General features: G+C 34.2%; 1 protein-coding gene and 2 pseudogenes across 2 annotated transcripts; all 3 read left to right on the top strand.

Moving 5' to 3' along the window:
- Positions 1-322: 322 nt before the first annotated feature.
- Positions 323-159,314, top strand: LOC129235529 (polypyrimidine tract-binding protein 2). Of its 2 annotated transcripts, none has more exons than XM_054869419.1 (10): positions 323-449; positions 42,672-42,940; positions 73,235-73,522; positions 74,988-75,261; positions 76,248-76,441; positions 84,561-84,594; positions 122,477-122,569; positions 150,884-151,100; positions 156,262-156,339; positions 158,199-159,314. In XM_054869419.1, exons 1-10 carry the CDS (start codon positions 323-325, stop codon positions 158,329-158,331), a joined length of 1,707 nt encoding a protein of 568 aa, XP_054725394.1. In that variant the 3' UTR covers positions 158,332-159,314. The 2 variants fall into 2 exon arrangements, with proteins under 2 accessions (XP_054725394.1, XP_054725393.1); XM_054869418.1 differs by having other exon boundaries at positions 74,988-75,273.
- Positions 159,315-175,542: 16,228 nt separating this feature from the next.
- LOC129236560 (U2 spliceosomal RNA) lies at positions 175,543-175,729 on the top strand (annotated as a pseudogene).
- A 588-nt stretch (positions 175,730-176,317) lies between these two features.
- LOC129236543 (U2 spliceosomal RNA) lies at positions 176,318-176,504 on the top strand (annotated as a pseudogene).
- Positions 176,505-210,147: the final 33,643 nt, after the last annotated feature.

Raw genomic sequence — 210,147 nt, 5'->3', positions numbered from 1 at the left:
ATACGCTACTCATTTTTAATACCCTATTCACTTACTTACTTAATACTTAATGTTGGCTTAAAGTAAAAACATCTGTGTTATTTATTTACTTGCATACATACGAACATTCATGCATACATACATATATACGTAGAAATATTAAATATTTATTCCTATGCTGTTTTTTCCACTTTGTTTTTAACTTGTTACACAAATACTTATTGCGCTCTCTCGTTTTCTATGTTTCTTTCTATTTTCCGTGCTCCTGCTCCTGCTATTTTGCAACAAATAACAACAACTACAACAACAACCACAACAATCGTCATTACAACGATTTATAACTATGCAGCGAGGAAGCGACGAACTTTTAAGTCAAGCTGCAGTTATGGCGCCCGCTTCCGACAATAATAATCAGGATTTAGCCACAAAGAAAGCCAAATTGGAGCCAAGCACTGTTCTTGGCGGAGTTGGTAAGTTTCACATGCTTTCCTTTTATAAGTATTCTTTGCTATTTCTTAAGCTATTTTTCATTTAAGCACTGCTTGTTCTTTTTTTTTTGTTTTGTTTTTTTTGCGCAAAACTATTAGCCACTTGCTAACTGGTAAGGAGCGGGTGAAAAGCGGCCCGCTTTTATTTTTACGAAACGACATTAAGTAAACATTATTTTTAAGAGTTCCTTCTACTCTAATACTTCGGCTTGCTTTAAATATTCGCGCTAACTACAAATGCATTACAAATTCTTATTTTTCATTACATTTTTGCACGTGCGCATTATTAGCGTTGCCGCGCTTTTAGCTACTTATTTGAAGTGCTACATTGAGTGTTTGTAAGGGTGCTTTTTCTGAAAATAAAAGGAAAACATGATTTTATTGCGAAATAATATATATGCGTTTATATATTTGCATCTACTAAAATAAAAAAAAATAAATAATTGGCGCGTACACTTCAGTTAGGTGTTTGGCCGAGCTCCTCCTCCTATTTGTGGTGTGCGTCTTGATGTTGTTCCACAAATGGAGGGACCTACAGTTTCAAGCCGACTCCGAACGGCAAATAATTTTATGAGGAGCTTTTTCATGGCAGAAATACACTCGGAGGTTTGCCATTGCCTGCCGAGGGGCGACCGCTATTAGAAAAATGTTTTTATTAATTTTGGCTTCACCGAGATTCGAACCAACGTTCTCTCTGTGCATTCCGAATGGTAATCACCCATTCGGCTACAGCGGCCGCCGACATACTACTACTACTATAAACTTTAAAAATGCCGGTAGGGTGCATCACCCTCCATGCAAAAAAAAAATGCTACTGATTTTCCATCAGAATGTACAATAAAATGTATTATATTTTAAGACTTCAGCCAAAACATTTCATAATACTATTAAGATTTATGTGAGCCGAACCGATTTGAAAGCACCTTCAAATATTGACTTTTTTTATATAAACTTAGTTTTTGAAAATATTTTCCCGAAGAAATCAGCTCAGATGCAAGAAGGGATTAAGCTTAAAAAGTCTGCATAGAAATATTTAAAAATTATTCAATTGAAACAAGCAAATGAGATTTTTGATTTATTATCTTATTAGAGTATAGTTTATTAAAGTCCTTTGGAGCGATAGGTTTAAGGAAAATTTTAATAAATCAACCGAATTTTGATCGATCATTGCAGAGGTATTTTCTCACCTTTTTCGTTTCTTTGAAAAATAGCTCATTGGCTTTCCATTTTTTTCGTAAATATAAACATACCTGCGTTTCTTTGATTATCTATATATATATAAAGAAGTTACATTTCCTTGGTAATCTTATAACTCAAGAACCGCCAAACCGATTGACACAAAAATTTTAGAGTTCTTTTCTATCTTTGAGAAGTTGGTTTGTGTGAAGTTTGATTGAAATCGGTGCAGCCGTTCCTGAGTTATGACATTTTGAGTAATGGTTTTCTCTCATACGAAATGCCTGTATGGGAAAAACAACAACAAATACACAGCCGCTTATGAGCGTTTCTGTTGTACTGTTGTGGTTGTAAGTGTATTATGTTAATATTAATTTTGGACGAAAATATAATAAAAACTGGAGCATTCAAGGAACTGGAAAAACATTTTTAACTTTATTTATTTTAGCATAATTTTTTTAGCGTAAAAAATTGAAATGGAAATTAAAGAATCAAAGTTTAATTACAAGTTTTTATCGGCTCTTTCACCTTACCTGTATATAGGTGACCACCAAAATCAAATTTTAAAAAACTACAGAAAAGGCTATTGTGACATCTTTAGAAAGTATGTTGAATGAAAAAAATCAACTAATTCAACTGTTTAAACATTTTACGAGTTCTATAAAGAAAACTTAATATGAAAAATTTCTTGCGATATAAAAAAAACATTTTATGTATGGTGGTGCGAAGTCCACTGGGAAATGCTAGTGTTGAATAAAATTGTAAAGATTTTTGGATATAGTGATTTGATATTTTCAAATCGGTCCAGCTCAGGTAAACCGACTGTCGGTGTAAAAGAAAAACTGTGCACCACATATTGCTAAGTTTTGATTATTCATTTATTTATTTTGTAATTTAAATTATTTTATTATAAGAACATAGTTCATACTACAGCAAGAACCATATAAAGCAAAGTTTCAAACTTTGTATAAAATTTGTAAAAATTTTGAAAATTTTCATCAAAATTTCAAATATTTTACTCCCAATTTTTAGAAAACATTCGGATATGAAGTTTTATAGATCATTGAACTTTGGGTAATAGAGTGCGAATTTCAAGTGGTTCAATAGTTGCATTGATTTTTAAAATTTCTGTTGACGGTGTCGGGTGTTTGTTCCCATATAAAAAGATGTGAATAGGCGTTAAATAGAGGAAATGTTCAAAACGACGACTAAAATTTCTTTTAAGTTAAAACTCAGAAAAGTTGTTGAACAAAATTACGCAAATCTCATATAAATCAGATTATCCTAACTAGGTTGATATCGTCGTCGAAAAAGCGCTCATAACTTTGTACTCAAAAGCATTTGTTGCAATGCAGATTTTCTCTATGGTTTATATTTTTTGTCCTTATGCCGGTTTTATTAAACACATCCTATGTTATTTCGGAATTTTCTGTCTAAAAAGTTAAATCCCCACAAAAATCTCTTCAGTAGTTTCGCAGATTAGTGAGTTCAAACAGACAAACAGAGTAAGCACCTTACTTGGATGGCTCACATTTGCTTCGCTGGTTAACCAGCTAGTTTCTGGTTATTACTAAAAGTTTTTTTGGATTCTTCGCTTCTTCTTTGTGCATTTTACTGTCCACGTGCCTTTCGCGCTGCGTCTCATATTATACGAGGGGTGCCTTTTATATGTCGGGATTAAAGAACAAAAACAAATTTTAATCATCGAAAATCACTTTATTGTTTTTCAAAATATTCTCCATGAAGATCTATACACTTTTGCATGCGTTTGAACCAATTGTCGAAGCAATTTTGCCACTCTGAATGAGGTACCTCCAAAACATGCATTCTGAATGCTGCAATCGCTTCTTCAGGTGTCGAAAAACGTTGACCTCTCAGTTTGTTTTTTACGTACGAGAATAAAAAGAAGTCATTCGGTGCCAAGTCAGGACTATACGGCGGATGACCCATTAATTCGATGTTTTGGGTGCTCAAAAATGTAGTTGTTTGAGTCGATGTGTGAGAGCTCGCATTGTCCTGGTGAAGAGTAATCCGTCTTTCGCGATTGGTTTTCCTAATTTCTTGGAAGACAACTGGCAAACAAATGGTTGTGTACCACTCAGAATTTACTGTTCTACGTTGTTCTAGTGGTACGGATGCGACATGTCCAGTTTTTCCGAAAAAACAGGCGACCATTTGCTTGGAAGTGCTTCGTGCGCGAACAACTTTTGTTGGATTTGGCTCATCTTGAAACACCCATACAGTCGACTGCTGTTTTCTTTCGGGCTCATACACGTAAATCCATGATTCATCACCTGTCACGATGTCATAGACGTGTTTCGAAGCTCCGCTATCGTATTTTTTGAGCATTTCCTTCGACCAATCGACACGATCCTTTTTTTGAGCGATTGACAAATTGTGTGGGATCCAACGCGAACAAATTTTTTTGACAGTCAAATGTTTATGCAATATTGAATGTATGCTGGTCCCACTAATGCCTAAGATTGCCTCAATCTCACGATAGGTCACATGACGATTTTGCAATATCAGTTCGCGCACAGCATCAATGGTTTTCGGAACAACAACTGATTTTGGACGACCTTCACGAAATTCGTCTTGGAGTGAACTACGACCACGATTGAATTCACCATACCATCGATAAACATTGGTCCTTCATGGAGCTTCATCGCCAAAAAATGAATTAAGTTCATCCATGCAATGTTGCTGAGTTAATCCACGTCGAGAGTTGTAAAAAGTAATCGCACGAAAATGTTCACGATTTAATTCCATTTTTGGACCGAGATGAATCTTTTAAGTTACTGTAAACAACACAAATAGCGCTGGTATTTCAAAACGTTCTGAGTACGTAAAAGCCAAAAAATGTCAAACTTTGCGATACAGCTGTCAGTTGCCAGATTGCAATACCAGGGTTGCCAAATCCCGACATATAAAAGGCACCCCTCGTACAATAATGTAAGAATTTCAATTTTTTAGAAAATCGGGTTTATTTTTCTTTCTTTGTCACTAATCCCTTCCGTACTTCAACCATTTCACCTACCTACCTAATCCCTTAACTATAAAATTCTCTGCGTTAGCACTATTTTCCTCTTATGCTGCGATAAATCAGTAGATTAACTAACTTTATTTTAATTTTAATTCTTCCCATAAATGTTTCTGCAAGCTTGCAACCCCTAACCCGTAGAACATAATAATATTTTTTATTGTTCGATCCTCTAGCAACTATAGGCGGCCAACCTGTAATAAACCGATGTCATCAAATATCACATAAAGCGTGAAACGCTCATATGCACGCACGTGCAAAAAACAGTTTATGGCACACAATATATATGCGCACATTCACACACACTTACAAACGGATAATTAAAATAAGCGCACTCTCATTCTGTTTGGTTGATGTGCGTTGGGCTGCCACACTAATAAACGAACTAATTACACTTAAAATTCGAGCTACAAAATTTCAATGGCGGCATTGTTTGTTTGTTTGGTTGGTTGCGTTGCTGATGATCCGTTGATGGCTGGTTTTGGCCTATAAAAGCTGCCAAAACCCAAACGCAAACGCAAACGCAATGCGCTTACAACGCATTAATTAACCTCAACAAACAAACAAAAAGCAAATATTACGCCCATACATACATACATACATGTGTATTGGTGCACGCATATGTACATTTATATTAATGCATACGTATGTAAAGATATGAGCGGTGATAAGCGTGTGAATAAATTGCAGAGAGCAGCAACAAATCATAAAATTACTCATACGCACACGCAGCCAAAAACGCCATCGACTTATTTAGGTGTACTGTATGGAGCATTAATTATGTAGCTGATATACTGGGCGCTTTAAAATGTTGTTGTTGCTTTTGATGTTATTGTTTTTATGTTTGTTTTTGATTATTGTTATTTTCGTTGTTGCTGTTACAGTTGCGGCTGTGGTTGTTATGGTTATGATCATTATTTCACCCGTTGCCATTTGCGAACTGGTTTCGAGATTAGCAATGCTGGGTTTAGTTTCTAGTTTTTAACTAAACTTAAAACAATAATAATAATCTCGCACAAAACCACAGAATTGTGTGCACACATCATATAGCAAACACAAAAGTACAGCAAGCAACGTGCACAAACAAACTTTAATAGGAAAAATTTTAATATCAACAAGCGAGCCTTCTTGCTCCACGAAGTGCCACCAACGATGAATACTATAGATTTAATGAACTTAAAGATTCAATTAGAAAACTCAGTATTAATGGAATGAATGTTGTGCCATTGGCATCTTTAAGGGTAATTTTCTCAAATAAATTCTAACTTTGCAGGTCACTCGGGCGCTTATTGAACTAATATACCTCTCGGCCAGATACCATATTTAAAAACAAGTTCATGTTCCTACATTTTAATTTAGGTCCTGTTGCTAAGTTACAAACAGAAAACTGTTGTTATTCCATTTGGGTTCAATTTGTGATTTTTAAACAAATAATTTCTCGTGTCTTGCCGTAGTTTCACAATTCATAAATTTTTGTTTGATGTTTTGCTGAGAAACCAAAAAGAGTCAAACACTTTAAATAGAAGAATAATTTACCACCTGGGCTGGTAAAGCGTACTCTATAGGTAATATGAGAAATGCGCACTTAGATTAAAAAAAATTTTTTGCACCTTTTACCATAGTAAAAAACAATAAAAAAGGCGTTTTATGTTATGTTTTCATTTCCGCAAAAATTTATGAAAACCATGGAAATTTTTACCAAGGTTTTAAACAATTTAATACGACTCTTTAGAATGGTTATTGGTAGGCAGTTTTTCAATCTCTCTTCTCTAATTTTTGTGTTAGTTAAGTTGCTACTAAAGATATTTCCCGAATTCGCCCATTTTCAATACCATCAGTACTTTTCATAAGAGGTACTTATGTACCCCTGTTTATGCTTAAATTAAAATGTATTTTTAGAAATTTCTACTATAGATCCCAGAGAAGTGCCTCTAGGAAGTGACCGAATTCAAACATTTTAAAATTTTTCTCAACTCTCGTATCTTTCTATTTTTCCCAACTGTCCGGCGGCGTGCATGCCTGCCAGTTCATCTCTCACTATTGCACCAGAGAAGCCCTTTAATGCATAATGACCACCTTTTAACTGTAATTATATTAAGCACGCCGATAACCGAATAGGTCACTAGCACTTTTCGGTTGGGCGTCACCCAGTCGGCTATTTCGATGCTATTCATTTGAGTGTGTTTACACGTGCTTGTTATTGTTGTTGAAAGCAGGTGATATGTTATTTGCTCATCCGCGTAGTTTCTCGGTGAATATGCTGTGGAAATGATTGTCCTGTTTACTGCTGTCCAAAATTAGCATTCTATTTATAAATTTTTAGTTGAAGAATGAACGAAACATGTGGCACTCGGCTGCAGACACAAAAATTATTCGACGAGCTTGCCTACATACATATGTACTTCACTAAATAAAAGCTATATTCTGTATAATATTGAAAATAAATTGTACTGTTTCTATGTACTGGTTTTTGATATTGTTGTTGCTTTAGTAATGCTTGCTTTAGCCCAAAAAGCTTATTAAGCTGAATTTAATGAGTGAAAATATAATTCTTAAGGGTATAATTAGCAATTAATCGATAAAGTGCTGCAGTGGGAACGGTCTTGTGATATAGGGTGTTTCATTAGGACGATTCGATGTCAAGTGAGCCATGTATTGAACATGGTGTTAAATATTTCTGAACATTCGATTATTTGTAGGCAGGAGTATATTAACAAGAAAGCTGAACATTTTGGAAAAAACATTGACATTCTCATCAGTTCTTCAGAAAACTGCGCTTGGCTAAAGCAGTTGAATATAACTCGATAAGTTATGGGGATGTCATTGTGAAACTTGAAGGGGGATATTAATAAAAAACAAAACAAAAAAAATATGTAAAATAAAAAATGAAAACTAAAAAAAGAGATTTTCGTAGATTACAGATAAAAAACAAATTTCCGCAAAAATTTCGAACAAACACGTTTTTCCAAAAATTATATTTTATTCACGGCACATTGAACAGATAGTATCAGTAGCGTAATATAATATGTTTAATTTTTTCCTATTTATTTTGTCTCCAACTACTCAAATTTTGTTTAAATTAATTTATAGCCGAAGGCCATAGTAGCCAGTGCTTTGGCTCTTTAAGTGGAATAATTATTTATAATTGTTACTCTTTTAATAAATAAATAAAAAAAATAAAAATTTTTTTTCTTTTTTAACTTTCATCATACTCAAGAATAAAAATATTTTTTTTTACGTTTTGAGTTTAATTTCCGGTTTCTATAATACATCCAGAAGGACAACTTTTGACTGACTTCTTCTCATAAATAATGATAATTTTCATGAAGACCGCAAGTAATGTTGACCTTCACGACAACAGTCGCCTGTGGTTTGCCTGCAGGGACCATAGATTTCAAGTAGGACTGGCAGAAGACAGGCCACCGGCGTTAAATTATACGATCTCGATGGCTAGTGAATATCATCGATACGTGAAATGATGTGAAGCCTGTGAACGATTAATCCAATAAATTAAATATTTTTCATTTCTGTCAGCAAGTAGCGCCACACTTTTCAAACAGCATACATGCAAAATCCATACCATCGGCTACAAAAAAATTTGTTTTTGGTGTTTTGTTATCATTGTTTGTTCCATCGTCGCTGCCCTTGCGCATCTTCGAAAAAATGAGGGCCAAAATCCGCAACAAAGTGTGACTTTTTCGGTCTTTAGAGGCACCTTTTAATAGATTCATGGTTTGTTTTTTACTCAAATCCGGCAATTTTACACACTACAGCCACACTAAACCTGCAATAAGCCTCATCACTAAAAATTAGTTTCTTTCCGAACTTTTGCGAACAGTGCATTGATTTTGATAATAAATTTGAACTATTTTAACGCCCCGCTGAGTCATATACTTATAGTATTTCATGATTAAATTTCAAAACTAAGTTGCAACTTTAGAAAGATGGCGGCCATACACTGACAAAAAGTTCGAACGCACCCATTGTGAACCCCTTTATACGGGAAGGCATTTAATATCCAGAAAAGGCAGCTCTAGATGAATTAAATGAAATAATTATGGCAACGATAATAAAAACTGTGGTGCTATAAATATACGGTACATTAGGTAGCAATACCCTTCCAGCCGATCTATATATATATGTATGTACGTAGGTTGTGTATAGCGTATGTGCAAAAAATGACTTGCATTTGTGTTAGCATGCCAATTTATTATGTAACCTGGGTAAAAGCATTAACTCCATTAATTGCAGGCTCCCAATTTACTGTAATCTAAGTTAAACTAAATTCTAATCAGTCTCAAGCTTAGGGAATAAATAAAAGTTACTATTACTATGTTATTTTGTTACTATTTTCCAAAAAATGTAGTGGTTTTGGTTCGATTAAATTTTTTCTGGCACAAAATACCTGAATAATGTTTACGGTTTGTCTCGACAATAAAGCTAACAACATAGTTAGAAGTAATTATTATCCCTAGTGGTCAAAAACTTAGTCAGCTTATTTTCGTAAGCCTCACTTGAGCTCAGTTTTGTACCATAAAAAAATTTGACAAATTATTGAAGAGGAGGTAATAATCACTAGGTGCTAAGTTTGGATAGCGAATGCGATAGAATCTCCCATCTAACCACTCGGAACTTCTTTAGCGTCATTAAACAAGTGTACGAACTGGATGGTCTTAATAGAACACGACATCTTTTCTGCTCGTCAAATTGGGCTGCTTCTGATGCATAATCTGCTTCAATCTGTTCAGCTGTTCTTAAGATAAGTGCGATTTCCGTACCTGGTCCTGGCTTCTAATTCTCTTCAGGAGAAAATCAAAACAGGTTTAGGAAATTAATAGTAATAATATGTATTGAAAAAAAGCTTCCATTAAATCATGAATTGGCTCCTCACTCTAATAAATATTTACTGCCGAGAAGTTTTGGTGTTTTTGAATTAGTACGGATATGAAATCCTACATTTTCTGTTTAAAAAATAGTTTAAAAATATTCATCTGCTCCACCATCCAGTGTGACTAGTAAGTAATTTTTCAGTGCTGCAAGTTAGCTCTTTACCCCTAGAAATGCCGATATTCAGAAATCATGCCACTATGAGCACTAAATAATCTCGTACTGTCTAGCACGGGTTACTGAACCCGAACAAATGCTACAAAACCATGAAAGAAGACATCACCTAGATAAACTATGCTGAGGATAGCATAAGTCCAGTAGGGTTTTTTTCACGGAGAGTTAAAGTTTTCAAATTTTTTGCGAAAGTGCGAACAGTTTTTATCGAAAATATTATATTTAAACCGACTTCAGATTAAATTTGTGTTCTCAAACTTCTGTAATAGAATTTAATGAGGCATTTTTTTGTGTTACATTTTAATTATCTAACTTCTACCTAAACATGCACTTTTGACCTGTTCTGAAAATATGTATAATGTAAACTCGTTAAAAAGGCAGTTAGAAGGTTAAAATGTTCCTTGAAAATTTTAAGCAGACAAATTTATTTGGGGGTCACCAAACACAGAAAACTCGGACGGGCTAAAGTGACTGCACAAGAAATCTTTGTTGCACATGCGCCCCGCAACATAACGAAAGCACATCATCCCTTAGAGCAGCTTTGACTATTTTTTTTTTCTTTAATGCTCGTTATTTTTGTGTAAAAGTATAGCTTATTGACTAACAAAAACTATATAAATAAATCCAATTTTCAAATTTTATACAAAAATCAGAAAAATTCCACAAGTTTTTAGTTAGAGTACGTGGAGAAAAGGAGCAACAAATAATTATAATCTTATATCTATGGGAGATTAATACATATAAAAAATGATTTGAAGTAATTTTTCCGACCAATGTCTGGCTCTAATGTGACTTTAGAAAACTTTGTTTTATTTTGTATTTTTCCCCAAACAAGAAAGGCAGTATCGATTAAGTCTATCGGCTTGTCGGAACCTTTTATTTTAACTAACAAATTGATAAATAATAAATACTTCTCACAAAATGTGATCTTTTTATTTATTTTTGGTAATTTTTTTGCATTTCCAATCATTCCATCTAACCTTTTTATGATATATCATACAAGCTGGTACAAAATTAATCACTCTATCGGGAAGTTTATGATTTTTGCAAATGGCGCCGTACGTCAATCATATTGGACTCTAGTGAGTTAGACTGCTGTAGTTTACAAAGAGACAAGCAGGGGTGCGTGTAAAGATCAAAATAAAGATGTATATATATTTAGATAAGGAACTATTTGCATTTGGTGGTCTTTGGAGGTGTGCCGCCGAGGCCGCGGCGGCCATTTGGCCGATGTTTTGTTCCATACGTAATTGAGCCATACCAATATTATCATAATAAAGAGAAATGACAATAATTTCCTAAAAAATTGCATTTTATTCAAAATCAACATCGGCGCTTGAAACTTAACCGCCCTTTATTTAATTGGCGCTTACACCCTTTTTGGGTGGTTTGCCGAGCTCCTCCTATTTATGGTGTGCGTCTTGATGTTGTGCCACAAATGGAGGGTCCCAGTTTTAAGCTGGCTCTGAACGGAAAATATAAAGATTTACATCACTCAAAATTATTTTTTTTTAGTAAAACAGATATTTTAAAACAAAATTTCGTGATTAATTTTGCACCACACAATCCGTGCTTACACTGCTTCAAATGAATTTGTTATTATTTCAAAATCCATCACTTAAAATAATTTCTTTTTGGTAAAAAGTTATTCAAAAATCCAATTTTATAATTAAATTTATGCCAACGTCTATTTAAAAACTCGTACCGCTTTTCCACTATAGCCATTATTAGTTAGTTTTTTCTCCTTTTCATTCTTTTACATTTTCACTTTTTGTTGCTTTTGTTTTTGGTTACGTATTTTGCGAAAACTACTGCCCGCTGAAAACATAATATTTATTTATTACTCTACAAAAGACTTTTCTATTAATTAAAAAGCAACAAAACACGCTTTTGTGCACCGTACGCTCAATCACTCTTTGCATGCTATTTAAGGTGGGTACTATCGTTAGTGTTTTGTTGTTGTTGCGTTTAGTCACTCGTTGCTGTTCGATTTAACCGCAAAACGATGGTTGGTTAGGTGGTTGTTCGGTTGGTTGGTTGGTTAGTTGTTTAGTATAGCCGCAAGCACAAACGTCAACATGGTTGGTGGAAAGTAAGAGAATACAAACAGGCAGGCAGGTAGCAGTAGTAGCAGAAGTCGTCCTCTAACCCGCGCACATGCACACACGCCAACCCAACGGACTCGCATATAATGTTCCGCGCCGCTCAGCAATGCTGGATAAGGACGAGACTCCGCATATGAGGGCCGGGTGAAGTTAGGTAACAGAGATATATATGTGAAAATATGAGCACCTGTAGTGTGCATTCTCATTCTTCGCTTCTATTTAGAGCTCTTGCCCTTAAGCGCCACTACTACCAGTCGTTCATAGTGGAAAAATTTGTGGTTGCGCTCCGACTGACGCAGCGCTGATAATGCTTAAGCCATGCAGCAGTACTTGTTGCCATTGTTGCTTTTGTTGCGTTTGGTACTACTCTCTCCAGCGGGCATTTTCATTTCACCGCTACAAAATGAAAGAATGTTTGGTTTTTCAACATCAGTTTTTTCCTACCTTTATTTCAACGCTCTCCGCTTTGTGGCGTAATTCTGTGGTTGGTTTGTTTGCAAATTTCTGGAAAACACGCTGGAAAATTTCCGCTCGCATGCGTGTTTGAATGAATTTACATGCAATGCTTTGTGTATGTGTATATTTGGCTGTGTGTGTGTGTGCCAAGTTTCAACAATAAAATTGAATGAAACAAGGAGCTAATAGATTTGATGGCTTTGTATTGAACAGCTGCAGGTGCCGATCAGTTTTTGTTTGTATCACAAGAAATTCATTCGGACTTTGTTTTTTGTTCTTCGTTTTTATTTTGTTTTTTGCTACAGGGAAGATTTAAAATTTTAATTAGCTTAGAAAAACATTTGTATGCGATTTTTTGAGAAACTTTAATGCAAATTTTCCAAAGCGAAAAATGCTAATTCTGAACGAATTAATTTCCAGTGCAAGATTCAAAGTTCAAACTTGGACAAATCCTATTATTCAGAAAGAATCAGCAAACTAGAACTGCGTTGAAGGAAGTGTATGAGCCTAGAAGGAGAATATGTTGAAAAATGAACAACGTTTTCTTCAAAATATTAAGTTGTTTTAATTATTGTACAGACTTTTTTTCTGTTATTCTGGGAAAACATTAAATAATGGAATAAACTCTTCGTACTTTAAAATTGCCAAAATTATTTCCTCTTGAAAGTTTCCATGTCAAGTGTTCTAAGTATTTTGGACATCGTTGCCAATGGAGATCGTTGTGAAATTAAAAAGAAATATTTAATCATTAAAAAATTTAAAAAACAAATATTGAATCAATCAAAATTTAATCAAGTCAAAAATTAAAAAAAAAATGTATGGATGAACTAAAGCCTTTGGGAAAGCATTTTTCGCCGTAGGAGGCCAATAGTTTAGAAGGGCTAATCGTGGACTTTTCACTGCGACTATGCACTGGGTCTCCGCTTTCATTCTGTACGCGATTGTTTAACCCCTTTAGCCCTATGGTTAAAGTGCTAGTGAAACTTTTACTGTTCTTTGGTAAAAAATATGTTTTTATGAGCCTAACATATAATTAGCTTTTTAATCTCATCGGTGATATGCTTTTTTTACAATTTCCGAGAACGAGCGCAATTGACACACCTTGCAAATTAGGATGAAATTTCAATAAAAATTATCTATAAAAAAGAAAATCTCTTAAAGAATAAAATGTAACAATATCTTTTCAAATATATGTGCAGGGTGGTCCATCTAGCGTTTGGAATTTAGTTAAATGCGGCTCCAAATAAAAAGCGCATGAGTATTTTTCCATGGAATTGTATTCTATGTGAAAATATCCGACACTTTCTATAAAATATGGAACACAATTTCTTTCAAAACAGTTTAACGTCTGCCTAATTCGTCTCTGCTGCCCGTTATCGCTCAGTTTTCGAATTTATGAATAAGTTTATATCGTTTGCTCCAGTGCAGAAATGTTTGGATTTCTAGCTAACGATTTTTTTCTCACTTCAATCTGTTTAACGTGGGCGTCACCCGCCCTGGTGGGCGTAATTGGATGCGTAATGACCTAGCTTTTGTTTTTTATTTACCATGATTTCCAAGTTAAAATATTTTTTTGCAATTTAAAAATTTCTTTTTTATTTATTGTTTACTTATTCTTTGTTCAATATTGTTCGTAAAAGTAAAACCTTGATGCTTCATGAAAAATTTGGAAAAATTCAATTTATTTTCATCTGAATTTTAAACTTTTTAATCTAACTTTTTAGAAAAATTTCGTGTTACCAGTGGCATTCCTCATGAAATTTTGATAAAATAAATGCAAATTTTAAATGCATACAAAATTGCGTTGAATCTTAAAAATGTGTTTTTTTCTGTCGAGTTTTTGGACTCTATTCTATACGAAATGCAATTATTGTAACAGAAAATGCTCACTGTTGAATGATCGTTAAAAAAAAAAACAATAAAAATAAAAAGATTACAATTCTCTACTATATAAGTACTCCACAGCACAATTTCGAGAGCTCCCTTGACATGTGAATACGATCTGCTCTATCAAGTATGTGACTGCGACCATTTGGCCGCTCTGAACTTTCTCGTGTTGAGAAACAGCTAAGAATATATAATATTAGCCATCAAATTAATACAATAATTCTCGATACAACAATTCTGCAGCTATTAAATCATATCGTCACACACACCGAAAAATTCAGGAACTTAAATCACGTTTTTCCAATCTTTTAGTATTCATCTTTATGTCCTACAATCCGTTTCTTTATATTCGATTGAATACAACTATTAAATATACGATGGCTTGTTTCTGGCTTTTTCTGTCGCTCCCAGCCACTCGGAAATAAATAAAAATCAAATTAATGTAAAAATATCAAATCCACTGAAACGACACGACTAAAATCATTAAGAACCGATGTAACAATACCAACAACTAAACTGTCTAATATTTGTATATATGTATGTGACTTTTATACGTAGCCAAGCAAATACTCACATACATGCGGCGCGCATGTGTGTGTTTGCATAAAAGCATTGAATTCATACGCGTTTGTATTGGTTTGATCAACAAAAGCGGCAAAGCAGAGCCAAAATCAAATAAAAATAGAGTGTAATAATAATAAAAAGAAATTCGAAAAGAAGTGGGAAAATACAATAAAAGTCAAAGGCAAAAAAAAGTACCACAAAAAAAAATAGCACACTGTGCAAAGAGCAAAATTGAATGAATGGGAAAAATAACAACAAGTGAAATTGCTAAATAAATGTGTAAGGACACTTTTATTGTGTCATGGCGCAGACATTGAAGACGGCTAATACACATATATATGTATATATGTATGTGCCTGCTTGTATGTATCGTGTGCTAATATTTATAAATACATTGGTTAGCATTTGCGTGCTTGCTTGGGCTAGAAAAACAGCAAAGCCAACCAAACAAAAAAAAAACACACCATACATGCATACGTAGTTGAAGTGTGTGCATATGTATACGAGTATGAATAAGTTTAGAAATAACAAAAAATACAAATATAAGCATGAGCTTGTCCAGTAAACATGCTTAAGGGCAGCAGAATCTTCCTTGACTGCCAAGGCAACATAATTGCAGATTAAACTTAATAGCTGTGTGAAGATGGAGGACGCTGAGATGGAATCATCTTACTCATCTACTCATTTGTCAAGCTGTCTAAGAGGCTAAGATTAAAATAACTTGACTCTCAATTTTTAACTAAATCGGAGGAGCTTTCAGATTTGCATATCAGTCACATGTCGCAATTTTCTCATAAACACGTAGTGGTTTTCCTTTAAGCACCTCTTAGCTAGTGACCGTTCGTCTATATGCTTGCCACTATTCTCTATCACTGATAGTTGTTTCTTCGTAAAAGTTTATTTATCTGAGTGTGACTCACTAAACTATTCGTTCTAAAGACTCTTTTATGATCCACAGACGAGTAGTAAATTCATAGTCCAGCCATTATGTGAGTATTTCCATATAATTCATAGAACTGTCTCTAAGGCGTCTCTTTTTCTTAAAGTGTTTTTTTTTTTTTTTTTTTTTTTTAAATTTACCCTTTTATAATCAAAGCTTTGTTCACAATTTAAGAAATATACACTAGCATACAAAAAGTTCTAATCGTTCTGTGCAAAATACTCATAGACCAAAAATTTATTGAAGGTAGGCTAATTTTTTGATCTGCCGCACTTTCTAAGATCGAAAATGATGCAGAACTAAGCAGTTTGTTCGTGTTTTGCTAAGTGCAGTGCAGTGGCAGAGTAGGTGTTCAAGAGTTCTTCTCGCGTTGACTTCGTTACATATTGTGCAAGTATTATTTGCACTACCTGCAGTTTGACCGCGCGCGATCAAATGATACAGTGTCCTGTCAGTATTCCCACTACAAGATTACACTCTTTCCTGGGAAGAGATGAAATATAGTTTGTAGACCTGCCATTGTGCCTTCGTAACATGATTTTTGCGACGCTGCATGAGCTGGCTCTTTCCCATCTTGAGTTCGCTTCTTGAATCATTGCTGCATCTATATCCAGTCATTGTTGGGAAAAGGGGGTGGTATACCGGTTGTGCAAGCTACAGGAAGATTTGCGCCTGCTTTGGGTAGTATATCCATTTCCATCGTTTCCTTCAAGTTTCTGCTGATGTAGAAAATACAACTTACATGCGTGGTATATATTCTTACAGTGTTTGAGCTCTTGTTTTTAAGTAAATTTCTAAGTAAAATATTGTACTATAACCGAAGTGCCAAATCTTGAAAAAAATTTAAACTTACGCGCATGGCATATCTACAGTGCCTGTCACAAAACATCGTACCATTTTTTTACAGTGTTTGATATTTTTTATTTCTTTTTATAAAATTACAATTATTTTCTAAGTAAAATAAAATAAGTCGAGGGGCCAAATTAAAAAAGGAAGATTTTAAAAAAATTGCCGAATTTTCAAAAATCAAAAAACATTTCCATGGGCAGTATTGTGGCCTTTTTCATTTTAATATAATAAGGGTGTCGCAGATATGAAGATTTATACAAATTTTGTTAGCAGCTGTACTATATTCTATTATGTTAAAAAAAAGTATAACAATAAACAAACAAAAATGTAAGAGCTGAAGATATTAAAAAAAAAAAAAATTAAATATTCCTAGCTGCGCGATTTTCGTTGGCATTCACTAAGTCGTTCCGGACTGTTAAAAAAAACCGATTCTTCTTTTTTCCAAAATATACAACATTTTTCTAAACGGCTGAAGGCAATTATCGATTCGATTCACCATTTCTCTGCTCGCTATGTGTGGGCGCTGCTTGCTTCACTTAAAATTTGCATGTTGCATGAATAGCAACAAAGCAAGGTTCGCCACTAGAGCCTCATAAAAGTGTGGCCAGCTCTCTTTTCTTATATCAAGTAAGCTTCATTACTGGTACCCATTAAGTGCTGCCAAACAAATAACATTTTTGGCTGCTCTTTTCCAATGCTGCCAACGTGTATTTATTCATACCAGCTGCTTCATGTCTTTGCCACTCCCTAGCGCCTAGCGAATCGAATATGGTTATTATAAGATTCGAAAAATATGCTTCCAATTGCCTTCTAGATAGTGAGTGGGTATATTTACATTACATATTTTCAGATACGAGTATGCTTCAACATATATTCATTGTAAACAGGTTGAGTAAATGTTAGGAATGTCGAGAATTGGCTAAGGAAAATTAGCAAATGGTTTTGGTCAGTGTTCATCGATCCATCGCGTATGTATTTCGTCTAATCCATGCTACTGAGCCTGCGAAACGTGTTCTGGCACATCGAGGACGACTGAAGGCATTAAGCGTTGGCGCGGTGGAGACAACAATATATTGATTAAGTACCAGCAACGTCGGCGCAACAGCCAACAGACGGTTGAATTTTACTAGCTTCCACCCAGACTATTTTGGCGCCGCTAGCATATAGCTTTCACACCAAAAATTAATATATAATATATAGTGTATGTATGCATGTATATAAATGGCCATTCCCATGACATCGTGGCATTGTGTGTGCGACCACCTCGTGTTCTTTACAATACTTCAATTGTGTATATGTATTGTGATTGTTTGTTTGTTTGTTTTGGAGTTGATGTGTGGTTGGTTGCGCTTCGATAACGTTGCCATTGAACGTACAAACGGTTCTCCAGCGCTACCCCACTGTTCACTAACTATGCTTGTGGAGAGTAGCAACAAAAGGCGCAATATGCAACATATGGTATGCGACGCGACACACATTTGGTTGCCAACTTACTTGCCACACGTAAACATGACAGACACGTTGCACTAACACGTAAATGTAATAAAAGAACGCTAGGCAGGCGCCATTGCCACCGTAATACTTTTCTCCTATTTCGTAAATTTTCATTGTATGCTCTTAGGCGCCACAGCACGACTTCCTTACTCTGTGGATATTAGATTTTAGAGAGAGAGGGATATCAGTGAGAAATACAAGGCTTGTACATTAATGTTCGCCTATATCTGTGTAAGTCTACATGGGGGGGATAGTGTTTTTAGTCTCGCCTATGCGCTATTGAGTTTTTGGTTGTCATTTATTGCTATTTGATCTTGGTGTTATTTGTGTTGCTGTTAGTGGTGATTGTTTGTTTATTGGTCGATTGCTAGTTTAATGGCTACACTACACAACATTGATTAGACTATGCAAGCGAACCTCGCAAACAGTGAAAAATGGTAATTAAAGTAGCAGTGCATAGCAAAGCTAACTGGTTCTATAACAAGAAGGAATATTCGCAGAGGCAGAACTAAATCAAGCACAGTGGCCAGGCAGGCGACAATGACAGGATTAAAGACAATTACAGACTGTGACAGTGACAAAAATCAGCTGAAAATAGCGGAAGTGCAATGACATACTGGCAATATCAGGGACCTTGATAAGACTATCATTAAAAGTTACAGTAACCGTGACAGTTAATGTGACAATGGTAGTGACAGTAGCGGGGACAATAACAGCCAAAGGGGCAAGATAAAAGTAGGCAAAATAATAAGAAGATATATCAATAACTTTGATAATTACAGTGGTAATCCTTTGACAAAACTATAATTATAGTGGCAGTAGCAGTAACTCTGACAATAACAGGGACAATGAGAATAACTATGAGAGTGACAGTGATAGTAACAATGGCAATGGCAATGACAGTTGCAATTACAATAGGAGTTACAATGACATTTAGGGTTACAATGGCAAAGCCGAAAAAAAAACAGTGGCATTTACAGTGACGATGATTATGACATTGGCGCCTAGTGTGATAATGGAAAAATAGTAACAGTGACAGTGACAGTGACAGTGGCAGTGACAGTGACAGTAACAGTGACAGTGACAGTTACAGTGATAGTGACAGTGACAGTGACAGTGACAGTGACAGTGACAGTGACAGTGACAGTGACAGTAACAGTAACAGTGACAGTGACAGTGACAGTGACAGTGGCAGTGACATTGACAGTGACAGTGACAGTGACAATGACAATGAAAATTATAGTGTTATTAACAGAATGACAATGGCAACAACAATGATTAATAGTGAGGATGACAAGAAAATTGAGAGAAAAACGAAGGAGGTGACTTTGACTATTTTTCAAAATGCCCTTACAGCGACCGTCATCTACTGCGATGAGTGGTGTGGCCACTAAAACAATCCCTTCTCCTATTCTGGGAAGACTCCCTACTATCTTCAGCATTACTTCGGCAGAGCTCACAACTGCGATCATGGAATGGACCAGTTCTATTCACCCTCTCTGGGTCCCCCATATTTGTAGTTAGTTTCATATTATAGGCTCTTCTTATTACGTCTCCGTCTGTGATTTGTATTGGAGGGTGCGATACCACCAATCTGTTTCTTCAAAGCATCTCTTTCCAAGAGCCATCTGTCTCAACTTAAGAGTGTTCGGCGTCATTGCTCAGTGCGTCGCAGTATATGCACCTGGGGTCGCTTACCTTACCCATGCGGGTTAACTTTGACTATACAACCTTCATACTTCCAGTGACAATAACTACAAACATATTACTCATTTGTCATACATGAAATTTAATAAGAAACGAAAATATATTTTCTGAGATGATAGCTGCACAGCAAAGTTATAATCATTAATCGATCACTAGCGTTTAAATGGTGGACCGTGGTTTAAATGAGACCCGTGATTAAACTTAATTTTAAAATAAGATTCTCTCTGGTGAAATAAGCAGATTGTTTTTAGAATAAATTTTTTACACCAGTTAGTCCTAAGTATTTTTACTAATGACCAATCGTCGTAGCCGAGTGAAATTGTGTGAGCTTACCATTTGGAAAGTCCCTCTAAAATACCATAATTAGGTTCTTTTTTCCAGTGAACGTCCACTATAAGCAATGGCAAATCTCATAAAGCAAAGCTTCTCATAAAAATCTATCTGACATTTAGAAGTGATGAAAAAAGGAAGAATCTTCCATTTCTTGAATAAAATGGAAATACTTACCATAAGCTCGGCCTAATCCCTAATATAAGATATACGCGTCAGTTTTCACTTTTTAACCCGAATTTTGTTTATTTCTCAGTTTTGTATTCTCGATTAATCGATATTCGACTTTTAATTGAGGTACAAATATTCAATAAATTATATTGCGTCTATTGCCATTCCATACCTTTCAACACCTCATCGCAGCGACATTTTGCACTTTGCAAATAAATAAACAATATCGTGGTCGCCAATTGACTTTCAAAATGTATATATCCTCGCTTTTACTATTGGCCACTCTCAATGCATCTGTATTACATATACATGTCATGCATATGTACTTATACACATACATTTTTTCCCAAAGTAAACACACACATTTCCAAGCGACTGCCTGCCGCTATTTCCATAGGAGAATTTTATTTCTATTTTTTCTTTTGATGGTGCGAGGTGGAACTAGCACTAGCTTTTCATTTAAATTGCAATTTAGAATAATTGCATTCACCTTCTTCTATGCGAGGCCAGCCGCGCGACCATCGTTGAATGTGCAGATAAATACTTTAAACTGTTATGTGCTTTTAGGCGCCAAACGGCAACTTATTGTAGGCTATGGTATAAAATAGTATTGAGAAGTTTTCTACTGCAAAAATGAATTTTTTATTGGCCTAATGCAATTTTATTTCACTCATTAGATATGTATAATTGTCGTTGATTGTTTTGTTGCCACGAATGGCACTTTGGATGTGACTTTCGTGTTGAAAAATTTATAGAGTTTCTATTCTAATAGGCGGTAATCGCACATCCACTGACTATAAATTATCACTTTCGTAAAGGAGGCAAGTGTTTGCGACACGAAGGTTTGCTAACAGAGGGCGAGAAGGTATTACTTCTTAGCTTACACAACGCATAGCTTTGTGTAGGGTTCATTCCAGTGTATGCCAAAAAGGATTTTCGATTTTTCAAAGAATGTTGGTAGGGCCGTTTAATGGATATTTCGTGTGTAAATGTAAGATTTTGATATCTATATATATAAAAAGAAGTTACATTTCCTTGGTAATCTTATAACTCAAGAACCGCCGAACCGATTAACACAAAAATTTCAGAGTTCTTTTCTATCTTTGAGGAGGTGGTTTGTGTGAAGTTTGATTGAAATCGGTGCAGCCGTTCCTGACATTTTATGTGAGTAATGGTTTCCTCTCATACGAAATGCCTGTATGGGAAAAACAACAACAAATACAGAGCCGCTTATGAGCATTTCTGTTGTACTGTTGAGGTTGTAAGTGTATTATGTTAATATTAATTTTGGACGAAAATATAATAAAAACTGGAGCATTCAAGGAACTGGAAGAACATTTTTAACTTTATTTATTTTAGCATAATTTATTTAGCGTAAAAAATTGAAATGGAAATTAAAGAATCAAAGTTTAATTACAAGTTTTTATCGGCTCTTTCACCTTACCTGTATATAGGTGACCACCACAATCAAATTTTAAAAAAGTACAGAAAAGGCTATTGTGACATCTTTAGAAAGTATGTTGAATGAAAAAAATCAACTAATTCAACTGTTTAAACATTTTACGAGTTCTATAAAGAAAACTTAATATGAAAAATTTCTTGCGATATAAAAAAAACATTTTATGTATGGTGGTGCGAAGCCCACTGGGAAATGCTAGTACGAATATATAAATATATTGTTAAGATTTTAATGTATATGTATTTTTATTTAATTTATTTTCTTTAATTAATTTTTTTATTTTTAAATTCATATAAAGGGAAACGCCTGCGGCTAAATATTTTATATTTTGCTTTGTATCAATGTGAATAAATGATTTCTATAAAGTACAATACAAAGAGCAAATAAAAGATAAATGCCTCTAGAAAACTATAGACTGCAATTAACAGCGCTGCTAAGTTTCAGAAATACCAAGCGCTGCCACCAAAAATATAGGGAAAGCAATAATCAATTTTGGAGCGAAAATTGTAAGATACAAACCTTCATTAATAATCCTTAGTTTGTTTTCATAGTTACGGCTCCAGGTGCGCCCGCAACTATGTTTTAAAAATTTTTTTAATTCCTAATATGTCGTAATGGATGTAGGTATGTCGCAAGAGGCGACTAAAATCAACACTTCAGTCTGTTAGTTATTAGCATTAAGTCGACGCTAATAGGCTGGGCGAAACAGGTAGAGAAACGGGTTGGTGAAGATGGGAACAATGTCGTCATTCTACTAAAATTTGTTGAGGAAGTTGGGCTCAGAGAAATACTCCGAAGCATTCTGAATTTTGAAACTTTTTAATCAGAATTAAATGCAATCATTTTTCGTATGGAGAAATTACGTAATACCTTCTGTGGGAAACTTATCAAAAATCAACGAAAATTTGGCACTGCTTATTGATATAAAATTTAAGGGGCTGTTAAACTGCATAATCAAATTTTTTTATATATTTCTTTATTTAAAACTTTAAAATTTGAATGAGAATATGTCGAATTTTTATAAATCTTGTGCAAAATTCGAAATATATGAATATGTTTTTCTTTCTCAACTCCTTGTGGTTTGCTTAATATAGTTTATATGGTCTTTATTATAAAATGAACTAGAATTTTATAAAAATATAATTAAATAAAAAAATAAGTAAATAAATAGTCAAACCTTGTGAAAATGTGCAGGTGTCATATTTTTTGCGTTTGTTAAATGAACAGCGCTTTTGTCTTGCATCTGTATCTTTTGGTGAATCAATATGCCAAGCCACTAGCGCAATTTCATTGTTTCATCGAGCAATTAATTAAAAGAGCCCCACTAAGTTTTATGTATGGCTTCTTCGACTTTATGATTTTACTACCATCGCTGGTGTTCTTTGCATTTATGGGCAATTCGTAATGGCGCATAAAAGTACGCAATAGCAGACAGATTAAAACACCTGACACAGAATAAGAGTTAATTAATAATAATAATTCTGCGACTATTTGTATGTACAGCTCTTTCATATTGATGTGCGTATGCATATATTTTAGTGAAGTTAATGTAGGAATTCCGGGATCCCGACATTTCGGGATTGCAATATGCGATGTATGTTAAAATAAAAAAGAGAAATTCAAAATAAAATTGGAAGTACCGAAAATTTCGGGGCTGCATATAAATATATCCGGAGATTTTCGGGACTTATAATTTTTTTTTTTTTCATTTTTATTTAAATTCATTTTTAATAACAGAAATCATGTGTATATGCATATGTATGTGCATTGGTTAAAATATTTTGGTTCCTTTAATTTATATAAACATTTTTCTTACATTTTTTGACGTTTCAATATTTCATATTATTAATATATCATTTACATTTCTCACCTTACAATATGTGCACATACTAACATTCTTTGCTTTGGAATTAGTACTTATACTATTTTAATTTCTAACATAAAAAGTGTCATATATGTATATATGTATGTACTTTTCTTATGCAACATAGTAAGTGCGTTGAACTCAAACATGAACTTAGTGTTAATATCTATGCATTAAGAAAATTATAAGCAAATAAGAACGTAAATAAAAATAAATATACTAAGAAATAGGTTTGTGGCATTTCATTAATAAATCATTAGTTTCAAATGCCACTTCATTAAATACGCACAATTATTTGTAGAGGTGTGATTGATTGACATTGACTTTGTTTTTGATATTTAATATTTTTAGTATATATATAGAATTTTCAATGCCTTTATGTTGCACTCCTATATTATGATATTCGCGATACAAATTTTAGAATCTCCAAACGTTTATATTCAAGCGCATTCAAGTCAACTAACGAACAACGTGCGTTATAGGAAGACATGGGCAGAGCAAAGTGTAAAGAATGTAAAGCGAAGCGTATGTGTTCTAAGCACCCAATCGAAGATAAATAAAGAGGATTGCAAAACATACACGTAACAAAAAGAAATTTCCGGGTATGGATATCAGTAAGTCCCTTGCCTCTACGTTGAGCAAAGGGTAGAAGTGAATAAGCTTTGGATATAAGGTGGTTTAAGTAGCTAACGAATGTGAAACGGGAATAAAAAAACACCGAATCCAGAATTTCATTAAGGCTAGATAAAACAAAATTTCCAAAATGATATATATATAATATAATATATAATTGGCGCTTACATACTTTTTGGGCATTTGGCTGAGTTCCTCCTCCAATGTATGGCGTGCGTCTTGATATTTTTCGATAAATAGTGGAGCCTGCAAATTTAAGTCAACTCCGAACGGGCAGTTATTTTGTATGAGAAGCTTTTTCATGGCAGAAATATACTCGGAGGTTTGACATTGCCTGTCGAGAGCTTGCTTTTATCCCATTCCACTTGTGGTCAGCTCTTCCAATACGTAATCTTCAAATTCTTCGATCCTGGCTCGTTTCGGTGTTTAAGTTCGCACCTTTCCTATCAACTTCTATGTATGGTACTTCCTACATGTATGTTGTGGTCGAGCTGGTTTCCTTGGCGCGGTGGCGATGTTTAACACGTCTTTGTTATATCTTATTCAGGCTTTCTCTGGACATGCCCATACCAGCGAAGACGACTTTCTTGTATTTTTTGCTCGATGAGCGCAATTTTTAGACTTCCATGAATGAATCGATTAGACACTTTGTCCAGCATTGTGACCAAGGCTGACCATTTCAACATTTTTATTTCCGTCTTGTAGTATTCACTTGACAACTGCTAGATTGCTGACAGTGGACAGGTGAGCTTCAGATTCATGTTGAACGCGGCTAATTTCGATTTTGACTGCAAAATTTTATTTATTCTTGATAGCTAATTCAAAAAGCGTTGTTTTTGTAGTAAGTTTAGAGATTAGTCTGTATTTTAAAATGGTAGGCGGGAGTGTCGAAAACAATTTCGAGTTAAGTTATTGACAATTAATTGATATCTAAAGCATGGGACTTATTCCGGGATTCTGGTATTGTATTGACGGGATCACGAATATTCCGAGACCGTAAAAATCGAAATTATTGGCATCCTTATATGCGTACAACAAACAATAATAGTAAATTTGCAATTCTTACTATCCTCACTAATACATGCACACATACTTATAACTCATACGCTTTTCCCACTTTCTCCACAAGTTACAGTTTAATTTCCGACAGTGACTTCCGGGTCGGACTCTTACATAATTTGCATGCGATAATGAAGCAGAGGTTCATACAAACTTTCGTACATATATCGCACTGCATTGTACTGTATGTTTTCATTGTGTATGTGAGTGTGTGCGTGCATGTGTTCGTGTGCGTATAAGCAGTTATTATTATTAAATAACAATCATACGCACTGTTGCACGTAAAAATGGGAAAATATTGTAATTTATTAATAAGTAGATGAAGTGGATGCCAAACCATCAAAGAAGAAGTGCAATGAAGTGTAAGGTAAGTGGTGGGAGTGCGTTGCCGGTCAGTGCAACCAGCAACAACACGGCATATGCTCGTATGTGGCATTGTACAGGCATAATATGCAACCAATAACTAACAACAACAGGCCGCATTGCGTCGCTCCAGTTTATTCAGCAGCGTCAGAACTGTTCGAGCGGCTCATTGTGGTTCGTTGTTGGTATTTATTTACATATGAAAGCATAAATTTCTGTGCACATAAGTATATGTGCGTTTGTATGTGGATGTGCTTTTCAATTAATCGATTATGTGGCATGGCAGCACGAATAAACAGTTACATAATTGTTTTCTTTTTCCTCCACATCCTCTTTTTGCACTTTTCCTTGTTGCATTACAAATTGAAAAGTTTACAAAATGTAATTGAGTAGTAACGCATGCAAGCTTGTCGATCGACTGCCCGTATCCGGTGGACTGCAGCTTTCACTCTACGATGTGCCATGGTATGGCATGGATGCGCGCCAGAGTGAAAACGGCGCGGAAATACAGCAACAGTGAGCCACAACAATAACACAGTGCGTAGGCTATCACACAGATGTATCGATAAGTTGAAAGTCGATTGCGTACCGCAGTGTTTGCCAATAACGAGCCTTGAACCATATCGACAGAAATTGTGATTTTTGAAGGAGCGAGATCCGTCATGCTCAACAGTTTGTCATAACTTCGGGCTTGAAAATTCAAATTTTTTTCTTCCTACATCCCGCATCACTCATCGGAGACCGAATATAAATGAAATGTAGTTTTCTACTTTATCTTGTTCTTCCTCTCTGTCGAAGTTGAGTGCGTTGCATCACTACTGTTTCGATTTTGAATATTTGTAGATATTAATGGAAAATTCGTATTTATCAACAAAAATATCGTTGCATGGTTTATCTCTAGTAGCCTTGCACGGAAGCGAGATGTGTATGATGATATGGAAAATGTGCGATAAATGCTAAATGCAAGGAAGTGCAGCGAAGGACTGCAGGCAGCTGCATACTTTTACATATTTGCTGTTGTCCAACATCGCAACGTTGTCCATATGCTAAAGTTAATTAATGATGACAATTTAAATTCATATCGCCAATATAAACAGTGGCGATGCGTGTTGTGCATTCTCTTTTGTATTGAAATTTTATTGGTTGATTATACCTACATTAATAAATAAGTAAATAAATATCATATGTATGTATGTATGCATGTGTAAATATGTGCATAGCAGAGAGAAAGGCATTGACACACACGCACAGTGACCCTGTATCAACCGTATCACCATCACAATGCCAATATGCATTGCCGAATTAACCGCTCCCTCCAACAAGCGGAATGTGGCTCTTTGTGTTCGATCGTACGAAAACGATAGTTCTTCTTCTTGCTGGCAATCATGGGAGTGTTTATTACATTTGCTTTGTTGATGGCTACAATTAAAATATTGAATCATCATCTGTTTGTAATTAACTGCAAACGCACATTGGAGATGCACATACGAATTTTCGCAATTTTGTTTTCTTGCCAAAGGAATTTGATAAATGCGGCCCAAATATACCGATTTCGAATGGTAGACGGTTCCATGAAGAGATTTTCATGGCAAAAATACCATTAGAGGTTTGCCGTTGGGCGATTACTAACGTGTGCCAATAAAGTAGCTAGACAAATTTTGATTAAAAATAAAAAACCATACTACTGTTCAAAATTGTTTAATTTTTTTTATTTATAAAACATATGATTGTTACACAAAAAAAGCATTACTTGTATAGTTCTAAAGGACCATGGTCTTCTATTTTCCGAAGCTTTGATTTGATACCTCCAATCATCTTTTGGACGACGTTCATTTCCACTTTCCTTGCACATAATTTGATCCTGTTCTTCAGCTGTTGATTTGATTTAGCTTCCCAGCCATCTTCGTACACTTTCTGGCAAAGTAGAGTCCAAAAATTTTCAATTGGTCTGGCCTTTGGGATGTTTGGTGGGTTAGCACATTTCGGAACAAATTTTATATTATTTTCTGACATCCACTCTAAGGTCTTTTTAGCATAATGACTACTTGCTAAGTCAGGCCAAAAGATGTAATTACCATCAGAATGCTCGGATTTGATAAATTTTTTAAGTTTTGTAAGGCATTTTTGAATGTAAATGTCACTTCTTATGGCAGGAGCTGTGGAATCTTGAAGATAAAGTTGAGAGAGTCCTTTGGAAGATATGGCAGCCCAAACTAAAACTTTCGGTTCAAATTTAGCTTTAGGAGCAAACTTAATATTATCAGGAGTATTCTCTATGTTGTTTGTATAAAATCCACAGTTTTGGTCTCCGTTATTCCAAGCAAACGTAAAATATTTCTCATCATCGAGAATCACCTCAACATCGCCAACAAAATAGCTACGGCGGAGCAATCTACATTTCTTTGGTATTTCTTCTAGTTGTTTATCACTATATTTTGGAACCGTTACCCTTTTGTGATAATTAATACCACTTTTCAACAAATTTTGACGTACAGTCTCTTTAGAAATACCAAACTTTCGACCTAACTTGCGGTTTGATGCACCTTTTTTGTCAATAGCAGCTTTTTGCAGTTTTTTTAATTGTTTTGCGTTCAGAACTTTTGGGCGACCTGATTGTTTCACTCCTGAGGGAGCTATCCCACTATCAAAACGTTTAAAAATTGAATAAATTGTTGAACGTGCAATATTTTCCAGAAGAAAGTGTTGCAAAACCTCTTTTTTTGAATGCTGTCCAAGCATGTCATAAATGCGTTCACGTAAATGGTCTTGGTTTGCGACCTTCATGATAAAAAATTAATTTAAATAATTTTTTAATTAAAGGCCATAAACTAATAAATAATTTAAGGATTAAATGAAAAAGATATTATTCACCACTCTTAGGTTCTAATAAAAAGGAATTTGTCCAGCTACTTTATTGGCACACGTTATTAGAGAAAACTATCTCTGGCATTTTGATGTTTCATACCTGTTGTGGGTTTTGAACTCGTGGCTATCGCATGGTAGTCAAACACAAAGCCAATCAGAAACGGTGACCGTAATATTTATTCTTGGAAATTGAAGGATTGTTATACCATCATCTCAGGAAAATATTTAATACTAAAAGAAAAAGTGTTGTAATTGCCCCTCGGTAGACAACGGCTGTGCTTCGTATGTATTTTCCTTTCATTGGCGAGTAAGTGCGTTAACTTGAAGGTTTCTGCAAGGGTTTCTGCTGTTTCGTTTTTCCATTATATTTAGCAAATTTAAATATTCCGACCATTCTCCTCTCAGATGTCTTTAGTAAACTATATCTGACAGCATCAATTCCAATCTGGACATTACTTGATTAAATTTTAATTTATTTCATTTTACTTTAACTATTTATTTTTGTTTTATTTTTCTTTTCGTTTAACTATCCTATTTTATCTTCTCCTTACTTTTTTGTTTTTTTGTTTCATTTCATTTTACTTCATTTTATTTCAATAATTTCTGTTTTATCTTATCTGTTTTTTAGTTTTTTCTTGTTTCTTTAATTTTTATTCTATTTTATTTTACTACTCCTTTTGTTATTCATTTAACTTGGTATTTTTTTGTTGTGTTTCATTTCATTTTACTTTATTTTATTTCAATTATTTTTTGTTTTAATTTTTTTATTTCTTTTATTTTATCTGGTTTTAGTTTTTTCTTTAATTTTTATTTTGTTTTATTTTATTTTTTTATTATTTATAATTGTTTTATTTTAATTGATTTATTGGATTTCTTCTTAATTTTATTTGATTTTTTTCTTTATTAACCCTTTTGTTTTTCATTTAATTTGGTTTTTTTGTTGTGTTTAATTTCATTTTACTTTATTCTATTTCAATTATTTTCTTTTTTATTTTATTCTTTTTTTTATTTCATTTTATTATTTTTTTGTTTTTTATTTTTTTTATTTTTTTCATTTTTTCATTTTCATTTTGATAATTTTTTTTTTAAACTTTCCTTTGGTTTTAGTTCATTTAATTTGTTTTTATTTTTCGTTTTTTTTATTATTGTTTTTGTTTTTTCGCTCTGTTTCCACGTTTTACTTTTTGTTTTTGTAATTTTGTTTTTATTTTTATAATTTTCTTAATTTTTTTTTTAACTTTCTTCGGTGCGTTTAATTTTTTTTATTTTGTGGTATTTTATTTATTTTTTGTTTTATTTCATATTGTCAAATTTTGTTTTTAATTTCTTTGATTTTGTATACATAATTTTTGTTGTTATTTATGTTAAATTTGTTTTAATATATATCATTTTATATAATTTTGAAACTTTTTGTAAAATTTTTGCCACAATTTTATTTTTCGTTTATTTTAATTAATTTTCCTTTTTTATTTATTTTTTTTTGTTTTATTTACTTTTTCCATTTAATTTTTTCTTTTGCCGTTTTATTTTCTTTTTTATTGTTTTTTACTTTAATTAACTTTAACTTTTTTTATGTTCTTTTAATTTTAATAAATACTCCAATGACTTTATCAACTGTCATTACTTTCCCTTCAGTGTTTGCAGTTCCCTGCAGGTCAGTGCTCGAATTTCTGCAAATGAATGACCAACTGTTACTGAGATTTTAAACCGTTGACAAAATAAATGTTTTTTTTTTGTTCAAATGAACCTACGACGCAGTGGGAGCGCTGTCTTTTACTGCTTGTTCTCCGTCATTGATGCAGTTGCTGCCTCTCGTCAAATCGGAAATTACACTTTTTCATTAGTCGAAAGCGGAAATGAACCTGAAACGAAATTACACACAGGGGAAGAGAACAGAATATACACTGATCAGTGTGCTAAACGTTTTACCATGCCGTTCACAATTTTTCACCTCACCAAGCAGCCATAAAGAGCTTGCTTTTTTAGTTTCACACATTTTCTGCTGTAGGAGTTTTACTAAAAACTGTAAATTCAAATTGGTAAAGCTGATATGTTTTGAAATACCGAAAAAACGAATTTACAATTTTTTTATCAAACATGAGTTGATTGGGTATTATATGCATGCATATACGAGGTGTGTTCAAAAAAATGAAGTGTATTTTCAAATTTCGCGTGCTACGTGCATTCGACTTTCGATTATTATTTCTTTTATGTTGGTACGCTCGTGTCGAAGATATGTTCGCGGTTTTTGCAATGTGGCATGGTTAGTTTGTTTGTGAGAGGCACAAATATGACAAGTGTTTTGCGTGTTCTCCGATTTTCTGCGCTATGTTTTGAACACACCTCGTATTATATTCCTATTATAAGCGATTATGCCATAGTGGTTGCTTCAAGCTTCCCAAAATATGCCAAACTTATTTCCAGGATATCTGCACATAGAATTGATGTAATAGGTCATCAACATTAGTTGCGCAATACCAATCATGGCGGCCTTCATGCGTACCCAAATCGTAAACTGCTATGCATAACGGAAAATTTAAAGGAAGACAATGCTAAATTTACATTATTATCATCGCTATCAACCCTCGCTTTTGCACCTTACCTATGCATGTTCGCAATTTCTATCAGCAAAGTGCGGCACCAAGTTTGCTGCAGGAGCAGAACAAACATAAATTCAATTTTCATGGCATTCCGTTGAAGTTTTGACACAGATTTCCCCCACGGCCAACTTTTGCTATGCTAACATTTTCTCGTTTTGTTGGTTTTCTTGTGAATCAATAAAGTTCAAAAAAATGCGTACTATTCACCTCGTCGATTTTTTCAATTCACAGTTTTTTGGCGCCCTTACTCTCGTAACTTTTCTTTATTGGTAAAAATAGACAAAAATTTAATAATAAGAAAAGGAAAAACGAGTAGCCACAGAAACGATTTTTTTGAGCGGATAAGATTTTAAGACAAAAGAAATAATATGTATTTTGAAAACCGTATGACTCTCTAAAACGGATGGAATTGCTTAAATGACAAATTGTTGGTATTTCAAGTAAAGAAATGATGTCACAGCCAGCAACCACTCAATGTCATTAGACAAAGAATGATACGAAGACTGCAATGGAAGGCAGATTTCCTAACTTTGGAAAAAATATTTTTTCACTTTTCTGACCCCGCTCTCAGTTTAAAGAATAACTACGCAACTTATTCATGTATGGAAGATAAAATTCTGTGGAGAACTTGGGTTAGATAAAGTTGGTGGCAGCACAATATTGAATATTGCGGCATTGGGTGTTTTTTTGGGGAAACACACTAACATCTACATGTGCTACAAGAATTTTGGGAAGAGATGCGTGTTTTGAGCACTCTAGCGCATGCTCTGGTCATAAAGGGTGACCCATAAATTGAGCTTTTGAAGGCGATTGGACCAGTATATGTCCAGAAGTGGCCCTCTGTTCATTGGCTAGAACCGTTTTACCACAATTCGTCATTGTTCCAAGTAATTGAGTATTTCACATACAAGTTAACACTTATTTGAGCCGATGTTTCAAATTCGAATGTTTTTGTTAACATTATTTTTTTTTCGAAAAAACCTTCCTTCAATTTGTTCTTTTATTCATAGCTTAGACTATTATCAATAACCCCTGATAGTTTCGAAATATACCGTGCATGTACCTGTTTACTAAAATACAATATACTATATTTTTGAAAATTTCTCTATATTGTTTTTTTTTTCTTCTTGTGCTAATATTTTTGTGAAAGTATGTTTTTGTGAATTCTACTCCAAACTTTGTACAAAATGCACAAAAATTTCAAAGACACCCGAAACCTTAAAGTTTCCAACTTTTTATTCTTAATAGTTAGAAAAATTCTGGGTACGCAGTTTTATAGCCTATTCAATCTTAGAGTAACAGGGCGCAAGTTTCAAGTGGCTTAAAACGTTGGTTAATTGTTGACATTTTTTTTTTTCGCTGAGGTGCTGAGCAATTTCTATGTTAAGAAGACCTCCTTATGTGGAAGAAAATTCTTAACATAATATAAAATTGTTTACTCAGAATTTTTGTAGAGATTCTACATAATTAAAAAGTGGAAAGTGTTGATTACAATTTTTTTTGAAATTTGTTAAATTTTTGAAAGTTTTGTACACATTCGATCGATTTGCAAAGGCGCGTAATATTATATTAAATATGTATGTCTGTACAAACAGAAACTTATGACAGCGCTTCTCTAGAGCAGTGTTTCTTATTTATTTATCTCAGAGACTTAGTGATCACTTAGTGATTTATCTCAGAGACTTAGTTTCCTTCGAAAAGAAAAATTTGAGTCAAAATTGGCAAAAGTTATCGCATAAAATTTCTTATATTTCGTCTTACTTAGCTAATCCTAACTATCTTCATTTTCTTTAATATCGAAATATAGTACCTTTTTTATTTCACCTACACCCCTTTATACCACATCCGAAGATGACAAACTGTGCTCTTAAAGTAATTGGTTCCTTGTTATTTTCTTTTCCTTGCCGATCAGATGAGGGAAGTGAGAACTATTTTCATAATATAAATGCAATTATGCAACACTCTATGCATCCGCTGCATGTGGCAATAAGACATTTGACACCACTACGCGCTGAGGTGCTACTTAGAACACTATGCCGAGCATTTAAACGATAAGCGCTGCAGTAGCCGCAAATGTATAGAGTATGAAAAAGATTGCAAAAACACATCTTCTTTCTCCAGTATATACAATTTAATTAATTACAATTCCTGAGGGTGTCGGACGAGTTTAAATCGCATGAAAAATCATTATTTTCAATTAAAAAATGTTGGAAAGCGGTGTAGAAGAGCGAATGCAGATTAAAGCGCTTGAGGTGATTTTACTGCGCTGGAAAAAAGTGGGTCGCCCAGACAAAGCAAAGGAGTCAGAAACGAGCAATTTTATGCCATGTTGCATGCATAGAAATACTCCAAGCACATATATGCGGCCGCATACATATACTTGCTCGTGTATGATTTGTGTCATGCATTTCTTTCTTTTTTTTTTGAGTATAAATACCGTATTCAATTATTTCCTTGTCTGGCTCTAACAAGTATGCATGTATGTTTATATGTGTATGTTTGGACTTTCGAGTGTTTGCGTAAACGAATGCTTGCTTAATGTAGTGCTTTAATTTTTAGTCATTTTTCGCATTGCTATAGTTCGGATTTTTTTTTATCTGATAAACGTTAAAAAGATATATTTGCATTTGTTGGAATCTTTACACTTTGCGGAAAAATAAATGTATATTTATTTGCATATCAATAAAAGAATATAAGTGAAGTTAGCACTAGGCCTTAAATAGATGTGAAAAAATGTTGCTGGCATCATGTTGGTGGCATGTTGCGAGGTGTTTTCACAGATACATGCGAAATTTCCCCGCATATTTCAGCGCAATTGCATTTTGTATGGCTTTTGACAGTTAATTCATGTGAAATGCGAGTTTAGTGCTATGCTTAAAATGTCATTTAAAATTGAGCAAAAACTGATAGTTAGTTTGGGAATGAAGGGCCTGAGTTCCATTCCTCTGACGATATGGCATTTTTAAACAAAACGTCTTCGCTAAGAGTCTAAGTAAATCTGCTTTATAAATATAAATATTTTTTACCACAATTTGCCAATCGCTTCTAGGGCGATGCTCATAAATTGGACGTTTCTTCTCATTTGACAATCAATGTTGCTAGCAACATTTCACGGCAAGCCAAAAGCGTGTTGCTGGCGTGATTTCACGGCTGTGAATTTAGCACTAGCCTTAATCTGAGGATTTCTTATTCTATTTTGTACTATCCAGTGCTGCTCAATTCAAGCCTAGCTTCAAATTGCTTGCCTTCAAGGTTACGTTTTTTTATGGTTTATGCGTTTTTTGTAAGTAAACTATATAATCTCTATTTCGGTAGAGGTGCATTTTCCAAAAAAATACAGCACACAAATGTTACATTTTTGATGATAGCCTAGTAATTCTTAAAGAATCTCAAAATTTTTATGAAATGCATAAAAACCACGAATCACGCACCCTTACACTCACTCTAATGTAGGACTATTTAAATAATTTAAAATGTATACAAATACGAGAAACGAAATGGAAATGTTAAAATGTAAACAGAAATAGTGTAGCTTTTAGCGACAGCTGCTGACGCGTCCACACATATTACCCACAAAACGAAACTTCAGTCTGTCCCTTCGACGCGTCAGCGGGTGTGAGGCGCCTGCCAAAGGCTTTCCAAAGGGTTTATATTTGCAATTTTTATTTTTTAGGTCTTTTGACTTATTTTTATATTTTTTTATTTTTATTTTTATTTTTTTATATTGTTATTTTTCACACTACGGTTTGTTTTCTTTGTCACTTGGTCACCCATTACATTAAATTTGCTTGCATTTAAGCGCATGCAGAGCGAAATGTGTGTATGTATGTACCCAGTTGTGTTGTTTTTGTGTTTTTGTCTGTGGCTGGGAAAATAAGCCGCAACAACAGCTTTAAGGGTCGTGGCATTATCGCGTTCACATTCACATTTGTGTGTTGCTGCGGCAAACACTTGCTTTGGTGTCCATTATGTAAGCGGAAAAAATTTTCAAATAGCCGCAATTTATTCTCTTTACATACAATATAGAGGGATGCCAGTGAAAATATTTTCAGATACTAGAAAATAACCAAATTAGATATCAAACTATCAAAAATTGTTGAACTAACATTTGGCTTATGAGTTTGGAATAGCTATGCAATTTTTCGAAAGTCGTTTGATAGTCCATTTTGACCAAGCACGAAATACTGTTAAGAAAAAGCTTCGTTGAGTAACTCTTAAGTCCGAAGTATTGGTGAAATTGTTATAATGTCATAGAATTAGAAATCCCTGTTTTATTTTTTTTTTAAGTTTAATAAAATGAGTTCACACTACCAATTTTTTGTTTTTTTTTTCAATAAAAAACAATTGCGTTTGATCTCGTCCAAAACCACACAGCGCCTCATCCTGTTTCCCGCTTAGATCTGAACTTTTGTTAAAGGGTTAGGACCCTGTAACATTTTCAAATGATAATTAATTTTTTTTTTAATTAAAAAGTGCTCTAACACTTTAAAAATGGGCTAATCAAAGGATTAAAATGAGAAAAATGTCTAAATACTTTTATTGAATTTGAATTGAAAAGTAAATTTCTTGAGCGATTGACTTCAAATTTTTACTCTCTACATACATACATATATTATACATGGAAGTATGAATAGATTTTTTCGATAGTACCTTTCTTCTTCCTTAGCATGACAGCCCTAGAGGGACCACTACTTCCGCACATATTTTCTCCAGATTTCTTGATCAAGTACTAAGCGCTCCCAATGTTGCACGTTCATTTCTTTGAGATCGTCGATAACTGCATCTGGCGTCCTTACTTCTCTTTTCTCACACGGTTGTTTCTTGAAGGCTCGTGTTTGTGCTCTTTGTTCTGGCATTCTTTCTTCGAGTCCAAGCCAGCGTATTTGTTAAGCTTTTATACATTTTATGACGATTTCCCTTGGAGGAGATGCTCAAGTTTAGAGTTGTATCTACTACGATATTTGTCATCTTCCACAATTCCCAACTGTATGTCATGATTGGGCGGCAGCCTCATTTCAAAATATTTCAATTCTTCTACAGCTTCGAAACATGTTTTTCCAATAAAAAGATAAGGTGGGTGGATTTTTGATTTGTCGTGGTTGATTTGTAGTCCAACTTGCAGTGCCTTATTTTCTAGATCATTGGATGCTTCTTTTAGTGTTATAAAATCTCTTTGGCTATGTCATTTGAGTACGCACATATTTGTATTGTTGAAAACGTCTTTCTGTTAATCCAAATAACCAATTTCGATATTTATATATTGGCGATAATTAAATACTTAGACTCTCAGGCAATTTTTTATTTAATTATATATATTCTTATTTTTTTTTTTTGGTGAAAATGGGAGCCTTTTTATGAAAGTACCGTTTTGAAAAAAAAAACGTCTTATCAAAAAACCCTGCGTGATCTTATTCAGCTAAAACATGAAAAATCAACAAAAATGTTTCTGTTCTTAGTAAATTAAAACTTGTAGCAGTTGATCGAAGAAATGCTGTGTAGCCCTCACCATCTCGGAAGATTTCTAATTTTTGCAAATGGCGTCGTACGTCAATCACATTTGTTACTTGTGAATCCAGCAATGGAGCGCCTAAAAGTCAAAATAAACATGTCCATCACTCAAATTATTGATTTTTTTAAATGCGTTAGTAAAATTATTAATTTTGAAAATCATTAGTAATAATTTAGTAAAATTATACAAAACTTAGGAAAAAATAATTTTTACAATTTTTGATATCTGTAGTAAGAACCATTTTTGTCAGAATTTCTATTTATGTTATTTCATTGTTCCATTACGAAAAATTCACTTCCCGAAATATGCTTAATTTTTCTACCACCACAAGGACCTACCACCTTAAGAGCTCTGTTAAGTTCCAAGTATCAATAAAATTTGAAGAATCGTAACAGATTCAAATCAATTAGCTGACTTGTTTGCGTTTGCAATTAGCTGAAAGGCCTTAGATATTTCAAAATTTATTAAAAAGTCAATTCTTGTACGAGTATTCTGTCATACGAATTTGTTTGTAGAATTACGCCACTAGCAACGCCTGCAAATATGTTGGAAAAACTGATAACATTCGTAATACGGCTTTCACTGTTAATATAACATTTTCTCTTAGGCTAACCAAATTGAGTTTACGCCATTCTAAAAGAAAGTTAGAGTGATTTTATACAACATTAATTGCAATGAGAATCTGGCTGTGGGAGTTTTTCAAGTACGAATTTGGGCATTTGAATGTAATATTTTATTGTAGTTAAGAGTAAACTGCAGTTGAAGATCGGTGAAAATGTTCTAAAGATACATCATATAGTTTACTTATTTCAATAGAGTCGTATAGGAAAAAAAAATAGTGAGAAAAACTGCTTCAAAGTTTTCTCTCTATGCATATATTTTCATCTAATGGAATACTGCTAGATATTGCCATGCGTTTTTTACACAGCATAAAGAGAGAGCTTGTAGTAATTTCTGCATACGAATATACATTTTTTGATTTTTTTTTTTGTTTTATGACACTATCGAAAGAAGTCTCTTAAAGACTCTTACTATAAAACTAAGTGCGCTCTATGTAAATTGCATTATTTAAGTTATTCGTGTGAAATGCAAGATATATAGTATATAAATATACCTATTAATCCATTTTCAGGATGAAAGCCTTCCAAGCACTTAAGAATCATAGCTCTAAATAACTTATAACCTACTAAGAATAACAAAACAAGCCTTTCAAGAAAACCTGGAACAATATGCTAACATTCATTAAAAAGTGTTAATCTACAGAGAAAATGAAGAACCGCAAATAACCAGCAGAATTACTTGAAACACCCTAATTAAAAAAAAAACCAAATCGGACGAGCATGGCAGCCCTTCTGATACCATTTTATATATCATTTAAAACCTGTGTGTACACACATCCATACATATATGCATTGTCGTCAATTTGCTTTCACACTTGCATATGCACGCATACACACACTAATACATTCGCATAGCGACACTCACAAATGCAGAGCAGCAGCCTTTCAACATAATCCAACGACAATGCACCTGTTCGTTCGCTCGTCCTGCCTACTGTTGGCTAACTGGTTAGCTCATTGAGTGACTGAGTGTCGAGTGTCTGGCTAACTAACGGACTACTTGACTAGTTGACTATGTAGCTGTCGAGTGACTGCTGGTCATTCACGTCCGCTGCTACTATCTATTGTTCGCTGTAAAAGTTCACGCCAGTACAGTGATCTCGTTGCATGAAAGTGCTACAATGTGCTTTCTTGTTGTTGCTACTTTTGTCAGCTGTGCTGTCAGGCCTTAGTCCTTGCCTGTTGTAGGTATTTGTTATTGTTGTTGTGTGCTGTTGTCGCCATTGTTAGTATTTTTGCATAAATAAATTCTTGCAACATTGTACAAATAGCAGCGGATTAAAGTCTTTACCCCTGTGAGTGAGTGTAACATCCTTGCACACGCACACACCCACACACACATACACATGGCGCTTATATGCTCCCCAAAATAGGATGTACTCATTGTAGTGCTATATCCTTGCTCATGTCGTCACTTATGTTATATAAATATATGTACACCTGTGCTTGCAATAATAGCAGCGTTACCTGTCGCAAAATTTGGACTATTTGTTTATTTATTTTTTAATTTTAATAATTTTTTTTTTAAATATATAGTTATTATTAGAACAGACACCATAGAATTTATAGTTTCAAACTTTGTACAAAATAAAAAATTAATACAAAAATATTTATGAAAATTTCAAATTTTTTAATTAGCATTAAAAAATGCCGGGTATGCAGTATTATAGCCCATTGAGTTCTGTTCCAATAAGCTGTTAGTTTGAAGTGCCTAAAAATTGCGTTGCTTTTTCTTTTTTTTTTTGTTTTTTGCTGCCGGTCTTGTGCATTTTCTCCATATAAAAAAAATCGTGCGTATTGAATGTATTGCATTTTAACACCGTAAGCAAAAAATAGTATCAAAAATAATATCGAGTTTTGGTCGCGCTATGTTAAAGTTTAATGGTCTACTAAACTGCATGCCCAGAATCTTTTGGTATTTTTTAATTTTGTACAAAGTTTGAAAATTTGAGTTACAGGATAATCCATAATTTTATAAGGAAAAATAAAAATATATATAAAAAATTATTTAAAAAAAGATATAAAATATATAAAAAAAATATAAAAAAAATTAAGAAAAAAACATGAAAAATAAATAAAATAAAAACACTTTGCAATATCGCGCTGCTATTATTATAAGCGCAGCTGTACAAACATATGTATGTACAAGTATGTACTTATGCATAAGTACTTCATATCTCCCTCTCTGGCAGCTTCAATTTTTGGCATCTATTTTTGCAGCTGTTTGCTGCATAACACTTGTGATGTGCAACATTTTAGGGATTTCCTTTTGCTGACGTCTGAAGTAGCTTAAATTTTTATAAGCACACAGTATTTCTTGTGCCATGAGTTTCTTGCCTGCTTTAGTATGTACTACCTATAAAGTGCCACGGTGGATTGCATGCCACACATGTGCTTAGCGTGAGTGTAGGAGCTTACGAGTGTTGCGAACTCGTGATATGTATATTCTTGCCAAGCTTCTCTTTGTGTTCTTGTGCTGCATAGGGGAATTTAGTCGTAAAATGTGTGGCATTTACCACTGCATTTGCGGCACGTCGCCACAACCGTTGCCCAGCCACCTACTGCAATTTTCATTCGCCACACTCACACACACACACACATGTAAATGCATGCATTTGTTATAGGTAAGTCTACATAGGTATTATACATATGTATATGTATATTTGGTGCGGTAGGTTCGGCATTTTTATGTGCCACCGGGGTTGTGGCGCGTATGTGAGCGACATTTTTTAGTATGCGGCGTAGGTTTATTGCTTACATAAATGAGTATTGCTTGTTGTTGCAAAGTAAATGCCATATAAAGTTTAATTACCCTCATCTAAATGAACCGTTAATTAGCTGGAGATTGAAAGGACAAAAAAAATTAAATTTTCTCTACCATCAAAAAATGCTTAAAAACTACTTCTTCGGTTATTACTGCGTTTCACAAAAAACATAACTAAAAAAAATCGTTTCAAATTCTTTCTTTGTTCTCAATTATCAGTTTATTACAAATTTCTTGTGATTTATATCATTTAACTCAATTAGCGCTGCCCTATTAATAGCGTAGGTATAGGCATCTAGCGTAAATGCTAATACTAATAATACTGTATTTGCAACAGGCATTTTTTGTTGCAGTTGCCAGGAGTGGTAACTTTACTTTTTTTATAGCAATATAGTGAGTATGTATGTATGTATGTACATCAAAGCTTCAAACTTTGTACATGATTTACAAAAATTCGACTAATTTTCATCGAAATTTCAAATTTTAATCAGAATATAAACAAATAATCTGGGTACGCAGCTTATTAGTCCATTGGATTTTAGTTCTATAAAGTGCAAATTTACATTGGCTTTTAATTCTCGCTTATTTTTTATATTTTTTCCCCCCGACGATGTTGCACATTTTCTCTATATAAATTTTAGATTTTTTTATTTGGGACAAAAAATTTTTAATATTTTTTTTAATAAAAACACGAGTAGTCCATTTTCCCACAGAAACTAAATAAATTCAAGCTTCACACTTAAGACAAACTAAACAAAGGTTTTAAAAATATTCATCAAAATTAAAAAATTTTAGTCAGAATTAAGAAAAAGTCTGGTTACTCTGCTTCATAGCATTTAGTACGATAAATTGTACCTTTGAAGTAGCTCAAAATTCTTTCTGAGTTTTGATGGTGTTTCTCCCCTACGGTGTTGCGCCTTTTCTCCAAGAAAATGTTGAAAGTGTTGTAAGTTCGGTTTGAAAAGTTTCAAATTTTTAAGTATATTTGTCGAATTTTTATATTTCTTGATTTTGAAACTTTTATTTATATAACACTGGCATGCTCATCTTACTGAATTTAGTTTTTTAACAGGTCGCAACCCTAATCCAAAATATATTCAACAGTAGATAATTCAAATTAGGTAATTCAAATAAGTGGCAACCATCTCCAAAAATATTTTCAAAAAAGTTTTTAAAAGTGTATGGCATTGGCACACATGCTGTAATATTTTAATCACTTGTTATTATTTATTTCATTTATTAAATTAAAATATATAAACAGGTGGCAACTCTAATTGAAAATATATTCAAATTTAACATGTTTCGTGCCACTCTTCTGTGGCATCCATATTGCTATACTTGATTTATTTTATTCATTTTACTCGAACTTAATTTTTCAAACACATGGCAACGGTCCTCAAAACTATTTGCTACCATACGTTTCTAAAAGTTTCTTTCATTTCACACACATACGGTATTATTTTAATTATTTGTTATTAAATTTTTAATTTATTGAACTACATTTTGTAGGCAGCTGGCAACCCTACTTAAACATATATTCGGATTTAGCATTTTTCATACCCCTTCCCTGTGACATCATCCATATTTGTAATACTTCATTTGTTCTGTTCATTTACCTGAACTTAATGTTTCAAACACGTGGCAACGCTTTTCAATAATATTTTCAAACTTTAGCTCTCTTAAATCTTTTTTCATTTGATATATGAATTGCAAAATTTAATTGAATTAATTTAATTTTATTATGGCAACTCCCTTAAGAAGGCAGCCTATTTTTCAATTCAGCTCATAAACTATCTGAGTGCAAAATTTCATTTTCATCCACCCATTTTCGTGATTGAGTCGCAAACATCCAAACCCTCAAACTTTCACATTTCATAATATTTTGGCATTTATCGTATATTTTTTTGTAATTTTAATAAGAAATTAATATAAATTAAAAAAAAGTGGTCAAAAATTTCGCGACTCTATATTTTGTCCATATAACGTGAAAGATGTTCTTCGATTCCTTTACATTGAAGCAGCCTTTAACCTCATTCGAATATTCATTTTTTATCTGGATACCTCGTAAATATAGTAAATAGGATTAATTTTTTTTTCAAAATTTCTCTTCGGCCTAAAAACTTTGAAGATCGCATACCTTCATATTCTTGACATTGTTGTTTCTGTAGCAGCGTAAACACTCTCCATACAGTTATTGGAATGCTGCTAGAGTCACAGTCCTTTGCTGTTCGTACTGGTGACTTAAAACCGACAGTTGTGGGAATGGCTTGAAGTATTTTGCTTCTGCATCTTAGGTCGCTGGAAAGTCGTAGGTCGGCGTCGTTTGCTTTGAACCTCATCAACGTAGACAAAGATTGTCTCTGCTTGATGGAAAGCTATCGACTTAATGCTCTATAACAGTCTCATCGATATTTTCTTTCTTTTCGGGGTGACAGGAAAAAATATACTCGCATTTCTCGTGTCTGTCGAGAATTTAATGTTTTAGATAATGCTGATTTTTAATACCAATGATGACTTTAGTTGTACTAATGGTTTCAATGCTTGGCTGGTAATGATATTAAGTTGAGTTTGTGCCTAACATTACTTCTCTGTAACAACATAAATTCATAAACTTTTTGAATCAATAAATAATAAATTGCAATTGGTTTAAAATTTCCTAATTTATCTATTTTTATTTCATTTTTCCAGGCAAACCGTCAAAAGTCATCCACTTGCGCAACATTCCAAATGAGTCCAGCGAATCAGATGTCATCTCATTAGGTGTACCATTTGGTCGCGTCACAAATGTGCTCGTTCTGAAGGGCAAAAATCAAGCTTTTCTCGAAATGGCCGACGAAATATCCGCGACATCGATGGTATCGTGTTACACCGTGACCCCGCCTCATATGCGCGGACGCATGGTCTACGTACAGTTCTCCAATCATCGCGAATTAAAGACAGATCAAAGTCACAACAATGTAAGTATCATATTGAAAACGTTTATTAATTTAAAATTTAAAGTATATGAGCAAGCCGTGGTATTTCAGCCATTTCAAAGTTTTACTTAAAACTAATGTGTGTATGCTTGACTACCATCTCTAATAGTGCAGAGCATCAATGGCAGATTTAAAAGCAGATATTTGAGATAAACACTCAATATTTAATTTTTTTTATCCAAACTCCTCTTCATGTTATCGAACATAAGAGCCACCAATGAATGTCCCCGTAAGCCATTCACAAACACAGTTGGCAGCTGCCATTAATTGGGCATAAATAGTGGTGTGAATAAACTAATTCACATACAAACAAAATGAATGCTTGAGGCGAACATTAAATTTAAATATCCTCATTCATGCCAAATGGCACGGTTGATGGTGTGTCTGGTCGACGTCATTTAATAGCCCACATTGCCAAACTCATTTGTAGAATGTGCATTAAAGCGACCGAAAGAGGTGAGAAACTCGACACTTTTTAATTAATCACAATTTGTAACAAATTATACCCAAAATATCCTTTAAATCACGGACAGCAAACAAAAACAACCCACGTACGATTCTCGTTGGCTGGCAGCATTTAAAAACATATGTAAATTTTCATCTATCTACTATAGATGCATGTGTTAGCAGCACACATGTACGCACACTCACCTTGTGGGAGATCGAATTAGATTAGAACCGGCGCAGAACTAGCGCTGTAGGGGATGGTACTAGTTTTCAGATTATTTTCCTCAAACCTAAAATAGCTGTCCTTGTGCTTAACTAAAAATTATCCCGACTGCAAGTCGTAGCCAAAATGAATATGTTTGACTTCGAAGCTCATCCCAATTGGTAACATTAGTAATCAAGGTTGATCAAGTGAAACGGGACATAATTAAGTTAGGCTAGGTTATATTGGCTGACCGAAGTCTCGTAAAAGCCATTTTGGTCCATAGATCAGAGTCATATTTTAGCGAAAGTATGCATCGCTCAAGATGCCCGTACTGTTCACGAATTTTAAGAGTCGCTCAAGCTCCAGTTCAGGGATACATTCTAGCTTTCCAATACTGAGAGCACCCATGTAGCAAAGTCTTGTGTTCGAGAGAGCCAGACTGCAGCATAAGAGATGCTCTAGGGTTTCTTTTATACCGAAATATTCAATTTCATATACAAAAAAGATTTTGTTATATTAAAATGTCTTCTTAAATGTTATATTTTCGATTTTCACAATCAAACTACGATGGCTAGCACAAAACCGTTCAGAAACTGTGCCGCACTCCATGCCTTTTGCGCTAGTTGCGCACCCGTCACTAAACAAAAAACTAGTGCTGTAGAGGATAACCGCCAGTTTTAACGGTAATGTGTGGATCCGCACATTTAAAATGGCATTTGCGGTCTTTATTTCGATTTTAACCCTTGTACTGTAACCGTAATTTATAACTTATAAACCGACACGTACTGCCAGGCATACCTTCACACATTCAATCCAAGCCATATTTGTGCTCATACTTACAAGCACATACTTGTGCATACATATGTTCGTACTCGTACGAGAGAAAGTGATTAATTTTATTGTACGGAGCCCCCTTATTTTCACCTGCCTGCACCTTTTTGGTTTAAGGCAGAGGTCAAAGGATATCTAAGAATCCAAAAGTAGCAGTGGGAGGGTGAAAGTGTTTGTCAACCTTCGCAATAGGCCAGTAAGTCAGTCACGCAGGCAGCCACTGTCTGTCAAGTGGAGACTGCCAGTTAGTCAGCTAACGTGTGCGTCAAGGTTCTTGAGTTTTGTAAGCTACATAAGTCAAGTCGACAGCTGTTTCTTGCCTTGTTAGTACGCTTTCTCACCACCCACTTACAATCAATGATGACTGCGTGAAGCGAAAGCAAAATAAAAAACGACAATCTGTTACATTTCACTGATTACCGCTAACATGTTTGTTTGTTCTCCTTTTTTTTTATATCCATTTTAGTTACTTTTTCTTACCTCACATCTTCAGACAGATAGAAACTTGTTGCCTACTGGCAGTGACACAAATACGCAATGCAAACAGCGGGTAGTACTACTCGTATCTTTATGTATGCATGTATGTATAGGTGCGTATGCATGTATGCAAGGCAAGTGTGTGCTTAGTGCAAATGCTTTTTACAGTTATACTATTTAAGTACATGTTTGTCTACTTAAGTAAATCCACGGAAAGTATATGGAAATGCTTTTCCAATTCCTCTAAGCACATAATTAATTTTCTTAGTTTTTCATTACTTAACACCTGTGTGAATTTACCTTCACAGGAATTTTGCATAAGATTTAATTATTACTAAAATAGTTGAGCTGTGGCCCATATGAAATGTTATGGCAATGAAAATTTAATAATTTTTTTTGTTGAAGTCAGGGTCTCAAATTTGCAGGTAAACAGCTTTGACTTTCATACTCAGAAATTATGGCATATATCTCATATGTTTCGTCGTCTAACGAATCTCCAGATATTGATAATTTTTATGATGCACCTTTTGTTCTTCAATCCAAAACAACAGAAAAAAGTGTATTGATGGTCTTATTCGTGGGGTTTTTTCGCTGTAGACTAACATTATTCGATTTTCCGTATCCCATATTCGAATTTAATAGTACTCAACTTTGTGCAAGCGAAAAGTGACCCGTTTTGTAAACGTTATATCATGATATATCGCGTTCTTATTTGAGCTGTCAAAGTAAAAAAAATCGTTAGTCCAAATTCCGAACGCTATGTGGATCACATTGTAATTTTATGTACTCACCTGTTAATTTGTAATTTTTATTGCGTGCCTTACTGTCTGTCTAATGGAAGTTTAACCAGCAACATTCAAACTTAGAGTTCCGCTATAAAAAATGTAAATGCTGCTAAATAGGTACATATATCCCTTTTGAAATTCGCGGTTAAACCCTTTTTGGGTGTTCGGCCGAGCTCCTCCTCCTATTTGAGGGTGCGTCTTGATATTTGTTTCACAAATGGAGGGAGCTACAGTTTTAAGCCGACTCCGAACGGCATATATTTTTTTATGAGAAGCTAAATTGTTCTCATTACAGGTTTGCCATTGCCTGCCGAAGGATGATCCACTATTAGAGAACCCTTTTTCCACCTGCCTGTCCAAAGCAAGATTAGAAAATTATTGATTTATTTGTAACAAAATCGAACTTATCATTGCGTGAAGCTGAAGCAGTTTTAAGGAAAAGTGGTGTTAATGCATCCAAAGACACGATTCGCGGACGCTTTTGTGCAGAAGACCTCCAATTCCGGAGCACATTGCATAAAACCGCTGCTCGCATTATCGCACATTGAAAAAAAGACTCGCATGGGCTAAGGAAAATTCAGAACGGAAATGAGGCAAACATAATATTATCGGATGAATCTTTCTTTTGGATGAATAGTTGCATAGATCGGTCCTGGTGTACTGCTGATAATCGGCAATCGGCAATTTCAACCAAAGTATTACTGCCATCAGCTGCGAAAAAATATTTGGAAGAACTAGTTAATCTCGGGTTTTACAGCAAGATAACGGTCCCAAGCATTGAAGCACAAGTTGTGTAGAGTGGAAACAGCAAAATGGGATTGAAATGCTGGATTGGCCTTCGTATACGCTTGATGTCAACCCTAGTGAAAATATTTCAGAAATTTTGAAGCAAATAGTCAAAGAAAAACACATATGAACGCTCAAAAAGTTATCAAGACAATTTCGGTTAATTTGGAGACGAATATCTCCACAACTTGCGCAGAAACTAACATAAAGTGCAACTCGAAGATATGAAGCCATTGTAGCTAATTATTGAATATATTGGGTATAATAAATATTATAATCCAATACAATGCAGTTTGTTAGCATCGAATTTATGAAATATATTAGTTTCTAAACTATGGCGGTCACGCTTCTATTGAATATACTATATCTACACCCCTGTGCTTAGTTAAAGTTTAGGCAGAAGCTGCTTGCGTAATTGTCACCGAAAGTGTACCATCTGAGTCATCACAAATTCGTTGTATAAATACCAATTACGAATTAGCAATTTATAAGTTAGTCAAGATGCTTTCCATTTAAATTCAACCGGGCTATTCGGGTCATGTTATTCGATTTCGATGTAACTCAAATATGTTGTTCTCTGGTCAAAATAATGAGACACGTATTTTTTTGTTCGCCCGAAAAAAATTTTTTTCAAGAGTTATCGGCAATTTTGTTTTTCGGCTCAAACTCGATTTTTTTTAATTATATAAGAAAAATTTTTTTTTAAATGCCCATAACTTAGTCAATAATGAACCGATTTTAATAATTCTGGGTTCAAAATGATCGTAATTACTTACAGGAGCGACTTCATGTAGAAACAATTGCAAAAAAGTAGTTGAAAATTTTTTATTTAGCAAAAAAGAAAAAAAATTGAAATTTTTTCGAAATTCAATATTTCAAAAAGTGTATTTTTTTTTTTTTTATAACTTTTTCCAAATCAAAATGAAATCTCAAACTTTAATTGAGCTGAATGCCTAGTAGCTAAAATGCGTTGTTTTTGAGTAATGAATTTTTGAGTAAAAACCCTGTTTCGCACTTTTTGTTTTTTTGCAAAATAAAACATTTTCAACTACTTTTTTGCAACTGTTTCTACATGAAATCGCTCGTATAAGTAATGACGATCATTTTGAACCCAAAATTATTAAAATCGGTTCATTTTTGACTAAGTTATGGGCATTTAAAAAAAAAATTTTCTTATATAATTAAAAAAAATCGAGTTTGAGCCGAAAAACAAAATTGCCGATAACTCTTGAGAAACAATTTTTTCGGGCGAACAAAAAAATACGTGTCTCATTATTTTGACCAGAGAGCAACATATTTGAGTTACATCAAAATCGAAGAACATGACCCGAATTGCTCGGTTGAATTGAAATGGAAAGCATCTCAAGACATTTATGCAAGGACACCACAACACCGTCCGTCATTATTAGTGAACATTTATAAGTTATTTACATCGTCCTGCAGGCATCACCCCCTTGTTCTGTATATTACAAGTGAAGTTACTTGTTGTTGTTTATTTGCATTGTGAACGGCTGCCAATTATAGCGATTACACAAATTATATTACAATAATCAGACATGTGTCTGGCGGCCAACGGATTTGTTGGTTAGTTAGTTGGAGTGAGTGTCTACAAAAATAACGCATACATTAAGGCGATTGGTGTGTGAATTTAATATTTCCGATGGTGGTATATTGCATGCCAATTCATTCTATACGGAAATACTTGTTTTATTTAGTATGGATAGGAAACAAAAACCACTACAGTGACTTCTACTTAGTCAACTCCCACTCCGCAACCCACACTCTGACGCATGTACACTTCAGTACTAAGCCAATTCAGCGTAATTAATTTTTGTGTGCTTTTTTTCTTCATAATTTATTTGCTTTTCAGTGTATTTTGATTCCGATTTCGAGTACTGACGGAATAATATTGAAAAAAAGCGCTTGTATGTCAGCCCATCAGTCTGATTTAGTTAGAAGGTGTAACTTATTAGTGGCAGTAAAAGGATGCCCTTTATTCTTGCACCTAATAGTTAGAGTGTTCCGATTTAGCTCACAATTGCTCTGTTTTGTTCGTATTCCATTTTAGAGGTAATTTCATTATGTCTCTCTTCTAGAAATCCTCACCTTTATATGTAGATAAGTCACTGGCGCAGTCGATTTTCATAAGCTTCTCTTGGGGCAAATTTTTTACCAGCAAAATCAATCGCCATAGGCGAAAATAGATAATAATAACCTGATGTCAATCTGGTGGTATAAGCTGCGTGCATAAGAATCTCCACACCAAGCTCCCGGAGCTTCTGACGAACCACTATCAATGTTTGAGACCTGGCGGGCGTTATCCTGACGGAACACAATAATTCTTCTATTGGTCAAATCTGGCACTTTTTGAGCAATTCCTTGCTTTAGATATGCTAATTCTTGACATTTTAGTTCCGAATTAAGAGTTTGACTAACCATAGGTGATCCCAAGGCACGTGCAGGTTCTCTAGGGGGTTCACTAGATCTTTCAAGTATCATTGCTAAGTTCGCTGATAAGAATAATAAAAATAATACTAATAATCGTAGATGAGGTGTTTGGCCGAGCGCCTCCTTCTATTTGTCGTATACGTCTTCAGGTCGTAATTGCGATTATTGTTGGCGTTGGTTATTATTCGTGTGATATTTGGGAGTGACATTTCTTCGCTTTATTTAAATTTTTTTTTACTTTTTTCTTCTTCTCTTTCAAGCATTTCAGGCACAAAATTCACATTTAAGAATAGAAAATACGAAATATTTGTTGAATTACTTAAAAGACTTCTTATGCGTAATAAATTATCTTTAAAATTTTCGTTTTTTAAAAGAAATATTAACAATAGAGTGTACGGAAGAAATAGAGTTTTAAAAATCTATCCTTGTATTTGAAACTCATGTTCAGAGAATCTCTGGGCCGAAAAACACTTTTTTGTTATATTTGAAACTATGTAACAAGATAGGAACTCTTTTTTCAAACAGCTTCTTCAGTGTTATTTTGAATTTTTTTTTTTTTAGTTTTACTATGAATAAACCTCTCAGGCTTCGTATTCAGTGAATTCCAAGGGTTTGTTAAATTCATAAAACGGATTCAAATGTTATGAAAAGTTAAGCGAAGAAGATTCAATATTCTTGCATAACCTCAAAAGGAGCAAAAGACGAGATTTGCACTTTCAAAACATCAAATTTTATAAGAACTCAATAGCTTTGAAATGTTCTCAGCATATGCTTTAAGTGCAAGAGTGGCCTGTTTTAGCCCTTCGTTTAATTATAAAAATTTTCCTTTTAATTTATAATTCTGGTAGCTTTAAATTAAAAACAGGTAACAAACTGAAACATTTTCGCATTTTGAGTATAAAAACGCACTAAATTTATTGCGAAGAGTTTGGCAATACTGCGCAACTAAGATGATGTGACATCGCGCACTCTCTGATGGGCGCCATCTTATTTCTAGTCTTCTTCTTTATTTTTCGTATTTTTAAAAATTTATTTTTAATTTTTGTTTTTTTTTTATTTTTTTCTTTAATTTTTTTGTTTTTTTTTGGATTTTTTTGGACTGTTTTTTTTCTTTAATTTTGTTTTTTTAATATTTGTTTTGCAATATTCTTTTCATTTTTTATATATATAAAAATGAATTGCTGTTCGTTAGTCTCGCTAAAACTCGAGAACGGCTGAACGGATTTATCTTATCTTGGTCTTGAATTATTCGTGGAGGTCTAGGGAAGGTTTAAAAGGTGAGAAAAGTTCGAATAAAGATATAGGTCAAAACGTGGACCCGGGTAACCTTCGGACGTGTATGTACAATATGAGTATCAAATGGAAGCTGTTGATGAATGCTTTAGTTCAGAGTATTTTTCATGCCGCTCCGTGACTAGGGTCTCGAGGTAGAGACCAAAACTTGGACCCTAGAATGTGTTTGTACAATATGGATATCAAATTGAAGCTGTTGGTGAATGCTTTAGTACAGAGTATTTTTCATGCCGCTCCGTGACTGGGGTCTCGAGATATAGGTCAAAACGTGGACCCGGGTAACCTTTGGTTGTGTATGTACAATATGGGTATCAAATGAAAGCTGTTGATAAGTGCTTTAATACGGGGTAATTTTCATACCTATTGATGACTAGGGTCTCGAAATATATGCCAAAACGGGGACCCGCCGTGTCTTTAAACCGAATTAAACCAAACTTACACACATTGTTAAGGAGGTATTGAAGATGGTTTCCGTATAGTTTGGATACCTATTGGTAGATAGGGTCTCGAGATATAGGTCAAAACGTGGACCCGGGTAACCTTCGGATGTGTATGTACAATATGGGTATCAAATGGAAGCTGTTGGTGAATGCTTTAGTTCAGAGTATTTCTATCCGCTCCGTGACTAGGGTCTCGAGATAGAGACCAAAACGTGGACCCTAGAATGTGTTTGTACAATATGGATATCAAATAAAAGCTGTGGATAAGTGCTTTAATACGGGTTAATTTTCATACCTATTGATGACTAGGGTCTCGAAATATATGCCAAAACGTGGACCCGCCGTGTCTTTGCACCGAATTACAACCACGGGTACAGCGTCCTTTTGATCCAGCCATAATGTCGCTTACTTTTTTAACGCTTGAGGCGGAACTGAACTGTCAAATTGACAGTGTGAGTTACAATGTGTAAATATTTCTTTCTGATTTGGATGCCATAAGGAAAAACGTAAGAGCAATATGTAAAAATTGTTTGTGAATTTTTTTGGAGTGGATTTTGGAACAGTGAATAACTTCTTACGAAATTTGAGAATTTAATGTGAAATCCGAATGAAATTATGTGTGAATGAAATTTTTTTCGTTTTTTTTTTTTGAAAAATATAAATGGATAATGGTTAAAAAAGCTCCAATGCTTAATAAAACATATAAATTGAAACGAAAAATTAATGGATGATCAGGAAAAAAGACATTTGTTTCTTAGTTATTCATATGCGTTGATTTGAAATTTAAAAACAATCTTCTTTTTTCCTGATTTTCAATTTATATTTTATATATATTTTATATTTACTCAAAAACAAATCGAAAAACAAAAAATATTGTTTATGCCAAAGCGCTTGAATAAAGATTAAAGAAATAAATAATATGAAAACCATATCTTTTCTGTTCTAAACCATATCTATTCTATTTTAGTGTGCCCAGCGAAGTGGGCCGGGCTTGCTAGTTTTTTATATTTATTTGTTTTTTTTTTTATTATTTATTTTTTTTTTATTATTTATTTTTTTTTATTTGTCTTTAGCAAAGGTCCCTGGAAAAAGATAAACGTGGCTGTTAAAGAAATTCAGGCAAAAATTATATTATTTTTTCAAATTAAAAAAAAATTCGGTTATTACAGTGTGCGCTATCTTCCGAAACTTTTTTCACAGCGTGTACATATTGGATGTGACACATTGTGTGCTGCATATATACATATGATATATTTGTATTTAAAAATATATATTTTTTCTCTTATTTTACGCGTGAGTGCATACCCTAACTGCAGAACAAATGACGCTTTTTCTGATTCAATTTTTTTGGGCAGATATTGTACAAAACCCCTCGCGGCATACACATATATACGTACACGGTTGCGTTAGGTGTTTGCATAGCCGCCAGCTTGCTAAAAGCGCCGAATTAAATAATTTGTACTTCATATGAAAGCCATTAAAATTTCCCACTACAAATATTATTTATTTATGAAATAATTAGTCAAACTCACGTATGCACGTATATGTGCATGTATTTGTGAGCGGAATTAAGTGCGTAATCCGCCTTTGTCTCTTTCCGTGCCGCCTGCACTCGTCAATGGTCCAATAGAGCTTTACTTCTTTTCGACGTGGTTTGTGTACATAATTTTGTTGCCTTTGAACTTTTTGCTTGCCTGCCCAGCTTAAGTAATTTTCATTTCAATTCGTGTGCTTTCGTATTTCGGTTTGTAATAACACAACTGCATACATATGTATTTTCATCTACATAAATACACACACGACAATGTAAACAAGGTATTTTCGTGCTCTCGCATTGAACCCTCTTAACGCTTTCATCTAATTCTACCGGTTTGTTGCTGTTGTGGCAGCTCAAAAATTAATTTATCAAAATTACCCACAAAAACAATCACACGTCAAATTTGATCCCACAAAACACCCGCAACAGCGCCAAATCCCCCATACACACATACACATGCACATTACATACGCGTATGTATGTGTACTAGTACAACAATTCGTAACAAAGATGTAGATATGCATACTCATACTAATAACAGCAAGTAGACATGTGAATGTACACTCATACATACATACATATTTTTGTAGATATATGTATCTACGTTTCACATGTATTAACATTTGTATTCTTTGGTTTGTTGCTGCCTAACCCCAATGCCGTTTTCACCTTTCGCCATTAGGGTCCGTCACTTGTGCTATTCACCCTCCACATTATCGCGTCGGGTCTCCTGCCCGGAGTTGTTTAGTCATCACCGTCCCGCTTATACTTCAATCTCGACCACTTGCTACTGCATTCATCTTCATTTCTTTCGTAACCTGCAGCTGAAGCTGAACTCAATAGAGACCTTGAACATTCTCATTTGACAGAAGAAATCCTTGGGAATCCATCTGTTCTCAACCACGAATGTGCCAACTGTCTTCGCAATTCACTCAGTGTTTCGCCGCATACGTTTGCCAATCAAATACACTTAGGAATGTTTTGCTATATGTAAAGGGTGGTCACTTTAGTATCGAATTTTAAATTTAAATAAAACAACCAAAATTCAAATTGATTGTGCAGTCTTTATACTTTTTGTGTAGAATCATTCCTGACTTTTTTTCTTAAGATAATCCCTTTCAAATGTTGGTCGCAACTGCGCCGTAATACGTCCATCAAACTGTCGTTTACCATGGTGCGATAGTGTTCGCCATTAACTGTTACATTGGCACCAGCCTTGACTTTGAAGGCCCGATGGGCCAATGATTGCTCCAGCTAATGGGTCGCACCAAACAGTTGTTTTTAATGGCTGTTCTTGAATGGTTTCGGGTTGCTCTTCAGCCCAAATACAGCAATTTTTCTAATCGACGTAGCCATTAAGCCAAAAATGGGCGTCATTGCTGAATACCATAAGTTGGCTGGAACGCGCAATGAACACTTTTCTCAGAGCGTCGATTTTCGTAATACAATTAAACGATTTGTAAACGTTGTTGAGGCGTAAGTCTTTGCATGATGAAATGTCAATGCATACTGAAAAAAGTATGTATTTAGTTTGACAATAGACACGCGTGAGCCGCCGAAAAACCCTTATTGGAAAAACTACCTCATATCTGATCACCCTTTACAATTGTGTGTTTGTGTTTGTGTTTTTGTGTGACATATTATTGTAGATTTTTCGTTTTCTTCACTCTTACGTTTTGTTTCTTAGGTATCAACATACGTGTACACATTTTTATGAAGTTTTTTCTCACCTCTTCCGTTGTTACTTTTGTTCGTTTGTTTCTTTGCTGTTACCGAAATATCGAAATACACATCAGGCCAAACAAGCTTCGCTACAAGAGTGGATGCCAGTCCAGCTGGCAAACCGGAGCTGGTTATGGGTGCGATTTTGTTGTTGTATACAATCATTGTTTGTTGAATTGTGTTGCTTGGCTGATTTGCCTGCTTACTTCGCTATAGTTGCTTTAGTGCTATGAGCTTGAACAGATGATTGCAGAATCCTGTTCTATGAGGGTTAAATCCCTTAGGGTACACTATGAAATATAATGCACACACCTTACAAATACACGCAGCTGAAAACTGGGGACATGTACAATAAGTGCGAGGGTGTGCGTACATATGTGTACATATATCTTATATATATGTATTTTAAAAAAATATCTAAAAATATAAAAATAAAAATAGAAAAAATTAAATTGTATATAAAGGTGTGATAAATCTAGCGTTTGAAATTTCAGATAACAGCTAAAATAACAACCGCGATGTGTCAGATATTTGGTTTATGGTTATGGTTAGGTTACTGTTTTCCCTCTCTTTTTTGAGAAATAATACAAAATTTGGACACTGGAATAATCAGCCAAATCGGCGATGTCTAAAAGTTGCGCTTAAACCTCATTAGACTATTTTTAAAGTCCATTAAAATGTATTCCCAGGAAATTGAATGGCCAACAATTCGATACGTTTTTGAGAGCTTCGGTAAAAGTGAACTCGATTCACCAGCTCCTGCCTCAGACATTTTTTTATCATATGGCGAATAATGCTTGCTTACCTATTATTCCACTGAATATCTATCGAATGTTTTTTATGGCTAATGAATCGTTTAACGACAGAAAAACGTTTTCAAATTGTGGAAATTTACTTTGAAAAAAGAAAAAAACAAAAAAAAAAAACGAAATCTGTTCGCGAAGTTCAAAGTTCATCAGACTTTATTTCTTTCGAAATGAGAAAGGAGGTGCCGTTACGGTGAATGTCAATATCGAGTCATGATGACTAAACTTTTGTTCAAAGAATTAATCGGTCATATTTATTGGAAAAAGTAGTTCAAAATTGGTCTGATCGAATGGGACATGTAGCTCGCGGCGGACATATGCCATATATTAAATTTAAAAAATGAATTCTATGAAATTTTTTACTAGATTTGAAAAAAAAACATTTCAACAATATTTCTGTTTTTCGTTAGCATTTAAGTTATCAAGCTCTTAAAAAACACCAGATATATATTTGTTTTCACTTTCTTTGAGCAGTTATGCAAATTAGTTTACCTGATTGTGAAAATAGAGAACCTATCAGGGTGTGCATGCTTCAGCTCGTTTCCCCAAATTCTCTCTGAAACCTTTCTGTTTCGCGCTCGCCTGATGCGTGATTGCGTGAACCACGCTATGTCCGACGATTTAGTACATATTCTCGCTCTGTGTTGTCGAGGAGCCTCTACTTGTAAAATCTTTAACGCATTCCGAGTTAGCTACAATCAGCCTGAGGGTCTGCTTTACAGTTTTGCTGTCTGCAAGTAAGTTGAGTGTGAAAGGACCTCGCCTTCCGGGTGCCTTAGTAGCTTTACCACCCTGTCAATTGCATAGATATCGGCTGGAAAACTATGTTAAATTTTTTCCACAATATTTATTAAAATTTCTGTAAGCAGACAAAAAATATATATTTTTAACTTTTGTTTTCTCGAAACACACATTTTTGGAAATTTAGCAGATACAAATGTGTGCTTTCATATTTTCTTATTAGTTATATCACTGATAACGGAGAACGAAGTGCAATTACTTGACAGCTACTTTTTTACCAACAAAACTGCACATCATTCTTTTGCGAGGGGTGAATTTTCACTTACAGATAAACATATATTCACTGATTTTTTTAAACTAAAGAGCAGTCAATTTATTACTGCAACGTTAACATTTTTCAATTTCGCATGCCCAAAAGCGTGACAATTTATTTGGGCAGAAAGTAATACAACATACTATAAATCATACATGTAGGTGCATTGGTGTTATGCTACAAGTATTAAGAACATAATTTTTTATGTTAGCCACCTTTTGCAATGCAAAAACATACCAAATAAGCATTAAGAGTCCAAATATAAAATAAATTTTCCAAACACCTAAATCAACTTAGATCTCTACGATCTCTTATGCGCTTTTATTGAACTTTTCTTCGTTAATGCGCATTTGTTGTTGTTGTGGCAAGGATTAAAGCGTTGCTGTTTACTTTTTGTCTTTTGTTTGTTTATATATTCTTATTTTTATTTGGCATTTATTTTTTTCTGGTTCTTAGTTTTTTGCTTTAGTTTTAATTTTCTATATTATGTTTCCTATTGCTTTGCGGTTGATGCTGCTTGTTAGTAGGTGGCTTGTGTTGTTGCCTTGGCGCTCTTTATATTCGACATTTGATATTCAATGCACGTACCAAAGGTAATTGAAATCCATTTACACACGTCACACCAATCGCTTGTGAGAGCAAAAATAAAAAAGAAAACAACAGAACACAAAAAAGAAGAGAAACCCCAGCTTAATAATATAAATATATGTACATCTGTGTTCACAATATATGTAAGTAGCGTGACATGTTACAAATTTGTGACAATTTATTTATTAAAAAAAGAACAGAGTTCATACTCCTACAAAAAGCATATAACTCAAAGCCTCAAAATTTTTACAAAATTAAAAAAAAACAAGAAATTTTAACCAAAGCTTCAAAGTTTTTAGTCAAATGTTTTCGAATGATTCGAGTATACAATTTTGTAGCCCATTCAATTTTGGTATAATGTGGCTCAAAGTTTGCGTTGATTTTTGATAATCATCTTTCTGGAAGTTCTTTTTATATAGAGAAAATACGCAAAAACTCAATTCGCTATAAAACTGCGCCCTCGAAATTTTTCTAAAAATGTTTTCTGATTAAAAAAGTTTGCATTTAGTAGTTTATAATTTTTTTTTTTTAATTTTGTAAAAATTTGACACTTTGAGTTATATGGTTTTTGCTGTAATATAAACAATATTTGAAAAAAAATGTAAAACAAATTAAATAAAAGATAAAATAGAAAAATCGTCAAAATCTTGCTATATGTTGCGCTGCTATTATCGCGAACACAGGTGTACGTCTATGTACATATAACAATAAAAATGTTTCCTCGTGCCGACAAAAAGTAAATACGTGAGCAAACGTGTGCGTGTATAGGTATATTGGAATGACATAAGTTTAACTTGTGCTCTCAATTCTGCAGCATATAAGCCACAGCCCGCACACACACACAAGCATATCAACCGCACACAATACATACATACTTATACTTATGAAGCCATGTGCTTATGTTAAAAAATATGAACCATGCTGCATGCCACAAATCTTCACACGTTACTCAAAGGACTCAGCGCAATAGTGGCGAGGGAAGCCAGAAATCTTAGTCCTGCGTTGGCGGGCACACCACACCTCTTCATGCCTGCTTCCACCGCACATTTCTGCAACTTCTTCAGCGGCAATCAGCGGCTAAAGAAAATCGACAAGAAAAGCACCAGCAATACGAGTCATCTTGTTGGTCTTGGGTGAGTGTCAAACAATGCGCGAAAAAAATGAGAAAGAAAAATATGTAGAAAATAAAACAAAAGAAAGATTGAAAACTCAAACAAAAACAAGAAGAAATAACAAAAGATTAACACACTGGCGGAAAATGGGGGGAAAACACATGAAGGGAGCAAGGCAAGCAATGGAACGAAGCACAAAATTCTGACGGGCAATTTGGCTCTTTGAACTACATAAATGTACGAGGTGAGGTCAAAAAGTTCGCAAAATGAAGGCAAAGTGGTGGGAAATTAGATATGAAATTGCTTTTCGTTTAGGCCTAATAAAACGCTGTCATATATCAAGTTGTCAATTATATCAACAAAAAGAACGAAATTGTATTGCGGCATCACTTTATTTTTCTCAAAACGAATTTATTCCGTTTTACAAGCAAATTATAGTGAGTGAAGGTGCTTGTTAAATGTGTCGTATACTCACTTTTCTAGAGCAGCCATCGCAACGCCGATCTTGCTACACTTACACTGTACGCTTGGTCGCGTGAAAGTATTGCACCTGGCTTACATGTTTCTCTTCTTTTGCATTTCTATATATCCAGTTGTTGCTCTGTAGTATGCAATCGTAATATTAACACCTTTTTCTTGGTAGGTGACTAATAAAATGTCTTAGATATGACAAGATGCCCGAGAAAAATACTCAAACTGATCGTAGATCATATTTCAACAATTTATACGATTTCTATTTTTTTCAAAAGTCCATATTTCATCTTAAGTTCTTCAACTGTTTCAACAATGTCGCAGGACATCACTTCAACTAGCCGGCCTGATCGCTGTTTCCCTTCGAATTACTCCATAATTTGCTTGAATATAGACCATGAAACTTATGAGTCATTATTTTTGGCTGGCATAAAACGCCTTAAGTAAATGTTAAATCATCAGTAAAGATCAGTGATTGTTGTTGTTATAATATCATAACATATAATATTCTACTCGGCCGCCGTAGCAGAATGGGTTGGTAAGTGACTACCGTTCGGAATTCACAGAGGGAACGTAGGTTCGAATCTCGGTGAAACACCAAAATTAAGAAAAAGTTTTTTCTAATAGCGGTCGCCCCTCGGCAGGCAATGGCTACCTCCGAGTGTATTTCTGCCATGAAAAAGCTCCTCATAAAAATATCTGCCGTTCAGAATTGGGCAACAACAGCAAGACGCACACCACAAATAAGAGGAGGAGCTCAGGTAAACACCCAAAAAGGTTGTATGCGCCAATTATATATATTCTACTTTAATATTTAGATAATATTGCTGAACTGACAGTCTTTACTCGGGCATAAATTCGGGTCGTTCCGTAAGTCCCCTACTCTCCTAGAAAATAATGATGTATGACGTTTTTCTCTTGTTTAGCGAGAACTTAATCGCGAGATGGCTTTCTCAGTAGTTAATCTATTCTTCCCAATGAGCGATTGCTGGTGAACTCTTCAAAATATTTCGCACAATGTAGTTTTCTGGAATATGCTTTATTTTTAGGCTTGAGTGTAATAAGAAATAAACTGAAAAAATTTCCAAACAAATTAATAATTTTGAGAATTATTTAAGGTTGCAAATTTTCGTTCAACATTTTTTAAAATGAAATATCTCAGTTCTTTTTAAAAATGTAAACATTTTTTTTTTCTTTCTTTTTTTATTTCCTTTTTTGGGATAAAAAAGTTTTCTTAAACATTTTTTTTTTCAAATGTTTGAGATCATTTTTGTTTTTTTAATTTTTAAGATAAGATTTTTTATTCAAGGCTTAGGTTTGGTTCAGGGGTTTTTAAAGTAAAACATTTCGGTGTTTTTTTTTTTTAATTTTTAACAATTGCACTTTTGTCATTTTATTTTTTAGGATAAAATACATATGTTTCTTAAAGAAATTTTTTTCGAAAAACAGTTTTATTTTTTTAATCGACATTTTTGGTAAACAATTTTTTTATTTTATTTTTTAAGATATATGTATAAAATGGAAGTTTTAAATTTTTTTTCCGAAAAACACAACTAATTTTTTTAATAAAAATTGTCCGGAAAAATTTTTTTGCAAATTTTTGGAAGACCCCTAAGCTTTGTAACTTTTTTTTTTAGTCAGCAGTAGCCCGAAAAATCTGTATTGAAACACAACTGTTCTCCCGAAATTTTTGAATAAAAAAACTATTTTGGAGAAAAATTTACTGTTTAATTATTAAGTAGATACACGTGTTTGAACATAACTTGGAAAGTTATGGAAATGCCACTAGAAAACTTTACAGAATAGTGCACACAGTCATAGTCGCAGCTATTCATGACAAATGTTCGAAAAATTTGGGTTTTTCAAAATTGGCAAAAAAAAGTCTCCTAAAAAATTTTTAACTAGGAAATAAGATTTTATTACAAAAAAAAAAATTTTGTTCGTTTAAGTACATTTTATGGTTAAAAATTAAAATCAAATGATAAAAGAAACCGAAGATAGCAACTTTATATCCAAATTTTCAACATTTCCAAATATAAAATTTAAAATTTTTTTTTTAAATTTATTTCTTCTTGCACTCAAGAATAAAGATAAACCAAATTTCAGAGAAATGTATGATAATGTCCACTTGGATTACTTCCCATTGAATCCCTCGTAGAGAAGAAAACATTAACTACTGAAAAAGCTGACAGCCGTGTCCAAAATACTTGTTTCACTCGACGCTTCTGTTGATTTTTTTAGCTGCCGATAACAGACCAGATTTATGAACTGATTTGACTCAGCATTAGTATTTATAGATGCATGAAGTCGACAAATAGGGGTAGGCAAAAAAACCACTCGCTCCACTCCATTTTACAAACTTTGTGACCACCCCTCGTACGTGTGTGTGCATGACGCAGCGTGCTAATACATCAACGAAAATCCTTTAACTTGTTTTATCCTTCTGATTTTGTTTTTGTTTTAAATTTTTGTGCGTTCCTTTGCCTTTTTGATTCGTCTTTTCTTTTTATTCTATTGGATTTTCGCTTTCTATGCTACTTTTAGCTAGTTGATGTGGTTATAAATGCATGTGTGTGCGTATAGAAAGAAAGCTTTCTGGCCAAATATATAAATAAGCGCACAAACAAAGCTCACTGCGTACATTTCGTGTGTGATTTCATTTGGCGTGTCGCGCGCGTCTACCTGCAAGGAAGTGCTCTTGTGGTGATGTTGGTGGTGGCGGTGGTGCGCACATAAATCAGTAAAGTGCCTTATAATCCTGCAAATGGACATGATACACGATGCCATTTGTTCACACATACACATTCACGCACAAATACACGCATTAACGTCGGCACATATGTATATATATTTCGCATATTTGCTTGTGCGTGCATGCGTGTAGGTGTATGAGCGCTTGCGGTGCTGAAATCTTTTTCTCGCCTTGTTAGATTGAAATAAAGTAGAAAATTAAATAAACACGCTGCTTACGACGTATGCTCCGCCAGAGATAATATTATTAGCGCAAATCAAACAGCATAAACACAAAGCAACAACAGCAAAACAGTCACATAACAACTGTGCACAACCTTGTATGTGTGTGTTAACAAAAACAAGTGCAAAAAGGATTTACAATGATTTCGAGGCTTCAGAAATTGCGCTTATGCTGTTGCTTATTCACCTACAAGTTGATGGAATAAGAATTTTCATGTCGACAACTATGTTTTCTTTATTTCTTGTTGCTATTGTTGTTGCTTTGTAGGCATGTACATATATGTGAGTTTGCTATATATATAATCTTATTGATATTCCTCAGTTCTTACACTAATAGAACTGTTGTTGTTATTGGTGCAACTACTTTTACTTTACCGATTGACGTTTGCGTTTCGTTGGCTTTAATCCCTTGCTAATAACAGTAATCCTTTTTGTGGGTTAATCGCATGACATTTGTTTCTTCTGTTACTGTGAGCTGATTTAGTTTTTGCTATTGTTCTTGCATGACAATAACTCGGCAACTATTTGTTGCTATTGCAATTATTTTACTTATAATTGTTTCTATACACGAATTTGTTGCTGGCTTATTGGTGGAGGTGTTGACAGTTCGGTCGAAAGGATAACTGACAGGCATTAGTTGCATGTCGACATGTTCGTTTGGCAGAATTAGCAATTTAATTAAGCTCACATATGAATTGATGACTTGTGAGTGCGTGTGTAAGTGTACATAAAGCGCCTCGGCCTCATGCCTATAATTGCTTCTTGTAATGCAGTAAATTGGATTAGTTTAGAACTAGCGTCACCTTAGCTGTTCAAGAGGGGATACTGGTATTCGTTCTTAACATTATTTTTTGGTAAGAAAAAGTTTTTTAAAAGCGGTTGTGCTTCCTTGCCATGAAAAAGTTTTACAAAACAAACTATCTGTAATTTGCAGCTGACATAAAACTGTATGTTTTTCCCTGTGCGGCACCAAATCAGGACTCTCAGACCACAAATAGGAAGTAAGTCAAATGCCCCGCCAGTTATAAAGGAAGTGGCACAAGTTTTCATGAGTTTAAAAAATTCAAATTTGAAAAAGAAACATTGAAATGTGGATAGCTCGAGACCGAGGCTGACTTTAAAGCTGTGCATTTGTACATTTTTTCTTAAAATTTAATGTAGAATCCGAAACTGCTAGGAACAAAATCGAAAAAGGGATTTATCTGCCCTAATGCATATACATAAGAGAAAATACTCTCAATTTAAGAAATAATTCGACGTCAGCGTCACCAGAAAAAAATAGTATTCATAATTTTTTCTTAAGGTTTTTTTTTTATTTTCCGCATTTGCCGCATGGCCGAGGAATAATGGCGATGCACAACTCCGGTAAAAAGTAATCTGAACCCTGCTCTAAAAATTGACCTATCTAATTATCAGGGAAAGTTCCGTCTAATTTCGATTCTTTCATCCCTGAGATTTGCGGTTTCAAAGACAAAGTTTTTAGAAGTGTTATAAGATAAATTTTTGTACCCCCAACAATGTTTCGCTTTTCCGGATAAGCAGAAAAACACCGAACACGCAGAACAGTTGTCTTATTCATGCCTCTCACAAACGAACTAAACATGTCACATTGCTAAAGCCGTGAACATATCTGCGAAACGAGTGTACCAACATAAAAGAAATAATAATCGAAAGTCGAATATACAGAGCCCGCGAAATTTGAAAATTCACCTAATTTTTTGAACATACCACGTACAAACTTTTTAACTGTTTATGAAAATTTTAAAACCGTTAGTTTTGTTTTAAAAAATTACAAGTCCTATAACAATCCTCTAAATATATAGGGAACTCATTCAAATGCCACAGAATTATAGTATTTTGAAAAAAGATTAACATAAAAATTTATCGACCTGTATCTTAAAAACAAAAGTTATAAAAAAAGTATAAAAAAAAAAAAATTTGTAAAAACAAGTACAAAAAAAATTAACTTTTTGGCCCACGAATGCCTTTCACATATAACTCCCGGTTCGCGCATTGATGCGTAACTACTATTCAGAAGTGCACAGATTTGAAACTCCGGGTACGCAGTTTTTTTGCTCTAAGAGTAATGTATGCCTTGAAAAACTTCCTTATAGAAAGCTGTTTTCTTCACGGAGGTGACTGGTCTCTCCATTTGTGGAACAACATCAAGACGTACAACACAAACAGGAGGTGGAACTCGGCCAAATACTCGAACGAAGCGTACAAGCGCCAATTGTAATCATATGTAAATCGCAAAAAAGTCAAAAAGACCAAAGGCACAGAAAAAAAACTTAAGTTTACCCATATCACCTAGATTTTTCGGAAAACTTTACAGATACGTTTTTTCTATAAATTTGGATAAACCGCTTTTTAAAGCGAATACCGAGTCTCCTGATTTTGTAAGACAAAATGAATTTAATAAACTTGAATATTTTTATTACTCAAATGAACTCAATAATGTCGAAGATATCAACCTCTCATGTCATGTACAATCTCAATGGTCCTACTTATAAATCTATAGCTCGTAAGAATATAGTTGCACTCCAAAATAAACGAATTAATAAGTAAATAAATAAACCTTCAGTTTCGATATGAATGTATATTATGTAAACTTTGTTCGAAACTCAGGACAAAATTACGCTTGCTGCGCGTTAAAAATAATCCAATCTATTTTGAAAAAGCAACTACATTCTCCTCAACCATTTGTTGCACCCCAAGTGAACTTGTTGCAGTTGCAAGCTTTCTTAGTTTAAAATCCATATGCAAGTTTAATAGTGTGTATGTGTGTGTGCAAAGCATATGGAAAAAACTGCATAAACTCTGCAGTCACAGCCTCATACACCCACACAAACATACCCACTGGCGAATACTCGTGCACCTCAATGTCGTGGGAGGAAAACAATAATATTTATGAAGCTTAAAATGCAAACAACTGCTTCTTTTATACGCTTTATATAGTTTTTCGATAGTTCTTAACTTAACTTTGCTTTTGTTAACTGTTTTTTGTTTTGTTTTTTGTGTTTTTGTTCTCATTGTTTCTTGCTTGGGTGACAAAAACCGCTTAAAAGCCAGGAAAGTGCAGTGAATGAGGGCGAACAAGCGACGAGTAGCGTGTAAAGCGAAAACTTAGTTCATTCTTTCCATTGCCTTTCACTTTGTACTTTTTCATGTTTGGATTAAAGCTGAAAACAAAATGGAATATTATGCGGATATAAAAGGAATCCCCGTTACGGCTTATGGCTCGAGTTTATGAAGAAAGCCAAAAATTTGTTTTTCACCAGTCGCACTTTTCAATTTTTTTTTTCAGTTTTTTTTGCTGGGTGCTACTGTTGCTGCTCATTTAACGCTTTTTGCATAAATAACAGTAACTACGTTTTTCAACGCCATCAATTTTCAAACGCTTCACTTTGCTCTAGTCGGTGCTTTTTTCTCCATTTATTGCACTGCTGGTATATAAAGTGCCATAGATTATCCTTCAATTTTATTTTCTTCATTTTATTTTACTTTATTTCTTTCTCGCCACACTAAAACTTTCACATTTTATGCTGTTTTGCGGTTGACATTGTGGTTTCGGCATTTTGGCTCAACGGTCTAAAGACCGCGCACAGTTGCCTCTTAGCTGCTCGCTCATCACCTGTCCGCCTGCCTGCCTGCTTGCCGTTCTCTTGCACAGCTGCGCCGTTTGTAATAAAAATGAAAAACTTTGTAAATTTTACGCAAACTTTTGTTAAAAGCTTTTATCTGCGCTCTTGTTTGTTGGCATTGTTGTTGGATTTGTAACCATTTTTTGTTTTATGAGCACGTTTACCTTTAGTTTTTTGTTACTTTCTTCGTTGTTAGTTTCGTTGCCATTGCGGGAGTGTCCCGCGAGTAAGCATTCATAGCGTGTGGTTCAGCCCCCGCCTCCACTGTCCACTGGCCCCGATCCCCAACTACAAATTGACACCGATTATGACTTTATTATGCTTTTTGTTTCCTGTTGTTGCAATTTCAACAATTCGGTGTGAGAGGTAAGCGCGCACGTCTCGATTCCAGCTCGTTCGGTAGGCCTCTCCTGGGAAGTGAAAACTGTCCAACAAATGACAAAGAATATAAATAAAAAAATTGGAAAAACTAGTTAAGGATACAAATATATGGCTTGTATGATTGCAGGCCTCAAGTGTCCGAAAGTATAGTAATTTTTGTGTAATGGGTGTTTTTGCTTTGTGGGCGTATAGAACTTTTGTTAAAAATATTTAGCTATCAAACGAACTGTCCAAGAAAACACATGCCTTTAACATGCATAATATGTTTTGTATAATATATTTTTGCATATACTCCGTTAGATATTTGAAATAACTTTCTCTATCATTCCTTGTTGCAACCAAATTTACCTTGGAACGCAAGATCCACCAAAAGTGGGTCACATTCATATTTTCTATTTTCCGTCCATTTGCCATCTAACAACTAAGACCCGAACAATATTTACAAATGTTGAAAATTTCAGTTTGAAAAATTTCAAACTTCATATTCTGTGACGCAAACTTACAGAGCACTTCGCCCTGTTTCCAATTTTTTTGGTGAGATCCTCACGACACTCGCAGGATCGCCTAATATGAAACAAATAAGTCATTGCTTGGTGCTGTTTTTATGTCGGCCAGCCGTATCACTCCGCCACATTTTTTGCAAATTACGGTAAAAGTATTAGCGACTATGTGGTTATCCACTTCAATACTTATCGCTTAAGTAGTAAATATTCGATAGCCAAAACATATCAACCAATAAGTATGCGAACTGCTCGTAAGCTCCTGCTTACTTTTTGGAGCTCTAATAATAAAGATTGAGATGATCTTGCATTACTAAAGAATTCAGACATCCATATGTGCTACTATATTAATTGGGACTGATACTGAAATATACTTTGTTAATCTGTAACCCGCCTGAACACTGAACGCAATTTTACTTGCTTATGGAACCAGGGCGTTTCAATAGAGACATAATCCTCGCACAACTTTATAACTTAAAATGAAGAGGAGGAATTACTTTGCCTTTTACAAAAAAAAAGAAACATCGTAACTTCGTATTGGAAGACGAGTTTAATCTTCAGCTGATGAGAAGTGAAGCATAATTTCATCAGCTTAATATTAGCAGTTGTACTTCAACTAATTGCACATTTGTCTGCTGTTATAATTCATAACTAGGTGAAATGTTGCGCGCATGTCGTTTTTGTTGTTATTGCAGACAAACGCCCCGAAGTATACCATATGTGAAATTGCATTGAAGACAATAGATATGTTGCATCTGTTGGGATGAAACCGCGAGTCAAGTATGATGTAATATAGTAGTAAGAGTAATTATGTACTTTTATCCATTCATATATTACCTGAATGTCTTTCCCTGAATATAACACTTCAGCAAAGCAATACGAGCATAAGCGCTCGCGATTGCAACAGTTAATACCCGCCTGTAGGGAGATCCACCGGTACTGAACCAGCGCACTGCTTATGAATTTAGAGCCATGACTAGTTTGCGTTTCTTATTTTCTATATGGAAAAAATCAACTGTTGATTTTTTTATGATAACCTCTAAAATCTCATTTGTATCCTGCTGAATTTTTTGACAATTCGAAGTTGGGGCTTTATTCAACAGAAGATTATTTTCTTATTGTTTCCGACTAGAGTTAAATTCCAAGATTTATGTTTATGAAAAATATAACTGTCCTCTAGCTCGCATTGCAACAGTACACGCTACCTACTCTACGAAGATTAGGTAAAAATGATATTTTTACACATTCATTTCTGAGCAAGACTTGCCTCTGAAAAACGTGGTCGCAAACGCAAAACAATCAGAGAAGACGATCGGCATATACTCCAAGTCTCTAAAAAATAACCTACAGCGTCATCTGCAGAAAAAAAATGCTTAGATATGAATGTAAGTGACGTAACAGTTCATACATGCTTGTTGGTTCACAAGTTATATGCGTGAAGTTCACGAAAGGTTCCTTTGTTGAAAAAAAGCACGTTGCGGCACGATTAAAATTTACCAAACAACACTCAAAATGGCCAAAGGAAAAATAGAGAAATATTTTGTGTACAGCTGAAAATAAGGTGGTTCTATTTGGAGGTACTGGGTCTAGGCAGTATATCCGTTGCGCGCGAAATGCTGAATATAATCCGTAATAGACGGTCAAGACAGTCAAACATGGCGGTGCGAAAGTGATGGTGTGGGTAAGTTTTTCTTATGGCCTAACGCTACAATCCACTTGATAAAAGAAACAGTGTTAGCAGGTATATATAGTTCTTCCAGCAAGGTGGCACACAAGTAAATTTGCCAAGGAGTGGTTTCAGGTCAAGGTAGTTGAGTTCATGTCAAGGGCTGCTCAATCACATAACCTCGATCAAACTCCACAGAACTATGGAACACAGTCCACGACGCATGAAAGCAAATCCCACTGAAAAGGTGTCGTGATCCTATTGATTCCATGTCGCGCATATGCGCAGCGGTAATAAAAAATCGTGGTTATTCAATTAAATATTAGGAAAACTAATGCAAATAACTAATAATAATTAGTTAAATATTGTTTTATTGAATCTTGTGTTATACTCCGATTACACTAGTCTACAAGGAAAAGTATCCGAAATAATTTAAACTAATATCTGCTTCTCTGTCCATGCAAAATTCGGATTGATAACTAAAATTAATTTATTAGTTTGAGTTTTTACGATAATCGTATCTTTCGTGTTTAATGGAACTAGGCCAACAAAATTTAACCAACATTCAGACCCAGAAACCAGACTATATATTTCCGAAGGTTTATGATGCGCTGAATCCAAATCTGGCCTCAGAATTGCTCTATCAGCTCTGGTTTTCGAGATATCCTAACCTAAAAGTGCAAAAAACACCATTTTTGCCCATATTTGAGGTTATGCGATATCTCTGCGAAAAAAAATGATATTTGAGCAAACAAAACACCATTTGAAAAAAGAAGGATTGTATTTAAAGATGCCATCCTTTAATTTTGGTGAAAGAAAACATCTGCAAGGCTACATAACCTCAAATATGGGCAAAAATGGGGTTTTTTGCACTTTTAGGTTAGGATATCTCGAAAACCAGAGCTGATAGAGCAATTCTGAGGCCAGATTTGGATTCAGCGCATCATAAACCTTCGGAAATATATAGTCTGGTTTCTGGGTCTGAATGTTGGTTAAATTTTGTCGGCCTGTGTTATTTTGAAGAGCGGATTATTGAGCTTTTGTATTCAAATATTTGTTTTTCTTATTTTTCTTAATATTCATAAAAAAGTTTAAATTTATGGAGAGACTGTATGAAATGAACTATTTATGAAATAAGTCTTTCAGCTATTAGTCCATAGATTTAGCTAGGAGTATTTTTAAACCTTCCCAAATGTCTTGTTTTTTTCGTCTGTCATTTGTCAGCAATATTCAATTCATTATTTGTTACATTTCATATAACAATGCATTTTTGTCGCTCTTAAAAATGTCGAATTTCGCGCCTTCAAACTACGATTTGCGAACATCGTTGATTTTCTGTTATCAAGCTCATCAAATGCTTATACGCTACCAACGACAATTGGCCGATTTGAACAGCGCTATACACCGAAAACGCCCAGAATATGCCGATCGGCGTCACAAAGTAATTTTTCTTGATGGCAATGCACCGCCACATCGAACAAGAGCGCCCCGCGAATTGGTGGAGACGTACGATTGGGAACCGCTGATGCATGCGGCTTACTCACCAGACTTGGCGCTTTCGGATTATCATTTGTTTGCATCGATGGGCCACACACTTTCCGAGCAGCGCTTCAAATCTCTCGAAGAAGTCAAAAAATGGCTCGATGATTGGGCATCCACAAATCGCCTGAGAGATGGGAAAAATGTGTCGCTAGCGATGGCTATTATTTAAAGATTACCTAAATTTGTAACCATTTTTTGTTAATAAACGTTTGACATAGAAAAAAAAGTCTCATTTCATAGGTATTTGTGGTAAAAAAATTACTGAATAATATTAAAAAAATTTTATAAAGTTAAATATAAATATAAAGGTAAAGATAAAGAAAAATACAGCAGTACCATAGTGGTTCCCAACCAGTTCGATATCTTACTAATGCTGTACTAGCAATATGAGTCCGTACTAAGACTGTGTTCTATTTACTCATACACGTTTTTGCTGCTGGGTATCATTATGCTTTACATTTGTCTCACACATTGGCTATAAATTATGTGATTATGTGACACTTCTTCGCCTTTTACTAATTTATATATAAATATATGTCTAGGTGTGCTATTGTGTAGTACTCTGTGTGCAATTTGGCTTAATAAATTACACCAATTCTACTTACGCACACATGTTCGTCTGCGCGTATATCTTTCTGTGACAATCATAACGTCGCATGTAGCGCCATCATGCGCCACGTTTGTGATGTTTTAATATTAATGAAATTAATAAACAAAAGATCTATAATTTCGGTAAAACTGATTAACTCAAGATTTGTTATCTGTTTACGCCGCGTAATATGTAATTGTTTTCCATTTTGTGGCCAGTTGGTTTTCCTTCCGGCATTTCTGATTTTAGTATAACAAAGTGCAAGCTTGAAATCGCTCAAAACCTTCCTTGGTTTTTGATAATATTTTCGCCTGTCGTGACGTAAAAACATAATCAAAGATAATATTCATCCACGAGTATAACATTGTATTAGTATTTATTTATGAAACTGAGTATTTATTTATGAATTTATTTTAACTTGAAGTTCATTTAATATGCTAGATTTGCCTGGATCATCATTATCATCACACATATTGCATTGTCACAAATGCAACTTGAGGTTTCAGTTGTAAAACAATTTTCATATAAACACAAATTTCTAGACCTCCACATCCGACGTGCATGCTACAGTAGCAGGTGGATTTTCCACATTTTCAGGGGCTACCACTTGTAGGCAGCATTTCTCGCAATGTTTGATTTCATGTTTTTATATCTGTGCCTCGAAAAACCATAAGCTTTAAACATCAGCAAGAGCTCCACGGGTAAAATATATTAAACAAAGATTTTTGTTTTACGAGAAGGAAGTATCGCAATCGTTTACCCCATCAGTGTGGGACTTCAACCCACACCAAACTTCCTACCGCCAACGAGTCGATATGTCGGGAGGCGGTTGAGCTGTAAACTCTACGTCAGTTACTCTTCACATGCAGTCGATCAAAAGTTGCATATACTTCAATCCAACCACAGTTTGATTTTTTCCGACGGAAACCACCCCAGTTGGACCTGTCCACACCCTCCCACCTTACTTGTATCACGTCGTTGCTTTGTCGAGTATCGTCAGTTCAGGGATATAAGCACAGGAATGTAGAATTTTTCATCTCAAATCGAGGTCTGTTATTCAAAAACTGCACAAACAATAATCTCATCATAAGTAATTTGTTCTAACGGAGATTCTCACAATGGGTTCAATTTGAGGCAAAGTAAAATCTACTCTTTAATTTAAATTCCTCAGATTCGACTTCACATTCTTAAACTACATTTCTATTCAGAACTAACTGACACCAGCATCTTTTTTACACACACATAATTATACATTCGTACGTGATTGATCTGAAGTTACTCGCCAGCCATCAATAAGTGCCTTCTTCTTCTTCCTTTCGTCTATCCAATTACGCTCAATAACAAAACCGCACACAATCATCTAATAATCATAATCATTTAAAGAGGTCTACACTTCTACACACAACCATTCAGAGACTCCAACACTCATTTAATGTATTTTTTGTAATGTTAAAACAACAACAGCAAATTCGAATCGTAAACTTTTGAATAGGAAGTTATATTTAAGTAAAAACGGAAAAAGGAAAAATGTAGAAAAAATAAATGGAAAGCTTTGGCGCAGAGTTGGCACGCTGCTGTTGGCTGCCAAGTAAGCTAACATATCCATTTCTCATAGATGTGTGTATAGGAACGTATATGCGGATGTGTGTGTGGGTGTGTTTGTGGCGGCGTGTGAATTTGTTGTGGCTTGTCTGTCGTCTTGGCTTGCCGTCCGCGCTGAATTCTATTTGGTCCTGCCTTCGATTGCCTGTCAAGTGCTGGCGGGCCTGATGCACACCCACAAGCACACACACTAACCCATGCCACCACGCGCGTACACATTTTTGCTCAGTTTATCTGTATCAGTTTGTCTACTTGTTGATGCGTATATAAACGTATGTATGTATTCTATGTGGATGTGTAGTACTTTTGCAATTCTAATCAATTTTTATTATATTTGCAATCTTCTTGGCAGTAACAGCGTCGTCTTCTGCGTCTTCGTTTTCGTCTTCGCATTTGCTGAAATATACTTTAGCTCATAGTAGGTTGCATTTCCTTCCTCCGATCATGCCCATCGATTTGACTTGGCCCTGGCCTGTTTCCTTTCAATTTGCTCTCATTTTCATTTATTTTTGTTTTTGTATTGTTGTGCACTTCAATAAACTGCTGCCGTCTTGTCTGTAGTTGCGATTTTTCCGCCGTAGATGGCCGAGTCACCTTAATGCGATTCTCTATCTTACACACACGCACAGTTAGCTAAGTGCATACATACTTACGTAAATGTATATGTGTATACAAATGCACGCATTCATAAATCTATACTTTCATACATACAATACGTTGAGCACATTTGTTGGACTATTTCTTTATTCACTTATTCATTCATTTTTATTTACCTTTGCTGCCCCGGCATCCCCTCTTACACTCTCCGTCCGTTACCTGTCACCAAGCGGAAATCGCACACTTGGGAAAATCATCTTCGGTAGATTTTGTATATTTTTAGAACGTGCGTTTGTCCTATGGCTTGTATGTGTACATGTGTAGGTGCGTGTGTGTACAAGAGTGTGTTGTTTGTATAGAAAAGTCAACGTGTTTATGTTATGACTTTTAAATCAAAATTCAGCACGAACTGGAATAAATTCACTTCCGAATGTCATTAAATTGTTTTCCGATATTGTGGTTTTTCTTCTTCAGGAAAAGCACATGCGAATATGAAATTATCAGTACCCACATTTGAATGTGAAGTAGTCCCATGCAATGGTCATGGATGAGACAACCTTTTGTGTGTGTCGTACTCATATATAATATACGCCTATTATATACTTACGTGTGTGTGTATATTATAAACCCAATTTTTGTATTCGTGTATTTTCTTGTTCTTCTTTTTCTCATATCGATTTCATTCCTGCATTATGATGGTAGTACAATTGGAATTTATTGATTCTGATTGAGATTTATGAGGGAATTTTTGCGCATAAATGTGTACGTATGTATGTATTCATAGTGGTATATCATAGTAGGAAATCTTGCCTTGTGTATACCTGCATAAAATTGATGAGATATAAAAACAAAAACAATTCCGTTTTTATGGCGATACAGATTAAATATTTTCCAGCGCAAAAAGACACGCACTCTGGTGAAAAATTTGGCAGAAGTTGCTTCAAAAAAATTAGTGAGATATTAAATATGGGATTAGTTAAATAGAATGGCCAAATATTTAAATTTTAATTAATCAGTGGCGTTTCTAATAAAATAATCAAAAGGCTAATCTATTATGGCCTTGAATTGGCAGATAAACTGGCTTGTCATGGACACTGAAATTTAGTAAAGAGTTAAGTGAAAATAAGAGACGAGCCTTTTCTCAAAATGTGCGTTTATTTTTGATAATCTTTTTCTCCCTGATGATGTTTCGGGGAAAAATTATCAAAAATCTACGAGATTTTAACCGACTTCAAACTTGTTCTTTATTGTACTAGAATTTAATTGGGCTATAAAATTGGCACACAAACTTAAAAAAAAGAATTATGATAAAAAAATTTTGAAATTATGGTGAAAGCATGTCGAATTTTTATAAATTTTATGCGGATTTTGAAGTTTTAATTACTTTGCTTTTTTGTTATTGTATAAAATGAGCTATATATGAAAAATATAAAAGTAATATTAAAAAAAATAGAAAAAAATTCAGAAAAAACAGAAAAAAACATTCATTTTTGCATGCATTAAGCTACGCAACGGAAGCTTCCAAGAAAACTATTCCACTTTTTATCTTTTATTTTGATTTAAAAATAATACAATAAATAAATACATTTGATGTACATAAAATAAACATGATTTAATTGACCAACTGTGATAAAATAAATCAAATAAAATTTACGCATATTTTACATTTTATAAAACATTGAAAAATTTTTCAAAGCATTCCCTTAAAGCTATTGCTTTTACATAATGAGTTTTTATGTGAATTTAAATCTGTAATTAATTATTTTATTTTCTTTTGCAGACCGCTGTCGTTCCCAGCGATTATCGCATTCAATCGCCAGCCTCTGGTTCGCCGCTCCCGCTGTGCAACACCGCCACCGCTACCAATGCCGACGGCACAATCGCTGTACTGCAGAACAACTCGAATGCAGTCAATACTAATTCCACTGCTGGCGGACCCAATACTGTACTCCGCGTCATTGTCGAATCGTTGCTCTATCCGGTGTCGTTGGATATTTTGCATCAAATTTTCCAACGTTTTGGCAAAGTGCTGAAAATTGTCACATTTACAAAAAATAATTCATTCCAGGTAAGTAACTGCTGCACACGAATATGTGTACTACATATCCAAATGTATATATGTACATATGTATCTATGGAATAGTGCATGTGTATGTGTATTCAAAGATATCGCGTACATTTCAAATGAACGGAGCAACCACAATGCGGCAGCGCGCATAATTGATAAGTGCAAGAGCCAACACACAAGCAACCATATTAGTGTGTCTGTGTGTATGTTTGGGCAATAGGGTGAACCCTTTTTGAGTTTCGACAATTTTCGTATTGAGTAGTATTTTGTTTTATTATCAAAATGTTAAAAAGAAACCGGTGGGGAACGCACCCTATATAATTTATTTTTACAACCAACATTACAGCTCATTTTATCACGCCAATTTGTTCTTAATGTTGTTGAACTTTCGGGCCGTCACATTTACGGAATAGGAGGATGTGGCCTTCGAAATGTATACATAGTTAGTTGAAAGTGAGTTCAAGTGATTTGAAATTAAAGTGAATAGGCTTGTAGAGTTTCAGCAAGATCGCTATATTTCTTTGTGTTTAGTATTCGTTTGAATCGAGGAAGTCGAGTGATTTCCTTTTCCATCACGACAACGCACCAGCTCACGACTCAGCAGCTGTGCTCGTAAAATGAATAGAAATAGAGTTGTAACTCGTTTCACATCGCACCTAATCTCCGCAATTGGCTTCCTCGTTTTCCTCGGACTTCTATTTATTCCCCCAATTTGAACACATATCTGGAGGAAAAAAAAATTTTTTTAAACGAAAAGTTGATTGCAGTATCGAATAGCTATTTTTCAGACTTGAACAAATTTTATTATTCGAAAAGGACCAACAAACTAGAATAGGAAGAAATGTGTAAACTGAAACGGAGACTACGTCGAAAAATAAAAAATGTTTACCCCAAAAAAGTAGTTTCTATTTTTCCATGTAGTTTTCAAACGACCCTCGTATTGCTAAAAGTAAGCGTTATGCATTTGATAAATGCCCTAGTTCTCAATTAAAACTTCTATTCTGTCGAATAAATATAATAATAATTCATTTTACATTTTTTTTTCTGCCAGTCAGTTCTACTAAATATTTGCAGGAACTTGGCATACTTATGTGGCACGTTTTCTTCTTTTTAGACCGCCTTCATTTTTTGCATACCATTTCTTTCACTAAAACGAAAACTTTTCTAAAGATTGAAAAATGTCTCATGCAACTAAGGTGCACCCGAATGATCATACAAAAGTTCATTCACATGCCCGTTTGCGCACTAAATCAAGTGTAAATGTATGAATGCTTTTTATCTACATTTGTATTAACTTGTTGTTGCACCCATTTTATTCAATTATTAACGCAGAGCTGTCGCATTCATTTACTTACTCACCCAATCGTTCACCCACACTCACTCACTCACACACTCACTTATTCACTTATATGCTTGTTACCCACTTCCTTTGTTCATACGCATACCATTTCAATTGCAATTGCAGGCACTTATCCAGTATCCGGACGCCCATTCGGCCCAGCATGCCAAGAACATTTTGGATGGCCAGAATATCTATAACGGCTGTTGCACTCTGCGCATCGACAACAGCAAATTGACTGCTTTGAATGTCAAATACAACAATGACAAATCGCGCGATTTCACAAATCCATCATTGCCGCCGGGCGAGCCAGGTGCTGACATAATGCCCACCGCTGGGGGTTTGGTGAATGCAAATGATTTACTCCTGATCGCGGCCCGACAGCGGCCATCCTTAACAGGTGATAAAATAGGTAACACTTTTACGTTTTCCTTTTTTCATTTGTTATATTTGTTTGTTAACTAAAAGGAAGGAACGAAAATTATTCAAAACTAAATTTAAAAAAAGTATATTAAAACAAAATTTAAGGAAAATTATTTTTTATATTTATATATTTTTTTTTTGTAATATGGTGTTATATGCTATGCCATATGATTTGTCTATCACTTTCTCTCATTCTGCTCAGCTGCCTCATATTCTAATTTTTTTTTTCTTTACTTTGGATTGTGTTTGGTAATTTTGAAACATTAGAGTAGCTACCATTTGGCGTACATAATTTGATTCTTGTTTTATTAAAATTTATTTCGTTTTTACACTACTTGTCTCACTCTTTATAACTCTCTCTTTCTAAAGCTTGCAATAAATATAATTAAGTTTTAAACTATTACACAACCCCAAAACCAAACAAGTTCACCACCACTCCCAGAGTTAGGCGAAACGGACATTGATAGCGACCTACAAACGTGCTCCAAGATTGAGAAAATTAAATTACAAATTTGTAGATGCCTTAGAACGAAATTTTATTTAAGTTAATTTCTTTTTTTTTTTTTTTTCAATAGTAAATTCTTATTTTCGAAACAATTGTAGTACTAATTTTTGGTTGACACTTCGTAGAATTTATGCAAAATATCTCCATTGCAATTGTTGTTGGCTTGGAACAACACTATACATATTCTATCTAATCAATATGACATCGGACATTTTAGTGCGTCGTTAGGCTTTTAAAACCCCTCCATTTGAACCCCACCTCCAACTTTAGAAGTCATTGTAGAATTTAATATTCTACGTACCGAAAAATTTAGGTATTTATTTGGTTATGAAAGAAGCAAAAGTCAACCTCCCTGTTTCACATATCCCAATATTTCGTCCCCTCCCGCCCTTCGTCAGGAATGCCGATTTCAATTTGTTTTCCTAAAAAAGTTAAAAATCAAAATTACTACTTTGCAGTGAATGGGCTCGGTGCTCCCGGTGTATTGCCGCCATTCGCACTAGGCATTGGTACGCCACTCGCCGGTGGCTATAATAGCGGCATACCGAATTTAGGCGCTTTTGCGCTGGCCAACAGTGGTGCTCTACAAACAGCAACGCCCGCTTTGCGCGGCTTCTCCAACGTGCTGCTCGTGTCGAATTTAAATGAAGAGGTAAGTTGCTTATGTAAACCTAAAGTAAAATTAATAAGTATTAAGTTTTATCACAAATATATAAGTACGAGTATATGCATCTGTGCTCACATAATTAAGCAATTTCATAAAAAATTGTTCTTTGTACATATAACAAAAAGCTGAAAAAACGAGGTTCCTAGCTTTGTTTAAAATTCAAAAGAATTACAAAATTTTTTTTTAAAATACCATAAAAGCTTTTCAGCATTTCATTCAGAATTTTGAGACAAATTTCGGGTATGCAGTTTTATAGCCAATTTTTTTGTTTATTTTTATTTAAATCTAGTGCAGTTAAATGTCCGTTTGAAGCTGCTCAAACATCATATAAATTTTTGACAATCATTTTTCGCTAGGCAGTTGAGCATTTTCTTTCTTATGGAAAAATGCTATGAAAAAAAATTGTTAAAAATTAGTGCGCGTTTTCACTGACTTTAAACTTTTACCTTATTATACTAAAATTGAAAGAACCATAAAACTGTACGAGTATATCCAGAATTTCTCTAAAAAGTCTTAATAAAAAATTGAAAGTTGAAGTTTTTATATTCATATTTTCATATTTACAGTTTTTAAGAACTTTGTACAAAGTTAAGAAGAACCTTGATTTCTTAATTCTTAAAATATAAATAAGTTCAAAATTTTGATGTTGAAATTTTTTATTTATATGAGCACGAGTGTATTTATACACATCTATTTTGGTTAAATTAATTGCGTATAGAAAATATATAATAAGTAGTGGAATCAATGCGCTTAATTTTCCCTTCAAAGCGTGCTTGCATTTCTAATCTCAAGTCTAATTTTTGTATAGATGCGCTTTTACAATGTATAAATGTACATGTGTATTAGGTTGCATCACTCTCCATACAAAGTCGGTAGTACCAAGTCAGTCCATAAGTTCGTGCGTATTTTACCCATAATTTCACTTTTGCACGATTTTCGCATACAAAAAAGGATTCGCGGAATATAACGGAACTACTTATATTTTCTTTGATATATTGTGCATTCAACAAGTGATTTTAATCGCGAATAGAAGCACGTGTTGTTAAAAAATAAAATGGAATTTTCAAACGCGTGTAAGAGGCATATTTTGTATTTTTTTTTTATAAAAGTGTTCACAGAAAATATACCGTGAGTGTAAGGACTGCGCAAAAGTGGTTTTCAAAATTCCGAAGTGGTAACTGCGACGTGTCTTTAACTCCGACGCCTTGCTCGAACTCGTCAAAGCTGAGCCAAATTTAACAGTCGATATGATGACTCAGAGGTTAAATTCATCGCATGGAACAGTTTACAGGCACCTGATTCAGTTGGGAAAGGTTTTAAAGCTGGAAAAATGGGTTCCGCATAGATTTTGCGTCACCAACCTTCAGCAGAGAGTAAATGTGTGTTCTCAGCTGCTGCAACGTCTTGAAAATTAAAGTTTTATGAACCGTATCGTTACTGGTGATCAAAAATTGGTCCTTTACAATAATCCTGTTCGCAAACGCCAATGGTTAGATAAAGATGAAACATCAGAACTGACTTTCCTGTCTATTTGGTGGGATATTTCCGTTATTGTTTATTATGAACTTCTGGAACCAAACCAGACGATAACTGCTGATTATTATTCCCATCAGCTATCAAACCTGAATGAGGCACTTAACAAAAATCGAACGTCTTTAGTGAATAGACGCAAAGTTTTGTTTCACCACGACAACGCAAGAGCTCATACCGCAAGACAAACATCAGGCAAGCTGAACGAGCTCGGATGGGAGCTAATGCCGCATCCACCATACTCTCCGGATAGTGCACCTTGTGATTATCACCTTTTCCGTGGGCTTCAGTCCCATATGAGTAACAAGAACTACCCCTCAAAAGAAGCTATAAAAAGGGATATCGAAGCGTATTTTGGCTCCAAGGACAAAAAATTTTTTGAGCAGGGAATTAAAAATGTGCCTTAACGTTGGGTAGACATTGTAAATAATCAAGGAAAATATATTAATTATTAATAAATACTTTAAACATCTTTTTTTATTAATTTTAAAACCATCTTTAAAAACGCACGAACTTATGGACTGACCTGATACTTTTATATCGGCATAAAAGCCTATTATATTTTGAGACATGCACCAAAATAAATCGGGAAAATATTAAGATTTATGTGAGTTGTACCGATTTGTAGATACCTGAAGAAATGTCATTATTTTTATTGCATTTATTTTTAAACATCTTTAAGCATAACCTCTTCTATAGCCGCAGCTGAGTATGTATGTGTTTCGGAAAAACTAATTTTATTATAAAAAAAAATTTTTTTTGGAGGTGTTTTCAAATTTGCCCTCCACACGTACTAAATCTTAATATTTTTACGAAATATTTTAGCGAGAGTCTTTAAATATAATCAGTTTTAGATTTCCGTTAGACTCAATGCAACTTTTTTGCTAAGCCATAATAAAATTTGCTGTATAAAAAATTTGGAAATTTGCGCTGATTCGTCTAGATTTTGTGAGCAGCAAATGAGATTTCACTAAAGGTATTCTAAATAAAGATTTCATGCCGACATTTGTTTTACTTACGTACAAATGTACAATACATGTATACATATGTATCTTATATTAAATATATGTATGTCATTATTTTCATTTTTTTCATTATTTAATTTTTTTGTTTTTGTGAAATACATGCTACATATTTATCTGGTTTATGTTTATTTTGTTTGTATTAGTACTTCTTTTGTTCATAAAGCCATTTTTTTTTTGTACCTTAATAATTGCTCGTTAATTGTTCCCTAAGAATTGGCAAAGTTTTTCACGCTACATTTCTCATAAATTTTCGAACTATTTTCTAAATTTTACTCTTTTATTGAATTCGTGTGTTACCTAACAAATAATTTTATAAATTGCTAACCCGTGTTTTTTCGCTTCTTATATTCAATTTTCAATTTTCCAGTCAGAAGACATCTATTTCTTCGCATAGAAAAATGAAATAAAATAAAAACATAAAAAATAAAAATTAAAAAAAGTAAAAATAAAGAAAAACATAAAAAATAAAACTAAAAAAAAAAGAAAAAGTAAAAATAAAAAAAAAATAAAAATAAAGAAAAAACAAAAATTAAGAAAAAATAAAAGTAAATGAAAAAATAAAATATAAAGAAACATAGACGAAACACAACAAAAATAAATTTCCTTCTAAGTTTCAGTTTTATTCGTGATTTTTCTACTTTCCATTTCTGAGTCTGAGTTCTTCATCTCATCAGCGATTTTCAAATATACCTAGAACTATATACAGAAGTTATATGGAGTAGGTGTTAGCATACTAATTTCATTTAGAAATCCCGTTGCAGCCTTGTACATACACTAAGCACGACATACGAGGTGTGTTCAAAAAATAAGGTGAATTTTCAAACTTCGCTGGCTACGTGCATTCGACTTTCGATTATTATTTCTTTTATGTTGGTACACTTGTGTCGAAGATATGTTCACGGTTATAGCAATGTGGCATGTTTAGTTTGTTTGTGAGTGGCATAAATAAGATCAGTGTTTTGCGTGTTCGATTGCGATTTTCTGCTATCGAAAAAAATGGTTCAAAGGAGTTGCATCAAATTTTGTGTAAAAAATAAAACTAAGCGCTCAAAAACACTTGAAATGTTGACAGTGGCACACGGTGAGAGTACTCTGAGTCAAAAAAAATATCTACAAGTGGTAAAAGCTTTTCTCAGAAGGTCGGGAAGATGTGAATGACGACGCTCGCTCTGGACGCCGCAGCACATCAACAACCGATAAAAATGTGGAGAAAGTCACAATTAGACAATTTGCTGAGGATGTCGGTATATTGGCATATCGGTTGAGTCATACCATGCAATCTTTTCGGAAAGTTTGGACATGAGGCGTGTGGCAGCGAAGTTCGTTCCAAAATTCCTGAATTTCGAACAAAAACAACGTCCCATGAACATCGCTCAGGAATTGTTGAATGACGTCAACGATGTTCCAGATTCGCTGAAAAGAGTCATAACTGGTGACGAAGCATGAGTATATGGTTATTACATCGAAACCAAAGCCCAATCGTTCCAACGGAAGAGACCAGAATAGCCAAGAGTCGATAGCCGAAAATCGCCGAACACGCAAAACCCTTGTCTTATTTATATCTCTCACAAACAAACTAAACGTGCCACATTGCTAAACCGAAAGCATATATTCGAGACGGATATACCAACATAAAAAAAAAAAATAATCGAAAGTCGAATGTACGTAGCCCGCGAAATTTCAAAGTTCACCTTCTTTTTCTAACACACCTCGTACATACGTACTTACATTAAAGTGTATACGGGCTTACCGAGTATGTTTCAGTTAAGAATTTAAGCAGGGAGTTTGTGATCTCCCTTCATTTTGTATACGCTTGTAGACGTTTTTGTAGTTAGTATAAAATATTTAATATCGAAGCGTGTGCCAATGGCTGGTTTTATTTTTAAGCCTTTGCGATCGGCAAATTTCTCTGATAGGTGTACCACCTAGTCTGAGCAAATTTTGTTTTTAGGAGTTATTTTTCCCCTAGTGATTTAAAGCAAATATAGGGATATTAGAAAGCGCAGAGTTCGTTGAATCTGATTTATTATGCTTTGCATATAGCTTCCTACTGATCTCAACTCTATTCATTCCGGAAATCGTTCCTTTCCTTTTATTGATATCTTGCCGCCAGGCTTGCGGCACCGACTTTTACAACAACTTACGAAAGGCATCCACCGCGAAGAGTTAAAACACATGTAATTTTAATATCGATCGCTATTTCTCTCATAAAGAAGTGGCTTAAACTGAAGTGGATCGCGCTACCTAGTCTTGAGGAAGTTCAATTCGACATTGTCATATCAAGTTAAAAAAAAAAAAATACAGTTCATTCGATATAACCAACCACCAGACTTACACAGCTAAATTTATGAATAAATAAGAAGTGATTTTTGTGTCTTAATTAACACCACCAGCTATCCTTACATTCGCCCAGTCTGCATTGAATGATAAATGTTGCAGTTTCCTGGAAAAAAATAAAACCCATTCAAAATAAAATTAAAATAATGCAACTAAATAAAATAAGCTCAAATTTTGTAGTTTGCTTTAATAAAGTTATATTATTTCAATGATCCTGCTGCCTCTTGCAACCTACGAGCGCACTAATTCTCTACAGATCCTGGCAGCTGAAAAAGCAACTACACTGATTTGAGGTAAATTCTACACAAAAACGTGATGTATCCATCTAAGTCTCAGAAATTAAAGGCAAATGGCTATCCGCTTCGCCAGCGCGGCAACTGTGCGAGCCGTAAAACCGCTGGAAAATATCGGCGATTTTGTGCAAAAAATCATCATTTCATATAAGGCGTATTTTCATTTTAGCGCCTAAGTTGACAAAGATAAATTTGCATATTTGGGGATCAAAAAATCCACTCCTTTCGAGCCGTAGAAAAGTCAGTACTGCCCCAACATATGACTGTTGTGCGTTGCGGGTGAGCAGGAACATTCTTCATGCATTTTTCCTCGCCAAGGAAAAAATCAACAGCGCTTTTCGCAACAATTAATTTTTTTGTTGTATATTTTTTTTGTTTATGTGTTTTGGAACACTAAGAATCAACAAAATTTTGTTAAGAGCCCAAAAAGTATTAGTTCAGTAATCTATCTTTTACACACCAAGCTTAATAATTGCGTTATCAAACGTTTTGCTGAAACGAATATTCCTCGAAAAAACAGCGACTTGCTAGCCGTGTCAACCAGCGAGACTAAAGTTATAGTCCACAATTATTATGCAGATTGAGTCTTTTTAGTGAAGCAAAAGTCATTGGAAAATTTTTGTAGCAACAAACATGATAAGAGAATGTGCTTACATACATACACTAGTACATACTTAGATGTTCCACATAAGGAAATATATATATAATGTACCCTTTACAGTCATTAATATGATAATATTGTGTTATAAACCAGACGTGTGCGTATGAAACCGGAGTTTGCCAATAGATAGCGTTAACTGCCTAATAATCTTCAGCCAGGGTTAGTTTAGGTTATGATGATTGCCACACTCCATAAAGGTAGAGGAAGGGGCCTACTTAGCCCTGAAAGTCCATCGTGATACCACTAGCTTAAACAAATGTTCCACCTCTATTTCTCAATGTGGTGAAACTGCTTCATCTCGCGAACAAACGATAAAATATTATGGATTCCAAATCTGGTAGACATCCAACGAGGTAAGAGTTTAGACAGTTATATGGCGGTATGGCAAAAGCTGGACAGTGGCAGAGGAAATGAGTAGCAGAGAGTCAAGCACGTCATTCATTTCGCTGTCGAATTTTGAAAAACTTGAGTTGATCCAGGACAACCATAGGTATTGGCTTCCAACTAGTACTTTAGATATCAGGGCATTGGGCAGTGCGATTAGCTTTTTACTCGATCGAATTGCGTTCCTTGCTCAACTGCACAAATTTTTATGCTAAAATTTCGAGCTTTTAAACAAATTGAGCAGCTAAAAAAAGTTGTTAATTTTGTTTGTCAGCCGTTGCCTTTTAGCTTACGCGTTCAAGAGTAAAAAAATACAGTAATATAAAATTTATATCAATATGACGAACACATATTTTAACAAACTTAATGTCACTTTCAAGGAATTTGTTTCTTAGGTAAATTCGTTTTTTTTAATCAAAACAAGCATCACTAAAATTACTCGAAAAGGCTCGATATACTTGAGCTCACGCTCGAAAATGTGCCATTACTGAGCATCGACAGCCGTTACTCATACGCCCGGGCTGTTCGAAAATGTGCGAACACATTCGAAAGCCCTACATAAACCGAAATGCGCACAACAGCCGGCTCTGTTCGGATCTTAATCACACCAAAAACTAGCACTTCACCGGCGTTCCCAAAAAATTGATTGCGAATGTTGTATGTTATTGCAACAACAACAATTGAAGGGGGCAGCTGGCAAATGGAAGTTGGGGGCAGCTGGCAAATGGAAGGACCGAACAGCGACTAGTTGCGGTTGTGTTAAAGGTTTTGTATTGCTGATGAGTTCCAGCAGAGAGCGATATTCAAATCAGCTATATATTTTCGCAGGCGTTGTAAAACAGTGACAGTTTAGAAGCCTACGTCTGAGTCGCGCGAAAGCAGTCGCAAAAGATTAGAAGTAAAACCAAATTCCTACGCAGGTACGCCTAGCAGGCAATGCCTAGATAGGGTACACCCAATAATTGAGGGAGTTTTGTGGCTTTTTTCGGCTGATCTATTATACGCTGGAGTGATCTTCCGGCCCTGCATGCGGCTTACTCGACGAAATTGGCTCCGAATTTCAATTCTCATTAACGTGTATCGATTCATCACGTACTCGCTGAAAAGTACTTTACTTTCAACAAAATAAAATAAAATAAAATTATAGTTTCTGTTTTTTTAATATTTGGCAATACTTTGAAAAAAGGTTTCTTTACCATTTTCATACGACGAACGTGTACTTTTTACCAAAAAAATTTCGGTTTCATATTCACGCACCTGGTATATTTGTTATTAGCCAGAAAGGAAGAGGATAGGCAATCGTTGTTACTTGCTTCGCTAGCTAACTCTTTTCGCTTAATTTTATATATAAACCAATTTTTTTTAACAGTTAAAGAGCAAAATCTAAGCTCTCTCGCTGGTAGCAAGATCACCAATAGCTAGTACGCGTATGTATGTATAAAATTTAGGCTGCGAAATATGTATGAAAGATCAGAAGCTTTATAAACTCCCTTTTAGTTTAATTTTTAAAAGAAATTTCATATGGGAAGAGTTTTGTAATAATATTTTCGTCTTCGCCAATGTTTTAAATTTTCTTCTATGTAGCAAAGACATTTTTTATCATAATCGTTTGAGTTGAAAATTGCATTTTACTTAGCAGGTGCGACCAATTAAATTAGTCATTCCGTTAGTTAAATAAAGCCTCCATTAGTTGATATTTAGAATAGCGCTTCCACTCTTTTCTATACAGTATTTATGCATATAATTTTTTTAAATTAGTGAATCTGTAAAAAAAAACAACAACAAAAAAAGCATTTACAAACTCTATTTTTTTGTTTTTTATGTTTTACAAAAACTCTCGCTAACTGAAACTCTATTTTCTCTTTTTTCTGTAGATGGTCACGCCTGATGCTCTATTTACCCTCTTTGGTACGTCTGCACAAATATTATTAATTTTTATTATACGAGTACATATGTAGCAAAAACATCTAAAAAATTTAAGAAGCAAAATCATCTACTGAATGTATTTTTTATGTTTCTATACGTTTTGTGTACTATTTTTTACTACTACTTGAATTATTTATTTTAACTACCTTTTTATTTGTTTTTATTGTTGTTTAAGCATAATGCGATTTTTTTTCTTCACCTCATTGATTTTTCTCACATAATGTGCCTCTTATTTTGCCCACCATTTTTGCATTTTACTTTATTGTAATTTTTTTTACTTTGTTTGCTCATTTTTATTAAAATTGTTTTTCAGAAATAATTATAGAAATTTAATATATATATCTTTCTTACTCTAGAGTATAGCGCTTGATAAGTTGGCTTTGCATTGTTAAGCCTTCAGAGCGCATTGAAAGCACTCATAAAAAGAGAGCGAATATGTTTTAGAGATGTCAAAAATAAATATTTTGCGTAGTACAAGTCACACAAATATTTTTTTGAAGTGATTGATTGATTTAAGAAACATTTTTTTTTAATTAGCTTTGTAGTGAGAGGGAACGCCATAGTTGAGTGTGTTTGGTGGTTTCTACCATTCAGTTTGTTCGGCTACGAATCCCGTTGTGGACCGGAAACTTCAAATGCATGGAAAAGTGTGGCCGCTGTCTTTTGACGGGCAGTAACAAGCCTTTGAGTGTTTTTCTGCCAAGAAAAAGCTTTTCATGAGCCGTTACTATCTGCCGTTCGAAGTCAGCCAAAAACTATATACCTGCGCCTCCATTTGAGGGGCAACAACACGACGCACACGCGTAATTGGAGCAGAAACTCAGCCAAACGTATACTAAAAAATGTAAAGCAATAAAAATTAGTATTACATAAGTAAGTTGAACAAATAGCAATTACGAGAATTGCTAATTGATGCTGCAGTTTTGAGTTAGGCAACTACAACACAATAGGGTTATCTAGCACAAGATCGTACAGATTCTGCTGTGATGAAGAGGAGTCTATGGAACACTTAATCGCAAAGTGTGAGGCATTAGGCCACAAGAGACACAAAATCCTGGGCCCGTATCTACTAGAGGTGGAAGACCTACAATTGCTCCCTCCTAAGGAGCTGATTCCTCGCTATACTAAATAATCATAATTAGTGGCGCACAATAGATCAATCTGGTCACAGTGCATAAAGGCCTTAGCCTAACCCGTACAGCCATTACATTAGATTAAGCGACTAAAAATGATGGCTACCTATAATTTTTCGCAATATTGTGCTTGAAGACCAATAAACTTTTGTAAGAATTTAGAACAGTTTGCGTAGCATAAATGTTTCTGTGGTTATGAAATGAAAAAAGTTTATTATTAAACAGTTGCCACCCAGCTTCGGTATCATCTAAGAATTATTCCTCAAGAGCAACTATCGTGGATGATCAAATAAGGATATGATTTGCGAAGAAGGGCAGGATTTTAGTGTTGAAGACAACGTTAGTAAAGTTAAAATATCTTTCTCTAAATCTGTAAAGTGTAGTGCGTTAACCCTTTAAGTGTTTATATCGAGTAGGCTCGTCATCGATGACTGCATGCGTAATCGAATAAACTTATTAAAATCATTAATTTAATTTCCCTTTAACACTTCAAAAACATTTTCTCCATCGCCTAAAAATAATTAAGCACGTTTTCAAAAGAAACAAAACGCTTAAAGTGTTAAATAATTGTAGTGCCTTCACTTGTTAACAAGTTTTATTCATTTAATTAATTCTTTTTTAATTGTAATTCTTTTCTTATGCGCAGTTTCAAGTCAATCTTTGTGCAAATTAAAAAACAAATTTAAACAAAAGTTTTAATCAGAATTTTTAGAGAACTTCTTTTATGAAAGTAAACTTTATCCCACAATAACTTTTCAAAATCCAAGTTTCAAACTGTGTTCAAATATAAAAAACCCCAATTTTAAGTCTTGGTCAAAATTTTTAATCAGAAGCAAAACTCTGATTATGCAGTCATAATTTTTTTATGAAAATGTAGTTCAGTGTCCTACCAAACCCATGTAAATACAAATTTCGAACTTGGGCCAATTAATTTTTTTTTTCAAAGTTTTTATTTAGAGTTATAATACGTTTGAACCATTTTTTTATGAAAATGCAGCTCACTCTCTTACAAAAACGACGTAAATCAAAGTTTCAAGCTTTGTACAAATTAAAAAACATTTTTTTAAATCATCAAAAGTGTTATGATTGAATCACTAACTAAATATATTAAATAAATATATCATATTGCAAATTTTTCCAATTGGAGTTTGCAACAGTTAAATAATATTCTATTAATTCTCTTACTAATCAGACTAATATTGGCATCAATGCGCACGCCACTCGTATTATTTTGTGGACAACTGTTTACATATACAGTAGATTTTGTTTTTATGCGGTAGATACGTTCCGCAAGAAACAGCATAAAAAAAGCTACCAGTTCTATAGTAAAACTATAGTACGTTTCAAAAGTGCTAAGAACCGCATAAATCTGAAATAATGTAATAAAATCCCATAAAAAAGGGCACTAGTCCCATATTATTACTATAGATACGTTCCATAGACCGCATGAATCTGAAATAATTAAATAAAATCGCATAAAAAAGAGCCGCATAAAAACAGAACCTACTGTATTAAAAATCTGCATTGCTTCGCTTCACACAACCCTTGATTTTAAAGCAGTGTTACCAAGAAAGTTGTCCCAGATACTTAAGGGGTTATATACCTTGTGAGCCCGAAAAAATGGACGATTATCATAATTTTTTTTTAATATGTTTTAGAACATTTATTCAAATGAGGCATATATCATACTGAAGGGTAACTCTCGAAGAATACATTTTGGTGTTTTTATTTAAAAAGATGTTATTATTTATTGTTGATATCGCCCCTCCCCCGAAACGCCGTTATTGAGAAGAGGCTTGCGGTGATCACGGTAGAACATGAGCAGCTCAACTGAAATCAAAAGAATTAAATGATTATTGTAGAATCTGTTTTTTCGTGAATCTGAACGGTTTATTAACCCAAAAAAAATTTTTCTCGATATGAAAACCGTTTTGCACCAAAAAAACGATTTTTGAGGCATTGAAAAATTAAAAAAAAATTTATTCCAGCGAACTATGCAAATATTTATAAAATGTGAACCGTTCAGATTCACGCAGTTGTAACTTCCAATAATTAAAAAAAAAAGTTTATGCAAATCGCTCAAATAGTTTTTGATAAATAATGATCACCGCGACGATAATTTTGAAAAGACATGCGTGCTTTTCATTTATGGATAATTTGCGCGCTTTCACGGTCTGTAACTTTCGTTCTAGTGCTCCGATCTGTATGATTTTTTGAATTTATATTTTTAAGATGATGTACTTTTAGAATATGAAAGAATTTGCGATTTTTTAGTCCAACACAAGATATATAACCCCTTAAGGACATTGATATTTAGGCGAATTCTAATTAACTTAGTCATTAAGCTAAGCATTTTCGAAACATTCTATTTTAAAGAGTAATTAAAAAAATATATATTTTTTTGCTGTACGTTTACGTTTTCTTTAATGTTTCTTCAAGAATCCGATTTACTTTTCTGTTTTTAGTTCAGGATTAATTATCAAAATTATCAATACAATTTTAACCAAGCCGACTGCCTGATAAAGTTTTGAATTTACGATTTTTCACTTAGTTAGTACCTCACTTCTCTAACGAAAAAAAATATTTGTATGAAAAATATTCTGCAAAATATTCTGAACTTATTTTACGCTGCCCAAAAAGGAGAAGCATTTTAAGAACAAATCGAATAACGCTCCATATAAGTAAACTTTTATCCAAATAATGTTATGGAAATAAAATAAATAACCACTTTAGCACACGATGGGCAAATGCTACCATAAATTGTATCTACTACAGCATTTTCACACAAAGTTTGAATAGACAGTAAAACTGCAGACAAACTACAGAATTTTAGTGGCAGCACAGTTGAAAATGTAGCATTGCAAAGAACTAAGCACCGAAAAGAAGAGGATGCCAGTAGTAAATGATGGACTCCCACTGGACATGCATGGCCAGCTAAACAGTGAAACAGTTCGAATGGAAGAACAGTGAATGCAAAATCGAATGGATTGTTAGATATGTTTCGGAAACGATTTTACTCGTAAATAAATAAACAATCTAAGGATGCACGCAAAGCTGTTGGGAATAAGAGACGAGCAGTAGTAGCGCAGCGGCAGTTTTAACATAAAGTGATCAAGGAAGGTGTAGCAGGTAAAATAAAATAAATGAATGAAGTGGATGCTCAAAAAGACTAGCATCTAGATGAACTTATGCTTGGTGGCGCACACTTCACTACTACAGGGTGGTGCATTTAGTGATGCCAGACACTATATACATAAATCTACAAATAAAATAATTCCATGGAAAACAGCATGAATACTACACTGTATTCAAAAATAAGAATGAATATTTTTCAATGTTTTTTTAAATTTTTTTTATTATTATTATTCAACGATCGGCTTTGCAGTTGCCCAGTTTGGTACATTAAGTCAAGTTGTGGCGGTTATCCACTATGGAACACACTCAATCCCATAGCTCATTGTGATGCCGCATGAGGATGATGCCTTGATCTTCACAAAACCAATGTGAACTTTCCAAAACTTTCGAAGATGGCTGATTTCCACGCATCAGAGAATTGTCTACTTCAGTGGTAAATATTCATCTAGATAGAGCCGTACAATGGCACAGAAGATTCAAAATCGTTTCTTCTTCTTCTTCATATCGACAGCTGCTAAAATGTCTAGCCATGAAATAAATGTCTGATCCATGAAGGAGTAATTCTAATTGTTAAACTAAAAAAACAAAACAAAAACAATCTTCAGTTCAAATTCCACATGCTCGATGGGCCACCCTGTATAGCGTGATGCTCTAAAATAGATCGAAGAAAACATTTGGCAATACAAACGACCAGACGAGCCATAAAAGAGTGGCCACAAAAAACAAAAGCACTACTGATGTGGAAGCAGCAGAGCGCTTGCTTGCAACAAGCAGACGACAACATGCACGCCATTCCCACTCTTTCGCCAAGTTTGCCGCTGGCGTAACGAACCGGAACGTATGCGCGTGTGCCCAGCCGGCCGATGGCGAGAAGTTGAAGTTGTTTATTTGAAAACAATTTAAATTCGTCTAACGAATTTTATTTCGCAAACAGCATCAGCAACAGCCAGCACAACAACAGCAACAACAGTCACAAAAACAACTTGATACACGACGATAAAGTGCAGCAAACGAGAAAACAAGCGAGAACTAGTAGAAAAAGCCCAAAAAAAAGTAACACCCACACACAATAGACTTACCCAAATGACCGTGTAGTTGTTTCGACCCGGAACAGTAGCAGGTTGAGGTGGGTGAAAAATTGAGCTCGTTTGAATACGAAAATGTATGGCAATGAGGTGCAGGAAGTTGATCCACCAACTAACCGTAACGAAGCGTAGCAAATTCTATAAGGAATCGCTCCACTGTTGCAGCAGCGTGGTGGCAAGTGGCAAGCATGCACACATGTAAGTAAGTCCGTTTGTGCGAATTTGTTCTGGTGGCCAGCGGCTAGCTGCGGGAGTCACCCACCAGGTGAAAATGTGTAACAAATTTTCGTATTTATAGGAAAAGTTTTGCCTTTTGCTTCGACAAGTGAGCGTAACAAAAGTACGAAAGAATAACAAAAGCGTTAATGCGCTTAATTGTGTGAGTGCTATCTCAATGCCGACCCGACCCTTCTCACACCGCTCCCTGCACGCCAAGCATAACACTAGTGAAAAGTGTGGCAAGTAAACGAAAAGTAAAGTACGGACAAGATTAGTTTTATTATTTTATTTTAAGTAGAAAATGAAGTGAAAGTGGGAATCGCTAATGGAAGAAGATGGTTGTAATACAAGTATAATAAAACCTAATAACTTGGAAAAAAATGTTGTGTAAAAAGTACACTCAACAGCGCATAAAGGCGTCCGCCGGCAAGTAGTGATTTTAGAGTGCTTTAATTAATTACGTACCTCAACCTAAGGTGGCAGTCATTGCACTTAATTACCTACGTATTTCTCTGGCCATCAATTACACTATCAGCATTCAATACTTGAAAAGCTGAATTAGTTACTGCATTCACCTTTTCCAATTACTTACTTTTCAATTATTGTCTGAAAGTTTGCGTTTGCGAGTGAAAATCAAATAAAAGCTTGGCAGTGCTTTGACTGACCACACACAAAAAGAGTGCACTGTAAGTGAAGTGTGCGAAGAAGTTGACTTACACTTTTGTGTGCGTGCATGGGTGTGTGTGTGCCCACAACGTTCTGAGGCCACAAAAGGCGAACACCGCAAACAACTCAACTGAAATCAAGTCCGCACGAAATTCATGCAGAGTTTATTAAATTTCCTTGAACACACTGGCTTCTCACCACCACTCAGCATTCACCACTCAACACTCACCACTCCACTCAGCAGCGGTGTCGCTCTTGATGCATTCATACGTAAAACAATAAAATTAAATTTGCATGCCAACAATCAACAACCAAATAGCTAGGGAAAGCAATAACAATAATGCCTGCAATAGCAGAAATATTTGTGCCACATTCACATCAACAATTCCAGCAATAAAAACTACTGCAACTCATTTAAACGTTTCAGCCTGGCCCAATCTGAATACGTGTCGGAATTCGAGTACCATGAAAGTCCACATATACGATCGTATATATGTATGTATGTACATACATATATATAGGCTGATGTTAAATTGTTGGTGATACATTCGCTTGCACAGAAAGTCCAGGTCAGTTAGTCTTGTAGCTCGTCCCTTGGCCAGTCAAATGTACTTCAAATTTGCTTTCATTTAGCTCTGCTTGAAAAACGGAAATTCAAATGAAAATCGAGTTTTATTTGATTCACATTGTTTAATGTTGTTATTGTATACGAGTGTCCAAATTATGAAAATAAAGTGCGTCACAAATAAAGCTATGAATCAGAACCTTGCAAGGAAGTCCACTAGTACGGAGCTGATGCGCTTCTTGTCAACTTTAAATTGTGACTAGTTCACTTTTCTTCTCTCTCTGAATCGCTTTTGCAATGATTTTCAACTTTCAATAAACTTAGCTATTCCTTCTCCTTGTCTTTTCTTCATATCGCGAATAATAATTAATCAAAGCAAAAACTCCAAAATATTCCACCAAAGCAATTTCTATGAAGAAAAGCCTTTCAACAGCTGATTGTCAATTTTGCAGGTAATCTGCCATATGTGAACGGCATGTTAATTTTGTGGGTTTATTGCTAATTACTGCACATGTGCACGTACCTTAAGAGGGCTTACGAGTGATTATCCTGCGATAGATCTGAGCTCCATACTCGACACCTTTTTGGGCATGAAACATTAAATTTTGCAAAAATTCCCAGAAAAAAATTTCGAGCATTCTTTATATGGAAAAAATGCACGAAACGCATGGAAATGTCAGAAACAAAACAAAAATTTAAAATGAACGAGACTTTTGAGTCCCTCCAGACTTGCACTTGTTTTACCAAAACTTCATGTGCCTTTGTAAGCGTTCCCAAAAATGTTCTAAAGATTCATACTAAAATTTAGAGGATCTTTTTTTATTTTTATTTTCAGCTTAGTTTTTTCACCTTAATAATTTTATTTTTTTTTTAAATTGTTTTTGTATATTTATTTATATGTACTTAGATCAAAATTTAATACCTTTTTCTAAATTTTGCATGAAGTTTGCAGCATTCTTTATATTAGAAAAATGTGCGCTAATGTGCCAGCAAAAAAATTGTCAGAAATCAACGAGATTTTTTAATCCTTTCAGACTTGCATTTGATTAACGAAAATTTCATCCGCCTTGTTACGCTTACCCGAAAAATCTTCTAAAAATTCAGACTGCAAACATCAAAATTTGATCAACATTTTTAAATTTTATTTTTTATTTCTAAACAATTCTTTTATATTTTTTGAAATTTTTAATGTGGTAAATTACTCTAAGGTTTGTATAAATGTTGAAAGTTGATTTATATGGTTTTGAATAAAGAAGGAAAAATAGTTAGAAAATATAACTAAAAACTTCTACCTGAAAAAGATTTTAAATGTTACATAACAAATTAGCCTACGCTCAGTTATGCTCACCACTGTAGTTTAAAATGGGTAAAACAGCAAATGATTGCCTCCGTCAGCATTTACTATATATTCCTTTAATCCTTTATTTCATCACTTTGAAACTAGTACATATCTAGGCCCATTTGAACTAGTACCACTTCTGCCATGATGTACCACTTTATGAATTAGCACTAGGGTGGCTTTTCACATTTCACTTTAATGATGCTACGCTCTGAAGACATACAGATGTCGCTTCATAGCGACAAGAGTATTAAAGAGGTTTGCAGTCATCCAAATCGTACTAGTACTGAGCTAAAAGCTTATTCAGTTGATCAAATTTTTCTGCTTAGGTGGGTATTATTTATTCTTGTTTATTTAATGTATATATGTATTTATAATTAATCACCTTATCGGAAGATTTTTAATTTTTGCAAATGGCGTCGTTCCTCAATCATATTGAAGTATACAAACAGACAATCAGTGCAGCGCCTAGAAGTCAAAACACAGCTTTCCATTTCTCAAAATCTTTGTTTTTTTATTTAGTACAAAAGGTATTCAAAACCCAAATTGGATGACTAATTTTGCGCCACCTTGTATATGTATATGTGTACATGCAAACAAGATACGCCCTAAGTTATCTACAGTGCTTCCCTCTGAGAGTAATGTTTGAAACATCTCAATACCTGAATCTGATTATTTCTTCGGAGCTGTGAGTGTGCAGTTCATGTGTTTTACGCTTGAGCTTAAGTTTGTAGTCAAACATTTAAAATCGAAAAATGTATTTAATATCTAAAAGTAATGCAAATGTCCTCTACTTGCAGGTTTGTGTTTTTACGAAATACATACTCGCATATATATTTACTAATGTTTTTTGCTTCAAAGGGATTGGTGGTGTTGGGCAAATATATGAACGAAAGTTGAAAATGCTAATGTCAGTTTGGAACTGTATTTCCCTTCATTGGTTCATGTTACGTAATTTCTTCTTTTAGCTTAGCTCTTAATACTTTTGTAGCATCTAGCAAGGCATTTAGATGAAGTAAATAATTCCAAACAGTTTTCTGACTAATCTGCAATTCTTGGACAGTGGAATAAAAGCTCGCATGTCTTTCCGTCTCGACGACTTGTATAATTTTATTAACATTTTCAAAGATTCCTTCATAAGAATGGAATTATTGGAATCACCACTCTGCTGCATTCAATAGATCAATTGGTCTATGTAGCACACAGCTGAAAGTCTTAGTAGCTCTGGCTTTTTAAGTTTAATTTTGTCTTAAAAAAATACTCAAAATACTACTCTGTGTTCCCCAGACGAAGCTACAAAGAATATGAAGAAATACAGGGTATGGGGATAAGTTTCCGTCCTTTCTTAGCCACAGTTACAAATTATTTAAATAATTAAATAATACATGAAATTATGTGAGGTATGTGCCATTGGAAGCTACAACTTTACTCCATCTTTCAGGCAGCATACGAATTCCTTTGACGAAAATTCGAGATCTTTTGACTGTATCCATTCAGTGAGCCAGTTTGCGTTGCTCTCGCCAGAAGTGAACCGCTCTCCAATAAGGGCTGACTGCATTGATCGAAACAAATGGTAATCCGAAGGTGCAATATCTGGGGAAAACGGCGGGTGGGGTAAGATTTCCCAATTCAGTCCCTCTAAATATTTCTGGCCCGATTTAGCAACGGCCAAACCAGTTTTTCATGTCTACCGTCGCATTCCAGCCGCTTTTCTTTGAGAGCTCGATTCAAACGCATTAGCTGCAGTCGGTAACGATCGCCAATGATGGTTTCAGATGGTTTAAGGAGTTCATAATAGATGAAACCCTTCTGATCCCACCAGATGCACAACATAACCTTTAAAGCATGAATTTTATTTTTTCACTGTCGATGGACTTAGTTCACCTTCTTCTACATTTTCGACGTTTAGGGTCATAATAGATCCATTTTTCATCGCCGTTGATGATGCGATGCAGAAAATCTGGCGAAACAAAGACAGACGACGGATTTCAAATTATATATTGGTATAGATAAACATTCCCATGCCTGAGGTATTAATATGTGCAATTTTTATGCGTGTTATGAGGGCTTCATTTTCTTATCATTATAAGTTAAACAGTTGGTGATCAAAAATATAGTTGAGTGCAATTACAGTTAGCAGGTCTCAACAGCAGTCTCTTCAATTTCTTGTATAAATTGCGTTTTGTATATGTATATGTATGTATGTTTGCGTGCACTTGTATGTATGTGTATTTATGGACTTATAATTCAATTCCGTTTTGTGAGCACTCTAAAAACGCTAAACAACAGCAACAAATGTGCAGTCGTGTGTGAAAATGTAAAGCAGAAATAGAATTAAATAAAATAGAAAATAGCAAAAAAACAACAAAAGCAACAAAAGCAAGAAAAACAAGCAAAATGAACATTTCAATTTGCTGCATAAACATCTATTACAATAAGAGGAAGGACACTGGCGCTGAATGGCCATGTATGCACGCTGAAGGGAGTAGGGCGTGAGGACAGTGAAAAATGAATAAGCACTTGTGGAAGTGAATCTTTATAAACTTACAAAATCCAGCTGTTGGTCCAGCACTGGCATAGAGCGAGAGAAGAGGTGTGGGAGTAACGGGGTCTGTGAGGCTTTGTATGTTTTATTCATACCTTTAGGATTTCAGTAATACACAGAAGATATGTGCATAGCTGTAGCTGTGGGAGTTTGTTTTTATTATTGTAGTTTATTGTAGATTTGGCATTAGACAAAATAGCATAACAGCAAGTGAACGCCAACAAACATACCTACATAATTGCCACATAATGGATTTGTTGCCACAATTGTTTTACAATTTATCTGTTGTATTGTGGCAAATGTTTTGGTTGTTTTATTATATTTTATATTCTTTGCATATTTCTCTAAATGTAGCTACATGCCTGTATTTTTGTATTTGTATGATGTCGTAAACAAAAGTTCTGCCACAAATCGTAGTTCATGCTGCAGCGCTCGAGTTCGTTCTCCAACTAACTGACTTTGTCGCCGCCAGCACCTCCTTTGTGGCGAAGATTGTTGTTTGTGCACCACACTAAGATATGTATTCTGGTTGTTTTGTTGCTAGATTTGTATGTATGTGCGTGTGTTTGTGTGCACGCGTAAGAGCTGTTGTCAAATACACTTATGTCTTACAGGCATTTCTTTCTATGCTTGCGCGCTTGTTATAGGGTATGTGTTTGTGTATGTGTGTGTGCATGTGTATTGGTTCATAGCTGGGTGGAGTTTGCTTGTAATGGTTTGTTAAATTGAATTTAATTTGAATTTAAATTTCTGTAGCCAGTTGTTGCTCGTGTCGCCAACTCAAGCCAGAAGAGGAAGTTGCGCGCCATGCCATGATTGCTACATAAATCTCTTGCCTGTGTACAAGTGCATGTATAAACAGGAAAACAAACAAATATGCACGAATACACAGACGTACATACATATATGCACAGACACTTTTGCACACGACTCAATATTCTTGTGCTTTCGTTGATATTCAACATTTGTTTGCAACTAACTTCTTTTCTTTCTATTATTGCCTCAGTACTTTTTTTTTCTTTTTGATTTGGTTTTGCTGTTATGACAAAAGCAACTAAGCCTCGGACAGACATTAAATAAACTGATGACAGCTTAAATGTCAAATTAAGGGATCAGCTCAGTTTCTCTGTAAGTCACTCTCGCTCCCTGTGGCTAAGTGAGCCCTGTTCACAGTGCATTTGAGTTGAAGTGCGCCTAGACATATGCTATGAATACTTGCATATACACAGTAGAACTCTTGTGAAGCCAACGCGCATTGCGTTCGAGCGCATGTTGTGCCATTTCAAATGAATCAAGACTTGGGGAGCTACAAGTTTTATACGTTACGGAAATGAGTTTGTAATAAAGAAAAGTTCTATTTTATTTGCATATAAATTTATTGCAAATACATCCAAAGCTATGCTAGGACAGCATTCGCAACGTTGATTCAGTTACCTGTTCATAAATCCCCCTGATGCATGTAATGTTTGTTTTACAAAGTTATGTTTACTTGCAACACAGAGTTGCAGAGGGTATTTTTGTAACTAATTAAATATTTTATAATACAATGCTTTGAAAATGTTCAAACTCAGATGTGACTTATGTATGTAAAGGTATAATAAATACAAACATAAATCTGATTTACCCTCGCGCAAACAATTCATATTTATGTACAACTCGCGCGTCTATTGCCATCGATATCAATTCACGCCTCTACTTAGACACAAATTATATGACTTAAATTACCGCCAATTGCTACAATCTGTCTTGTGGCGCAAGCACAGCGCAAATCTCTAAAATCCCTAAGCACCCGCAATTCATGAACAACAATCTGCCCTCTCAATCAACCTCGCACTTCCTAGTGCACTCTCACTTAGCTCACTTTGTTCACCATTCACTGTTCAGTGCTTTAGCCATTCAATAGATGCCAAATAGATATCAGTGTCAATCGTTGAATGACGTCAATCCTATCAGAGCACGCAAATCGCTATTTATGGTGTGGCAAGCTGAATGCCTCAATGTTAAGCGGCATCTGACGTTCGACGCAAAATAAGTTGTGCTTCTCTATGTTGTGACAGTGTGTATGTCGGTCGGTGCGTCTTGCAAAGAGCTTGACATCGCTACTCGAAGGATTTAGTTTAGTGACTCCGTAAGTGGCGGAATTGCACATTTTATTGGCTGTAAGCGGATCAGTTTGTTTTTATATTTAAACCGCATCAGATATTGAGCCGGCAGAAAAATTGCATTGGCACGGTCGTCAACAACTAACGACGAGGAGGAATTTCTAATAAGAGGAACATGAAAACTGTAGAGTGGAGCTAAGTAGGCAAGGTCTTCGTAGGGGCGCGGAATAGTAATTTATTTAATAATTTTTTTCTACACAGCCTTGCAAGTTCAAGTATTTTTTTGTAATCGGAATGCATTTACTGTTTATTGTATTCGTAGTAGTAGTATCATTTACGAGTAATAAGTGAGATTTTCTAAATTTTCCACGAGTGCACATTTATGCTGTTCTGAAATTCTCATTAATATTCAGTCATGATCGGAACTTTGCCTCGACAATTGAATGAATTAGGTTTGGTTCCTTCGCACGAATCTTGCCTTTGGGATGCACCACAGAAAATAGTATGAGGGCGTTATACTGGGCGATTTTGGCAACCATGTTATTGCAGAAGAGGTACGTACGCCGCTTCAATCAATTTGCAAACGGAGGTAGGCTGGTGCTTCGCTAGAACACTGTGTTTTAGCTGATTCGTTTTATGTACATATTTGAAAAGTAATGAGAATTCTACTATGAAAATTTCACGATTAAAATATGAAAATTATGTAAGCGGGGGTGTTTTTAGAAAATGAGAGAACATTCTTTTTCCCGAAAAATTTTCAACAAAAATATTAAATTTTTTAAAAAAGTATATTTTATCCTAAACAAATACAAATTTCAAAAAAAATTTTAAAATATTTCACTTTAAAACACTCTATGCCAAAATGTTCGGCAAAGGAAAAGTCTCAGAACTATTTTTATCCTAAAAAATTAAAAAAAAGAGGTTGTCTGTAAAGTCGGTTTACTGACGATAGCTTAACGTGATAACGTCATAAGAAAATACTGATTGAATGATTGCATTTTCAAAAGAAAATTTTAATTTTATTTGTTTGATAGATATTTTGTATGGATATAGAGAATGAGTTAACATTAACATAACATAATATACTTTAACATAACATAACATAACATAACATAACACAACACAACATAACATAACACAACACAACACAACACAACATAACATAACATAACATAACATAACATAACATAACATAACATAACATAACATAACATAACATAACATAACATAACATAACATAGCATAACATAGCATAACATAACATAACATAACATAACATAACATAACATAACACAACATAACATAACATAACATAACAAATTACCCCGTATTAAAGCACTTATCAACAGCTTTCATTTGATACCCATATTGTACATACACAACCAAAGGTTACCCGGGTCCACGTTTTGACCTATATCTCGAGACCCCAGTCACGGAGCGGCATGAAAAATATTCTGTACTAAAGCATTCACCAACAGCTTTCATTTGATACCCATATTGTACATACACGTCCGAAGGTTACCCGGGTCCACGTTTTGACCTATATCTTGAGACCCTATCTACCAATAGGTATTCAAACTATACGGAAATCATCTTCAATACCTACTTAACAATGTGTGTAAGTTTGGTTTAATTCGGTTCAAAGACACGGCGGGTCCACGTTTTGGCGTATATTTCGAGACCCTAGTCATCAATAGGTATGAAAACTACCCCGTATTAAAGCACTTATCAACAGCTTTCATTTGATACCCATATTGTACATACACAACCAAAGGTTACCCGGGTCCACGTTTTGACCTATATCTCGAGACCCCAGTCACGGAGCGGCATGAAAAATACTATGTACTAAAGCATTCACCAACAGCTTCAATTTGATATCCATATTGTACAAACACATTCTAGGGTCCACGTTTTGGTCTCTATCTCGAGACCCTAGTCACGGAGCAGCATGAAACATACTCTGGACTAAAGCATTCACCAACAGCTTCCATTTGATACCCATATTGTACATACACATCCGAAGGTTACCCGGGTCCACGTTTTGACCTATATCTCGAGACCATATCTACCAATATGTACCCAAACTATACGGAAACCATCTTCAATACCTCCTTAACAATGTGTGGAAGTTGGGTTTAATTCGGTTCAAAGACACGGCGGGTCCACGTTTTGGCATATATTTCCAGACCCTAGTTATCAATAGGTATGAAAATTACCCCCTATTAAAGCACTTATCAACAGCTTTCATTTGATATCCATATTGTACAAACACATTCTAGGGTCCACGTTTTGGTCCCTATCTCGAGACCCTAGTCACGGAGCAGATGGAAATACTCTGAACTAAAGCATTCACCAACAGCTTCCATTTGATACCCATATTGTGCATACACATCCGAAGGTTACCCGGGTCAACGTTTTGACCTATATCTCGAGATCCTATCTACCAATAGGTATTCAAACTATACGGAAATCATCTTCAATACCTACTTAACAATGTGTGTAAGTTTGGTTTAATTCGGTTCAAAGACACGGCGGGTCCACGTTTTGGCATATATTTCGAGACCCTAGTCATCAATAGGTATGAAAATTACCCCGTATTAAAACACTTATCAACAGCTTTCATTTGATATCCATATTGTACAAACACATTCTAGGGTCCACGTTTTGGTCTCTATCTCGAGACCCTAGTCACGGAACGGATGGAAATACTCTGAACTAAAGCTTTCACCAACAGCTTCCATTTGATACCCATATTGTACATACACATCCGAAGGTTACCCGGGTCCACGTTTTGACCTATATCTCGAGACCATATCTACCAATATGTACCCAAACAATACGGAAACCATCTTCAATACCTCCTTAACAATGTGTGTAAGTTTGGTTTAATTCGGTTCAAAGACACGGCGGGTCCACGTTTTGGCATATATTTCCAGACCCTAGTCATCAATAGGTATGAAAATTACCCCCTATTAAAGCACTTATCAACAGCTTTCATTTGATATCCATATTGTACAAACACATTCTAGGGTCCACGTTTTGGTCTCTATCTCGAGACCCTAGTCACGGAGCGGATGGAAATACTCTGAACTAAAGCATTCACCAACAGCTTCCATTTGATACCCATATTGTACATACACATCCGAAGGTTACCCGGGTCCACGTTTTGACCTATATCTCGAGCCCTATTTCCAAAATAAAATATAATCCTTGTTACTCGTGATGTAGCTTTCGAATGGTGAAAGAATTTTTAAAATCGGTCCAGTAGTTTTACAACCAAACAAACAAAGTTTTCCTTTTTATAATATTAGTATAGATATGGTAAATATTACCATACATTTTTTCCTTCAGATATAATAAAAAAATAATAATAATAACATTAAAACAACAGGTATTATTAACAAACTTGGTTTTATTTGAAATTCTTCAAGTAAATCAAAATAATAAGAATCAATAAGAAGGCATATGCCAATACAAATACGTGAATTTATATATGTACATATGCGCATATACATACATACATATATACGCTCACTTAAGTAGGGGAGAGCAAGATGTCGAACGTTGCCGTTCGTTTGCTTTGTTTGCTTTGTCGTTCCTTCCGCTCTTTCGCTTGCAGTTCATTCAATGCAATGAGCAAGGTAACTACATATGAGCAAGGTAACACTAATATGAGCAAGGTAACACTAATATGAGCAAGGTAACTACATATGAACAGTAATGAGCAAGGTAACACTAATATGAGCAAGGTAACTACATATGAACAGTAATGAGCAAGGTAACGACACATTTTTTCGTGCGTGCAGCCTGTTAAATCGAATTATAAGACGTTATCACGTCAAAAATCTTTGTTTGGGGAAAAACAAAGCCATTCTTTCTGTGTAGAATTTCTAAGCAAATGGTTTAAAACTTTTTTATATTCGATCTTTGACTCCTGGGCGATGCTACGACAACTAACATGCTGGTCAACTTCGACTATTTCTGTGATGTTATCGATGTTATCGACATTTTCTTTGAAACAAAAATGCATGAACAAAAACGACAAAACCAAAATTGCACGTAGTTAGCGATTACAGTATCGACTCCTTAAACACCATTCACAATTTCAGCGGTCTTGCTTGCATTTTCAAAGAAAAACTGTAAAACGCACCGAATTTTCTTTTTGTTAGCGCCTTGGAAAACCAGCAAAAGAATTCTTTTATTTGTTGCTTGATCGATACTTTGGCCCTTATTATGAGCAACATTCGATCTTCGACTGTAGTCGAAAGTGCTGATCGAACGAATTTTCATTTGGTATTATGGTGCTCATTCGTTGAAGAATAGGACTATTGTGAATTTCGATCGCTCGACGCATTTACAATAGATAATTTTTCTCAGCTGATACAGCAAATCAAAATAAAAGAAAAACCGATTGTGTTGAAATTCTTTGCTAACAACATTTTTAAAAGTTAAAAAAAGTATTTTTTGTGAAAATGAGTACAACGGAGTTGTGGTTCGATGATTCATCGGACGATGAAAGATTAGTGAACTAGCTAGAAGTAGAAAATAGTTGAGGGGCGCATCCAACTCCCTAGAAATGGCTTTCACTGAGTAAGTTTAGAATTTTCAAAATGTGTTGACGTACTTAATATTACAGAAATTTCCTTACAGATTTTTAAAGAACTTTAGATCATCTAAAGAGGCGTTTATGAACCTACTGTCCAGTACAGAAAACCAGTTGCAGTAGTGCAATCGAGCCAAATTCATTCCAAATATGTTAAAGCTAGCCACAGTTCTGCGATTTTGTGCTCAGGGATCGTACCAATTGAGTATTGGTAATGAAGGTATGCTAGGACTTGCTCAACCCACTGTGTACGATGATGCTGAAGATATTGAAGTGGAGTCAAATAACGGAGAAATAGAAAACATAAGAAATGAAATTTTGAGAATATTATAGAAAAATCTAAAAAGTATTAAATAGAAACCTTTACGCCACAGTTTCTGTTTTATTTTTGTTATAAATTTTCTTTATTCAATTATTCGACATTCGAAAAAAATACGTATTTCAGTTCCTCTACGTATTTCAGCCCATACCTACCAAGGGAAAAAATGTATTTCTATTTCTATTTTGTGGATTCGCCTTTCTAATTATTGTTTGGTACTCACGACTTTCGACCTGCATAAAATTAACAAAATTAGTATATATTTATTATTTGGTTACTATAAAACCATAAATAATCGCAAACAACTTACACTTTAACAAGTTTTCCCACAATACGCTACACGATCGAAAGCAAAATTGCATTCGACTCTAAATTCGGTAAACAACGAAAATTTCGATAGGGTTGCACCGCTCATAATACCAAATTGACATTCGATTTTCGATCTTCGACAACCAGCGAATATCGAAGATCGAATGTAACTCATAATAGAGGCCTTTACGACCTATCGATCACTACACCCATTTACCGATGGTAAATAAATATAATGAATTTATTTTTAAAATAATAATAGATTTTTTCCACCAAACAATATTTAAAATAATGTTAAAAATGTTTATCGGCCCTGCAGGTGCCCTCAACGGCACAATGAACAGGAACCCATGTTGCTTTTAAGTGAAATGACTCAGCCATCTCGTTAAGAGATCCGAGGCATTTCTTGGCTACCTTAGAGGTTGCCTACTGCTTTGGGAGCGATTTTATTGCCGAATGGCTATCGCAGAAAATGTACCAGTGTCACAGCTTTTTTATTAACATCTGTTCAGCTTGAAAAAGATTCACCGAAAACTAAAGGAGATACCAGATGTTCGAAGTTTATTAAATGGCATAAATTTGAAATCTAATACAATTTTTGTTTTTTTTTTTTTTTTGAAAAGCGAGTCCTAAGTCTCTCTCAAAAATATTCGCTAATAGGGCAAAACCAGTAGATGAGTGACGAAAACAGTAGTAGGGATTAGTGAATAGGATGAAAAGTTTTGTAATTAATAGATTTTTCATAAATTTTGTTGCTGTAAAAATGTCCCTCTTCTTCAAAAAATAACCCTCATCGGGCCTACTCCGGTTACGCGCTCGAAAGTATTTTTGCGTTAAAGTTCTTTCTATATTGGCGTCCTCCAGCATCGGCAACCCTGAGTGCGTTTGATCCATGAAATATTTTTATTGAAATTCATATGTTTTAAATTTTGTAATTGCTAATATTGGCAATTATATGAATTCGTAGAAATGTCTATCCAAGCTCGAAGAACTGCATACTACAAAATGATCCATCTAGCTTCTAGAAGTTAATTTAATTGGGTTATAAATAAAGAAACCTGAATATTATTCGATAGAATATTTTAGTAAGTCATGGAAATATAAAACCGTGCCATCAAATATAGTACAAAATTTCATTAAGTGACATCCATAGCTGGCTATACAGCAGCTTATTTTGGAAACTCAATATCGCACATAGCACAAGTTCAAGTCCAGATTAGCGTTTTTAGATAGTAATTGCCATTTCTTGTTGACTTCTGAATAAAAAATTTAATAACAACTAAAAAAATAATAACATATATAATATATACTCGTATATATAATTGGCGCGTACACCCTTTTTGGGTGTTTGGCCGAGCTCCTCCTCCTATTTGTCGTGTGCGCCGTGATGTTGTTCCACAAATGGAGGGATCTACAGTTTCAAGCCGACTCCGAACGGCAGATATTTTTATGAGAAGCTTTCTCATGGCAAAAATACACTCGTAGGCTTGCCATTGCCTGTCGAGGGGCGACCGCTATTAGAAAAATGTTTTTCTTAATTTTGGCGTTTCACCGAGATTCGAACCTACGTTCGATGGTAGTCACGCACCAATCCATTCGGCTACGGCGGCCGCCGTATACAAATACAAATAATGATATACAAATAAATGGTTAGTTCGGTTTCTTCTTTTACCCTTTTGGCCTTTTGTAAATGCTTATCCCAAACGGCGTTTAAACACAAAATAGTCTAATGGAGCGACATCACAGTTTCGTTGGGGCTCACTGGCAACGACGTTTCGGCTAATTATTCGCTTGGCGATTTCCATCCCCTAACTAAGTTGTTTAAACCACTTAGATCTTTTTTAGAAGGCTACTAGTCCCTTAAGTGAGACATTTTGAAAATTTTCAAGGTATTCGAAGAAATAATCGCCAAGATATCTGGCACGGCTCCTTTGAAGTGCAGGACATTCACGGAGGAGGTGTTGTACCGACACAATCTCGTCTTCAACTCCACAACTCCTGCAGAAGTCATTGTGAGTTACATCCATTCTACTGGCTAGGGCACCAATAGTACAGGGTACCAATAGTGCAGTATAACACCTGTGAGGATCTGTTGAATCCAGGCAGTCATTTTGTTCTTTTAAGATTCAGTTTTAGTCAAAGTGCTTTGGAGACCCTGCAGTTAGTAGTCAGAGACTACCTTCTATTGGTTTCCGCGAATACGCACAAGTCAATCGAAGTATGCAGTTCGCATAGAGAATACTTATATCCACTCGCTGAAGGTCAAGGTCAGCGCCTTTCCTTGGGCACTTATCCGCTCTTTCATTTCCCTCCCCTCCAGAGTTGTGTTTTAAAATAAGGGAGAGCGACCTTTCTTTAATACATTCTTTAATACATCTTGAATTGATGCGCGTTGAGGCCCGTGCATTGATCGCTGCTTGACTATCAATAAAAATGGCAAGGTTTCCTCGAGGTAAGTCCATAAGTCTTATTGTTTTTGCTGCCTTGTGTATAGCGTAGATCTCAGCTCGGAAGACGCTATACCAGTCTGGGAGCACAAAGAAGTAATTCAAGGATAATTGTCCCGGGTAAACTCCTAATCCAGTGCCATTGCTCATCTTTGAACCGTCGGTATAAATATGGGGGCAACTGTCTTCTGAACTGCTAATTATATAATTGCAATTATATCCTAGGTTTTAATTTAATTTTCTTAATGTTCTGATAAGAAAATGTTGCAAATCAAGAGCTTGCACCGGAGAGTACGTCATTTAATTTCAACTGATTTGCGTCTATTTCATGCAGGTGCTTGTGTATTCTATTAGACAAACGAACGATTTTTTAGATCGCAGTTTCTCACACTTCTCATGTTACCGGGTATCTTATCTAGTTAAGTTGATCGGTAAGATTTCCTACTATTCTGATTTCAATAATGACTGAAATGATTAGAAAGTTATAAAGCATAAATTTTTAGGGCTTTTAAACCAACATTTTTCAATTAATTAGCATTTTACAGGCAATAATGCTTGCAGCTTAAGTGAAATATCTTTGCTAGCTGCGAGCGCCGACTGTCAATTTTTAGGATTAACACTGTGACTCGTTAACTTGAGAAGATTTAGAATGCTATTAAAATTATTGTAGCATACCTGTAGGCTGCTAAATGAAGCCTGTTATATCAGTCTTGATGTATAAGTAAACTACCCTCAACTCAAGTGCCTTGATAGTCTGAATGTAAAAAAGTATTTCATGATCGAATATCTCGGGCGAGAAATTTTTTTATTTTATTAATTTATTAAATACTTATCTCAATAAATCACATAGATTCAAGATATCGTTTGACAAGAGGCCTCTTTGTGAGCTGAGTATTGAAAAAATAAGGAATTGCGTACACTTGTCACAAAAACGTATGCAAACTGCACACAAATGATAATATCAAAGGTAATACGATGGAAAAAAAGGTGCCAATATGAAAATGAAAAATTTTCACATCAATAGGTGATGAGTAGCGGCACGCTATAAAGCTTAATGATACCAATGATGAAAATGATGACGATGGCGATGAAGGCGGTGATAGTAGCGCTGATGAGTGCAAATCGACAATAGAAGAATGTATTGTACACAGCTGCAGGCATAATTCCGCCACTCTAGATAGAAATCTAAAATTTTATGTGCAAATATGCGAGTCTTGCGGCAATTTGCGACAGGTAATAGTTAAGCGGGCGGATGAGGTGTCGGAAATGAATTGGCGACGACGACAACGACAAAGCTGACTAACGTACGTTGAGATCTCTTGTCGGCGATAACCGTACCAAGTAAATAATTATGTGCGTCAGCAAGTGCTTTGTACGCAAGTGTCAGCAGGCATGCAGAGCTTTAGCATTACTTTATATTATTCGTGTGTATGTGTAGGTGTGTATGTGTACCTATTGGTAAGAAAGTCACTGGAATTTGTTACAAGAGATGTAAAAAAGCTCGAAGTTCTGAAGGGTGTGAAATTTTTATGAAAATTTTCTGCGGTTTTTTTGTTTTTTTGGTTTTTGTAATTTGCAGTTTGAATTTATATGATTTTTGTAGGAGAATGAACTATATTTTCAAAAACCTATCATTCAAATGAATTTAAAAAAAATTATATTATCAAAAGTATATACAAAGTAGCGCAAAATTAGTCTTAAATTATAATTTTCGCAAATGGCGCCATATGTCAATCCTATTTGACGCTTGTAAACTAAAAAACTGCAATATACAAACAGGTAAGCAATGGAGCGCGTAAGGATCAAAATAAAGATTTCCACCACTCAAAACAATTATTTTTAGTTATTCACAAACTAAACTGGATAATAAATTTTGCGCCAGTCGATATAAATTAAATCTTAACGGTAACACCTCCACGTACTCAGCAACATCGGAATCTGCCACCTACTGTACTTTATGATTTTTCTTCTCCTATTCGCTTATTCACCTTTGTGACTAATGAAAATATTAAAAAAGTTATAGAAAATTATACTCGAGATCATTACATTAGTATTAATAAGATTTAGCAGCCGATATTGTGGTCCAGATTTAATTAGAGCTACGCGTTATGAGCGCTATTTCGGCAATAAGGGGAGTTGAAGCCAAATGCCCTGAATTTTTTTTATCCCCCCAAAAATGGCATTGCGTCTAACTAGGCAAATGTTTTCTTTGTACCAAACTCTCAACAGAAGCACCACCAGTGCAGGCGACATCTGTGGGTCTATAGAAGTTGTAGCAAAATGGGTAAAAAAATCATACAAAAGGCGTTTCTCAATAGAGCTGAGGCCCAAAGAGTCGCAACAAAATTAAGCCCAAATCCGGGTTTTATTGATACTTTTTCTTGTTTTTCGTTGTGTGCAGGCAAAGCTGTAAATAAGATGTTTTACATGAGTGCTTTGAACCTTTGAGGGAGTACTTTTGTCTCAGAAAGCCTAAATTGTGGAGAAGCTACGCGTGGACTCTTCGTAAGACTTCAATGTACTGGTTTGCATGGCTCCTCTTGCTTGCGGCAATTTGACTAAAGCAGCGTTAATAATATTCTGCAAGCTTCATTCTTATCTCACATGGCTACATGTGCCTTTTTCCTCCACACAAGACTCAAATCATCACTTCGCAGCGGGTGTTTTGAAGCATTTGAAGCGATAAAGGAAAAACCGCAACATCACCTGAAGGCATTTCCAAAATCGACCGATCTAAGATAATTATTTTTAAAAGTAGAGTTTAAGAAGTAAAAAAATGTTAAATTTTTGTTATACTAATAAATTTCGGGTACTTTTTGTACAAAATATACGCACGCACTACTGGCTTAACTGTCGAGTCACTAGCTTTTGCTACTTTGTCGCTTACATCGTAAATGTTGTCTTTGTATTTACATTATCAATATTTACATTTGCTCTTGTATTGAATGTATTACGCACATACTTACGTGCATGTGTATGTAGCTAATGCTGGTCTTGGTCGAGTTAATATACTTCTGCCACTGTAGTGGGTGCATGGATGCGTATTTTCGTTATATCTATTCTTATGTTAATAGTGACACGTACGCACGTAACAACAATTTTACTTTTGCTAAAACAAGCCACACGCAAATATGCTTTAAATATACTTTTCAAGTCACCCACATCCATGCATATACACCTGTGCTCAAAATAATAGTAGCGCCACGAATTACTAAATTTAAATTTTATTTTTTATGTTTTTATAAAAGTATAGTGCATTCTGTAACAAAAACTCAAATCCCCAAACCTTGTACAAAATTCACAAAACAAATTTCAAGAAATTTTTTATCAAAATAATTTTTTCTTCAGAATTTCCAGAAAAATTCTGTAAAAACGGGGTTATACATAGCTCATTCCATTTTAGTCCAATAAAAAGTGCAAGTTTCAAGCGTTTAAAAATTCTCATTGATTTTTACAATTTTTTTTTCGCTGAGATCTTCAACATTTGCTTTCATATGAAATACCTTTTTAAGGAAGAAACTTCTCCACATCAGAAGCAAAACAAATTGTTAAAAATCAACGCGTTTTTTGAGCGACTTCAAACTTTCACTTTATTGTACTAAAATGTATTATAAAACTGCGTATATAAATATTACACAAGGTGACGCAAAACTATTTACCCTATCGAAAGATTTATAATTTTTGCAAATGGCATCGTATTTCAATCATATTTGGTACTTGTGAACTAGACAGCTGCCGTATACAAACATACAAAGTAAAAAAATCTGTTACTAATGTTTTGTTTTTGGTTAAAAAGTTAATCAGAAACCAAATTAGATAATTAATTGCACCATTTGCTTATAATTGGCGCTTACACCTTTTATTGGGTATTTGACCGAGATCCTCCTTGTATTAGTGGTCTGCGCTTTGACGCTTTTCGAGAAAATTAAAGAACATAGTTGGAAGAAATGGAACTTTCATGAAATCTCCGAGCGCCAGATGGTTTTTTGTGTCAAGCCTTTGCATGGCAGAAATACACTCGGAGGTTTGCCATTGCCTGCCGCGGAACGGCTGCTACTAGAAAGATATTTTCTATATTTTTTTTTCATTCCTAACAACTGCATACAGTGAATCTCTCTAAAGATTCTAATTAAAAAGTTAACAATGAGTTACACAGTTTTTGGTGGTACAATGCTCTGTACTTTTATATAAAAAATTAAATAAATCCTAAACAAGAAAATAGTTTAAACTTGCTACTTTATAGCGCTACTATTTTTTTGTACACAGCTGTACATATGTAGAAAACACAAACACTTATGCATTCTTCACACCCCTGCTAAGCATGCAAATATTGTAAGCCCTTGTAAGCGATGGCCTTCCATTTAGGCATCTTACCTTCCTTCACCAGCTATTCACTATGTCCTCCGCATCATATCCTCCACACTTCGTCGGCACTTTGACAAATATACAAGTGATACAATCAAAAGCATCGCATACATACATACATACATATTTACATATTCAATGAATTGGCCCAACATCAGTGTAAGGATTATGTTAAGCAATGGTTATTACCTTCCTTGCTGTTGTCAATGTTATGCCTTATATGTGCACACACACACATATGTGGAAGAGTGCGTGTGGCACTCATTTTCAATTACTATGCCCTTAGAAATCGACAGTCGAAATAGCAAGATGAAGTGCGAAAAAATTCAATGATTTGTGGCAAGAGGAATGTTTGCTCCTGTTATGCCTCATCTAGCCGATTCAACCACTTTGTAAGAATAAAGGAATTTATTAGTTTTGACAGGCTTTTGAATTTGAATTTGTTAGTCGATTTTGTTGTAAAAGGCTTTTAGTATATCCATATTGTCAACTAGGAATCAGCGTGAATGCCTAGCAAATTTGATATTCAATCTTCTTGCCGAAAAGGGGTGAATCGTGAGAGCGGCCCACATTTCATGCTCTAAAAATTGCTTGGCACTTCGTGAGCACATATTTACATATATTTACACACAACCTAGCAATAATGTAGAGATTTTTATCTCTATTGCTGCGTGACAACATTTGGAATTTGTATGTACTTATTTGTATGAATGCTCCGCATACCTACAGATATTCGGTCTATTTGCCTTTGAAGTTGTTTTATTGGAAGCATCATCCTTTTTTGTGTCGTTTTTTTTTTTTGTTGATTTTCTTTCTTTCACCTTTTTGCATTGCTCTCGTTATGCCTATTAAATTTCATTTCCATGCATTGCCACTTCAACATTTCATGGCAATAAAAACTTAATCAAGGACAATTGTGCCGATTATGCCCATCAGCCAGCCAATCAACCAATCTGACAATCACTCGTTCGGCACCATTTTTTCTATTGATTATGAACTATTTTCACTTGATATTATTGCTATTGTTATTGTTATTGCTATTGTCACTACTTTCGTTTTGCATGCAAATTTCATTACGTTTGAGTGAATCTATTATTTCTTATGCTTTTTTAGCGCAAGAATACAATATAAAATTATACTGCTAGTTAATTTTCTGAGTGATTGATGAATGGCATTTATTATAAATGTGCGATAAAAATATATGCTTTCGTATTAGTACTCGTATTGTACCGAAAAAATGGCACTTTGGATTTGAATAATAGCCACTTTGCAGTTAGTTGCACACTCAAACTTGCACATCTGCTAATGCGTACTAATTCACAGAGGCTGTAGAATCTCGGAAATTTGTATGTATTTTGTTTGCCTACTTTTATGCTGAATTTGGTTTATGTGATTTTATCTAATTTGTGAATTTTTACTGCAAAACTTTTGTCATGAACTTTGCTTGGCAGAGCTGCCTAGTTTTTTGCATTTTTGCATATCATCCTTTCCACTCGAACTGCTGCTCTTTCTTTTCTGCTCTTCTCTGCCCTCTTCTAATCTTTGTTAAATATTCTTACCTGCATCTCAACTCCGCCGCTTTGCGGTTGCACTTTAGAAACTCAGACAGTGTGGAAGCCACACAAATACACACACACACACATACACACATAAGCAATCATAGCCGTCGTCAAACTTAATAGATTTTAACTAGTTTACAACCAGTTTGCTATAAATATTATTGAAAAAACTAATAAATAATAGAGCCAGCGAAAAAAAAATTGTAGCAATTTATTTATTATTCATTTATCTATTTACTTAGATCTTCTCCAATGCCAGTCCCTAGTATTTTTGGTATTATAATGTGTTACGAAATGCAAATTATCAGCCCGTGCATCGATTTCACGAACTACTAAGCCTATTGATCAGTATTATACTAGTTACTGAAGTAGTGCATAATAGACAAAAAAAATGGTTGATGAAAATCACCAGTAAATAAAAACTTATAAGGAAAATTTCAAAAATATTTTATTATGAATTTTAAAATGTATTATACAAAATTGTCTCATATCTTAACATTTGTTGTTTCACTTTTTAAAAAATATTAAATTCACTGATTTTTCTATTTAGTCCAAAATTAAATAAAAACAACATTAAAAGTAAAATAGGTAACAGAAGAATATTTGTTTTCCATTGGACATTTTGCAACTAGTAAATCTCGGGTCACTCCCGCACTAGTATGACTTCTTATATCAAATAGGAGTTCAGAAGCTCGAATATTTACTAAATTTATCGTTCCACTGAAAAAAATACTATGTACACTTCAACAGACTGAGACGGAGTGAGTAACGAAGAAAAAGTGGCGTCCACCAACGTTGCTTGTCACATGAAATAAATTCAAATTCGAACCTCATGTACCGCCTCGATCATCATTTTCGACCCTGGACTGACATTCAAGAAACAGTGAAGATAGCTCAAAAACTTGCAATAGCACTGGCAAAGGTTGAGCGTGTTGAGTGCGGGTGGTCCCTACTACAAATGCTTTTTTGGCACCACACTGCGTATGAGTAACAAGCGGTGCTAGAGGTTACGCATACGTCAAGTTTTTCATTACAGATTTGCTTGCTTTTGACATGAATATTGCTTTAAGTTTTGTTTTCGGTTAGAAACTTTTAAGCAATGTACACATGTACACATACATATTTGTATATCTGTATTTTTTCTTTTTGGTTTGCACTATTAAAATTTTCCTAAGATTTGAGCTCACATGCAAAATGTGTTAAACTTTTAGGTACATAAATGCTGCTGGCTGAAAAGATGCTTATATTTTTATGTTCTTTCTACTAATACTGTTATCTGAATTTCGCTATAAAATTACCAAAAATAATTTGTAGTAGCTTGTGAAATTTTTGTGTAGTGAATTTTTAAGTTTCTTTCTTTTTTTTTTACTCTCTTTACTTAAAAAAAAAAATCAATTTTTTGTGTCACAAGCAAATTCTTACTTACTATTAATATGTAAACAAGCAATTGTCTTATTGTGTCTCCATTCACAGAGTAATGAGATTGAGTGTGCCAGGTGGTAATGACATTCGTGTTCAGTACGTAGACTCGGCAGTTAAACATTAATTTGGTTTAAATCTTTGAAAGAATATTTTAAAACATGAAAATAAAGAATTTCTAAATCTGTGTACATCTAACCGGCTGGCACACTTTGTACGAAAACACTATGCCTCCGAAATCTAACTGCTCAACTCTAAACGAATTACCAGCAACTGCTGGGTTAAACCCAGTTTGCCTCAAAATTGTAACTTCATTGAAAATAGTTCTATAATTGATGTTATTCATGCAAAAGAGGAAAAACTCATTACCTATGCTATTTTTACTATAATAAGGCTTAATTTGTTTTTTAACTAATTTAAACTAAAACCAGTAAAGTTTTAATTCAGTTTAAATAAAAAGCAATTGATTTATTTGATAGCTAATTCCAGTTAAAATATATTTTTTTAGATAATTAAATTAAGAATATTTTTTTTTTTTCATTTAACCTAAAATGAAAAATTTAATAAAACTCTTTTTAGTTTTCTTATAAATTAAAAATGTTATTTTTTTCTTAAATGCAAATTTTTAATTTTCGGTATGTAAATTTTATTTTAATTTTGTTGCCTGATGTAATTAAAGTTATATTAAAATTTTAAAATTCAATTTAAATTAAAACAGCATAAATTTTTCATTTGATTAAATAAAAAAATTTCATGAATTTTGTTTTTTTAATTTTGAATTCAACATTTTTTCTTCTTTTTCTTAAATGAAAATTTTTATTTTTAATCTTTGGCTTTGATTTTATTGCTCGTTGTAATTGAACAAAAACCGCATCAGCATTACACATAAGAAATTTTGCATTAAAACTCGTTCTTTTTGGCCAATTTTCAGCAGCCTCTTTATCTGCACACAATTTTCTTAGTCATGCCAATCCCTTGCAATAAATCTCGTACTTTATAATGAAAGTACCTTCTTTTAGCCCTTCAAAATATATTTCGTTGGCACGCTACTAATAGTGCCCGTGGGAGTTCACTTACCAGCTGCCGTACTATAACACACACTCTCCTACACTCAATTCTTCTCTTTAACGCATACACCACCAACTCCACTTCACCAATCAATGGTTGATGTTGTAAATCAGTTTGCTGAAAAATAAATTATTATCAAATAGAAAACTATTTAGCTTAGATATACGAAAATACACTTCGGTGCAGCAATGTTGTGCATATATACACACATATTGATACGTACACACGTACACAAGCTACTCATTCGCATGCTCCTTCGCTTGCAATACTTCTTCGTTTCCACATGCCTCCATAGCCATTCTTTTCGGCAGCAAAGGCAATATTTTCTTTCGAATTGTTAACTTCTTATTTGCTTGTGGCGCACAAGTCAAGCGCAATAAAAAGTGAATACATTTTTACATGCGGCATTGCAGCACTCGAGCCAGCAGCAGCACACTCCTTCCTCAGTGAAGCAGCATATGCTGGTAGATATCTCTCTCTCTCTCTCTCTCTTCCTCTGCGTAGATGCCAATCCTGGCGCCCACTGTTGACTTCGTTTCCACTTCAGTGTGCACATCGAAGCCATCAAACAGCCGGATGCGGGCCGTTCTCCCCCTACGCCATCGGCCACCTAGTTGCAAGTGCACTTTTCCGTGCAATCCAATTCACCTTTACCTACCTACCGTCATTGACTAGCTGCTTCCTGGCTTGCGTGCCTGCACGGCGGTCGTCGATAGTCGGTTGACTGGCAAGTTTAAGTTATCTATAAAGTCCCCAGTTGATTCAATATTGAACACTGCCAACATTTCAACATTTCAACCAACCGATGCACCCAGATATTTGTATTTTACTATTTCTTCAAATTTATTGTGAACATGTGTGGGTGAGTGTGTGGAGGTATGTGTAAGTGTACACTTGGTGCGGCGGCCTTTGTGCAGCGGCTTATTCCTTCTTTGGTCTGCTTGCATTCGTTGTGCGGTTTGTTTATGCACTCGGCTGTGTAAAAGGGATTTACTTCTTGGCATGCACAATTTTTCTGCTTCAGCACAAGTGCTGCACTTACTTACTCGTACGCCCTTACACTCTTCTTCGATTATGCCCGGTGACGTTGTGTGGAAATATGCATTGCTGCGCTGCTACCCAATTTGTTGCATACTTCTCTACTTTTTCTACTAAATTCACTTTTCAACATTTTTTTTTTTGCATTTGGCTGCTGTCAATTTCTGTACCTTTCTCCAAATTCAGTATCTGGTTTGCATTTGGGAAATTCACTTTTAGCTTTTGTTCAGAATTTTTTGGCCTAAGTCATGACGGGCGCTATCAATGCACAACAGTGAACTTTGTGCTCTATGTAAGTATTTGTGTATGCGCGTAGTTGTTGTTTTTCGTTTAGATGTGCTTATTGTGCGTGGGGATGTTGCTAAGAGTTCGCTTCGCTGGCGCGGTCAATGCTTGCTTGCTCGTGTTGGCCACTAAACAACAATTTGCACTTTTTGGTATTCGTCTTTGGGGTCAATTTCTCAATTTGAATTTGTGGCAGTTTGTGGCTTTATACGGATTCCATTTCCTTTTGTACACATTTCGCTTAGTCAATTTTACAATATAAAAAAATCGCATATAATGTTGTTGTTTGCTGCATGCCAGGTTTTATTGGGAATTCATTGCTTATGTGCTTGTTTTTTTTTCTCGCTCAATTCAATTTTGTATTCCCTTTGCATTGCCTGAGATTTTACCGCTTCGTTGGTTGTCAGGAGTTGGGAAAAAGAAATATTTCCATTTAAATGTTGATAAAAATTAATATCTACAGACGTAGGTTTTAGATTTTATTTGCTATCTGATAACCCTGGAGGCATGCAGGTATAAACCGCACTGCTCGAACAAGCATTGTAGCATTGGCTTGTACCTGAGTTTCTTCATGTAGTGCACAGGACTGTTGTCGCTTGAGGCATGCTCAATATTTCTTTTAAAGAAAAGAAAATACCCAACACCGTCAGCACAAAAAATTGTTAAAAATAAACCCGATTTGCTCCCTCAAATCAAAATTCAATCAATTCTATACTAATATCAAGAATTTGGATATCCTAGAACTATCACTGTGGTAGGAAGTAGTTAACTATAAATGAGTTGCAACTTTCAGAATAAATTCAAATAATTTTGCATCCCTGGATAATTTTTGAGACGTTGAAAAAAATTGTTTCACGGTGGAACTAGTTTCATTATCAATAAGACATATTAAAAGAAAAACAAAGAAATAGTTTCATATTTTGTTTTTTTTTTACGGGACCATACATAAAAACTAGTTGTTAAGTATTGAAAAGAGTAGAAAAAATAAAAGTTATTATCTGTCGAGAAAGATGAATATATCGCCTCCATGAAAACAGTTTTTTTTTGTTTTTGTCAAAAAGCACTTACGTTTCACTCTGTTCGTGTTTTGAAATTTAATCACTCGCATTTCAATTCTCCTTTTTCACCCATTGGCGCAAAATTGAGCTTAATTCGTCATAAGATCACAGACAATTTTTTTAACGTTTTATTATTGCTAAATATATATTTGATGGGTTTAAATAGTTTGAATTAATTCATAGTACTTAATTTGGAAATAAAATCAAAATCAAATCAATGAAAATTGCATTCCGCTCCTAGGCAGAAAATGTCAACCCGCCGAGTGCATTTCGGCCATGAAAAAGAGCCTCATAAAAACCATCTGCCGTTGGGAGGCGCTCCCTTCATTTGTGAAAAATTTCAAGATGCGCGCCACTTATTGGAAAGGATGTAAGCGTTACTTATTATTCGTTTTTTCTGTTTTTTGTTTTGTTTTTGTTTCTTTAGTGTGGATATTTGAGTCAACTAAGCGTAATTTGTCGGAATTGTAATATTATTTGTATTGTTTGTTTGTTTTTTAATTATTATAAAGCGGCTATATAGCAGGCGTTTTGCCTAAAGTAAGGATAAAGTCAGCATTATCGAGTTTATTAGACTTATAAATGTAAGCCAGAACTAGAAATACGCCATTAACTAGATTTCCAGATCTTAATGTATTTCTGCGCATATCTCCATATCGAGGAAATAGTTTAAAGCTTCTGTTGAAAGTACTGAATCGTACTGAAGTACGATTTTACTTCAAAATAAAGCAAATGTAGTTGCGGTTTCCTCTGCTTTAAGAGCCGAATTCGTTTTAAAGCTAAGCTGAAGTATCATACTAGAAAGTCTTCTTCATACGCACACTCAAATATTTTAACTATTTCCGTTTTAACGCGAATATGAAACTTCTCAGTCTTAACTTATTACACCGTGTGACAAAAATCAAGATTTCTTGTTATCCAGGAAACTGTTCGTAAGTACGTTAAGCTAGGTTTTTTGTTCTCTCATTAATTACATTTTTTAGAGGACTTTGAAATCTCAAATGAAAAATAGTAAACAGGGATCTATACTTTATTTTCTTGAATGGAAAGTTGAACTGTATTTTATACGAAGAAATTTAGGTATCTATTACAAGTATCCATTAACTTATTTGTTTTTTTCTTCTTTTTTTTTCAAGAATACTTAAGGATACATTTTTCAAAGGTCACTATTGTACTCCATTGGTCCTGGTGAAAAGTAAATGAACTTATTTTTGAATAACGGATTGTATTGCCTTTCGTTGGATGTTCATATTAATGTCGTAAAGTGACCATAGGTATTTAAACGAGCTTTTCGAAAATTTAGTCCTTTGAAATTTTAAAGTGACTGAAAAAATTAAATTGCTAAGAACCGATAATCTGATTATGTGGCATTGCCATATAAAATCTAATTTAATTTCACGTAAATCTGAAATGTTTCCTGGTTAACTATTACTGTCGCACGGTGTTATAGTCACACACCTCCATAACTTTGGTGAGGTTGAGAAAAATTGTATGCCACCGACTCCGCATTGATTTTGTTGCCACTTTCATAGCCATTGGCAGTGTACTTCGTTTTGAAGTAAAACTTTTTGAAATGTTGCTTTTTATCGTAATTTATTGTTTGACAAATATGCCAACGAGACGCTGGTGTCGCGATGGCGGCAGACGTTCTCCAGGGATAGCGCATTAGCAGCTAGCGTTGCTGTGTTTGCCAAAAGTTGGCGGTCGCACCATTACTGTTAGCTGATTTCAATAAGCCAATGTATTTAGGTGCGTTCACTTTGTAGATATTTGAATATATATGTATGTATATATATACATATTGTACATATATACACACATATACACAACAAATACACATAAATGCTTACTATTATGTGTATGCGTGTAAACAGAATTTGACTATAAATAGGGGGGTCGCTATTTGTTATTTTATTTAGGCATAAAACATATAGAATCCGCAGGGAGCCATGATTAGTCACTTGCCACGATCTCTTAAACAGCTTCTGAAATGTAATGACTTATGTTAGTATTTTTGCTGGTCATCAATGTTATCTGGTAAAACAGCGGTGCTTTCCAGCTATTCCAGATAATCTTCTTGCAAATAGAAATGGATGTGTGTGTGTATTTATAGGAGTTTAAAGTACTCAAACGATATTAATGAAATTTTTACAGTAGGTTCACGTCATCCTAGGCACAACATAGGCTGTATATAACTTTGGAAAAGTGGGCGGTGCCACGCCCCAATATCTTCGAAGCGAATATTCCCAATGGTAAACCAAGAGAAGTAGATGTTGGGATTCCAAGAATCTCTATCATCTCAAATGGTACGCAATTTTTTTTTTTAAACGCTTTCTATTTGATTTCTAATTCCCTGTTCGTCTTGTTTTCTCAATGATGATAAATAAAGCACAGGTCACCGTCAAAAGTTGGTGAATTAAATTTCGAAAATCCGTGTTTTCCGCACGGCATATTCTCGAGTCGGAAACCTGAAAAATTTATTTATTTTTACACAAGGTTAAAAAACAACAATTATTATACGAGGTGGCGCACAATTAATTACCCCATCGGAAGATTTATAATTTCTGTAATGGCGTCCTAAGTCAATCACATTTGACAATTGTAAACTAGACGACAGTAGATTTCAATCAATCACAATCATTTTTTTTTTTTTGATAAAAAAGTTATTCAAAACAAAATTGGATGATTAATTTTACGCCACCTTGTATACCCAAAAGCACTAGAATAAAGTAGCTTACAGAACAAAAAAACATGTTTACATATTATTTTACATGTTTATTTTACAACCCCAAGGGGGACCCAATCTCTGAATATGCATAATGACCCTTGTACACGTATAACTATGTATATACATATGGAAATATTAGATTAAGTAACAAAGGCGGCCGCCGTAGCCGAATGGTTTGGTGCGTGATTACCATTCGGAATTCACAGAGAGGTCGTTGGTTCGAATCTTGGTGAAGGCAAAATTAATAAAAAACATTTTTCTAATAGCGGTCGCCCCTCGGCAGGCAATGGCAAACCTCCGAGTGTATTTCTGCCATGAAAAAGCTCCTCATAAAAATATCTGCCGTTCGGAGTCGGCTTGAAACTGTAGGTCCCTCCATTTGTGGAACAACATCAAGACGCACACCGCAAATAGGAGGAGGAGCTCGGCCAAACACCTAACAGAAGTGTACGCGCCAATTATTTATTTATTTTTAACAAAGTTCTGACTATTTTCTGCTAGATGTCTTTTGTGAGCCATATCGCACGCTGTATCTTTCGCTTTGGGTCACATTATCACACTATGCGGCGATTTAAAAAAAAAATCTTGTACAGTTTTGTGCTTGGTGAAGCCAAATCTGTGCTACAGCCTTCCTCAATGGAGGTGGAAAAAACGAAAATTCAATACATTCTTCAATACCCACTACAACGATGCTGAAAAGTTGGAGTAGGCATCCCAAAAAATATTTGCTGTTTATGTGCCCAATACTGTATGAAAGGCTTTTAGCTAAGTAGTGGCTCCCATCATGCCGTTCTGCTAATATAAATCGAATATGAGGCACGTTGTGCTAGGCCAATCGTCGGAAATGGCGATACAACCGAGAAAATCATGGAGTTTGGCTGACATGTTGGAACTTATTCCATTGCGCAGAAACTGAAGAATTTGTCGAAAACCCGTTTGGAACCATTTACATAAATAGGGCTGGTTTCTAGTAAAAAGTCGATGTATGTATGCCACATGAGTGGGCGCCACAGAGCTTTGGAGACTAATTAACACCTGCGATTATTTGCTGAAACGTAAAGCAGGTAAACGGTTTTTGAAGCGGTTGATAAATGATGTTGAAAAATGGGTCACTGTCAAATCGCGGTGGGTGGACACAAACGCTTGGCAAGTCCAGATTAAAAGCTAGCTAACTCTTAGACTCGTCAGTTCATGAAATATTACGCCTCATGTCAGCTGTCCAGCTCGAATGTTTTCTCGCGAATTCCAAACGTTTTGCCTATGTTTTGTTGCCAGGAGTCGCTTTTCGCGTGGACTGCGAGCTGCTTATCCAGTTTCCCGTAGTCTTCTAGGTACAGTCATAACAGAAACATTTAAGCTCACCTCTTTTTAATCGCCACCTCTTTGTATCGCTGACTTCATGGGAATCTCTTTGGAGCACCTTACAAGTCTGCGATTGTATTGGAGGAAAGCTTTTCGTTTTCCTCCTATTTCTTCTACAAATTTGATTGCATTTGCAATAATTTTTGCTGAACATGAAAGAATATTTTGTATTTCTGTGTAAAATATCCGATCTGCACTCAATTACAGAATCTGCTTTCGTTGTTCTGTGGTGCATTGTCTCTCGGCGCACTATAGTGAAAACATAAAAAATATATGCATGAAACTCACCAAAAAAAAAAAAAATTAAAATAAAAAAGAGGTTGTCTGTAAAGTCGGTTTACTCACGATAGTTTAACGTGATAACGTCATAAGAAAATACTGATTGAATGGTTGCATTTTTCAAAAGAAAATTTTAATTTTATTTGTTTAATAGATATTTTGTATGGATATAGGGAATGAGTTAACATTAACATAACATAATATACTTTAACAATACATAACATAACATTACATAACATAACATAACATAACATAACATAACATAACATATCATAACATAACATAACATAACAAATTACCCCGTATTAAAGCACTTATCAACAGCTTTCATTTGATACCCATATTGTACATACACAACCAAAGTTTACCCGGGTCCACGTTTTGACCTATATCTCGAGACCCCAGTCACGGAGCGGCATGAAAAATACTCTGTACTAAAGCATTCACCAACAGCTTTCATTTGATACCCATATTGTACATACACGTCCGAAGGTTACCCGGGTCCACGTTTTGACCTATATCTTGAGACCCTATCCACCAATAGGTATTCAAACTATACGGAAATCATCTTCAATGCCTACTTAACAATGTGTATAAGTTTGGTTTAATTCGGTTCAAAGACACGGCGGGTCCACGTTTTGGCATATATTTCCAGACCCTAGTCATCAATAGGTATGAAAATTACCCCGTATTAAAGCACTTATCAACAGCTTTCATTTGATATCCATATTGTACAAACACATTCTAGGGTCCACGTTTTGGTCTCTATCTCGAGACCCTAGTCACGGAGCGGATGGAAATACTCTGAACTAAAGCATTCACCAACAGCTTCCATTTGATGCCCATATTGTACATACACATCCGAAGGTTACCCGGGTCCACGTTTTGACCTATATCTCGAGACCCTGTCTACCAATAGGTATCCAAACTATACGGAAACCGTCTTCAATACCTCCTTAACAATGTGTGTAAGTTTGGTTTAATTCGGTTCAAAGACACGGCGGGTCCAGACCCTAGTCATCAATAGGTATGAAAATTACCCCGTATTAAAGCACTTATCAACAGCTTTCATTTGATACCCATATTGTACATACACATCCGAAGGTTACCCGGGTCCACGTTTTGACCTATATCTCGAGCCCTATTTCCAAAATAAAATATAATCCATGTTACTCGTGATGTAGCTTTCGAATGGTGAAAGAATTTTTAAAATCGGTCCAGTAGTTTTTGAGCCTATTCATTACAACCAAACAAACAAAGTTTTCCTCTTTATAATATTAGTATAGATATGGTAAATATTACCATACATTTTTTCCTTCATATATAATAAAAAAATAATAATAATAACATTAAAACAACAGGTATTATTAACAAACTTGGTTTTATTTTAAATTCTTCAAGTAAATCAAATTAATAGTAATCAATAAGAATGCATATGCCAATACAAATACGTGAATTTATATATGTACATATGCGCATATACATACATATATACGCTCACTTAAGTAGGAGAGAGCAAGATGTCGAACGTTGCCGTTCGTTTGCTTTGTTTGCTTTGTCGTTCGTTCCGCGCTTTCGCTTGCAGTTCATTCAATGCAATGAGCAAGGTAACGACAAATGAGCAAGGTAACGGCAATGAGCAAGGTAACTACATATGAGTAAGGTAACACTAATGAGCAAGGTAACACTAAAGAGCAAGGTAACACTAATGAGCAAGGTAACACTAAAGAGCAAGGTAACACTAAAGAGCAAGGTAACACTAATGAGCAAGGTAACTACATATGAGCAAGGTAACACTAATGAGCAAGGTAACACTAATGAGCAAGGTAACGACACATTTGTTCGTGCGTGCAGCCTGTTAAATCGAATTATAAGACGTTATCACGTCAAAAATTCGTTGATGTTTAGTATTGAAATGTTCTTTTGTATGATTTATAGGCAAAAAGCAAATGGCTTCAAAATAATTGTTTAAGGGTACTGCTATTTTCATGTTCACAACTGTATGTAAATGATTTTAAGATTTAGTTCATTACAAATATATAGGCTAAGAATCTCAGATGTTTTTTTATGCTATAATTTGATTACATTATATAAATTTTCACATTTACAGGTTTTTGCCTATTTATTTCCTGTAACTACCCATTTTCTCATAAAACTATAAAAAAATTTGAATTCTCACAAATTTTCACTAATTTCTTGTGCTTAATTTTCTCTCTCTTCCTCGCAATTCCGACAGGTGTTTATGGAGATGTGCAACGTGTGAAAATCTTATACAACAAAAAGGACTCAGCTCTCATACAAATGGCCGAGCCACAACAAGCCTATTTGGGTAAGTAAAAGTGTGAAGCTCTAGTGAAACACATAAAAATTGCCAATTGTTAATTTTTGTCATATATTTTCCTGTCTGTTCGTATTTAAAATATTTCATTTATTTTATTTTTACCTTAATTTTATCAGCAGTAAATCTGCTTTGATTGAATTGCATTAATTTGTGGCAAAATAAAACTAAAGCGCGCCACAGCAGTTAAGCCAATGACGGTAGGCAATCGCAGCAGCCAGCCAGCAAATTGTGATTCATAAATGAAATTCAATTTTTAATAAATACAAATAACCTCAGGTGGCATGACGAATGGGTCAGTGCGGGCTTTACAAGAATTCACAGAAATAATTGAAATTTTCATAAGCTTAATTATTTGCATTGCAAAGTGTCCCAACCCAGAGAGATCTCCGCGAACTCGGAAACGCCCCAGTAATGCCTACAACTACCGACCGACCACCACAGCAGTTCAAAGGGCGGCCAAGTCCAATCTCATTGAACACCTACTTTCACACCTTCCCTTGCTGTAGGTGGGCGTGTGCGCGTGTGAGTGCATGTGTTTGTGACACTGCAACGGAATGTGCACAACAAGAAATTCCAATGATTTCATAAATACTTTCAGTAGTAGCTGAAACCACCGCCGTGCTAGCCTCCTGCTACGCGCTCACCTGGCGCTCATCTCACGTTGGCCGAGTGTTTATTTCGTTTAACGATATTAAAATGAAACCCGCTGCTGCTTGCCTGTGGATGTGTAGCTTTGGGTCAGGCATCGTTTTGCTGTTTTATACCCGCGCGCATTTATTCCAAAGGGTATTATAATTTGCTGCACATAACGGTTATTTGTAACAGCATAAAGGAATCGGCCAAAGTGCTCAGAATCATAGTAGAAGTCGTGCAGCATCGATAACTCGAGGGAAAATTAATATATTTCAATGGAACTTGGTTCTCTTTTTCCAGGATAGTTTAGTACTATAAATCTGCGGGTCAGGAACCACGTCCTTCTTTCATATAACGGGCACTTTAAAAAAAGTTTTAATTGGTCTCTCTGTTATAAATAAGTAAAATTACTCAAATTTGGTGCAAAAAAACGCTTGTCAGCTTGACTCTCACATAACCTGTTTCTTCTTGCTTTATATTCTTCATATAATCTCCGCTTTTGATGGACCCTACGTTCTTTTCCGTCTACTTAACAAGGTTGTCGCCTCTCTTTTCTCGCTATTAAATAAATATTACGTAAACCACGCCCACCCTCTGTATATGCTAAGACTAAATGAGTGTTCGTTTGTCTGATATAACAAGCTGTGTATATCTTTCACTGTCTATCAGTTTAGTTAGGTAGGTAGGCAGATGACATGGTTGAAGTACTACTCTGGCATTCACCCTGTAGCACTAAAGCGCCAGTTTGGTACTATTATGAGACCACCAACAGTCAGATATCTACAGCCAGCCAGAGGTGCTATTGTAATAGAGAGAGATTCACGGGATTTAGGTTGGCGCACTGCTCCAGACTGTCGAAGAAAGGAGCATCCAGTTAACTTAATAGTCTGCTGGGCTTGGCATTTACAGAGAAAGTCCTCAACGCTACCCTTCTCTGAAAGGTCCCCACAGCTTCTGCAATAGGAGTAGAAATGGTAAACCTAGCTTTTCCGCGTATGTGCCAATCGGCCAAAGACTGGTAAACACAGCTACGAGTTTGGAAGTTGAATGCTGTGGAGTCCCCAGGACTTTCAGAGTCTTCCGTCTATTGTACTGGGGCCAAAGGTTCTTCTATGAGTTCATTTGATTCCATACCAGCCAGCACAAATTGAATTTTACTAAAGTGTGGGCGGGTATATTCAGTTTGTTCCAGAACGAAATAAGGACTTCCTTACTTGTTTTTTTGGTAGTTTTTTCATTCAATTTTAGTTATAAATAAATATTTTTTTTGGAGTTTTTTTGTGAAAAAAAAATTGTGTATACATACATACCTATATGAAAAATGAGACACGGACGAAGTTGTCAATAACCTTTATTTTTACCTTCTAATACACTAGTAGCCAAAAAAACAAAAAAACAAAGGGTTCACAATCAAACTTAGTTTTAGATGAGCTTTTGAAATATTTCTCGAATCTTCACACAGTCCACTCTTCACTATTACATAATCATATATGTCTGCAAACATTATTATTATTTAGCTTCCCTGTATATAAAATGTTATTGGACTGGTATTTATATTTTCATTAAAATATTTCATCTTAATATATTTTTTAATGTGAAATAGTTTTCATTGGCATTACCTGGCCCACTCCTACACCACACCAACTACTCGCTTTGTACCTAGCATGCGTGTGTGAATGCATGTATGGATATGTGTATGTATGTATGTAGGTATGTAAGCATGCATGCATGCACCTCTGAGTGCATTGATGTATAATTAAATATTTGATTGTAAAAGCATAACAAGGCATTTTCATCAAAATTCTCCACAATATCACCGGTATGCATCACCTTAGCTACATACCACCTACCCCACATTTGCCACTCATTCATGTGTCTTTCACTCGCTCGCTCACCTTCTCGCCTGCTGGTTCATAACTATGTTGGCCCCAATGGCATTTATAATGGCACAGAATATTAATAAACAGCGGTGTATAAGGATAGCGCGCACTGGTCGTTCAACAGCAGCGGCATCATAGCAGTAGCAAAATAACAACAGTAACAAACAAACAAACAAAAAATTAAAACAAAAAAAATATTACTGTATTGGTATTTTTGCAATAACAATAGCAATAGCGGTAGTTGGGAACAGGGGTAAAAGCAATAAATGGAAACTACTGCGGCCTGCGGTTGCATTCGATATTAAAAGCATTTTTGTCGATTTCCGGTGGAAGCAGTCAGTTACAATCGTCCCCTTCCCCTCCCCGCATCATCTGATGCTCGCACTCACTCCCTCTCCCTCATTCTCCTCTCACACTCCTACACTAATGTCTGCACACTTACTCACACCATGGGCAAAGGCAGCTGTGTTCCATTGTCGTCGTGCACAGGCGACAGGTATTGCATGGTGGGTGGTGGTTGGTTCTGGTGGTAGTGGCTGCATCGTTGTGCATTCGCATATTGCACAATGTAGCCTTAATACTCTCATACAGCATACTTCATTTATATAAATATTTCCCTTCACACATCTCTTATCCGCCAGCTTATAGGGGATCTGCGCCCATTTGACTACCTTGCGATTGTTATTTAATTAATAAATTTCAGTATTTTAAATATTTCTCCAATATATACATACTTACCTGCAGTATAATGCACCATATTACGGTGGCGATGTAAGCTGTTGGAAATTCAATGCTTTATTATTAAAAAGCCCTTTGTTTACAAAAGCGAGAAGAAGTGGTGGAATATTTTCGAATGGTTTTTATATTAGGTAAAGTAAAAACTCTTCAACATTTTTTCGCTTTACATTGACGTTTAAATTAACATAGTAAAGCAACTGACCCAGAGTAGCAAATGATTCCAAACACTTTTCTGACTAGCCCTTAACCCTTAACGGTCTGAAAGTATTTCCAGTTTACTTGCCAGGTCCAAACTATTTTGCATTCAAATAAGTATTGAGTATATTTTTAGTGCAACTATTGAAAACAAAATATATATTTTATTAGATATATAAGTATATTTAAGTATATTTATAGTTTTTGCACCTAATGTGAAAACACAGTAAAAGTAATATAATAATGAAAATGGTTTTATTGTTTTTTCAAAATATTCTCCTTGAAAATTAATACACTTCTGCACTGGCATGAAACAATTTGCAAAGTACATTTGTCACTCCGAAGTGGATACTTCAAAAACGTGCTGTTTAAAGGCTTCAACAGCTTCTTGAGGCGTTCAAAAACGTTGACCTCGCATTTTACTTTTGATGTTCGGTAACAAAAAGAGGGCATTAGGTATCAAATCAAGCTGTAAGGCAGGTGAATTAGAAATCCGAAATTTTGAGTAAATTCACTTGTGTGGGCCGAGGCGTCCTCGGCGGTTGGTTTTCCTTAATTCTCTGAAAATTTCTGAGAAACAAATGATTGTGTATCACTCAGAATTGACTGTTTTAAGCTGTCATATTGGTACAGTTGCAACATGCCCAGATTTTCCAGTTTATGCGAAAAAACACGCGACCATTTGCTTTGAGGTGCTTCTTTCGCGAACAACTTTTGTTGGATTAAGCTCGTCTTGGAACATCCACACAGTCGGTTGCAGTTTTGTTTCCGGCTCATATGCATAGGCCCAAGATTCGTCACCTGTTACGATTTCATAGACATGCTTTGAACCAATGCGGCACGACACCTTTTTTGGGTGATTGGGCAACGAGAACAAATCTTCTTGATGACCAAATATCCATGCAATATTGAATGTATACTGGCCTCATTTATGCCCAAGGATGTTTTTATCACAGCACAGCATCGATTGTTCATAACAACCGTTTTTGGACGACGTTCACAAAATTCTTCCATCAAGGAACGATGGCCACGTTTGAACTCGTTGTACCAGCGTTTCACCATGACTAAGTGTTGCCAAAAATCAAAGTGAATTGATCCATGCAATCTTGTCTCAATATTCCACTCGAAAATCGTACTTAATCATGGCACGAAAATTTTCGCGAGTTAATTTCATCCTTTGGGCGAGTGGAGTTTTCCAACTCACTGCAAAAAGAACAATTGAAGCACGTAAAGAATTACTGCTCATGTACGTAGTGTTATAAAGGTCCAAAGTATAAAAGACAATCCTTTTCTCATATTCCTATTTTTTCTACCTAATGTAAATATCCCTTGAGAGTGAAAATATCAAAACAAAAATGGGAATGGGAATGTTTACTCTTTCAAAAAAAAAAAAACACAATAAAAACATCATTCAAACATGTTCAATCAGCTTTTATTTATAGGCAAATTAAATTAAATTTCAAATAATAGATTCCCTCTACTTAGTAGATGAACCATCTTCTGTAAACAGTGAACTTCCAAACAATCTCTTTATATTTTTTTAAGGCTTTCGTTTTTGAAAACAACAGTGGTCACAAAAAAATTGTGTGCATCTGTTAAATTTTTATTTCATTTTTTTTTTTAACGCAAATTAAATAAAAAACTAGAAATTGAATTTCCATTTAATTAAGCCCTGTAGCTTTTCTGTGGCTCTCAACTTTCCATTGAAACTTTTTTCAAAAGAAATTAAATTCAATGAATCAAAGTAAATAATTGATAAATCTGTACATGCAAACATGCGAAAAAAGGAAGGGAAGAGAAGGGAATAAAAACTTGTCTTTGCGCGTATTGCCATTGCAAATATAAATAGTTTACCTACATTAATTACAGTTCAGTATTTATACACACACACACTAGATAACACATTCAAGCAGGATAGTAGTCGTAATGAGTTGGCCTAGATTATTATTATTATATGTCACGCCACTCTCGCCCCGCATACCGCGCGGGTTGCTTTCACTGCTTTCTATGTACATCTCGAAAATTAGAGATTATGGGAGTTGCAGGGTTTCAACGTTGTCTACTAAATGTGTATGTACAAGTCCATGCGCGATGATGATAATTGTTTAACATCGATGTCTAAGTTTTTTCACGTTCTTGTTAAGAAAAACCAAAGGCACCTTCGACACCTACCTAAATTTAGTACAATTGATATTTTTCGCAGCAGGCTCTTATTTTTATTAAGCTGTTTAGCCTATGAAGACCTAGCCGATGTCTTATTTTGCATTTAATATCTATTATAGAAGACAAAATTTAAATTTTTTTTTTAATTTGGAAATTCATACTCGTCATTAAAGTTTTTATATTGCAAAATTTCATGACACAATTATTAGCAATGGAAAGATTTTTCACATGACCTTTTCTTAATTTTTAAATTAAACTGCTATGTTTTTATACTCATGACATATTCCTTCAACAGCAGGATTGTGGTTTTTTTCCTATTAAATATGTTGAGCTTTTTGAAACGTCAAATTCCGGCTTGTGCTCAACTGAGCCACGAAAAAGTATACATTTTCGAAATTCGCACTTTTTATTCTAGAAGTGTAATATGTAGCTTTAGCTAATTTCTTATTAAAATTTACCACAAAGGGGAAAAATTTCCGCGTTTGGCATCACTGCTTACAGTTAGGTTACGTTGGTTATCACTCTCCATGACAATACAGAAAGTCCAATTGCAGTTAACTAATGCACTTTTGTTAGTCCTCTTCCACGTTGTGACCATTTCGCATTGCATCTTTTAGGCGCATTATTCATTTTCATGCATACACACATTTGAGAATTAGTCATACGAATTTCTCTAATAAAATTTTATAATCCCATCATTAGAACACTCAGCATATCCAAGTAGCAGCTTTGAAAAATGTTGCATACATTTGGGCATTTTCTTACAGTGCATTTTTTTTCTTAGCTGCATTTTCTTACTCTTCTTACCCTGCTTAGCCCCAAAGCATGCAGAAATATTTATGAAATTGCGTGCAGATGTTATGGTATGTTCATTGTTTGTGCTTGTGGCATGTGGCTGTCAGTGCGCTACTTAGTAGGTCGCCGCCACTACTTAACTGCCGCCAATCTCAATTTTTCGTTCAGCCACCTCGATTCAACGTCCTGCCCACAACGCATGTCGTTTAGCAGCAAATGGGCGATGACGATGAAAGGCAAACGAAGTGCACTCACCCACACTAATGCACTGCCATTTACACATCCTTTCTATTTTATGCCACACATGTGGCACGCGCTTGGACTCCATTGCTCTATTTCCCTTTTGCTACTAATAACAGTCAATTTTGTTGTTTGCGCAGCGGTTTTGTATTGTTTCACACACATCCATCCATACATACATACGTGCATAAATATGTAAATATGTGCATATACAGTCTAGTTGCCGACACCGCAGCCAACAGCATTTTGTGGCACTGCATGTTGGCTATTGTTTTTGTCCATTGCTAACACATTGTTGCCACTAAATGCTACTATTGTCGGCATTGCTGGTGTTGTTCTCATGTAGTAGCAAAGCAGTTGCTCCAATTTTATAAGTATGTGTGTGTGCGTGTCTGTGTGTTTTTGTGTTGAACATTAATCGCTTGCGTTTTAAAATTACATTTTCGCCTAATCTAAAATGCATGAAATTTTCCGTTGGCTGGCCACTAAACAAGCAACGCCCACGCATTCACACAAGCATCTACACCCCCCCACTCATCCACTCACTGAGCCAATCTAGCATTCACACTTTGTGCTATAAGTGTTGGTTGCATTTTTTGGGCCATCGCCTGTGACTATTGTGCTGCGCTTTACCGCTTACGGTCACCGCCTGTGACTGAAGAGTGAGAGGAGGTGAGGAACTTAGCCTGAGTGCCACAGTCACTTACTGTTTCCTGGCGCTTAGCGTTGCTGTTCCTGCCATTGGTTTATCCGCCGCTCGGTTAGTTGGTTGGTTGGTTGCTTAGACTTCCTGTTGCTTAGAGGACTTGTTGTCGAGGTCACTGCTTATTACACTTTCTCTGTGTTTACTCTGCTCATGTATGCGTGTGTGTGTGTGTGTATGTGGATGTGCAGTATTGCTTACATGCTTACTAATTTGCGGCGATTGCGGACGTATTTATTTAGATTACGAAAAGACTAATTAGGATTTTTTCGAATTAAACTCCGGATACCCATGAATATTCAGCGCCGAAGCATGCTGCTAAAGACAAGCATTGCACGCAGAAGCGGCGAATCATGAAGTGAATGTATATGGTATTATTTAAATAATGTTTAATTTATGGTGCTTTTTAATTATATTTTAGTTTATTTTATGGTACTTTTTAATTATCAAAAATTGCAGATTTTCGAATATGTAGATACCATTGTATTTTAAAGTTTGCAGTAGCTGCTACTTAGTTTTGCTAATTACACTAAACCCGGATATCAAAAGGATTATCATCAAATTTAAGTACTGAAAATACTTAATGTAAAGTTCTTGTTAGTTAAATTTATTCAGTAATGCTAGTTGCAATAGTAAAACCAGCTCTCATAACATTATGCTGGTTTTTGCCATGAAATTTTTGTGTCGACGTTCTAATAAATTACATTAGTCAGTGGGAGATTACTGGTTACTGAATTGATCGGTACCCACCAGAGTTCTGTATCACGTCATATCTTCGAGGAAATCGATTTTTACCATTTCTTAGCTTTTCTCACTGAAAAACTCGAGAACATTTTTTAAACTTCACACAGTAAAATGCTATGAGCATCAAACGAAAGAAGAAAGTCATGGCAATTAAACAAAGGTCCCACATTAATATCTCTTGAATAAAAAATTACAGAAGATCAAATTTTAACATTTTTCCTTGAACATCCGTCAAGAAAAACCAAATATTTACGCTAACAAAATTCATTTTTTAGGTGCAATTTTTTTCTCTGATATAAAAGAAGAAAGTCGTGGTTATTAAACAAAGGTCCCACATTAAAATTTACGTAAATAAGAAATTACAGAATATTAAATTTTAAAATCTATCCATCCATTTGGATTAAATCCAAATGTTTTCGCAACAAAAATAATTCAAATGAAAGAATGGTACGAGGTGATTGAACAATAATTTCATATTATAATTTTTCTGAATAAAAAGTTACAGAAAATTAAATTCTAAATTTATTCTTGAATATTCTTGAAGAAAAATGAGATATTTTCGCCAACAGAAAAAAGCATACATTTTAAAGCAGGAATTTTTTATTTCTGTTCGATTACTACTAGTTTGGTGAAAAACAAAACTCTTAAATATCCACTTTATAAAAAGTAATACGGTCATTCCTTCAAAGATGTGCAACTTATTCAATTTGTTTTATGATTTCGAGAAATTTACGGTATGTAGTATACATTTTCAGCATCGAGTACGATTTCGCAACAATGTGCGAATTGTGTCTATATATATTATATATAAATATAATTGGCGCGTATACCCTTTTTGGGTGTTTGGCCGAGCTCCTCCTCCTATTTGTGGTGTGCGTCTTGATGTTGTTCCACAAATAGAGGGACCTACGGTTTCAAGCCGACTCCGAACGGCAGATATTTTTATGAGGAACTTTTTCATGACAGAAAAACACTCGGAGGCTTGCCATTGCCTGCCAAGGGGCGACCGCTATTAGAAAAATCTTTTTCTTAATTTTGGTGTTTCACCGAGATTCGAACCTATGTTCTCTCTGTGAATTCCGAATGGTAGTCACGCACCAACCCATTCGGCTACGGCTAAATGCATCCGCGGGACCTTTTATTGTAGCAAAAGGTTTCAACTCACCAGCATCTAGCAAAAAACATAAAATTGAACTGTAAACCTTGTCAAGATCTAAGAGAAAGCGATGCATTTCCCTTAGTAACATTTGCTTTAATTTGAGGTTCGTTCGACCTGCTATTAGTTCGACTGGGAAACACACACAAATGCATTTAGTCACTGTAACATGTACCCGCATTCAAGATATTTCAATGCAATTCAGTCACAAAGCCAATATTTTGGAAACTAGTGTAAAGCACACTAATTTTCAGCTTTGCATGTCGGGTTAGGCCTTGTGACCCCGACACACAACATACGAGGTGAGCTTTCAGCAAAAAATATCAGAGCTTACCATCTCTTCCAAACGCCAACTGTTTCTCTAGCCTAAGTGAGTCGCTGTTATGATGCTTTCCATGTCTGTTCGAAATCACTTATTTCCCACAAGTAAAAAAAATACTCTGAGCGGTATTCCAATGTTATCGGTGGTGAGTATCTTGATGTTGAACGAACAACGTTCGCGTGCGGTGCAGATTCTCTAACGCACCAAGCCGAATGCTGTTCGCAGATTTCGACATGTTTGTATTACATACATACATACGAATCGTGCAATTTTTAAACAATATAAACTTTTTAAATACAAAGTAAGAAAAACCTGATGTTTTTGTGAAAAAATGCCGAGCCTCTAGTGGTAAAGAGTATATGTTTTCTTGAGACCAGAAGTGTTACTATAAATTCCATATGCAAAGCCGTGCGATTCGAAATCTAAATACAATGCGACAGGCACTTGACACTCTCAATTGCTTTCTCAATGTTGCATTCCTATCTCAATGTTGCTTTCTTCGCTTTTTCGCTTATTTCTTTCTAAATTTGTCATTACTGTCAGAAACTTCAAAGTAGTGGAAAGCAAAGCCAGCATGATAAAAAATTTAATCAATTGGAAAAAAAAATTGATTTATATAAAAAAAAGTATTCTCTAGCTTTATGGAATGATTTTTATAATCAGGAGAGGGTTGAAACAGGAATCATATAATATAAGATAATAACTCAGTTATAAAAAGTGAGTTCGTTTATTGCTATGCATAAAAATTTCAAGTGAAAATTAATGTGTGAAAACTATAAGTGAAACTTTCGTCCACCTTCAAATTCCTCGCCCAAGGCATATGGCAATAATTTATAGGGCATGGTTGGCATGCAGGGCTGACGCAACAAACCGTATCAAATTGCGTTTTAAAAGTTTACCATGCCGACTTAGTTTGTCTGCTGCTTACTTTTTGCACTTTCCCCATTATTTTTTAAATAACAGAGTATTAAAATAGGTCTTTCAAAAGTGACGCCTAGATGTCAGTAGTCAATAATTTCTATATGGCACCTTTTTCTTATGCCATCTCTGACATTTGTCAGGTAGACAAATGTATAATTTTGCAGGGTAGAACAACGCGTTAAAATTATTGAAACTTACTGTGAAAATATTCCTGATTTTATTCGTGCAAATAATCGTCCGAATGAGTTGAAAGCTCAAGTGTTGGTGAAGAAATTTCAAGAAACTGGTTCCGTCGAGGATAGAAAAAGGACTGCCAGACCAAAACCTGCACGTTCTGTTGAGAATATTGCTGTTGAAGGGCAAAATGTTGCTGAACATACTTCAACATCGGTATCAGACGTTCTCAGCAATTAGGCTGTTCTCATGAATCGACTGAATGAATTTTACCTGTAGACATGCTCATGGTGGACATTTAAATAATTTTATAATATTTTTCAGAAATAATTGTTAAGAGAGGTATTTTGAATAAAAATAGTGAAACCTGGAAGCATCTAAATGTTTACGTGTTTTATTTTAAAGCAATATCTAGGCACGTATTTTGAAAGGCCCTACATTGACAATTTATAATTTATATTTTTCCTTTAGCACTTTTATTTGTTACGTTTGCTTAGCAAAGTAGCAAGAAAAATACGAAAATCGCAGGCGGTTGACAGCTACATTCGAATAACAGAGTGCCATGAAAAGGAGAAATGAAATGCGCAATTCGAGATTCGGAAATCTTTGTGCGAATGTGGCATTAGAGGGTACCTTTATTGCGAATGTGCACAATATTTCGTTCGCATTGCTTTACATGGCAAGGCCTTTATTCGAACGGTTCCAAATGGTGGTCCGGTCAATCTTTAGTTATTGGCTCACATGCGAGTACGACTCGACGATTTCTATGATTTTATCGACAAATGGCATATCAAAGCATACCTCGTATTACTATAGATGAAATGGAATTGGAACAACCGCTTTGCTATTGCTCTGACTGCATAAACAGTGTTAATTTTTTAGGTCGTCTTCTCCGACTTTTCTCTTCACTCGAAGCGGTACTGAAGGGTGGGTACAACATGTTTTTTTTTATTTTAACCGCGGATGTATAAGTATTTTTTTTTAAGCTTGTTGTCCCGCTTTAATCGTCGTATGTTGTGACTCGATGCGGTGTACACAACGTATTATTTATTTATTTCTCACTAAAGTCTAGTGGCCGCCGTAGCCGAATGGGTTGGTGCGTGACTACCATTTGGAATTCCCTCCATTTGTGGAACAACATCAAGACGCACACGACAAATAGGAGGAGGAGCTCGGCCAAGCACCTAACAGAAGTGTACGCACCAATTATTTATTTATATATATAAAGACTAGTGGAAAATGTTCAAAACTTTTTTATTCTGAACAAATATTTTCTGTTTTGATGGAATGTTCTAGCTGACTTTGTCGTTTTAAATGAAATTCAATTCCCAACTACAACAGCAGCACAAAATTTAATTTAATGTGCTGTGAATTGCTAAATTATTTTGTGGAGATAATTAAACTTGCTGCTGCGGTGTATTCCCTACTGGGCTGTCGATACATATCAACGCAGCGTTGCGGTCGTGTAAACGCGCTCCAACTCAATTGTCAACAGCAGCACTAGCAGCAGCAGGAGCAGCAACAGTTTCGACAACAGCCAGTGAAATTGTGCAAATAATGTTGCATATTTAATGGGGCAAATGGTGTATTTAACGGCTGTCATGGCAACACGTTCGCATAGCCGAATGGTAAATGCCGCTTGGCGCGTGCCACACGCTGTACACTGCAGGGTGCATACAAATGGCAGATTGGCAGGCTACCAGACAAACGGACAAACAGACGAGCAGACGAACAGATGGAACAAGAGAGAAAATTGAAGTAGACATGCGAACAAGCACAAAGCCACGGATAGATAATATTTTGAAGAGTAAGGCGAGCGTGCACCCGGTGTATTGAGTAAAGTGCCAAGTGCTGGCAAAAGAAAACGAGAATTGAATTGCAAATAAAGCAGTAATTAATGTTAATAAGTTTATAATGGTTTGCATAGCGGAATAATAATGATTATTAAGTTTTCAATTACATTTTATTACATTAACTAAGGAAGAGATTGAAAATGATGCATAATACGAGAAAGTTATTCTCGAGAAATTTTGTGAATTTCAACTGATTCATTTGTATAATCCTGCAAATTTTGGGTGAGCTTTAGCAAATACAAGATCGCTCATCTTTCAAGCCTAAACGCCCACAATCCTTTTGGCGCTAACTAGGTAGGTAGGTAGGTAGGTAAAGTGGTTGTCGGTTGACACACCTAGGCCTGCTGTAGGCCCATTGTGATACCATCAGAGCTGTCCGCTCTCCCCACTCTACATTGTCCTCATTGAAGCAACCTGTGGCTTTAATATATCTAACAAGACTTGTTATTCTTATATTGGCTACTTCTGCCAAGTTATTCAGGGAACTTTTTCCTAAAATATTGAACCTTCTTCTATCCAGAGCTATGCACCCGCATAGAAAGTGTTCTATAGTCTCTTCTTCTTCAATGTTGTTACAGCTTCCACTGCCATAGTCGTTATAGGGTGCTCCCAGTCTACTGGCATGTCTGCCAATCAGACAATAACCTGTTAGGACACCGAGAATATTTCTCATATTTTTTCTGTTTAGTTTCAACCGGCGGTTCGTGCGGCCCATATTCCATTCCGGCGACGTCATTATACTAGTTTCACAGGTCAGGGACTGAGACCATAGCGTGTTGGTAGCACTGATAGTGTGTTTATCTGTAAGCATTTTACAAGTTGCTAAAGGTATAGGTATGTTCGCTTTGTCTGGTTGGATCGGTAATGTGGTACCCAATCTCGCTACTTCAGCGGCTTTGCAGTTGCCTTCTATGTCTCTATGACCCGCACCCAGAGCAGGTTTATTACTAAGTACTGTGATAGTTCTGTCAGAACGTCGATACATTATTTTACTGACTTCGAGTTAATATTAGGCGATTTTAAAGCCTTCAGGGTCAATCGGCTATCTGAAGATATGTTTATATCTCTTGTGGCTTTATTTAGGGCTAGCAGGCCTTCCCTGATAGCCAAAATTTCAGCTTGAAATACACTGCAGTGATCCGGTAACCGGAATGAGATGTTGGCATTCATTTCTTCAGCATGAACCATTCATTTAGTTTGGAACCACCAGTACAGATGCCAATTCTATTGTCCATTACCCCTGAATTAAAATATCTGCATACTCTGGTTTTCCGTTTTCGCAAAAATATTATGAAATATAGAACACTTTACAAAAAGATCGTATCTGTATCAAATAAGATGTGAGTGACTGTATGTACACACGAATATGTATGCACGAGTATGTGTTCATTACAAATCCCAGCCGCATGAGAAACAAAATTGCGTCATGATTAATGTTGCATAAATGAACATGAACGAAACTTTTGCATAGTTTGCCACAACTTAAGGCACTTAAGTATGTATGACTATGTGGGTAGTGGTACGTCACTTATGGAATTACACAAGTTAATACATGCATACATAATTCTATACGAGTACGCTTGTCTGGTCGGTGTGTTTGACTGCCTGCCTGCCTGCTAACCTGCATAATAATTGTATTCCACAAAGGAATTCGGCAAAAATTTTGTAAAGTGAAATATTGCAACGACGCCCAGCTGAGATTAAACTTACAAATTGAAGTGGAAAAGTTGGACTAGCTGTGGCTACACTTTTTGCTCACGCTCTTTCTCGCCGCACTCCCTCTGCCCTTTTGACATTTTTGTTTTTACTAGTATTCCTTTGCCACTTACAGTGGGTGCGGTGAGTGTAAACTGCTGTCATAATTAACTTTGTATGAGTGAAGTAATTAGAATATAAAGAATTCAATGACTTTTGGGCGTCCAACAACAGCTGAGCCCTTGCAAAACGAAACAAAAAAAGTGGATTAAAAACCTAAAAAAAATAAAACTAAATAAAATGAACGGAAAATGGAATATTTTAGTAGCGCATATAGTATACGAAACTAGCGCAAGCCAACCAGCCATTCGAAATGTCATACGGAAAAAGTTCCTATGTCAAATGTGTAAGGAAAAACCAAATTTTATACAATACAAGTACAATACATTTCCTCATTATTCATACATTTGAAATGCATGTCGAATTTGTATTTTGTGCATGCGTGGCAAAGTGTATTAAATATAATATATTTTTCGTATAAATACATTTTGTGTGTAGTGTGCTTCAGGGAGATTAAAATGTAAATATTGCATGGCGTACTAAAAGTATGTAAAACACACGCACACACATACACACATTGTCGGCATTCACAAATTACACAACACGCACACATACACCCACGCATACACATATACGGCAACACTATTGAAAAACAAATATATCGTTAAAGCACTTTGGAGATTTGTTTAAGCCCTCGCCTCAACCTCACCCTCGCCGCCTATTTAAAAATGGCCTTCTCCTCTGCAGTCGTTTCTCTCATTCACACACACTTTGAATCCATCACAGAGTGCTTATAATTAATTTTAACATATTTTAAGGTGCAATAGTGTGTAATTGTAATAACGTCTGCTGGCTTTGGCCTGTGGCTATTTGTTTTGTAATTGTTATTGTTAAAAATATTTGCTGTAATTTATTAATAAAACTTGCTTACATCCCCCCAAAGGATTACACATCATGACGGCAGCAAAAAAGCAGCGCAAGCTGTATGTTCTATTGTTGGCTGAAAATATTTGTGAAAAATGTGATATATATTTATACAATATTTTGCAATATTACAAGACGTAAAAACTGCTGGCTTTCCCGTTCAATATAGGCCACATAGAGCTTTCTTTCTCTCTTTAAAATTTTCGGCGCAAAAAATTGAAACACAATTCCTGTTCGATAACGAAAAGATGTGTAATAATTTAGTTATACCTAATTGCCCCAAGCAAGCGTTCATTTACGACAAAAAATGATCCATTCCGCAAAAAATTGGCAAAGCAAAGTGGCAGTTCCTTACAAGACTTGGCATCACAAGTAGGCCTAGTTTACGTTTCATAAACTTCAAAAAAAAAAAAAGTGCTAAATTCCGAACAATTCTTGTCAATTCTTTACCATATTAACAAAACCTTTTTCTATGTTCAATAGATTTGCAGGTAAAAATTGATTAATAAAATGTAAGCCTATGTAAATGACTCCAATGCAATTGAGGTACTCGTTCAAGGCAATAAACCCAGCAATTAGGTCCACATTAGACCGCAAGCCACAAATCACATTTAGCCAGCGACAGCTGAAGTTTAGCCTTACCACTTTGAGTGACGTTAAGAAACTTTTTAGACTGCCGTCAGGTGTTTTGTCATAGAGTAATTAGGCCAACATTAGACCGCAAGCCACAAATTGCATTTATCCAGCGCCAGCTGAAGTTTAGTTTTACCACTGTGTGTGACGTGGTACCACTGGTTTAAGACTGCCGGCAGGTGTTTTGCCATAGAGTTTCCATGGCAAAAGTAGACTTGTACGTGGCTGTGCTATATCCTATAGATAGTTGAATTTCTTCTTCACCGAACCAGTAAGTGTGTCAGTTTTTTCGTTGCCATTTACTTCTGTATAGTATCCTGGGATCCGACTTCCGATATTACTTAGCGACATTTTTGCAGAGCTACCAAATTCCAACTCCATTCCTTCTCAAAGCGATGAAGTTTGCTTTTTGTTTTTGTGTTTCATGGTTTTTTTAGTTTTTTGGAAAAACTTCTCTACCTCTAAAAAATATACCAAGACAAAATTTACCAATTGTTTTGTTCACACTTTAATATTTCATTACTTACAAAAGAAAAAAAATCAACGTATCAATAAAATTATTTTAAGATTTATTTGTGAAGTAATACCTGCAATCGAAAAACTTTTTTTCACACATGACTATTTTTATAAATAACGAAGTAGTGTATTTTTCTTTGATGCGCGTTTTTCTTAGAAACTTCAACATGAGCAAATGAAACAAAATAAAAGCCTTAGATATAGTAAAATCGCGTTCTGAGATATTTTTTCTTCGACAGAAATTTCGACTATATTTCGAACAGAGTTATATGCAAAGTATATTACACACAAAAAAAAATAAAAAACAGCAAAAATTATGCTCAGTATTTTATATAAATCGTGAAGGAAGAACTCGCAGACTACTTACAACATTACCGTACATATTGTCAAAAATATTACAGTCACATTTCAGTGAAAGCATCGCACAAATAAAAAATGCAGATGTTCTCAAAGAATTTGAATTATTAACTGACGAAATGATGAAGGAAAGGCAAATGAGTGTTTCATCTGCGATCTTTACGGTCAACTGCTCGAAGTATTACACAGCAGTTGATTCTACATTGAAGCTGATGGAACTCACTTAAATTTTCATTGCTGGGTACACATATGTGGATATCTGGATATAACATATGGATATAAATATGTGCAAAGTTATATATGATGACCTGAAACAAGTAAATTTACTCAAACAAATTACGCTTTTGTTCATCAGCGACAATAAGACACCTTCGCTGCACCTGCAACTCAAATTACTTATGCCGAATCTACATACATACATATGCACATACATACTTAAAGCCATGCTTTACTGTGTACATATGGGAGCTTGCGCAGCTAAAGTGATTGTCCAGCAACAGTAGCCCAAGTTGCTTCCACGCTCTTCGTCCAAGTCGAGCAAAGTTGAAAGCAACAACGAAGGGAATAAATAATATTTATTTTATTCATGTAAAATACTATTTTATATTCAACTTGCAATTGGACAAGTAATTCCATTGTTATTGCTGCACACAGACGCACACGCACACGCATGGACTTGCAGAAATTAATATCCTGCTGGAAATTGCAGCTCCTTTTTCGCTTCTTGTTGTATTTTTATGAAGAGTATTAAAGGTGTGTCTAGTTGTTGTAGTTGAATGGATGACCACCATTCGTTAGAGCCCGAGTTCATAATTGGTCTGTTGGCATGAAACTCCAAATGATGGAAGAGTTTTTTTTTCTTAAAACCGATCGTCTCTTGGCAGTCAATGGCAAACCTCCGAGTGTATATCTGCCATGAAAAAGCTGCTTATAAAAAAACCATCTCCCGGTCGGAGGCAGCATAAAGCTGTATATAGGTCCCATTTGTCGAACAACTTCGAGACAAGCAACACAAATTGTAGAAGGCGCTTAGCCCAACACTTAACAGGGGTTGCTTTAGTACAGAGGCTTACTAACAAGTGTTGACTATTTATTTGTTTCTTGTATAATTAATTTTTTTTTGTTTTTGTGCAAATTTAAAAAACAAAACGAAACAAATTTTCATCAAAATTTCAAACATGTCCATAAGAATTTCCAGAAAAAATTCTGTTTAATAGGACATTGGAATTTGATATAATAAATTGCATGCTTCGAGTGACTTAAAAATCCCGTTGATTTTAAATTTTTTGTTTTTGCTTGTGGTCTTGCGCTTTTTCTTTATATAATGAAGGTTCGAAGTTTTTTCATATGGAAGAAAACAACACCCAACGCCGGCAAAAAAAAAAAACTGTAAAAAATCAACGCGATATTTTAATGATTTTAACTTTCACTTTCTTATAGAAAAATTAAATGGGCTATAAAACGGCATGAATCGAAATTTGTTTACAAATTATTATAAAGAAAGTGTAAAATTTGAAGAAAATTCGAGCTCCACACGAGAAGCACTTGTCGTCCTTTGAGGGGATCCATATAACGATCTTTTTTGCGGCATGAATCGAAATTTGTTTACAAATTATTATAAAGAAAGTGTAAAATTTGAAGAAAATTCGAGCTCCACACGAGAAGCACTTGTCGTCCTTTGAGGGGATCCATATAACGATCTTTTTTTTTTACTTCATTATAAGAGCGAAATGCTAATTATCCAGAGTATATACCGAGGCGCATTCATTAAAGGTGGTGGCATTAGAACAACAACCATATTTTTTACGTTTGATTGCCAGGGCAAAGTAGAAAACAAAGAATGGATTCATTTTGTGCTGACAGCGACATGGACACGGCGAAAGCAGAAAAGCAAACCAGCTGATTTGCCGATGTCATCTTTAATATATTCACCTCGGTATATACCATCTATCGAAATAGATAATAGTCGAAGAAACTACATCTGGAGCGTACGACGTATATAACTTCCCATTTCAGTGTTTCTGAGTATGTAATGACTCACACCTTTTGCGACATAAGACCAAGTGTTAGCAGGCATGCTGAAGGTTCACTTTGTCATGTGTCTCTGGTTTCGCTCTATTGCAATAGTTCATAATATAGCACACAAAAACGCAGACATACTCTTAGCACCGGCACTATTCAGTTTGGGCGCCGACGTGGAAGCATATCCGGGATTTTAAACCATTTTCTGTGCTACAGATTATCGTACTCGACCCATTTTTCGTTGTCAGTTGGTATGCGATGAAGACTCTCTTCTTTCTTCACATACGGTACTCCACTGTCTTTCCTTCTGGAACATACCCATGGACGTGAATTTAACATATTTTTATTATAGCTAGCGATTTGAACTTCCTGATGGCTTTCTAAAATTTAATTTTCTATCCATTTATAGTTATAACCTTTTAGAAAAGGTACTCGAACAGGACGAAAAAAGGGCAGACCCAGGTGCCCAACCGAAGGTTTTGAATGGTTCTAGATGCAGTACTGCTTTGCTGCAACTGATTTTTTTGCAATTCCCTTCCGTTTTAAGGAGTTCAATTCATCAATTCCTTTTCGGAATCTTTGATCATTTTTTATCTTCCAACGTTAAGCCGACATCAAAATCGGTTCTTGAAGCGTATATATTACTCACAACTCATTTTTCCGCAAATCGCAGTCTCGCCGTAGGCATTTCAGAGCATTCGAGGAGCCTCCCTTGTATTCGTCGAATGAAGGCAGATAATCGAAACTTCCCTTAAGGAAAAAGATTGGGTTGCAAAGCCGATATCCTTGACCCAAAATAAATTTTCATGAAGAAAAAAAATGTATTAACACGAAAGTCGGTGCTACGTTACCGAAACAATCTGGATTTATATTCAACCAAGTTTGTCATGCTATTGGAATGACCGTTCAACAACAACAACTAACTAATGCGATATTGCGGTTATGTTCACGTTTAAAATCCGTTCATAATTCGTTCCCACTTGCGTAGAAACTGATCAAAAAATAAGATGAAATTGCTTATAACCTTCAAATCAGGATCTTGACCTGATGTAGCTCTAAGTGGATCATTTAATAACCAAAAAAGGCTAGTCCTGATAAAAATTTAAGCATCATTTATTTAGTTAGTATTTCTCAAAGTAGCATAGCTTAGGAGCTGAAAAAATTTCAAAAACTATATTATAATAAATAGTTCGGTTTTTTCCCGCAAGGTATTTGCCTGTGTTGTATGTATGGCATGAATAGGTTGATGGTATTAAGTGTATTTTCTTCTTATGCATCACGCTTGCAAAGTCCAGTCAGCCTGAGAGGTTTTCTTCTTTACATGCCTACATACATACCTACATACATACATATATACATACATACATACATGTATGTATATCTATATTATATATACATATGTACATTTAAAAGCAGAAGTGTTGAGCAAAGCAACGAATGAATTTGTAAATATTTTATAAGCATATAAAAGCCAGACCAATACCTCCAGCGAATACACACACACATAGACGAATTTGCTTAAACACATGTAGTACATATTCTTCAGGATATTTATCTTTGCATGTGTGAGTACACTTTCAATAGTGTACGAAATTTTACGGCCCTTGTGGCACATTAGTAGCCTATATGGGATCCATTAATATTTTGACAGTCAGAGCAATCGTTGTCGTTCGTTGGATGGCGTCTGGCTTGCAAAGACAGTGAGCAAGCAGCCTTCTTTTACTATTGAAAGCTGTTGTTATTGTAAATCGTTACCTTGGCCTGCTCAGCTCCTCAACGCATTCATACCTACACACACACACATTCGCATACACAAACATTCACTCTACATTTCCAATCGCATTTCGCCATTGAGGATGACTCGCTACCCATTTTTCGCCGTCTCCGCTGTGCTACGTGCATGAAGGCAATAAATACATGGGTGTACTCGTACATGTGTCCAACTTGGAAGGTGTGATAAATAAGTGCAAGCAAGCGTATAAGTGAATTTTTTATGCGCTCCCACTATCCACCTGCATGTGTGTGTGTGCAAATTATTTGGCATACAATTGCAGGATATGTTTATTTTCACAATATTTCCTTTCCCATTCGTTGCCATTCCTTCGACGGACACTTTCAATATTGCAAAAACAATGACAGCAAAGTTGAAACATTGGTCGCAAAATTTTATTATTACGATAGTATCTTGATTACTGTCGAAAAGCTGTCGGAAAATTGGGGTTACGAAACGGAGCTGCTTCACAAAGAATTCGTATTATTAATATTTATTTCGGGTATTCTCGCAGGCAATAGTACTTCCCGCGATAAAAATTGATTATACCTGATGAACAGTATGAGCTTAGTATACTTTGTAATATTTATTCATTATTTTAATGGCTCATGCGAGTACATTAGTAAGTATGGTATACATCTAGTTACGAAATGCAGTATTTGCGAGAGCGTTATCGTAAACATTTACTGCTATAAATGTGCAGCATACAAATACAAATGTTCATACATGCGCCATCTAGGTAATAGAATCTTTCAGATATATATTTTTTTGCATTTGTGATGGTGGAAATTGCAAAAGAGTGGATTTAGTTTTTTTTTTTTTCAATTTTGAACTTTTTGTTTTAAACGCGACGTTTATGCAAATATCGTAATTTTCTGATGATTTTATTTTATTGTTTTATGCAAAAAATGATATATCAGAAATATTCTGGATATCGGAACGAAACAGCAGATAAATTAGCCAGAAAAGTAGCGACCTCCTCATTTATTGACCAAAATCCATTTTGTAGCCCAGTAAAGGGTAACTTCTTCTATCTTATTCTAGATGTAGACAAAAGATAAAGGCCATACTAAGGCAATCTGTCTGGTTGCTTGCATTCAAAATCAACCTTAAGGGGGTATTCTGGTCTAGAAAATTGAAAAAATCAATTTTTTTTTTTTGCATATTTTCAAAGCCTAGACTTTCAAAAATATGCTCTTAAAAGGATTTTTCAAAATTCGAATTATTTTCGAAGCTACAACTATTTTAGTGACGTGGCAGCTAAACTGGTTTGAGGGGACGGCCGTAACTTTAAACGCGTGTTTCTCAAAACTCCTTTTGCTGAGGTGGTTGACACGATATCTGAAGTTCTATTTGACCGATCCCTTTGAAATTTGGTGAGAATCTTTTTCATACATCTCTTTATCACTGGAGCCTTGGATTTTGAAAAATTTTAATTTGAAGTATTTTTAAAAAATTCGTAAAGGTCAAAAAACAGGGGTAAAAAAAAATTTTTTTTTTCAAGTAGGCGCCATTTTGTGAATTTTTATTTTTTTTTTTCGGCCGAGGCTCAAGATGTAGCGACATCTTTACTAATTAAAAATTTTCTTTGTTTGTTCGATTTAGATCACTACAAGGGTTGGAATCATGTCAACCAGGGAGCACTGTTTGACTAGCAACCCCTACTTCACCGACCTGTCACTGGATGAATTTTTGACTTTTTTTTTTTTTAATTTTTTTTATATACCTTAAACATCAATAAATATTGTATAAAAAAATGGATAGTAAAAATGTTTTTAATTTTTCTTTTATCCTAGTTTGAAAAATACCCAAAAAGTAGGGCTCTAGACCAGAATACCCCCTTAACCCGATTTAAAGATTGTATGGAACTTGCAGGTTCTGTAGTGAGAAAAATGAAACTGCCAAACATGTGGTATGGGATGGTGCGCTGCTAAATAAGTAGCACAAACATCTGGGCAAACATATTTTACCAGAGTAGGAAATAAAACTCCATAAAAAAGCACAAATACTAAAATTTATCGAGGAAATGAATGGGGTGCAATGGATCTTTCTTTCTGGTCGAAGTGCAGCATAGTAATAAAAATATTCAAAGTAAAATAAGCTCGATTTGAAAATATTTTTTTCTAAACACTTTTCGGAGAATTGTATGCTGGAAAATTTGGCCCTTTTTTGTTTTTTTTTCCAGTTTGAATTTTTTCGGAAAATTAAAATTGTTTTTGTAAAGGCTGGAATCTTTTGTTGGAAAATTAGAATTTTTTTGTTTTTGTAAAAGTTACAATTATTTATTGGAAAATTAGTGTTTTGTTTATGTGAAAGCCAGAAGTTTGTTTAGAAAGTTTAACATATTTCTGTTTTGTAAAAACTAATATATAATTTATTTTGTTAAACCTAAAATTTTTTTTTGGAAATATATATATTATATTTTTTTTTTGGTTAAAATTTGTTTTATTTGTTTTTTTTTTTGTAACTTTGATTTTTTTTGTAAAGCCCAGAATTTTTTTTTTTGGGTAAAATTGTTTTTTGTTTTGGCAATTTAGATTTTTTAATTTGTAGAAACCGGAACTATTTTGGAAACTGTAGAATTTTTTTGTGCAAAAAAATTTTAGAACTTATTTATTTGTAAAAACGCCTTTTTAGATACAGTACATAATTTTTTCTTTCTTTGTGAAGGGTTGGAACTTGATTTTGTCTTATTATTTGTTTGTTTTCGTATTGTTATTTAAGGAACTTGTTTTTGTTAACGAGCCGTTTTTGGCGAAATAAAGTTTACAAAATTATTTATTCTTCGATATGCTACGTAGGTTTGCTTCATCAAATATAATATTTCGAACGATTTTGTTTTTGAAAATTTTGAACTTTAACGCAACAAAAATGCGTTGTTGTTTATTTTTGTTTTGAAAATTTACTTTTCAAAACGCACCATTTTTGCAAACATTGAAGCTTTTCCCAAACTTGGGTACAATTTTTTCAGCAAGGCAAGAAATAAATCGAGGCGCTTAGAGCGAGCACTTTGTTGAGTTTGGCTCCTTCATTATTAACTGATTTGAAATGTTTTATCTAAAATGATTTAAGTAATTGACTCTACCTCTTATGATGATCTTTCATTATCGCTTTTTTTCATAGCATCACTGTTCTGGATTAAGATTGGATGCAAATGCTGCTTTAGCAGGTCTACAAATAAGGTCTTTTATGATTTACTAGTAGGGAAAAAAACTAAGTTCCAGCGAGATTCTTCATACTTCGGAATTTTTTCATATTTTCATACAAAAAATTAATAGATACCTAAGTATAATGGCACTTGTAACCACTTTGATATGGCGCCTCTCAAATTTAACTTATTTTTTGGTTGAAAAAAATTTGAAGAAAATTGAAATTTCCTATTTATCAATCAAAATCTCCTATTTATATTTTCTTAGTGAACGAAGAAAAACTCCAGCGAATTGCAAAATAGTTTAGGTTTGAAGCAAAAATTTCAGTTTTTAGAGAGCAGAATAAAATACTCTAACTTGCTATAAATCTTCTAAAGTGGCAAAATACTGAGAATTCTCATTCTAGTTTATAAGTCGGTTTATATAAATCGTAAAAACCAAAAGTGAAGAAAATGAGCTTCAAATACGGCCAGGCATACGAACAACTATCTTGGGAACTATCAGATATTAGTATCTATAACTTTATACACAGATTTCACTACAGGTAAAGTATTGATTTAAGCAACAAAAAATGGATTTGTTTAGATCTTCTAAATCAGCATCCTTATGAAATTGGGCACCCTTTATGAAATTCGTTCTTGAACGTTCATTCTCGCCTTAAGCCGGCCATACACATACAGTTTCAACTGATAGTTTAAACTGAACAGTTTAAACCGTCAGTTGAAACTGTACACTGTTGAAGCAAACACACATACAGTTCAATTCTTCAGTTTTGGCAATGGATTCGAAGAAGGAAGACGATAATAACAGATTTCTTCGTAGCACCAGGTTCAATTTCGTCCAATTTTTTTGCTAATTTGGTATATGCATCATCTCTTTTCATACGGTCATGATAATCATGACTCTTTACTTGCCAAAGACAAGGTTCCGATCGATACATTTCAATAAAATCGCTAATTATTTGATTAGGTTTATTACGCGCCATCTTAACTACGCGAAAATTATACTTTTAAAAAGGAATACCACAGAATACAACACACCTCCTCTTAATTGAACTGAGAAATGTACAGCGAACCCCCACACACGTAATAATCAGTTTAAACTCTCAGTTTAAAAAATTGAAAATTTCATTTGTCTCAGTTCAACTGTAGAGTTGAATTGAACTGAAACTGAAATATCCACACACGTGGATGTTAGACTGTACAGTTGAATTGTACAGTTTAAACTATCAGTTGAAACTGTATGTGTATGGCCGACCTTACTAGAAACTCGTTTTTTGTTTCTTGTTTTTCTTTTTTTTTTTGTTTTGCTGATACACAACTTCGTAAATGCTTTCAAATGCTTTTACTCGGAATAAGTTTATAGAGCCAGAGATACAAATTTCAGTGGAAATGTCAAAAAAGGAGGCGTTAATTACCAAGTCTCAAACAGAGTCTCTATTAGAGGTCCTTACTTAAATCATTTTGCTAGTAGAAAAAACAATGAAATAGTTCCCAGAAGCTTTATTCACAAGATAAGCATTGCATGTTATTTTTAAAACTAATAGCCTGTATTTTTAATACGTATTTAATTAAACTTTGATACTCTCAAGCAACAAAAATATTAGCATTTCTCTAAAACTTTCTGCTCGCTTCACTCGGCTCATCAAGTGAACTAACATGAGTTAATGTAAAGATAATATAGACAGAATAAAAAAGAAAGATTAAATATAAAATATAAATATATAAATAAAGGGTGCTTTTTAGGGGCGAAGAACTTTTAAGTGACAACAATGTTTATGGTAACAGCCGACTTGGCATTACTTGGTTTGATCTGAGGTTATTTAGTTTGGAAAGTCAGCATGAATTGATGACCAATGTTGAAAAATTTGTCGAATTTATTTTAAAAAATATAATTCAATTAAAGTTGGTAAAATCACGTATCATTATTGAAATACGATTAGTATATCAGATGGCGCTTTTTATGAACCGGTGGAACCTTTGATTTATACAACTGTGCTCAAAATCGCAAAAACGTGACGAATTACCAGTTTTCTCATTAAAAATTAAAATATTTATATATAATATATTTTAAAACTGCTTAAAAAAGCATATATCATATTTCCAACTTTTTATTCAGAATTTTTGAAAAACTGCAAGGTATACAGTTTTATAGCGCACTCAATTTTAGTATAACGGGGTGAAAGTCTGAAGTTGCTCAAAATTTTCGTTAATTTTTTTTTTTTTTTTTTTTTGCATACGAAGTTGAGAATTTTCTTCAACGCGATTTTCGACCGGTTTCAAGCTTACACTATATTGTACTAAAATTGAATGGACATACCTTATAGTTTTTTAAAGATTCTGATTAAATGCTTCAAAAATTCTATGACAATTTTTTTTATATTTACCAAATTTTGTGAATTTTGTACAGTGTTTATTTCTTTTAAAGACTTCAAGTATATAAACAAACGCAAACGATCTGAGAGTGTAACGAAGAAAATTCTTTTGAATTCATTCACGGATATTAATATCGCAAATGAGATGTGGCCTCCCTTTTTTTATTTGATTTTTTTTTATTTCTTGGGCGCATCGAAGTTTTTCGTAGGCACCCTCTGCGCCGGCTACCTTGTGGGTTCTATCGGAAAGCCATTTTGGCACCATTGTTCTCTTCTCTATGGAGAGTATGTCCCATCCAGTTCCATTTTCGTGTTTTAATTTCAATTTTTGTTGCGCAGCTATCAGTGAGCGAATGAAGGTCAGTATTGGAGACTGCCCTTGGCCAAAAAATCCGGCATATAATTCTAAGGCATTTGTTGATAAACATTTGAACGCGTCTGCTTATGTGCTCAGTGTTGAGCCAGGTCTTAGATCCATATAGGAGGACCGATTTTACGCTGGTATTGAAAATTCAAAGTTTTATTCTCATTGGCAGGATGCGAGAGCGCCACAGTCAGTTTAGTTTATGAAACGCAGTACGTGCTTTATAAATACAGTACGTGCTGCTACATCTGACACTGTGCCACCATCGTTTGTTATTTGGCTACCGAGGTATCAGAACTCATCCACATCTTTCATAATTATAGAATTTTCACTAGTAATAAGCGAAGACAGCCTATTCGAACTTATATCGTACAAGCGAGGGAAATAGCAACTATAGCGCATATGGATCAGTAGAGTCTGTATCAAAGCGCCTGATAAAAGCGAGTTTAGAATAGGACTTAGAAACTCAAATATCAATACCTTAAAGTTATCAATTCCATGGATATTAGAAACATTTGACTGCATTTTATTTCCATTTACGTTTCTCTACCTCTACATAAAAAACACCCTTTACAAGATTTTGTATTTATATTGCTTGTATGTTTAGCAAATATCCATTATTTTAGCAAAATATTACGGCATTGCAAATGAGTTTATTTTACTCAATGAGGATTTGGTATGCTTGTCTGAAACTCTATCATTTTTCTCAATAATGCCTGCTTCTTGCTGTGCAGCCGCAGGTGCATTGTTTAAGTATAAGTAGAGAATTGTATGCTCGTACTGCTGCCACCAGCAACAACGTTTAATTTAGTCCGAAGACGACTGGTGGAGTTGTAGTATTGCATGCATGCATTTGCAAAGGCATAAGAATGCATAAAAAAATAACAAAATTCAAAATACAAAATGAAATGTTCTCAGCTGTTGGCATCAATATCCGTCCTGTGCTTCATATGCATGTTGGCCGCATGCACAATAAGTAATATTTACCATTGTGACAAATGTAATCGTTTGCATTTACTGCCACTTCACTAAACCTTCTCTACCACTCTGATGCAATTCAGCTCTCTCCTCTTAGCCGCTCAACGACTTGCTGCAGTGCACTAACCTCATCGTCATCGTTGCTATGCTGCATATTTATCGCATTATTATTTTGTTGTTCTCTCGTCCTTAAAGTGCGGACCACGTCATCGTTCCTTGCAAATGTTAGTACGAATATTGAATTTGTTGTGTGTTTATTCCTGCTACACTTGTGCAAAACATAACACTCTTTACAATTATATTTGAAGGCGAGAATATGGCCGTTGCCCACGCCTGAAAGCTTTAGTAATGGATGACTGCACGGCCGATCGGCTCTTTGCTACAGCTAACAGGCGTAGTTTCCTATAAATTGTTTCCTTTTTTTCCATATGAGTTCAACCAAACTTAAAAGCCTTTTCACCACTCATGTGTACTCGTACAAGTATAGAATGTATTGTACCTGCACCCATACACTCATATACTCGCATATTTCATTCTACTCCTATGTACCTGTATATGTAGTTACTTGACACTCGGCGACAACTTTGCATCTCCTAGAAAAGTCGTACCTAGCAATAAATAAGTTCGATACGTGCAAATTTACTTTAATGGCGCGAACGATTGCTATTCTCGATTACTCACTTGTGAACGTACATGCAAATGTATATGAACTTCATATGTGAATATTTAAATAGTTTTGTTTCAATACATAAATATGTAGATATTCGTAACTCGTAGTGAAATTTATTTGCTCAGTCTCAATATTCGCAAAGCAGTTTATTTTGCCCTACAACACCCAAACTAATATTATATTTGTTTTCATAAATTTTTAACTTACCTTTTGCTATTTACATCCATATAATCGTGTGTTGTGGAATTTCTTTTTGCTCATCTATATTGCAGCTATGAATCACCTTGACAAATTGCGCTTGTGGAGTAAGGCGATACGTGTTATGGCTAGTAAACATCAGGCTGTGCAGCTGCCGAAGGAAGGACAACCGGATGCCGGTCTCACACGCGACTACTCACAGAATCCATTGCATCGATTCAAGAAACCAGGCAGCAAAAATTATCAAAATATTTATCCACCATCGGCCACATTGCATTTAAGTAACATTCCGTAAGTAAAGTTTCAATATTTTTTAGCAAAACAAACAAAAAAACACAAAAAATATAGCAGCTATACTTTCTGTAATTTGTAATTTCGCATCAATTGAGCGCATAGGAGAAGAAAGCATGAAAAAAATTTAATAAGGTATAGTAAATATGGTAACATATTATATATGTTACATATGTATATCAGGGGTGGCCAACCTGCGGCGCGCGAGCAACATGCGGCTATTAGAGGGTCTATTTGTGGCTCTCGATGAATGTACCCGAGTTCTCTTTTCATTTTTGTGCTATTATATTTTTATGAACTTGTTACTTTTTTTATCCAAATAAAATGTCTCACAATAATTCCGCTGAGTTCGATTTAAAATTCCAAACACCAATCAGTATTAACTAACCAGCACCCCGAACTTATGAACTTGTTACTTTCTTTATCCAAATAAAATGTCTCACAATAATTCCGCTGAGTTCGATTTAAAATTCCAAACACCAATCAGTATTAACTAACCAGCACCCCGAAAAATTACTGAGAAATGCTGTCACGAATTATTCACCAAATTTTAAAGAATTGTTAGAGAAGTAAAATAAATCTTTTTTGCAAAATGGCGTTGTACGTCAATCATATTTGACGCTTGTGAACTATAAAGCTGTAGTTTACAAGCAGACAAGCGATGGAGCACATAAAGGTCAAAATAAAAATTTCTACCCCTTAAAACCATTACTTTTTTTATTTAGTAAAAAAGTAATTTAAAAACAAAATGAGGTGATTAAATTTTAACCACCAGTAGTAGCAGTGCGATACATATATTGCAAAGTTGTGACTATTTAATTTCTTTAATTTTTTTTCTATTTTTTTATAAAAATATAATGCATACTACAACAAAAACCATACAACTCAAAGTTTCACACTTTGTACAAAATGTAAAAAAAATAAATCAAAATACTTCTATCAAAGTTTCAAGCGTTTCAATCCGAATATTTAAAAATTTCTAGGTATGCAGTTGCTTGGTGCATTCAATTTTGGTATAATACTGTACCAGTTTAAGGCTGAAAAGGCTCATAGTTTTTTGTTGCCTCATTTTCTCCCTATAACAAATTCTCGACATTTATTTTGTATTTAGAGGAAGCAACAAGACCTCTAGCAAAAACAAACTATTCGAAGTCCACGCGATGTTTAAGCCACTTGAAAGTTGCACTTTGTTATACTAAAACTTAATACGATCGCGTAACCAAATTCCGTTTTAGAACTTCCGATTAAAAAATTTGAAATTGAAATTGATGAACATTTTTCGAATTTTTAAAAATTTTGTACTAAATCTGAAACTTTTATTTATATGATGCTTGCTGAAAATTAAAAAAATAATAATAATTAAGAAAAGTAGTCAAAACTAGTTAAAATGTCGTGGTATTGCAATTTTTAGAGAACTATGTGTAAATTATATCCTCCTCTTTAAAGTGAAAAAAATTATCATTTTTGTTATTTTTTTAACGTTATAAATGTACACATTAATAATAGTCGGTCGAGGCATTAAAATGCGTGCTTTTCGAAGAGGAGAGGTCAATGAAGTTAAATGTCTAACGAGCTCTTTTATACCTACAATATCCTCTTACATAGTATTAGACCTCTGTAGTCATAAAATATATTGAATCTCCCAATTAATGTCAACAGCAATATGTACCCTCTGTTCCATAAAAACTCAATTTTTTGCAAATAGCAGAAATCATTATACATTTTGTGGCATAGCCTATTTATTAATCAATAAATTCCCTTTCTGCTTTTCAATCTACAATTTTTCTTTTCTAAGCTGTCAAACGAGCTGTCTATGTCTGGAATGTTGTTTACGATGCTGGTAGCATCAACTTAAATAGCTTCATACGATTTATGATGCTTTGCTTTAATCGCCACATGAAGTTTCGGAATTTGATAAAATTCACAGGGTGCCAAATCAAGTGCATACCGCGAATGCCGTAATGAAATAATTTGCCTCTTTTCGCAGAAACTCACTCTCAACTCTTAACTGATGATATGGCGCGTTAAGGTGCAAAAGTGGCCAGTTGCAAATTTTGCGATATTCAGTTTTAAGAGATGTAAAATGTTTCAGTGACTGTTTGGTCTGTTGAAGCACATTCACTTCACTTTAGACTTTACAGTGTTTTTTACGAGTGTTTTTTGGCAGCACTATGACACTAAGTTTTTAGCTTATATGCAAAATACCATATATCCTTAGCAGTAAAGATCGTTTTCAGAAAGCTTGAATCCTTTCGAGCTGATTTGATGACTAGACATAATGTACCCAAAGTATAAGGTGGCACAAAATAAATCACCCTATCGGAAGATTTATAGTTTTTTCAAATGGCGTCATACGGCAATCAAATTTGACATTTGGGAACTAGACAGCTGCAGTATACAAACAGACAAACGGTGAAGCGCGTTAAGCTCAAAATAAATATTTCGATCATCAAAAAAATTTTTTTTTCTTTAGTAAACAATATTGGATGACTAATTTTTTTCCCACCTTGTATTTTGAACATTAATTTTTTAGAATGAAATATGCTTTAATAAAATATTTTTGGAAAAAAATAATATATTTTGATTGCTGAATTTTTTGGAAAACAACTTTTTTTGTAATTTTTGAAAACCAACCAACCTCCCTTAAATACAAAAAATGTCTTACTAAAAATAGCCTATAATTTGTTCTAAACATTTTTTTTTTTAAGTATGCAAAATACCATATAAGTAATTAGTAAAAAAAATATTTTTTTAATATTTATACATATTTTTAAATGTTTTATAGTGAAATATACTTTAATAAAATTTATATATTTTTGTTTGCTGAAAATTTTGTGGAAAACCATTTTTTTCAAATTTTTGAAAAACACCCCCCTTAAATAAAAAAAATTTCTTCTAAAAATAATTTTTTCGAAAACCATTTTTTTCAAATTTTTGAAAAACACCCCCCTTAAATAAAAAAAATTTCTTCTAAAAATAATTTTTTCGAAACAATTTTTTTTAAGTATAAAAGTAAGTGAACAAAACTGTTTTTTCATTTTTATAATTTGTTTTTAATTTTTTATGCTTTAAAAAAATGTATATATATTTTTTTTTATCGCTGAAATTTTTTTAGAAAGCAATTTTGTTGTTTTGTTATTTTTGAAAAACAACCCCCCTTAAATAAAAAATTGTCTAAAAATTACGTAAAATTTTTCTGAACAATTTTTGGTTTTAATTATAAAAGGGAGTAAACAAAATAATTTTTTAATTTTTATACATTCTTTAATTTTTTAGAATGAAGTATACCTTAAAAAATATTTATTTTTTTTGCTGTTCGCTGCAATTTTTTTGGAGAACAATTTTTTTTTATTAATTTGGAAACAAAAAACCCCCCTTAGATAAAAAAAATGTCTAACTAAAAATTACCTACAATTTATTCTAAACAATTTTTTGTTTTAAGTATAAAAAAAATATAGAAACATTTTTTAAAGATGTTTGAAAGAAACGAACTTATTTCACATCTAAAAGCTTTATACCAAAATTTTGACCATGGAATAAGAATCTAAATTGTTAAACTTTTTTTTTAAAATGTTTCCTGTTTACTTCTTATTATACGCAAATCTACAAATAAACCAATTTTTCGAAGAATTTACGACAATGTCCAAATTCTTGGATCCCCATGCCAAAATACATGGTATCGCTCACTATTACAATTTAAAAAAACAAGTGAAAGCAAAATTGATCCACTCCTTAGCACCTTTAAGTATATGACCGCCAAATGGGTCTCCGGCAAAAGCGAGGCTTACTTATGGCCATCAACTTTTTGTCATTACACCATTTTTTTTTTATTCAAATGTCATATTCATTTCATAGTACGTCAATGTTGGACTAATATAATATATGGACTTCGAAAATTTTCCTAAAGCGCCATATATTTATAAAAATTACTTCTTTTTCGGAATGGAGTGTGCACACACAAATATTTTGGTAGTTGTATATCATAATTGTTGTAACCATAACCAGCTGTTGCTGTTGCCAATAAGATTTCGGTGTCGCCGCTTGCTTTGATGAAAATGTCTCATACAAAAACCCAGCAGGATAGCGACGTTTATTATACGAGTTGCATGATATTGAAGTGCTTCAGTAGGGTGCCTGCTGCATGCTGTCCTTAGTATCGCTGTCAACTGCTCCTCTCCACCTATCATCACTTTGCCGCAATTACAATTACCGTTATTCTAGAGCGTACATTCACTTAACAGCGAATGCCGCATCGAACCAGGAGAAGTAAAATATATTCCCTCTCCTACACCGCACCACTTGTGCCAATAAACTCGATTTTTAGTATTATAGATAGCCCTAACTCCTGTTGCTGACAATATTTGAAGGTAACTGGCAAAAAGTATCTGACACTTTGCTGCTTTTTCGCATTTTGTTTTTCTACTGCGTGAAATATACGTATGGCGAATGGCGCATTTAAGGTGCGATATCTCCTGTTGCATCCACTCAAGTGCCTTCACCTGAGAGCAGGCGTTTAAGGGCTGGCTAACCTCGACCGAGTGCCACCACCCGCCGTCAATATTATTAAATTTTCTCTCGCCCGTTGCGTGAGTAGTGGAAGTGCACCATTGAACAGCAACAAAAACTATCATAACACAAAAACAACGAGCGCTGGCTAAATTTAAAAATTTCACACCACGGTGTAGCATTTTGACACCAAAAACAATAACAAAATTTAGACAAGTTCTAGTTCTTTGGCAAAATGGAAGTGAGGAGGAGCGGTAAAAGCACATAAGTGGCTGATTGTTGTGTACACGAAAGTGGCGAACGTCTTGTACAAACAAACGATATGGAAATGGATGGTTACGCTCAAGTACATACCTGCTGTTCAAGAGGTGGAACGTGGATCTCAAGTATTTTGTAGCGTGAAATTGGAAAGGATTGTCGACGGCATAAGGGCAAGTAAGGAGAAACGTGGACGAGAAGGTAATCGTGTGAAGGGATTGTTCAGTAGCTAGGAAAATTGATGCGAAATTACTGATGCGTGCATACATACATTCATACATACATACATACATATTTGTATACTTCAAGCTTTGTTATCTGACGCACTCCCATTGCAGGCGTCACTAGACAGTAAACATTTAATTATATTTCTTGTTTTATTTTCTACTTTAAATAGATCATCGTGCACTGAGGAAGATATCAAGGAAGCATTCACCTCTAATAACTTTGAAGTTAAAGCATTCAAATTTTTCCCGTAAGTAAAAAAAAAACCAACAACAAGCAATTGTATATATCAATGGGTAATAATATGTAAAAACAGCGATCGTCGCCGTAGCTGAGTGAGTTTCTGTATACAGCCGTTGTGAAAATACTTAAAAACGATATCCAGTCCTCTCCATTTGAGACTTTTATTCAATAAAATCTCTGTAATGTATTGCATATTAGGTTTTATTTTATATATTTAAAATATTTTCGATCTGCATTAGTCTTTTTATTTAAGAAAAACATATTTTTTTTACTTCATGTACAAAAGTCAATACAAAGTGGATTGAGAAAACTACTTAAGAACAAAGTAAAATAATAGTCAAATGATAAAAAATGCTGGCGAAAGGGGAAAGTGTGCATTAATATTTTGTTGAAAAACCTTTTTGCTTTATTATTGCTGTTCAGCACCTTTGAATTATTATCACACTTGAATAGTACAAAGTTCACGAGGAATGGATTCCCATGCTATCTTGGCCTTTTCAAATAACTAATACAAATTTTTTATATTCTGTCGTCATTCCAAAGTTGTGCTATTGGATTTAGGAGTAAGGTAGCATTACTTTCTGAAATATCGAAACGTATTTGACCGCATTCATATTACCTTGAATAACATGAATTTCTTCGGCACCATTCCTCGAAAAGGGCATCGTGGCCGCCACTTCATCGCTTTGACTTAACAGTAGAGCACTATGGATGACCCGGCGGTTCGGCCACGCTTCTATTGTACATACTATGAGCAGTTATAACCAAGAAATTGCCTACTCATTCGATAGACTCTTAAAGAATAATATCTCGTCAAGAAGAAAGTGGTAAACTTAAAGACCATGAAGAAGAGCGGAAATAAATTTCTACACGGATGGATCCAAGTATGGAAAATAAAGTAGGCTATAGAGTTTTTTCAAAAGAATTAGGATTAGAATTATCTGCCCGACTTCCGGACTACTGTAGCGTCTACCAGGCGGAAGTCCTATCCATAAAGAAGGTAACTGTGTGCCTTAACACACACGCTGTAACGGCCATCAAATCAATGGAGGCAGTTATGCTAAGATCAAAGATTGCTCATGAATGCCTGGCAGCTCTAAATTATATTGGCACCCTCTTCAAGGTCGCCCTTATATGGGTTCCGGGGCATAGAGATATTGAAAGGCCGACGAGCTAGCCGGAAAGTGTACTATTGTTCCACTTCTTGAAAACAGAGGCAACATTGGATCCCCTATGGCAACTTGCAAATTAAATATAAAAAATAATATTCTCCAGAAAGCCAATAGGTCATGGAGGGAAGAAAATACATGTGTTACAACCAGGCTAATTTGGCCGCAAAAAGATCAGAGAGGATCTGGAAGGTCGAGGCTTGTGTCACCGGTCATTGGCTGTTAGGTAGGCGCTCTTCTAGACTAGGAATATTTTCGCATGTATACTGCCGAAGTTGTAGCGACGAGGAAGAGGAAGAAATAGTAGAACACTTCCTTTGTAATGGTCCAGCCTTAGCCTGGAGTAGAGCAAAGTTATTAGTAAAATACCATTTTGTCTCTCTTACGGAACTATCGGACGTAGGAACTATCCTACGCTTCATAAGAGAGTCTAACTGGTTCTACGACAACTAACAGTAAGGTTCCCGTGTTACACAGTGGTACCACAACGGGCCTACATATTCTAAGTCAATTTCGCTATCCTAAGCCGGCTGCCACAAAAACCTAACCTAACCTAACAGCGCCGGTAATTCCAATTAACATCGTTCTTAAGTATTTCTTTACGGCTGTACATTTATAAATATTAATTATTAATGTGTTACTGTCTACGGTGTTTTTAATGAAAATCTGTTTTTTTTTCTATTTATTCACTTTCCAGTAAGGATCGCAAAATGGCGCTACTCCAGCTCTCGTCGGTGGAAGAGGCCGTTTTGGCGCTCATCAAAATGCACAATCATCAACTTTCGGAGTCGAATCACTTGCGCGTCAGCTTCTCCAAGTCAAACATCTAAGAAACTACAACTATTTTATTCATATAGAGAAGCATTCAGCTGCAATACGAAAAACAATACAACAACATTACAGCTATGAAATAAACAGACAAACAATAGTGAACAGGAAACAGAAATAGCAGCTTAACAGCAGAGGAACAGTAAATTAACAGTGTTTACGCAGAAGCAGCAAATGTAAATCAAGCTTAGGCGCAACTCAGACGCGTAAATTATTCTACAATAGGGGACACAAGAACGACCATAGAAAAATAGTAAAAATCAGCAAACAGTAATAAGAAGGAATCAACAAGGATTAGTGCATATACATGCAATTTCAACTCTACCATTCTACTAAGCAACAACAAAATTTACAGTGTACTCAGTTCAATGATCAATTGTTTGGTCTCAAAAGAAAAAGAAACGAAATTCAGACTCTACAATAATCAACAAAAACTATCTCTACAGCCTAACTGACAGATAAATCGATATTTCATATATGTACATATGTATGCGTGTGTGCATATACATGCATGTACACAGACATTTTTTAACATTCACTATATTTTTCTAGCATTATTCTTACTATTATTCAGAAAATTATTGCTACTCCTTTTAATCATAACTTTAATTGTATTAGTGATAATAATCTTTTAGCATACTATACATGCAAACATACATAGCTAAAATCTCAAGAGCGTATTTTTTCGAAAGAGTTTTTCGCTAAGCAGAAAATCCAGACAAAAAAATTGCACACAAACATACAAATTTCAAAAACCCAACAAACTACCCCACCCAGCATTTGAAATTGCTGTAAAAGATTACAACTACAAATGTAGAAATAATACGGCTTTGGTGTAAAACAGGAAGAGGAAGAAGAAGAGGAAGAAGGAGAAGAAAACAAAAGCAAAAATAAATCACATTGATAGATACATTATATATATATTTTATGTAAGCGCAACAAAATTTTACTTCAAATTTAAAAAATAATATAATAACAAAAAATATGTATTGCGTGTATGAGCTGAATTAAGTTGAGTATTCGCGGATATGCAAAAGAGATGTTTAAGTAAGCAACAGCTGAAGAGACAGCATATTGCAAAACATAAAAATAAATTTAAAGTAAATATAAAATTAAAATAAAAATTAAAAAGAATATTCTTTTTTTTTTTTTTTTTAATTAGCATAGAAGATGGAAGAGGAGTGAAGGTTAAATTTAAGATAAATAATAAATGTTAAAAGCGAAAAATATTTTAGAATGCTGTGTTTCGTTTTAAAAGAAAATATACTGAACAAATATGCAAAAAGAGCAACAAAAAAAACACACAAAATAATGCAACTGATTGAAGTAACAAACCATGAGGAAATTAAAAAGAATTCACATATGAATGAGTAAGTGGAGAGACAGAAAAATTTGCAGCATAAGAAGAATCAAATATGATTAATATGTATGTATATGTCTTTGCTGATAAATGTTATTACTAAAATTCTTATTACACTTAGAACAAACATAAATTATATACATACATACATATGAAATATTTAAATATAGACGAAGTGAAATATTATTAAAAACAGAAATAAAAACATAAAAAATTAATTAAACGATAAGATAACTATTGCCGTAAGCAACGAAAGTGTAAAGAGATTTAGAAGGGAAGGCAGGAAATACACTAGTAAACACACACACACATGCACGCGTGCAAGCATGCATTCAGCTACGTAGCTGCATGCATATGGGCAAATTCGAATTGAGCAAATCTTGTGCCAGAGAGCAAAGAAAAGTAAAGCAAAACGCAAATGCAAAAGCAAAATGCAGAAGAGAAAACAACAGCAAAAAAGTAAAAGACAAATACAAAAGCGGAAGTAAAAGCAAAAGCAAAAGGCAAAAGTAAAAAGGCAAAATCAAAATGCAAATGCAAAAGTAAGAGCAAAAAGCGAGAGCAAATAAAAAAGCAAAAGTAAAAGCAAAAGGCAAAAAAACAAATTCAAGAGTAAGAGCAAAAAAGCAAAAGTAAGAGGAAAAAATGCATGCTTGCACGTATGTATGTGTGTTACACGCTAATCAACAAACGCGCGCACACATACACACACACATACATACATACAAATGCATGCAACTGAGTTTACAATTATATCTCTAAGACAAGTTCCATACTAAAAACAAGAACAAACATAAAAAAAACAAAAAATGTATCACTACTTGGAGTTATTGATGCGTATATACACATTGCAAATACGGAGTATAAATGCATAAGACACTGTCTAGAGAAAGACACTGTCAAACAGAAAAGTTTTAGTGTGATTGATTTTATAATTTTATCACCTATAGTATACATACATACATACATTTACATAACTTGAAACTGCTGCATTTTTAGTATTATTCATTACAGAAAGTAAAACTAAAATTATCTCAAAGAATATTAGTAAAAGAAAAAAAGCTCTCGACAGCAGCAAAAGTGGGAAATTTTACAAAAGCAAGAAAAGAGAAAAACAAACATAATTATAGTACTAAAACAAAGTAATCAGAACAAATACAGATCAGTATATTGTAATATATACATACATACATACAAAATTATTAGTGTGAAATGTATTTTTATGTAAAAGTCAATCAAAACTGTTTGTTCGTTTTATTAGTAAACCTTAAAATAAGAAGAAGAAGAAGAAAAACACAACAAAAACAAACTAAAATTGAGTACTCTTATGAAAGGTTCAGTGCTAATTTGAATAAAAAAGCTTTAGACGAGTTGAATGAGAAGCGGTTTGATAGGTTGAGTAAGGGGAAATGCATTTTAAGTATTCATACATGTATGGAAAAATTTAAATCTGTTCAGTTAAGTCATCAGTGAATTTGAATATATGAACAACTATTATTTTAACTTTTCGGTTTTTAAATTAATATGCAGCTTTTCAATTAACATTTTTCATAGGAGCTTTGCGAAAGTTTATTTGCAAATTATTTTGAAAAACCTGAAGTGAAAAGAAGAAGTGGTGAAATTTAATTAAAAATAAATGGCAACTTTCCTAGATTATTGAATTTTCTTCACATGTCACGCAAAAATTATTTATCTACGCAGCTTTTAAAGTCGGTGCAAGTCGCTTGGCTATTTCGTTTTGGGCTGGACAGCAATTTGTCTAATATCATGACGAGAATTAGATAGGGAATTAACATGAATTAAGTTGAAGCATATTTCACACAACTTTTTGGTTTTTTTTTTCTTTATAAACACATTTTTTGTTTTCAAAATGGAAAGCAATAATTAATTTAGTTTTTTTATTACCTTAATAATGGCACCCTGGTATTCTAATATATATGGCTGGGTGCAAATTTCATGACCGAGGGTGTTTTCGAATACTTCTGCTCAACATTATGTCCAAAGTAACCCAGGAAAACATAAAACTCCAATTAAACAGATGTGGAAATAAAACCCAGTACATAAATATAATTTGTTGTATTTCATATGGAAATACTATTTACACGACGATTGCTGATTTAAGCCAATGACAGACTCAAACCTAAAATGTATACTGAAAACCAGAAAAAATAATAAAGTAAACAAAATGATGTGAAAATTTTTAGATTCAAATTCAGCCAAACAGTTTGAATATTTCAATAACTCGAATATTGAAAGCTTTAGGGGTACGGTAAGCGCCAAATTACCTTATCTTTCATCTGTCTTTTGCAGCGCATAATCTGCTAAAATGTAATTTGTTTAAAGCTATGGCTTTAGCAAAAACATATTTTGTAAAAGATGTTGACAGCCATTTTCATGAAAATTCTCACAAAATTTCAAATGCATATTTTAAGCTACGCTAATTAAAAAAACAAAAACGAAAACACATTCACATCATCAATCTTTCTGTCATAATTGCTTTACAAGTACATTCAATACAAAGTCAAAGCATTCTAGTGTTTCATACTGTTAGTGGTATCTTGCTGTTAGTCCATTAGATACCACAGCTGTTAATGCTGTGGGTGAAGCTGTTAGATACCACAGTTGTTATTGGTGGCTGTTGGTCTATTAGATACCACAGTTGTTATTGGTGGCTGTTACGGTGTTAGGTACGGTACTACAGCTGTTAGATACTACTGCTGTTAGTGGTGTCTGCTCATTAGATAGCGATGCTGTTAGTGGACCCTTTTGGGCTGTTAAATACCATGTCTGGCGTCTGCTAAACGATCAATATAGGATTAAGTTACGCAGCTTTTTACTGATCACGCAGAAATTAATAAATTTTAAATGTTAAAAAATGTGGGATAGATTAAAAAATGCTAGTCCAGTCTTTTCGACATTATTTGATCAAGAACACTTCACGTATTTTAATTGGGTAGTACTACTATTCCATTTCGACTAGAAACACACCACATTTGTATGCATACCTATGCGTATTCATAAGGTATTATAAAGTTTGAATTACAAAGAATTGAGAAAAAAATTTATGTTTTGTAATTGCCAATTGACGAAGGAATATGCTTTAAGTAAGAAAAGAAATATATTTTACTAAACACTGAAGAACAGGTATGAACAGTTAATTGGCCTCAACCGTTACTCAATGACTATTGACGAAGCAGAAATCAGCTGCAAACTAACACATACACGAGTATAATACACACATACAAATATAAATACATATTTACATCAATAGCATCGCCAATCAGCTCAAACAAATTCACTTTAAAGTGAGCGAAAATTAGGGAATATCTTAAAAAGAATCATTAAAAGCCATTAATCAAGGGTGGAAAAGTTGGAGCAGGAGAAGGACGAAGTTTTAACCAAAAACATAAGTGCATACAATCTATGGACCTTGGATGGTGTGGGTGTGTGTGTGTGTCGCTACGGTTGGCGGCCTACTCGTTGTTAATTGATGCGACAACAACATATTTACATACCTACTTATACACATACAAACATATGTAAATGAGGCACTGCATGCACCGCCAACATGGAAATCAAACCGGAAAACGGTCGTAACTGGTGTTCAGCACAAATACTACGATATACACACATATACTTGCATATGTATATGAATGTAGCAGAAAATATAGAATACAAAAGATAAAAAATATAATAAAACAACCGAAAAGTGTGGATATATCATAAAATGCATTACAGTAACAAAACATAAAAACAAAAAAATTTACTTTTGAATGTATTTGTAGTTAAATTAAAAAATTATAAATAGACAAAATGCAAGAAAACAAAATTAATTAAAATATAATATACAATATTATACATATAATACATATAAGAGCAAAAAGTGAGTGTATTTAAATTTATTAACGTATATACATATACATACGTAGTTATAGTGAAATGAAGACGCATTATAGAATATGCAAACAAAAACTGACAATTTTAACTGTGGCGTTGTTGTTTTTTTTCGTTCTTGTTTTTGGAGGATAAACGCGAACAAAATAGAATTTATTGTAACTCGATGTTATAAACAAATACAAAAGAAAAACAAAAATCAGCAAATCAGCAAATCATAAGCGCAAAAGTAGATGAGAGAAGGTGCAATGCATACAAATTTACACAAACACTCATATTTACACATACACACGAACACATTTACGAACATGCCACACACACAAATGCATATAATTTTCAAACTATAAAACACGCCTGGTGATAGCCATGCATTTTCATGTTTTAAGCGCTGTTAATTAACATTAAATGAGTTGCAAACATGCAACAGGCACACAGGAATACTAACAGGCATACATTCGCATTTGTGTTATCACCTGTATTCACTTTGAAATTATGTTCAGTTCAGTTCTTCATTGCATTGGCATGTACTGGTGAAAATTCATTTACTGCTTTTGCTGGGCTCCAACTTTACAGTCACGCCTTAACAGTTCTCTTAGTTGTCTAATGGAACAGCGAAAATGTTGCAAAAATTAGCGCAAAATAGCACATTCAGTTGATTTTGGATACTTTGATTCTTAGTGTGTACCAATTATTTATTTTTTACCAACATCAACCAACATCCGCCATTAAAGGCAAAAACATAATCACTAAACATACCAACCAAACCAACTGAACCCACTGCAAACAATCTTTTTCACACAGAGCTGAACAGGGTTGTTAAACTAAAACTACTGAAGAACAATCGTTGAACACAAATCATTTTAACTAAATAAAATTTAAAAGAAATAAAAAATAAAACAAAAAAATTAAAATGCATACAAAAAAAATTTACTGATGCATATACATACATACAACATGATAAAAATGAATGAGTTGCAAATTAAACAGGAATTATAAAATTAGTATGAAATATTTTAAAAAATATTATATACATACATACATATATTGAAAATGTATAAATTTAAACAAACATACAAAAATAGCGCTTAGAACGTGTACTAATTAAATTAGCAAGTATGTAAAAGGTGATTGAAAAAATATTAAAGAGAAATAAATAAATAAATTTAACTATAAAATGTATGAAATTTACAAAGCAGAAAAATCGTAGCCGATAAAAGAAAAAATATGTATTAATAAAATTAACAGCAAAACAGTTATAATACAAATTGTCGTATTCAACAAAATATTAGAGGAAAGAAGCAAAGTTTAAAATACAGGAAACTATGAAACATGAATTGATTTAGTAGAGACTAGAAATACATGCATACATACACATATAAGCATATGTATGTAATATAGTTGAGAGCTACACTTTCACAGCGTGATTGTTGTTCTAAAGGTCCAACAACCATTTTTCAACTCAGACACAAATATCAATAAGGGCATTCAAGATAGTAAAACAGACGAGGCCAAAGTCTATTAGGCGCTTGAAAGCTAAGCTCGAATCTATATTTGCACATAAATATACACACACACAAACACACACATGCATACACGTACTGAACACACAAATCCAATGCAAATTATTATATGTATAACAGATGTGTGGAAAAAGTGCGGTGTTGTAGCCAAGTTAGGCATCATCAACCGAAGGCTCGTCCGAATTCATTGTTTGCAATTTAGCAGAATTTCTAGCGAAATACATCTTATATTTTATTAGAACTGAGTTGATTAACAAAAATCGCGTGTTTGCGCTAGCGATTTGGAATTTGGAAATTCTAAAATAATAATAGTTTTTAAAGTAACTTTTGTAGACCAAGACTTTATGAAAAGATTAGATTCACGAACAATAACAACAACCTAATTTCAAGGCAATTGATGAGAGCAATGTTTTAAATTTTCATTACAAATAGGTACAAAAATAAACAGCTTTATCGTAAAAACAGAGTGAACGAATTATAATCATAAATTATCTTCAAAAAAAGATTTTTCTTTTGGCAACAACAAACACAATGTTGTTTTTTATAACTATATTTTGCAACAACAAACTAAACTTTGGTTTCTTATAACTGAATTTTACAACAATAAAAGCAAATATGGTTTTTTAACACTACATTTTACAACAACAATAGAAAATTGGTTTTTAGTAACTGCATTTTACAACAACGAACACAAATTCGGTTTTAAAGCTGTGTTTTGCAACCACGAACACAAAATTGTTTTTTTATAACTGTGTTTTACAATAAATCTGGTGTTTAAAACTTCATTTGACAACAACAAACAGAAATTTATGATTTATAACTTCATTTTACAACAGGAGCTGCTTTTTTATTACTTAATTTTACAACAACAAAACTGTTTTTTTTTTTGCATAACTTCATTTTACAACAGCAGCAATCAATTTGTGTATCTTTATTTGTTTAAAAAATTATTCATTTGTTCACTTGGCGTTAGCTTTAAAGTAGATACGTTTTTTTTCATTTTTAATCAGAAAACCCGTTGCGCATAGCAAATTAAGCTAACGTAAAGCTAGAGTTTTGAATCTTGAAAGTTTACTTTTGAAAGAAAACTCTCTGAGAAATAAAAGCAACTGTTACTCGTATTTCATCTCCTTTACGACAGCAAACAAAATTGAATTAAAAAAAATTTTCAATAAAAACTGTATTTAAATGTAATGCCATGGTTGACAAATGCAAAAAATACAAAAACATACAAAACAAACAAAAAAAAAACAAAAAAAACTATATATATGTATGTGTGTCAAAAAGTTCCTATGTTTTTAAAACTCATACACAATAACAACAATAGCAACAATAGCGAAAATACCTGATGGAAATTCCCCGCAACGCAGCAACAACAAACATGACATCTTATTTAAGATTCTTTTCTTTTTTTTGTGTTGGATTTTTTTTTTGTTTGTTTTTGAATGAAAAAAAAAATATTGCATTCAAAAATGTGACACACTTTATTTTAAAAAAAAATTACTGGTTCGCGAATTATACTTTTTTTTATATAGGTTTTTTTCTTTTTTTGTTGTTTTTGAATTAAAAAAATGTATTGAAAGTGCAGTGCAACGCAGCAATAAGCGTGGCACTTTATTTAACAATTTTTTTTGCTAGCTCACGTTTTTCCTTTTTTTGATTTTTTTTGTATTTATAAATATATATTTTTTTTGTTTTTTTTTCTGTTTTTAACTCAGAGAAATATGTGTGGAATGCTTTTTTTACAGTTGAAAGAAAATATTATTGCGTTAAATTTTACATAGCAAAAAGTACTCGTTTCTAAAAAAACTTATTGCTCATCTCAAAGTTTAGTAAAAGTCATCGAAGAGCTCTTTTTTCTGGAAATACATTGATGCTATATCTGCATATCTACATACTAGTATGTGTGTATGTGTATAGAAGTGTACCTACACATTTCTCAATTTTTAGGCAAAACTTTGTGTATTATTCTCGGTAGCTGTGTGCCTATAAATACATACATACATATGTGCATACACATACATATCTTACGATATTGGAAACGCTATTCCTGCAAAAGAAAAAAAACCAATCAACAAGCATACTTGTATGTCAAAATTATACACAAGTAAACACAAACACACAAACTCACACATAAACACGAAACACACCTACAGAATATTTATCTACATGCACATACATGTATGGAAATGCGTATGAAATCTATATTTAACTTGTCTACCTATATACTACATATGTATACATACATATGTATTCTATATACACATTATATATATCTATATACATATATACATAGACATACATATATGCAAATAGTTTCAAGTCTTATGTCTAAATATTTTTCCATTTTTCGTATATTATATTTACTCAAGAACTATGTAATTAGTATGTGTGTCTTTACTACTAAATACTTATACGAGTGCATGCAGCAGTCAAACTACTTGAATTGTCAGCAAAACAAAAACAAATGAAAACAAGAACAAAAGCAGCTAAAAAAATTATTGCAGATTTTATTATATTAAAGTCTACACAAAACTTATGGAAAATAGTCCACAACTGGAAGACACTGCAAACAGACATGCATAGACGCACACATACACACATACATGCATACATACTTATGTATCATATTTCCTACACACATACAGACATGTTTATAGTATAAGAACAAATCGACCAGCAACGCATACATACATACATGTGTGTTTTGTATGTATATAAAAGAAAAATAAGAAAGGAAATATAATATAATTACAAAAACAAAAAACACAACATCTAAATTTGTGACGAAATCAATGTTGGTCAAAAGCTAAGCCAGAATCGTAAAAACTACCGCAATCAATAAGAAATTAATATGAAATATACAAACACAAAAACAAAACATACCACTAGATCCCAACAACAATTTAGAAAAACTAAAACAAAAAAATAAAATTAAAAAAAGATACATTTTCGTATTAATATATAACACAATTTAAGATTTACACAAGAGGAAGCAGAGTTTATTTGAGGTTATATTAAAACAAAAACAAAACAAACAAAAAATATTAAATAAAAAATAATAAATGTATTCATTTCGAGCTTTTTGCTTAAATTACGATTATTGAAGAAAAGTTGAAAGCAAAAGCAAAAGTAAATAAATCAAAGCAAATGCAAAGAAAAGGCAAAGTGAGAGTCTGGTGAAAGCAGCAAATGCAGCAAAATCAATTGGCTTTCGAAAGCAAATTAAACAAAAATTAAAAAAACAAAACAACAATTATTGCAGTAAAACGGCACTTTCGAAATGGTGGTGGAAAAATGTCTTGCGCAAATAATTGAAAAAAATGAAAATGTGTGTATGTAGTTACGAAAATCATGCATGAAATGAAAAGAAAATAAGGGAAATATTTGTTATGTTAAATTTTTGAATAATTAATTATTAATTATTTATAATCAATTAATTATTGCACTAAAAATCAACAATGAATATTAAAATGAATTAAAATGCTTAGACTAAAGGAGTAAACAAAAAAAGACAGCGGAAGCAATACGAAATGTTAAATTAATTATAACAAAATTAAGACTCCCTTGAAGATTGTAAAAAAAACAAAAACTAAAACAAAATCTATGTATGCTACTACTGCAGCACTTCTTTCTTCTCGTTATTGATTTATGTCACCACGTCCCTCCTCCCACAGTCGGACTCCGCATTCGTTGTTAAGAAAATCAACTACTACATTTTAAAGAAATACACTTTTGCTATAAGTCATACACATTTTTTTTTATAATTATGATTATTATTATTATTAATATTATGGTTGATACTATTACTACTTTTCATAATACCGTTATATTAAGTTTGCTACCTTTAAGTTGAATGTTTTTTACAATAAAAGCCCCACAGTCTGTGAAATGGCGGAATTTCTATGCATGAGAATTTTTTCTGCTTAGCGCAAGCGAGTGGAGCCGCAGCAAGAAAGCAAAAAAAGGAAAACACAGAGTAAAAAATTATGATAGAAATAAAAATTTAACAAAAAATGCCACTTTAAGACTAATTTCAAAATATTACTTCGAAATTCGCAACAAAAAATGAAATAAAAATGTTTAAATCCAAACGTGGCATTCTCTTCGATAGGCACTCCATTCTCAAAGCAAGAAACAAAAAGCAAAAAATAAACAAAACAAAATGCGCAAAACTAAATGAGAAAAAAGGCAACAAAGCAAAAATCTTCAAATTATTAATAATTTAATTATTAATATTGATACATACATATATACATTTAATAAGCAGCATAGTATTTGTTAAGTTTAAACGTAATGTATTTTTTGTCTAGTTTAATGCGTAGCCACGTAAGGCGTACATTTAATTAAAATTAAAAAAAAAAAATTAAGCAAAACAAAAACAAAAATACAAAGCAAATAAAAATAAAAATAAAAAAATAATTATAAATGATTTTTGTTGAAATGGCAGTTGCATATTTAAAATGAAAAGTGAATAAAGAAAAATATTGAAAACGCAAATTTTGAGGGCGCGTAAGTTAGATGAAAGATCTAAATGCAGTATAAAAGCAAGTTCGAGTAAAGTGCAAAGATTCGCTAAATGATATATGAAAAAAGTAATCCAAATGTGGAGCAAATTTGAAAAATATGGAAAATTTTGTTAGTTGCTTCTCTTCTAATGATCGATGTGTGTGTATTTCGATACAGATTTTTTTTTTTATTTTTTACTTACATATGTACATGTGAATGTATGTTTGTAAAAATTTTCTAGTTTTTTTAAGAAATCTTCAATTTAAAATTTTTTAGTTTTAATTCAAACAATTTCTTGTCTTTTCCGTCTAAGCAGAAAACATTTTTATGAATTCATTGACACGTCGCATAGTTGCACTTTATAAATGTATCAAATATTTTACATTATTGCATACAACTATCATTTTATAGATTTTTATTTTATTTCAATTTCGAAAAACAAAAATCTTCTTGTATTTATAAATGGAACTATTCTTAAAAATAAAACATAAAATGTGTTGAAAAAATATCACAAACGTCTATTTACTTCGTGGTGGCGTAAGTGGCTCAGGCTTTTGTAGGAGTAATGGAACGCGTAAGTAAATGGTTGCCCCAATAACAGGTTTTCAAACAGCGGCACACTAAATTTGTATTAGGTGAAGTAAAAACTTCTAAATGTTTATTAAATGCGTGATAATTTTCAATGGAATGCACAATTAAATGAGGTTAAAACGCGGTATTATAGCCTAGACAAATGGCAGCATTCATCGGAATTAAATTGCAGTGTGACAAACGGTTGTTACGCGGATTAGTGAACAGCTGATTTGTTAATTGGATAGTTTTATCAGTAAAAGATGGACCGCAGGCAACAAATGCGGGTATTAGCTGTCCTAATACTAAAAAATAATCATTTATTTAAAAAAATATTAAAATACAATTTCTCAAACTGCTCCTCCTCAAAACCGTTAATGTAATTTCGAAAGTGCTAGTGCTAACTAGCATTGCATCCAGTCTTTCTCGTTCCTCTCTTTAGAGGTTGCATTATTACTCACTCATAATAGATAGGTAGGTGAAATGGTTGAAGTGCCAGTCTGGCGCTCCTAAAGTAGCACTAAAGCGCCCTTTTGATACCATTATGAGACCTCCAACAAGTAGATATCTACAGCCAGCCAGAGCTGTTGCCCCAGGCCGCCAAGCCCGGACACTTACAGAGCAAATGCCCTACAGTCTCTTTCTCTGAAAGGTCCCCACAGCTTCTGCAATGGGGGTTATATGGTAACCCTAGCTTTTCCGCGTATGTCCCGATCGTCCAATGACCGGTAAACACAGCTACGAGTTAGGAAATTGAATGGCGAGGAGTCCAAAGGCCTTTCTGAGTCCTTCGTATATCGTATTGGGGCCAAAGGGTTTTCGAAATAGCACATGAAGAAATGGAGCTTCATCGTTTCTGCGCATTCCTGAGAAATAATTTGTGCAGTTCCCCTTTAACAACTGTCAGGGGGATTCGGATGACCGGGTAGGAGGTCTCTGAAGTCAATTCAGTCCCCTTCCTGGCAAGCTCATCAGCAATTTCATTTCCCTCTATGTTCCTATATCCTGGAACCCAGATCAGAGAAATCGTACCTGAACACCCAAGAGATTTGATTTCCTCCTTACTGAAGTTTACTAATTTCGTTCTGCACGGTGGCGTCGTCAGAGCCTTGATCGCGCCTTGACTATCGAAAAAAAAGGAGAAAATGTTAATATCTCCCTCGCTCCCGCGTTCCCTAAGCGTTTTGCATGCCTGCAGGATCGGAAGATTTCTGCTTGACAAACACTAGCAGTTTAAAGGAGATGGATAAATTGGCTGACTTAGAGAACATCCCTGCTCCGACTCCCCATTCCATCTTGGTACCGTCATTGAATACAGAGGTGCAAACTTCGATGCAGATTTCTCGATCAAATTCTGCCTATTTGGAAAGATTGCCCTAGCACGACCCTCAAACTCTAGTTTGGGAATAGAGAGATCTGTTTGAAGTTCGGAGAAAAGGCTACCATGTCCATTGATAGACTGCTTTCAGAGACCAATCTCCTTTAACCTGATTGCACTTTGAGCTGCGATGGAAATATCGGAAAAGTCGATGGGAAGTAAGTGCAAAAGGACATTCAGGGCAGCACTGGGGCAAGTTTTACATGTTCCGGTGATGCCAATTCATAATAGTTGGATAATTAACTGTGATTTTTCGGCAATGTAGCCATCGAAAACTCCTCTCATCTGCTGAAATTAAAAGAATTGAGTGTAGTTATGGATGTAATGTGGATTGCAGTATTAGTTTTACTACAGTTTGCTTAAGCGCCGATTATGTGGCACATAGTCAAAGTTAATGATCCTCTTGATCTACCCCTGCGTTTACACCCTTATGGGTTCTACTCCAAAGCCATCGTTGGTATTTCTTGGACTGGTTTTCAGAAGATGTGCCTAATCCCAGCCTACTTCCTCTTACGGACTTCGACGTCAATTGGACGACGTCACTACTCACTTTTCTGGGCACCAAGTGCGTATTATTGTGCGAAAGCATCGATTTACAGACGTTTGTAATTTAAAAACATTTTCCATTGTTGTTGGCCAGAATTCACAGCCACACAATAAGACCCATTTGATGCTAGAATTAAAAATATGAATTATCGTTTTTTCCCGATGCTGCTTGAGTACCACGCTTTTCTGATTACTACACATCGCAAAGGATGTCAGAAATTGTGAAACAATTGACATACTGCGTCGTCGTTTCGGTGGGCAATTTATCTCTCGTCTTGAAACAGTAGATTGGCCACCAAGATCGGGTGATTTCACACCTTTGAACTTTTATTTGTGGGGCTATGTAAAGTTTAAATGCTTTGCGGATAAACCAACTTCGATTGAGATATGGGAAGCCAACCTTACTAAAGTTATTCCCGAGATGCCGACCAAAGTACTCCAGCAATCATTCAAAACTGGTGTTTACAGATGGCCGAATTATGGTGTAGTTGCGGCCAACACTTGATTATTATTTAAAAAAATAAATTTCATAAGTGATCCCACACAAAAATAATGAAAATTGAATTTTCGTTGTTTTATTTCCATTTAAAACACGTTACCTTTAAATTAATCTCCCTCTTTGCAATGTTTCGACGGGTATCTCACATATAAATGCTTTAATGTTGTCTTCCAATGCGTTAATTGAAGCAGGCTTGTCTGAATAGACATGCGCTTTAACATAGCCCCACAAAAAATAATCTAAAGGCGTTATATCGCACTATCTGTGTGGCCAATTGACAGATTGACAGGTCCCGAACGTGAAATAAAATGTTCTCCGAACTCGCCTCTCAACAAGTCCATTGTTACGCGTGCTGTGTGGCATGTGGGACCGTCTTGCTTGAACCACAAGTCATGCAAGTCAAGCTCTTGCATTTTGGGCAAAAAAAAAGGTGGATATCATTTCACGGTAGTGCTCACCATTCACAGTTACGTTACGATTCGCAGCATCTTTGAAGAAGTACGGCCCAATGATACCTCCAGCCCATAAACCGCACCATACTGTGACATTTTCTGGATACATTGGTAGCTCTTGCAATTCTTCTGGCTAATCTTCACTCCAAAATCGACAATTCTGCTTATTTACGTAGCCATTGATCCAAAAATGAGCTTCGTCGCTGAACACAATTTTTCGATAAAAAAAGTGGATCTCCGGCCAACTTTCAAAGAGCGCATTCACCGAGAAATTCTGCGTTGCGGTAGGTCGTTCGGCTTCAATTCTTGCACCAGCTGTATTTTGAAAGGCTTCACACCTAAATCCTTTCGCAAAATTTTCAACGTTGTTGAGTAACAGAGGTCCAATTGCTGCGAACGGCGACGAATCGATAACACAGTCCTGCGAAGGTGAGTTTCTAGAATGGCTGTACTTGTTTCTTGTAGTTTTTTATGCGCTGAAAACGAATCTGACCTTCAAAATGCTCCATCACGTCAGGATTTTTGGTTAATGAAGCCTAAAAGGTCAAAAAATGGCCATTTTAGCCATTTTTGATAATTTTTTTTGGGATAGAAAATTTTTTTTTTCAATTTTCGACGAAAAAGTCGCATAGTACAACTTTTTAGCTTTAAAACCCATTTTTTAAAATTATTGTACGATTTTTTAAAAAAAAGTTATGATATTTTGAAATTAACAGTTTCAGTTACGTATACGTTGGGTATAACGTCTATTGGCGTAACTGAAACTGTTAATTTCAAAATGTCATAACTTTTTTTAAAAAAATCGTACAATAATTTAAAAAAATGGGTTTTAAAGCTAAAGAGTTGTACTATGCGACCTCTTCGTCGAAAATTGAAAAAAAAATTTTCTATCCCAAAAACAATTATCAAAAATGGCTAAAATGGCCATTTTTTGACTTTTTAGGCTTCATTTACCAAAAATCCTGACGTGATGGAGCATTTTGAAGGTCAGATTCGTTTTCAGCGCATAAAAAACTACAAGAAACAAGTACAGCCATTGTAGAAACTGAAAAAAGTTAAATTTCGCAGGCCTGTGTAATTATTCATGAATTTTTTACCAAAAAGAAACGAGTACCATCCAATAGCCATCGAATTCTGATGGTATGGCTTCCTGTACTTTTCGTATGTTTGATTGAATCACAAAACAATTACGGGACGGCTCGAAGACGGCTCTGATGGATATATCAAAAATAGAGTTCCAGAAATATTTCTTGAGCTGGATCAGACGCTTTACTTTGAAGGCGATAATATCACATTTACTTTTTATAATACTGCAAAGTCATGTCCTTAATATAATATTATATAAAAATATGTAGCGTCCTTTCATGGTTTATTTCCCACGGGAATACAAGATGATGTTTTCAAAAAGACAGAAAGGAAAGTATTTCAACTGAAAATTTAAGCATTTTTGGCGCTTACTCAATCAGGATCACTCAAAAAAAAACTTTAACCCTAGAACACACACCCAGAAAATACCACGTAAACATATGTACACCCGGGATACGTTTGTACCCGGGACCTTATTTTGCGGTTTTTTTAATGCTTATTCAACCGATTTCTATGATTTTTTTTTGAAATGTATATTTTAATATATAACAAGTATTTTGTCTTTTGTTTCATTCGAATATTCCTACTGGTTCCAGCGATATGGGCAAATAAAGTCAGGACATGCAACAATGGATTTTTGTTTTTGTTGTTGTCCTGATAAATGCAAAACAAAATAATATAATTTATAATAATATACTTGTAGAGTAACAACGAATACACATTTTGGTTTTTATTTCATTGAAATATTCCACCTGGTTCAAAAGATATGTGCAAAAAGGTCGCGCAAGGAATGGGTACGTAGGTAGCAAATACACTGGTATAACTGGTTTTTGTATTTTATATGCAGCTGCAAGGGTTGTTTTCACACGAGATGTTGTTATAAATGCTGCCTGTTGATATTTTCATTATTTTTTTGGTGCTCAAAAGTGTAAGAAGTGAAAATATAAGTGAAAATAAATATAACTGAAACTATAAATAACTGGATACGAAATGACTTCAAGAAGAACCGAATATTTATCAAGTGCAGCATATAGAAGGTAAAAAATGTAAAATAAGCAACAATGTGAACATATACTAATTTTTTGAAGTGAAAACTTCTTTAGAATCGTTGGGAGTGATTTGAGGAAAAGTGAAACGAAAAAAGCGACCTACTTGGCTACGAAGCGTTATATTATATGTTGATATAAAAGTAGCGACGAACTAAATAAAAATAACTTTTATTTTTTCTTGTGATTCGAACCGAGGATTTTGGATCGGAAGCTCACATTGCTAGTCGCTCGGCTACCGCGCCATGCTGTCGTTGTTGGCCTAAAAGTTATTTAGTTACGAAGCGTTATATTATATGTTGATATAAATAATTTTTGTGAGCGTGTAATTCTCAAAAGGGTTTATTAGGTTTATTATTTAAAATGTATTGACTAGGTAGTGTGGTTATCAGCTTAACATCTGATAGATCCTCCATCGGAGGACAACAAATGTTAAACTAATTTTTGGAAATGGGCGGAGTGTTTTAGGGGCGGCTTGCTCCTTCTCTGCCACGGGTTGGCCCGGTATTGCATTACCGCCGGGATTTCAGCTTTGAATAAATACAAGAAAAAATATACTAATACATTTAGCTTTGGTGGGAAGAGCCATAAATTTTTATGTGAATACATGTAGACGAAAATGGAATTTTTTTTTTTTGAAATTTACATTGTAGGACATTTCTGATTATTTATTGAAAACAGTTTTTTGGCTTTTCTATTTTTGGTTTAGATACTGAAAGTCAGTTTAAGTGAATCGGTATAAATATTTCGTACATTAATTTTTGAAGTGAAAACTTCTTTAGAATCGTTGGGAGTGATTTGGGAAAAAGTGAAACGCATTACAACATATAAACGTAGCGACGAACTAAATAACTTTTAGGCCAGCACTGACAGTATGGCGCGATAGCCGAGCGGCTAGCAATGTGAGCTTCCGATCCAAAATTCTTAGTTCGAATCACAAGAAATAAAATTTTTTTTTTTTTGAAATTTGCATTGTAGGACATTTCTGATTATTTATTGAAAACAGTTTTTTGGCTTTTCTATTTTTGGTTTAGATACTGAAAGTCAGTTTAAGTGAATCGGTATAAATATTTCGTACATTAATTTTTTTTTTGTGAGCGTGTAATTCTCAAAAGGTTTATTAGGTTTATTATTTAAAATGTATTGACTAGGTAGTGTGGTTATCAGCTTAACATCTGATAGATCCTCCATCGGAGGACAACAAATGTTAAACTAATTTTTGGAAATGGGCGGAGTGTTTTAGGGGCGGCTTGCTCCTTCTCTGCCACGGGTTGACCCGGTATTACATTACCGCCGGGATTTCAGCCTTGAATAAATACAAGAAAAAATGTACTAATACATTTAGCTTTGGTGGGAAGAGGCATAAATTTTTATATGAATACAAGTGGACGAAAATGGAAGAAATTTGTAAGTCTGTTTCTTCGGTCCGTTTGGGTATTTTTTTTTTGACAACATCGAAACCAAAGCATTTGTATCATATTTTATCTATCATAAGCCACTCGTATCATTTCGCACCCTAAATACAAAAGGGTCACAACTCAAAATTTTCCAAAACTGAGTTTTTTGCATAAATTAATTCAGAGTACACATTTCTAACTGCTGCAAATATTTCGTTCACATAACTATCTTCTTTAACTGGAAAAATACAGTTATGTCTATTTTTATGTCAAGTGTGTTGCTTTTGCACGATCAATTAAAGAGAATTATTTTTAGTTGCGTTAATGGGCTCAAGAACAGCTGATTACTTTTATTACACATAAAGAGTTTTATTTTGAGTTCTGCCTCTGTAACTGTAAAAAGTGATAAATTTCGTGGTATATTATTTTGCATTGTGCCTCTTTAGTTGTGAAAAGTGAGTTCAATTAGGTTAGGGAACTTATAAAATTAAAACATTTTATCAGTTAAAAAGGCACAACTTAAGAAAATATCACTACTTAATCGAAAAAATTTCAGTTAAAGAGTCATAAATCAAAATTTTGTTTTATTTTCGCAAACATAAAATAAAATTGAGAAAAATATAGTAGAACCTTCTTCAATGTTGTATATTTTCATGATGGAACAATATTTTCTTTAAATATTACAATAATTTTTACATAAAACGTTTTTCGTCTCTCCTGAAAATCTTGGTATTTTGAGTTGTGACTCTTTTGTATTTAGGGTGCGATTTGTTGAAATTGAAAACATTGAGGATGAATAATGATAAAATGAAGAAAATAAAATATGAACTTTATAGCAATATTATAATGAACCTATAATTATCCCGCTCCTAATGCTGCTTTCGTCTTATTCTCTCTCAGTTTGTTTTACGGAAGGTTTCACTTCTATCAAGTCTAACCGTTAGACTGGTATTTTTTTTTATTATGCACGCTAACTGAGGAACAGCGAGAATCATATATACAATCTTTATTTGATGAAATTTGTGACGATGACGCTCCCTATGACTTTGACTCAGAAGATGAAGAAGAAATTCAATTCAATGACATTGAAATTGCTGATGACGAGGCTGAAGTTTCGCAAAGTGCCGCAGAAGTATTACCTGATTATGCGGACTATGAGGATGATGAAGAAGACGATGAAGAAGAAGAAGTAGAAGAAAATAATGAATTACCTGCTAGTGGCGAAAAATTTGTTGCACGTGATGGTACTGAGTGGATGAAAGAACCAAATGTAAGTCGTCAGGTACTCAGACAAAATATTATAAGAGAACGTTCTGGACCAGCTAGATGCACTGAAATGTTGTCAATAGAGCAAACATTCAAATGTTTCATGACCGTTGAAATGGCTGATATAATTATGCGCCACACAAATAAGTTAGCAAAAGAAACTTATAATGCTTACAACAATGCGCATCCAAACACAACTCCTAAGTCATGGACGCCTGTGTCAATAACAGGGCTGTATGCATTTTTTGGCATACTTATTATGACTGGTGCGAACCATAGCAATGGAGAACATGTTCGAGATTTATGGAGCGTCAAAAACTATCCTTTATATCGCGCCACAATGGGAGTCAACCGTTTCTGTTCGATATTGCGGTTCCTAAGATTTGACGATAAAAACACTCGTGCAACACGCTTACTAACTGATAAAGCAGTTGTTGTGGACGATGATGAATAAAAATCTTGCTGCACATTACAAGCCCAGTTCATGCTTGACGATTGATGAGCAATTATTTCCTTACCGTGGACGCACACGGTTTACGCAGTACATACCGTCAAAACCTGCTAAATATGGTGTCAAGGTTTGGTGGATTTGCGATGCCACAAATGCATATCCACTGCATGGACAAATATATACTGGCCAAGCAGAAACTGGTAGGGAAACGAACCAAAGCGAACGAGTGGTGAAGGATTTGTCTGCCAAATACCAAGGAAGTGGCCAAAACATTACAATGGACAATTTTTTTACGACCTTGCCAGTTGCAGAACTGCTTCTCACCTGGAAACTCACGATCGTTGGAACTTTGCGCAAAAACAAATCATATATTCCTCAAGAAATGAAGCAGAACAAAAACAGGACAATTGGTTCAACGACATTTGGCTTCAAAAATAATGTGACAATGTGCTCTTATGTTCCCAAAAAAAATAAAGCAGTAATTTTGCTTTCGACCATGCATAATGATGCTGAAATAGCTGACAGTGGGAAACCTGAAATAGTTGAATATTATAATCGTACCAAAGGTGGTGTTGATCGAATGGACCAAATGTTTGCGGAATATCCAACACAAAGACAAACAAAACGATGGCCACTAGCGATGTTCTTCAACATGTTGGACATTACAGCTCTTGCAGCCTACATTGTCTACGATTTGAATAACCCTATGTTGCCTTGGAGAACAAACAACAAGCGTAAGCAGATCCTGCGCAGCTTGGCTGAAGCATTGTGTATGCCCATTATTGAAGCCAGAGCCATAAATCGTCAAGTGACGCGAAATTTTTCGACTAAAATTGCTATTGAAGCATATTTCAACCGACCGCTGGAATCAATGGTGTCAACAGCAGCATCAACATCTGCCGCAGCGCGCACGCCAAAACTTATGTCCGGATCTTGCTATTTATGTTACGCACAAGAGGAAAAACGCCGTAGAAAAACCAGAAAGCTGTGCGCCAAATGTAAGAAGCCAATGTGTCTTGAACATTCGGTCACATCAACAAATTGCTCTATTTGCCATGATTTCCCTTAGATATAAGATGCATTTTTATAATTTTTATAATAAAAGTCAATAATATAATATGTGAAATGAATATTTTTAATTTTTCAAATAAAAAAATAATATAAAAAATGTTTTTTTTTTTGATTATTATGAGGATTTTTACTATTGGGGTACAAACGTATCCCGGGTGTGTGTTTACGTATATAATGTGTTTGGAAGGCTGTAGCTCCTGAACCAATGGTCCGATCTGAATTTGAACTCAAAACTAAATAATCTTCCTAGATCCGAAGTTAGCGGTATAGAGGTATAGCGGTTCAAAAGTTACAACACTTCAAAGTTGAAGTGGATACATTTTTCTTTCCGTCGATAATAGAAAGGGGACTGGCAATCAAAAAACAGAACGTTCTGTTCAGAATATTGCTTCCGTAGCGGAAATTAGTGCCGCTGAACAGCCTTCAACATCGGTTTCTCGACGTTCACAACAATTAGGCTTTCATGAATTGAGTGTTTGGTGGATATTACCAGTAGACGTGCTCACGATGGGCAATTCAATTATGCTTGGAATAAAAATATTGTAACCTGAAAGAATCTATATTTTTACATAAACAATACAGGAAATGTAAAAAAGCATCAGATGACAATACGACAAGGATGAATATGGTCGCAATGCTGTTTTATTCTGCTTCTGTTAAATAATAAATTCCTCAGATGCCTGGCATACGCGGATGACAGTTGATTACTAGTTTATAAACTTTGCAATCAAAAACTGCTTACTCAAACCATGCAGAAAAAGCTTCAAAGTACCGACCTCAAGCTCTGAGGTTGATGTTGAGTGTATTTCGCCTTTGGCATCTCCGCGCCTTTATGGCAAAATAACAACATCAACCTTGATACCAATTTGCGCATATTTAACACTTACATCAACCCTGTCCCCCTGTCAATTCTGATACCTCCACATGGAAAGTGGAGCGCCGCCTGCGCTGTATTTTGCGAATTTTTTGGCTCCGTAAAATAACCTAAAAAAGGTAACAAGCTTGACGTGGCGACTGGAATTCGAAAAAAGAAATGGCAGTGAATAGGCTTAGAAAAAGCGATGACAATGTTGCTGGGCAGATCCTGCATTGGAATCATTTCCAACAAGCTAGCCGTGGCGAGGATAGGTCAGGTTCTACATGCTGACGCTCAACGAAAGCTGAGATAGATTAGGCTGGGTATATCTGGCTGATATAAATAGATCTCATATAGCCCACAACGCTCCGTAATGTTACCGATGTTGTTGGTGCCGTATTGAACATAGTTCGTGATACATGTCGTATATATATATATATATATAATTGGGGCGTACACCCTTTTTGGGTGTTTGGCTAAGGTCCTCCTCCTTTTTGTGGCATGCGTCTTGATGTTGTTCTAGAAATGGAGGGACCTACAATTTCCAGCCGACTCCGAACGGCAGATATTTTTCATGAGTAACTTTTTTTTGGCAGAAATACACTCGGAGGTTTGCCATTGGCTGCGGAGGAGCGACCGCTATTAGAAAAAATATTTTTTATTAATTTTGGAATTTCACCGAGTTTCGAACCTACACATACATTCTTTCTGTGAATTCCGAATGGTAGCCACGCACCAAGCCATTCGGCTACGGCGGCCTCATACGGCCGGATACATGCCTTAGCGAGCTTTAATAAACAGTTTAAATTTTTGTCAGCAATATCCTTCAGAGAAGAAAAGTAGACAGTTATAACGAGAGTTACTTGGGAGTTATAGAATAAATTTGGTTGTTTTCGTGTTGCAAGTTCGTTGCATTATTTAGCTAATACTGTGGAAGGTCGATGCTTCCCATATAGACTGTGCTTCCAGAGTTAGTTCCACGTCTAGTTCCGTCTTCAAAACTGAGAGTGGAGAATATATGTTCGACGTACTCATCCTAGACAAGCGGGGCCTGTGTTAGCAAGCTCATCAACTTTCTCATTCACATCTATTCCCTTGAGTCCTGGCACCCAGAAAATTGTAACCTGTTTATTCTCGCAGAGAACTGCAGACTGCAAAGAACAGCCTATGAGCCATATCAAGAAGATGGCTGCCATGAGTGCATTTAGGTTAAATGAAGCGGGTCCCTGGAGGGAAACAACTTATGAATATGTCAGTATATTATTGCGACAAACTCAGTTCACCTCGGGGTGGATCGCAACAGTGACATGCAACAGGAATTTCGCCTCCTCCTTTCCAGTTACTAAACAACTTCGACACTACAGTCTACACAGATTTTTCAAAAGTAGATTGTGGTATTGGTGCTGGTATATATTCTCATAGACATAGAATTGAACAATCTGTGGGCCTTCCCAATACTTACAGGGCCGTCCAGGTGGAAATACTGCCAATATGCGAAGCTTGTAGGATACTAATTGCAGACAGCTTTTTTAAGTGCTATATCGCTATTCTTTAGATATCCAAACTGGAATCCAATCACTAGATTCAGTTACAACAGCCTGGTGGAACAAAGCAGATGTAGCCTTACCAGGTTGAGAGAAACCAATAAAGTTAACTTAATCTGGGTTCACGGACCTTCGCAACATTGAAGGAAACGAAAAAGCGGACGAAGCTGACAAGAGGAGGATCTGCCATGAATAACATTCTTGCAAAATCGGTAATCACACCACTGGGTGCAATCAAAAATGCACTTTTCTTAAAATGTGTACAATTCGCGAATTCAGATGGAGAGACCACACAACATGCAAAGTTAACAGATCCACCTAGAACCTCAAACAAACGTCAATACTGACAAATATGAAACGAAGGGATGCCTGCAGACTCACAGCGGTGATAACTCGTTTTTGGTCTATCGGGCAGCCAAAATGGGCATCGCTCACTACACAAACTATCACAGTTATTAAAAATCAGAGAAAAAGGAGACAGTTTTTCATTTTCTCTATAAATGCCCTGCCTTATGGAGGAAGAGAATGTGAACCCTTGGCAAACCACTGTTCGAGAGTTTCGAACAACTGTCAGACTTAGGCGTCAACAACTTAGTAAGATTTTAGGTCGCACAGACTGAATATATACAGGGTGAACGATAGGAAGTGTTACCTATTCAAAACACCATAACATTTTCTTTTTTGTGTGAAATTAGATTTTATTGATTTCAAAGACAAAATTGTTTAAAAATGATTATAATTTTAACATATATTCACTTCAGCTCGATATGACTACCTTTTGCTTTAACTATAGCCTTCAAACGGTCAAAAAATTAGTTGCATGCTGCACGAATGTGATTTTGGCCCATTCTCGTATAATCGCTTTTTTCAGGGCATGCATACTGGCATATTTTTTAGTCCTCTACTTGCTCTCCAAAATGGACCCTCGGATTTGCGTCTGGCGAATTCGAAAGCCATTATGTGGACGAAATGAAGTGTGGAACATGATTTTTTAACCATTCTTGGCTCACACGAGCTTTATGAGACGGTGCCGAGTCCTGTTGGAACGTCCATGGTCTACGACCGAAATGTTTGCGTGTCCACGGCTCTAAAGCAGCTTCTAAAATATTTTACCGAAAATAAGTCGCATTCACTTTGACACCAGGCTCGATAAAAACGATTGGAGAGCTTCCATCAGCGGTCACTGCGGCCCAAACCATTACTTGCGATGGGAAATTGCTTCGAGTGGCCATACGTAGGCTCAAATTCTCGTATGAGCGTTCGGTCAAGTAACCACGATCGTATGGAGTGTTTATGAACTGCTCAATTGGGAAATTTTTTTCATCAGAAAACACAATGTTAGGAAATTCGCCACGTTCGTGCAAGCGCAACAACTCCTTTGCTCTTTGGCACCGAACTTTTTTTGCTGGGGTGAAAGATCGTGTGCTTTTTGGAACTTGTAAGCCTTGACCTTGAGCTCATTTTTCAATATGCGTCGAATGCTGTCTTGCGATATTTTCGGTTCTTTGGCCATTTTTCTTCCACTTCGATGTGGATTTCGTTCAAGTCGAGCCTTCACTTTCCGAAACATTTCTGACATTGTTGCGTTTTTTTTTTTGTCCACCTCCATAGCGTTTTGCAATGCTGCCAGTATCATTATAACGTTTTATAGTGCGATGCACAAACATTTTATTCACTTTGAGATGACTGAGCTCACGAACAATGGCCGGTTGTGATTTGCCAGCCAATTATAACGCAATCACACTATTACTTTTGAATTCCATCACAGAAAAAAAAAATTCAACAAAACTGAGTCACAAATGCTTTTGATGGCTTATAAACAATATATTGAACTGCCATTAGAACAATTTTGACGTTGATGTCATGAGCTGTTTTACAGCTGTATATATATATATATATATATATATAATTGGTGCGTACACACTTTTTGGGTGTTCGGCCGAGCTCCTCCTCCTACTGGGTTGCCCATATTCGACGGACCCGACGGATTTCGATGACTCTTTGGGTCCATTCCAATCGACGAGGCTTGTCCGCAGGCAACAATCTTTGCGTCAATTGAATCTTATACGGGAATACATGCAAATGAATGCGGATAATTCGTTGTAAAGTGGACCGAGCAATGCCCAACTGCTGAGAACGGCGATTTTGGGATGTCCTTGGCGACGTCTCAACACTGGCCCGTACAAGAGCAATATTCTCATCCGATCGCCTTGGTCGGTTTGACTTGGCCTCTTTGGATTAGGAAGAGCATCACCAGTCGAAAACCTTTCGTACAAAGGTTTAATGGTGTTCTTAGAAGGCGCACTTTTCACATTATTTAATTTTTTATACGCACGTTGAGTTTTCACAATTGACTTCTTTTGTTGAATGTAAATTTCAACAATTTGGGAGCGCTCGCGTGGCGTGTACTGTTCCATGGTAAAAATTTGCTTGGACTGAAGCTTCCAAAGCGGGATGTCATTAAGCGATTTGAGGTCTCTGTCAAAAGATACAGGGTTGCCAGATGGGTCCGTCGAAGATGGGCAACCCTGTATTTATGGTGTGCGTCTTGATGTTGCTCCACAAATGGAGGGGCTTACAGTTACAAGATGACTCCAAACGGCAGATATTTTTATGAGGAGCTTCTTCATGGCATAAATACACTCGCAGGTTTGCCATTACCTGCCGAGGGGTGAGCGCTATTAGAAAAAGACTTTTTCTTCATTTTGGTGTTTCACCGAGATTCGAACCTACGTTCTCTCTGAATTCCGAATGGTAGTCACGCACCAACCCATTCGGCTACGGCGGCCACATACTGGATATAGTCATGTTTAAAATAGCCGTTAGCCCAATTGGTAGCGAGAGTGTTGCATTCTGGATGAATCACCACTTTAACCAACCAACCATTCCCAAGTAAATAAAATAAGTAGCTTATTTTTATTATATGTATATTTTCTTTAAATATTGTAACATCGTTTTATTCTCACGCAAAGAACTTTTCATTTATATTTATTTAGCATAATTGTATTTATTTATTTCATATACTGTTTTCATTCATTCATGTTTTTTTTTTTTGTTTTTAATTAATTCTTTTTATTTGGTATTTCGATAGTTATTATAATTATTATCATTATTATGCTTATTATTAGTGTTGTTTACGTTTTATTATTGTTGTAATTATTATTTTATTTAATTTTTTATTTATTATAAATAAGTAATAACTGCACATCACTTAAATAATTAGTTAATTTTCAACTCATTGATTTAATATTAATCATTTTTATTCATTTAATGTTAGTTTTCTGTCTTTTTTTTTTTGCTTTTTGTTTTTTTTTTTGTTTTTGTTACTAATCTGGTATGTCTCATACGCTTTTTTCTGTGGAATTTCAACATATTTTGTTACGTTTTTTTGGATTTTTTTTCTCGTTTTATGGATTTCCATATTTAATTATACATAGTTACTGTTGTGAAAGTCCTCCCCTTCCATTTGTTAGCTTTTAAGTAATTTTTAATTTTTTTTGCTAATTTTACTATGCGCCCATATTATATGTAGTATATATTAAGTATGTGTATGTATGTATATATATATATATATATGTATATATGTACTCATATTAGTTATCTTTAATGAATGAATGCCTGGTTGTACAATACATATGTATGTGTAATTATGCATAAACGATTCTTGCGATTGTATACATAAGTGCTGTTTTTGTTTTTATTTTTAATTTTATATTAATTTTTATATTTATTCTTATTTTGCTGTAACTATGTATGTATGTAATAAAATTAATAAAGTTCGCTTAATAAAACAATAAATATTCACCTTGCTTCTCTGTGTTAGTCAATATTGTTTTTGCATCGTATTTACTGTTAATCAATATTTCAGTTTTTTTAGATTTTAGTTTAATTATTTATTTTGTTTTTAGTTTTTTTTTATTTTTTTTTACTTTTATTTTTTTTTTTATTTTTTTATTTTTAATTTCACTACGATACATCGCTTAATCATCAATTCTTCAATTAGTGGCAGTGGTAGACCAGAGTAAGTATATAAATGTATATATGTATGTATGTTTTTCGCTCTTTGCTTGCGGACTTCGTTTACTGCATTCCCTATGTTCCACTTATTCCCCACATTCCCTGTTTCTTCAATTGCTCACGCCATCCTTAATTTTTTTTTCTCTTCTGTTCCACTCCGCTTTCTAATTTACTACATTTTGCTAATTGATTGACAGTTCTGTTAGACCGTTTGCCTGGTGGAAAAATCATGCATGTGTTGTTGTTTTTTGTTTTTATTTGCTTTTTGAAATCTCCTATTTCTGACGTCTGGATATTTTTCGATAGATTTTTTATTGCTATTTATTTTTGCTATTTAGTTTCTTTATTGGAATGCATTTTTTTTTCGCTTTCATTTTTTTTTTCGTGTTCATTCATTCATTTAACTACAATTTAACGCATTTGTACGGGTATGTTGTTGTTGTTGATTTTTCTTATTATTGAATCTCTCTTTCAGCTACGGCATAATAAATAAATTAATTGGAAACATAAATGTATTTAGTAAATTATTATTAATATTATTTAACTACTCACATTTTCTAAGTTAAAAACTAACACACATTTTTTGGTGGGACTCAAATCAAGATTTTGCGGTATTTTTTATTTTTTATTTCTATAGTTTTCACTTTGATTTTATTTGAATATTTTGTTATTATTATTATTTTATTTTTCTAATTCTTATATTTCCATTTGATATTGCTATTTTTCATACGCTCGCAATTTTTCGTTCCGCAGCAACTAATTTCTAAAATGTTTAATGAACTCAAATTTGCAGCTTGACTCTTCTCATGAATGCTTATGTGGCTCTCTTAGTCGACATACTATGGGCGCACATATGTAAACATGTAAATATGTGGTTGCTCCATGATAATTTTTTTAAGCATTACAAGTTATTTCGAAATGCTAATACACGAGTATCTACATACATATTCAAATATATTCAAAATTTCAAAGCGGCTGACAAACAGTGACTACGCATGCAAGTATGTATGTGTTGCTGCTTGTAATATTTTACTTGTCTCATTTATTCCAAATGTTATGCACATATCCCAATATGCACATATCATACGCTGGATGATAAAATCAAATTCTCACATGATTGACGAAAGAGAGAAGAAAAAATTACTCAAGTGCGCTTTTGAATTACGAAAATGTATTACGAGATATCCAACTATACTATGGCTATGTACTACGTACGCATTTAGCAAATGGACTGAGATCAATTATTTGCATATTAGTTAAATCACATGACATTAAATCAATCAAACAAACAAAATCGTCATTGCAGATGAGACTTAAAAAAAGAAGACAAATTTGGTCACTTAATTCAGTTAATGTTTTTCTATGTATTTTTTGTAAAAATATGTGAATATTAAACGCCATAAAACCGATCTGCATAAAATATTCATTCTAATTTTACTCTTGATTTTGGTTAAAAGGGTATTGTTTCTTGTTTGGTGGCTTTGCTTCTGAGTCTAGTTGGATGATGTGTGAATTTTATTGAATTTTTTTTTTTTGAATTTATAACCAGGAAATTAAAAAAAAATTAAATAATTGAAAAAATTATAAATTGTATATACACAAAAGTACCAAAAAAAAAAACAACAAATTTGTTTTTATTTATTTCAATATTCAAATGTATGAGCATCTTCGCTCTTAACGACACAGTGATGGCTCTATAAAAAATTACTAGTACAATTTTGCTTTTTGTTTGAACGCAATTTCCTTTAGCACATAATATAAGTATTATACATTTTCCCCCTTTAACTCCTATTGGGCATAGTTCGTCAAAAGTATTAAAAATATAAAGCGCCACTTCTCTGCCCGCTTGCCAACTCACTCTTCTGTTATTAGGTAAATTGCAAAAGACCGCCCACAACATCTTTTGTACCTCTTGTCATCGTACAAACAAATACGTCTCACTCGCGTATCGGCACCCACGTCGCTGTTGACAGTTATGATTTTGAAATTGTAAATCAATGCTGTACATTAATTGATATATCGTGAGATCGTGAGGCATCCTTGGGTATTAGTGGCACCAGCATACATTCATACTGCTTAAGCATTTGGTCCTCAAGAAGATTTCTTCTCATTGCCAATTGCCTGAAAATGCACTCGTGTCATTTAGTGTAAGGAAATGTGGAAGAAATTCAGCCACGGTGACTCAAAGCAAGTCTATGACATCGTAACAGGTGAAGTATTTTGAATCTATGTATATGAGCCAGAAGCAAGATAGTAATCGACAGTATGGATGTTCCAAGACGAGCTTAATTCAGCAAAACCTGTTCGCGGAAAAAGCAACTCGAAGAAAATTATCGCCTGTGCAACAGAAAATATAAAGAGTCTAAAACAGTCTCTTCTGAGTGGTACAAAACCATTTGTTTGCAAGTAGTTTTCAGGGAATTACGGAAAACCCACTGGCGAAGACGAATCATCCTTCAACAAGGCAATGCGAGCTTTCGCACAAGCGAGTTTTGAGAACTCAAAAATCAAATTAATGGGTCATCTGCCTTACAGCAATGATTTAAGGGCGAATCATTTCTTTTAGTTCCCGAACATCAAAAATAGAATGCGAGATCAACGTTTTCCAACGTCTAAAGAAGCTGTTCCAACCCTCAAAACAGCTCCTTTTGGAGGTATCCATTTCCAAGTGGCAAAAGTGCTTTGCAAATTGGTTCAAGCGAATGCAGAAGTTGATTGATTTCGAAAGAGAATATTTTGAAAAACAACAAAACCATTTTCCTTATTTTGTTTTACTTTTAGTGTGTTTTAGTTATTGGGCGCAAAATATAAAAGACAGCCCTAGTAAGCTGTTAATTTTCATACTATCATTCATCACTTGTAGCATGAACACCCCAGAGGAATGCTGGCTGCCCGGATTACCGAGATAACACTGCATTCAAAATTTTCTAATTTAAAACCAGTTAGAGTGGTAAGAAAAAAAGTCAAACTAAAATATTGCTTTGCGCTCTTCTAAGGACATCTACAGTATTTTTTAAATACACCTTTTATTTAATTTTTTTTTTTATTTATTACTTTTGGTTTAAATTTTCATTAAAATGCAATTCATAAGAACAACTTTTTTGTGGCGTTTATCATACTAAGTTTTGCATGTATTTGAAAAACCACCTAAAGTATATATATGTATAGTATGTACATATGTATGTGTGTGACTTAAGCGTCCTTCTCATTTACACATACATGGTTCTTCAAGTAAGGAGAAATTTCTAAAAAAAACATTAACATTCCAATCTATGCATCTACTAACATTATAACCAAATACGCTTTGCTTCCTGCACTCGAAACAAACAATTACGAAATATTTCACCCAAAGCGTCTGTAAAGAATAATATAGGCACATTTAATACATACACAATTCATATACATAAATATTACATGCAATTGCATTCTACACCATTGCATTATATTTACTTTTTCCTACATCCATTCAGTTATAAGGCTTCTATTTTCATCTACATTACATTTACACACACATGTATGTATGTATGTGGGTATGCTAATTAGTACATAGCTGACTATGTATAAATGACTTTCAATAATTTACACAATACACATCATACAACAAATGTTTACACAAACTATATAGATATATGTATGTATGTATGCATATACCACAAATGCAATTCATCTATGGTATTCGGTACTTAATTCCATATGTATTCGTTCATTTACGAGTAGTAACTTAGATAAAATAGGAAACTCATTTCTACATACATACTTAAAAATTACATAAAGTGCAACTATAAGCTATGTTTTTGTATATACATATGTACTATACATGATTATGTGTACATACATATGTATGTATGTATATTCTAACGCAAATTTACATTTTTGTTCTAAGCAAGAAAAATATTATATTTTATAATACGATACAATGCGAAATGTTTTTTTTTTGTTTTTTTTACCGAAACAGTCATGTTTTAGAAAATATCCGAAAGCATAACAAAAATTTTTCTTAGCATTCCTCGAGCATTTTTTTATGGAGTTGTTGAGTTTCATCCAATATGCGTACGGGCCTGAGAAATGGGAGGCTATGTAGGTATGTACGTATATACGTCAAAATATTTGAAAAATATATTAAAAATACTTCAATTTGGAAATACTTCGGGGAGGCTGAAAAAATTTTGTTAAGACAAAGCATTGCCATTTTGACATTGACCATTAGGGGGCACTCAAGACGTTGTTATGACAGCACAGCCCATAAACGAGGCGCTTAGAAATGAAGAGCTAAGGCTAAGAGACGTGAGCTGGCACCAAACTATAGCGCTAGGCGAAGTTCTTATTGCGGGAGTATAATCAAATAGTCAAGGGAGGTTCAGGCAATTCATAACCCTTTCAGTTATCTGCACAGGATTGGGATATGGTCCCCTGACTGCTGTCATTTCTGCGGCCAGTCCACGAAGACTCCAGCACACATTCTTCTCGAATGTGACGCTATAGCCAAAGAAGGTTGAGATATTTCGTAAGAAAAACAGTCGGAAGAAAGGTACACATGTTCAGCCTACCCAGCTCTATCTCAAATTTATTAAGGGAACTGGGCTTGGATGAGATACTGTGCTGAGTGCAGAGCACAAAAGCCCACGAGTTATTATTTTTATTATTCATTCATAAGACAAAAGTATCTAAAGCTAAACCACCGACGGTTGCGATAAAGCACATTTTCTACTATTGATCTTGCGCGATCGTGGGAATCTAGAAGTTTGAGTTGCAATTGAAAATTATTTTTGAAAATAATAATAATAAAGAAAAATCAGAAAAATAATTTTTAAATTTAGTACAAAACACAAAAAAAACAAATTTTTTACAATTAAGTACAAAGTCCAAAGGAAAAATTTAGTACAAAACCAATTGAAAATATTTCTTTAGAATTTAGTGCAAAGTACAAAAACAACTGAAAATATTGTTTACAATAAAACAAATTAGTGCAAAAGAAATTAAAATATTTGTGTAAAATTTTGTACAAGTACAAAAACGGCCTAAAAAGTATTTTTTAATTTAATGAAAAGTACAAAAACAACAATTTAGTACAAAACCAATTGAAAATATTTCTTTACCATTACGTACAAAGAAAAAAAACAACCATATAATGCAGAACCAATTGGAAATATTTTTTCACAATTTAGTACAAAGTACAAAAACAACAATACAATACAAAAAACAATTCGAAATATTTTTTTTACAATTTAGGACAAAGTACAAAAACAACCTAAAAAATATTTTTTTTTTAATTTAGTACAGAGTAATTTAGTAAAAAACTAATTGAAAATATCGTTTTACAGTACAAAAAGAAATAAAAGAAAGCCCATCTGTGGCTCAAACGCTCAATCGTACATACTCAGCGTTCATCATTAAAACAAATTTTAATAATTTTTTTTTAAAAAAAGGCATGTTTTCCATTTATTTAGAGTGTACTGCATTTCACATAGATAAATTATGCCTTAAAACATGCCTCTTTCGAAATAGAATTAATTTATCGTTCCGAAAATCCCACGCACTATATACCTTCCACAAGAAGTGGCTGAAAAATTTGTGTGAATTTGTTTCATCTTTTAAAATGCAAACGGAACAATATTTGAAAAACTGTGCGTGAAATTGCAACAGCACTAATAAACTGTTGCTGCGAAAGTGGGAGTATTGCTTTGCTTTGGCTGTGAACTTGGAAATTAAAGTTGGCTTCCATTCGCGAGGCTAAGTCACAATTGCCGATATTTTTGGGTTTCGTTGGGATAATATCGTGGTATTAATTGCAGTTACTATTTTAACAAATAGCGATAATCACTCAAAAATTTCGATTCTTTTTTAATATGTATATTATTTCATGTTTTAGGCGCTATGTCGATATTTGCTCGTATAAACTATTATTATCGCGTATGGAAAATGTGTACTAAAATATTTCAAGTAAAGCCGAGTTTTAATTAAATTATTAAAATTCTTCAAATATTAAAATAGTTCACACTAAATTAAAATTACATTTTTAAACGCAAATATTGCCATTTCATTTCTTTATTATATTATATTTCATATTTTTTCTTTTGCTTGCGTTTTTGCTTGTTTTTAGCTTTGGCTTGTCGTTTTTATTATTGTTATTCATATTCGGTTGTGTTGCGCTTGTTCGATATTTTAATTTTACATATTAATAGTAGATGTAAGCAAATATGTACTATTTATTTATTGTTCATGCTTTTTCTATCCTTGTTTTCTTTTATTTTTTTTTTGTGAATTTAAAATTTCGATATTGTGCAATCGTTTCACTAAATCCTTTGGTTGCGCTATTATGTGTATATTTGTATGCCACATACTTATTAGACGCTAAATTATTTTGGTTTTCGTTTTGGAATTATTAATAATTTCGCCTTGTGTTTATTTTTGTTTCCATTTTTACTTTTGTTTTCCTAGCCATTCGTTTCAATTGGTTCATTCAGATTTGGTTTTTTTTTTGGTTTTGTTTTTGATATTTGTGATATAACATTTTGGTTGTAATTTTTGTTTTTGTTCTAAATAGTTGTAATTATATATTTCGCAATTCAATTACTTTTGGAATTTGTTGTATTTGTATCTACTATTAATAATTACGTCAATAATATTGGTATGATGAGTTAAATATAATCAATTAATGTATTTTTGCTTTGTTTTTGCTGGCTTAGATTCCATATTACCCATTACTAATCATAAATGTACGATATGACACAGTGATATTCAATAATAATATATCTAGTAATATATATTATTAAGCAAAGCTCAGAACAACATTCATATGTATGTATGTATGTACGCATCTAATCATGTATGTGCTCGTAAGCAGATGAACCTGAATATATTCGTTTCAAAATCTATATGTATGTATGTAACTTTTATAACAAAAGAAAATGTATATAATTGTATTGAGATTTTCCTTATTTGCGCATTAGCACTTCAATCAAGAACTTCGTTAACCAAATACTGATTGAAAATACATGAATCTACATACGTATATGTAAATCTGATTTTACTGATATTACGAACATTACGATGCACACACACAATGCCATGCATGCATGATTACCACCACGCATCACTTCCCCAGCAAACGGTCCCAAACACTTCCCCTGCTGCTGTATTTGCATCTGCAGCTGCCCGACCACAACCAGAAACAACTACCAACATCACCACCACCACCATTGCTCGAGTGCAGCGTTTTGGTGCTTACTAAATACTCCACCACGCGCCCACTCCCCATCCCATCATTTTAACCAAAATCAATGGTGTATTATCTACTTTCAGTTACTATTTTGACTATTTAAGCGTCCTATAATGGCTTCTTTTTGTTTTTGTTTTGGGATCTATACTATTCAATTGCGGCCTAGTTAAAAAAATTCAACTATTTGGAAATACTTATGCAAGTATGCATGTGTGTATGTACATATATAACATATGTCTGTATTTTTTTTTCCTTTGCTTGAAATGCTAGTATCTGGTCATTCTTGCTAATAAAAACTTTTGATTTGACAACTATGTATGTGTGTATGCGTGTGTGTAGGTGCATGTGGGAATATACGATGACTGCTTACTTTTTTGCTTATTCCCATTTATTTCCTTGCCTCAGTTATCGTTCAGTTTCAAGGTATTCCTTCATTCTACTCTTTTTTGTATTCTTTGTATGGTGTTTTTTGTTGTTTAGCAAAGCAATGCACATCACATTCAGCTCTAAATAACTCATTAGTTGCAATATATTTATTTCCCATGGATACCAGTTCTACCCGTTTCTCTACATTCACTAATGCCAATCCACAAAAACGACAAAAGAACGTGACTTGTAAGTAGAGTAGCAATAAGGGCAAACAAAATAGTGGCACATACTTTTTTTCTTTGTTTTTGTTTCAAATCATTCTAAAAGCACTTACACTTACACTTACTTAATATTTAAATATATATTGATATAAATATGTAAGTATACATAAGACTTAAAATAATTATTTTTATACAAATTTCTGAATTTACGGCAAAACCACAAAAGATGAGATTTTTATTAGTTTTATTATTTATATAAAAAAAATAAATAAATCGCAAATTTCAATTTCCAGCATTAGCAGATGAAGGCCATCAGCTGAAAAGTTTTAGACTAACTAAGTGTGTTTACTTTTCTCGAAAAAATGCCACCTCAATATACCAGGTGACGCAAAAGTAATCACCCCATCGGAAAATTAATAATTTTTGCAAATGGCGTCATATGCCAATCGCATTTGACATTTGAGAACTAGCTAACTGCAGTATACAAACAGACAAGCAATTAAGCGCGTGGATATAAAAAATTAGATTTCCATCACTCTAAATATTTTTCTATTATATATACATATATATATATATAATTGGCGCGTACACCCTCTTTGGGTGCTTGGCCGAGCTCCTCCTCCCATTTGTGGTGTGCGTCTTGATGTTGTTCCACAAATGGAGGGACCTACAGTTTCAAGCCGACTCCGAACGGCAGATATTTTATGAGGAGCTTTTTCATGGCAGAAATACACGCGGAGGTTTGCCATTGCCTGCCGAGGGGCGACCGCTATTAGAAAAATGTTTTTATTAATTTTGCTTTCACCGAGATTCGAACCGACGTAATCTCTCTGAATTCCAAATGGTAGTCACGCACCAACTCATTCGGCCACGGCGGCCGCCGTTTTTATTAATTTAGCTAAAAAAAAATATTTTTGGTTTTTAATATTTAAAAACAAAATTGGATGATTAATTTTGCGCCGACTTGTTGCGCCGTGAAAATGTTTCGCATTTCATTTGAGCATAGAGCAAGAAAAATGCACCACTTCCACAAATTTTAAATTTAATATAATAATTAATGTACAAAAATACATATATGTATATGTATATCTATATATATGAATATAATTAATATAATGAAGTTGCATGATTTATTCAAATTTTTTGCAACATTTAAAAATACAGAGATAAAAAAATCAGCACAACAACGCTCAATCTCACTTTTTGTAGAGTGTAGAAAATGCCACATATTCGCCGAGCATAACAGTTTGAGAAAAGAAAACGAAAATTTGACTACTAAATGGTATGAATGCGATATTTTTGCGAGAGAAGAAAACACCATAAACTTTTGTAAAACTTCAAACAAATTTTTAGTTATAAAAGGTCTCTTAAAAGAATTACTTCATTCTTTCAATGAGGTTACTAAATCGCCTATAAATTTTTTGCAAAAGGGAATAGGTAAAGGGGCTTAAACGTTATTCAAAAGCTATGTCAAAGCGCAAACCTGAGAAAGCAGAAAAAATGTTTAGTTGACATATTTTTTTTTCAAAAGGCACCTGGCAAAGTTGGGCATGGATTATGCAGAGATTACTACCAGCCATACAAAATTTGACCTTCAGCAAACCAGCATTGATTATTATTTTTTTACTATTTTGTGAAGGTTTACATAACAATAGATTCATATGAGTATATAATTACACACGATCGAAATAACAGACACGCAATATATTCACTAGTCAAAAGAAGTAGTCAAACTTTTCTTTTTTTTTTCAATTTTATATTTTTCAAAAAATTATAGTTAATTCTACAATTTCATTTAAAAAAAAAAGTTCATAAAGCTGTAGTTCGCTCTATAACAAAAATCATATAATTCAAAATTTTAAACCTTGCACATGATTTATAAATATTCAAGAAATTTTCATCAAAATTCAAATTTATTTAGAATTCAAAAAAATGAGTACGCGGTTTTATAGCCTATTCAGTTTTAGTATAACAAAGTGCAAACCGAAAGGCACTCAAAACTATCGTTGATTTTACGGTGTTGCGCATTTTTCTATATAACGAATGTGTGTCATTTTTAATTTTTTTTATTTATATGTAGGATGTATAAAAAATTATTAAAAATCGAACAAAAGTCAAAACTAGTCAAAGTTATTACCCGACATTACTTTGATTTTGCGTGTCATATCAAGCAATTATCATATTTAAATTTGTTTGTAATTTATATACTCATAAACCATGCAACCAACTACGCTGAAATTTTGGTGCGCTTCTGCCAGTATATCATAACCGTTGAAATATTAATAGAAATCATAAAAATGTTCCAGCAGCACTTTGTGATTTCTTGTTCATATAGACACGATATGTGATATAAGAAGAGAAGTATTAAGAATATATCACCAATCGGCTGAATAATAGGATAGATCGTAGTAACCTTTTAAAATGACTTTTGTCGAAGCATACCTATTATAACGTATAAAAAGTTGATTTCAATAAACGGAATATAGGGCATTGCATAAGGTTAGGTTAGGTTGAAGTGTTTGTGCATTGTGGGACACACTCAGGTTCATAGCTCATTGTGATGCCGCGTGAGGAACTTGTCCTTATCTCTCCTAAAACTAGTGTGTACCTTTGAAATATTTTCGAAGATCCCTGATTTCCACAGTTCGGAGATCTTCCAATTCATTAAAGAATTGCCTACCTAAAATGGTAAATCTACGTGTGGATAGAGCAACACAATGGCACAGAAGGTCCGAGATCGTCTCTTCCTCTGGGCGTGTCTGCCTATTAAGCGTTAAGCAATATCAGCAGTTCCATTAGGAGACCACTCCGAGCCAATTGATGCCAATCGAGGATTCAGACACGGTGACTGCCTGTCGTGTGATTTTTTAACTGAATGCTAGAAAAGTTCGTGCGAGTCGCAGAACTTAATCGCTTGGCACAATTTATTATAAGAAAGTACGATTGCTGGCATATGCTGATGATATTGACAGCATCGGCCTTACTCTTGCTTTTTCTTAACTGGTAAAGAAGCAAAGCAAGTGGTGATCGACAACTGGAAAAGTATGTATATCCTATCATCAAAAAACAGTCGGCGCACTCGCGTATCGGCATCCACCTCACTGTTGGCAGTTATAATTTTGACGTAGTAATAAACTTCATTTATTTACCAACGGAGATATTCTTGCCAACAAATTCTATTTGGAACTAAAAAGGCAACTGGTGGTAAAGCCCCCTATATGGACTGTAAAGTCCTATTGTATGACACAGAAGCTTGAACGATGACAATATGCGATGAGGCGCCCCTTGAAGTATTCGAGAGAAAGATTGTGAAGAAGATTTTTGGAATAATGAGTGCATTGAAAAGAGGTTCACACGCTCCGCTGGCTAGGTCGTGTAGTCGGAATGGATACAAACAGGGTATTCATATAATAAATATACATAATAAAAATATGTACAAAAAACTAGGCAAGTATCACTGACTTTTCAATCGATTATGTACGTCATAATAGAGCTACTGAAAGTATGTGAACGAGTGCCGTACACAATTCAGCGCCTAGTTGATCGCACCTATCCCAAATTGGCTCGTACGCTTGACTTAATTTCTCAAATGATATGTGCCACTGGCAAATCTTCTCGATATCGATCAAATGAAGGGGGAATAAAAGAATATGTGCAATGGACTCCAAATAAACTTTATTCAAAAGAGTGCAGAAATATAATAAGCCTCTTCTATCGTCACTTGCTAACGCTTGGCAAAAAGAATTTAAATTAATTTGCAAAAAATGTTTACTTGGTAATGAGCTGAAAATAAGCTAAGTATTTCAATTGATTGCTAAAAATCTAATATTTACAAACATCGACAAATACAAATACGTGTGTATTTATCATTCTATGTATGTGTGTATGTATTATGTATATTACACACCTCTCTTTCGCATAATTAAAAATGTTCAACAATTTCGTCAATCACTTCCTACACTTTCCTCTAAGTGCATGTGTATGTGTGTAAGATGTATAAGTGCATAAGTTCATTTGTCGGCTTTTCTAGCCTATGTATGCACTAAGTATGTACCGTAAGTATACCGTAATATGTACATACACATGTATTTATGTATGTGTGTGTGTATGTATGTATGCAGAATAACATTTAAAAACGTATTTCAATCATTCACAATAGTTAACAATCAACAAAAACCTTATGTATGTACATATGTATGTTTCTATGTATGAATGTACGAAGGCTTCTAAATATACAGTAAATGTTGTATGTATGTATGTATGAACTTTTTTGGTGTATATGAAGTTATGCTCTGGTTAAAATCAATTCAATATGACTATGAATTAAATAATTGATTCTAATTTCATCGCTATACGTCTAGAAAACTTTTTGGTTTTGATTTAGGTAGGCATGTACATATGTATGTATGTATGTATGTATGTAACTACTTTTATCAATTCAATTAAATTTTTTTTTTTGTATTCTTTTTTTGTATTATTTTTTTCCCCCACAAATGCACACGTCGTTTGGTTTTTATTTTTGTTTTTTTTTGTTTTTGTTCTTGGTGTTTTATTTCAGAATGTTTCTATAGGAAGTTGTACTGTTACCGGCATAATAAAATATTAATATCGATTTGTTCCAACGATGGCAATGATGATAATGACAACGACACAAGTGACAGGTATATCGACCGAATCGAATATTTCACCTATATAAATACCCGTGTCTATGGATTTGTTAGGAATAAATTATTTAAACCGAAATTTGTTAATTTTGCAGCTGTTTCCATGAAACCATTTGCGATCTTTCTTTGTGTTCCTTCTTCACTTTTTCTCTAGTATTTAAATAATCTAAGGTTTGGACTTCGGTTTTGGGCTTTAATCGATATTGCTTTAAAATTGGTTTCAATTAATGGTAATTTTTAATGTTTGATTGGTAATTTTTTTTTGTTTCTTTTTGAATTTCTGTTTGGTTTGTTTGCAGCTAAATACGTTTAATTGTACCCTAAATATTCAATATATAAAATTAGTATATATATTTATGCATGTATATAGGTATAGGTTTGTATGTGTAATGTACACTAACAATGCAAAGTAAATTTCTGAAAGGCCAAACTAGTATTTCAATATTAGCTAAGTATGTGTGTGTATATAAATGTATACGTGTATGTGTGTATGTATATATATGTGCGATTGTACATGTGTAGTGCTATTAACCGTAAGCCTACATTATAATTTTTATTATATTTAATTAATAAATAATAATGAATATCTCTTTCTTATATCAGCTTGCTAGCTAAAGCACAATTAACACACAGATTTACCTATACACACGACGATTTTTATGCTAGTTATGCTAAATTTTAGTTAAATAAGTACACCAATATGTTTCGCAGCATTTGAGAGACTATTTACAAGCATAAGGAGTTTAAGGGTTTTTTCACTCGACTGCAATTTATATGCACTGTATATCTATTTATTATATATTATATGTATATACATATATATATATGTGTATATGTGTATGTATTTATATGTGCTCCATATTACGGTATGCCTATATTATATGTATACATATAAATGAAGTGTTTTTGTTCTTCTTGTTTCTATGCTTAGATAGTAATTTCCCTAACAATTTTTTTCGCAGCTTTTTTGAAATGAAATTATGGCGTGCGATGCAATACGGTATACTGTTAATTGTAAATTGGCATTTTTAATAAAACTTTACTCGAAAAGTTACGAAGATGAAAATTAATTATGCTTTGATGAGCGTTAAGTGCAAAAGCGGACTCCACGAAAGGCTTCGGGCGACTGAGACCTCGTGAAAAGCATAAAAAATAAAAGCATAAAACTAACGCGAATGAGTTGTGAACTTAGCTTCGATCCACTGTTTGATCCACTTGGAATCATTTGTGGGTTATCGAGTAACAACAAAAGCATTATTGGTTAGTTTTTGAGATGTACATATGTACATATATTGCTCTGGATTTTAATGATTTTATAGGCAGTCATAACCTATGACTAGGATGAGATTTACAGCAGAAATGAGCTGACTGCCAGAATACACAGAGGCTTGCAAATAAGAGATTTCTAATACAAATAAATAATTCACTTGAAGCCAGTTGCTTGAATGACAAACCTGAGCAGCTGGGGTATCTTCAACCCTGTACCTAAAAATTCTTGTCTTCTTTCACAGAGTGCAGGGCGGACACAGTCACAGTTAGACGGCTTTCGATTTCCGGTTCTTATTCGTTACAGTTGTTGCAGTTTACAGTTGTTGTTGTTGCTATTGGTGTTATGTTTTGTTGGCGTTGTTGTTTATTGGTATTGCTGTTCTTGCTCTTGTCATTTATTGGTAATGTTGTTGTTGTCGTCGTAGTAGTAGAAATTAGTAACAGCAGTCGCAGTCGCAATATTAGTAGTAGTAGCAGTTATTGTTGGAGTAGTAATAGTAGACGCAGTAGTAGTAGTAGTAGCAGTTGTTGTTGGTGTAGTAATAGTAGTCGCAGTAGTAGTAGTAGTGGTTGCTGTTATCATGTACCCTAAACAATTCCCACGAGCATTCGAGAAATGCTGTACAAGTCTCAGTCCTTGATCGCCCATACATCTTGCCCCATTCCGTTAACATAGCACCGACTGTCGTGTGAACTGTCTATTGTTCAACATAGCAGCTTCTTCACATTTCTAGGTGCGTCTGCTTGTTTCGCAATGAAAATATTAACTCAAAGTAGCCCAGTTGCTATAAGTAATTATTTACCTTTTCCATAGAAACGACAGCTCTTGCAAATTTTTCATGTCCAACTCTCTAGCCACATGAACTAAGCCGTGTTGCAGATTCTAACGCGTACAAGTTTCTTTAAGGAATATTTTCCGAACACTAAGCTTGCAGAAAACGAGCAGCAGGCACGGCAGGCTAGGAGCTGGAAGGTGCAGGCTAGAACTATTTTTGCCAGAAAAACCTGCTCTATATTATTTTCTTTGTTTTAACTTTATTTTTATTTACTCCTTTTTGTAATTAATTGGTAACTAATACGTATCTATGCTAGTGAAATAGAGTGAGACAAGTTACGACCCTAATTCTAAAGTTACTAAAGACCAGTTGAACTTTTCGCCCGTAATGCTTGATAGGTATAGTAAAATTATGGGTTGGTGTCGAAATTCTGTATGTACAAAATTCTAAAAACAAAATTCTGCTTTTTAAAATTCTGCTTTTTTAAAATTCTGCTTTTTTAAAATTCTGCTTTCTAAAATTCTTTTTTCAAAATTCTGTATTACAAAATTCTGTATTAAAATATAATGTTAACAATGTTAAAGAGGTAATGTAATTATTTAATTTATTATTATTATTATTTTTTATTATTATTCGAGATATTAAATAAAAAATAATAATAATAATAATTTTTTCTTCAGTTTCGATAGAATCCACAGTATTTTTGCGTAGAACTTTTATTCGCGTGGGCGCTTCAAAAAAATAACCCTCATCAGTCCAACTCCGGCTACGCAATCCACCGTATTTTTGCGTAGAACTCCTTTTCGTGTTAAAACCATTGAGGCCTTCCAGCCTTTTTTTTATTCAATATCTCGAAAACTAAGCGAGATATCAAAAAATTTTACTCTCTTATTTCGTTTTCTTTTGTCGAGTTCTATAAGAATCCGCCATAAGATTGCGGCGCCACGGAAGCAGCAGAATCCCCTCGTACATATGTATGTACATACCTACATTAATTATAGTTGATAACAGTTATACATTGGTATGTACATATGTTTGCAATCAAATATTACCTGGAGATGAGAACTTTGACTCTCTTCTTGTAAGACGAAAATCACAAAACTTGAATAAAGCAGAATTTTTCGCATTAAACATGCAGAATTTTGAAAAAGCAGAATTTAAGAAAGCAGAATTTTAAAAAGCAGAATTTTTTTGCAACTTACAGAATTTTGTCATCCAGAATTTTGTAATACAGAATAATGACACGCTCCCTAAAATTATACCTATACCGATTTAAAATTTCCACTTTCATAATAAAATTTCTGCAGTTTATGGTAGGACTTTAGATTCTAACAGTTTTTAAAAATTCGATTTTCCCATTTTGTACATACATATGTTTTCAAAACTGCTAATGGCCGCATTTCATATGGATATTTTAGCAATTAAAATCAGCCGCGAAACTCTTCTGAAGCACTATGAAATCCGCAGCAAGCTTGTGTGACCATTAAAGGGCTGACTGGAGTGCTATTGAAAAAATCTTAAGGAAATGAATCGAAATATCTTTTAAATAGCTTATCTATGAATGTAAATTTGATGTTGTGTATCCGATGTTGATATTCCAGTATCCGTCTTACGAAAGTTGTACAAAGCTCTGAATCACTGAATTATCTTTAATTAATATCGCTCCTAAATAATGGGATTAGACATTGTTGAGGAATGGTTGGAAGGCCTTTGGGGCTGGTAAAGCGAACTCCAGCCTACTTATGTGATTGTCCGAGTATTAGAAGTTATATGGAGATGTTTGGAGGACGACTAACAACTCCCTTCAAAATTTATGGTATGACACTCTTCAAAGTGCCAAAATTTCTTAGACTGCAGTGATTTGAGTTAAGGGTCAACAGAAATAATCTGCGCACGGTAATTAATATGGAAAAGTAATAAAAATGTGACATTAGAAAAAGAATATTTAATATTACTTTGCTGTAGCAAACACAAGCGAGATTATTCATTAAAATTATGCTAAAATTTATATTCCGCATAAGATATACACATTTTTTACCTGATATTTAGCAACTTTTTTTACATTTCAAAATAACATGACGGAATTCAAATCAAGAAATTCAAAATCGCATTTTCGCAAATCACTCAATCGCTCATATTTGCTATTGAATTGAATCGAAGATTTGTAAGCCTTATACTAAATCTCTAACAACATACATACTATATATGTGTTTGTATGGTATAAGAGTATGTTCATATATGTATGTACATATGTATATGTTTAAGGACCAGTTTTTCAGTGCGATTTTTAGCGCTGCACTCTTTCATTGAAAATCTGACCCTAATTGATTCGCTTGAGCGCCACATACTGGCATCGCTTTGCATTATTTGTGTATGTATGTACATATGTAGGTGTGCTTGTATATAGTAGGTATATGTTATTCTCATATCTAAGCATTTATGTATGTATGTATGTGTGTAGTAGTACGTTTAAGTAGTACATGCATGTACATATGTATATCAGACTTTATTCATATTAAACTGACATCCCCGTCTCAAGTGTATGCAAGTAGGTATGTATGTATGTACGGATTTTTGGTTTTTTATTTTTTCTTTACCTTCTTCACCGCTTATAGATATTTGCTAATCATAAAGATAAATTCTTTTCGTTTTCGTTTTGCATATGCCAAATGCGCCAGAGAGCCTATTCTGTTTATACCGGCACGCCCACGCGCGCTGCCGCTCAGTCAAGCGATTTCTTTTGCTATTTTTTATTTTATATGTATTTATGTAAGTATGAATATAAACCACTCAAAAAATTCCCTCATCTATTTTCGTAGTACCCAGCAGGAATTTAGTACGTATTATCTTAGCATAGTTTTGTTCCTATTTTTTTCTTTTTGGTTCTTCTTTTTATGGTTTTTGTATATGGTATAGTTTATGCACATATGTATATTTATTTAGTTCAATATACATATGTATGTATGTATAATATATATATAGTATATTGTATATATAAGTACTTGTAATTTGTAATTAAGTTTAGATTTTTTAGATTGTAATATAAGTTGCGGAATGCGGTTCGGTTAAGGTAAGGTAAGGTTCTTGTTGCTTTCAGTTTATGGTAAGTAATCTATGTATGTATGTAATGCATGTTTGTATGTATGTGGGCTATCAGTAGATTACTCATGTTATTACCCAGTAATTGAAATGTAATGAGTTCCTAAGATATTCCTAATAATGTAGGTAATGTCGAGTTGGAAAATACGAATTGGTGAATGCGGTTTTGATTTTGTTCTTGGTTTTTTTTTTGTTTTGTTTCGTTCTTTGGATTTTTTTTTTTAGATGTACGAAGTTGTAATGGAATTAATGCTATTTTTTTTTTTTGTTGCATACAAACCTATAAACGATTTATATTCGGTTTTTTTTTTATTATTATAAAATACTGTTATCAACCTTTAAACTTTAATTGTCGTCTGTGTGCATATTGGTGATCGGCTTAAGGCGATACCATTTAGCGAATACTGTTGGTAATTTTCGGATTTAAGATTTGGTACATTTTTTGAATTTTTTTGTTTTTGGTGTTTGGGTTATGACTAGTAGAAATGGTAAAAAAACCCGATTGTTTCTTCAAATAATTATAGCTGGAAATAAATATTTTCTGTATGTTTTGTAAGTATGTACATACTTATATACTTGCAAGTAGTAAAAGGATCCGAAGAGAAAAGTACAAAATGCAAATTGGTTAGGCGAGTTATAAATATTATTTCCTTTGTTTTGTGTTATTTAGATATATTCTACACTAATTCTTATATAGTTTGTTAGTAGAAGAAGCAATAAAGTTTTCAAAAATTCACAAGTTCGTATAAAATAAATTTGTAAGCCTATTTTTTTGGTTTTTATTTTGTATGTATGAATGTATGTATGTATGTATGCATTTAGTTGGTTGGTAGAGTCATTTGAGGCATTTGTCCGCAGCATACATACGCATGTATGCACTAACATGCATACATAAAATCATGCGAAATACCCATTTTGCATTTATGTATTAGGGTGGTACACAAAAATTAGAAGTAATGGGTGTGTGAAAAAAAATACACTTGAGCTATTACATGCCAAACAATCTAATTATTTTGGACCTTGTCATCAATTATTCTAAAAATTGTTCTGGTTATGGGCTTTAGTATAGTAGGAAGTAAATTGGAAATGGTTTTTAAAACTTTTAATAATTTGGGATTTATGCAATACCAAAAATTATGGTACAAATATTGTTGAAGTGAGGTGTCTCAAATTGCTTTTAATGTTAAAAATAATTTTTTAGAAGTTCATGTATTTAAAAATATATTTAAATTTTTTGTAAGGAATAAAAAATATTGGAGAAATAATTTTATTTAATGTTCATGAAAATTTTGTTTTTCAATCTGTTCATATTTATTAATATTTAATTTAATAATTTAATATTTTTTATATTTACATTAAAAAGTTATATTTTTCTAATAAAATATTTGAGAAATAATTAAAAAAAAATGCGATTTACCTAAAAAATATTACTTATGTTAAGTATGTGCCTTAAAAAAGTATTTTATAAATTTATTTAATTTTTTTGAAATTTGGTTTCTTTGAATCAATTAATATTTATTAGTGTCAGAAAATCGATTATCCACTATTTAAAAAACCAAAAAATGAAAAAATGAAAAAACACAAGTTTTTAAGTAAGGAATATTCTTTAAGAAATAATTTTATTAAAGAAATTTGTTTATTTATGTACTGAAAAAAATGTTATGTTTCATTTATTTTTTAAATAAAAAAATATTTGACAAATAATATTTGAAAAAATTTTTTTATTTTTTATTTATTTATTTTTTCTTTGAAATGTGTTCATATTTAATTGTGCCGCAAAGTCCATATATTCAATAAGAAAATGTTACCATTTATTTTTATCAATTAAAAATATATTTGAAAATTAGTTTTACTTGATTTGTTCAAATTGGTTTTTAAGCTTTTGATATTTTATAGGGATATAAGGAATATATAGTACTTATCAAATAAAAAATATTTAATTTAATATACTGAAACTCAGTTTTTTTTAATCTGTTCATATTCATGGTGTCGCTATGTCTATTTGTTTAAAAGGAAAATTTTATTATTTATTTTTACTACCAAAGAAAAATATGTTGAGTAATAATTTTATTTCATTTGTTGATTTTTTTTTTGGTTGATACGGCAAGGTCTATATTTTCAAAAACAATTAATATTTAGCAAAGAATATACCTTAAAAAAAATGTTTTTCGAAATAATTTTATCAAAACTAGAAGAAAAATTTTAAGAGATTTCTGAAATAATTTTACTTAATTTATTGAACTTTTTTAGTGTGAGATCTTTCGATATTAGTAAGGTAAAAACATTTAAAAAAATATTTTTATACTTTTAAAAAGAATATTTGAAAAAATTATTTAAACTAATTTGTTGAAATCTGTGGTTTTCTATGTTAAATGTTTTCTTCTGTTAATATTTATATTTATGGGCGTCAAAAAATTTTAATACGTACTTCAAAATATCAATATTTGAGGAAACTAAAAATTTCATTATTTCTTTTTATTAAAAAAAATATTTGAGAAATAATATAATTTAATTTAATTTTTTTTTTTTTTTTTTTTTTGAGATCTGTCGATACCAAATGGCTGCGCAAAATCCATGTTTAACACGACTATTTGAATTAATCAGGGAGGAATGTAGGGCTTGTTCAAGGCACATATAAAAGCGAGTGTATTGCCGTTTGCAACCTTTTTGAAAAAGCTATACTGATATTTTTCTAATATTCGGCACTTACAAGGTGAAGTCCAAAATAAAAGAGACTGGCGTCATAAAAATTTAAAATCGGTAAAACGTTTACCAAAACCTTTGAATTGATGAAAAAAGTTTATGGAGTTGGTTGTCTATCCCGAGCCAGAGTTCAAAGAGTGGATTGCATGTTTCAGAGATGATTGTGAGGACATAAATAACAATAGACATACGGGCCGCCCAAAATCAGTAATCACCGAAAACTCCATCAAAATTGTTCGTAAATTTATCAAAAATGAACCGAAATCATAGTTTGAATTCATGGAGCCGGAGTTGTATATTATATCTCCAAAACATCGATTTATTGCTTTTTAGCTGATAACTTCGGCTTAGAAAAGTTAACTAAGTACCAAAAATTGCTCAGAATTCAACATTCGAAAGACCTCATTAAAGAGGCGAGAAAAGACGAGAACTTCCTTTATAATATTGTAACTGGTAATGAAACGTGGTATTTCCAACATGAACCTGAAACTAAGCGCAAAAGTGCCGAATGGATGGCCCCAGACAAGCCACCACCCAAAAAATCGCGTTTGAAGAAGTCAAAAATCAAGTCGATGCTCATTTGTTTTTTACGATTCCGAGGGACTTGTTTACAAGGAGTTCATGCTAATGGGCCAAACCGTCAATGCAATTTTCTATCTTGGCGTTTTGAAGCGTTTGTTGCATCGCATTCGTCGAATTCACCCCGAATACCGCGAAGGAGGAAGCTGGCGCTTATTGCATGATAATGCACCATCTCATCGATCCACTCTTGTGACTAATGTTTTTACTGGAAATCGCATTTTAACCATCAAACTCCCACTGTATTCGCCTGATATGGCTCCCTGTGATTTCTACCTATTCGGAAAATTGCGTCTGTAAGGCCTTTCAAAAGGCTGCCACGGTTGCCCGTTACACGTGTCGCAGTATCAGCACATTCTAATTTCATCGTATAGTGTAACGGGATACATTTAATTTCATCATGTAATGCAATGGCAGCCATTGCCAACTGCATTCTATAATGTACCCGCGGGAAGTCAAGGCCAAAGTCGGTCTCAGACAGCAGGTTGTAAATTGGTTATGCAAGACCTGCACCACTGCCGACGAACGAACTTGGCAAGCAAGCTTCAGCCACAACGATCAGTCCGTCGAATCGCGACGGGTTGTTGGAAAACAGAATTAGGTTTAAGACTAAATTTGTAAATAAAGTTTAAAAGTGGATCCCAAAATTAATTCTTTTAGATGTAGAGGTTCGGACATCCTTAACTTGCATATGCCATAAATTAAATAATCATCAAAAAATAAATGTTTTAATATAAATATAAATAATTTGCTCACTTTTTGTTATCCATTTCAATCGTGCAAAGAAAAATTTTATTATGTCGAATTAAAATGAATGGCCTAGTATTATAATGCTATGCTTTTGAAAAAGTCGTCAGAATTTCGCACCGAACGTGATGCAGTACAGCGGTTATGATTGCAACTGGAACAAATCCGTACTTAAAAAAAAAAATATTTCAGAAAAAATTGAATTTAATGTGTTGAAAGTTTTTCTTTTTCTCAAATCTGTTCATATTAAATATGAAAAACGCTAAATGTTAAGAATGAATATTCTTAGTAATTTTGAAATTACAAAAACAAATCATTATTTAAAAAAAAAATTGTAAATATTACAACAAACATAAAAATATTTGAGAAATAATTAATTAAATTAATGTTTTTTTTTTTGAAATCTCTTCACATTTAATGGTGCCTCAAACTCCATATATTTTGAATGGGTAAGGGTCACGTTTTTTCTAAATTTACTATAAATATTAAAAATTCAATACTTTGACTTTTTTGTGCACCATCCCTAGCCTGCATGTATGTACATTCGTGCATATGTATGGAGCAGTATCTGTATAAGACGCGTATATAACATTAATGGAAATTTTAGAAAATTCAAAAAGTCTATTTTATGTATATATTTGTGTGTATGTACGCGTATTTTTATAAGGGGTTGGTTAGTTTGTTTGTATATATAAATATTATGCACGTGATTCAGTTTGCTATGCATTGCATGTACATATGTACACAAGTATTATATACTATATTACATATATGCATAATGAATTTATGTATGTATGCCTATTACATCTGAATAAGTCTGTGTCTTTATCATAGATTGCCACGCTTTCATTGTTTGCATTTTATTTAACGAATTTATTTATATGTTTTATGTTTTTAAGTTTAATAATTCTGCCCGAAAAAAGAACAAACACACACAAATAAAGCTGAATATTTTATGTATTCAAAATTCGTTTTCGCATCGCTTGGTGTATACGGTTGGTCCTGGTATCAGCAGTCAACTTGCTTTTGTATTCTTAGTTGCTTTTGTTTTCTTTTTTTCAAGTTTTTGGTTTTCTTATGTGTTTTTTATAATTTAATTTTTTGTTTGTTTCTCTTTCTGCATTCTTAGTTTACTGGCCATCATTGCCTGTTTATTGTTGCCATACCTTAATATACATACTTCAAGATGTTTTTTTTTTCTTTTTGCCCTTTCTTTCGTATAACCAAAATCGTTTGCATGCCCAGACCATTAAGTTTTTGTTGTTTACCTTGTTTGTCTTTGTAAATTTGTAAAGTGTAAACATTTAAAAAAGTCAACGGTATATACAAATGTACGTATGTGTGTGTGTGTGTTAGAACACACACTTTGTTTTCTGCTGGTATTCGTTAAGTTTTTAACCAAAAATTATTGTTTTTGTTTATTAGGTGTATTTAGTTTTGAATCTTATATTATAAAAAAAATTTCAGAGAGAATTCATTTAATTTGAGCAGAACTCAGTGAGTGGAATACGAAGTAAATGTAAAAAAAAAACTGGCAAGCTTAGCAATATGCAAAACTTTGAAATGTGCAAATAAAAATATGCTGCAAGTAAAACAGAGAGGAATTTTAATTTATAAGTTAACAAAATGATTTTTTTTTTAATTGCGTGAATGAATTTTTTACGAATTAACTACCTTAAGTTTTACACAAGTACCACACAGCTCAACAAAAAAATTGTTTAAATGATTTTTTTTTTTTAATTATTTGATGAAAACACAAAATTTCAATTTAATAAAAGAAAAAATAAAACTGACTCTATATAACAGTGCAATTCACAATTAGTTGTAAACAGCTTGGCATCATGGCACTCGTAAATTGTGAAGGCACACAGTGAGTAAAAACAAAAATTGTTCGGCACTGCGAGATTTTGACAATATTTGCATTATTTTTCATGTCATTTTTTCGTTAATTTTTTATAAAAATATAGTTCATAGTACAAAATATTTATTTTAATTAAGACTGTTTACAACTTACAAAAAAAAGGATTAATTTCAAATTTTATACAAATTAAAAAAAAATCATAAAATATTCAACAAATCTTGGATCCTTTTACTCAGAATTTTCAATTTTTCTCTAGCTCGTTAAATTCAAATGTGACAAAGTGTAAGTTTGAAGTTGCTGAAGTTTCTCGTTAGCTACAAACAATTTTTTTCTTTCTGCCGACTGTTTTGCACATATTTTTCTCTAACGCTTGAAGGCTTGAAGAGAAGAACATACAGAAAAAGTCAGCGAAAATATTATTGAAACCCAACGAGAATTTTCAAAGACTTCAAGCTTGCACTTTGTGGCACTTCCATTAAATGGGATATGAATTGCACCATTACCTTAGCATTTACAGCTTTTAGCTTTCAGCATTAGCTCACCAATGCTGCTTTTATTATTGCGCTTCATACGTCCCGGTGTATTGGCTTCTTCCTGCGTTCTTCCAGCAAATGCCCACCTTGCTAGTGGCGGTCCGCGCTTTGTGCGGCCCAAAATGCGAGCGTTAAAATTATTCTTTGCAATTCTATTGTCATCCATTCGAAGTACTTGTCTTAGCCATTGTAGACTTTGCGCCTTCACGTAGCGCACTATGTCTAGTCCATTTACAAAGTATTCGATCATTCTTGTCTTTTATTCTATTCGTCTAATTTGCCTCAAAATTTTTCACTCAGCAGATAGTTTTCTTAG

Source organism: Anastrepha obliqua, chromosome 1, assembly GCF_027943255.1.
Source record: "Anastrepha obliqua isolate idAnaObli1 chromosome 1, idAnaObli1_1.0, whole genome shotgun sequence".
NCBI lineage: Eukaryota > Metazoa > Arthropoda > Insecta > Diptera > Tephritidae > Anastrepha > Anastrepha obliqua.
Note: the sequence above shows the minus strand (reverse complement) of the source record. Positions and strands in the feature narration are given on the sequence as shown.

Coding starts and splice junctions, on each gene's coding strand:
- LOC129235529 (XM_054869418.1), top strand. CDS start 323: ATGCAGCGAGGAAGCGACGAACTTTTAAGTCAAGCTGCAGTTATGGCG. Junction 76,442..84,560: donor TGTCGAATTTAAATGAAGAG/GTAAGTTGCTTA, acceptor TTTTTTCTGTAG/ATGGTCACGCCTGATGCTCT. Junction 156,340..158,198: donor AAAGCATTCAAATTTTTCCC/GTAAGTAAAAAA, acceptor TTCACTTTCCAG/TAAGGATCGCAAAATGGCGC.